Raw genomic sequence first — 288,358 nt, 5'->3', positions numbered from 1 at the left:
TTCCACAGTGAATTTACTAAACGTGTAATAATGCACCACTTTAGATGTATTATTATTAAAAGTCTCTAATCTATAAGAACTTTTACCGTCTAGCTGACTGGAATATTCCAGTTACATTTTATTTTTCATCAACCATTCGGTTTCCATAGTGTGCTTGAAATTATTTGATGACTTCAGAACTTACTTGGGCAGTGATTGTACTCATTAGAATAATCTCTGCAAGAGACCGAAGTTTCTTTATACATAAAATTGACAGTACAAACGCTTTTTTCGAAGCCTCAAAATGTTCCTTAACTTTTGCCACTAATCCTTATAATAGTCTGCGCTAAGAGTAGCATGAGATCTGTTGCTTAATTAGCCATGCTTAACACGAAGTGATTGTTACCTATGAGCAAGAATAGTCGCGCCCTCTGACGGACAAAGAAAGCCCACAACAGTATTCTTTAAAATTATTTTGTAGCTAATGGTCTAAGTATTTTTCGCCTATGTATAGAATTGTATTACTTTTGTCATTCTGAGTTAGCTAAAACGTTCGTGCACGGCCTAACGGTTAAAACAATAAGAATAATAAAAAATTAAATAAGGTTTACAGATATTGCAAACGGCATTTCTGTAAATTCACACTGAAAATATACAGCCAATCATGTTCTCAGAAGGAGAGGGGAAAAAAAAAAGTCCATCCCTGCATTGCGATCAATATCTCTAGTAATCCGAACCCACATCGGGCCTAAATGTCTGTTATCTGTGTCTTTATCGAACCCCAGGTGGAAATGTATCTAGAAAATACCAGGATTACGGACTGTTCGTGGCTGTGTAAATCACCGGATACTGGATTAAAGCACAAGCCTGGCCGATTAAAGTGTCGGAAACTGCAGTGATCGTGCAGAGTGTGGAACTGAAATTAGATGTGAGCCAACAAATCACGATATTCGTTGATTTCATAGCTGTGGGGCAGAACAGGATGGAACATGCTGTCGTACAGAAAGCAAAATGTTATGGGGCCGACGGTCACTCTATTGTAGTGGATGAAATATTTGTTAAGATTATTACGTTTATACAGAAAAAGGCCTAGAGATAAAAAGGAGAAAGAAACCTTGAGGGTGATCACGAGAATAAATCAAAAATACGGTTTTATTGAGCTTTGAAAGGCAATCATGTACAGACTATTAGTATTACTTCTCAACTTAGTTCCCTTGTCTTTACGATCGCATATTAAATTAATTCGTTGGTGCCTTGGATTATTGGATCATACTATGCTGAAAAGTTTAGCATTGTGCAAGTTACGTCATTATGCGATGTTCCCTGAGGGCAATTCCAGAACTAGATGCAACTAGGGAAGGACTAGCATGAAGAATTACAGAAACAGTTATTTTAACTTATATCTATGGTCGTATATTAAAGATCGAAGGGACAATCTGTTTTACTTTACACTCTACATTTAAAGTAAAAACACTGGATATTTTAAAAAAATTGAGTCCCAAATGGAATATGTGAGATCCGAAAACTAATGTTCATAAGGGCAAATGCCAACATCTCCATTTTAAGCCTTAACAGTAATACATTTGCTTATTTCCATTTTGTGTCAATTCAAACTAAGAAGATATTGCACTCAAAGTTTGGTATCTTCTTAAAGTTAGCTTGAAGTTTAAAGCGCTATCTCAACCTTAAATCATATTTTAAAAAACACAGGCTTCTAGTATAACGAAGCAATTAATATATATCAATATATACGCAAAATATTGCTTTGCACATACTGATTTAGTGGATCGGTCTCTCTTTCATATATAAGTAGATGAAATCCTCAATTTCCTGAAATATACCCTTCAAGGGATGTTCAAGCTACATGACAGCACTACATATTAAGTTTATATTATTATTAACCTCGTATCCGCAATTTTCTTCCAAATCAGTCTATTACTTGTCAGCACTTGAATACTGTCATATTTGATATTTCCTCTGATTGAATCCATCCACCTAGACCTTGGTCTTCCTCTGGGTTTGTTTCTTGCCATTTTGGCATCAAACCTGTTTTGCTAACCTTTTCTCACCCATTCTATTTCAGTGGCCATGCCACTTGAGATTAGCTCTGCTTACACATTCTTGAATGCTAACCATGGCAAGATATAATTTCACTTTTCTAACTAGTTATTGAATACTGAGGTGCAGCTAAATTTCGCCCTTAGCAATCAAAGATAGCTGGCCCAATGGCACCAATTATTTTAACAGGTATCCAGGAAGCACAATACGGCAGACAATTCCAAACGAAATAAAAACAAAGTCAAAAGAGTTGTAAACACTAGTTTACACTAAATGAAACGGTTCAGTTTTTTTGTAATGCAAGCGGTTCTTCCATCTTTAGCATACCATAATAAAAGCGAAATGCAGTTCTACCATGCACTATGCAACAACTTATTGTCTGGCTAATTGATGCTATTCATTATACACGCGCCTATACTGGGATAGGCCGAGTTGTCTGGTAGCAAGAAAAAAAATCGAAAAGAAATCGTTTAGTTTATCTAAAGAAAATTATATTAATCAGAATTTCTTCCGACTGTAAGTCATTTTGATTTGAGTATAATGCAACCTGCCTATTTCATTTCCTACTGTGACTAACGGTTGTTATTCCACTAATCGCGTTTCTTGTGTCCACCTTCATCATAAATTGTTAAGATATGCAAATAGAATACTGTTCTTGCAAAATTCAACCTGTCACACACAACGGGGAAAGCGAATAAATTTTATCCTTAGTATACGAGAAATTCAGTTAAGCCTAAAAGTTATTTGGACGAATTTTCCAAGGAAACGCTATAAATAAAATGGTGAGTATTTTATTATTTTTTTTATTTATATCGCATTAACTGCATTAGATATTGTGTACAATTAAAGACGTCGTTTGCCTCGACTAATTAATTTCAAAATTAGGCACTAAATATTTTATTAGACAAACAATCAACGCTGTTGTGATTTCCTGCGTTTGTTGGCATCCACTGATAGACTATTATACAGCATTGGTTCCTGCCCGACATCTTAAGCTATTTGATTTAATTAGCATTGCAGCGACACTAAAACAAGCACACCTCTGGAAACACATCACACAAATCCAATACTGAGCTGCATGCATCAGCGGTCCTATTAAGGAAGAAAATTCATTGGAATGGAGGCGTTGTTTGCTTGGTATCGGATATCTGGGAACGACTTTACTTCTCCGGAACTTTACATGATCCCTAAGATGAATGGTGTCTCGCGAACAAGGATCAGATATCTACTTCTTGAATTACATGGTTTAGTTTGTCGACGTTAATTTGATTTAGAAACTTCTGCGAATGAAACTGAATTGGTTTCTGTCTTTGCACTGAATTTGTGATAAGAAGTCATGGACTGTTTGAGGTTTTATCCGTTAACAGAGATAAGTCGCCTCAGTAAGTCTTTGTCGAGACTAAAAAAAGTCAACTTTTCTCAGATAAGAACGTTTCAGACTTTACTGAATTTACTTCAGAAGAACTAGAAAAGCATCTTTAGAGATTCCCAAACTTTTAGACCTTTCGTACTCTCTTAAAATACACTTCAGCCACCTTTCTAGATCAATTGCAAATAAACAGATTTAACGTGAAAATGAGTTCAGAATTCCTAATTTGGAACATAATTTGCAATAGAAATTTGGATTTTTAATCCCAATTATATGTGGATGCAATATTACGATAAATGTGAACTATTTTTAAATATAAAATATTCCTGCAAAAAACAGGAATTCTTACTAAGTGTTTATAAGAATGAGTATGGTTGTTTAGTTTCTAAAATTGCCTATGATCTATAGATTTGAATTTTTTTTTACAACACTTCCCCATCCCAAAAAACCCTCGTGTCCTCAAGGTCTAGGAGATTCCTACTTGTGGATCTTTCTCCATTAGAGTATTTTACAGCTATAATCGCTACACGTGTTAATATTTCCAGCAATTCTTTACGTTTTTTTGATTGATATTCCTAAGTACTTACAATTTCTTTGGTTGTCTATAATTTTATAAATCATCGGATGCTGTGTGCATTTACTGCTCTCGTGAACTTCTTTGGGGAAACTATCAAATATACAGACCATGCGATTCTCGGTTATTAACTAAATTAGTATAAAGTAATCCGTTACTAACAAAACCGACTATATTAGTTTACTGTTTATATAAGTGATGTTGGATGGTTCTTTCACTCATTGCAACCTAAAACGTTTGCGATATTAATAAAAAAAATTACACACCCAACTTCAAATGAACAAGCCGATATATAGGTTATGATTTTGGATCAGTTCGGTTAAGATTTTATAGGATGTGCATTCGTACCGTAAGTTAGATGTTATTCAATGGTGATATCTGGTCTTAGAACTACCGTGGGAACATGTAAAGACTTCGTTTCTCATGAGAATTCGCCGTAAAGTCTATATTTCTAAGTCGCGCTGTTCATTGTGATTCGAGTGTGTTTTGAGTGTTGATTGCGGTCTCACGATAGTCCTTTAGTGTGATGTATTTTGTGTTTATACGATATACGGAAGTCGTTGAGATCCAGCTCAGGTAAGCATATATTTGAATATTTTAAACATGAACAATTTAAGTCCCTTTATCCAATCGTTGGATAAGAAGCTGGCGCTTGACCTCCTCAAAAAACTGTTTAAGAAATTTGAGGTAGAGTGGCCAGGGTTTCTAAACCTATATTCAGCGACAGACGACTCCACAGAAGGGGACAACTCAACACCATGGGAAGAAGGGAAGACGAACCTGATAATCTCTGCTCCCACTCCAAAACATGATACAGAAACCCATGCTCGGAAAAAACGTAGAACAGCGGAGACCCAGATAAACGAGGGGATGGAAGAAGATAACCCCAACACTGACCTCCCCACACCCAACAACGAAAAAGTTCCTCCAATTGTTCTACGGAAAAAAGAACGTTGGACGGCCCTTAGGCCTATTATGCAAAACCACCAAATTGCCTTTTCATGGGCAAAAAACATAGAACGGCGAAGTTAAAATCCAGCCTGACACAGTAGGCGACTACAGACGCCTCACAAAAACCATGGATGAGTCAAATATTAAATATCATACTTACTCACTGAAGTCGGAGAAAAAACTAAAAGTTGTACTCAGGGGAGTAACAGAAAACATCTGCACAGATGAAATTACTGAAGACATCTGCCTCCACGATCTCCCACCTGTCAAGGTTAGCAGAATGCTACGGGCTGACAAGAGTCCAATTCCCCTAGTACTTGTTGAGATACCCAAAACACACAAGAACATATACAACATAGCAACGATCTGTGGTCTGAAAATCACAACAGAACCACTAAAGAAAAGAGCCTCGTCGGGCCAGTGCTACAGATGTCAGAAGTACGGACACGCACAGAAACTCTGCAGAGCAGACTACAAATGCCTCAAATGTGGGCAAAACCACTCCACAGCAACCTGCTCAAAACCCAGGACCTCACCAGCCAAATGCGCGAACTGCGGGGGCCCCCACCCGGCAAACGACAGAGGCTGCAGTCACTACCCTAAAAATAAAACAGACAGCAAAAGGAAACAGATCTCTCAACCCTGCCCACAGGCACCAGAGTTAACGGCTCCCCAGTTGTCTGACACCCAACAAAAGACAACAAAATACCAGTTCTCACAAATGGAAAATACCAACAGTCTGGAAAGCCACCGTCGAAGCAGGACATACGCCGAAGTAGCCCGCTCATCCAAAGATATCCAGCAGGACCAAATTCTTCCAAACATGACAACAGTCATCACAGCCTCATTGGCAAACATGCTTCAAGACTTCAGTAAGTCAAAGCCTACACCAAACTCCACAAAAAGATTTCTAAAAAAAAACTCAAACCATATTATCAATGCTTGTTAATGAATAAAACTAGATTACTCCCAGACTCACTACAGATCGCCGCTTGGAACACCAATGGCCTAAAAAACAAAACACTGGAGCTTCAAGAATTCTCTCATAGATACAACCCTCACATCATCCTAATTAATGAAACTCATCTAAGATCTGCAGACAATCCAAAACTGAGAAGCTACACACTATATAGAAATGACCGATTGGACTACAGAGGTTGTGGTACAGCCATATTTATCAGGAACTGCATCACGCAGAATGAAATACTCACCCCCCAACCTCCAACTCACCGGTGTCGAAGTTCACACAAACTCAACTGGAAGACTTAAAATCTACCCCGACTACAACTCCCCTGCTAAGACCCTGCTATTTTCTGACTTGGATGCTGTACTAGGCACAAATGAATCCATCATCGTCGCTGGGGACTTAAACTCCAAACATCCCTCCTGGTACAGCAGAACCACAAATAAAAATGGCCGTATCCTCTTCAGCTATACAGGATTAAACAACGCTGTCGTAACAGGACCCGCTGAACCAACCCACCACAGCCGAACTGGCACAGCCGACATCCTACACATCGCCATCCTTCACAACATCAAATACCAGCACAGCATTCAAGCACTGAACGAATTATCATCAGACCACAACCCAATCCTACTTCACTTAGGGAACAAAGATCAGTCACCCCCCCCCCCAAAAAAAACTCCATTGTCTGGGAGAAACTTAGGAAAGTGCTACCAGAACACGTTGGTCGGGTTCCCCATATAAAAGCCAAGGAAGAAATAGACACGTCAATAAAGAACCTCACCAATCAAATCAATAAAGCCATAACAGCAGCCACAGTATCCACGATTACCCACAAACAAAATCGTCTCCCGGAAGAAATCATGGACTTAATAAGGAAAAAAAACAGACAAAGAAAAAGATATCACAACACTCGTGCTCCCCAGGACAAAACAGCCCTCAACAGATTAAACAAATTTGTCCGAGCTCATCTCCACAGCAGATCATTCCATATGGAAATTCCTAAACAACCTCAGGAACAAGGGCAAATCCCTCCCCCTCTGCAAGCAGAACAGCACCTTGCATACACAGATGCTGACAAAGCCGAAGCCATAGCAAGAAACCTAGAGAAACAATGCAGTCCTGCATATGAGAACCTAAACATCAGCATTATATACAAGATCCATCGTAAAGTCAGGTTCACAGTAAATCGTCCCGATGTCAATCCAAGCCCTATAATGCCTACCTCACCTACCGAAATAATCGGCATCATCAGCCATCTCAAGATCAAAAAAAGGCCCAGGTCCTGACGGCATCACTAACCAAGTCATCAAGACACTACCACGCAAAGCCATAGCACATCTGGCAAACATCATAAACTCCATCCTCAAATGGCAGCACTTCCCCTCAGTCATGGAAAATAGCTGACATCATCCCAATTCACAAACCAGGCAAAGACCCACACCTACCTGAAAATTACCGTCCCATCAGCCTGCTATCCAATTTAGGGAAAATAGCTGAGAAAATCATCCTCAGACTCCAAGATCATGTCAACCAACTAAATATCATTCCACGAGAACAATTTGGCTTCCGTCAAAATCACAGCACCACTCAACATATCCATAGACTGGTAGAATACATCACCACAGGATTTAATTGGAATCAACACACTGGAGCTCTTCCTAGACATCTCAAAGGCCTTCGATAAGATCTGGCACCAAGGCCTCCTCTACAAACTTATCATCGCTAACCTTCTACTAAACATGATACACCTGATCAAATCATACCTCTCCAACAGGAGGATGTAAGTCAAAATCAATGAAACAGTCTCAACCCAACGGAAAATCCTCGCTGGAGTTCCTCAAGGATCACTGCTAGCCCCGATCCAGTTTAACATCTATATGGTAGACATCCCTCAAAATCCTCTCACATCCACCATCGCCTTTTATGCAGATGACACGGTTATTCTAGCCAGAGATCTCGCCAACCATATCTCGTTACCAAAAAACTACAAGACATCATCCTGAATCTAGAAAAATGGTTTAAAGACTGGCGACTACAATTAAACCCCCAGAAAAGCAAAACGATACTCTTCACAAGAAGACGAGCATCCCCAAAGGAGACATCACCCTGTTCCAAAATTCCCTGGAAAACTGAAGCAAAATACCTCGGAATAATTCTCGATAAGCGACTATGCTTCAACAGCCACATCAAGAACACATGCACCAAAGCTTCAAAAGTTATCGCCCTTGATCAACAGACACAGCAAACTAAGCTCAAGAAACAAAATTCTACTGTACAAGACAGTGATCCGTCCCACAGTTATATACGCCTCCCCAGCATGGAGCCATACCTCCAAGAAAAAAATCCTCAAGCTACAAAGACTACAGAACAAGTGCCTGCGAATGATATTGGACGCCCCGTGGTTCATCAGGAACGCCCAGATCCACCTGGACATAAATATCCCCTACATCTCTCTCCACTACTACGCTCCCTAGCAGAAAAATTCTTTATGAAGACATCTACGCATCCAAACCAACTAATTCAGCAAGTCGGAAACTATGACGGTAATGGCCACTGGAAACATAAAAGACCGAAAGCCATCCTAACATTCAACGACGAGTAACCACTTCTGCCACTCAGGGCGATCTAAAATAGCTCACAAATCTCTCCCATCACTGCTCCCGAAACAGACAACAGGGAATATGAAAATCGTCAAGCTTCACCCTCTGCGCCATATATGTCCTGCGACCAACTTCAAATGACTAAAAGGTTACACCACATACCGTACTATTTCTGAAGATTTTTCAGAAAAGAGCAATGCTAATAATAAAATATCTCATAGGTATTTCTGCTTATTGACATGGATTAGCCATTACTAATACTGTTTTAACATGAAGAGAGTTAAATTCACATGGAAAAAAACAAAAAATAGGTGATAGGTGTACAGGGGATTTGAAATAGGAAGTGATCGCTAAACAGAAGGACAATCTTCTTGAATGGCAGGCAATATCAAGTAGAGCGATGCGGGCTGATGTCAGAAATTGGGGGTCTTATTTGTACTTACGGTACCACAGAAGGTTCTACCAAGGAAGAAATGGAGGAATTTTTTTGAGGCTCTAAACAACAACACAGTAAGAAATGATTATCAGACATACAGAAAAATGCTCTGGAAAATACAGAAAAAAGAGCAAAGTTAATAATAACACATGCCTGCGATGGAAAAGTTGTCTGAGAAGTAATAATTGATTCTTATAGATTTTTAGGTGCTGAGTTCAGAAGAAATAGTAAAAAAAATTTCATCACCTACCAATTTTACTCAATTTCTAATTTTATCGTTTTTATTAATAATATTTGGATTTAAATTCAGCGTATTGGATTTATTTTCATTCTCCTTTATTTACAGCTAATTAGTTGTATAAATGCTTTATGCTAAATAAAGAAATTTCCACGAAACTTCTCATTCTTAAGATACGAGAGGGAGGGAGGAATACAGATAAAAGTGCAGGTGGCTACTTTGAATCTGATTCGCGAGATAACGGATGACTTTCCTGTTGTCACAGACATTTTCTTGTGTGATTCTTTCGTTGAGTTTAGGCGACTTATCTAAGGTTATCAATATTTCTGAAAGTTGGCATATTTTCTAAGTTAGTGTGAAGATTTAATTTAATGTATTTGCGGGTTTTTTAATGTTTTTAGACTTCATTCTCAGCAAACTTAAGTACAATGATCATGGATAGACAGTTTGCGGTGATCTTAAAGTCATATCTGTGATTTTGGGACAACAAAGAGGTTACATCAAATACCCGCTTTTTGTGCGAGTGGGACAGCCGAGATGGGGAGCAACATTGGATCAAGAAGTAATGGCTAGAAAGAGTGCTGGAAATTAGAACCTGGAAGTAAAAATGTGTTACATGAAACTTTGGTTGCTCGGGAAAAAATCCTTTTACCCCCCCCCCCGCTTCACATAAAGGTGAGATTGATGAAGCAATTTGTCAAGGCTCTGTCGAAAGAAGGAGAGTGTTTTTAATACCTCTGAGCAAAATTTCCGGGATTATCTACAGCAAAATTGAAAGAAGGTATTTTTATCGGTCCGAACATCAGGAAACTTATGAAGGTTAAACTGTTTGAAGAAAAATGGCAACTTGGAAAAGATGCGTGGAAAGCTTTGAAAGAGGTGGTGACCAAATTTTTATACCCCAACTATAAAATGATTGTGGATGACATGCTACAGATATTCAAGGATTTGGGATGCTCCATGAGCTTAAAAGTGCACTTTCTCAACTCTCATTTAGACTACTTTCCTGAGAATCTGGGAACTGTCAATGAAGAGCAAGGAGAGCGATTCCACCAAGACATCAAGGATATGGAAAGAATGTATCAGGGCAGGTGAATGTCAGCATGATGGCGGACTATTGCTGGATTTTGCACAGAGACGACCTGGGAAAAGAATTTCACAGAAAAAGTTCAAAAAGAAGCTTTGAAGGAAAAAGAAAAAGACACCGCAACGAAATATAAAGTATGTACTAAAGATTAATCTTTATTACTTTAATTAAAATTTTTTTCCAATACTTTTATTCCAAAAATGTTTACTTGAAATTTTGAATACTGTTATTTTATTGTAATATTGATATCCATTTTTTGAAAAATCCTTACGTGATAGAGAAAAATTTAAGAGATATTTGAAATCATCGGTCAAAAATAAATCAGAAACAGTTAATAGTTTCCAGACAACTTTTCATGACACAAAATGTGCACAAATTCACATGACTAGAAGAGGCAAGAAATAAGAAAAGTCTCATCAACTACGTTACAGTCGATAGCGACGTTTTCTCACTAGTTCAGGACGCAAGAGTAGGCAGAGGATTGGAATAGGAAGTGATCACCATTTAGTCTTGAGCTGGATAAAATTGAATTTCATATTGAAAAGAAGAACATGCAAGAAAGTTTTAAAGTGAATAAAAGTTGAGCAGCTCTCATTAGATGCGAACTGTAGACTGAAATACACAAACATTATTCAAGAAAAAATGAAAGAGTTTGAGAACAGGAACCAAACCTTGGAGATTCAGTGACAAGCGCTGAAGAAAGCATTGATTGCTTCAGCCAGAGAGGCATATGGTGAGGTTGTATGCAAGGATAGAAAAATCAGAACTCCATGATTGAAACTCAGGAAGTTCAAGAGGAAGTCAAGGAAAAGAAGAAAGCATATCAAAAGTTCCTGGCAAGTAAGTCGGCTTGTGCTCTTAGAGAATACAGAGAAATATATAAAAAAGCGAATCAGCGTGTAAAACTAGCTGATTCGCTTTCAGCAAAAGTCGTGGGAAGGCTTTATTAAGAACGTAGAAAATAAATATAAGGAAAGTGGCAAAATATTCTGAAGATAATTAAAAATCTTAGAAATGGATGAAAAAGCGCTGTAAATGGAATCACTGATGATAAAGCTGACATGAAAACCGAAGATAAATCAAGCATTGTCTGCGCGTAGGTAGAAAACTCCCAACTGAAATGCAGTCAGGAATACATATCCATACCTGAAGTAGAAAAAAGTAATAAAAATCCCGAAATGTGGAAAAGCAGCTGAGGTAACTGAAGTTCGACCAGAAATGCTCAAATATGGTGATATTAAAGGTTTTACAATGGAAATATTGAATAATTCAGAAGGCATGGTGAGAAAGTCAAGTTCCAGATAACTGGAGCTGTCGTAGTACTCATCTATAAAAATGAAAATAAAACTGAATGTGAGAATTACAGAGGAATCTCCCTACTGAGTGTTCCTGGTAAGATTTATGCAAGTATACTTGAGAAACGGCTAATAACTGTGGAAGAGAAGCTTGACAACCTCTGTTTGGCCTTAATCGAGAACAAGCTCGATTAAGACCAAATAGAGGTTGTCAGGATCCCTCAGGTTGTTTGTCAGGTTGTTTTCCTTCTTCAAAACGCTGCAGTTATATGGTGTTAATGGGGCACTATATCAAGCAATACATAGTCTCTACTTACAGCTTAAATAGATTTGAAGAAATGGAATAGTTAGATTTGAAAGAGGTACAGAGAGATGGTCTGATGTTAAATTAGGCGAGTCACAAGTGTGCACATTCACCATCACATTCATTGTTATTCACCATCTATATGAATCACATTATGGGGAAAAAAGGTGATATTAAAAGTGATATCAAAATTCGATGTTAATCTTAGCTCATTACTTTATGCAGATGATGTCATACTTCTGAATAAATCCAGCACAAGTCTGCAAGATTCCCCCGACTAAACTAAATAACTGTTGTAATAAATATGGTATGAAAATCAGCAATAAAGAAACAAAGACAATGAAAATAGGCAGAAACATTGAAAACATCAACTATCCTGAATGGTGAACTTATAGAACAAGTAAAATATTTCAGCTTCAATAGCATTTAAAGGTACAATGTTTAGCGAAGATGGCAAATTAAATTTCGAAATGGACAACAGAATTATCAAAGCTGTAATGGTAAGAAGCCAAATGAATAAATTTGTACGGAATAACAAAGAAATGAAAGAAAGAAATTTCTCATAGTGTCTATTAAAAAAAAGGAAATAAAGTTGAATGCAAGAGAATTAGAGGAGTTTCCCTATTCAACGTTCTAGATAAGATTTATACACGCATGTCTGAGAAACTGAAGAATAAGCTATGTTCACATTAAATATGGGTTGACGAGATCAGATTTTCACTTTAAGAGAAACAGTTGGGATATTATAGCAACAATAATATTAAGCATCTGTGGTTCTGTAGATCTCGAAAATGTGTGAGAAACAATAACAATGCAAAATTCTTATATCATGGTGTAAGCGTGACATCGTACTAAGCGAGATGTAGCTTTGTTGAGTTGTAACTCAGCAAAGGATGTACTGGAAGATTGATGTCAAGTCAATTGTAAAGCTAGAGTACAACACAGGATATCTCCTTATTCATCATTTATGTAGATAACATTATGAAAGTAACAAACAATCTGATATCAAAATCGTAAGTATTTAACTTAGTTCTTTACTTTACGCTGAGGTACTCCTAAAAATCCACACTTATCTGTATGACGGTTCTATAAATTTTAAATAACTGAGACAAATTTGGTAAAAATAAGCAACAGAAAGAAACTATGAAAACAAATAGGAACATGAAAAACAACTGCATACTGAATGGAGAGCCTATAGAACAAGTAAACATTTCAGTTACTTAAGCACAATATTTCTCGAAGATGGTAAATTAAATGTGGAAGAGATAACAAAATAAGTAAAGATGGTATCGTGGGAAACCAGTTGAATATATTTATATGGAATAGGAAAGAAAATAACCAAAACACTACAGTAGTAGTATACAAGACGGATGATGTTCAAATCAATTTTAACCTATGGATATCAGTGTTAGGGTCGTTAGAATCAGCTGATCCAATATTAATGACATTGAATCAGCTCACATTAAAATAGAGATATTAAAAATAGAACTTGACCTCGGCTTTCGAGAATATGTAAGTGGAGCTAATCAGTGATGATGCGGTAATTAAAGTGGAATGACAGAATGAAAGATAAGCAAAAGTAGTGCTTAAAGTTAGGAAAAAGGTTCGCAAGTTGACTAAGATCTAAGCGTACTGATGCAGTTTGTAGCTCCTTAGAATACCGAAATATATAGATGTAGCATACTGGATACCTGACAAATAAGATTAATTTAGAAAACAATTTTTGATAGGAAACGAGTAATAACAAACTCAAGTACGTAGCATATGATGATGCCGAAGATCGCTCAAGTATCGATTGACTAAGTTGGCCATCGCCAAAGGCTGCTTAATGGACCTTGTCCCGCTCTCAATTGCCTAATGATCGGTAAAGCCAGTTAAGATGCCTCTGGTACTGGATAGCTCATAAAATCGACGCGTTTGTGCCATGCACTTGACTCCCACTGATTTAAGTCGATGAATGTCAGCATTCGTTTTACCCTCACCCTCTTATAAAAAAAAAAAAAAAAATAAGTTAAGAGAGGACAGCGTAGCATGAAGTCAACAGAATTGATCTCCATGTAAATAAACCTAGCAGAAGGCAAACTCTATGAAATCGCCTGTTGTCACCAATATTTTGTTTTTTAGTCGTCACTGAGTGATAGCTTTAAAAGATCGGTAAAGATTAGTATATAAAATATCAAATATGTCATTACGGTTACAGTCAGTCACAGCCCTTAAAACAAGAAGGGTTTTGTTCACTAAGATCAATCTCCCTGTCGATTTGTTTACCAGGTAAAAACAAACTTGTTAACAGCAGAGGCATGAAACATCCTACTTACAAAATGCTTGAACAACGTGTTTAACACAGATAAGGCTCATTCGTATTTTGGTAAAAATGTACTTAATAATAGACTACCGGATTACTGAACAATTCTTGTGATGAAAGATTTAAAGTTTAAGCAAAAATTGTTTGAATAAAAATCCCTATTGGTAGATTATAAATCCAGTTCATGTTTATTGTTTGGTTTTCTAATAAATAGTAATATTCGGAAATAACCAGTTGACCCATTCCCAAAATATACTTGGTTACCATGTGCGCCATGTAGTATAAGTTTCCATCAAGCCATATTTCTTTCATTTCATATTAGGACCACACAGTGCCAAATGTTATTCGTTCAGAGGAATTCTCAAAATAGGTATGCGATGTTACCGCGTCCTTTCTTTATCACTAGATTTACTTTTCTATATCCCGAGTTCATGTATGAATAAAAAGATTCGTAGAATTCGAAGCGTCCGTTATCTGTTCCTTTTCGCAGGTGTGATTTTCATAGAAGAGCATTTCGATTATGTAGAATGTAATCGATAACGCAGTCCGTTTTCTACAAAAAAAATGTTCTGTACTGAATTTGTTTTCGGCAAAAAGCAACCATTTCTTTATTGCGTTGCGTGGTAATTACGATCAATACACAAAGTACAATGGCCATATCTAGAGTGGGTGGGTGTATACATGAATAAAAATCTAATGAGTTTTTGCTTTTGACTGAAATTCAATGCAAATTTTTTTTTTCATAATTTCAACATGTATGATTTCTCTTTATACTCTACGCTTCGCGCCATTCCTTATCGACATTATTGGAGGTTCTCTCGACTAGCAACTCATGTGCAAGTATATGTGAATAAAGAAAAAAAAATGCCTGTAATTTTTTGTATAATTGCTAGTTATTTTCTAGTCGATAAAATGGCCTTAGAATGTTTTGTATCAGAGACTGGTGTTGGCTATGAAAGGAGTTATTTCAGTGGTGTTTTTTTTTTTTTTTTTTTTTTTTTTTTCCCTTTAGAAGAACATCATATCGTAAGACTTAGCTCTCCAGGGTTTAACCGATATTAAGATTTAAGGGCTTCGATCGATTATTTGGTCATGGGTATATTGCTCGACTTCCCTATAAAATCTGAAACACTCTCCAACCCCAATCTTCTGGTGAATGACTGACAATCACTTCGTGTGCCTGTGGATTTTATATTGTCTTGATTGTTGAATGATATGAGAATATTAATAATTATTTCCGAAGAAAAAAATTCCGATGATTACCTTTTATATTCGTTACCAACATCTGCGTCATTTTACAAAATCATCTTCTTAAACGTCTTCATCCCTCCCCACCACACCCGTCGTAATAATGATAAGGACAATATACTTTGCTGGTAAAAAATTATATATATGCAATCAAAATTAAAGACTGAATGCTGGTTTGGCGAAATACTGTATTGCAAAGATCTGATTATGAGATTATTATTGTTTCGGACTTGATCGTGCTAAAATACTTAGTAGCGAGATTATGTTTCCTCGTCACTTTTCCCACCACCGCAGAAGGATAACAATGCTATATACATAATGAATTCTTGACCTTCCCTCCTAGTTACAGTACCACAAATATACAGATACGAAGCCCTCTAGACTAACAAAAAATACTGTCTTTTTAATCGCCTAGAAAATGAAAGCAATCTTCAACAAATTAACTTGGTAACAAATAGCACGCTAGACAAAAGTATGTACATTCATGGCGAATACAAAAATTTCTTTCCTAAGTGAATTCAACTTTTCGAATTAAGCAGATTCTGTCTACTCACGATGCCAATCTAGAAGATTGTCTCCAAAGTATTAGAATAAATGTAGTTATTCTTAATCACAAATTTACTGAACAGGTTCAGCATTACTACGCTAATTAAGATTTAAATTATCTTTCTATCCTTATTCAAACTTAAATATGCTAGACGAAAATTCATTTTTGAGAACTTATGATTCATTAATATTATCCTGCATTCTTTATTATGCTGACGTTCAATTATTAATATGTTTAAGTTAATGGCATAGAAGAGTGCTCGGACAAGTTGAATGTAGATCAGGTTATCAACAAGCAAGACCGAGTAGCGAAAGTGAATGCACATCACTATTTCAAAATTAGCAAGCAACAGCTGTGCAGCTTAAATAATTGAACATTGAATCTCAAGCCACTGGTAGCAAGGCAGTAAAATATCCAATTGAATTGTCTTTGCACAGCATTAATTGTATCCTTACGTAAGAGTGGAGTTTCTGAATGTAGTCAAATTGCGATAATTAGCTTAAATTAGTGCAATATGGATTCCAAGTATATTAGAAATGCAATGCATGCAACTACAGACGTTACTAGCCATACTTGTGAAATGTTTCTGCGTTTTATTAAATAAGGAAGTCATCTAAATGTAAATCATGTGATAATTGTTATGAGAAACTCTTTCAAGATGTCGGTTCATTATGCGTATATTTCCTTATTAATGTAAAACTTACCTGTATTGCAATATTAATGAAGGCTTCGAAACGATACGTTGAGTTTCTTTGAATATTCTTCTCAATGGTGGCTGCTGGTTATTGAATTTATTTCTCATCACTAAAAGTGATTCCGGCGCAAATAACGTAAAAAAAAAGTTTAATAATAGAACAGTGCAAGTAAATAAAAATTATTGCACATAATAAAATAAACAATAATATTGCATATAAAGAATAAAATAAAATTGCACATAAAAATAATAATAAATAAATATTCTAAACTGTGAATGCCCTACGCCTGCAGTCTTGTTCATCACAAAAGCAATTACATGACTAAATAGAAAATGTGATAGAATACACAGTCTTACTCCAGTTATTTTTTTGAACCATTCACTGTATGATTTGTCAATTTTAACACAAGCGTCACCATCATCATAACGCTAATAAGTTTGTCAGGCATTCAACAAACTCTTACAAGCTTCCATAAATTCTGCTTATCAGCAAAAACCTTTTTGTCCACAAAACCTGTAATCCTTGATTTCTGAGATTCTGTTTCTCGGGAATCTACCTCATTTAAAAATAATTGATTTATGCAATTTCTTCCCCATGAAAATCCACCTTTCTCATTTCTAAGTCGTTTGTCCACCAGGTCCTTTATCCTGTTGAGTATGACAATGCAGAGGAACTTACCTGGAACAGACAGTAAGCTGATTTCCCTATAATTCCCATACATTGAAATCTCTTTTCTTAAAAATGGGTATTATACTTTGGTAAAGTCTCTGATAACTTTATTGCTTTCTTCTTTCTTTTTTCCCTCTTTTACCTTGCGGTGTCGAGAGTTTTCTATTCATTACGGTTGAGGCTATTCTAACCGCAACAGTACACAAAGATTAGATGGTTAACCCTTCCTCTGGTTAGCCCTATGCATCCTATGTCTGTAGAGGCGTTGAGTTCTCAAGGCCGGTTCGCCTGCTTGCGGGATGAAAAACTGTAGATAAACTGGGGAGAAAAACCCTGCGGTCCACGCCGATCTTCCTCTATGTCTGAGAAAGATCCTAAGCTCCTCACGTCAACGCCGGAAATCGAACCCAGGACACTCTTTTCCCAGGTATATGGTTGCGAAGCGCATAACCACTCGGACAACTTTTTTGCTTTTGAAAGGAAATGTTGAAGATCTGAGTCAGCCAAATGATTGCACTCGTCCTTTTAGAATTTATTAGTAATCTCATCGTATCCTGATTTGTGAACTTATTAACAGCATCTACCCTCAGACGGAGTAATGCGACTGATATCAAATTGGGAAGTGGAATTAGTGTATTTAATAATGATAATTGGATCAAAAGCCTGCATATTCTTTAAAAATTATCAAAACGCTCTGCTTACCTTTCCATGATGGCATCTTATTCTTCAATTGAATTCTTATTTTTTTATCTTTTAATGATTCCATTCTCTTTCTCCGCATCTTACCAGTAACTTTATATATTATATTTCTGATTATTATTCTATCTAGCTGCATTCTCTACTTTCTCTGCCTGTTTAATCAGGATTTATTTTATCTATTTTCTGTTTCAATACGGAACAGAAGGTATTCCGCACAGAACTTATCCATCGGCCATTAATTAGAACATAATCATGTTATTGTGAATATCATTAAATGGGATCCAGGTTTGAAATAGGTCTTTGTTATTCTCAGTTCGTTTAGCCTGCATAGCTACTACAAACAGAAATCCCTCACCATTGACTTTTCAGTTAAGCCTGCCTAGTAAGTGCAATGAGTTACCACCTTTGCATTCATATCTCCTAAAACAACTGCTATATCAGCTTTCTTAAAGCCGACTACTAATATTTTTTCGTGGTTGGTAAAAGAAGCACTCTTTCTGTCTAACTGAATGAAGAGAAAGAGTGCTTCCGTTCTCACCTTTTTCTATCCATCTTACTGTATTTCTTTTTGTTTATGCTCATCTTCCTGAATGCTATCCAACTTATCCTGAAATTTTTCACTAAGAACATCAAGAAAAATGTCTTAGTTCAATGCCTTTATGTTCCACTTCCCTATTGAAAAAAAATTCAATCTGTGGAAGAATAATTTTTTTTTTTTTTTGTTTGTTTCAGGCTTCAGCAAAATCACACCCTACGTCACATAAAGTAACTGTCATTAATATATTACTACTTTTATTATTACTTGACATTATTATTACTATATATTAGTTGAATATCTGAAAATGCTTCCAGAATCAGTATAGTCCAGGTACCCTTGATAGCCTCTGCTCCTATTTAGTCACCACCTGATAATAGGTATCTAGTGTGTCAGTCTAGTTAAGTAGGGTAGGATGATTATTTAAATGCCAATGTTTTTTTTTTCGCCTTTATCACCCCCCTTTTATTCATCTTGATGGTACCGTTCCTTTACAATGTGTACATTCGTAATAGACATCATGAGCTGGCGATTAAGAATAGTTACTGAAGAATTGCAGTTATGGAATGCATTGAGGAAGATGGACAATAAAGCAGATTTATCGAAAACCAAAGTAATTAAGAATTTATTTATTAAGAGTTTATTATAGTGAAAGGTCACTGTATTACTGTGTGTTTACTATCATTCTAGTACAATTGCTTTTCGTTTGCAAGAAGGAATTTTTTTACTTAAAAAAAAACAAACAAATATTCAGTACCATACTACACTCATTTCTTTAGAATTCAGGTAGGTTTAAAGCTATTCTAAGTATCTTCAAATAGTTTATTCAAAGATATTTTAGATGGATGTTAATACTAAGTAATTAGTTTATTATTTAGTTTATTCAAATTAGCTTTTCACAAAAGCTGCTTTGTTTACACTGTTTTCACATTGCATATTCACTGTAAGTTGCTGGATACTGCATATTTTCTATACTCACTTGAATAAACAAATGTACTGAACTAAAAGCTACAGAATTCCCTCTACTTTTTTTCTAATAAAGGTTATTTCCAACGCTATTTGAGAGAGAGGAATATCTGTAGAAGACAACCACCTCCACAGTCACTATGACATAAGGAAAAAAGGGAAGGTAATAAATATTTGAAACTAACTATTAAAGTGAATTACACTAACGAAACCAAACGGATATTCACTATTACTTCAAAAACAATTTTAAAATCAACATTCTATTTTTTAATTGGTACATATACACACACAAGTATCCCCTGCTATATGCGGTTTTGATTAGTGCACAAAAAAATTATTGTGACCATAAACTTGATATATGCGGTATCAAATTTGATTAGTGCGGCCCAAAAAGTTTAAAAATAAGCAAAGCGTTAGACTTAGTCAATGAAACCGATGAGATCACGTGGTACGAGTCGTGCTCCAACGTTAGTAACTCACTCTCGGCCTCAGTGCTTCAATTTATCAGCAGAGCGTGGCGCGTACAGACGTATATGTATTAGTGAACGCTTACGGCCTATCCGCATATCACGTAATTTTCAAATTATGTAAAGTATTACCCTTCGTAACCATGGCCTCGAAAAAGAATAATAAACGAAAACTTATTACTCTGGATACTAAAATTGACTGCATTCAAGGCTTACTCTATTAGAAGAACTTTCGCCCAGGTAATTCAAGCTACAACTGGAGACCATCCAATCACTCTAGAGGAATTTTGGAAAAAAAATGCGATATTAAACAAGCAGTTATAAACATTTAAGAGTCTTGGGAAGAAGTGACAACCAACTGTATGAGAGATGTCTGGAAGAATCTTTTGCCTGAATCTGCAAATAATTTTGGTACTTCTATTAATCCCATCAACGAAGTTATCGATGTTTTGATTGGAAGTACTCTTGGCTTTGAGAATGTCGATTCAGAAAATATTCGGGAATTATTGGAATCACATTCGAAAGACCTAAGTAACGAAGACCTTCTTGGAATCGAACATCAACAGGCATACGAAGAGGAAGAAGAAAAGGAAAGTGAAAAAATGAAAGATGTATCTAAATAAATCACTATCAAAGAACTTGAAGAATTGTTTAGGACAATTGAGAAGGCAAAAGAATTTATACTAGAGATAGATCCAAATGTAGAGAGAAGCATGAACGTTAGTCCCGGTTTTAGATAAACAAATTGATTGTTATCGCAAAATCATGGAGGAGAAAAAAAAAGCTACCACTGTTCAATTTACGTTAGATAAGTTTTTTTATAAAAAATAAATATTTAGATAAGTTCTTATGCAACAAATATGTATAAATAAAATATATAAATACATGTCACCTTAAAAAATAAATGTTTAAATTTTTATATTTTGCAGGATTCATTATAATTATTCCCATTAATTCTTAACATTGAATAATGCGGTTTTGATATATGGGTGTCCATCGAGGATTAATTAACGGCATATATCAAGTGTATGTATATATATATATATATATATATATATATATATATATATATATATCAACGTAACTTATTCATCGAGAATATAATACGCTTTACATCTGCAAAGCACAAATATATACTTGGGAAACTACGGAGCTATAAGATTCTCTATAATAATAAATTATTATTATCATTATAGAGAATCTGGTAGCTCCGAAGTTATTATAAATTATAATAAATTATTATTATTATGCAGGTACGATGGGAATCAACTAAAATCTAATTATACTCATAAATAACCACGGTACAGTGAGATTTGAACATCATGGCTTGCTGGAGAGGGGCTACGCTATTCACTTGACTAAGCCAACATTTAAATCAATTTCTTAGATGGAATCAAAGTCAAAATTACTTATGGTTTTGCATTACTTCTGTTGAGCACAGATATATCTAAAAATATTGCAGTAGATATTAAATATCCATGATTAATTATCAATTTCCTGATATGTACCTTCAAGGAGCGCACAGGCTACTATAATAGTATTACTTAAGTTATACATTATTAATAATGTCTTAGACCAATTTCTAGGAAAATTGTTGATATTAGTTGTCAGCACTCCAATATTGTCTTATCTAACATTTCGGTCTTCTAAAACACTTCTGACTGAATGAATACGAGTACACCTAGATCTTGGTCTTCCTCTGGGTCTCTTTCCTGCCATGTTGACATCAAACACTAGTTTTCTAACCTTTAAGAACTCTTTCATTCTGTTTAATTGACCACACCACGTTAGATTAGCCCTAACTCGCACATTCTTGAATGCGTACAATATCAAGTCCCTTCCTAATGTCTTTAAATTTTTAATGATCCTGCCATTGACACCATCTGTTCACAGTCCCAATTTTTTCAAACTCTCGTATCTATGATCAAGTGCATTATTTCTAACCCAATTCTCGGATCCGTAATTTAAAACCGGTCATTATCTATGACTATTTATACTGAAATTAAATATGCTGCCGATTATATAAGTTACTATAGGAAGGTATCTGTATATTATGCTTGTTAATTGTCAGCGTCTTCGAAGAGCAATCGATAGCAATTTGGTTGAAGATACTAGATTCGATTGTATATAGGTGAGTATATAGGGCTTCGTAAAAAAAAAAAAAAGGTTCGGTTGGTTGATCTCAAAGGTTTTGTCTCGAGAATTTCACAAAATGTACAGAGCAACTGGAGTTTTTTTTTTTATGTTTATAATAATCTTACCCATGAAATGTCTGAGGATCTATAACACAACAGTGCCGTGTATAAGCAATCAATTAGGGAGAAATAATCTACTGGTGTGTTTCTTAAAGAGTTGGAAATTGTTCGGTAGGGTAAACAGTACGGGGATGACTGTTCCAAAGAATTGAGGTCAATGGAATGAATGAGGAAATATGTTCGGGTAAGGTACGTTTGGAGTTGGACAGCGGTTGCTCTAGTTCTTACACGGTTACAAGAATGGTAGCGGCCAATTCAGAGGAGCAATGTCCATTAAAGAACCTATAGAAAAGGCAGAAAGAGAGCACCTATGGTAAAGTGACCGAAGGGATTCTGAGTGATGGATGTCGGATTAAGCGGATAGCCCTCTTATGTATATCATCAAGAATTCTTAATAAAGTTTTGGATGCAACATTCCAAATGTGAGAACAGAACTAGCAGTTAACAGCTTATTTAACTGCTGTTGCGTAACCAACGCAACCAAGAAACTGACATACAAAAACCATAAAAGATATGCAATTAGTATTTTACGAAAGAAAACATGGGAAAGCCACGTCAGTACTAGGTTAACGTTGATTGGTAAAGCAAATCGCGTGCAAAGGCCTCTACTGTTCAAGATGATTAGTGAACTGCACATGCGATCCTAATTATTGGAGATCCAAAAATGGCAGATTTTAGGGAAGTTTGCCTTTAAAAGACAGGACTAGTATATTGTGGGCGTGAAATGTCATAAGGATAGTTGTTCATGCAGCCAATGTGAGTCGAGTAACTATTAAAGTAAATAGCACCGCCTTTATTTAAACTATTTCATTATGTTACTTGGCTTCTTAAAAAAGAAAATCTAAGTAAACTTTCGTATATACGATAAGTTGTAAACAGAATATGCATAACTAATCCAGAGTTTTGCGTAAAAGGAAGTTTATTTGGGTTTTTTTTTTTTTTTTTTTTTTGTAATGGAACATTCATCTTTATTTCGTTGTTGTCTCGCTACATAAGACACGGGTCGTAAATATATTGTGCGACGTTGGTATTTGCACACGTAAACTCTTCTTTGCACGGTTTTCTTGATTCAAAAGCGTGCTTTCTTTCTCGCTATCTTATTAACTCTTGCGATCGAAAGACTACTTAAAATGTTACCAACCGTTTCATTATGTTTGTTTACGTTTGGGTCGTGCAACTTCGCCACCAGGGGATCAATAAAAGTTGCTCTTAGAAACCTTTCAAAAACATAACTCATGAATGAAAAAGTGCAATAATATGCTTTTCCTATGAACTATTAGGGAAGAAGAATTAAAAAGAATTCTCTCGTAGCTAAAAGTTATTATAGAAGGATATACTTGTTAGGATCTCTTAGCTCTTGAAAAATTTTAATTTTGCTTTGCATTTTTTTATATTACGCCATTCGTATTAAATTGAACGGAATTTCCATAAGCATTGACAACTAACATTCGAGGCCGAATAGAATCCCAATATTAATCAAATAGGACGTCACATTTTATCAACTTTATTTGATAAACTGTATTAGATGATTGTAATTCTTCTTTCTTGCCGGGCCAACCAATTTATTACAGCATGAATGAAAAGAATCTTATAACAATAAGAAAACAAACTTCTTTAACTTCGCAGTTTGCCTACCCAACAAAGAAACTGCGAGCTGTTGATTCAAACTCTTTCCGCAGTCGTTAAATTCAAAGTCTGAAAGAAAAATCTGCTGGTTGTCTTACAAAGCACTTTCATTTCTGTAGAGAAATAAAAATTTAGTCGATATTTTCAATGATGATATTCTATGGCTATTGAATGGGAATTTTAAGTAGCTTCCTCTCCTCCCCCCTCAAAAAAAAAAAAAATATTCAACCTGTGTACTAGCAGTTTTAGGTTCACTATACTATTAAGCTCCATCCATTTTGTGGTCGCGTTCCAGCCAGACAAAGCGGCCATCGAGATGTGACGTGTCATCCGATTGGAAAGAAACAGACTTCGAATCCAGGCAAGAACGACACGATGGGTGGAGAAGTCAAATTATGATAGAACAACACACGGCACTCTTGATTTATGGTCTTGGCTGCCTTGCACTAATTCCAGCTACTCCTCTCTAGTTCTTCGAAATAAGACATCACCCATAGAAAAGAGAAAGATTCAAGGCTTCTACTAAATATTTATTTCATAGATCGGTTTACTTATATTCTATAGAAAAGGCCAGAGTATAAATAAACCAATTTTTATATGACTCCGCTCACGAAAGGGTAATACATGTTTCGGTTAAGAGTTAGGCAATCGAAAACAATATTTTTAAGATAATTTTTTTTTTCAGAACTTTGGCAATTAGGGTTATGACTTCACGCCTATGGAAATCATCTACCACCTAAATTTTTTCACAAACATCCAAATCAGTGGAATTCGAAACTACGCTCTGTCAGCTGGAGACGCTATCCAGTTGAACATTGGTCAACAACGCTAGTCCTGGTGGCTTTTATTCACGTGATTAGCTACTTCCTTTTAGCTGACTATTGTGACAGTACAAAGGAAAATGGTGATTTGACAACACAATCAAGGAAGAGCCTTTACTTACGTAAATGGTATATCTCCGTGAACCGAATACCACATCTCAATCTGTACACGACTTCTAACGACTCAGCTTGGAGACAGCGCACAGCTATTTAAACCTAAAATAATGTTTAATTTTCTTATAGAAAGAAATCTAAACAATAAAATACAGATTATAGCAAAAGTGATTCAAAATAACATCTTAGAACTCCATGTGCATTTGAATCATTTGAATATCAAATAAATTCATGCCCCATTTTGCTTACAATATATTTCTTTCCTTCTAACATATACTAGCTTACAAGGTTTGCGAATCCATGAAGATCCTGACAACTTTCGCGATCGTAATATTTAGTTATCTTTCTACTTCCAAAACGGGAACCGTGTTCAGATCTCAAATATATAATTTAGGTTAATCTTCAAGTAACTCGAGACTTAAGTATCCAAAAGATTTTCAGGTGTAGCGGGAAACGATGTATGTGTCCAAATGAAAATTTCTACAATAATCTGGAATCGATTATTTTAAAAGAATCGCTGTTATTTTATAATGAATATTTCCGTTTCAACTAATATATATAATACTTTATTGAAGAATTATATATTTTATTATATTATAAAAAAAGTTTTTCTCTAGTATTTACAAAATCAAATGAATGACCAGTATTGGAAGAATGTGGAAGAACAAAAGAACAGAAATTATATGGGACGTGTCCAGGGTTTATTTTGCAGACTTATGCTGAGGTATCTTGACATTTTTGGAGGGTTGGAATCTCCTTCAATCTGTTTAGAAATATAATTCAATTTTCTTTTGTAAATATATATATATATATATATATATATATTCATTTGAGTTTTAATTAGCTGACAAATTTTGTCACTCGCTATGAGACCACCAGCATATTGAAGACAGTGTCTTGAAAGAACAGTGTTTAGTTCTAGATCGGATTGTCTAGGCCTTAGCCTGTCAACGATGTGAAATACCCTTGTAGTTTAACAATCCGATTTTTCGCCTTAAATCTAATACAGTTAGCGTGGGCTCTGTTACCTGGCCATTCAAGGATTCTGTTGAAAGAAGTCTTAGATTTATGTAGGTCACACTAAGATAATCCCAATACTCAGGAGACTACAATATTTTTCCAACTGGGAAGTTACCATAAACATGAAGTAATCCTGTGTGTCAGATTTAAAAATATCTTAAATCTGACATACATATAGTTAGGTCATGCAAATTAACAGGGGAAAGTATATTTAGGAGGGAGAAAATAAACGTTGGATGGCGAAAAATGTTGGGATTTCACCTCTCCTGTACGTCGGGGTCAAAATAAAACAAACAAAAAATCTTGTGAAAATACGTCAGCGAATGACTCCTCAAACAATACTGAACAAGAAAGCACACAACAGAAACTGATTTCACCGGAAAAATTGTGCTAAAACAACTTCTATAAATGTGTCAAGGTTGTTGAATGTATTCTACTTTGCTCTTAGTTAACTGACTTCTTGTTATGGAGGGGGATATTGCCAGCCTACTGTGGTTTTGTCCGCAAATGTTTATAAAAATTCCAATAAATAATTTTAAATTATAAATAACACAATTTAAGCAAACGAAAGATAAATCATGCGAGTTAATGTTATGGTTTTTTGTTTTTATTCCAATTTAGGTTAAAGACTCAGTTCTCTTAAATCAGTATAACAATTATGCAATACTACATCGATATACCACAATCGATATTATACAATACTACAGTTAACAGATTAAATGATTAAAATAATCAGTATTGAAAGAATGATTCATCTTATAAACGGTGTTTGTTCCATCCGTGGTATTCTGAGACTTTCGTAATCTCTTGTCAAATCCCCCCCCCCCTTTTTTTTCCAGGTTGGCTGCTTACGGTACCAAATACTGCCTTTAAACTTACAGGTCACTAAATAGGGTGGGAAAGGCATGAACTGACTTGCTTAAATAATACGACAGCCTTACATCACGTGCAATACTGTCGTATACTAATCAGATATTTTTATGCTCGCATAGCTCCAAACACGTATTACACATAAATCGAAATACCGAAGAAGTTTAACTGTATCATCTGTATGTAGACTATATATTTCAAATTAAATTTTCCGGAACACTGAACAGAAGTTTGAGTGCCCAATAGAAGTTATCCATTTTGTGACTTCTACCCATTTATGTCTCGCAAGCTTCAGGGCAAACACGTGTTTTGAATATTGTCATCTATGGAAAGACAATAACACGTTTTCCACGTCTTGGTGGATATTAGAAAGCCGTTTTAAAATTGTTGAGTAGGAACAAATTAAAGGCATTTCCTATCCTTATAAGTCAGTATTTTTGCCTACACTTTATTGAGTATGGTGTCGAAACCTAAGCAGATTATTCATTGAATGGTGTTGTGAGGGAGTACAGTACAGTACGCTTTGGCTGCTATCATTGTAGTTAATACGTTTTACGAGAATTTCTCAGCAAACATACAGAAAGAAACAATATAAGAGACATTATGAAACTTCAAGTAGCATGCAAGAAACATTATACATAAAATAAATAAAACAGCAAAACATGAACCAATTGAAAAGTGCCTACAAATTACTGATATGAATTAAACACCAGTATGTGTGCTTCAAAAATGTTCAACAGTGTGCAAAACTGAGTTATAGCACTTCAAAAGTTTTCGAGTACTCTACTAATGCTAAAATTTTATGAAATCAAAATTATGCGAAGTGTTGAAATTTTTCGAAAGTCTTAGTGACGTTTGGTGCTTAAATTCTTATCAGTAATTAAATTTGCCATTATACCTGTTTCGCTGATGAATAATTGCACCAATTTCAACGCGTTTCCCAGAACAACTAACACGGAGTAACCACAAACCACTACTACAGTGACGCCACCTGGGTTAATGGAAGACTAAAAACCTGCAGGTGTGATAATAATAGATGTAGCTGTAGTGTCTTAAGACAAAATGAATTGTAGTAAGAATACATGAATGTAATGTTTGTATTCCTAATCTTTCATACGAATTCAGAAATATTCTACTTACTTATATTTTCGCTGTGATCTTAAATATTAGCGACTTTGCACAGCCAACAGCTAGTGAAAAACTCCACTGGAGTTCTTACAATAATTAAACTGATTTTTTGTTGATTGCAATTCCCGGGATGGCAGGTGGAAATACTTATACAAAACAACCCACTTGGTTGGAGGAAAAAAATCAATACAGTTAGGTGTTTAGTGAATTTACATTTTATTGCACTCCTTATTTTTATCAAAAATATTCTCATCAATTACGAAGTTAAGCATAGCTATATCCTTCAGTCCTAATATCTCAGCGAATCCTTGATGTCACGCGTATTTTAAAAAAGCTGGATGTTTTGCCTCGAATGATCCTCTTTTCCCAGCTCTTCAGGATTCAAGTAAGAGCAAAATTAGCTGTTCACGTTAATTGCCAGGAACGTGACGATTAGTTGAGACCCCACATGCCCCTAGTATTACAGTAATTATTGATAAGAGTATGCTAGCTGTGTGTGTGTATTAAAATAATGAAACTATGTTTTTATTATAGTTACATTTTGTAATTATATCGTTTCCCGTGTTACACAGTATTTAAATTTTCAAGATATAAATTCTATTTCCGTAACTAAGACCTATGGCAAATACCCAACATACCATATTCTGTCAATTTGAGAAAAATCAATAACTAGATACTGTTGATATTCAGCAGTTGTTCAACGAGCATAAAGATACATTTTTTATCTATAAAGATTTGAAAACGATTGAAGTTATAGTTTGTAATCTGAAAAATTCAGAAGTTATCCCAAGATGAGGTTGTGACTTATTTGAACTTCTTGAAATAACATCGTCTCTAGACATACCCACCTCGAGTCCAGTTTTTCCAATTTCTTCACTTCTTCTAATGATGGACATCACTAGGGGGGGGGGGGGGCAACCAGCACAGTTCGAATCTGATAATCATTAGAAGAAATACATATTAGATTAATTACGTTATTATATTACTGTTTGAGAAACACTACTGTTATACAAAGAGGTTATTATGGAATAAAGTAAATACAATTGTAAACCTTTATATTTAAGCAACGCTAATAATGAAACAAAAATGAAATCTGTTTCGTGCTGTTATGCGTCAAAAGCAACTGCCCAATTCGGTTACACTTCGGCGGTCATACAGATTGCAACCTTGTCGAGAAGAGAACTAAACACATCTGTGTGTTATTATAAGAATACTGAGGAAGTTAATCGTATTTTCTTTGCTGACTGCAATAGGAAGCTCTTCAATCGCTTCCACCAAATCAAAATAATTTTCTGTGGAGTGTTTTTCTGCTGAAGGCGAATGCATCAACAGGAGGAATCTGCAGCTCTTCTCTTATAAAAATGTTGACAGAGGAACGTACGAATTGCAAACCAAAGTCTATAGCTGTAAAGAAAAGTAAACATATTCCGTGCAGAGATATGTATCAAGATAATGGGTTTCTTTAACTGTTGAAATGAGTAATAAGACCATAATATTCATATTCTTATGACAAACACCACTTTAACGTCCCCCCCCCCCAACTCTGACAATAAATCGGGTCGTATATTAACAATTCATTAATGGCCTGACAATTCATAAGTGAGATGTCAGATTTTTCACACCCGGAAAAGCTATTGGTTGGAATTAGATTGAAGCAACCAAGATTGTGCATCCAGTTTATTTATTTATGTTAAAACCCATACGAATTGTTCCACTACTCAAATTTAAATATACATGTTACTCTGATATAAGAAGAAATTATTTTGCTTAAAAATTCCTGATGATTTCCATGAAAAGCATTAAAAGAAAAACAGCTCTACAGACGATCTGTCAACGGTGTTTGGAATTAGCGACTTACCTGACAACACCTGCCAAGCGGTGATTTCGTAATTAATTACTCCGACTTTACTTCATTACATTAATTCCCACTGACCAGGGTTGGTTGTCACTTCATACAAGTTCATTTTCTGCTCGCATCACTGTGCACATAAATGCGACAGATTATTTTAAATGATATGTTTATTGCAATGGGTAAACTGCTATTTAATATTCACCGTATGACTTTGTGAATTTTTAAGTGTCCGTTGTTATTTTAACATTTAGTTCTGTTTTCTGGAATGCTCTCCAGATAATAAAAAATAAACTGTCCTCAAAGGACAGCCATTATTATTTTCTTTTTATCTAGAGGTAATTGTAGTAACCCTCCGTTGAGGACAGTTGTTACATAAGTTGCCATGGTTATTACTATGGTAACTTCGTGGGCAACAATACAGAATGGAATTTCCTACTTTGGGCACTATTCTATATCACTACACATAAAGGTTGTCGAAAGTGCTGTTTAACCAAAATGCGATAACAATATAACATAACCTTCGGAATCCATACGGCCTACTGGACGTGGCCGTTAGGACTAATTTACATGGACGAGTAAAGTAGTGCAATTTACTCTTTATGTTCACGTGACAGTCTAGAGCAGTGTTTTTCAACGTGGGCAATTTGAATATTTTGGGAGCAATTAGAAAATGTACATATTTATATTATACTTTTTCAGAATTTGGCTGACTATTATGCTAGGGGGGGGGCATCAAAATCTTTGAGAGGTTGAGGTGGAGCATGATCCAAAAAAAAGGTTGAGAAATACTGGTCTAGAGGCACAGCTCTGACTACGTTTCAATATTGAATTAGCAGAATTTTTATGATTGTCTTTTGTTCATACGCTTTAATTCAAACGACCTACTAAATGGAAAAAATTTAAATATTTTCTTAATAGAAAGAGCTGCTTAGTAGAAGTATTATAAAAGGAGTGTTATAATGAAAAAATAAACTCAAGTAGTCGGAAGGATATTTGAATTTAAAATAAGAAGTAATGAAAGATTTGAAATATATTTTGAACATTTCGCTATTTTGTTAAAGGATAGAACTGCGAACACGTCTTCAAATAATGCAGATTGTCCGCTGGTTTATAGAAAATCGATAACCAAATCGCACGGAGAACAAACAATTTAAAATAAAATTACATTCTTTTCCTTCCTCTAGAAACTCTACGAGGCATACAAATGTCCGCTTCATATGCAAATTCTATGACAATGCATTTTAATTACACAGGAATTACAACACACGCACGCAAATGCTTTCACGCTTAAACAACCCTTTCCGTGGTAACAGAATTGAAAAATCTTTCAATTTTACACGAGTATGAAACGTTCTGTTTTTCACTGGAAGAATTTTCGAGACAATGTGTCACACCCCTTAACTTTCTTCTTGTCCGTTACCGAGTGATAGGATTTTTTTTTTTTTTATTTGCTTCCCATCCATTGTTTCCGCATTGTGGTTTATCAATCCAATGCCATTTCAACCAGCGAAATGATAAAACACATGAGCAGCAGAGGATAAACTGGAAGCACAAAATAAAGAGCGTTTTATCTTTGTTTTCTGTCTCAAATAAAAAAATATTAAATGATTTAATTCTCAATAAGAAGTTTTTCTTTCTTTTTATGGTCTAATCTACCAAACATATGCTATTTCCGTCCCTTTATCTATAATATATTGACATTTTCTACAAAACACTTCAGTTATGCTTAGTAAGAATCTTTTTCCCATATTTAATTTGCAGTTCAATTCTCGATATTAGTTTACTAAAGGCACTGCTCTCTGATAACTGAAATCAATAAATTACGGATATTACGTATGTATCAGTGACGTCACCGGAAATTATATTCTTGGTTCGTTTCTGTTATCTTTACTGAGATGTTTGTGTTTTATGTTCGAAATTGTGCTAATTTGTGTGTGTGTGTGTGTGAGAACGGGATATTTTTTGTTTATTTTATTTTTTTAAATTTGTTGTCTGTAGCAGTGTTTCTGATAATATGCTGCTGTGTGTTTCTCCTGATTGCACTGCTGGTATCTTTGGTTTCTATCAAATTCCCTCGATGGTTTTGTAGTGCTTAGTAAGAATAGTGCTTAGTGTAGGGACATTGTCATATCTTGTTTTAATTGGGTTTATTTTTGGTGTTAATTTTTTCCTCGCATTTTTCTTTAAGCAGTGATTGTGGTTTTAATTTTGTATCCCTTTTTTCTGTCAGTTTTTGCAAGGTTTTGTTTCCATCTCAGCATGTGACTTAGTGATTTTTGTCGTTTTTTATTAGTTTTGGGGGGGGGGGGCAGTGTTTGTGATAATTTTGTGAATATTTTTATTTCTTAAGTGAATGATATCTTTGTTTAACTGTTTTGGATTTCCAGTGCTATAGGTTAGGAGTGCTTCGTATCCGCATTTCTGGAAGCAACTTTATTTATTTATTTATTTTATTTACTTTTTTTGTATTAATATGGCAGTCTCGATAATCGAGTTATTGCAATTATAGCATTTTCTCCTCAGGAAAGATCGATGATTGAAAAAGCACTAACCTAGTAATCCGAAGATCTTTGGATGGATGGAATTTGTTGGTTAGAGGTCCGCAGACATTTTTAATGCAGTCGCTTTGCCATTCTTTAACGACAGATTTGTGTTCACAAGGGAAGTTTCCCTGCTTGTGCGAAGGAAAAAACCGAGTTATCGGGAGAGAGAGAAAAAAAAAATACTACCACCATATGAAGCCGCTAACTTCCAAACTTTAATAAAAGGTTCTTCATGTTCTAGACGGGATTTGAACCCAGGCTTTCCACCTAAATGGAAAGGTGATTTGCATGCACAGTAAGAGGGCATAGCTTGGAAGTCTGTGTCAAACATTCGCTCTCCTTCATCTCTACCTAAAATACTAATTCTCTCTCTCTCTCTCTCTCTCTCTCTGTGTGTGTGTGTGTGTGTCAGAGAGAGAGAGAGAGAGAGATTGAATTCGCATCTTCGGTAAAATGCACACTATCTACATTCTTTCACACCTCTTCTTTCCGCCATATGCATCATCTTACATTTCATGATCTGCCACCCATTATTTCATCCGTGTTATATTTACCAGCTTAATGCTGCTAATTCTCCGACCTACCCACGTCGATTATCATTTCAAGACATGCTTCTAAAGCTAAATAAACAGCTATTTGATAACAGCATCGATTTAGAAAACTGAAAGCATTTTTCTCTGTGTTATCACACTACTTCATATTTAAGAAAATGTTTGTTTACAAGCAAGAATTAAGAAGATTGCTTCGTGTACAGCGCATTTTTAAGTAACGCAAGCATCAGTGTTAATAATAATCTTCGCTATTTTTTTAAACTCCTAATTACCAAGGAAGTCACACGTGTTCTCAACATGGCTTCAGAACAAAAAACTTAATAACTGCAGTACTGCTGTTGGGTTACTCAATCTCTTGGTACCTTCAGCTCTGAGTTTCTTGTTAGTGTTTTTCGTCAGCGATACAGTGCAGAAGACTAATGAGAAATTAATGTCCCACGGCCACTTGTTTCTAGGATATTTTCTCACACATTAAGTGAAGCCTAATCTTTGTTATGAACAAGTTCTCGAACACAAGTTAAGAGGTCAGATGAATAAAGATGAGCCTTTCGCTCAATTATGCAATTCTACATCAGAAGTACATAATTAGAATATAGACGGCGTTCTCTTTTATTCACCGATTCCACCCATCAGGAAGTAATCGTGTTGCACTGAACATTCGGATGTTTCCACTTCGCCACGCATTAATAATGTGGAAAGAACTTTCTTCTGAGTTAGATTTGCAAACACACATTATGTTGATCATTACCAAGAAGGATTAATAATTAGGTGTGAACCAGAATATCAAACTAACAGTTGTAAAATGCAAATCAATAAATGTGCCTTAGGCTTAATTAACTGTGTATTAGAATACCGTGATCTACGCTAATGCATCAGTGACGTTTCTAATGCGTTTCCTGTAGCATGATAATTTACTATTCAGTTGAAACATTTGATAATTTCTAGAAATCAAAATCCCAATAACGATTACTAAGTTATTCTTAGAAATATCACCTTTATTCTATCAAGGGGAATGAAATAGCGACAACGCCCTTTGGCCGAAAATACCCTGGTTCGAAATCCAGTCGCACCATGTCGCGAACGAACCCGCTGTCAAAAGACTCAGTGACTAGAGAATTCATGCAAAGTTACATTTTATTATTAGCTGTTGGTCATAACTAAACGACCAACAGCTAATATTGACGGCAGTATAGGATTTAATCATGAAAATATAAAACTGATTATCAAACAAAAATCAGTTAACTCCTTTTATTCTCTTTATAGGGAGTAGGCGAGGCCGTTTTAGCCCAAACTTTTGGAGACTGAGGAGACAGTTCAATTTTCACCGGTAACCAATCAGAGATAGCTGGCCCAAGACTATTACTAATTATATATGGAATCGGGCAATGAGAGGCGGCTGACAAGTGCCGCCATCTCGTGGTCCTTAATCCTAACACTATGTTTGTTGTCTGAAAATAGTGTGGATTCTAGGATCGATTTTCTTCAGTTTCCTGCTTGTCCGTTCCAGAGATCGACTAACTTCGGAACCGATCGAAAAAAAGGCTTGGTAAAGGTTCCTCTAGTCGGCGAATAGAATTGAACTTACGACGCTCTTTCTTCGGGAGGTCTAGTGTCATGGACAACACATGCCACTTTCAGGCGCTTAGAACTGATTATTCCAACTCAAATTAAGATCTCTGGATTCACTAACGTCACCGAATGATAAGACTAACCCTTTGCTAGCGAAGGTTATGGGTTTGAATCCCTGTGTAATATGGATATTTGCGAATCCGTAGACAATACATATTTTATCATATGAGGCGGCGGTATTGCCACACTGCTTATGAGAAGCCAGACTCACATTGAAACAAACAAACAAAAAAAAACTGTAGTTGCTAGAGGATTTCTGAATTGCTTAATCTGACACCTCCCACAATCAAGAAATTTTTCAGAGCAAATATTAAAATTTGCAATACTAGCGAGAGTTACTTTTGCTAAAGCGAAATATATCTTTAAGGTGCTTAATAATACCTCATAGATCAGTAAAAATTCAGTTGAAGAGGCAACCACGACTGTTCATTGTTTGTCTTTATGGAATGTATAGTGCATAGAAACCAGCCACAAGTTAGTGTTTGTTTTTTTATTCTTCTTTGGCTACGAAGCTAATAACAATGCCTTCCCCCAAATAGTAACGTTATACTAACGTGGCTAAATAAATATTTATACGGTAAAGAAAGAATGTTAACACAGAAAGAATTAATTGCATTTTCAATACATGCGTGGGTTTTAAACCCTCAAAACGCTGCAGTTACATGCAAACACGGTTATATGAAAGTCTGTAAATAATGAATTAACCTAAGGATAATATTATGACTTCATATACTGTTGGGATTTACACGCAAAATATTGAATTATCTCTATGTACGTTGCAAAAACCGAACAAAATAGCGGAAGTACCGTACGGCGAATGCATATAAGTAGAAAACTGGGGATTGTGGTGAATGGTTTTGAAGGGGAAATGAAATACTGTTTTGCGGCAAGTTCAACAATTATAGCTCAGCCACAGTATGCGACAGCACAGCATCGATCGAGTAAACAAAACAAAAATAAATTGTCTAAAACTTGAGACATCAAAGCTTGCAAGGAATCTGGAGATCCTAGAGAAGGAGGGAATGCTATGGCCTCAATTATTGGACCGTGAGAGAAGAATATTCAAGACCATTTCGATTTCTTAGGCTTCGTTTCGTAATACATTCGGCATACGACACTACACTTGGAAGCCTAGCTGTAATCAGTTTGCAAGGTATACGTCCTCTGATGCGTCTCAGTGACTGGGAGAAAAGGAGGGGAGGGGGGCGTTGTGAAGGAGTCCAATTGCCACTAGTCAATATTACGAGAACGAAACTTTAGAGGATTCTGCGGAGCTTTAAAGATAATCTATAAATACACGAGAGACCAGTTTTCATTGAAGAAGGGGAATAAATCTATGGGTTGCTCAAAGCATGAAACGGACGTAGTAAAAGACAAACTATAAGACGCAGGAAAAGAGACGTATTGAGGACACGCAAGTGTGGCTGGATCAAGAACATCGAGAGTCCACACACTTGAAGTTTCTTAAACTAACCTATACTGGATATTGAAAAGTAATCAAATAAATAAAACTCGGATCATGAAAGAAACTTCGTAAATGCTGCAATAAGCAAATTAGTGAGAATGCTCTAAGAAACAGTCTAAACCGTTTTTGTTCTTCTTGAGTGGATACTTAATTAAAAAACATGAGAATTATTATTTTAATTAACATAAGCTATGGCACGTAATGACAGCATTCTCTATGCTTACATTCACTATCAAATCTGCCCCTCAGATGCGCACGATCCTGTATCATCAGCCAATCAATTCATTTTTAAAGCTATGGCATATTACGTAACATGCAACACATATAAGAGGTTAGCTACCATGTAGAAATGCACACTACTTGCATTTATTTCTTATGAATATTTTTAATATTTATTATTATGAATTAACTTATAATTTACGGGGAATAATTTCAAATGTGATAGTTTTATATATCTTTTGCCGTCTCGTAGCTGCTTCTGAACGAATGTTCAAAGCTATGAAGCGAGAAGAAAATAACCATGGCAACAGTAACATTTCTGTAGCAAATCTCGGATCAGAGGCCCACAAAAGAATTACCATGATGCTTCATGAGAAGCCAAGTTCAGCGCTAAATTCCGAAGTCAAACAAGGTTTGTCGTGAATGAGAATAAACGAGACATTGATTTAAGCTTGCAGGTGCCGTAGACAGGCGTTAAGAGAATGATGATGGAAGAGATAATCAAATGGCCTGGTAAGCGTGAAATTATAATTCATGAGGCTTAATGTAGCAAGTGAGTGTGTTAGTAATGCTTGGTAATCAGCGTGGAAGAGCGCTAAAAAATAAATCCAGCTGCAACTTCTGTTTCAGTGATATTTTTGCTCAGCGTAGCACTAATGAGAATTTTAAACCAAAAGGTCTCGGGTTACGAACATTAAGCTAACCGGCCACCGCAGTTGTAGAATCTTCTGTTATACTAGCGGCTTTTGCTTCGTTGGTTTGGAGAACAGCTACTTTTCTTGCAGGTCAGAAGAGGGAGCGAATGACCAAACTTATTGGTAGTTTGCCAGATATCTCTCAGTCCTTTTACCATGAAAATTTATTCAAAGAATTCTAATTAAAATTGGATCCGGTATACCACAACCTGAACTCGTAAACGAAACAAATTCCTTGAATTAATTAAAAAAAAAAACACAATTTAATTGCATTGGAAGACTGGTGAAAGGCAAAATTTATCCAAAAAGAGTTACTACATAGAAGACGAGTTTTGCTCAAAGCTTTGTTCGTAACATTTATATAAGTAAAAGCAAATGAGCTCAATTTTAAATCCGATGATTTTTATTGCTTTAGAAATATGGCTGGGCATTGCATATTATAATAGAGGAAGACAGCAGCGAAACTATTACCTTCCAGAATACTTCTTGGTCTGATTTTTGTCATCAAGGGTCTTTTGCCTTCATCTTAGTAAGATGAGTTAACACTGTCTCCATAATCTGAAAACGCATTTCTTCGGCCTCGGTTAGAATCCTAGGAGTATCTCAGGAAAATCTGTGGAATTATTACGATGAAGATTCATTTAGAAAATTTAGGTTTGGTGTAATTGAGTGATATTCCGAAGCACTCTTCTGCTGTGAAAAAGAATCATTCTGACCGAATACCAAGTTACACCAAAATAAATTCCAACTAAATAAATTCCGACATAAATCCCAACTATTTTTTCCACTAATCTGAATTTATTTTGACAAGCACGATTATTATTTCGGTATTTCAGTTAATTGTTAACAGACCTAATACACTTTATTGACATTCTTTAGCATACAAGCATACGTAGCGGTCTTACACCCGTCGATGATTTATATCCACGGTGGGATTCCAATCTTGCACAGCCTGTTTTGAAGAGTGGATACATTGTTTATTCGTCCAACCAGATATATCTGATATTTAAGAGAATAAATGCATTGTCATTTATTACGTTGCATGTTCTTTGAGGTGAATGATCGTGTGTCTCTCATAAGTGCTCGTATACTCTGATGGATACCATTCCATTCGAATGGCAACAGTTGGAAAACTGGCGCCAACCGAAAGATCGTGTATTATATACACGCAAGCAATATTAGTCTAATATCGTACATGTTTCAACAACAGGACACGACAGATTGGAGTACTGTAATATTCCAAGCCGGTTCTCTATGCATGTTTGTCACTTTGGACAAAATGTCAGACTCCCTTTTCTGAAGCATAAACAAAGCGTACGTCTAAATGTGTGTTTAAGCATATTGTTTCAGATATACTTAAAAAATAATTCCTGCCATGTAGGGTAATATTTAAGAATATTAAGAAACAACCACACCTTAATTGAAACTAACTAGAGACAAAACAAACTGATTGGATCCGCATTCTGAAAAGACTATAATTTTATCACGCTCAAGAAATAAATTAATAAAGAATTCACAGTAAACAATTTTGATCTAAACAAAAAAAACTTAGAAGCAACAAATGATGTTGGTGTCCACACCAGTCACAAGCGTGTTATTTTAACAAGCAGTCTTCGTGCGGCTCAGGTACGAGTGGCTGGAAAAGATTCCGAAACTAAGTAATTAACCACGTGACTGTAGAATAACAATCAGTTTCCACGGTAATTTTTATGTTTTTAATTTCATCCTAGATTCACAGCGTAGTTCGGAATATTGCTCAGTCGGCTCTGTTTGCAACGCAGTACTGATCGATGCATCGCAGACAACCTGATTAGGATACAAAGAATCATAGCGGGAATGAGTTGTTCTCCGTTAAGGGATGAAGAAATTTATTACTGCGGTCAAGGAGCAGTATGCTCTTTCCCAAGTTCAGACACGTGTATAGCAGTTATGAATTACTCTGATTTCCATTGTAATTAAGCTGTTTACAAAATGAAAATTTTATCTATCATCAGGGGATTTCGCAATGAACTTAACTACCAAGATTAATAAAACATGCACTACAGAGCGCAGATATCGAAAAAGTAGGGAATACACAATGTCGTTCAAAAGGTGACTGTGATGAAAATATATTGCGATACATTTCCTGTGTATCATCAGCCTGTTATATTGAGGATATATATATATATATATATTAGTACATATATTTCAATTCGTGCTAGTTTCTTTGATAAGGAGAAGTGCTCTAAATTATGTTTAAAAAACTAAGAAAAAAAGCAAGTGAACCACGATTTAACATATAATGGACAGGCTGCTTAGATGTAACATAAGCCAGAAATCATTCACAATAAAGTGTAATCACCAAGAAAGTATTTCTTTTAAGTTGTATATTATGATTTCATTGAGAGTGAACTTCGAATTTGGCGTGAAATAACATCAATATGAATAATATGAGTTAACATAGTTGATAAAATCGGTTGCAAAATTATCGTAATATGAAAAGTCTTAGAATTATTCTGTATTTAAGCAAAAAGGAAATAAAAATACACCAACTTCTTTTAAATTCCTTGAATTATATCTGAATTCAAAATTATGTTATGAACTCAGTTGTAAGCGAATAACAATCACACAAGAAATATTCGCAAAAGTTAACCACACAATAATTACAAAACCTAGTTGTAAATCTTTGCCGTGAGATGTCTCGATACTTACTGCTTTTCATAAGCTCATAGTTATAGCAGATAATTATTCCTTATATCCTCTAATTTTCCTTCAAATAAAAAATCATCTCTCAACTAAAAGGCATTTACACTGGGATTCGAAGACCAACTTAAAATAGGCTTTGCATTTGCCTAAATTCATTTGCACTCAGTCACTGCATTTCAATCTTCTTCTTCGACAGAGTATCCTCCTTTTAATACTCTCGAGTACTCCATATTCATTCCGTCCAAAACTGGAACTTCCTACAGTGCTTGTATTTCAACCGCATTTTTTAAGATAAAAATTCAAACCTACGGGGATATTTCCAGACGTGACGTCTAGCAAAAGTCCTTCCTGTCATCAAGAAGTAGACGATTAATAATTATTGAACGCTAGAATATTATTAAATTATTGACCACCTGCCTAATGTTGAGTCACCTTTCGCAGTGACAATTATTCTAATAATACTGGTGTTGATTCCGTGAAAACATCCCAATCACGTAATGGTGAGAGTCAAATGTTTCTGCTCCTGAAGAAGGTTTTCGGTTTGTTTCTATATCCGATGAACTATTCAAGACGCGTGATATTCCTCGTGTATTCCTCAAATAAATTCCTTAGATCGGGAACTGTTACATGGCTCATTATCGGAAACCATGACCAATTATCTGCAACGATCATGTTTGTCCCAATTCTAATCAAAAAAGCATACCACGTTATCAACATTCTGCTTGTCTAAATGTCCTTTGACTCGTGAGTGATAAGTGCAGTCATCCATATACATCAAGAACCACGAGTCGTTTGGATTAGCATGTCTGTTCCATTTCTCCATGGTCTAGCTTGTGCGTTTCCGGTCAGATGAGAATGTGTTATGAGCCTTCAACTCTGAAAACTCATGCATGCGAGTGTCTGGCGCATAGTGACATAGGATGCTGTTTCTGTAATACCCGTTGTTGTATTGTAACGTCAGCTATGATTTAGCTCATAGGAAGGAGGATTAGGTGTCCCTTTGCAGTTTCACTAGTTAGATACCTATGGTGGTTAAGGTGTACATAGAAAGGTACACCTTAACCACCATAGGCAATTAGCGTTCAACATGAATGCACTCGACGCGAATCCCGACAGCCATGCCTTTTCGAATTGTACGTGTAATATCAGTACCTTTTCCCATGGTACCAATGTGCTGAATTGACTACATCATCGAAATGACCCAAGGGAATTTCAGGTTAAATGAGGAGACGTAAGCAGATGCACAGACTATGCAGCTACTTAGATAAACCAAATACCAACTAGGGCAATGAACAGCAGAAACCATATTGGTGTAAAGACCAACTACCATTCTGCATGTTGCATGTATACAGTTTCCGAAGTTCACGATACTCCTACTGTCTCATTCAGTGGCGGCTCGTACATAAGCACTGCGACACTGCAGCACCCCCAATGAAAAAATGAAAAAATTAAATTTTGTTTGTGTTTATAAATATAATAACAATGCTTACATTATATAAATGCAATACAGCACGTTAAAGGTTACACCTTATGTTTCGACATTGATTGAATAGTTAATAATTGGAACTGTTCGATTAACGCTTTAGATTACGAAACAAATGCACTGCGATCTAACGCCGATATTCGTTTGCGCCTGTCATTGCACGTTACGTCATTAGATACACTGCCGTCTGGGCAATGTATCTTATTCTTGCGCGCGTTATTTCTGTGAGATATGAAACGTTTATTATTGGTGCGTGTGCGTGGCGAACTATTTTTTGTAAATATTATTTCATTTTGTTAAAATAAGATAACTATTTATTTATTATAGATACAAGGCTGAATTATGACGAGTGTCACTGTCGAAAATATGAAAGGAATTATATTTTTTCAATTATCATTACGCGAAACAAATGCACTGCGATCTGACGCCGATATTCGTTTACGCTTGTCATTGCTATTGACATATACGAAACTTTTATTATTGGTGTTTGTTCGTGATGACGATGAAATATTTTTAATAAAGCAGTTTTTAATATGTAAATTTATTTATTAATAAATTGGTTACTGATTAAGAAAAGAAGGTTTTTTTTGTATATGCAGCCCCCCACTTAAAATTTTCACCGGCTGCCACTGGTCTCATTTTTATGTTGAGGCTATTAAAGGTCAAGTCAGGTATGGTGGTAATGATCATACTTGAATTGAGTGGTAGCACTCGTGGAGTAGCGAACCCGTTCAGTTTTTATTACTATTATTCGGTTTTAATATAACATTTTAATTTAAATAAATAATTTTTTCTTCACATTTAGGCAAATAATTGCACTGTAATATTGTATTTCACTTATAAGGGTATGTTGACAGACCAGTGCTTCTGTACTGCAGGGTTGTGGTGTCCAATCCCTTATATGTTATGAATACATGTATTTGTAAACGCTGCGCTAGACAAGCTTGATTGGAAACTTCGTGACACTTTTACTGCACATCTTCAGGGGAGGGGGATGCAAATACTGTGATGCCAAAAAAAAAGAAAATAGACCAAAGGGATGTATTTGTTATAAAGGCTAAACGCATTATAACTGTTGCATTCCATTGGATTTCCTTGTTTGATAAAGAAAAAAATATAGCACACGATAATAACTATAATCGTTATCATTATTTTGTTTTACACGCTTATGCAAATACATATTCAATTAAATTTCTTATATATATATACTAGGGGGGGGCTCTTCCCCCCTGACGCCTACGGCGCCCTACGCCCCCGAGTTCCGGACTGGTAGGCCGGTTCTCCTTGAATTCTGATGACTCGAATTTTGAAGACTCGAAAGGGGAGTTCCTCCCCAATCGCATACGGCACCCAACTCACTGAGTTCCGGACTGGGGCCTGTTCTCCTTGATTTCTGATGATTCGAATTTTGAAGACTCGACACTCAGGGTAGCCCTGAGTTTCAAATAACTTGACACAAAAACGTCACAAAAAAAGGTTTATCATTTTATATTATATTATATATATATATATATATATATATATATATATATAGAGAGAGAGGGAGAGAGAGAGAGAGAGAGAGAGAGAGTATATATATATATATAAGAATGAATGATAATTTAGACCAATAAGGCTGGCTAAAAGAATAATCAATAGACTTGAAAAAAATCTGGTGTTAGACGCGGCATGTAAATGGAGAATCACTTAGCAAGGAACATTAGTGATTCGTACATAATAGAAATCATTGCAATCTTTAGTTACATGCAATTATTGCACGTAACTCAATAACAGTGTATGGGTATAATAAGTATGCCTTTCACAGGCCATGAAGTATTCCTTAGGATGTTCGGGAGACTCTCTCTCTCTCCCAGTAACTAAATTAGGGCCTTCATTAATTTAAATATCAGATTAGTTCCGTGACTTGAGTTTTTTTCTTTAAATCACTGTAGAGCGCTTTGAAATTTAATTTGCATAATTATTATCTGCGTTGAGTGGAAAATATTTGGCATTTTCCACTGAAAATGTCGTTAGCTCCTAACCCCTTTCTTTACTCGACGCATCACAAAAACAATTGTGTTAGAACTTACCCAAACATTGTGGTTACACCGATTAAGTCTAGTAATGAATCCTAACGAAAAGAATATAAAGCCGACTTTAATATGATGTTTTAATTAGTTCCTTGGTGAAATATGCATTTTAATATACGTCTTGAGTTCATATCGCTTCACTTTAATTAGTGGATGGCAATTGCTTTTTAAGATTGTAAAGCACTGGAGAAAATCTCTCGTGGGCTGGATATGCAAAGATAATTAATAAAATGGCCGATTTTATTAGGAAGAGCTATTCATAAAAGATCATCAGAATTTAGATGAGGCAATGATGAGGGTTTTTGCTTATTATTTCTTGCATGACTTCACATGGAAGTGAGCTTCTTTGCTATTAGACTGGAAAGCTTTGCTTGTAAGAGATTTTTGCTTCTAATCAGAGAATTGGTATAAGGAATGGAATCGAATGAATTAATATCCAGGGATTAAAATATGTCAAGCACTCTTTATGGGTAAATGTAATAAAACCTTCATTGGGGTAATTCAACTTAGACATGTCTTATACGATTTATGTCTTTGGAATAAAATTAAAAATACAGAGATAAAGTGCGGTTTGCCCTCTCTCAGTGATTTTTAATACAAGTTTCATTTTGAGAATTTAAGAAAGAATTGCTGTTATTAATGCAATAGAAACTCTTGGTGGTATGACGAAAACTGCAAACAAACGTCACTCGCATATCTTGCCATGAAATTTCATTATTCTTTCCCGTTGAGGTGTCTGAATAATAGCAGTGAACGTCTCAGCAAGGATGAGCCACAGTGCAGTCTTGCTTGCAGAAATTTTTCACTCATATTCATCGGTCAATATAAAATACTTATGTAGATGAGTCCAGACATTAGGGTGGGTTGTTGGACGAATGGGTTGTATGCGCCTACGGTACAAATTTCGGCAACTCTCTGAAATGTGAATGGTGAAATGGGACATAGCCCAGCTCGGAGTGGGCTATATTCGATTTTCATCTCTTCCGGAAACTGAAGGAACATCGAGATCACAAAGTCGCTTTCTTTCACAAAATACAGTCAAGGCAGCGGCAAATGTGCAGTTCTGTTAACGAGATAATCCGTTTCACGGTGATAGACTCAAGAATCTACTTAGGCATTGGAAGAAGTTGTATAAAATTGGAGAAGTGAGTTCAAGAAGAGCTCACGCTTTGTTTCAACAAAATCTTCGCTTTTGATAAAAACACTAAAAACAGGTTTCATTATTTAGTTCCGACGTCTCTTTCTCATATCGATTCATATGAAAGTTATTAACGTGAAGTTAAACGCAAAGACTAAATGTCAGCCATTGTTACTGGTTTGAACAAAGAGAAACGCTGACTAGAGAATGATGTAGCGTGTCCATAACGCAATCAAGAATCATATTCTTGATTGCGTTACTGTCTTTTAGTCGGGCGAAATTATATTATTTCACGGTCTTGGTAAAAATCATAGAGGTCAGGGGCGAATGCTGGTCTTGAAATTCACGCTTGCTCTTGTTATCATTCAGGGAGTGAGAGGTGTGATTGAAGTCTGATTAGCGGAATAATGAATTACTGACCATTTAAAACTATATATTGAGAAATTTATGCACATTTAATCATACAAATACAACATTTATTTTACAAATGATATTCTATCTTTTTCAATTTATCTACTTGAATACAAATTCTACCCTACGGTTCTTCTTTATGAACTGGTCAATAACATCGTCATAAAAAGTTGGTTGTAACTTAATTTTCCCAAGCAACACGCACACTTGTAAAGGCTGGCTGAAGCTACGTTGACTGCGTATGGCCTGTGTTTAAGACGACGTGAAGGGAGCGGAAATGGCTATACGCTCTCATGAAATCACAATGTTGCGGCGGGGACCTGGAAGCTCCTACAACCGAGCAAGCCAAGGTAGCTTTGACTACACGAGCAAGCATCGGCCTTCGATATACAACGCAAAGCTCAATTATTGCCGCGCAAGTTTAAGACGTCTTCTGTCTACAAAATTAAAAGCCTAAATGGAATGCTTATAAATGCATGCATTTATTAACAAATAAATATTACTTCTTTCTCAATTAATGAGCTTGCGCAGCAAGCATGGAGAATTCGCCACTGATAGGGATCGATCGGATATCACTATTGTACAAGCATTTCGTCACTTCCGTTCACGTGATTTCATTCCCTGTATGAGAGCAGAACATTGGTTTCCATTTGCCTGTCCTATTATGCAGAAAATCTTTTTTTTTTTTTTTAAATGAAATATTAAGACAGGAGAGGGGGGAAAGAGAGACGTTATCACGAAGTTGTGATGATCACTCCTTGTTTTTTCAGAACTTCTTTAAAAATATTTAAAAAAGAAGTTATTTGTTCAGTTTTACTGAACGTAATTTAAATACATGAATATTCTCCAATGTGTGTGTGTGTTGGGGGGGGGGGCACAACAAGATAGCATTCATGTCGTGTTCATTCGCAATAAAAATTACAAACCCATTGACTACGAAAATAAAGTTTGTCGGACTAGTGGTACAATCATTAAATTATATTTATTGGTTTGCTGAGAGCCGAAGCCTTGCGCTTAACCAAAGCTTCAGAAGCTAAGAAACAGTTAGTGTTGTATTTACACAATTTTATTTGAAAGTGAAACCGCATCATTTTATTGTTGCAAAGTATAATATTGTTATCCGGCGTGTTCATATGATTCTTCTCATTCTGCATTTTATCGGTTCAAAATATGAATTATGGATCGGACTTTTAAAAAGAAGATCGGACTTTTAAAAAGAAGAATTGCTGTAAGTTGTATAAGCGATCCTGCTCCCAAATGAAAACTGGATTATCTGCAGAAAAACGGCAGGAACTACGACTGAAACGTATCAATGAATTAAGAAGTAATTGCCAACGCGATTTAGACTCCTTTCATCGGCTTTATAATTCAATTACTGTTTTTTTTTTTTTTTTCCCTTTGTTATTGCAGTAAACACAGAAATGCGCGCATGAACACTCAAGGTGGTGGGGTGCATGAACGTTAAATCCTAATCCATGTGGTTCCTAGATGCAAAGATGATTCCGGTATTGAACTCCATCTAGCGCCGTAGCTAGCAAATACGTTTATTTCCTTCAGAATACCCACAAAGCGTATTAAATGCACTGTTATAGCAAGCAAGTAAACAGAAACCGAAGCAATCCTAACTTTAATTCCTACTGGAATCTATGGCCTTCCTTATACTTGCTCTATACACGTGCATTACGTTTACACACTTCAGTATAATTTTCTCTCCAGGCTCGGAGGTATTCGGAAGTAATTTCAACATTTTTGTAAGGGGAAGTACGTTTTGGTAGTCGCCTTCGTCTGTTACGAGGAGGTCAATAAACTTCCCTCTCTGAATTCTTGTAAAGTGAATACTAGAATACATACAAATAGCATTTCTGCTATCGAATAGTGTAACGGAACTGGGAGTGGAGTGAGTCCCCAATAGTAATCGAATTTTTGGGGAAAGAAAACTCTTGAAAGTTCTTGGGAGTTGGTAAAACTGAATTTTCTTTTACAATTGAAGTAACCCAACCCGAAAGGATCAGAAAAGAAGAAAACGAAGTAGAAAAGTTTTTTATTTTTCTGAAATAATATTGACTCTTAAAATAGAAGTAATATGAGAAGATTTTTCGGTGATATTGTACAACGATCAGCAGATAAAAAACGCATTTTTCGTTATTAAAATTTAAAAGATTATACAACTAAATAACTGTGTTAGTAGCATATTTTCAATAGCAGAGATACGAGTATTAATATATTACACGTTATCATGAAAATGTGATTGATTTATAAAACAGATCGATAGCCAGTTGTAATATTTGTTTAGGAGTGTCTTTTTGTGATTGATTTCAGAATGAATTAATTTTGCTATATACCTTTTTGTTTTCTTTTCTGTGTGATGTTTGAATAGGATTTTTATTATATAAAAATTTAATTATTTTACATTTATTATATAAATGTAAAATAATTAAATTGTAACTCAAATACTGATACCGTTTTCATTGCTTCTGTTTATGGTTTCAGTATTTGAGTTACAATTTAATTATTTGGATTTATATAATTTTTCTTATTTCCAGAAGCTGTGTACTCTTGTTTCTAATGGACACTTCTGTTTAAATAAAAATCGAATGCGTATCTTATGAATTTTTGTTTTTTTTCTTTAGCAGTTTGTTTCCAAGTTTTATTTATATATATATATAGTTTTTGTATGGATTGTTTCATGATGTGGGTTTATCAAATCAAAGTTTCAACACCAATCGACAATTATGTCATGCTCCAAAATGCGCAGCATTTACGCTATGATGTGTTCGGTTTTAGAGGGGAGTTCTCGAACCATGTACTGATTCATGCGATTGTGCAACAGTAGGATATGAATGGAAAAACTAAGGGTGATTTGTATTTACGGCATAAAACATTACTTCTACTTTTAGTAGATGAAATCCCGGACACCATGGAGATGTCAGCAATGAGAACAATAATTATCAGAGAGATAGAGGGAGAATTAGTCGAGCTTAGCACACTCCGACTTTCACAATTAGCGCGTACACTGGTCAGTTAATTATTTGAATAATTAACAATTGCTGGGAAAAAAATATTTCCCTGAACAATGCATATTTGTTATAACCTAAATCAAGTTTCGAATGGGAATATTAAGTAAAATTTTTCTCGGAAAGCACAAATGCAATTGCGAAATCTTGTTCAAAACAAGACCATGTAGAAATTGCCTATCTCGAGAGACATGCTATATTATTCACTCTTTCATTATTATGAACAAATTAAATTATTCAGAAAGTGGAAATTATTCTACGATGTTTGTCTTTCCCTTTAACATTTGAGTTCTTTCCCTTTAATATTTGAGTTCTTGTATTTCCTTTTATTAGAGATTACTCTTTAAACATCAGATTTTTCGAGAATTCATGCGAACAATTATTGATTCATGAAGCCTCTGAGCCTTGCGTCGAAATTGTACAAGATGGATGCTTCTAGATAACACAAACCTCGACTAGAGATGACCCTTGGCAATAGCGGTAGTACATTCGCCATTAGTTCAGGATCAATGAGTCCAAACCGGAAAACATTTGATTGCTACGTATGTTTCTGTGATTCGTCCGTTTCTCTCTGAGGTAATAGATGCCTTGGTGGCACGAGAATAATTAAGGTACTCCTCAATGTTTGAGCAGTAAATGAAGAACCAATTAATGTCTTTCAAGGAATAATATAACTTAAGCTACGAGACGAATTTTCTGCTACTTATTACGTTATTAGCTTTAATTATTAACTTAATAAGTAGTGTTCGTGACATACAGTTGGATAGCGCGTGATCCTTAAAAAGTAACCAATCCATTTCTGCCTATAGCGTCGCTAAAGATATTTACTGGAATAATTATAGTATACCTTGAAAGAGTTTTCTCCATCACAGATAATTTACTTTATCCCCTCCTTCCACTTTATATGTATGATGTGCTGTGAATTTTTCTAATTCTGCCTTCTTTAATCTTGAAGGAAGTCCCAGCCTCCTTGAATGTAAACCACGCACACATGGATTACAGTCAGGAATTCTTAAGAAACAGTCCCTCCCAGCAATGTCTAATTCGTCAGCTCGTGCCGTACCTCCCCGTAAAAGAGGCTCACTGCTGTTGTATCATCATACGAAATAAAAAATAAGAAGTTGTCAACCAAACTTAAAAAAAAAAAAAAAAAAAAAAATAGAAAGGTCACACAAAATACTGTTGTCACTTTAGTTGCACTACGTATATACTAAAAGAAAGGCAAACCACATACAAATTTCTTTTCTTTCGAGTGTACTAGGAGTTGTAATAATTGCATTAAGCAGTTATTTCATTTGTTGTTCTATCTCATCTCCAAGTGCTGTTGTATCGATTTGGTTTCATTTCGGTTTCAAAGTGTCATAGATTACATAGCAGGGTTTTGCATACTAACTCCACTGAATTATTTAAACGTATTCCTGTGAATACGGTGTTCTTTTAAATTTGTATTTTAATAAAGTTGAGGTCAAGTATTGATACTTAACAAATGAAGTAGATCTTAGAGTATTGTTTTTGATATTTGAGGTAAAGTTATTGGTAGAACAAATTCTTTATAAATATGTGTGATCAAAATTTTAAGTTTTTTCCCCCCCAAAAAATAATGGTATTTACCTGTGCGATTCCATGCTGCCCTCTTCGAGTTTGTCACGTAATACGGCGAAAGCACACACGTCAACGACTTTATTTCTTCAGCACTTTCTCCTAGTGTGAAGCAGACACAGCGAAGTACACAACAGTTATTTCTCAATAGCGCGCAAGCTAAAACTTTCAAATGAACGGTAAACAGATGCGACTCTGTCTACACCTAGCAGGGAAAATTTGTACTAAATGCAGTAGCGTAATAGCGAGTATATGAAATTTCACCCCCCCCCTTCCCACGCTTATAGTTGCTAGACGATAACTACAGCACTATATTCTAGTGATAATACGAAGCAGAATAAACTGGGAGTGGGAAGGGACAAGATAATGCTACTAGAAATGTTGTGCTAATTATAACAAAATACTGATTATGAACACGAGTTAATTCAGTGTAAAGTAAGAAGACTAACAGCAGTATTTAATATTAACTCGGCATAGTGGTTTAATTAATATAAAGGATAACGTTATAGTTTTCGGGTAAAGTTTCTTTAAATTTTTAAACAGACTCTAAAAGTGTCAGTCGGACACTTTTAAGTTTAAAAATTTTAAGGAAACATGTTTTAAAGTTCGAGATAACAAACATTACTGTTGTGGTTAAATCGTATTCCCAAGAGAATAAATTTGGCGTATACACGTGGTGCTGCTTAGTTTTAAAAAGAAAGACATCTTGTAAACTGGATTTTAAGATTACAAGAATTTTATCTCAGGAATATGTTCGCTCCCGGCCAATTCTAAGTGGCATTTAGCGTGCGTGTGTGTGTGGGGGGGAGTCAAGTATGTTGTTAACGTGGAGATTGGACAATGCCTTTTAAGTTTTTATTGCAAACCGTCAAACGCACCTTGACATAAACAGTATTCATTATTATAAACAGCTCTTCGGCCAACAGTCCGTGGATTCGAAGATCCTCAATAAGCAGTGCCATCCTGCTTATTGAGGATCTTAGTAGCTTAAAAATTCGCGTTTAGTGCATTTCTGAATTATCAAATACTTAGCCTACCCGTGTACCAATAGGAAATAAGTTTACAACGTTTAGTGGACTGTAATCCAACTTCTGTGAATTTAAATATGATAGGATGCTCTTTTATAAATAATACAAAGAGCTAATGATCATATTTTTCATGTTTTTGTTATTAATAATAAAACGTTTTTGTCAATTAAGATTAAATTCTGACGGCATCCACAGCACACTTGAAACGAACACGCATATGCAGATGATACTGTTCAGAATTTTAAGAAAAATACATTGAAAGAAAAGCCAAGCAAGAAAATTATGGACACATTTCACATGAAAGAGAGTAAATAAAATAAAAATAAAAATACATTTATGGAACTATCAGTATGACAAAGCTTTTTAGACGTTTCTTTTTCTATCAGTTTCGTTTCGGTTGGGAGTTTAGGTTTTAGTAAATCGATTTTTGGACCAGCTCATATCATTTCTGTTTACCTTATAATTGTAGGTTTATAAAGTGTACATAACAGAGATAAACCTTTCCTCTCAAAGAGAACTGAATTCTGTTTTATACAATCAACTATCCCTTCAAATAAAGGAGATTATTTCGAAATGCTTATCTGAAAAGTTTGGGAGATCGTGCAGGGATTTAAGTCCGAAAATGAAGGATCAAATAGATTGTTTCTGTTTCGATTTTTCCTTTAAAATTATATCGTAAATGTAACAAAACATCCTTATAGAAAGATAACATTTGATCTTCGTTGTTACTGTGTGTGCGACGGAACCGCAGATGTTTTTTTTTTTTCACAAGTTTTCTCTCCACACGGTTTGTTATTTGAGAACAGATAACTAGAATAGCTTCTTCAGTGTAATTTAATTTTAGTAAAAAGTAGAGTGGAGTGTTTCACTTTACGAAAAGTCGTATAATCGTCATCAAAATTCGACATATATAGAGTGGATCTCCAATACTTATTTGCTTTAAAAATAATCTCTACTACAAGAAAAGTCACGTGCCCCTCCTAATGTGCCACGTGTTTATAGGCTGCATTTTGTAAAACTTTTGTGCAGATGTCTGTAGATTTCATATTCTCAAATCTCCTGCATTCTCATAAATAATTAAGTAATGTTTGTGCATAAACAAAGCAATGTTCCCTTCATTTCAAAATTTCCTGAACAAAAAAAAAAAAAAAAAAAAAAAAAAAAAAAAAAAAAACACGAGTGAAATACTGAAACTAAGTATCTGCACGACATTTTGCCAGTTACTTAAAAGACAGAACTAAGACATTAATTAAATAACCTTAATACAAAGAAAATTCACTTGCCTGATGGCAAATGAACTCTTTTTACCATCCTTGTGGTGACCTGTAATTAGCCCGTTTAGACTGAGAGGAAGTTGAGACTGAATGCGGTGCACCTAAATTTATTCAAAATGAATCATTAATTCGTTGCAATTAAAAAAGTGCAGCAACTTCAGATGCTTTTTTAAAAACAGTCTTTGAAATCGGAAACTTGATTTATGCAGTAATTCTGTTTTCTTCCGTCTAATGAAGCGATTGTAACCAAGGCGGTCCTGTCCTATTTGCTAAAGTGATCAGACGGACCGCTATAGACACCTTGAAAGAATTAAAGATTCTCTCTTAAGTGTGCAGAACCTTTGTTAGTGGTTTACAGGCTGATCTTAATTGCGGCATTTTAGACCAAGTAAGATTGTTTTATCTTTAATATCAGGTAGTAGGCTGACGCATATATCTGATTAAAGGAGCCGAAGTTTACGTAACTTTTTTTTCTTTTCAAAAACATTGAGAGCACTGTTCCTGACACAATGTTAATCCAGACAAATAAATTTACTCTGTTCTGAAGGCCAAAGTCAAAATAGGGGGGGAAAAAGAACATAATTTAAGAGAAAAAAAATACTAATCTGCTATAAGTTGTCAACATTCCGTATTGGCAGGAATATTATATTATAGAAATAGCAGTGGCGAAATTATTGGCTTTATTGTGTAGAACTGCCTAATCATCCACGCAGTTAGCCTAGTGGCTGTGCGCTTCACAACCATCTGCCTGGGGAAGGAGTGTATCCTAGGTTCGATTCCCGACGTTAGGAGCTTAAGGATCTTTCTCAGACAAAGTCAAGTTAGCCGCTCTTTGGCCTGGACAGCAGGGTTTCTCCCCCAGTTTATGTGGGATTTTTTATCCCTCATTACCTGTCTTAAGGGGCGGCCGAGGAACTTCACACGAATAAATAAACTGCCTAAACCAGCGCTTCCCAAACTGTGGGCCGCGGCCTTCTTGGAGGCAGTAAGTTTTGTTGAAGGGGGGGGGGGCGTGAAATAACGAAAACAAATTTAAAATGTTTTAAGACTAAGTAGATTTTTCTTAATCTTAAAATAAACGTATTTAATTTTTATTACTTATTATATTATTTCCTTTTTTTTTATATATATATTTTAATGGAAAAAATCACTCATGGTGTTGGTTCACAAATTTTGCTTCCTGCTTATTTGGGCGCTTAATGAATATTTGTAAATATATGCTTATTCACATAAGTTTAATTTCAAAAGGTATTGATAAGAATCACAAAAAGCTTACAAACGCAAAATCTTGAATATAAATACAATAAATATAATAATATATGTCTGTATTACGATGTTTTTTTTTTTTTCGATGAGAGCCGTGAAATATTTTAATTTTTCCAAAGGGGGTCTTTACATCCAAAAGTTTGGGAAGCACTGACCTAAACAACGCTAGCAAAATGTTGGCTTGGAACTATTCTCCATCAGTTAAGTACAAGAATCGTTCTAACTTCTTTCTTTCTATAGTTACAGAATCTTCTTTAATGTTGCCATAAAAGCAGTGAGATTCGAAACCACTGAAAAAGTTAAAGAAAAGATGTTGTGAAAACTGTCGATCCAAAGAAGACTTCGCTACTTGCTCTACATTTAAGGTGGCTGTAACCAATGTAATGTATACATATACAAGGAAACTACTTCGAGATTCCCTTCAGTTGCACCTGTTCCGTGTCATCGTCATACTCTGCGATATTAGATCGTCCTTTGTAAGTTAGCACTTTCCTGGGAAGACTATTGGTGAAAGTCAAGAGCCTCACGCTGTTGACGTTGATTGATCTGTGAGGTGTAAATATCACCAGGACGCCAACATTAGAATAATAGATGGCACAAGATTTGCCGTATTAAAATCTAATTCATAATTCAATCTTAAATAACTGCAAGGATAATTAAACCGATACAAAATAAGACCATCCACAGTCTTCTCATTGGTATAAGTTTGTTGATATTACGTGTTTCAGGTTATTAATTCAAGATAAAATCACAAGTATTGTTAAAGTTCTTATAAAGTTTGCGAGGTGCGTCGTTGTATACAGTACATGCATACATATTAAAAATATAGAGAAACTCTGGTTAAGATAAAAATTCATTCTAATATTAATATTACAACGAAAGTATTGTATATATATAACGTCTATGTATTTATTCAATGAATGACTTGTCTTAATAATGCATACAAATATTTAACCGTCTTGTACCAAGAGTTAAAAAGTCTGTTCATTAAGTCTTTTAAAACATCTTTTTTGTAATGGCCCATAGTGCTTATTAATCACCTTGTCGGAGAAGTAAATTCAATTTGCCTCAACAGCATTTAATTTGCAGAGGCATTAATTTTCCCACTACATATATTCTCTCACGATTTCCCTCTGAAAGATTGTTAATTTAAAGTTCAGGTGAAATGGCTCTACTATCAATTCATTTTTTTTTTTTTTTTTGGTGTGTGTTGGATTTTAATTAAAAGTGAAGAAAAAAAACACTTACACAATACGAAGTCACTGATAATCACATAAAAATAATCTTGTCTTTAATTCTTATCAGGAAAGTCTTGATGTGGAAACAATTAAATGAATTTCACATAATCTTGGCCGTTTTAGTTTGTAATTCAATTTGACAAGAAATCGACACTGGGCTTGTTGTTTAAGATTTTTTTTTTTTTTTTCAAAAACACAGATGTTTCTAAAAAAAACAGATTACGTACACAGAGAACTTATTTTACATTTAAATACAAAAAACTTTCCTTATAACTGACTCGTGTCTTTACATACAGAACTAGAACCTTGTTATTCCAGTCACTGATACAATTTATAGTCCGCTAAATTACATTTTTCTGTTAGAGAATAAGAACCATCACCAATCCCATTCTCTTTGACCTCTCTCCCGCCGTTTACCCCGTAAGTATACCCGCAGAATCCTACAGCCAGACCATGGCCTAAATTGCAAAAGGTTAAAGACAGAACGTGAAAAAAGTAGTGAAGATAATCCAACTAAATTGTGAAGGTTTCGGTGTTGACAAATCATTTACGTATAAACAGTCAGGCCTATATGAAATCCTGGTTTGGATGAAGAATATTCTTAAGCTGTTTCCTCTTCTTGGTGATCATCATATATGTTTCTGTTAGGGACTGAAAAAGTACAAATGTTATTAAGGATATTCTCCATTATCGAAAATAGCAAGCTGGCTGACATGTTTTTCTCCTCTATGATGAACTGTGCTTTGTAGAAATTAAATTAGGATAACACAAATAGTAATACAGTTGACTTCAATTGGTATACTGAGTAAACAGAATAATTTATATTTTTTACTTGTTAAAGTTCGTAAACTGGTATTTTTATCTTTAGTCTATCCATAATCATGTAGATGAAAATATACAACTGTCAAATATTTGCCGACTTGTCAACCGATGACCTCACGACATTATTATAAGATTCGAGTACCAAAAGTAGCTGATACACAGTGTTATTAACATGTGACAAAACCCAATAAGTCTACGTTATACATTCTAGGTAAGTGAGAAATGTTATTCTGTTCCATGTGATAATGTACCACAGCGGCATACAAAGTGTTTTTGCTAAAAGGTATTGTTAGTCTTTTTTTTTTTCTTTTTTTTATGATTTACCACTTTGGATCGTCGACAACAACCAGGAAGCCTTCTCTTCGAAATTGGGATCTTCAGAATTATCCAGCTGTGATCACCGAAGTTGCCGAATAAAAAGTTAGATCGTGGTCACGAGATAATAAGAAACACCACAGGAACATATACAGAGGGATGGTTTCAGTAAAAATCCAGCTCTGTTGGGGACCCTTCTTCGGTGGTGTAGGTTTGATTTTTGTTTTTACTTAGAAGTGGCATGTTTTGTTTTTTTCTGGACTCCAAGTGCGTTGAGAAAGAAATTGTTGGCGATCAAAAGTTTAAGAAGCCTAAAATAAATGTCACCAGCAGGAGAAAGCCAAGCCTGGGATGTACGTTTATGGCACTATTTTCTTGAGTAAAAGCAGCTACTTCGTTCTTCGGTGAGTCATTTTTTAGATAGTCATTCTTCAGAGATTCGTGAAATTTGCCTTCTATCGAACCTAGAAATGAGATAGAAATATGGGTAATATAAATACCACTTGTTATGCTTATAATGTCATGATAAACGCACTGCGGTTATTGCAGTCAATAAAAAGATTAAACTACAAAGCGTTTAAATTTATGTTTTAAATAATGAAATATCGGAAGTTCAGGAATAACAGAAAGAAATGGATGATGAAGATGGCTAGTCAATTAAATCAGAGTGGCAGTTTCTTTGATTTCAATTATTGCTACTGCTTGGCGGTCCAAGGTAGCAATAGTTGAAATCATTTGAATCGATTTTTAATTACGATCTCACACGTTCATTTAAAAATAGTCCTGTTCTTCTGATGAATATGTGTAGAGAAGGAGACCCCCATAGCATTTATATGGAGGAATGATAAATGCCCGTTTAGTCAAAGAACTCATACATCTTCAGCACTCGGAGAAGGATGCAAGAAAAAAGGGCGTACTATAAAAGTAGGGAGTTTTTTGGTACATGACAAAATCCCTAAAATTTTGAAGATTATTTGACACATTTCGGATTTGAACAAAGTTGTAGCTGGACATGATTTTCATCGTTGGATATCATCACCTTCGAGTAAATTATTGGAGGCCTGTTGGCTAAAAAATTTTATCTCTATAGGAGGGTTACGAAATTATCTCATTTGTAGTCCTCCGTGATTCTCATGCACCTGTAATCTTTCGTATGATTATCACAAAACATTCTCATTTTAAATGTCTCATTTATAAGTATTGGAAAACACTTTTCGCGTCCTTGACTGAGCAACTCTTCTTTATTTAAACCGAGTGGTATATCTCGCAACTACGATGACATCCTCTAACTCTTAATCAATTATTATTTTTGCGAAATGAGCAAAAAAAAGACACTTCTACTTGATTTTAATATGACAACGTGAAGTCTCTTTGGCTCATGTCTTCATTAATTACTACTTATGCATATTGAAGGCAGCCTCCGTAGCTCAGTCAGTATAGACGAGCCCTTTGGTCAGAAGGACCTGGGTTCGATTCCCGTCCATGACGTGAGGAACCTTTATCTGGTCTCTTTCGATTAAAGGTGAGTTAGCTGATCTCATACTGGGGTGGAGGGTATTTCTCTCCCGGAAACTCGGGTTTTTTAGTACTTCAAAAGAGGCAAACCGGCCAGTAGGACAGAGACAAGAATACTTAGAGGACTCTGTGGGCCAATCACCTGCAAATTCGAATTGAAAATGATTAAAAGACTTCAAACCTCAACAGCGTAAAAGGTAAAGGAGGAGGATTAAGAAAGAGAGAAAAACATAATGAAAGTTTACTTACGAAAGACAACTTTCTGACATGAGCTATAGAATATTTTGCTATTTCTGAATGGTGCCTGATAAGACCCCAATGGTTTGAAACAGCCGACAATCCAGCGAAACCATTAAATTATCAATAACAGATGCATGTATGTATGAATTCTTAGATAATCCTGTATTTATAGTCAACTTATACCAAAGATTGTGTAACTTCGCAAGTTAGTAATCATCTTCAGCACCTTCAACAAAACTTGGGAGAGAAGTAACTGAACTAGTTGATGTTATTTTCGAATGGCTAGTGTGGAACAAACACTCTCTGGAATAGGATAAGTTTCAAAGAATGGGGATAAACAGAATGAAAAGAGGAGTTTATTCACTAGTTGGTAGTTAGAGATTGAACGGTTCCAAATGTTGTCTGTGTAATTTTAGGCTTTGAAAAAAATGGAGAGATGATAAATTCCAGTTTAGTCAAAGAACTCATACACCTTCAGTACTAGGAGAAGGATGCAAGAAAAAGGGACGTACTACAAAAGTAGGGAGTTTTTAGTAAATGACAAAATCCCTAAAATTCTAAAGATTATTCACCACATTTCGGATTTGAACAGAGTTGTAGCTGGACACGTGAAAATAAGTCTAAATGATACCAAGGTTTTTTGGAAAGAGAAAAGGCTGTAACGGTGAGTTTGTTCTAGGCTAGATATAAATTCAAGTCCAAGAAGAGGGAGCTTATCTTGTCAGAAATTAAACTGTAATAGTACTTTATTATGCAAAAACGTTAGTCATCCATACCTTTCTTAGGTTTGAAATAATCCTCCGGGTACTGCACCCTGAGCACTGTTGTCATTTCTACTTCGAACAGTTTATTTGGATCATAAGGAAGCTCGGCAGGAATTTCCCTTTTCTTGCGACCATAACCATATTGCCCGTTACCACATTCAATCTGAAAATTATAAAGGAAATAAACTTCTGAAAATTCTAACAAATCTGAAGAATATAAAAGAAATTATGATTGCTATACGTTTTTTATCTATCGATCGATTAAGCGTGGAAGAGAATTTTCTTTATTCAGAGTACAGTAATTTTTAATTCTTTTTGGGAAGGTTAATTTCTTAGTAAGCATTTTAGTTATTAGAGTTATTATGAAAGTAGTTTGATATAATTTGAGAGTTTAAAATTTGAGATCAGCCGAAATCACGTTGCTTAGAATGAATCAGTGTTTGAAGTCTAATTAAAGCATATACGCAAGTTTTTGGAGAAATAGTCATATCTATGTAACCTCCACACCAGACAGTTTAATCTTCAAATAGTTGAGCATCTATATAAATCATATACTTGTATGCTTAGAAATGCACTGCTTCCTAAGAAGTTTGTAGACGAATAATATTATTCTTTGATTGCAAAACACGGAAGTAAATATTTAATCAAAATCAGTACTCAAACGATGAATACAGTTCAGGAGCCAATATTTCCCACTAGTTAGTGGAAATATTGGCTCAGAGATGACAAACAATTTGGAGCTATTTATATTATTTACTTTTAAGTTCTAAATTGGCATCAACTGTTTCAATAATTAATTATATTTTTGTCCAACGAGCCAATTGCTTTATTGTGCAAGCAATTGTTCACAGAAAATTTTATTAAAAATATATTTTTATTAAATTTTATTAAATTTTATTTAATTTTATTAAAAATATATTTGGCAGACTAATCACATTGTCTTTCTAACCTTTGTATCGCTGGCTACATGCATCACAGAAAAGCAGCAACATCCCATGATTTTATTTTTGTGGGCAAAAGGTGTGTTAGTTCCAGGAATTTATTTAACAGTGCAATACCACAACAAAATGGCCGAATCAATAAATGATTGTGAGCGATCGAAGAACCCATATCAACGGGTGAGGAGAGCACTGAAAAAAAAAAAAAAAAACTCTTCATCATCTCTCATCGATATCAGTACCTCTCCAAAGACGTCATGCCAAACTCTAGACTTCACTGGTTGAAGTTCTGTAATATTCTTCAGGCAGTTCAGCCCTCGCTCAATTGCACTATGACCGGTTTGGACCACTGAAAAATGTTTTCAATGGTCATTGCTTTTTGATTGATCAATAGGCGATGAAGGTATTGCGTACGTGACTTGTCCTTGCAGTATCTCATACGGAGGTGGTTTCATCGGGTGTAACATGCAAATCGGCCAGAACACATGCAATATACAGACGTAATACGTTATAGTCTAAGACGTCATTGTCTTAGCTTTCCAAGCGGAAAGGTAATACGTTAATAGATGCCACTTGTCTCAATAAATAAGTGCCGATACTTTCTGCCTGTACGAGTTAAACGCTTAAGTAATCATTTTACTTACCTATTTATCTGTATACGCAGGCATAGGTATGTAGGGAAGTACCACTGACCACTATGTGTGTGGGGGAAGGCTATCTGGAAATCTTGCTTTAATTTTATGAAGCTTTATTTTATATATGCTGTAAATTAGTTTCTCTTTTATTGAAGTGTTCTTATGTTAACGTATTTCATTTAATATTTGAAATTGTTGACACAGTAAATATTTAAGAATCCCCCCCCCACGTAAGGTCAAATTTATTCTTGCCCATACTTGTCTACCCTTCACTATTCGATAAAATGAATGATTTTTGAATTTGGTCGTGGTTACGACTGGTTAGTCATAATATAAGGTCAGTATGATATGACTGTTAACTGCTCATTTTCTGTGGTTGTCTCCTTGTTCTGTACGATACAAATCGCAGGTTTTTTTCGGACACCTATTATCTTTGTATGACATTGTATAACTCACCCTCAGTTCAAAATCCTCAAAGCGTCCTACTATGGATTCGAATTCAGGAGAAAATGCCGCGACTGCACTAACGAAGTGCTCGAAATAAAAAAATAAAAAAGAAGTATAATAGTTGACTACTCCAGCAACAGATGGCGCTGAAATTCATAATTCAAGAAGTAGACCGTGACATGAAAACACTTAGGCATCTCTCGAGTTCTTCCCTAATAAGCTGCATGGACTCTAATTAATTCACCTTTGGAGGTATGTCTAAATCAGTGTCCGATATCAAACCAATTATGAAAAGCCAACCCTTATTCTACATTACTTGTTAAAATTTTCTTAATATCCAAGGAATTCAGATAATCATAACCGAAGAGAAAGTTATTTAATCTGTTTATGCTTAATTATTATTATACTATTAAGTAAAATGATATGAACTATATCCTACGTAAACAGCCAGATAGCTCAATACTTACTCCTTGACAATGCTGTAAGCAGACATTAACGGTGCCTACGAAGAGCACATAATTTGACTCTGGAAACTTGAAGGCACGGAATTTCGCCGACAGCACTTTTCCTTTATCTGGGGTCTCGAAGTTGCCAAAGATGTAAGGATCTATAGAACAGCTTTGTAAAGAAAACAAAATAAATTACAAAATTCAGTACAGTCATGCAAAACTACCTTTAAACTACAACTATTACATTTTAGTTAAAAACTAATAAAGTTTTAAGTTAAAAATAAAATAATATGGCTTGTTTAACTGTGCAATTCCAGCCTTCCCTCCGGCGCCTAATAGTTTTGTTTGGCGACCTTCCAGGCTGCTTTCGATTTCTTCTACTTATATATTGCTTTTCGATACAGACAGTAGATTGGTGTCTCACTTCTGGACGCAACAGTAAATCGTAATTCTAAGAATGAGGAACGATAAAACAATTAATTGCTCTTGAATCTTTGATGAAAGAATAAAATGCCAGTTTTGTACTTTAATAATAGTGGTTATTGATTTTGAATTTAACTGGCATACGTTCTTATTTATTGCTTTTCAAAACGGATAATTGCATTCATATAATTGCCTACATTCATAGTTCATTCAATTTTGATTTTAAAAAAAATGAAAATTTATAAATTTTTCTTTTGTAAACCTTCAAAAGAATTATCTTTTAAAATAAGAAACTCTAAAGAGCATTGTGTTTCTGAAATCAATTTATATTGTAAAGAATATTATAAACAAATGAAGAAAACATGAAATCAGAAACACGCCATTTCATTGTAAGTATTATTAACACTAATCCAAGTCGTTTAACGATGTGTAATTATCATGATCGGGTTGAGAAGGTATGTGAGTGATGGATGATACCCTGGGAAGGTAATGGATGGCAATGCTGTAGCCAATGAAGTTCTAACTGAGGCTCTGCTATTGCTGTTACCCTCCTGCCATGATCAGAGCTTTAATAGCTCAATAACACCTTATCCCTACACTGTCCTCTACAGATAACGGGGAAGATGAAAAGCATTCTTGCTTCGCCCCTTTAAGCCAGTCCTTATAAGGACTATAATTATCATGAAAATCTAATTTTAAATAATTAGAATTCATGACAGTAGTTGAGAATTACAGAAAATTTTCAATAACTACTGTTGACAATTGGTGAATATTTAATTCTCAGCAGTGTAGTATTGTGAAGTCATTTTAAGGTGATAAACGTTCAGAAGAACTTTCTGAGTACTAACCGGCTCTTTTAAACCGACTCTGCCACAAGAGAAAGGTTTGCAAATTCCTCTAGTTCGAATTTTAGAACTTCCACATCTCAAAAAAACAGAGCACTGTTCAGGTTTCTGCTTTACTATCTCAGCCGGTCACAATAAAATATTGCCTCTGGATTCCACTTAAAGTAAATAACAAGCCTATAGCGTGACGTTATTTGACAGTAATTGGCCTTCGCCATAAGACAATTTTACTGAATAAGGATGACAGATGATGGGATTCTGTGTTATTAACTTTATCTTAAAATCTTCCAATATCTCTGTCAGTCACGTGACATATCTTGGGTCATCTGGTTTCTCTCCAACAGGTTGTCAGCCACACGTATATGTTATCACGACACGCCTCTCCCTGGCATTCTACATACGCTCACCCGATCAGTAATTTCCAGTATCTGGTTTGGAAGAGCCGTTTAACTTTCAAAGACTGTAATTTCGACATCACTGAATGTTTTCGAGTTTCATCAGGTGTTAATAACTAACGTTAAATTAGTTGTTCGGTTAGCGTCTTTTATTTTTCCTTGTTGCAAAGAAATAAAACCCTTAAATTATTTTTACTCCACATTCCTTCCATAATCAAATGTAATTTTGCTATTTTATTTAATCGATAACCTTCCGTTGAAGTAATAGTTTTATTCGTAATGTGTATTTATTTATTTTGAGAAACGTTTATTAACATTGGAGCTATTAATTAATTTATTTATTTAAGAAATCCACGCGGCAGTTAACAGCCCTTGAACAATGTGCTATGAAGCCAGTGTATTAAGTCTGTTGATTACGTGTGTTCCAGCACATCTGCGTATTTGAAGTTAAAAATATAATAATTAAAATAAAAAAAGGAATATATAACATATATAATAAAAGGAATATATAAAAATATAAAAGGAATATAAATATAAAAGGAATATATAATAAAAAAAAATATAACAATAGTTATATTTTAATGTTGTTTATTGAAATTAATACAGAATTTAATTTAATATAATAATATTATTTTTACACTAAAATAATTAAAATATATATGCTATACAAAAAAGACACGTCATGTGTCCATATAAATATAAATAAACAATAGACCAGTAATGATGTTCGCTTCCTTGATTTTTTTTTGCCCGAGGGACAGGAATAACAGAAGTATTTCAGCACGCCATGCGCTCCAAAATATTGAATAGTTTCTAAATAATGTCTGATTATTCAACTGTCGGCCTAGTTGCCGAGTGCTTAGCTATAGCGCTCTTTTACCAACAGGCTGCAGTTTAAAATCCAGTCGTAGGCATGGATGCCTGTAGTTATCTTTAGGTGGTAGATGAATTTCAGGGCCTTATTGGAGGCTTGAAAAAGTTCAATATTTGGTCATAAAGCAGGATTTCCGGACTATATAAAAATATACAAAAATTAATAAAAAAAGGAAAAAATCCTTAGCCTACTCAACGGTATATTAATGCACTATACTAGGCTTACAACCTTTCGTGAGTAGAATCGCATAACTGTTTAAAAAAACGTCATACACATTCCTCATAATATAAAACTTTTGTCTTTCAAGGAATCGTTTGATCACAACCTTTACAATTTCCGCTGCGATGCTGAAAGTCTGAACTATATAAAAATATACAAAAATTAATAAAAAAAAGGAAAAAATCCTTAGCCTACTCAACGGTATATTAATGCACTATACTAGGCTTACAACCTTTCGTGAGTAGAATCACATAACTGTTTACAAAAACGTCATACACACTCCTCATAATATAAAACCTTTGTCTTTCAAAGAATTGTTTGATCAAACAAATGCCTTTACAACCTACTTTCCGCTGCGATGCTGAAAGTTTATATATGAACTCGCAAACATTACATCTTAAAAAATCAGTATATATCCTTCGCGATTAACCATGGTGATTATTTCCTCCTTATTTCTCGGATATCAGCATTAGAAACTCCAAATAATCCATCATTAAGTGATAAAAGCTAGCTCATTGATATGCCAACATGGCATCGCTGGTAATGCTTTCTCACGAGAGAAAGCATTACCAGCGTGTTGGGCCTCTTTGATCAGGATAAGCGCTTGTGCTCTTCTTGGCATTGATTCCACCATGCCACTTAAGGTTCTGAGGTATTTTGGACCATCTATACAGAACACAGTCCTAGAGGTCAGCAAATGAGCGAGGCACTAGCGGCGACTTGCTGCATTTCACACGATACTACAAATGTTCAATGGGATTCAGATCGAAAGAATTAGGCGGCTAGGCAAGCACGCGGAATGCTTGGATATAATCTTTGAACCATGCTTGCATAATGCGAGTTCTGATTTTAAACCAGATGGCATTGGAATATAAGGTTAATTTTCTTTCTATTTAAGTAATTTCATTTATTTATGACTCCCAGGAGGTCTCTGGTGATAATAATTTTTCTTAGTTTTTTTGTACAAATAAAATTGACATATATCCTTTATTAACCCTGCAAGTGACAATTTTTTCCCCTAGATGGGCCTTATTTGTTTCCAATACTTTAATAAAAATTATATCAGAACTGAAAAATTAAACGCATTTGATTTTACTTACCCGTTCATTATAATGATTTCGTCATGGTTTGGAGTATTGTCCGTGACTTTTAGGTAACTCAGCAAAAGGCCATAAACAGCTAAAGGGAGAAAAAAAATTCGGTTTAATGAAAAACATTCATAATTATTGATTTCGTTTTGTATAATACAAAAAATGACTAAAATATGCTAAAACAGAAAAATAGTGGGTTTACGAAAACTGGTATCGTAGCCGGTGGGGAGGGGGGCTCTCTAATCACTGAATCTTGGGAGAGATAGTTCCCTTTTCTGGATATGCCTTGGATTCAAAATCGGATGTTAAACTCGCTAGTTACAGTATCCAGTCAACTTACTGTTTTACCTATTTCCGGAGGGGATCTCTAACGTGTGGTTCTGACAGTGAGAGTATACTGACCTTTATTGATCATCTAAATCTTGGCTGATTTCTATTACTTCAATTGCATATCCCTTTGTGTTTCTATGAAATATTTCTGAATGGATTTTACGGCGCATTCAAACCCAGTCATAGAAATTGACGTTGTCTGATGGGATGTCCAGCAAAAGAAATTTAAGACAAGATTAACGTCACTTGTGATGACCTATTATTTAGATAGCGGATCAGCAGAAACATTTCTAGATCACTAAGACTGTCTAAGCAAGCGTTAAAATACCCTGAGGTAGAAATAAAGACATCCATCAGCTTCAAAGACGTCTGTAGGTTACGATCTCTTCTCTCCTCGAGACCCTCTGGCTCCAGCAGATTCTTGTGTCAAAACGTAATAGTTATTTATGCAATAGTTATTAAAATAGCTATTCTCACATGCACATGCGCACTTAATAACAATCATTTACGTAACAATTAACTGAACCGTTAAATAATCACTTTTTTTTTTAAATGAACAAGTTTGAACACAATAAGTGTTCAAACATAGGGCTGTTCGAATATATTTGCAAAGTTAATTAAATAATATTTGGTTACAGAGATTCCAGTATTTAATAATAAATGTGGTTTATGAATTATTTTGCATATAAATAGATATTCGATGTTTTGTTCACTTTACTTTAATTCTATATAGTTTTTCGTAGTATTTATTATGGATAATTCTCCATGGACAAGTAAGGGTTAATTCCTTTTTTTCCAAAGAAACACGGAATTAAAACTTTACATCGTGAAGATCTTAGCAGTTAAATACATGACCTACAATATAACGACGGTAGGCGCTTTTTTATTTCTCTTTAATAATAGCTTAATGAAATTCGCTTCTCTCTCTCTCTCCAATGTCCAAAGTAATCGCGGATGAATAATTTTAATTTTCTGGGACTAAATTAAGTTCTTGTGCAGCTCGGCCTCTGTTGGTGAACTTATTAAGGAGCGAACATTGCTTCCGCTTTCATCAATTGCTAGCCTTCGGACATGTTAGTTGACTACGAACGAACTAGAGAAACGAAATAAAGAAGACAAAAACTAAAACTAGTTCACAGTAGATAGCCATCAGGGTTATTTCTTTGTTTTCTGTCTTTCACTTTTTACATCCAAAATGACTGCAGTGGTGTATTTGCATTTTGCAGTAAAATTATTAGCAGTTTAACCAGCTTGGGAACATCCTTCGGTAATTTCACTTCAAAAGTTTTGTTTGAATTATCAGTTTCCATTTTTTAGATTGAAAAGCTATGTTTTTCAATCTTTGAATTATCAGTTTCCAAACTCTCTGCAAGGTGAATTCAATTACTTCATTCCGGGCATTTCTGAAGGATTTTTTAATCGTCTTATTTCTATTTTCTTCAAAAATGCAAATAAAAATCCAAGAGTTTTCTCCAAAACTCTTGGATTTTTGTGCTAACTTCGCATTAATGCGTTTATTAGTTGTTTTCCTCAAAATGCTCAGCAAAAATCATATGCCCCTCTGCACCTGTAAAGTGTTCTTGGAACATCTATCCCCCCCCCCCCGCCAAGAAAATATATGTATACAATATTATGATGTAAAACTCAGTTATAGGATAAAAAAAATAATAATAAACCATGAGTCAGTTATTAGAAATCATTCATGTATGTTGTGATCTTTGTTGGCAAACTGCAGTCGAAGAACACGCATCCTCACATCCACATCACCTCGCTACTTTAATCAGACATTTTCATAGTCACAATTAGAAACTAATACCCGACGCATTGTAATTATTCTGAAATGCTGTTAAAGAGGCCATAATCGTCTTTAAAAAATGAAAATGGATAAATGTGAATGATGTAGGTGATATTCTCATACTTGAAATAAAATATTAAAGCAAATTATAAATTAAAAATAATTTATCCAAACTATTTCTATTAAATTACAAATTTATATATAATTTATCAATGATTTTAAATACACTTTTTATTAATTGAACTTTTATAATTGTAATAAGCCACTAGCCTAAATGGTGGCAGAATCTGGATGATTTAAGTCCTTTTTAGGACTTCCAAGGTAACGAATGGCAATGCTGTAGCCAATGAAGTTTTAACTGAGGCTCGGCTATTGCCGTTACCCAGCATGACTAGAGCTTTTAGCTCAATAACACCCCCATCCATACAGATTTTCTTAATTCAGATGACGGGATAAAGAGTCAAGGACTCAGTCCATCTCCCAGTTCTTTTAAGAACTTTAAGAACTAAATGTAGGCAGCTCCTCCCAAATGAACAATTTGGATTCAGTCAACATCACAGCAACGCTCAACAGATCCATAGACTAACTGAATATATTACCACAGGCTATAATTGGTATCAACTTACTGGAGCTGTCTTTCTGAACATGGCCAAGGCCTTCGATAAGATGTGGCACTGTCTGCTCCACAAGGTCATTTCCTTTCACATCCCGCTACAGTTGATCCAATCATACCTCAACAACAGATTATGCAGGTAACTACGAATAAATAAACGGAACTACGAATATCTACCAAGCGCCGCATTCTGGCTGGAGTTCCGCAAGGATCTTTACTGGCCCCAATTCTTTCTAGATATTTAAGCCAGATATTCTACACAACTCAATGTGATCTATCTTGGCCCTCTACGCTGATGACACAACGATACTAACCAAATCTCTTCACCCACACCTAGTCACCAAAAAACTCCAAGAAAATCTACAAATATTAGAAAAATGGCTCTCCAATTGGAGATTACAAGTAAACCCCTTGAGGAACATAGCCGTGCTCTTCTCCAGAAGAACAGTATCTCCTACAGAGGATATCTTCCTGTTTCACACCAAAATTCCTTGGAAAACAGAAGTCAGATACCTTGGCGTACTTCTGGACAAAAGACTAACCTTCAACCACCACATCAAGGACTTGTGTGCAAAGGCATCAAAATCCATCGCCCAGCTCTATCCCCTAATAAACAGAAACAGTAAATTACACACCAGAATCAAACTGCTCCTCTACAAACTGATGATTCGCCTTATAATCACATATGCTTCGCCAGCATGGAGCCATACCGCCGATACTAATATCCCCAAACTGCAGTGAGTGGAAAATAAATGCCTACGTATGATTCTGAACTCTCCATGGTTTGTCAGAGATGTTCAACTTTATCGGGACGCCGACATCCCTTATATCTTCTCTTTCCTTCAGTCTCTTGCAGCAAAGTATTTCCTACAAACGTCTACCCATCCCAATCCACTGGTGCAACAAGCTGCCGACTATGATGAAACGGATCTCTACAAACACAAAAGACCTAAAGCCATCCTAATTTCAAGAAATGATCTATAATCCCCTTGCCCTCTCAGGGCGAGCATATTGCTCATAAACGTTTTCCTTCACTGTATCCATTTCAGACAGCGGGGAAATATGAAAAGCATCTTGCTTCACCCTTGGAGTCAGTAAAGTTGAAGTTGAAATGTTGAGAGCTGTGCACTGTTCGTTGTTTTATTAAACGTTTGTGTGTGATAGTGCTTATTTTTGTGTGTTTGTTTTATATACATACATACATATTTTTTTCGTTTAATTGATTAATTTATTTTACCTGAGCTTCGTTCATCCAAGTAGATTATCATCTCCAATGGCGTTCCAGGTTGTACGTTAAAAGTGCTATCTAAGACTCGTCCATTTTGTCTGACGGCTAGGTTAAGATAAGGTACAGGGGCACGCTCTACAATAAATTCGGTAATGTTGATATACCTAAAAGAAACAAGAAGAAACACATAATCGTCTTACTTCTATTTTCTTCAAAAATGCAAATAAAAATTGGAAAATTTACTTTAAACTTTGAAGAATTTTCATAAAATATCCAAGATGCCATCAGAACTAAATACTGTGTCCTCATTAGTCAATGGAACGTATGTAAAAATCCATCTGCACCATAGCGTGTGTGGAGAAATGTCAAGGCATGTTTATTTTGTTGATATAATTGTTCAACTGAATTTTAAACCAAACTAAATTATTTTACGGATTAAAAAAAAATTACATTAATGTGATTTTTTTTTCTAAAGTGAGCTACAGTTGTCGTGTATCGAATGTCTATTTTAACAATAAAAAAAAAAAAAAATCGCTCTCTGCGGTATTTATTGGAAAGCGGCCTCCATTGGCAAGTTTATTGGAAAACAATACTGTTAGTGTTACCACATCATTTCTTTTTTTGTTCCATGCTATGTCGCGAAGCGCAAACGATAAAAATAACAACACCTTCCTTAATAAGATCCGAGGCTTTAATCCTGACATATTCCACCTGCGTCCAGTGGTATGACCTTCGCCACTCACAGGATAAAAGACCCGTTGACAACGAAAATGAATTCGCTTACAGATGAGACTACGTGTGTGAACTAAAGCGTTTGCGGGGGAGGGGGGGGGGAGCACACGCGCGTTGATTGCTGTCAGTAATTTAATCCCGACAACAGTTTCTTTTCAACTTTGTTCGTAAAGAGAAGACTGATTTCTTTACGTCAAGGTGAATCAGAAGTAATCAATGCGGCTTGCCTTTCTTCGAAAATCCTTCTTCAGTTAAGCTAGTTTAGCGTTTGAAATAACATAACTATTTCCTTGATGATGTGGTGTTGTCTACCAATTCGGTACTTTGCAAAGAATTAAGTTTTTACGGTGCATCAAAGCATACTTCAATTACGCAAGTAAGAAGACACAAACAAGAATAAATCTCCGTCTATATGAAACAATCTGAATAGAAATATATTCTATTATTACCCAGTTGGAAATAATATTCATCATTTATTCAACAGAGTGCGTCGATATTTGTCAGTTGCAAACAATAATAAATCACCAATTTTGGACTTCATACAGTGAATTGGTAAATAATATTTGCTCTAACAAGCAAATCAAACAATTGGAATTTCAACACGCGAAGCTAGCTGCACTCGCGCTGTGTTGTCTATTGTTGACGGTTAGAATGAATTCCGAGTTTGGAAACTTCTAGTTAAAATTAAACAAGACGTGGAACTGAGTTAATACATTTGCTTTGTTTCCTATTAACAAGACTAACGGAGAACATTGTCTCCCAGAAGGCATTTATTTGACATTTAAATAATTAATCACATACAGTAACTCCCATAATATGTTAGAAACTGCTACTTCGGTATTTATAAGGAAGGCAAATTACGAAGAGGATACTACAAAGTCACATTAACATTGTGGGCTAGAAAATAGCTTAAAATTATCATTAAAATAACCTTTGATATAAATAGCAATAGACATTTGATTAATATGATTTTTCTGGGATATAAGAATGGTTTTAAAAGTTAATAAGTGGATGTTTATATATTAACTGACACCAAGACTTTTATCAACATTTGTCTTTGAAAAGATTCATAAATAGCTGTTCAGAGGTTTCATGGCATGATGATGACATAAATGTCCATTATTTTTAAACATTGTTGTTCCCTTAACGTATATGTTTATAGTAATTAGGTAGAAATTAGAAGCAGTATATATAGCAACAACCAATAGGTTTGTATTTAATTATATATATTATATTATCAGAATATATAATTAAATATATGTAATAAGTTTGAATTTTTCTTAAAAAATAAATAAAATAAGATTTATAATAATGCAAATTATAATAGCAGCCCTCCCGTTATATCCTTAAAAGGATAGAAATTATTTTTATTATTTTTTAAGATAGAAATTAATAGAAATTACAAAAATACCATTCTATCGCTATTTGAAAGCATGCTAAAAACAATAATAAATAATTACAGCATTAATAACAATGAGGGATAACTGAGTAGATAACTGCTACTTCGGTATTTATAAGGAAGGCAAATTACGAAGATGATACTACAAAGTCACATTAACATTGTGGGCTAGAAAATAGCTTTAAATTGCTTACTCTGGTTCTCGAAAGTCTATCGGCAGTACGTTCCGTTTCGGCCTTTTTTCTCTAATAATAATTCTGTTTTTATCTCCAGGCAGGACGCATTTGACCAATAGGACTTCTTTACTCTTACTTAGATGTTCTATTATAACACGATGATAGTAAGTTGTTTGACCCTGAAAAGAAAAAGGAAGTTTTTTATTTAATGCTACAAGAAACATTACGTTCCTTATAGTCCTTATAAGGACTGGCTTAAAGGAGCGAAGCAAGAATGCTTTTCATCTTCCCCGTTATCTGTAGAGGACAGTGTAGGGATAAGGTGTTATTGAGCTATTAAAGCTCTGATCATGGCAGGAGGGTAACAGCAATAGCCGAGCCTCAGTTAGAACTTCCTTGGCTACAGCATTGCCATCCATTACCCTCCAAGGGTATTAATCACAGCATTGCCATATTTAAAGGTAAAGCCGTCTCTAAAATTCGGACGATCCCTAGGCCACTCAATCGTGGGCGAAAGACTGTCCATCTCAGCGTTGGCTCCACTCAAATTCCTCAGAAAATCATTCACCGACAAAGCCCCTCAGTGGGCCGTGCCGGAGAACACTTTCTCCGGAGACTCAAATTGCTCCCTTAAGGCAAAAACCTTAAGCGAGCGAACTCGAAACTCTCGAATCTCAACACCCCAGGGGGTAACAGCAACATCCGAACCTCAGTTAGAACTTCCTTGGCTACAGCATTTCCATCCATTACCCTCCAAGGGTATTAATCACAGCATCTCACGGATGCTGAATCATCTTCTTCCCCAAAAATTACGTTGATATTCAAATATTTATATATATATTTAGTTTGTTTAAGTTAAGGGATATTACATCCCATATTGTTCCTTAGCCGAATAAGAAATTCAAAAGAGTTTCATACCGAATATAAAAATTATATAAAGTTCGGCAATTCCAAGCGTAAGCAAATACCTGGATAGCAGCAACTGACCCTTAAGGTAGTGCAAGCTGAGGCAACTCATAGCAAATGTGGAGCAAGATCCGATCACTATTCTTGATATTTACCCATAATGTGAACTTAGCTCCTAGGAGCTGTATTACTGTTCAACATCATGAGAGAAGGTCACTACTCAGACCGGTTTCAACCTTTATTGAGGTCTCATCACTGAGTAGGTAGACCAAATTAATACTAAGAAACAATATAGAATGTAATATCCCTTAACTTAAACAAGTTATATGTCGCCGAATTGAAGCCTTATAGTCCTTATAAGGACTGGCTTAAAGGGGCGAAGCAAGAATGCTTTTCATATTCCCCGTTATCTGTAGCGGACAGTGTAGGGATAAGGTTATTGAGCTATTATTAAAGCTCTGATCATGGCAGGAGGGTAACAGCAATAGCCGAGCCTCAGTTAGAGCTTCATTAGCAACAGCATTGCTATCCATTACCCTCCAAGGGTATTGGATTGAATGAATCAATCACCGTATGTGTAAGTAAAGGTGATATCTCAAAAATATCGGACGATCTCTAGGCCACTCATTCGTGGGCGAAAGACCGTCCAAATCTCAGCGTTGGTTCTACTCAGTGAAACTCGAGTACCGAGCAGAACCGCTCACATTCCGAGGAAAATAATTCACCGGCAAGTACCCCTCAGCGGGCCGTGCTGGAGAACACTTCCCCCGGAGACTCAAAGTGCTCCCTTAGGGCAAAACCTAAGAGAGCGAACTCATTTACCCAGGATAACAGCAACAGCCGAACCTCAGTTAAAACTTCATTGGTTCAGCATTGCCATCCGTTACCCCTATATGGGCATCTCATATAAAATCAATCACCGACTATGTAAGTAAAGGTGAAATCTCAAAAATACGGACGATCTCTAGGGCCACTCCATAGTGGGCGAAAGACCGTCCTAATCTCAGCGTTGGTTCCACTCAGTGACGGGCTCCCCAACCACTGAGCAGAACCGCTCAAATTTCCGAGGAAAATAATTCACCGACAAAGCCCCTCAGCGGGCCGTGCCGGAGAACACCTTCCCCGGAGACTCAAAGTGCTCCCTTAAGGCAAAAACCCTAAGAGAGCGAACTCAAAAACTCATCGCCCAAGTGGGTAAGAGCAACAGCCGAACCTCAGTTAAACTTCATTGGTACAGCTTTGCGTTGCTATCCATCACCCCAAGGGCATTAATGAATCAATCACCGAATGTGTAAGTAAAGGTGATATCTCAAAAATATCGGACGATCTCTAGGCCACTCATTCGTGGGCGAAAGACCGTCCAAATCTCAGCGTTGGTTCTACTCAGTGAAACTCGATTACCGAGCAGAACCGCTCAAATTCCGAGGAAAATAATTCACCGACAAAGCCCCTCAGCGGGCCGTGCCGGAGAACACCATCCCCGGAGACTCAAAGTGCTCCCTTAAGGTAAACACCTTAAGAGAGCGGACTCAAAAACTCCTCGCCCAAAGGGGTAGCAGCAACAGCCGAACCTCAGTTAAACTTCATTGGTACAGCTTTGCGTTGCTATCCATCACCCCCAAGGGCATTAATGAATCAATCACCGACTATGTAAGTAAAGGTGAAATCTCAAAAATACGGACGATCTCTAGGCCACTCCATAGTAGGCGAAAGACCGTCCTAATCTCAGCGTTGGTTCCACTCAGTGACGGGCTCCCCGACCACTGAGCAGAACCGCTCAAATTCCGAGGAAAATAATTCACCGACAAAGCCCCTCAGCGGGCCGTGCCGGAGAACACCTTCCCCGGAGACTCAAAGTGCTCCCTTAAGGCAAAAACCCCAAGAGAGCGAACTCAAAAACTCATCGCCCAAGTGGGTAAGAGCAACAGCCGAACCTCAGTTAAACTTCATTGGTACAGCTTTGCGTTGCTATCCATCACCCCCAAGGGCATTAATGAATCAATCACCGACTATGTAAGTAAAGGTGAAATCTCAAAAATACGGACGATCTCTAGGCCACTCCATAGTGGGCGAAAGACCGTCCTAATCTCAGCGTTGGTTCCACTCAGTGACGGGCTCCCCGACCACTGAGCAGAACCGCTCAAATTCCGAGGAAAATAATTCACCGACAAAGCCCCTCAGCGGGCCGTGCCGGAGAACACCTTCCCCGGAGACTCAAAGTGCTCCCTTAAGGCAAAAAACCCTAAGAGAGCGAACTCAAAAACTCATCGCCCAAGTGGGTAAGAGCAACAGCCGAACCTCAGTTAAACTTCATTGGTACAGCTTTGCGTTGCTATCCATCACCCCCAAGGGCATTAATGAATCAATCACCGACTATGTAAGTAAAGGTGAAATCTCAAAAATACGGACGATCTCTAGGCCACTCCATAGTGGGCGAAAGACCGTCCTAATCTCAGCGTTGGTTCCACTCAGTGACGGGCTCCCCGACCACTGAGCAGAACCGCTCAAATTCCGAGGAAAATAATTTAATTCACCGACACAGCCCCTCAGCGGGCCGTGCCGGAGAACACCCTCCCCGGAGACTCAAAGTGCTCCCTTAGGGTAAAACCTAAGAGAGCGAACTCATTTACCCAGGATAACAGCAACAGCCGAACCTCAGTTAAACTTCATTGGTTCAGCATTGCCATCCGTTACCCTACATGGGCATCTCATATAAAATCAATCACCGAATCTCACGGTCGATTGATTCATCCGAATTGAAGCCTTTGGTTCTTCATATACTTAATATATATTTAGTATATTCAAAATTTTAAGGTATGTAAGAAAAACTAGGAAAAAAAACTTAAGTAATTTTAAAATACTAAATTTTATTCATTATTTAATATATAATATTATTTTCTTAATAATTTTAAAGATTAACTATCTTATACTTGGTGTATCATTCCTACTTTGCGATATAATCTTTTATATTGTAACCCCTTCTTAACTTAGCACTAAATGGCTGCAAATTTCACTTAATCAAAAATATAACAAGGTTTTCGAAACATTAAAGTAAATGTAAACGTGTGTCATAAATTGTGTTTAAATATGTACCGTAGAACACATTACAGCTTAACTGATGACAGCCACAATCTAACCAACAAACCATTTGTTTCTTTAATTCTAATGCACTTAAAATTTCTGAAGTAACTGAGAATATAAATTAATCACTAGACAGTTCATCTTGCGGCTGCTTGCTACGTTTCAATGGAGAAAAGCATTTATTGCTAAATAACTTTCTATCACAAGAGATACATTAATGTGATAACTCTTTATGTGGTAATTAGAGCAAACCGAAAAGCGCACGCATTTATTTCTTGATATCGAGGCAGCTGCAATATGTAACGTAAAATATGAGTAAATTATTGGCAAAGTTTGCTAATGCTGGGGGGTGGGAAGAACTTGGAGAACTTTAAGAGAAACCCTTCGAAGTTAATTAAATCCAGGCAAGGAAAAGTTCTGAAACACTTTGTATGCTTCAGTGAAACGAGAGTAATACTCTGGACAACAGGATGTTAAGGACATGCGTGAGTGAACCTGCACTTGGTGACGGGGAATGCAGCGGACCACATCCGTTATAGAGTTTTGTTTCTTTTTGTTTTTCTTTGGCAACTTCCGAAAGTAAATGGAGGCTTGTACCGTTTAGAAGTACATTTTAATGCTTGGAATTGCCAGGAATGAACAAACAACCGAGCGAAAAGAAAATCCATTGCATTGATGTAACATAACGTAAAATGAGGTTGAGTGGAATTCTTTGTTTAATTTTTTTTTTTTTCGTTTTAATGTGAATGTAATATTTCTTTTTTAATGCAAATTCTATACAAACCTATGGTACGTTTTTATAGTGTCACACGTGGGTTAAAGGTTAAATAATTCGGAAACAGCACTAGAGATTCCTTTTTTTATTATTATTACTATCTTAAATGCCTTTTATATCTAGGAGGGTTTTTTTGGAGGGAGGGATTGTTCCCAAACTTTCCTCTACGAACTATTCCTAATTCTATCACTATTAACATATAACAATGTATTGGGAAGATAATAAAAAGCAAATGATTCTCTTCAAAGTTTAAATTTATATTAAAGAACCCGAAAGGTATGGCCGTAAGGAGATGCGTCTTTCCGGTCGTTCACGCAGAGGAATTCGATATAAATACTTGCGATCTTCCACAAGTAGCACTTTGCATTCGGTGAAATAAGACAGAACTTTACATCTTTGTATTGGCTTCCGTTTTTATTGCTGCTTGTCAAACACACAAAGGACCGCGTGAAATTGAAATTCTCTGTAAATTACGAATTTTTTTGCAATGTTCCGTGTGATATCAAGAAACACGCGTGTCGGTACATCTATTGATATATCAGCGGCATAAGGAAGCCCACACCTTTTCACCTTAGGCGGAAGAATTCTTTGGGTAATCTTGTCCTCCAGTGACCAGTTCGCCAAAGAAAAAAAAAATGTCGCCATTTCTGAATGCGTAATCAATATTTCTGGACATTGACCGAACTGGTTTATAGGGAAAGCGGTCTCATATGAAAGTTATAACTGCACACAACAGCACGTACAATCAGATCGCGACATCACATGCAGTAGATCTATCCCTCTGTCTACCATTTTTAATTTTAAGTATAACGTCATCTCCAATTAATTATATATTTAATGTTAAAAATTAAAATGTAACTTTTCTAAATTATATTTTAAATCACTAGATTTTATTTTATCACTAGCAAAATTATAATAATAATTTAAAAAATAGATCTAAATCACATTGTGACTACTTTACCTTATCGCGATGTACATTAATTAATTGCAAGTCAACCTGATAATTAATTATCCAAATCGCATTAAAAAGTCTGAATGAACTTAACAAATAAATAGAAAAGTATCACGTGCTCCTCATTGTAGTCTAGGCCACAGCTTCTTAAACTATGGGTCGCGTAACCGAATGTGGGGTCGCGAAAAATCTGGCAACAGTAAAAGATTTCTGAACGCGCAATGACCAAAATTAATTCAGATTCGAGGCTATTGTTTGTAATTCTTTATGTAAATGGTAAAATTATATGTATATCAAAGAATTGTTTTAAAATAAATTTCTTTATGATTTATTATCAGTAAATGTTTGATTTGTATACCTATTTTATATACCTATATATCCGTGGTCGCCTAAAAATTTCTCGGGCGAAAAGGGGTCGCGAGTGGAAAAAGTTTAAGAATCGCTAGTCTAGGCAACCAGTAATGCTGGTTGCTTATGATTGGTACATATTCTACATTGTTGTTCAGTGAGCTGACAATCACCTAATTTCAATTGATAAATAATGCAATGGCATTTATGCACAATAATATTATTCCTTATTACATAATTTGAATCCACAGCAGTTTGTCCTTTTATACTTATATTTAATTACGTATAATTTGATATACAGTACTTAAATAGTTCTACTTAATTTTGGAGCTAAAATGGTAAGGAAGAAACCATTATTGAGAAGAGTGGAAATATTTCACTAAAAATCTGAAATAACAAATTTCGCGTAACCAGTGCTAATTTATTATATATAAACGGATAAAAAAAAATACTTATAATGCACTTTGCTTGTGGTGATAAGTACCTAAAAAAAAAATGCAACAGGTTTGCAGAAATGGTCCCAGACTGGGACAGGATATGAATGGAACACTACTTGACGGATATAAACTCCTTAACGAGATTAAGTAACGTAGGAAGCACAAGATAAGATATGAATCACATTCACAAGGAAAGAATAATCGACGAAGCTTTTTCATTCATAAAAATTCTTCAAGAAAATAAATATTTAAATGATAAGAACAGAAATAAAATATAATTATAATTAAGAAAGATAGTATTAAAAAAACTGTAGAAAGAGCATATGATGTATGCCGACTGGGTGTGTTCTCAGGTCGGTTTGTTTATTGAGATCGGCTAGCTAATCTCCAAGGTGACGATATACACCTGAGAATTTAGACATTTCTGCTTCTAGATTGATAATTTGAGAAGCAGAAATGTCTAAATTCTCTCCTAGGAATCTATAATGAATAGTTCAGGAATATTCTGTTTTTTAAAAGAGAAACAGCCGCGTAAAGTTGAAACTGTAAATATTGTTATTGAGACTCGCACGGTTATTTAAAGGCTCTGAATATGTTAATACCATTTCAGAATAAATTTTAAGTGCGGAAATAAATGGGATAAGAAAGAATAAATAATGAGAATACCGTCTTCTTGCTTGAGGGAAATAAGAAGACATAGCGAACTTTAATTTGCCGGCACATATTGCATTCATAGAATTCAAAAGGCATACAATCAGTCGGATAGTCAGATACTTATGTAAATATGAAAAAGAATTAAAATACTGAACGAAGGAATTTAGAAGATGCAGTGAGGATCCTTTCAAGGTAGAATAAAGAATAAACTTACTGAAGAAAAATGCTCATTTGCGTTTACAAATGAAATGAGCCGGTAACTTAGAAACGCTCCCCCCCCCCCCTTCTCTCTCTCTCTCTCTCTAGTGTTTAATATTCATGCACGGAGAATTAGAAGATACAAACTGAACAGATCAAAGAAAGAAGCAATACAATGAAAATAACTCTTACTCATAATAATGTGCATAACCCGATTTTGTAAGTAAAGAATGAACATAAATTGAGAACAAATATTCACATCCATCGTGCTGTATGCAAAATTCATATTTATAGATTTTAGGAAAGAAACTCCATCATGTAATATATTATGAATGTACTCAATCGTATGCACTGCGTTATCGATGTTACATTGCGAAACCGTTGCATACTTAAACACCTGAATCTAACGTACGTCTCCTTCATATTAGAGCACAAGCTCTAGAGAGAATTTTTCTAAAATAGCAATCTAATTTCTAAGTACAATCTAAAATCTAAAATTGTGTTCACTGATACATTGCAGGTTTGCTTTTAATGGTAAGTTTATGGACAGAAAAAGTTTCAAACTCAAAGTATGATTATAAAATTGTAATGAGGATGATGAAGAAAAGATAAATGTAACAGAAATACGAAAATTAGGAAGCTCCTCCGATCAATGATGGTCGTCAATTCCACGTTTCAATCTACCTTTGGTTACGTGTGCTAAAATACTCAGTCCCATCGTACAGAAACCAAGAGAGGGAATTTTTTTTTTTTTTTTTTTTTTTGGTACTTGCAGTCGATGATGAGAAAAAATTGGGCAGATAAGTCTTCATTTTCAATTATATTCAGTCGTCTACACCTGATAATTACTTTACTTCCATTAACATCTATATCTGAACTGGCGTATTGTAACTGCATTACAACACGCAGGTTCAGATATAGCTGTAGTTCAGATATGGTTAAGTTTCTTTCGACCATCAAGACAAGTCCTTTTATCCAAATCTTAAAATTAAATGCAAATTTACGAGAGGATTTACTACTTTCATCTTTGAGAGTTGTAAATCATTATATCTCTGTCGAATGGTGCTTCTAACATTTTGTTCCGTAACCCAATATTATATATTAAAAAGTAATTATTTCGAATACGTTTTCTTTAATGTTCATTCTACAATGAGCATGATTTCTTCCGTTTCTCTGAAAATCAGGACTGGAGTTTTCTATCAAGTATACGATTAACCTCTTTGATAACGAGCAGAGGTGTAGTTTCATGCGAACAAAAGTCTGAACGCTGCCGCACTCTTCGTAAAGCACTTGATAAATGTGTTCAAAACTTGTAAAACAGTTTCGTGATCGAGATCCATTAGTCTATTACTGTCTGTCAGAAAGTAATATAAAGATTCGATACAAATTCCCTGGCAAGAAAAATCCATTTAAATTAATTTATATGCACAAAGTATAATCATTTATCAGTCTCCTGTAGTGTGGGGCACTACTTACTGTAAACGTTTTCTTAGATCACAGAAGAGGGCATTGCACTGTGAGTTCTTTGCCACGTCTGAGAAAATTTCCGAAGACCAGCTGAAGTAAATTATAGCAGTCACGTGATATGGCGCTGTGTTCGTAACTTAATGCAAATTAGTTTAAATTCGCCCAAATTTATAATAGTGTGGGTGGACCAATGATAAGATACGCTTGGAACCATATCTGGAGTCATGGCATGCGTGTCTCATGCCGATTCAGACCTCCAAAAAGACTATATATGAAATATATATACTAACAAATATAATGCCTTATTTGTTAGATACATAATTTCAAACAGAATGGACCTGATACGCCCCGATATTAATAATCCCATAATGCAGTCGCAGGAGAACGCAATGTTTCTCCTTTGGTTGAATCGTTTCAGCCAAAGATGAGTAACTTGGTCACATTTTCAGTGGAAGCTGAATTTAATCGGGGGGTATGACCCCGCTAACTGGAAACCTAAAGTAGCTTAAAAAGTTCCATGTTTGGATTCAAGAACAGGAATGCAGGATTATGTAAAAAAAAAAAAAACTATTTTTTATTTTATGGTTGAAAGTTACATAAATTATATACATCTTCTTCTTCCTTTTACGTCTTAGGCCTAGTGGCCTGTTACGGACCTGTCCTTAGCCCTTCCAAATCCTACCCGTCCCGAGGATAAGGTGGTTAGCCCTATGTCTGTAGATGGGTGTGTTCACGGAGCTGGTTTGCCTGTTCTGGGGGACGAAAAACCTAAGTTTCCGGATAAAAAAAAAAAAAAACTACCTCCATATGAGACTGGCTAACTCACCTTTAGTCGAAAGAGACCAGATAAAGATTCCTCACGTCCGGTTTTTCCGTCCAAAGGGCTTCATCTATAGCGACTGAGCTACGGAGGCTCAAATTATATACATTTGGGTCTCTTTTTATGCGGATTTGAAGTTATGCGGGGCACGCCCACAGATACGAGACCTTTCGACACTTCTGCGCATGTCAACAGAAGGAGAATCCATTTTCCCAAACTTTTCCTACGACGGAAACAGTTCACAAATCCTGAAATTTTCATGGAACACATTGGTTAATAATTCATTAATAATTAATTCTTATTTTGCTGATTTTTTATTAATTAATAATTGATCGTTAATTATTAATTAATTAAATTTGGTCCGATGGAGAGAAAAAAGCACCAAAGAAAAGCAATTTCTTTGGAAATGAAAATTGCAATTTTAGATCGCTTAGCAAAAGGAGAGGGATCTACGGTGATTGGTAAACATTTTAATTTAGGCGAATCTACTATAAGAGCGATTAAAAAGAATGAAGTCTCAATAAGTAAATCTATCATTTCTGGCACAAAACAAAGTGCCAAATTATTCATCGTACTCAAGAGATGCTTTATTAGAAAACAGGGAACGAGCGCTCGTAATTTGGATTGAAGAATTAACTCAAAGAAGAATTCCTATAAGTGGTTATTTAATTAAGAAAAATGCTCTTCGCTTTTTATGAACAGATGAAGCAATTGGGGCCGTCTACTTCCCCTTCCCAGGCTGATAAAGAATTTTCGGCTAGCAAAGGATGGTAAACCGGGTTTTTAAAAAGGAATGCACTTTATAACGTGAAGATTACAGACGAGGTTGCAGCAGCAGATGAAGAAGTAGCCAAAAAAATTTAAGAGAAGTTAGCCAAAATTATTGAAGATGGTGGATAATGTCCCGATGAAATGTTTAACGCTGACGAAACAGTTTTGGAAGAAAATGCCTAGTCGAACTTACATCGCAAAGTCTGAGAAAAAAGCAAGCGGGTTTAAAGCAAGCAAAGATCGAGTAACATTGTTACTTTGTAGCAATGCATCAGGAGATCGTATGTTGGAGGGGTTTCCTCCTAGTAAATCGATTTTTAAGACCACGTGCTCTAAAAGGCAAAGATCCAAAACAGCTGTCTGTACATTGGATGGCTAATACAAGGCTTGGGTAACAACTGCTGTATATACTGAATGGTTCAATAATTGCTTTGTACCAGAAGTGAAAACATACATGAAGCAAAAAGCTCTCGATTTTCAAGTTTTATTAATTGTTGACAATAAGTCCGCGCGGTTATCCTAGTGGCTTTTCAACCATATGCCTGGGAAGGAGTGTCCCAGGTTCGATTCCCGTCGAAGACGTGAGGAACTTGAAGATCTTCCTTAAGCATAGCCAAGTTAGCCGGTCTTGGACGCGGGCAGTAGGGTTTTTTCCGCCAGTTTATCTGGGGTTTTCAATCCCGCAAGCAGGCAAACCGGCCCCGTGAACATACGCTTCTACAGTCAAAAATATATCCCCCCCCCCCAGCGGCAGACTAGGCGACAGGTCGGTTGGGAGTGGTACTAACAAGAAGTCGCATCTAAGTAACACTCGAACCCTGCATAGGAAGCGGGAATAATGCGTAGTGAAAGAAGAATTAATTGTTGACAATGCACCAAGTCATCAGCATTTAGAACATCCAAATGTGCAGGCAGTGTTTTTTCCACCCAATACAACAAGCATAATTCAGCCATTAGATCAAGGCATAATTGCTACTTTTATTACATTAAGCACACTTTTAAATTTATATTGGATAAACTAGAAAATGAATCATTAACAGTAACTGACGTTTGGAAAAAATTTATATTTTGGACTGCTTAAATCATGTTGCATCTGCTATCGCTGAAATAAGACCACAAAATTTAAATGCTTGCTGGAAAGCAGCTTGGCCTGGATGTGTTGCAAACAGTGCAACCATCTTGTGGATAATGCCTTAAGTGACGATGATATTATTGGATATCGATTAACTTTAGGTATCGTCGAAAATCCAGAAAACGATAATGAAGCGGAAGAAAAACTTGTCCCCCTCACTGCAAATATAATTCGAGAAGGTCTTGAGTTGTGCAATAAATTGGAAAATAACTTAAATATAAAGAGCTAATAAGCTTCAATAAGTGGTCGCGGATACTTTATAGTTTACTATATTCGCAAGAAACTCTCTGATTCCAATCTTTGAGTTTCTTATTCGGTTTAAAACAATGTGGGATTTAATATCCCCTTAATTTAAATATTTGAAAATAATTTTCTTGTTAATGACACAAATTCTGAACGAGCCTTTAAATTCCAACGTGAGCTGAAGAACTGTATGTCTGGATATCGCAAGCTGTAAAAAATTAGTGAAATCATCATCGCAAAGTTTAATCACTGATTAGATTGTCAGAAGAAAAAAAATCAGCACAGAACGCGGGTGAAGCTAATTCTGTTTGTGAAGAGCCATTGCCTTTACCATACAGATCTGATGCACTGACTATCTCTTCTGGTGATGAAAGTGATTTCGCACCAGTTCGCAAACGTTGCGGAATATTGTCTAATAGCGATGATAATTCTGATGACAAAATGTTGCAAAAAAAAAAAAATTTTTACTTTTCAATAAAAGTAAATGAATAAAGCTTTAAAACAAACTTAAGCATTCTTATTTTCCTGAATTTTCAGGAACTTTTTTATGCGATTTTAGGTTTATTTTAATTCACTGCTTCGGTTTTATGCTGTTTTAGAAAATTATGGAACGTATCCCTGATTAGGCCTTTTTTTGTGAGATTTTTTATATGCGGTTTTCTATGAACATATATTCCGTATAAAAAGAGACCCGAGTGTATGTATGTATATAATTTTTAATAATATTCTTAAATTGCTAATAATAAACACACTCTAAAACACCGTTTCATAAACTCTAAAGTTTATGAAACAATTCATTTCATAAACTTACCCTTAAAATTAACTAAATGGGAATCCATATAATACGTTTATGGTCTATCTATATAATGAGGCTTGTTTCTACATATAGAAATAAACTCATATAATGAGTTTGTGCTATATGTTTCTACAATCCTTTTGTGAATCTATTTGAAATGATTTATTTTCATATAGTCTAATTTGTACCCATATAATTTGCATTTTCGTGTAGATGTTAGGGTTTTATTGTTACACTATTTGCTAATCCTTATGTCTTACCGGTTATCTGCATCAAGTAGAAATATGGAGGAAAATTATTAACTTCAAACTATGGAGAAATATTGTGGGAAAAAAGTATTTTAAGTTCTGACATCGCTGCTTTTATACATGTTATTAAATCCCGACACTAAAATTTCAATATATTTTAAGTTATGTCGCATACGGTAAATTCAAAACAGTTAGCTCCTAAAAAATGAATATATTTGCTAACAAAACGGCTGTAAAAAGGTTTTCTGCAACGATGCTGTGTGCATTCTAGTAAACGACCGTCTAGTAGACTTATAGCAACATAACACTAAAAACTGTGCCATTTGGGACTTCAACGCAATATAACACTTTGGCAGTATTCAATGCATTCGCTGCAAAAGTTAAGTCAAAGTTATGAAGAAAGAAAAGAAGAAAATCCTTGAGTACCAGCCAACACAGTCTTTCTAAGACCGTTATATGAATCACTTATGTGACCTTAGACACTATAAGAAAGGAGTTGGGAACAGCCATCACGTACGACCAATATACTTTAACATGACGTGCCTAGTTCAGACACTACTGGCAGTGAGGGAATGGCGTTCAAAGGAATGTTTTGAATAATTCAGAAAAGTGTTTCGGAATATTTCGCGATGACACCATAAGCCAGGCTGTAATTCTACATTATACATTTCCCAAACGGTGTACCTATCCCTGGCGATCGCGCATAACGCCGCATCCAGGTAAGATCATAAAGTACGTAGTGAAACCGAGCACTTACCTAGAACGTAAAAACATACGACTTATATAAAATATTGATTTCAAGAGGGGATGATACATACTTTAATATGCGAAGACTCTTCCGTAGTTCGTAATCATCAGGAGCTGTAAAACTCGACGTGTTTTTATTGTCCTGAAAATGGAACTTAAATTAATTTTGGTTGGTTCTTGTCGCCCATATAAAAACAAGTAAGGTTTCATAAGAGCTAATGCACAGTCATGCGTTTTTCGATTTTTCATCAGTGGCGTCAGGGTTTTGATGATAACTTTTGCACATGTTATGTCCAGGTTTGTTGTATTGATTTAACGTCGAAGTGGCTAAGACTATACGGGAGTGCATTATGTTCTCAATTCACATATCTTTTTTTTTTTTTTTTCTCGGAAGAAAAATATATACACTTAATTATGCAACCATATGACTCAAAGCCTACGAAATATTCTTCTTCTTGGCTTTACGTGTTAGGCAACTGTTTGCCAGTAACGTTTTCAAGGGTTTAAAAAGTCTTCTGCCCATCTCCTCCTGGGTCTTCCTCTTGATCGGTGTCCCTTTGGTTTATAGTTCCAGGCAATATTTGGCCATCTGTTTTCATTCATTCTTTCTACGTGTTTTTTTCCACTTCTTTCTATTGTTTGTGATGTCTTCTGTTATGCTAATTATGGATAAGTGCTTTCTTATTTCTTCATTTCTTATCTTGTCTGTTCTTTTATGGCCTGCAAGCGGTCTTAGGAACTTCATTTCTGCAGCTTCCACTTATCTTTTATCTCGCTCTCCCCAAGTCCATGTTTCACTGCCATATTTCAGAATTGCTTTGGCTATTCTTTTATATAGTTTAATTTGGGTTGTTATGGATATCTGTTTACTGAAGTGTCTATTCAAACTTCCAATGACTGCTAGAAATTTTTGCTTATTATGCAATGTCGATTTCTCCATTGGGACTTATGTAATTTCCAAGATATTTAAATGTGTTACCTTGTTCTATTACTTTGTTGTGGATGACTAGTTTGCATTTTTTTTCATTTCTTTACCTTGAAATGCTATTGATTTCGTTTTATTCATTGAGATTTTCATGTCCTATTGTTTTGTTCAATACGTGTAGATGTTTCTGTAATTGGTCTTCAGCATACAAAAGGCTGATTAATTCTTTATTTCCTATGATTTTGTTTTTCCTCCACTTTCTTGAAATTTTTCCATATATTGCAGAGTATTGGTGATAATCCACTCCACTTAATTTTTTCGGTTATTTCATTATTAATTTTAAATTTTAACATACCTCTCTTCCATTATATTTGCTATTGTTTTTGTGGTTTGAGGCGGAGCTTTCAATTCATAAGGTATATTGATTAATTTTGTTCTGATGATTTGATCGTATGCTTTCTCATAATCCAGGAAGGCCATATATGTTGGCAGATTAAATTCTATTCTTTTATCTATGATTTGTTTGAGCATAGATGTGGCATCTGTGCAGGATCTTCCTTTCCTAAAGCCGCACTGTTCTTCTCCAATAATTTCCTCGGCCCATGGTGTTAATTTACTTTTAATTATATCTAGATATATTTTGAAATATTCAAAATACATTTTTTTAATATTTTCTGCTTTATCTTCCATAGTTTTGTTCCTTTTTACATTTTCCCTTTATTCTACAACAACTAAAATTGTAAAATTAAAAAAAAACAAAAAAACTTTGTTCCTATAAAGGAATTCTGCATCCAATGAGATTCATATTGCTTTAAATCCGAAACACGCATGCTCATACTTCTCTCTTTTCGTTTAGTTAACATCGTACCTGTATGTCATCTTTCGAGTATGTACTACATAAAATGCGAAGAATACTCGTGCTCCGGTCATAGCCCAACAATACCTTTCCCTTAATTGTATCGTTGTTAACTAATTTAATTATGAATATCTCATCATGGTTTCCAATCTCACACCATAAAAATATCGTAACATTACAGAAATATAATTAAAACTTCACGTACTGAGAAACGAAAATCGGTTGTGGTATAATCCGTTATCTTACTAGATTCCATACTGCCATATCATGTAGCACCGAGGTTAAGATCGTCTCACAGAGGGTGGTCTGTCTTGTAAACCAAGTTTGAGAACAACGTTCATTACAATTTATCACGAAAAGTTCCCTTCAGCTCTAACATTGATTTTAGTGTTTCACTGAGTATACCTAAATCGGCATGCAATGGCCTGCCAGCTGTTGCTGTCATATAGCTAACTTACAAAACATAGTTTAAACGTTTAAAAGGTATGTTAGAGGGTTGGGCATCCAACCATATAATAATGCCCAAAAATAATAATGTAAAGTTAAAATGCCCATGAATACAATTACATTCGAAGGATCACAGAAATGTGAATTTAAGAGACCTGACTAATTACAAATAAAAGGTGTCTAGAAAAAATTAATAAAAATAGAAATTATATTTTAATAATGCATTAAGAAAAGATATAATTTTTATTGCATTAAAGATGTATAAAAAAATAAGATATTTTATTTAAGATAAGTAAATAAATAAGGAACGCTCTGAGATTTCATTCTTTCACTTCAAGTGAAGCTTAAATTCTCGAAACTGAAAAATGGCGCATGCTCAGATCGCATCTTGCCAATTCAGCAACATTTTTGAAATGAGTTAATCTCTTTTGACAGTAATGCTCTTTTATAATTCATAGTTATGAACGGCGTAAACATGTTTCCTAAATCATTTTTTACTAATGTCTAAATAAATCAGATGGTATTAAAATTATTCTATGCATTAACTAGACTCATTAGTTTCTAGAATTGTTAATATTTAACATACCTTTTCGTTAGATGCTTTCTAGATATAATATTAATGTGTTATTTGATATTCGTATGCTTCATAAAGAGGAAAGTGTTCATTTCAAATGCTAGGTTTATCGAATTAAAGAAGACTATGAGCTTTATTTGTCATATATATTAAAATATTAAATAAAGCGAAGTCAGTCTAATGTGTTTTTGTAGTTTAAGAAATTATTAAGTAAAAATTCTTATAATGCTTTTACAAATGGTACTCTTTTTTTCAAACAGACGCTTTTTTTACTTCGCCAGAATTCACGTGGAATACTTTAAAGTGACTATTTATATTTTTTGCGAAGATTTGGTGCCACTTAAGTAGGTGTACTATTCAAGTGGGGGGGGGGGGTATTTTCCGAATTATATCTTCTACGATATAATGTATCAAGATTTGCTGCTATTTTCTTACTGAATACCTTACAAGATAAATAAATACTGTTTAAACTGCCGTAATAATTCATAATGGGGAATACAATCTGAAAGGAGAAGTAAAAAAAAAAAAAAATCAAGGGCACAAATAGACTGGGAAACAAGTCTTGTTTCACGAACTGCCCGGAAAATCGGGACAATTGGTTCACCTTAAGCTAGTTGCTTTTTAATAACCGTTTGAGGTCGATCATCTTTTTTTTTTTTTTTTTTTTTTTTCAGCCTTTTAGAATAACTACATACTGCAAAATACACAGCGTCTGCTTGAAAATAGGTGGCGTGGAGTAAGAGATGAGTCAATCAATCTGATTGCCCTCTTCTTACTGAGTTAAGTATTTTAACGAGCTCTTAGAGGTGCCACTACAGATATGAGAAGAATGATCAACTGTTTAATTGATTAGCAATTAGTATGGAGTTAAAAGCAATTCGTATTTGTTCGAGAGTATTTGTTTAGGTGAAATTACATTTATACTCTTGGATGTCTTCAGCTAGTCGACGACGTTCATCCCTCTGTTTAGGAGTGGCCAAAAATGACTTGAAAAAGTTCCATATTTGGTCAATACATCACGATTCCCAAATTATGTAATCGGTAGCCTATCCACGATACTAAAAATGTGCTGTAGGTTTCCAATCTCTCGTGGGTTAGATTGACAAACAAAACCTAATACAATGGCAGCAACATATTCAAATACGTCTTTTATTACAAAAGGAAAAAAAAAAACAAAAAAAACGTATTACCGTATATTTGTTGGTCATCCTCGTAGTCCCACAAGCGTGGAAGTTATCTAAAGGCAACTTTATCACTGCTTTACCCTCCGCAACCTTGGGTTGGCAGCCTGAAAGAAAAAAAAGAAAGATTTTCATAATGCCCAGGGGTGAAAATAAATTACTACGTATGACAAAACTTATAGCAACCATCATTATTGTAAATCCAACTGGGAAAACAGGTTTACTTTTTAAAACTTTAAAAGACATTGACTTAATCCATCAACCTGTATATACCATTTAAAAGCATCACTAAACTAACAAGTGGTTCGCAATGTTGGTTCTCATTCAAGACCAGACACACCTTTTAAATATCTTGATAACTCATGTTTAATAAATGTACAATCAAAATTGATTGGGTGACTCCAGAACAAATGCCTAATTATGGCTTTTAATTCCCCTTGGTTCATGAGAAACCTCCAGTTACACCAGGAAGCCAATCTTCCAGATATCAAGACCTATGTGACAGGCATTGCAGAAACATTGCAGAAAAATTCTTCACAGATAATCAGCCAATTCAACAGGCAGCAGACTACAAACCCTCAGATCATTTCAAGCATAAAAAACCAAAATCCTCCATCGCAAGATAAAGCTAATATAGCTTACAATGCTCACAATGAGCGAGTAATTTACCCAAAATAATCTTCTCATACACAAGCTAAAATCAGATGAAGGGATAAAGAGTCAAGGACTCGGTCCATCTCCCAAAGAAGTTCCCGGTGATTGGGTGATTAATATCACCCAATACCCTTGGAGGGTAATGGATGGCAATGCTGTAGCCAAGGAAGTTCTAACTGAGGCTCGGCTATTGCTGTTACCTTCCTGTCATGATCAGAGCTTTAATAGCTCAATAACACCTTATCCCTACACTGTCCTCTACAGATAACGGGGAATATGAAAAGCATTCTTGTTTCCCCCTTTAAGCCAGTCCCTTTTAAGGAAGCGTTTGAATCTTGAGCTGAAAAGTAAATTTTCATTAACAAATTGAAGCGGTCTTCAAAGATTCTGTCCAGTTACAAACTGAACTTAGATTAGAGAAGAACGGGAAAGTGTAACTGTTTTTTTCCATTTTAAAGTTGAAAAATCATATAACATTTTGCTCTTTATTCATCTCATAGAGCAAAAGAATAAAAATGCTCGCACAACTTATAAAAATACGATAATACCCTGATGATCTACATTTCGTTGGATGCATTTTTCAAGTACACCCAGTTATTGTGAGTCTTTAGTAAATCGTTTTTGTGCATTTTACAATTTTCATTTCTTAAATCTATCATGATTTAAAAGAATTTAATTGTTTTTTTCATTTGTTTAAAATATATCTCTGTCGCTTTCTTACACTCATCGTATAGCTCATTATAAGGTGAATACAATCTGGATGTTGTAAGGTTGCTATAATACTAATTCAATCGTAAAAGATTCAACTAAATTACAGCTTAATGCATCAGTAAACCAATCTGTAAATAACACAGTTCAGAAACCAAAGTTCTTGATATAAACGAGGAAACTCGTTGACAAATATTTGATGTGAAATAACAAATAAATGAAACTGTGTGCTCGGTGAATATGCGCGATTTTTGGAAAATTCAGTACAGAAATCATAAGTGATAAATGAAAAGGGAAATGCACCCAATCTGCATGACAATCACATTTAATGTTAATTGAGGCTTTCGACTTCCTGTGGAATTTTATCACAAAAAAAATCAGTAGGACGTGAAGCTTTAGATTACTGATGGAAACAACCCTCTTTTCCGACTAAAAGATAAACTAATAACAGAATTTCAGCTGAGCATTTAAGCAGAACTACAAAACGTGGGATGCATAATAAGCAAGCGTTAAGGAGAACAAAGTATTGAACTCTGGCATTCAAGTCGAACTAGCTTTCATTTGTGCGCATAAATATATGAGCATGTCTAACTTCATAGGTCTCATCGATTAGTGTTGCATTTGTAGCTTTTCAGACAAGTCTACTCTTTTCGACCGGAGTTTTTAGTTGTTAAGAGATTGGAATGAAAAATAAAAAATGGTGTATTTCGGAGTAGAAATTAATAGAAATTTAAATAAAGAAAAAATATTTTAAAACTATTTGCTTCATTTAATTATTAAATATAATTTTATGATATATGTAAACATACAAAACATTGAATTTATTCTGGATACCGACAATACAGTTTCAAGTGACACACAATTTTATTTTGCATATACTTGCATGTTTTTATTATATACCGAATTATGTTTATAGATGCGTCAGTTAAGATTGCTTTTCGGATATTCAAACCTTCATTTTCTACCTCCGCAACTAAGTTCATCGTATTTATATGAATAATTGACCACCTTTTAGGATTAAGTTCAACAGACCTCCGGGTTGTTCTTTCGTGGGGACATAACTGTAAATAAGGATTACAGTTTTACAGTTTTAAATTTCGGCATCAACTAATAAAATAAAAATATTGGACAGCATGAAAACCAGTACACTTTCCTAGTCGCACAAGAACAGCGATTCATGCATCTATATGGTCCACCAACAGAAAATTCGCAGAGGGAAAACAGACAGGAATTATTAACAACGTTAACGTTTAGCCGACTGTTACGACCATTGAATTTTTTCGCCGGACGCTAGCATTTCGAAGAATATACCCGTCATGTGTTGTCGTTCTTTCAGAAGAAAACGAAGGGAAAAGTGTTAGCTGCAGGCGAAAGAGTCAAGCTCACTTCCACCTATATTTCCTGCATTATTGTATTCTATCTACGTCTGCATAAACGATTTTGCTTTTTCTTGTACCACCAAAAGGCTCGAATTCAATAAATGAAAAAAAAAAAAAGGCAGGCAATGAAAGAAGTGTATAGTAAAATCCTTTTGATATTCAATGAAGTGAGGAAGTTATCGTCAACATAACTATAAGGCCTAAGACGTCAAAAATTTATGGCTCAAATTTTAATAGTTTGATCTATTAAAATGTAAAATAAATACGTCACTAAGTTTTTTCCCCTTTATATTACCAGAGGTGAGAAATTTGCTGAAAAACCGAGCACTTGCTTAAAAGTAGCGAGGTGTAGGAATAGTTATTTTAATGCCAAAAAGTTTAGCAAAAAAAAAAAAAAAAACCTCCCTATGTTCTCTCTTACTTATACGTATTAAAAAAAAAATAGAATAAAGCGACATCCATTAAAATGAAAAGATATTTACATAAATTCATGAATTTTAAAAAAAATTACAAAATGGTAATTTTTAACCTAAGGCAGCTAGGGTCTTGTGGCAGTTCGGAGCCAGATAGTTTGACCCGCCGATTTAGTAACTACTTTTCTAAGATTCCTCTCTTACATCCCGTGTACTTTCTCACAGCATTACAAAATATAATATTCAAAAAAAATTTTTTTTTTTTAAATAAAAAATAAAACAAAAAGCATTATCAGTCAAGGGCGGGTTGACATCTCTGGTCTGAACATTTTAGTTTTGCTTAGACTTAATATCCTACAAAACAACTATCAATTTCTCTGATCCTTAAAGATTGATAATTTATAAAATAAACTTCTACACCTTCACTTTTTAAATTAACATTTAATAATTAAACAATGCATTATTTTAATTTCAGTAGAGAATTGCTCAGTTGATATGGTACAGTTTTGTGCTCTCGCTATCCCCCTAAATAATATTCCATTAATATGGAATCCATCAAAATGCACTTAGAATAAGTTTCGAGTTCATTTATAAAAAATTGAATCGTCATCGTGTTTTTTTTTTTTTATTTCATTTAACTGTACAATATTTCAAAAATATTAAAACGGGTAATATAAATGAGTTATTCGATAGAATTTTAAAAGCAACCTAAAAAGCAATTTCACCAAGTGTACTTAGAATCAATTGTACTTTTAGAACCAATCTTCTAATTATCATCTCATTAGAAAATTGCTAATGCAACATGAAAATCGAATGGAAAGAAAATAAGAATTCTCAGAACTGATAATACTTTTATCCATTAAGATAATTACTAATTCTCTATTCAATAACATCTTAAAGATAATGAAAAAAAATGGTGAAAGAGCAGATTACCGGGGAATCCTTTTAGCTTCTCCAAGTACACGACAGAGTCCGTTGTATTTAGAGTTATTGTAACTCTCATAACCTTATCGGTGCACGTGACGTCATAGTCAACTGAAAATAAAAAGAAATCATCATCATTAGGATTCATAATATAACTCGGGAGACATAAAAGAGAAAATACACAAATGCATAGAGAGAGAGAGAAAATCATTAATGGTACGGAATACTCGTTATTTTGAAGAATTTAAATATCCGCAGGGAAGTACTGTGATTTCCCAAGTGTGCTACGAATTGGGAAGTTGTTTTAAAGAGCTTTTGCGAATACAGTTTGTTTATGGGAAACGCTGAATAATGAAATGTGAGGGGGGGGGGGATGATATCCTACATCTAGGTTGAGTTTACGAAAGGTGAATTGTTAGTTTTGGATATCATTGCTTCTTTGATAAACAATTGCATTATTGGAACTGAATTGTATGTTATATTTGTATAGTTGACATCATTTTATATCATTGTTTTCATCCATATTTAAGGAAATAATGAAAAAAATTGGAAAAAGATAACTTTAGTAAATTATAAATAGTTCTTAATTAAATAAAAATAACAAAGAAATATTCTAAATTCTAAAATATAATCAGGATTTGTTCCTACAGCATTTAGTTACTCGAATAGGCTTAAAATAACAATTTCTATCAAGAGAAATCTCCGTTTCAGGCATGAAGAATCAATCGACCGTGAAATGCGGTGATTGATTTTATATGAGATGCCCATACATATAGGGTAACGGATGGCAATGCTGAACCAATGAAGTTTAACTGAGGTTCGGCTGTTGCTGTTATCCTGGGTAAATGAGTTCGCTCTCTTAGGTTTTGCCCTAAGGGAGCACTTTGAGTCTCCGGGGAGGGTGTTCTCCGGCACGGCCCGCTGAGGGGCTTTGTCGGTGAATTATTTTCCTCGGAATTTGAGCGGTTCTGCTCAGTGGTCGGGGAGCCCGTCACTGAGTGGAACCAACGCTGAGATTAGGACGGTCTTTCGCCCACTATGGAGTGGCCTAGAGATCGTCCGTATTTTTGAGATTTCACCTTTACTTACATAGTCGGTGATTGATTTTAGATGAGATGCCCATATAGGGTAACGGATGGCAATGCTGAACCAATGAAGTTTAACTGAGGTTCGGCTGTTGCTGTTATCCTGGGTAAATGAGTTCGCTCTCTTAGGTTTTGCCCTAAGGGAGCACTTTGAGTCTCCGGGGAAAGTGTTCTCCGGCACGGCCCGCTGAGGGGTACTTGCCGGTGAATTATTTTCCTCGGAATATGAGCGGTTCTGCTCGGTAATCGAGTTTCACTGAGTAGAACCAACGCTGAGATTTGGACGGTCTTTCGCCCACGAATGAGTGGCCTAGAGATCGTCCGATATTTTTGAGATATCACCTTTACTTACACATACGGTGATTGATTCATTAATGCCCTTGGGGGTAACGGATGGCAACAATGCAATGCTGTACCAATGAAGTTTAACTGATGTTCGGCTGTTGCTGTTATCCCCTTGGGCGACGAGTTTTTGAGTTCGCTCTCTTAAGGTTTTTGCCTTAAGGGAGCACTTTGAGTCTCCGGGGAAGGTATTCTCCGGCACGGCCCGCTGAGGGGCTTTGTCGGTGAATTATTTTCTTCGGAATATGAGCGGTTCTGCTCAGTGGCCGGGGAGCCCGTCACTGAGTGGAACCAACGCTGAGATTAGGACGGTCTTTCGCCCACTATGGAGTGGCCTAGAGATCGTCCGTATTTTTGAGATTTCACCTTTACTTACATAGTCGGTGATTGATTTTAGATGAGATGCCCATATAGGGTAACGGATGGCAATGCTGAACCAATGAAGTTTAACTGAGGTTCGGCTGTTGCTGTTATCCTGGGTAAATGAGTTCGCTCTCTTAGGTTTTGCCCTAAGGGAGCACTTTGAGTCTCCGGGGAAAGTGTTCTCCGGCACGGCCCGCTGAGGGGTACTTGCCGGTGAATTATTTTCCTCGGAATATGAGCGGTTCTGCTCGGTAATCGAGTTTCACTGAGTAGAACCAACGCTGAGATTTGGACGGTCTTTCGCCCACGAATGAGTGGCCTAGAGATCGTCCGATATTTTTGAGATATCACCTTTACTTACACATACGGTGATTGATTCATTAATGCCCTTGGGGGTAACGGATGGCAACAATGCAATGCTGTACCAATGAAGTTTAACTGATGTTCGGCTGTTGCTGTTATCCCCTTGGGCGACGAGTTTTTGAGTTCGCTCTCTTAAGGTTTTTGCCTTAAGGGAGCACTTTGAGTCTCCGGGGAAGGTATTCTCCGGCACGGCCCGCTGAGGGGCTTTGTCGGTGAATTATTTTCTTCGGAATATGAGCGGTTCTGCTCAGTGGCCGGGGAGCCCGTCACTGAGTGGAACCAACGCTGAGATTAGGACGGTCTTTCGCCCACTATGGAGTGGCCTAGAGATCGTCCGTATTTTTGAGATTTCACCTTTACTTACATAGTCGGTGATTGATTCATTCAATCCAATACCCTTGGAGGGTAATGGATGGCAATGCTGTAGCCAATAAAGTTCTAACTGAGGCTCGGCTATTGCTGTTACCCTCCTGCCATGATCAGAGTTTTAATTTAATTAATCTCCGTTTCAGGAAATTGAATGAAAATTGAGATTAACCTAAAGTCCTTTTTAGGACTTCCAGGGTAAAAAATGGCAGTGCTGTAGCCAATTAAGTTTTAACTGAGGCTCAGCTATTGCCATTACTCAGCCATGACTAGAGCTTTTTAGCTCAATGACACCCCATCCACACAGATTTTCTTCATTCAGATGACGGGATAAAGAGTCAAGGACTCAGTCCATCGCCCAATTCTTTTAAGAACTAATCTCCGTTTCTTGGACGTAATTTCAAAAAAATTTTAGGTTACTTGATTACATGTATAAATACGAAATCAATATTTAATTAAGCTACTCGTTGAGAAGATCTCTAAAGATCCATTATATAAAACTGAGAACTATGGATGTCTAGTATATTTTTATTTGTTAGAGGAACGTAACGCTCTTTATTCGGTTGAATCCCATCTCATTACATATCACCAAACTACTTTGTTTTAATATCTCTGAAATTAAATAATTCTTCTATATTTATGCCTGAAACGGTTTAGACTTAACAATGTAGTTTCATGGGTTAATCGTAAACTGAAATCTATAGAAACTGTTTACTTTACAAAATAAACAAGTAAGTCGCGTATCCTTATCCAATATTTCTAATAGGTTTCGCATTCATCAATTAGAGCGATATTTATTTAGTTGACGCTGCTTAAATGTATCGTCTGTATCCAATGAATGTTAAACTCCAGATCGGAATATTAATAAGAAATTGAAGCGAATAACAACGACACACCTTGACACAGAGCTGTCTGGGGAATACCAAAGGCCATCTAGTAACTTACTACATGAAATCTTTATTGTGAAGAGAAGTATCTAATTTTCATAAACAGACACGTTTAATTTGTTATCAAATAGAAGTTATCAACAAAATGAAAATGAAAATTACTTTGCAGCATTATGACAAGGCTTAATTTCATATAAGGATGCATCTATGCTAAATTTTGAACCAGTTCCTGCGACTTTACAAATTACATCATTGATGCGCTTTAAAAAAATTAAAAAAAAAATTGTTAGTAATATTAATATATGAATTAATATATTTCTCAATATATTAATATAAGAAATATATTTCTCACCAAAAAATTTAGTGAGAAATACCAGCAACCATTTTATTTGTTTATTTAATTCTGATTCCATAAATATTTTTTAATTAATAAAATTGTTTATTTTGTTTAGTAAATCAAACATTCCGCTAAAGAAACATATCTCAGAAATCTCAAAATGATTCCTCGTAACTTATTATCCTTATAAGGACTGGCTTTAAAGGGGCGGAGCAAGAATGCTTTTCATCTTCCCCGTTATCTGTAGAGGACAGTGTAGGGATAAGGTGTTATTGAGCTATTAAAGCTCTGATCATGGCAGGAGGATAACAGCAATAGCCGAACCTCAGTTAGAACTTCATTGGCTACAGCATTGCCATATGTAAAGATATAAAGATAAAGCCGTCTCTAAAAATTCAGACGATCCCTAGGCGACTCAATCGTGGACGAAAGACCGTCCATCTCAGCGTTGGCTCCACTCAGTGATGGCCTTCCATCCACACGCCACCATCGAGCAGAACCGCTCATATTCCGAAGAAAAGCATTCACCGACAAAGCTCCTCAGTGGGCCGTGCCGGAGAACACTTTCCCCGGAGACTCAAATTGCTCCCTTAAGGCAAAAACCTTAAGTACTCATAACATTGGCTACAGCATTGCCATCCATTACCCTCCAAGAGTATGGTGTTTCTTGTAACTCCTCTTAATAGAATTTATTATATTTAGCATATAAAAATAACTAAACGGTGTAAAAGCATATCTTAATTATATTTTAGAATAAAAGAAATTAAATTTATCTAATTCTAAAATTGATTAAAAATATTTGACTAAAATTATTTTTATATTAACGAAAAATACCCAGCAAGCATTTTTATTTAATTCTGATTCCAGAAGTTTTTTTTTTATTTAATAAAATTGTTTCTTTTATTTTAGTTAGTAATTCAGTTCAGAGTAAATCAAACATTCTACAAAAGAGCAAAGATTTTGATTATGCATTTTTTTTTTTCACTATAAGAAGAAAGCATTATTTTTCAGTTGGGATATACACTGTCCTACTAAACATCATGAGATACAGAGATTAGCACATTTTCTCGCACTGGACAATAGTTACTGCTGTACAGAGCCTCCGTAGTTCAGTTTGATGGAGCCCTTTAGCTGGAAACACCTGTTTCGAATCCCGTGTATGTCTCGAGGAACTTATATCAGGGCTTTTCCATCAAAGGTGAGTTAGCCGGTCATACAGGAGTGGTGAGTTTTCGCTTTAAAACTGTTTTTTTTTTTTTGCGTCCTCAAAGCAGGCAAACCGATTCCTTGAACACAATCCACAGTATTAATGGACAAGCAAGGCAACAGAAAATCACCTCTTTCATCACAGATCCTCCCCCCATTCTTCAGGAAAGGAAGGGGGGAGTGTTTCTGATGGCTGCAAGTTTTGAAATGTTTTCAGTCGTTGCTTATAATATGAAGCGTTATAAGTTTGGAAGTGTAAGGGCCGATGACATAAAACTTACATTGCATTAGAACCTAAGTCAGGATACCTTTGGAATGACTAAAGTAAACCTAATTCTTATCAAAAGTCATGAAGAATATAGCGGGCAGATTCAAAGTTCATCATTGGAACAAACACTTAGGTAAAAAGCGTCGTCATCTTCCCTGTCAAACACGTGAGACTGTGAGGGTGCACATACAGGCATGTGCCTTGTTCTATACTTGTCGATAATGCATATCTTTTGTTATTAACAGTCTTGTGGATTGCAGCTCTTGCACGGGCTAGTATGGTGAAATCCGTTAGAGGATTGCTTGTTCACATCTTTCAACACAATTCAGTGGAATCTGAGTGAGATATGCTATAAGCGAACTATTGATCTCCATTATATGCCACGAAATTTAAATGAATCGGAGTTATCTGACGCTTCTTTTGCTGAATTCGCCGTGTGAAGGCAGCTGGTTGCTGAATATACGCAACAAAGTTCTTTCATGAGATTCGAACCCAGGCCTTTCCAACTAAATGCTTCCGCAGAAAACCGACTGAGGCTGCTTTCAAAGAAGAAAGGTAAGTGCGGGTATTTATCGACCATCTTGTAATGGCGGGGAGGGGAGTTCCTTTTAATCAAACGGCTTCTGAAGATTAATAGACATAATACACTGTACAGAGGAATGATTGCCTTGTTAATATTAGCAGAATATAATATTCAATACCATTATCAGAGTTGGTATGAAAAATTATTGGAATTAAAATAAGGAAAAAGCTATTAAAATTTTAATAAAACTGTAAAGAGAAATTGAATCGGATTTAAAATGCATTTATAACTTATTAATGTTGCTTACGCAGTTATTTAATAAGTAAACACCATAAACTGACTGTACTAGATTATTATAATGATTCGATGTAGTTTCACTCAATCTCTCTTTCCGTCCTTAGTGCTACTGAACAATACTGTCTCATGTTTTTGTTTTCCAACAACATTTTGAACAGCTAACATAGTGACCTAAGCAGGAACGATAGCTTCGTTCTGGAAGCACACGCGAACTCTTCAGCTGTGTGCCTTGTAACACTAGGATTAAATTGCTTCACACGCGTGATCACATTCTTGTAGCGTGTCTTAAATTTCGGAGTGGCTGCTGGTGCCACTCTTGTAAACGTACTAGTTTAGTCAGCAATAGTAACACAGTATCAACATAATACGAAAAGTCGACGAATTAACGCTGAACATTTAGATAAACAAATAATGTATTCTTATGAAAAGTGAACTGTGGTTTCGTTCTGATAAAATTGCTTGTATTTACATCTAAGACAGAAATATTAACCCAAAATGCTAATTCATAATTTATAAATATCGATTTTTTTTTCCAGAATTAAATAATCAGACAGATTAAGTTTTATCTCTCTAGTTTAAAACATTAAGGAGTGCAGAAAAGACTTCATAGATTCATTTATAGCATAGATAATATAGATAATATAATTTATTGCATAGATAATATATTTCAGAGATACGTTATTAGCATGCACTCTGTGCATGTTGTTAATTTTCCAGGACTCATTGCACCATCGAGTGCAATGAGTCCTGAAAAAATTAACTTGATCACCGAATTAGTGTTGTTGTTTTTATAAATTAATCCCATTGCCTCTCCCATTCATATTATGAACCTTAGATCTCGGTTGCTTTTGGTTCTATGCGTACAACACTGAATTAATGAGACAGTTGGAAGAGTTACAATACACTTTCGAGATGATACTGCAGTTATATATTGTGGCAGATCTCTCAGCCAACTTTTCAAGAATATTAATAATGAAAGTGGGCCATTTTTAACTATTCTCGTCCACCGATATCAACGAAACTGGGAACATCTTGGTGTACTAGAAGACAGTAATATATAAACAGAATCAAGTTAATCTCGTCAATGAAATATTTATATGCATTATAGCCATAAATATTACTTTTATATTGCCCAGAATAAATTTCAAATTAATAGAATTCGTGTAATATCAATTCAAGATCTGAACGGGAGAAAGAAACTATAACTGGAATGCATACACTTTAATAGCACCATTAGAGTATATGCATTCCAGTTACATTTTAATCGTTTTTTTTTTCTTCCAATATTAAAATATATTTCGGTCATATCAGGTTAATGATAACATCGAGACATAAGCAGCACTGAGATAATCCTAGAATTGAAAAAAAAATTATAAATTGTAAAATAACAAAGCTAACGAAAGGCTTCTGATATTGGGGGTTGCTTAAATAAACTAGAAAGAATTCGTTTTATTTGATCTGCAATATTTAGAAATAAATAAAGTCATTATATAGCACAGTTGAAAACTCTGAAATTATGATTTCGCTACTCATGCCCCATCCCCCGCCAAAAACATTCCATCTCACATGTAGTCGACCTTTCTACTTCGTTTTTGACGTCCTGTAGTGTGCAATTATAATGACCTTAGGTGGGTGGTAGTGAGAATGCGACCTGTAGTACAACCCCTCAAGGCCTTAGAGCTCAGGACCACTTACTCGTGAGGTGCATTACACTTCATTCTAAGACACAAGCACTAAGAACTCCCAAATGAACTTTTAAGAAATAGAATAATCAACCAACTCAATTTGAAACAAAAAAGTAACATTTCGTTTTATATTTTTATGTAATCCCACGATCGAATGGCTGTTAAATCTACCGTACATTTCGTCTAGTTGGCCGCTAATGTTAGATAATCCGAGATCCCTGCTCTGCAGACCAAACGTAGAACTTTACAAGCCACTTCAGGGCTCCAGTAAGCAGAATGGTCTCACACGAACAATAAAAATCATCTACCAACCAAAGACATTCACAAAACACCACTGTTTACCGTGGGATTTGAACCCACAGCCTATTGGCAGGAGAGCTGGTGTATTAACTACTATACCAACCAGGCTGGTACGGTAACAGCCTCTAATCTGACTGCGCTGAAATAATAAACTGCAAATTATAGGTTAACTGGCGAAGAATATGATGGAGATGTTGTTTTAGATTTATAACAGAAATAACTAAGGATATGATAGAAGGAATATATTTTAATAATTGAAAATATATTTGAAAACAAAGATATATTAATAGTTGAAAACATTGTTAAATTGGAGATTTATTAGCAATATAGAGTATGATGTTTGCGACTTATAGACAGTTGTATAAGCTCATGGCACATCTGAACAACGCAGTCCGAGATTTTTCTGATAAAGAGAAAATAAGCAGTTAGGATGTAAACCAAAAGAGAAAACAACAATAAAAGAAGACATGTATAGCAAGCTTTGTGAATGGAAGAACCAGAAAACATTTAGAATAGAAAATCTAGATAGGTATATACTGAATTAATTATGAAAGGCTACATTTGAAATTAAGTTTCGAAACTTATTAACATGTCTTAGAAGAAATGGGAAATATCTGAAGATTGTGAGTATCAAAAGCTCAAATGTTTAAAACAAATGCGCAGAGATATGTTTAGATAATTAAGTTTGAAATTTATATAAAATATTTACAAAAATAATAAGTAAAATAATTTTTTCGTTGTTGAATATTATAATTGAAATGTATAAAAGAAATAGATAGTTAATTTCTTACACTATTCTTAAATTTTAATGAAAAAAATTTTAAATTTTAGAAAGTATTTCTAGGGGTCAATTTAGATTAAAACCCTTGGAGGGTAATGGATGGCAATGCTGTAACCAATGAAGTTCTAACTGAGGCTCGGCTACTGCTGTTACCCTCCTGCCATAATCAGAGCTTTAATAGCTCAATAACACCTTATCCCTACACTGTCCTCTACAGATAACGGGGAAGATGAAAGCATTCTTGCTTCGCCCCTTTAAGCCAGTCCTTATAAGGATAAGGACTATTTTGAATTAAGATAAATCAATTTCTTGGGTATTTCAGTTCTTAACGCTTCAACGGATAAAATAGAAATGCATATTCAAATAGATTTCTATCATGAAAAGATAGAAATCCATTTCCATATGCATTTTTATTTTATCAAATACAACGAATAACAAAATTCATTATAGTGTAATAGATTACTTTAAATTTTAAAGTTTCATATTTTGACTATGTAACCCGAACGTATATTTAATATTCTTTTAACTCATACGTTATAAATGCTTTTTTTTTCTTCTTAAAAATAAAACTGAAAATCTTTCTGATCTCAAGACACCTATAATTCTTTTTTCTAGAGAAACTTAGATAACTGCGATGAAGAAAGTTTAATGAAATTAACAAGCACATAAAGCATATTTGTTTCGGCAAATATGTATGCTTTATGTGTGCTTGTTAATGAAATTATGTGCTTTATGTGTGCTTGTTAATGAAATTATGTGCTTTATGTGCTTGTTAGATGACATTCATCTACCACTTAAAAGATGAATTTCATCTTTTAAGTGGTAGATGAAAAACCAGATGTGAGACAACCACCTGGCTTAGTGGAGTCCAGAAATGATTCTAAGTGGTTCCACGTTTGGTCTCTACAGGAAATTTTAGCATCAGCTAAAATGTAAGAAAGAATACAACGAATACAACGTATTCTTTCTTACAATAAAAGATGTGAAACTATAAATAACCTGTAAGGGACGCCATTATTTCTTTATTTTTTCCCTTTTCTACTGATATTGCTTTTTACATAACTATAAATAGTTTTTTCTTATATCTATATTTATTTAATGCACTTTCTCCCCATTTTTGGATATGTAGGCAATAATCATTCCCCTGTCCAAAGCACTCCCCATGTCAATATCACTCACCCGAATAAAATATCAAAATGAAATATTTTCTTCGTTTTCTTGCATGAGTGCAGCTTATGGAAGTCAGTAAATGCTAACTTCGGCCAACCAATTTAGAAATGGTGTTTCGTACAGCGATGTATCGAAATAAACGGAAGATCTCTTACTACTGACATTACAGAAATGTTTCTAATAACGAGAAAATGGAAACAGATCCATAAAAAAGGATAATTTGAGCTCACTTTAGCTGTACAATCATTACTATCTACTGGGATTCACTTCCAGTAAAATTACATGGCACGTAAAGAAATAAATAGCGCTATTTCGCTAGAGTCCCATTAGAAAGAAGGGGAAGGATCCAAAGGCACTTAACATTGAGAAAATAAAAATAAATACTGCCGTTTTTATGTAGAACACAATATGTAGAATAAACCGTGCAATAAAAAAAAAAAAAACATATTTGGCAACTTCGTATGATTCTGTTTAAAATTTTTCCAAACGGTATTTAGTTCAAACCATATAGAACTAAATTCAGTTACTAATTAAACGAAGCAGGAATTGAAACGCTGATAGCTTGGCCTAAATAGGTATAGTTTGGACCTCCTACAGTCACTCTAATTACAAACTGTTAATTATATTTTTCATCGCTAGAGACACTTTTAAAGCCAACATAAATTGAATACATATCGATTTCCTTTGGCTTCGGCTTGACAGCACAACAAACATAACGTCATACAATGTGTGGAAATTGGCTCGAATATAGTGACCGTTTTAAACTTCTGCTGAATTTTGTGTAAGTGCTGAATAGCACATTTCTTCAAACCCATTTAAACAAAGGCGGCCTTTTATGCCCCAAAATAGACAAACTAATTGAATTGTTATTTATAGCTAGACATTTCGGAGCTCACAGCGCTCTGTAGTTAATGCTCTTTCTGAAAATATTTTGTCATAATAAAACCAGTTGGAAGTGACGTCACATTTCAAAAGATAGTTTTAACTAAAGGTGTTCAAGCTGGTATCAACGATCTGCATTCGGCTTGCGAAAATAATTGTGGCACGCAGATAAATATGAATGTTATTCTTGATTTTAAATAATCAAAGTACATGCTACGATTATATCTCAGAATTTGCATTTCGAAAATATTAAAGCAATCGGCAATTTCTGTATTAATTGTAGATTCACATAACAGTACATTCATGACGTCACTTCTGCCCAAAAAAACATTTTTATAAACAACATGCATCATACGTAAGAAAACACTGTTTATATTTCTAATTGTTACGAGGCTCCGTAGCTCTTAACAGCGTTTTCAACCTTTGGTTGAAAAGGCCTAAGAATGGCCTTTCACGAGTGAAGGCAATTCGGTGTCATAAGGAGGAGGAAAGATCTTTCTCTTTCTCCACAGCACTAACCAGACAGAAAAACAAAAGCAATTAATAGACATACTGGTCTCATAGTATCGTGAATTAAAATTTCATTATTTTTAAATATCGGGTTAAATGTGTGTTTTGCACACATTTTCATGTAATAATGAACTATCGGTACTGATATTGTTATATGGTTACCCGTAGCAGGTTTTGACTAATTTTAAAACCGACAGTGGGCTATTAATAATTAAAAAGGGGTGGGGGGATGAATCATGTCTGGAAAAAAAATTAGTAAAAATCAAACAAATGAAGGCAGCTTTCTGAAATCAACTGCGTTCGACATTAGGGAGTAAACCGCTTGTTACATACAAAAAAATAAGAGTGAAATCTTCCTGTTCCCCAGCGGTGTAGACGAACCCAAAAAAAGTAGTTTATTTAAACGAAAATCACTGAAGCCGCCTACATGCGATGAATTAGTTAAGCTAACATCCAGCAGGAAATTCTACTTGAACGAAATAAGGAAATTAAGGGAAATTTAGCTTAACGAGTGCTGCATGCTGAAGGCAACAAAACTGCAGATACAAAAAAGAAAAAAAAAATCAAAAGTGGCTGAATGTGAAGACTCACGAACATGAAACGCCATCTTATGTCAACGGAAAAAATCCTAGCTGACATCCAAAATAGTAGGATTTCTGTGGTGTCCATTACTGTTTTAAAAACTGCGAAAGAAACAAAAAATCCACTGTTTCGGAAGTATAGGATTAATTTAAAAAACTGACAAGTGAAATTGATGTCTATCTAAATTTCATTACATTGTATACAGCTGATGTGTATTTGGTCGTATGGAGTACTGTGCAGTAATTCAGGGTGAATCGGTTCTACGTTAACGGGTGATTAATAAAAGATTCTCTCTTTTTCATTTTATTATAATTTTTTATTAGAAAATAATTAAAATAATAATCATTGTTTTAATAAAAAAAACTCTTAATTAATAGGAGTTTATATTTATTTTGTTAAAGTACACCTTTCTAATAAATAAATAATTTGCAATAAATAGAAACCACTATCCTTGTAATGGTAACAAAAACAAATTCAATTTTGTAGATGCTTAGTTAACATTGTCGTTGATAAAATTATCAACACCTTTATATTTATATATATGTATATATTCATTTGTATATTAATATTAGTGGTTTATCTCTATTAATGCTGGCAAACGATAATCGTTTTAATGCATTTGTTGATTGCGTTTAGCCAACAATTCCTGATGCATTGTAAAACATTCGCCAAAAGGTGTCACACGCAGATTTTTTTTTTTTTTTCATAGCAAACGGGAAAGCATGCCAAAGATGAATAATTAATGACATTATTACCCTAATTATGTTTTTGGTATAATGCAGTTGCACTTCAACATCAAATGACGAATAGTTTATTTGCAGTTGCACTTCAACACACCAAGAGCATAGTGTCGCACAGTCAGTAATCACGTCGTGTTGTTTGAAACTGGTTTCTAAGAGCACTCTATTAAAAGCTATCACTAAATGCAAGGAAGGAAGAGCGCTTTGTGACTATTCATGTGTCACTGAATACAGATTAATTACATTAACTGCTAACAAGTTACACTGTCGAATTTGATCATTAACATTAGAAGGTGTTGTCCATGAATAATAAAAAGAACAGCACGGACATTACTAATGATTAACCAAATTTAATAAATGACTTCCTACCTCAGAGAAACCTTCATGCAGATAATAAGTAATAACTGAAATTACGTGTTCGAATACAGTTAAGGGTATATTTGAATTTGTAGAGTTGAATTCATCACACACACACACACACACACACACACACATATATATATATATATATATATATATATTAGTGGCTTATCTCTATTAATGCTGGCTATCAATGCTTTTCTTCGGAATATGAGCGGTTCGGCTTGGTTGTGGTGGGTGGAAAGCCATCACTGAGTGGAGCCAACGCTGAGATGGACGGTCTTTCGCCCACAATTGAGTGGCCTAGGGATCGTCCGAATTTTTAGAGACGGGTTTACTTATTCATAAGGTCGAAACCGTTCTGGGTAGTGGCCCCTTGCCTTTAATGCATAGCATCATACATCTTCTCAAGGAGATGGGCTTTGCATTAAGGGTAAATATTAAGAATAGTGATCAGAGCTTATTCCAACTTTACCACGAGTTGCCTAGACTTGCACTACTTGCAAGCGCAAACTTGACTTACTCGTCTGTTTGCTTACTTGGGAAATGGAGTAAAAACCAGGTTTAAAATAGCTTGGTATCTTTAACATATATTATACCCAAGGTAAAAAAAACTTTCTACATATATATATGTGTGTGTGTGTCATGTGCACGGAATGATAAGATGTTTCATTTAGCTTCTAGACATGAGAAAGTATCAAAATATAGCATGAATAAAACATTGATATCTCAAAATCCCCTCTCTTTCTGTGATTCTAAAACAATGCAAATTTAATCTCTATCCATATAGATAAATACGTACCCTGATTGTTAAATATTCCTCGTTCGCAGTTAATTTCATGTTCTAGTATATCTTTAGGTGCCTTAAAGGCATTTTATAACATTCCACATAATTAGCACGAAATGTTACCATTGTTGTCTGTTTAATTAATCGGTCATCATGTTAAACAACGCAATAGCATCTCTATATATTGTAATGCCTCATTCATTACAATATATAGAGATGCTATTGACTTCATTAAATAGAGACGCTTATTTTTATCCAATGTAGCAAAGGCATGTATTTAATTTGTAAATTTCGTATAATTTAGTTCTGCAACTCAAATGGTTCATTTTGAGATTTCATAAATAAAGATACATAGTTTCAGTATATTAAAATTTGAATCGACAAAAGGAGTCGAACATTTTTGCATTATCTCATTAATACTAAATTGCCAAACAATAAAATTGTTTGGGAATTTATTCTTTTGTATTGGTGTCAGTTCGGAATTTTTCATTGTTGACAGATATGACAGATACTTCTTCTTCTTTTCTTCTTCTGCAGCTTCTCCCACTTAAGTGGGGTCACTGTTTGTTATGAGTCTCCTCCACACCTTCCTGTCTTGGGCTGTCACCACATCCAAGTTCTTCATCTTCAAGTCCTCTTCTACCAGCTCCCTCCATCTCTTCTTTGGCCGCCCACGCTTCCGCCTTCCTTGCACATCCATCTGCATGACCCTTCTTCCCACATATTCGTCCTCCCTCCTCATCACATGACCAAACCATCTCAACCTTGCCTCCTGTATTTTCGCTCCTAAGTTCGTAACTTTCACTGTTCCCCTGACATAGTCATTTCTCAGATGATCCTTTCTGGTCACACCGCACATCCACCTAAGCATTCTCATCTCTGCTACTTCCATCCTGCTAATGTTATTTTTCCTCAGGGCCACAGTTTCTATAGCATATGTCATAGCTGGCCTCACTACTGTCCTATAAATTTTGCCTTTCAGATTGATCGGCACCCTCTTATCGCATAACACTCCAGCCATCTCCCTCCAGTTCCTCCAACCTGCTTGTATCCTGCATCCCACTTCCTTCTCACCTCCTCCATCTTCTTCCACTGTCGAACCTAAGTATCTAAAGTCTCTCACCTTCCTGATGACATTTCCTTCCAGCTCCAGGTCTGTCTCCTGGCCACCGCCCACTGCGCAACACATATACTCTGTCTTACTTCTGCTCAGTCTCATACCTCTCTCTTCCAGTACTTTTCTCCATCTTTCCAGTTTAGTTTCCGCTTCTTCTCTTGAATCTACACACAGCAAGATGTCATCTGCATACAACATTGTCCAAGGTGCATCTTCTCTCACCTCCTCTGTTACCACCTCCATCACAATATTAAACAGAAACGGACTTAATGCTGACCCTTGATGCAAGCCAACTGTTACTTAAAAACTTTCTGTCTGTCCCAAACAGGTCCGAACACTTGTCTTCACATTTCTGTACATTTCCTGCACCAACCTGACATATTTCTCCGGTACCTTCTTCTCCCTCAGACACCTCCAGACTTCTTGCCTTGGCACTCTATCGTATGCTTTCTCCAGATCAATAAATACCAGATGCAGCTCCCTTTGTTTCTCTCGATATTTTTCCATCATCTGTCGTAAACCAAAGATAGCATCTGTTGTTGATCTACCAGGCATGAAGCCAAATTGTTCCTTTGCAATCTCCACCTCCTCCCTCAATCTACCATCAAGAACCCTTTCTAGGATCTTCATTGTGTGGGACATCAACTTTATTCCTCTGTAATTTTTACATTCTTGTGCATCCCCTTTACCCTTGTAGATGGGAACAAGAGTACTCTCCCTCCATTCCTCGGGTATATTTTCCTGTTGGCAAACTTTCATGAACAGGTCCCACAGCAGGTCAATTCCCTCATATCATATCAAATCATATCAAATACTAATCATATCAAAGTACTAACAATATGTAGCATTGTTAGAAGAATGACGTTTAACAATATATATAATTCATGCTTAAATGTTCGTTGGCTTTACATTTTAGTGAATAATATAGGGAAAATAAGATATTTTTAATTGTTAAAAGTCGAAGTCCAAAAACTGTGTTGCATACTATTTTAACTGATTTAATTACTGTAGTAGCATTTTAAAGAAAATACCTAAGAGATGAAAATGATTTATGGAGCAATTGAAGCATCTACTTTTTAAGGCAATTTTTTTTATTACTCTTTATTACGAAGAATTTTCAGAAGAAATGTAACGTATTCTACTACTTTCAACCATACTAGTTTAACAAAAGGCGTGATGTTGAAAGATGTGGGTCGAACATAGTATTCAAATATATTTTTGCTCTTTTCCTATTTAAAATGAGACTGAATCTTCCCTATTTCTATTGCTTATATTTTGTTCTAAATAAGATAAAATATCTCTCTTCGTTGTTTATTTTTATCAACGACTTTCCGCAACTAAAGATAGACTCTGTGAATGAATGCGATCTGAACCAAAAAAGAAAAAAAAATTAAATTATAAGCATGTCATAAAAGATGAAAGATTTACGACGAGATTTTGAAATTACTGGCCTCGACTTGCGATGTGCAGTAATACAAACACACACATAGAAATAATTTCTTGCAGACTTGTAGTGGGATCAGATCAATTCTATTTCGCGTGTCTGAAGAAAAACAACTTGCCAAGAGAAGCAGAAACGAATTAAATGGAAAAATGTTATAAGCATCAAGATGTGCCCAGTGAATTTGTTTTTAGTTGTTTAATTTTATGCAGAGATTCTCAACAATTTTCATATCAGCATATGGAAGTGAGCTCTTCTGAAAATAAAGCAAAGATGATCTGTGTTGTTACCAATTTGAATTTTCAGTATTTTGTTTTATATTATATATATTTAAATGAATATTCTTTGTTTTTAGTCTTTACATTATGTTTTTTCAGTTTCTTATTTCTTCTTATTTGCTAGTAATGTGTTTTTTCACTTATCAATAGCAAATAAAAGTAGTGAATTAAAAGCTTCAATTTTGAAAATTTTGAAATTTAATTTTTTAATTTTAAAATTTGAATGATATATATTTTACTTTAAAAAAAAAACTAAAATAATACTTATTTCGAAGCAAATTAATTAAATTAGTGCACAACTTTTGATAAATGAAATTCGAGAATTTTTTTCAGATAATTACATGCACTTTTTACAACCAGTTACATAAATTTGTACGGAAATAATGTCTTGGTGGGCAATAATTTATGTAGCCTATTTAGCCAGTAAAAAAGATGAAGTGCCTGCAACTTAATGTTTAGTAGCAAATGTAGTTCATTAGGGCTTCTTTCGGGTACTTAGTTGCAGCCGGTGATTGAACTAGCGCGAGATGCCATCACACTTCTTGCCAGGAAGACCGTAAACCGCCCTACTACTACTTTAACAGAGTTTACTGTCCACAGAAATGGATTGTGGGATAGCTTTTCTTAATTGAAGAAAAGGTTTCAAATATTTTTTTCTTTTTAAACTCAGCCTTCTTTTGATGATTTTAAAACAGCAAACCGTTCTTAAATCGTCAAAAGTGGTTCTGACAAGTATTGGTTGTTTACACAATTATGTACTAATTGTGCATTTGTCCATTTCATATCCAACAATGTATTTATAACAATGGCTTATTTATTAATGACTCATTTGTCCATTTCATATCCAACAATGTATTTACAACAATGCTTTATTTATTAATGAACTGATTTGTCCATTTCATATCCAACAATGTATTTATCACAATGCTTTATTTATTAATGACTCATTTGTCCGTTTCATTTATAATAATGCTTTATTTGCTAACGACTCACCTGTTCATTTCATCGCCAACAATGATTTATCGTTAATGACTTGACTCACTTGTCCATTTCATCGCCAACAATGATTTATTTGCTAATGACTCATTTGTTCATTTAATTTCCATTCGCTAGAGTTTGGAAAACTCTGTTCGAAATTTTTTGAGAGCTATCATTAAAGATTGGAAAATTAATGCAGATGAGATCTACCAAGTGTGTTAAGAGTCTACAAGGAATCATGATTTTTTTTTTTTTTTTTTTGATTAATTGTAATTCGTTGAGCTAAACTAACAACTAAGGGAAATGAAGCTCACAAGTTAGTACAGGGGATAAACGGAAAAATGGAAATTATTGTCAATTAAGCATTGCACAATCTACTGAAGTAAGAAGAGAGAGAACTTCGTATTGCATGCATGTATGCATGTAATACGTATTGGTTTTGTCAGGCCATGTATGTAGCCTAGTTGATATCCTGGATGAACTTTTGCCGTATATCTCCTAGTAAAAGGCTGAAATTATAGTAGTTAACGAAATTAAATGGAGATTTAAGTGGCTTCAAAAATTACTAGTTTGGTTTGTAGAGTGAACAAATTATGTAACCACACCTACAGTTTAAATATATGAAAGACTTATAGTTTTTCATGAATAGGACCAACATAAAAGCAAATAAAATTCGAATATGGCGGAACCAAACAAGTAATGAAAATCATTTTGTGTATAAAGATAAGACGGTTCCATAAATGTATAAAAAGTTGTACACAAAACTCTTATGCTAATCCACGATTTATTTTGCAATTCTAAATTAACACCCATTGCTCTTATTCATCTTCAGTTCTGTGAACATGGGAGAGGCAAAATGTTCGTTTCTTTTCGACATATGAAGGGCAACATTTTTAGATTAGCTACTACGTTTAAATGCTTGTGAAGTGGGAGTAATTGATTGTTTATGCATTCCACCTACGTCCGAACTTGGTGGATAAAAGCTGTTCGCACTGTTCCAGTTCCGTTATTCGTGACGAAATATCTGAACTAATAAACTTTCTCTCCATAATATGCATCCATCGCTAGAGAGAAAAAAATAAACAGAGCGCGATAAAAGTACACATTAACGAGAAGTGGGGGATGCAGCACATAACTTTCGAAGCTTCTTTTCACAAAGCTTAGAAAATACCCTTGGAAAAGTGCCAAATACTTGAAAGTTTATCGCCAGCCGGGAAGATTCTAATTATCTACAACATAATTTATACTCGCAATCGAAGTCATATATTATCTTGATGCTTCATCATACTCTTACACATAGGGACTTGCTTTTTCCTTTTTTTTTTTTTTTTCCAATGTTGTTACACTCGGTGTCTGACGGACCATCAATTCAAGCTCTAAAGACAAATAGAAAAAAAATTAATAGTTTACAGTTTAAAGACATAGAAAGGGATTCATTCTATATTTCAGCTGCGGTTATGGCAAGCAGTTGAAATTATCGATCTTGAAGGGGTTGGCAAGATCTTGGAAAATTCATTATAGTTCCGTAATTGGCAAGTTGATCCATCAGTGCCGCTATCCGAATGTCTCGGATGTATTTCAAACAAACGTGTCACATCTCACAAAAAAAATGATTCCTTATTATCAAACTTTATATTATAAGTCAAAAATTTAAAAGCTAACCCCCCCCCCTCCACACACACAACAATTAACTGCAGAAACTATACTCAGACTTTATCTAAATACAAAATTCTAATCGTTATTGTTACTCGAGAAAATATTACAGTAAAACTTTTGGTTTGATGTTTACGTAAATATAACAATTGATTGTTACGCTTTGAAAATATACGATAAAAGCAAATGTTTAAAAGCAGTGAAATGTAGAAAGAAAATAACAGACATTTTGAGTTAACTTATTCTTGAAAGACATCAAGATCGCACTGCGGTCTCCGGCCTTTGCATGACGACTTAGATGTGCTATTTGGATATACGTAAACTGCGTGCTTTCTGAATTCTTAAAATAAAATAACCAAAAATAAGAGATATATATACATTTAAAATATGCAAATTGAATTAAATTTAAAAAAATCTTAGCGGAAAACAGGTGGAAAAATCGAAACTATTTAATTTCCAAGTCTTTCAGATTCCTGTATAGAATCTTCAAAAACAACCATTTCGGAATTTTCTCTGCAAAGCTGATTTTAAAAAAAAAAAGAGAGAATTCTTGTTGAAGAGCGATATAGAATCATAATCTTCTCACTGATTACGCATGCAGCCAGAATATACTGAAATCTAAACCTCATTCCACTCTCTCATTGTTCACACTTTTTTTTTTTCGCGAAAATGTCTCTTCTCTGTATGAGTACTGGCTTCTCTCCTTTTTGACTGAGTGCATGACGTAAATCATGGGAGAGAATCTTCAACTCCAAGGAAGAGATTTCGTTGATTTTCTGTAAATAAAATCCGTCTGCTCAACTGAAATAACAGAAATTAATAAAGAAACTAACGTGTTGTAAGCGTAAAATTTTTATCCATGATATGCAAGTTGCTCAACTTGTCAGTGTAAGCACCAATTAAAAAAAGTTTAAAGATAAAAAAAAAAAAAAAAAACAGCGAACGTCTGTTTTAGAACTGATTCCCCCCCCCTTTTTTTTATATTAGCTGAGTCATCACTAACTGTATTATGGAGTTAATGAGGTGCAGATACTTGACGCTATCTTTACATAGAGATAATTCCGGCTTCTGAATTGTATTATTCATTAATCTCAAATGAAAAACTAAGGCGTTTTTATGCAAAAATTATACAAAAATTCGCATTCCCGATCGGATTATGTTTCGAAAATATGCAAATATAAACCGCAGAGCTCATTAGCTTAAAAGTAAAGTTTTAAAGTAGTCCATTAAGGAAATTATCCAGTGGTTATTAAAATGCTGCCCACACCAAAACCAGCTGTAGTTGCCCCTGTGGTTAGACAATCATTATCGTAGCGAAATGTGTACACGTTCCTCCTCAGGGAAGTTGTAAATATACTGCTGCTTAGTGACCGTAGACTAAGATGCAGTTCCTTTTTCGTATCCTGAGTTCATCAGAATACCTTAATAATGGAAGAATTATTAATTGTTTGCTATTACAATCAGATGACGTCAGTTTCCCGAGTGGACACCGGCTGGTTGGTCTTCAGTTGAACATTCTAGAGTAAACTACAATCCAATTTTCTTATTTAAAAAAAAAAAAAAAAAAAAAAAAATTAAATTCTTCCAACTTATGTACAGCATTACGTTAACGAGTAAACTCTCAGTTATTGAGACGTACTATTTGTAACTGACTTAAAACTATAAAACACATTTTAAGCGCTTCTAATAAAGGAACTATGAATGAATGCGCAGAGTATAAACCATAAACCTTGTTATAAAACAAATCACATGAGCTTATGAAAGGGCTGTCAACTATCAGCTGCTAGCGACAGAGCTCTCCAAAAATGGTCTGAGTCGTTAAGGAGAATATATTTCTATAGGTCAAGGTCACACTTGTGCAGATCGAGCCAAAAGAAATGTTCTGTATAAACAGATTTATTTGACATTTCGATATTACATGAAAATAACTTAATTATAAAAAAATAAAATAAAAAGCAGCAACAAAGAAAACTAAAATGCTCTTGCAGGAATTGTCAACAATCGTTTGTTCACCATAGCTAACGCGAATAATAATTATTAGCCATAATAAGCGTTTCATAACAATGCTTACATAACAATCGTTTGTTCACGTAATTAGTAATGACGTAAACCAAGGATGGGCATCCTTTTTAACCGTGCGTGCCAAATCGTCAAATCTTTGATGCAAAATTTTCTCACGTGCCAACCAAAATTTTGGAGAACATATTATTATTTGGTGTGTTTTAAGTATTGGGAGAATCTTTTCAAATAATCAAAAATCACAATAGAGCGGTAAAATCAAAGGATGTTGTAAGAGTGATTATTGTAAGTCATGTAAGTTTGAATACATGCGTGGATATTTTTATTTACCTTTAAGTGTAATTCTAACTGCCACATACAACCACACAATTTGAAGACGCAGTTTTTAACATCAGCGTAAAAGCAAACAATAATTCTTAGGTTTTTTTTCTTTTTTCATATAAAGATCAATCAGACATACGTTTTTTTTTGTTTTTTTTTTAAGTTTTTCAAATTTTCAAGTTATTACAGAGTCGCTTTATTTGATTAAAGCACAATAAAAGAAAATAAAAGTAAATATATTCTTTTATGAATTTTTATAGTCTCAAAAAATCAACATTTTATTATATGCGAAATTAAATTACCTTTATAATTCACACTTACAGCAAAAACAAAACACAGTGCACACGCGCACCAATAATACACTTGCCGCTGCTTTTTTCTACCTACTGGCGGATACGAGGAGCGAATATTATGTTTAGATGGCACGTGTTTTGGCAAAGTTGCAGCTGGTGACTTTTCGTATGCTAAACATATTAAAGGTCATAAACTTGAGATAATTAATAAGCTTTTAAATAATGAAAAGTTTTTATAGCAGTGATGGAAAAGTTTGGCGACTAAACACAGTTGTTTTCCATCAGCCGAGTCATGTCATCATGCCCCTCTGCCATTGGCTAGAGGTTCTTAATATCAGCTGTAGTTTTCAGCTGAGGACCTTTTCCTACAGTGGGCTATGCATTTGTTGGTTAGTTTCTTTCGTGTAAAACAAAACTTAACTGGCACACATTGTAACAATTAAAAAAAAAAGTTTGAATAATTTATGAAATGATATCACCTGTAAATCGTTGGCGTGCCACCTCTGGCACTCGCGCTAGAAGTGGCATAGGTTCGCCATGCCGATGTAAACAAACCATTGTTAATTATAGTTGAGGTTTAGGTATACCTCAAACGTATATTTACAAAGGCATCGTTTGGTATAAAAGTTTCTTAAATGGATACTGCATTATAAAAAGTAGCATTTTATTGTCTTTCTAATAGCAATATTGGTATGAAAATGATCATTAATGCCTTCACAATTTATGGAAATAAATTATCTTATTTAAATATTTGAACTGCGCAAATATTGCCGTTCTGTAATTAGACGTACAATTGAGGAACACAAATACGTAAATTCTTGAACATCAGTCCGGAATTCTTTGAATGTGGGCTAAAACACTTTTCTATAAAGTATATAATAATAAACTAAATAAACCGTATAAAATAAAACAAAAAACACTTGAGTTCAGAGGTGGTTTAGTATCCGATTCACCTTGATTCATTTCCACTTCCTCCGCAAGGCTATTTGAAGTAGAGGCGGAATTTTTTTTTTTTTTTTTTTTTTGACACTCGTTTAATGTTTCCCCGTGGGTTTAGCCGATGTGAAAGTAGCTTGTAAGTACTAAGGATCTACATTCTGCAATCGTTGGCGTACCGAGGTGGGGCTGCTAACGTTAAAAGGGAAAGACTTAGTGACACATTAACTTCCCCCTGACCGCTATTAAAACCGGTCGAACAAGTCTACGGTTGTACTCCGTGAAGGTGCTTTTCGAAATTTAAGACAGATGGCGCCTGTGTGGGCGACCTCCTGCGACTCTCTCTCACCAACTTGGAGAATGCCTACACTTCCAACCTACACTCAACCAGTAGGTAGCAATGACCTAATATATGGAGTCCGATACCAGCTGATTGCATATGGGCGTGACATAGCCTATAGCGGATTTGATTACTGACGTAACATGTTTGAGGTGAACTGGTTGTTAAATGCACCACCGTTGCTTTTCACATTTCATTCGGTAGGTGATAATATTAAAACATGACTCAATTTTAGAAATAGGTCGACATGAGCTACTTGATTTACAATGGGCGACCGAAGACTTGCGCTGGAATAATATACGGAGAGGGCATAATACACGCGCAAATAAAGCAACATATATCTTACAGTCTCAAGGACTTTTGAACATTCCACAGCAGCGAAAAACACAAATCCTGTTTCCCCGGTGGCACAGCTCGTTTTGGATGAGATTAAAAAAAAAAAAAAATAAATAAATAAAAACACTTTGGAAAATAAAGTTGTTTGACATACCATTCCTAACAACAATGGTTGTTCAGCTGTTGATACGAGTTCTGTTTTCAAAAAAAGCACTGGAATTTGTAAGAGAAAATGCGTTTGAAAGAACATACTGAAGCATCACTAAAACTGGAGTGCTGTACTGGTAAAATACTAGTTGTAGCTACGTAGTTTGGAATGTTCGGAAGCACGGTAATAACCAATAATTTCTATAGTATGTTTTTAAATAAAATAAAATTATATACCAGTATGAAGCAAACAATAATATACGTAAATACATTATTGCTGGTGTAACAGATTGAATGGAGAAGAATTTCATTAATCCTAATAATATTAAGAAATGAATATCCGTATCTATAATAAAAGATGTTATCACCAAATGAAAATTATTTAAGATAAAGATGTGACAGTATGACTATAATATAAGTACATATATATTCCTTCTAATATCAATTGGCCAATAATTTCACTTATTATAATAATATTAGCCTTTATCTTTCGCATTTAATTTTCTTAGGACGTATCATATGCAAGGCAAGTCTTATTTTCTTTTCGAACTCTTCGGCGTCGCTGCGTTGGCTTTGTTCACATGAATCAAAACATGTTTCTGTATCGGTGCTTACTTCTGGGCTATGACTATTCACTAAGGAACCAAAAAAAAAAAAAAAAAAAAAATCCAATACATTTTTATAGAGAAACCTTCCAGGTTCTCACAATTTCTTCGCAACGTACAAGCAAGCATTCTTCCGAACAAAATCAGCCAACGTAAAACACGAAGGCAAGAAATCAAATCACTAAGGATACATCGGTATTATTAAAATTTTCTCTAAATAAAATGTAAACTCAAAAGCAGAAAACACACAAGGAGACGCGTCTCGTGAACGTTAACAGAACAGATCGTTTCATATCTTTGTTATTTGTAACCCCTTACAGCAGATGACAAGAAAGATTAAATTAGCCTACTCGGCAACCAAGTAAAGTAAACAATCTTGTAAACGTAGATTCTCTTAGGCTCTTTTATGGCGTCTGGAGAAGCCAAAAGGCCTTTCCAGCTCTCGAGATAGCAACCGTGTATTCTTTACGGAGATTCTTCTGTTTACTAGATGCATAATCTTTCCCACACGAATTACGTAAGGACGCATTTGCTTCTGACAGCGCAGAAAGCTTTTAATTGGAAGCTTATAGAATATTGTAATAATAATAATAAAGAATTCACTCTTTGCTAATGGAACGTGTATCGGTTCTATAATCCATTTCTTATTGTAACGAACTCACTTGAATTATATCGAGACTGTAAAACACAAAATAAACTGCTTAAAAATGAATCCCAGCAAAATTTAAAAACCGAAAGCCTTTAAAAAAATAAAATTTCTTGAAATATCCGTGTATTTATAACCAATAAATTATATCAAGGGATTATGCAATAAGCCGCGTCAAATTAGCCAACAGAGTCATTCAACATTCATGATAGAACGATTATGAATTCTTAAATTACAGGAGGATTCCTTCTTTTTAATTTCTGATGTACCATCCTCGATTTCTTTGATATCCCGCAAGCGAAAGTTTGTGAGCGTGATAGTTCATTAATTTTGATAATGGATTTCAATAGATGCAGACGAGGCAAATCAGAACTAGAGCCGCGAGGGGGTAATATTTTCTGTGTTAAATGTGTGTTCTCCGGATGGTTTGTCTGTTCTGATAGAGGAAACCAGGAGTTACCAAAAACGTTGCTTCCCCTCTGCATGGAAAAGGAAAGCTCATTTACACTTGAGAATCCCTGGAATGTTTCTCCCATCATAAATGAGATTTGAACCCAGGTATTTTAAGCCAAAGGGTTGTCGTATTACCTTATATAGAACCTTCGTATTAAGAAGGTTCCCTATGTTAAAGGAAACGCATATGAGGGAGTTGTGTTCTGAACAATGGAAGGAAAAAGTTAGCTGTAATTTGGGGAGTGTTTGCCTCACTAATGCTAACAGACTAAAACTGGCCTAACTGAGACTGGATTTCTGAAATTAAATTAAATTTACATTCGACCAGTTTGGTTGCGTTCTTCACATAATCTCAAGAACTCTTAAGATTACATGTGAATTTATGTATCTCATCTCAAGAAGCTAAAAGATACATTAATATTTTTAAATTAATTAATTAGTACAGTAATGTGCAATGTGGTCCTAAGCCCAGAAAATAATCTCCACACTAAACCATGTAATTCAAACTGGTTTTGTCTGGTATTCGTCATTTGCAGCTGTAGACTTCTCTATAAACTTCCAATTAAACGCTTTCTGTGCTGTCAGAATCAATGCTGTCAGCTTCTTGTAAACAGAACACACTTGTTATCTGCTGCTCAATAAACAAAGACTGCGTCAACATAAGTATGAGCCAGCTAATGCTGATTATTATAAGAGATAATAATTACTTTACATAACATTGAGGAGCTACAATAACGGGCGGCGTGTTCAGTCTCATTACCAGCTGGATTAGGCAATTAGACAAACGTTGCCATCAAAACGAAATTTCTGTTTATTCCTTACTGCCAAGCAGAACTGTGAGAAAAAAAGACTGAGGATTGCGTATTAGCTCACAATCAGGTGATTGCTTTATAAGACATTTCTGTAATGGAATTATTCCATTGTAATGGAATAATTACAATGGAATTACCATTGTAATTATTAATGACAACAAAATTCCCAAATCCATTTATTGAGCAAGAAGATCGAAACTACAATTAGAAGATTATGAGAAGAAAACGTGATTATAAATTAAAAACAAATTCCGATTTAAGTTTTAGACCGAGAGAAATGCGTAGTATTTCATAACGCAAATACTGCATGAAATATAAATATATATTCCTCGTGCATTTTAATCGCCGTTCTCATGTTGCATTTCTCTACCTGGTATATTGAAAAATAAACAAGTATGGAAATGATCTGGGAAATCATAAAAAAATGTACTTCGCAACATCATTTATGTATAGTGACTTTGTTATTGCGAAATGTGCAATAACAAAAAATCCTTTGAAAATCTAGGATTGGTGATTCTAATTTTCTGGCTAAGTAGTATACGCGTTTCCTTTGTTTAGTATCCTGAAAAGAACACCAAGTTGGACAAGAAGAAACAAATAAATCAAGACCTATTCATTACGACATTAAAGAATAGTTAATCTCATTAGTCTGGTTAGCATGGAAGAGTGCAGATCGGTGATTACCGAGACCATTATATTTAAATTGTTAATACATTACCGTGCAGATAATTTGAAAGTGATTGAACTGGCATTGTTACGGAACCTAATATAATTAGATTGTTTTGTTTCCGTTTTGTTTGGCTTCATAAGAAGTCTATAAGCGCAATTTATCTTTTTTAAGTCGTCTTTCTTTACGAAAAGGTACCAAATTGGCGATATAAAAACACTACAGAAATAATTTGACCTCGAAGAAAGCAGGCTGATGTAATATTCCTTACTTAAGGAGAAGCAGCGGAAACACTTCTACATACAGTCTACATTATTCACAAATGTATGAAGAAACGCCTCTTAAAAGTACTTCCATTTCTTTATGTTCAACTGAACATTGACTTAGTTGAGTTTTATTTTCTCTACTCTCCTTTCTGTTTATATTTCAGAACTTCTAAGACAATAAAAAAAAAACATCTTTTGCATGACCTTTAGCGGTAGTTAAACGCTTTACAAAGTCAATAAGAAGAACAACATTCATTTGACTAGATAATATTTCCCTGCTAGGATATTTTGTTGGAGATATAGATAACCTGTCAAACTGACACTTCACATAAATCTTCCTACATATTTTTCCTTGAAGTCTTCTCTCCTTGCCCCCCCCCTCCCCCCGTTATTACACATTCTATTCAAATACATTCTCTTCTCACATCTTTCATCGATTTTTTGCCGCCGGAACATGCAAGTAACGCCATTGTAGGAAGGCAAAACTGCTAGCCATGTGGACTCCTTGACAGATAAGTAATTCTGCGCTTTTAAGGATTGCGAATTTTTCTAGAACGAAAAAAAAGAAATATAAAAACTTTGTCTATGTTTCCAAGTAGTTATGTTAGATACTTATATTGGAGCATGAGATTTGTTTTCTTAGCTAGAAAATCGCTAGTTTTTTTTTCCATACAATTTTTTCCTCTTTTAGAAACTGAAAGAATGGCGTCATGCAGATGAATAAATTTGTATTTTTTAAATGTAAATCTCATTCAGGAAAGGCTCTGGTCCAATATACATTACTATTAGAACTGCGTATAAGGCAAGAGCTTATATAATTCGTAAACTCGTTTTCTGGAGACCAAATATACATCATTCCAAGACAAACTACATTTAAGAAACTTTAAGAATAACAAACATCATTTACAAATACGCTTCTCTGAATTCAACAATCAAATCACGTCTAATATTAGTGATAAAAAATTATTAAAAATTACAGAGTTATATTTCATTAGGTTTTATCAATGATTTCATATGTAGGTGGAAAGCTCTTACACATGTTTAGTTTGATCTGCTAAATGTCAATTAACGTGGGCCATTCTTGGATCGATACTGGCTAATGAAGCACTAAAGTACTTTAACATAGCCACAAATGGTCAGTGGTAACTCGGTTGGACTGAGTGCTGAATACTAATTGTGCAGTGCGAATTCATCAGTGGAAGAGCAGACCTTGTCTAAATCATTCCTAACTGCACTTGACATTGATTTTCCATTTCCTACTTTTAAACATGTACGGACTTGATGATCCAGTTTCTCTCTCTCTCTCTGGAAGTTGCTGTGTTACGAAGAAAGTATAAAGTAAGTATTAGCTATTAAACAAAGAAGAAGTAGAAAACTCAGTTCCCTCCGGTTTCTATTCCAGGAATTCTTGGATTGCATTTGTCAATGATTATAATAAATGTCATATAATAACAAAACTAAATAAAAAGCGTTCGTGTAAATTCAATAATTCAAGATCTTATTACAAAGGCCGAACATGGATTCGATTCTCAAACGGTTAAGGAGCTCCTCACTAATAAGACTTCATCTAGTAATTGCGTATATATTGTATAATTTTACGTTGTTATATTATTATTGAAAGTAACGAGATGTGTATTTTAGATTTCCTAAAGAAGACCACACGGTTATGCATTTTAAGTGCTAGTTTTGTACTGGAAATACAACTTCTGTTCGATAAGGAAAACCTTGGCAGATGAGATAAGAGAACCATAGCTATGAGGCCAGTGTATTATGCCTGTATGCGTGTGTTCTTCTGTCCGGTTAGCCTGTTTTGCGTAAAACTCGTTTTCAGGAGGAAATCCTTTCCACCTCCGTATGAAACCTGCTAACTCACCTTCAGGTTTTCAACTGAAATCCTGTACGGGATTCGAACCCATCTTTTCAACCAGGAGACATCATTGTTACTGACTCGACTAATACGACATAATGTTAATACAAAAGGGAGATGTTCGAATGACACAGCGATGGCTACGCGTCTGTATAAGAAGGCTTTCCACTTGTTTCCTTCTTATGAGAGTTTGGGAAACGTCATCCGGTGAAGTTTTATCCGTACCACATGTAGCGAATGAAACTAGATTGTGTATCGCGAAACTAGAACCGGTTAGAAGGCTTCTTATGGTTTATGGTTTAATGTACCTCCTTCTGTTCCCAACCAGTAACCCAATGGGGTCTTGGGCTAAATCAATGCAAATATGTTAGAGATATCAAGAACTCACGACTAATTTTTCGCCAAACTTTTCCAAGATATATGTACAAAGGCGAGTAACAAACGAAAATTTTTCATGCTGATCAAACTGATGGAACTCATACTGAAGGTTCTTTTATTAGTCAAAAGGTTGCGCATAAGTTGACTGTTAATGTACTTCTCCAATGCTTAGAACGGATCGAAAGATAGAACAGCAATTTTAAGACAACTGTTGGGGGGGGGGGGGAAGACCGAGAATTACCTCTTAGCTCACAATCAGGTGAATTCTTGTTATAAGGCATTTCTGCAATGGAATTAATGTTGGACTAAATTAATAGTATTCTTTGTTAAGTATGGGTTGAATATGAGCTAATTTCTTAGCTACAAGACAAATGCCAGCGGAAAAGGAGGGAATATAAACAGGATTAACTCTTAATGACAGTTCTTCAGATAAGCCAGAGCAAGAGACTTATCGCTGTGCAGCTTTTCTGTATCATTGTGCCTTTCAATAAATCACATTTTTTAAAGTCAAGCTACGTTTCATATTCCATGCGATCATCATGCATAACATGATGATTACAGCCATTTCAGCGATAGCACGCACAAAATGACATATTTGATCAGTTTAGAGGACAGTCTATTTTAAAAATACACAAATCAGATAATTGTGTGAACAGTACGCGTATTAATCTGACATTACAGGATATGCAGAAAGATTGCAATAACACGGCAGCTCCTTTTGGTAATAATAGATCGCGTCGTAAGTAATGACTTAATATGACGGAAGTAATTATATGTACAAGTTCTACTTGCTGCCATACCCTTGCACAGATGACCTCGTAACATGGAGGCCAAGATAGAGGCCTTTCGTCACAAATACGTGATCCACTTCACCTGACTGACGTCAAACATGACGTTTCTTTTAGGTGGAAGAAATTAAACTGTAACCGAGTTTTTAATGAAATAATATATTACCTAATATTAATCGAAAATACCCTTTGTCCTTTTAATACGAAATAAGAATACAGTTTTCTGTATACTATAATATACTATTCAGCTATATAAATCACCTTTCCATGTGTGATAGGAATCCAGAGGTTTAATCAAAATTCAGTATTGTACCAGTTGTTTTATACAATAAAGTAACAGAATGATTAATTCATAATAAATAATCAACTGATAAATTTGTATAGAAATGAAGGATTTTTTTATGTATCAAGAAAAAATCGAAAATATGAAAATTAATTGCAAAGAATTCCAAAGCATTCTAAACTTTCATAAATACGGCATTTCAAACCACACGAAAAGAAACGTCATGTTTCTTTTAAGAAACATGACGTTTCTTTTCGTGTGATGTTTGTATAAATGTTTCTTTTCGTATGATGTTTCTTTTAAGAACCGTCATGTTTCTTAAAAGAGTCCTATCAGAGGACTCTTTTATCAAAAGTTGAGTTAGCTGGTATCACACGGAAATGGAGTTTTCTCCCGGAAACAAGGGTTTTTCGTCCCTTAAAACAAGCAAACCGGCTCCGTGAACACACACACACACACACACACACACACACACACACACACACGGGCTGTTTCTTTCCTTTCTTTGGATAAATCAGTGAGTTATAATAATTTATTATTATATATAAGTATAAACTATTGTTTTTGCTGACCTTTATTTAACATTATTACGGTTAAAATTCATTGTTGAGAACGTTGTTAAATTCCGTTTCACGAGGGAATACTAGGAACGAATTAATTCTTAAAGAGAACTACCTCTAAAATAATAAATTAATCTAATAAAGCTAATGCACCGAAGTGAATTAGTTGGCCTCACTCACGAGTGGAAGTTTTTGTTTCCCCTACAATACAAAAAACCAGCAGCAGAACACATGCACTTAATTACATCCGCACACCGTGAACTACTACACTAATAACAACAAACTTGATTTAGGAAGTAGTTCATGCACATTATTCTTCACCCCCCCCCCCCCAATCAATAAGTAACTCTTACGTATACTACCATACAATAATGATTTATAATTTTAACAAAAATAATAACGATATGACAATCAGAAGATTCCTGCATATGAACGGTTTTGAAATGTTGAGTTATAGACTTTTTTTAATTGTTGAAATTGATTGTTGCTGTTTAATTGTTAGATTTTAATGGTAGAAAGAGCATTCGCCAATTTATATGTTCATAAATAATCAAAAACTATTTCAGTTCTAGAAATTGAACTGCATCTACAACTTCGGTACCAAATCTTAATATCCAAATATATTCATTTACGACACAGCTCATGTCGTCCGTCAGCATGATTTCCTACGAGATAGTAGCGAAATGTTAAGTAATACCAGCATTGTCAAACTACCTGTTCTCTGCTCCTTATCGACAATGGTGCTGAAATATCGCCGTATTGACCATTTAGCTGTAAACCTAATGCAGGAGAGGAAATCAATAAAGGACGTTCTTTACTGTTAACACAATCTGCATTTCTCAGATAGTTCTGAATTTATTACGGCTCTTTAATATTTCATCAAGCGGCAGATGTCGAGAAGATTATTGACGTGTTTATAGGATAACATCAGTGCACCTGCACAACAGAATGCCGTTCTGTTATAGAAATAAACGAAGAAAAAATCTCGGAAGAAGGGCATGTTTAAAATTTATCTTTGGAAAGGTTGAAAACGGGTGAATTTGAAACGTGCAATCATTTTCATATTTATAAAAATACATTTTAGCATTTGCGTGTTACTACCTTCTATATTTGCTCAACTCTACTTCAGAGTTTTTAGTTTGTTCAAAACTCAGAAAAAAGGTTAACTTTTAAGTTAAGGCCTTTTGTCAGTCCTATAGGACTGACAGAAGGACTAATGGAAGTCGATTTCAACTCTAATCATCCGATCCTCTGGACTGATGAAAACCATAACAAATGCAATATAACGTAAGGAACCAGATGCATCTTCTATTATCTGTGGAAAGGATTTTGCATAGTTACAGTGAGCCTATATTTTGTATACATAACTAAACACATAGACCGCTATATTAGACTTCATCTTAACCACCTGCTCATACACAGAATATAATCGCATCCTATCTAAACACGACTTGGCAGTTTGCCATACAGGGAAAAATGTAATCCCCCGGTCTCCTATCTCATCATGTGTCCTCTTTCTCCTTAGCAGAAAGAGAATGAAGATTCTCAATGCTTTTCAGCTGAGATTTATATAATTTAATTACTGAACTGCATACTCTCAAATGTTGATTGTAAATCACATATGTTTCAGAATATGAGGTATTCAGCTATTTGTAATAGTAGTTTCTTTTTTGTACGTATTTATATTAATGTTAAAAATATGTGAAATATTTTAAATATAAAAGTAAGGGAATTAAAAAACGACTTCTAAATTATATATTTCTTCATTTAATTAGGGTTTTTTCTTAAAATTTTTATGAAAGAAATAAACCAGAAAATTGATTATATATTATTTCTATATAAAAAGATATTTAAATGATTAAATAAATATCTTTTATTTACGAGGCGACTAAAATGGGTATTCAGGGAGGGTAATGAATGGCAATGCTGTAGCTGATGAAGTTCTGAGGCTCGGCTATTGCTGTTACTCTCCTGCCATGATCAAAGCTTTATTTATATTTATATATAGCTCAATAACACCCTATCCTTACACTGTCCTCTACAGAAATATGAACGGGAAATATGAAAAACATTCTTGCTTCGCCCATCTAGCCACTCCTTTTAAGGACTGATCACATGATGTAAAAACATGAGTTCAACCAAAAGCCGCAAAAAAATGTACATACTACAAATTCAATTGAAATGATATACGTTTTGGAAGATTTCAAATAAACATTGTACCATACATCAGACAAAATATTATCCATGATCTTAAAATAGTTTAACAAATCATTTAACACTCTGCTGCTCCACTGTTAAAAAAAAGCACAGATAGTTTTTTTTTCTCACACACACACACACACACACACACACACAAAAATATGGTACTCGTTCTACAAACTATTGGATGGGGAATTAACAAAAAAAAATGCTCATTGATCAATCTGACTCTTTACAATTGAGATTAAAATTTAATTTATCTTCAATTTTCCAACCTCGGCTTTTAGATCCTTAGGTGATTGAGTTTAAATATTAAATATTGATTATCTTTAATATTAGACTTAAGATTCTTAGTCTAAAACAGCAAATCTCAGTCCCTAGTTGGAATATCCGATTGACAAAGTCATACTATATTTAGATATTTACAGTCAATACGAAGAAATAGAAGAAACTAGCATATGCTTAACCCGCTCTGAAATTCAGTTAATGTAAGAAAAAATATAGAAGACTCCACGCAATCTCTTCTGTTCGTTCTACTTCATACAAGTATGATATATGACAAACATATACTTCTAGTTATAATAAATATGTAATGAATGAGTATTTTAATATAGAACGATCTATAAATGTCCAATTCCTTCCCCCCCCTCCCACATACACACACGGCATTTTTACCATTGGTTTTTGCTATTAATATGCGAGATTGATATATAGCATGCAGCTAATTTGGGCGACACTCAATTTTTGTCCCACGGACAGCAAAATCTTTAATCTATCTCTGAGGGTAAGATTAAAGTGATTCAAAATAAGGGTGTATTTTTTAATAAAAAAAAAAGCTTTACCCCTCCCACAGACACACTACTGAAAGAATATCATATATTTATGACTGTAAAGCATATTTATTTTTAAGCTAAAGCTGGAATGATTTTTAAGTAATTGGGATCTCCTGAAAACTGGAGATTTTCATGTTAGCAAGAACACCAAATTAGATTCTGAGTTCGCAAGAACATAAAATCTTAAAAGAGCAAGTAATAGATGAAACGTATTTCCAGTCAGGTTAACTGGAGAACAGAATTATTTTTCGTTGGACTGTTACTCACCGATTTTTTTTCGATGAATTTCCACTCATAGAATTCCTTATACGATAAATTGCTTTTTCGGTGAACTGCCTTTCGATGAATTTATGGTATTTCTGAGTTAAAGTTGTGATTTTCCGTACCAAACAGACTAATAATTATTGTAGTGCTTGCATTTGAAACGTTTCCTTTATATTGTTCTTTTGCATGTTCCTAAGATTCTGAAGAAGCTTCGCTAGGATGTGTATGTATGAAATTCGTCATTCCTCCAGTTAAAAAAAAAAAAAAATCAAATATCACCAGTGAAACAAAATATTTTAAATATTAAAACCGTCCAAAACATGGTTACATAATTGACTGATGGCCTCTCGCTCATTTTTTTTTCTTTGAATATGGTGGTTTGCACTAATTTCTATTTCTGTCGATTGTGCACATTCTGATTTATTTATTTATTTTTAATTCTGCAACCTGAGTGTCGAGATTATGAGTTAGAACGAAATCAAAAGCCATCGCCGGGAACTAAGTTCTTTTCGCCGTGTTCCCAAAGAAATGTTTTGGATATATTTTCTCTAACTCAATAAAACTATCCGGCTTTTTCCTATTACTCAAAGTTAGTTTTAATCACATAAAACACTTCTCTTTATACTTATACAGAGTGAGAGATCTTAATCTTCATGTTTTAAAGCTATGCAAGCCGCCTTATAAGCTGAATCCATCATGAAAACACGTGACAATATTACTGAAATATAACTATGATGAATCTGGGGTGAGGGGGGGGGAAGAAGAATATTTTCTGCAAGAACACAAAAATTAATTCATTCTTTAACTGGTCTTGCTTGAACTTAGAAAATAATCTAAGAGAGGGGGGGGGGGAAGACAAGGAAAAAATTAAATAAGAAAAATGCCTTGAAGCATTTGCTTCGAATTAGTTTATTAAAAATAATTACCATTTAACAAAGAAAGCGCATTCGTTTCAAAGACAGAAAGAAGAAAAAGATGGGTGGAAAAGTCTCAAAAGCACTGAGCAAAGTATCGTGGAGATATTCAGCGAACCTCAATAAAGCACGAGGCCACAATTCTACCCTCGTTTGATTAACGACGGGGTGTGATCATAGCACTGATAGCCCATCCTATTTGGTCAGAAACATTTCCCTTCCTATATAAAAATTCGGAGGATTGCACAGTGTGACATCTCAAGACAATTTCTGTACGGCACACGAGACTTAGCGAAGGAAGGCAAATTCCACAAGACAAACAAATGACAACAATAAATTTTCGCTCCTTGTGTGCACGTGAGCCGCGCGATTTCACCCAACAGTAAATACAGATTGCCTGACGACCAGCCTGGAGAAAACCCCCTGATCGACCCTGTTTATGTTAGCTTTACTGCCGGAACTTACGATCGTGAGAAAATGACGTGTTCGGCATCTTGATGGGGTTTCGTGAACCACAAAGTGGGCAGGTAAGCATCCGGACGACGTCTGTTTTTATTTCTGCTTTTCTTTTAATGGAAATTCCACTTCAACAGTCACAGAAGTGGGTTTTCGGAATCTAAAAATGTTCTCAATCAATAAGCCTCCATTTGGTAGAAAAAACTGAAAGAAAGAAAGAAAATAAGTGTTTCGTCATCATTAATTTATTTTCCTCCTTGGCGCGTTTTTAATGTGTTTTTTTTTCTTTATAGCGGTGTATTTTGATATTTACAAAGTAAGCAATGAACAATTACAGATAAAGCTCTTCCTTCTGAAAAAAAAAAAAAAACAGAAAAAAAAAACAAAGCAGAACGAAGCTGCAGGCAACAATAGAGTGTAAACAAAACGGAGTTCCAATCCTTAATTGTTATCTCTGCCTCTTATTCAATGTCAAACAGTCTTTTAGAAAGAAGCTGGCTAATCCATCTTCTCAACAATTTTTTTTATCATTTTTGTTTTAGAATGACTAGTGATGGCACCTCATTAAAAATTAATAGTGACAGAAACCTCATTAAGAATCTCTAATGAGGGCATTTCATTTTGACACCGGACTTCCCACAAGTTAGCCTACTTATTCATTATCAGTTTTTAAAACATAAAGAAATGACAGGTAATGAAATGTCATGGAAGAGAAACTTGGAAAAAGACATTCGTAATCATGGGTTTGTCTACCGGAGGTCGACTAGCTCAACACCTGTTGAAAAACATCTTAGGAATACTTCTTAAGGTCATCAATGGAACTGGATCGCTAGGCATGTCGTGCATTGCGTCATAACCGACAGAAACTGTCTCGACAAAGGAATCTGAATTTTCTTTTTAACTGCTCATTAGGGTAGAATGAGTTCAGAAAAGCCAAGAAAGCTTGCATAATTCGGAAGTCCATAATTCCCACCTTTTTTTTTTTTTTTTTCATTTTTTCGGGAGTCATCTTAATCGTATAAGACTGCGGCATTTATAAATTGTACAGAATTTCGTGATTCGATAACCGAAAATGAATTCGCTTTTTACAATACATTCCTGTCAAATATATTACAACATTGGATTGTCAGATTTGCTAACACAGTTAACAATGTTGGCAACTCTAACAATGAACACTCTACAACGGTTGTTGGAATATTTGTTGTGTTTTCCTTTTTTTTTTTCTTATTTAAATTTCTTATGTCTTTTCTAATTTGCACCTTTACTTAGCAAATTAATGTTTATAAACGATAAGTCAATGTATTCCTTATTTAATTGGGATAAACTGTTTAATTCTTTCTTTCTCTTCGGCTTTATTATATTATGTTTATGTAAATTAGTGTATGCCTATAAAATGAAGGAAGATTAAGCTTTAAAAATGCCAATGCTAGCTATAATCGGTTCTGATCATTTTGCAAGTTAATAATAGAAAAAGAAACTATTATTATGCCACCCTCTCATTATTATTTTCCAGGTTGTCTTTTTCTTCAGCACAGCTCATTTTATATTTTATTCAATGTCTGAGTTGCTTTCTCATTACTTTTGTAGATCTGCTTTTCCGATGTCTATTTACCTGTTTCTCAACACTGAAAAACATCTTAGGAATACTTCTTAAGGTCATCAACGGAACTGGATCGCTAGGCATGTCGTGCATTTGGGCATAACAGTAAGCAGCAAAATTGATTCAGCTTCCAGATAGCAAATTCATCTACAATTGCTCCTCATTCTCTGCATGCCAGAAATGAGTTCAGTTAAATTACAATACATTAAATTAACTACTCTGATCATGGCAGGAGGACAACAGCAATAGCGGAGTCTCAGTTAAAACTTCATTGGCTACAGCATTGCCACCCATTTTAATCGCCTCGTACGACATGCATGGGCGATTTTTAAGTAAAGCCCTTTCTAAAAATTAAGACGATCCCCTGGACCACTCCCTACGATTGGCCGAAAGATCGTCCACCTCAGCGTTGGTTCCACTCATTGACAGGACCCCCCCCCCCCACACACACACACACACATACTGCGCAGAACCGCTCATATTTCAGGGAAAAGCATCCACCCATAAAGCCCCTCACGGGTCACGACGGAGAACACCCACCCCAGAGACTCAAAATCCTCTCTGAGGGCAAACTACCGAAACCTAAGCCCCCCCCCCCCCCCTCACCGGAAGCAGAGTTCCAGAAGAAACCTAAGAGAGCGAAACTCTTGTACTCTCCTTCCCATTTTAGTCGCCTCTTAGGACGTGCATGGGCGATTTTTAAGTAAAGTCCTTTCTAAAAATTAAGACGATACCCCGGACCACTCCCTACGAGTGACCGAAAGATCGTTCAACTCAGCGTTGGTTCCACTCAGTGACGAACCCCCCCCATCACCACCACCACTTAGTAGACCTGCTCATATTCCAGGGAAAAGCATCCAACGACAAGGCCCCCTCACGGGCCACGCCGGAGAACACCCTCCCCAGAGACTCAAAATGCTCTATCAGGCAACACCCCCCCCCCCCTCACCGGGAGCGAAATTCCGGAAGAAACCTGAGGGAGCAAAGCTCTTGAAACTCTACGTTCATTTAGTCGCCTCTTACGACATGCTTGGATTTGCATTAAGTAAAGCCAACTCAAAAAATTAGTTAGGACGATCCTTAGACCACTCCATAGTGGCCGAAAAATCGTCCAACTCAGCGTTGGCTCCACTCGGTGACGGCCGCCCCCACTACCGAGCAGAAGTTCGCTCATATTCCAGGGAAAGACATCCACCGAGCTTGGATTTGCATTGGGCTATTCTTATCCCGGCAGCCACACGTGGTACAATGCAATCCATTGTCCTTATAAGGACTGGCTTAAAGGGGCGAAGCAAGAATGCTTTTCATCTTCCCCGTTATCTGTAGAGGACAATGTAAGGATAAAGTGTTATTGAGCTATTAAAGCTCTGACCATAGCAGGAGGGTAACAGCAATAGCCGAGCCTCAGTTAGAACTTCATTGGCTACAGCACTGCCATCCATTACCCTCCAAGGGTATCAATCACCGCATCTCACGGTCGATTCCTCACATTCTAATTACTCGTACAATGCAATCTTAAAGTTCTTAAAAGAACTGGGCGATGGACTGAGTCCTTGACTCTTTATCCCGTCATCTGAATGAAGAAAATCTGTGTGGATAGGGAGATATTGAGCTAAAAGCTCATGGCAATAGCGAGCCTTGGTTAAAACTTCATTGGCTACAGCATTGCCATTTGTTACCCTGGAAGTCCTAAAAAGGACTTTAGGTTGTGAAAAGTCTTCAATTGGAAGCCCTTCATTCTCAATTTCTCGTACAATGCAATACCATTAACCATTAACATTTCTGATAGGATGGGTGAAGCACTAGTGCTTTTCATATCCCCCTTTATCTGTAATGAGAATTGTTTGGGAATGGGAGGTTTGTGAGAAGTTAAGCTCGCCCTCTGAGGGCAGTTGTGTTAGCTATGATCGGTTGAGAGAAGAATAGCCTTCGGTCTTTTGTGTTTGTAGTAATCAGTCTCATGGTAATTGACAGCTTGTACGATTAGTGGGTTTGAACTTGAACTTGACTTCACAAAGAATTTTTATGCAAGATCACGAAGAAGATGTATGGAATGCCGGTTTCTCGGTGAATCTGTGAATTTCTGATGAACCATGGTGCATCCAGGATCATCTTAAGGCATTTGTTTTGGATTCTCTGTAATTTCGAAATGTTTGATCTTGAAGTGTGACTCCCTGCTGGTGAGGCGTAGGTAATGACCGGACGTATTACCATCCGGTAAAGAAGCAATTTATTATGTAGGTTCAATTTGCTCTTGCGGTTGATCAATGGGTAGAGCTGTGCTATTACTTTGGAAGATTTGGAGCCAATGAGATTGATGTGCTTGTTAAAATGGGTTTTTTTTATCCATTAATACCCCAAGATATTTGGTCTCTGATTGCCATGGGATCTTATGACCAGAGAGCAGGATGTCTTCTTTGTTGCAGACCTTTCTTCTTGAAAACAACATGGCTGAGCTTTTGAAGGAGTTCACTCGAATCCTCCAGTTTAGTAGCTCATTGATACTTCCTTGGAGTCTAGTGATTGCTAGGCGAGGGCTGAGCGATCTAGCTAGAATAGCTGTGTCGTCGGCATAAGCGGCCGTAGTAGTTGTTCTTGAATTGAGAGGAATATCTGCCATGTAAGTTGTGAAAAGTATTGGCGCCAGAAGAGAACCCTGAGGCACTCCCACCAGGATTTTGCGCCTTGATGACACAATTCCGTTGAGTTTTACTTGCATGTATCTTTCATTAATATATGAATATATGAGTTTCACTAGTTTAATTGGGATATTGTTTTCAATTAGTTTGAAGATAAGGCCTTGATGCCAGACCTTATCAAAAGCCTTGGCAACATCCAAAAATACAGCAGCAGTGTGAAGGTGCCAGTTAAAACCATGACTGATATGTTCTGTTAGTCGGTGAATTTGTTGCACCGTGTTGTGAGCTTTGCGAAATCCAAATTGCTCATTTGGGATTATTTTCTGTTTGTCCACTGCTGATTGTAGTCTTGATAGGATGATCTTTTCTATTACTTTGCCAAGACAGGAAAGACTGATGGGCCTATAGCTTTGGGGAAGTAGTGGGTTATTACCAGGCTTTTTCAGAGGTATAACGTCCGTGATTTTCCAATCTGTGAGGAAGTAGTGGAATCTTAAAATGGAATTGATAATATTAACTAGATGAATTATGGCTTTCCATGGGAGTAGCTTTATTATTGGTAATGCCGTCAGGGCCGGGGCCTTTTTATTCTTCAGATGGGAAATGATATTTATTATTTCTGTTGGTGATGTGGGAGAGATGGTTTCTGAATAATCCTTACGCTGTCTTAGTGCATTTCTAACTTTAGTACAATGCAATAGGACGCAGGACATATAAGGCGCAGAGGGTGAAGCTTGACGATTTTCATATTCCCTGTTGTCTGTTTCGGGAGCAGTGATGGGAGAAATTTGTGAGCTATTTTAGCTCGCCCTGAATGGGCAGAAGTGGTTACTCGTCGTTGAGTGTTAGGATGGCTTTTGGTCTTTTATGTTTCCAGTGTTGATTACCGTCATAGTTTCCGACTTGCTGAATTAGTTGGTTTGGATGCGTAGATGTCTTCATAAAGAATTTTTTCTGCTAGGGAGCGTAGTAGTGGAGAGATGTAGGGGATATTTATGTCCCGGTGGATCTGGGCGTTCCTGATGAACCACGGGGCGTCCAGTATCATTCGCAGGCATTTGTTCTGTAATCTTTGTAGCTTGAGGATTTTTTTCTTGGAGGTATGGCTCCAGGCTGGGGAGGCGTATATAACTGTGGGACGGATCACTGTCTTGTACAGTAGAATTTTGTTTCTTGAGCTTAGTTTGCTGTGTCTGTTGATCAAGGGGTATAGCAGGGCAATAACGTTTGAAGCTTTGGTGCATGTGCTCTTGATGTGGCTGTTGAAGCATAATCGCTTATCGAGAATTATTCCGAGGTATTTTGCTTCAGTTTTCCAGGGAATTTTGGAACATGGTGATGTCTCCTTTGGGGGATGCTCGTCTTCTTGTGAAGAGTATCGTTTTGCTTTTCTGGGGGTTTAATTGTAGTTGCCAGCCTTTAAACCATTTTTCTAAATTCAGGATGGTGTCTTGTGGTTTTTTGGTAACGAGATATGGTTGGCGAAATCTGGCTAGAATAACCGTGTCATCTGCATAAAAGGCGATGGTGGATTTGAGAGGATTTTGAGGGATGTCTGCCATATAGATGTTGAACAGGATCGGGGCTAGCAGTGATCCTTGAGGAACTCCAGCGAGGATTTTCCGTTGGGTTGAGACTGTTTCATTGATTTTGACTTGCATCCACCTGTTGGAGAGGTATGATTTGATCAGGTGTATCATGTTTAGTGGAAGGTTAGCGATGATAAGTTTGTAGAGGAGGCCTTGGTGCCAGATCTTATCGAATGCCTTTGAGATGTCTAGGAAGACGGCCCCAGTGTGTTGATTCCAATTAAATCCTGTGGTGATGTATTCTACGAGTGTATGGATCTGTTGAGTGGTGCTGTGATTTTTACGGAAGCCAAATTGTTCTTGTGGAATGATATTTAGTTGGTTGACATGATTTTCTCAGCTATTTTCCCTAAATTGGATAGCAGGCTGTTGGGACGGTAATTTTCAGGTAGATGTGGGTCTTTGCCTGGTTTGTGAATTGGGATGATGTCAGCTATTTTCCATGACTGGGGGAAGTGCTACCATTTGAGGATGGAGTTTATGGTGTTTGCCAGATGTGCTATGGCTTTGCGTGGTAGTGCCTTGATGACTTGGTTAGTGATGCCGTCAGGACCTGGGGCTTTTTTGATCTTGAGATGGTTGATGATGCCGGTTATTTCGGTAGGCATTATAGGGCTTGGATTGACATCGGGACGATTTACTGTGAACCTGACTTTACGATGGATCTTGTATACATGGCTGATGTTTAGGTTCTCATATGCAGGACTGCATTGTTTCTCGCTATGGCTTCGGCTTTGTCAGCATCCGTGTATGCAAGGTGCTGTTCTGCTTGCAGAGGGGGGGGGGGAGATTTGCGCTTGTTCCTGAGGTTGTTTAGGAATTTCCATATGGAATAATCTGCTGTGGAGATGAGCTTGTTGTCCCATTGTTGGTTCCTGTGGTTCTGAAGAGCTTCTCGGACAGACTTGTTTAATCTGTTGAGGGCTGTTTTGTCCTGGGGAGCACGAGTGTTGTGATATCTTTTTCTTTGTCTGTTTTTTTTCCCTTATTAAGTCCATGATTTCTTCCGAGACGATTTTGTTTGTGGGTAATCGTGGATACTGTGGCTGCTGTTATGGCTTTATTGATTTGATTGGTGAGGTTCTTTATTGACGTGTCTATTTCTTCCTTGGCTTTTATATGGGGAACCGGACCAATGTGTTCTGGTAGCACTTTCCTAAGTTTCTCCCAGATAATGGAGGTTTGGGGGGGGGGGGGGGCAGGTGACTGGTCTTTGTTCCCTAAGTGAAGTAGGATTGGGTTGTGGTCTGACGGTTATTCGTTCAGTGATTGAATGCTGTGCTGGTATTTGAGGTTGTGTAGGATGGCGATGTCTAGGATGTCGGCTGTGCCAGTTGGGCTGTGGTGGGTTGGTTCAGTGGGTCCTGTTACGACAGCGTTGTTTAATCCTGTGTAGCCGAAGAGGATAGGGCCATTTTTATTTGTGGTTCTGCTGTTTCATGAGGGATGTTTTGTTTGGAGTTTAAGCCCCCAGCGACGATCATTTGTGCCTAAGTACAGCATCCAAGTCGGATACAATGCAATATTATTTTTTACATAGCATTTATTTTAGGTGTACTCCATATTTTTCAATTATTGAAAAGTATTTTAAACTATTTAAAATTTTGAAATATTAATTACAAGTATAATATAAGTTACATTATTATTTATAAAAAAAATAACATAAATTATATAGATAAACTGTTTATAGGGTAGTACGTAAGATGTCACTTCCAACTCAATAAAATAGTCAATAACGTATTTCCGTCTGCACATTAACAAGCAATATTTATTCCTTATCTTGCTGTAGTCATACTTCTACGTCTCAATTCTTTCTGCTTTATTTATTCGCCGTGTAAAAACGTCACCATATTCTGTTACTGTTGCTGCTTGTATTGTTGTTGAGACAGGCGCTAATTTCAATCATTTAATGGCAGAGGATTTTCAAATTAAGTTGTCAGATAATTTCTAGTAAAATTGCAGACGTGACTTATTAAACCCTTAACGTGATGTTTTTAAGTCACGAATTACATGCCAAAATAAAGTGTGGACTCAACTAATGCCAGAATCTTCCAGAGAACGTGATCGTATAATTTCGAAAATCATGATCTAAAGAATAACGAGAATCTAAAGAGTATACAAACAATAAATAAAACAGTTAATTTTCCTGGATATTTATAGATCTTATGTAAAGCTACTGTTATGTCCGCAACACCTATGATACCAAAAAAATCTTATAGGTATTCTAAGGATGAAATCATTATTTTAATGCTGTCATCCCATTTTTTTCATTTGCTTCAATTTTTTCTAAGAAATTATAGAAAAGGTCGAGAAATAAACATCTTGATTATTTTATTTCCTCTTAAAATTGCTTAAACACTGCACTAAATTTATAAAGCGAATATAACAATATACAGCTGTCTTACAGTTGCGAATTCTCCATGCTTGCTGCGCAAGCTCATTAATTGAGAAAGAAGTAATATTTATTTGTTAATAAATGCATGCATTTATAAGCATTCCATTTAGGCTTTTATTTTTGTAGACAGAAGACATCTTAAGCCTGCGCGGTAATAATTGAACTTTGCGTTGTGTATCGAAGGCCGATGCTTGCTCGTCTAGTGAAAGCACCTTGGCTTGCTCGGTTATCGGAGCTTCCAAATCCTCGCTGCAGCTGTGATTTCATGCGCTCGCATAGCGATTTCCGCTCCCTTAAACACAGCCGATAAGCAGTCAAAGTAGCTCTAGCCAGTGAGCTTCAATCAGCCTTTACAAGTCTGCATGTTGCTTGGGAAAATTAAGTCACAACCAACTTTTTATGACGATGTTATTGACCAGTTCATAAAGAAGAACCGTAGGGTAGAATTTGTATTCAAGTAGCTAAATTGAAAAAGATAGAATATCATTTGTAAAATAAATGTTGTATTTGTATGATTAAATGGACATAAATTTCTAAATATATTGTTTTAAATGGTCGGTAATTTATTATTTCGCTAATCAAACTTCAATCCCACCTCTCACTCCCTGAATGATAACAAGAGCAAGCGTGAATTTCAAGACCAGCATTCGCACCATGCTGTCTTATTAATATTACTAAATAGCAATTGTTATTATTAACATAATAAGGACAGCACTAATCTCTATCTCTCTCTCTTTCCGATGCACAAGAGCTACTTTTACAATGGTTCAATTATAATAAAACTTAAACGCAAATGCTAATTGTGAAAAACCTAAGAATCATTCAGTCTGCATCACTGATACTACACAATCACACATACTACTGCGTTAAGAACAACAATTGCTATTAAACAGGCCGAAAACAAACCCGTAACAATGAAACCCTTAAATGGCCTAAACATCTAGATTCTAGAACATCGGTTCCAAACCGGTGGTACGCGTACCCCCGAGGGTACGTGCTGGGTCGTTCAAGGGGTACATGAAAAATAATGAGTAATGGCGGAAAAACAAGTAAAGTCAACTATTTTACATTAAGATAGGCACTGAACAAAAGTGTCAGTATTTAAAAACAGCTATTTTAAAAACAAGGGGTACAATTTATAGAAATGTGTTTAAAAGGGGTACACAAGTGGAAAAAGGTTGGGAACCACTGATCTAGAACACCTACATACTAAAGTCAGTATCAGTGCTGATACACAATTCTTACAAACAAAAGACACAATGCCAACTAAGGAAAAGGGAGTGGGGGGGGGGAATCCTGCGCGAATTTGTGCATCAATATTTGATGCACAACAACAATATACTCAAACACTACAAATAGCTATTCAATTTTTTTTTAAAAAATGCAGAAAAAACTCATTGGAGGCCTAAAATACACTATTCGAAAAGCGAACCTCATGACTATACACAAAATTCAGCATAAAAAAATCCCAGAGACTACTCACTAATACTAGAAATTAATATTGATCTTGGCGCTATAACAACTTATATTTGCACTGCCCAACAAGTGCGATACAACGTAATTAGGTGAGTGAAAAATTATACACTATACTTTTTGTAATAAGATTGCGCCGTATTTAAATTTGCATCGAGTTGTAATATTGCTTATATGAAAAAAAAATCATATTTCTTCTCTAAGAAGAAATATGATTTTTTTGAAATGAGTTTTAATGCACGATGTTAGATCTTATTCGAATTCCTTAATAAAATGAGAAGTGTGTTAACTATTGTTAATTAATTGCATTTTTGATTACTTGCTCTATTATTATTTTCTTAAAATTATTATTCGCTATTCCTAATTCGCTATTCCAACATTAAAAGCTCGTTGGATTTGTTCGAATCTACACCATACTCCTAATTGTTTCATTAACTGGTTTACGTAACAATGGGCTCAATTATATAAACATCAATTATATAATGAATGATTTACATACCTGTATTTGTAAACGTAATGATAGCCTTAGGTGTTGTTTAGTCATCTAGGGAATTGGATACAATTCCCTAGATGGCGTCTTGATAGGACACTAGTTCGTTTTGTTTCAATTTGAATCTTTTCTGCAACTATTTCACTGTTTTGTTTAAAACCACAGTTGTAATTTGTTGTCAGAACATACTGGTGTGGAATCTAGCGAAATATTAGGAAGTCAATAAATTATTTATTTATTTTGTTGTTATAGTGGTGTTTATACAATGGATGCATACACAACACATTTTGTATGCTTTAATTCATTTCTCATCCGGGCTTTCTAAAACAATTCGCAAAAGTTTAATTTGTTTAAACGCATCATTTAAGTATGCGAAAAAAAAGGTGTCAATCATTGTTAACATTCATTGTAATTTAATTGAGAACGATTTTTCATTGTTAGCCCGAAACAAATACATTCTTGTATCTGTTCATTAGATTACCACATCCAATAAGCAAAACGATTGGGCTCTGGGCTTCCTCGAGAGATCTTGCCGGTGCTCATTACCCGACGTACATTAATACAAATATTGCACTTGGTGGACGAGCATAAAAGCAATACTAACGATACAAGACCGTCACAGATTATTTCTGTTTTCGCTCAACGCCATCACAACAAAATCATCACACTTCGTAATTAGTGGCATTCACCACTTCGGCTAATCCACGAGTAGGATTCGCGTCACTAATTTGTTCCAATTATATGAAGCATCTTGTTATTTCATTTGCTAATATTGGTTATTAATTAAATTAGGAGAGCACCCATTCCCTCACTTATGAAGTTATGACCGCATAAATTACCGATGTTTACAACATCAATTTTCATTTTAAAATTTATGTTTGTTTACTGAAACAAAGTATTTTACTATACATTGGATTAGATTTATCCAATAACAATGGATAAATGCACTATTGTCTGCCGGATGCAGATTTATTTTGGCATTATACGGAAGTGGGGGGGGGGAAAGAACGGGAGAAAGTTGGAGATGTGTTCTGGTCTTCTAAAATCGTTTAATCATAGTAATACATTTGTGTCGAGCTGGCGGGATCCGTAAGAAATCGAAATGTAGTGTGCTGAAATAACTTATGTTTCAGTAAAATAAAACTATAAGAAGAATTGCTTACTATTCCAGGTGTTCAGAATTATTGCTCAAAAACAATAAAAATTACACAAACAAGGATCTTCCGGTAATAATTAATTACAAACAACTCTTTTTTGTACAGCTAAATAGCTGCCGTTTCATATCCCCCCAAAAAATTAAACTACTTGCAAAAAATGGTTAACAGAGTAAAATGAGAAATTAAATATGATTAAAATTTTCATATAAAATTTAAAGTTTAAGTTATATATTAAATCAAATATTTAAAAGATTAAAATTAAAAGAAAAATTTCAAATGCAAATAATAAGTTATATAAATACACTTTTTTGTTGTTTTTAAAAGTGATAATATGGTTATATCTCCGAGTAGGTATGATTATTGACATCCCCGTGTGGTGGCCGGGATGAGAATAGCTCCACTCTAGCCCATGCATTTCGTAAGAGGCGACTAAAATGGGACGCTGAGTTTCGCTCTCTTAAGTTTCTTCCAAAATTTTGCTCCCGGTGAGAGGGGGGGGGGGGCGATTTCGGGAGTTGCCCTAAGAGAGCATTTTGAGTCTCTGGGAAGGGTGTTCTCCGGAGTGGTCCTTGAGAGGTCTTGTTGGTAGATGCTTTTCCCTGGAATATGAGCGGTTCTGCTCAGTGGTGGGGTGCCTGTCACTGAGTTGGATGGTCTTTCGGCTACTCGTAAGAAGTGGTCTTGGGGATCGTCTTAATTTTTAGAAAGGGTTTTACTTACATACCAGCCTATGCATGTCGTAAGAGGCGACTAAAATGAGACGAGTTTCGAGAGGTTCGCTCTCTCAGGTTTCTTCCGGAATTTTGCTCGTGAGGAGGCTTAGATTTCAGGGGGTTTGCCCTGAGAGAGCATTTTGAGTCTCTGGGGAGAGGGTGTTCTCCAGGTTGGTCCGTGAGGAGCCTTGTCGGTGGATACTTTTCCCTGGAATATGAGCGGTTCTGCTCAGTGGTGGTAGGGGGGAGGGGACATCACTGAGTGGAACCAACGCTGAGTTGGACGATCTTTCGGCCACTCGTAGGGAGTGGTCCGGGGATCGTCTTAATTTTTAGAAAGGGCTTTACTTAAAAATCGCCTCACTGTAACCCATGCATGTCGTACGAGGCGACTAAAATGAGTACCCAGGGAGGGTAATGGATGGCAATACTGTAGCCAATGAAGTTTTAACTGGGCTTGGATATTGCTGTTACTCTCCTGCCATGATCAGAGCTTATAGCACTATATTACCCCATCCATACATTTTCTTCTACAGATAACGGGGAATATGAAACACATTCTTGCTTCACACATCTAGCAAAAAAAAAAAAAAAAGATTGTTGACATTTACAGTGGAATGTTAATTATGTTTTTTGTATATTTGAAATGATTATACGCAAGTTGCGGATATCCAAAGAAACTTATTTTTCATTGATCCCGGATTCATTACTCATCATCAGTTTGTAATCAAGATATGCAACGTTAAGAAGATTACAGAATTCTGTTATCAACGCGTGAAACAGGATATTTATTCGCCTTCCGTCAACAGACTGCGTATTCAAATCCCATCGTGTGCATGGATGTTTTGTGAACGGTTTTAGATATTACAAAATTTCCACGACCAGTCTGAGACTCTCCCACTGTTGTAGTAGGAAAAGCTCCTTGTTTAGTTTGTGGAACAAGATTTTCAAATTGCCTAACCCTTAACCACGCCCAATGGTACTAAAGTGCGCAACGAGGTTTGCAATATTTCTTGAATGGCAATCATATGAATCAACGTAAATCATGATCTTCCTCTGGGCCTTTTTTCTTAACATAAAACAGCTGATTTTTGATCCTTTCCTCTGTCCTTTTTTGTTGAAGTGACTATATCACCTTAGACTAGCTTTCACGCATTCTTAAATATTAATTATATCAAGTCGTTTCCAATATCTTAATTTTTTTACATGATTTTTCCATCGATGTCACCAATTTACTCTGTTAGTTATCTTGAGAATAACCATATTTGGGTTCTCTAGTTTTTGATCACCTGTTTTATTTCTAACCCAATTATCTGATCCATAATTTAAAACTCGTTTCGAGCACTTATTTTTTCCTTCCCCATATCAGCTTTGCTTATTCTATTGTCTGTTTCTTAATTTAATATCCTTTATAAATATAATATAATTTACTCCTTCTATAGGTTTCCTATTGAAAATGCAGTTGCTGCTTTCCATGTTTCTGCTTATTTTCATAGTCCCCCCCCCCCCAAGTATTGACATGTACTTCTGAAAACACTTCTAATCTCCTTATCCCAATTAATGACTTTTCAAAGTAATACTTTAGTATATCAATTTTAAGGATCAAGGAGGTTAGAAGTGCCAAAGGGGTTTCCTCTACTCTCTGCAACTCATAATAGATACCAATGGCTGACTTGTATGAAAACAATTATGCAAATCTAAATTTCTGATTATATTTCTAAAAGGTATTGCTAGTATTTTAGTACTTTTTAATCACAAAATGGAGAAAGCAACATCACGTCACAGGCATGTGTCATTCTGCAGTTCAAACTGGTGAGAGGAAGAGTAAAGGGACCCCCCCCCCTCAGTAGATATTAAAGTTACACTCACACATCCAAATATTCAGAAACATTCATTTGAAAGAAGTGCATTTCTAAGATTGGAAGATGCTGAATGCCTTGATTCCGCCCAACCAGAAGAATCCGTTACGGATCTCCACCATCAATGAATTGAAATGCTATATATGGAAAGTTGGTAAGAAGAAGCGCCTGGACACCCTGTGATGTTAGTGGATGGTTCTCTACTATCATTGAAACAGAGTCTAAGAGACGATCTCTTTGGCCAGAAATGGTGTGGACCTCCTGCACTGTATATTATGGTCACTCATAAACAAAAAATTGTTTGGAGTTTTACCAAACCTTTTCTTTGCCACATTATTCTTAGAGTAAATCGAGAAAGAAAAACAGAGGTGAGTGCACCTTTTAGTAAGCTTGGCATGAAAGGGAAAGTTTATTGCACTTAGTGGCATCGTTGACTAGTCACTATGCACGGAAGAGCAGCTACCGGATCGGGTAAGTGTTAATCAGATATTGCTTACAAATCCCTTTTACGAGGAAAAAGAACTAGCTGTTGTCAGCAAGGCCAGTGGAATTTCCTCCCCGGTTTGAGCGAAGGTGTTTGCAGAACCTTTCATATTAATGAACAAATGTTTTTTACGACTCCATTTATCATCGCTTTATTTTTTTTTTCGGGTTTAAACTTTTTTACTATTATCATTAATTAATTTACTATTATCTAGCTTAACAGATATGTTAAGAGGTTGGAACGAGCCGAATTTTGTCTTTTCGATCTAAATGCAAGTCTTTCTCGTTATATTCACATGCGAATCCTGAACTTTGTTTCATCTGCAAAGCAATTATCGTTACGATACAGTTTATGCACAGAAGAGTCATTAAGAGAAATAAACATTACCTTTTAAATGATAAAATGCCTGCAAAGAAACACACTAACTTTTTTTTTTAAACTAAACAATGCAAGAAGTCCACAAATTTCCCCACATCAAAACTGAGTGATAATTAATATATTTCCAAAAAAGAATTTTTCATTTGTTTGAATTCGTTTTTAACAGTATTTATCTATCTGTAGTCACGTTTTACTCTTCTTAAACTTTCTGTTTCCAAGTTCGTGTCATTTTTATGCCATTAACTCTTCGGGCGCAATCTGTTGATTTTCTCTTTCCGATTTATGTTTGTCTGTTGTCAATTTGAAACTTGTCCATTAGGTTAATGCATCTTCCTCTCACACTTCATTTAAGAGTCTTATGAGGGGGGGGGATAGCTTTCGGTACCGTTTTTATTCCTGAATTATTGATTTCCATAATGGAAAGTTGTTGTCAATCATTTAAAATTCTTCAAGGAGGGAAGAGCAAAATTTGTTGCTCTCAGGAAAAACGAAAGAAAAAAAAATGCCAAAGAAGAAGCTTCAGCGATGCGAATTGAAAGGCGCGCATTGCAAATTCTATTTTATTAGCGACCCTCCTCATTTTTGAAACCTGGATCGCTTCGAAAAATCGATCGATAACGCCACGTTGTCAGCATGCGCGCGTGCATTATAAAAAGCATTCTTAATGCAACGGAATGTTGTTTTTGCGAACTCTTCTCGATATATTTTAGTGATCTTTACTCACGCCCTTTCCCAGTACTATAAATGTGCTCGAAATACTTCAACTCGATAGGGCACACTCCTATTTTTCAATACTTTCTAAAATATTTATATTGAATAATAATCATCAGGACACTTATATCTTTACAAACGTTTCAGTGTTCTTATATATCATTGCTTAATAAAATAAAGTGTCGTGGAGGTCTTACTGCTATTATGAGCATATATTCTAAAGGCCAATCACAGCATTAACAGATGACGATTGGCCATAGAATTATGATCAAGTTAATTGTGCTAATTGCAGACGCTTTAAAACATAGGCTACTTTGGTTGAAAAATATCATTAAAAGTTATATACACCTTAAACAAATGATAAAAATACACTATAGTGGAAAATATTATATAGTGATATGCAGAAAGCAACTTAAAAAACCAAGGCAACCAAGCAAATTAATGCAGCTCTATGCCGAAGGTTAGTTATATTCCATACGCTCTCTAGTAAATTTTCAAAACTAAGATTTTTTTTCTACATTTGGAAAACATTCTACATTAAGGAAAACATATTTACTAGATGAAAATAATGTAGAAATACCACCACAAAACTACAAAATTGTATGAGTCATACTGCTAAACTGTTGATGACGCATGTCCTTATAAGGACTGACTTAAAGGGGTGAAGCAGGAATTCTTTTCATCTTTCCCGTTATCTGTAGAGGACGACAGTGTAGGGATAAGGTGTTATTGAGCAATTAAAGCTCTGATCATGGCAGGAGGGCAACAGAAATAGCCGAGCCTCAGTTAGAACTTCATTGGCTACAGCATTGCCATCCATTACCCTCCAGGGGTATTGGATTGAATGAATCAATCACCGCATTTCAGTCGATTGATTCGGATCTCCCTCGATATGATGCATTGTTTACTAGACACAGCAATGGATAATCGACTTATCCATTTTAGGAATGGGTGTATAAAATAAAACAAATAAATTAAACCTTTTATTTTACAGCTACTCATTGAAATAACTTCATTGAAATAATAATAATAATTAACTAATAATATAAATGAATTTATATTAATGAATATTTTGGTGTTCTTAAGAACACTAGATTAAAAGTATAGACTTCACTATCATAGAATTTCAAAGTAAATTTTATTTGTAAATTACAACGCGCTTTTATACACCTATATAGGACATCGCAGATGTCTCTTACATTAATCATCAGATGCAATAACGGAAGTCCAGTTCCACGCAGATGATCACAATTAATTTTAGCCCAAAGATAAATCGATGTCAAGGGAAAGATTTCCATGAAATTTAAACGTTATTGAACGCAAATGCCGTTCAACGACTGTAAACTGAACCGGTTGTCTGTCTCTTTCGCAGAACAGCGTACACTCGGGTCATCAGGTTAAAGTCAGTCAGGTGAACCTAAGGCGGAATGACGGTTTCTACGTCGGTCTTTAAGTCCAAATATCACCCGTTAAATTTCTGTCCCAATAAACTTTTCCCCGTCACCTACCACCGTTCATGCAGGTGACATCTATTGATGTTTTTGACGATTCTAGCCTTGGGTATGACGTGTCGAAAGTTCTGAATAAGACCTGTCTTAGGTTGTTTATTTATGACCGATGTACTTTTTTTTTTTGCTTGGATTTTACCGACCCGAAAACGCGAGGATTTATTTCATTTTACTTTAAATAAATTATATATATATAGTTTTTCTTAGTTGTTCCACAACCAATGATGGCTGTGAAAAGAACAACTACAGTTTCGCAGGCAACTTAGCTCTCCATGAAGGCCTTTTCAAGCGGGATCAGGTAATTATGGCAGTGTATAATTACTGGTATTTTTAGGCAAGTTTCTCTCTTTTTATCTCCTGCAAAGAGACAAAGCGACTTGAAAATACAAGTAATTGATGAATTGACACAAATACCAAACATTCCGATCCACACCTCAGCACTCTAAAATTTAGTGTCCGTTTTCGTCACACACCTGTGACAATATTGATTAGCCTGCTGTCAAACTATTCGTTAAAACAGCAAATGGTGTGATAATATTAAGAACAGAGTTCAAAAGAGTAAGGCTCGCTAGATGTAGGGACATTTTAATTGGCGCCGTTAAATTTCTTCAATGTGGCATTTCTTTTCCTGGCGCTTGCCTCTGAGAGGACTCTGTGTAGCGAAGAGGGGGGGGGGGGAATGGCTGTTGATCTGTCTGTCACTGATATTACTAAATGAGTTTCTGTTATCTGTCTTCCTTGTCACGTTTCTTAATGCGGTGCATTGGCTGTAGGCACAACTTGTCATCGCACAACCGCACTCTAATTTAATAAGCGACTTCATGTTAATACGGTGCAGAGTCAGGGAAGTATCTAAAGTCTTATACTAGCACAAAAGAAAACTATTCTCGCAGATGTAAGAAAATCCGAAGATTTGATTTGTTACTTTTAAGAAACGTCATTGGAGTTTTCCATTTTGCAGTAAGGAGTTATTCATTCCCCATAGTTACCAATACATGTCGTATTTTAATCTCCGCTTTCTTAGTGGTCATCTCAACTTTCCTCCTCCCCTACCTCCTGTTGCCTACATATCAATAGACAGAATCGAGTGCTGACCTCAAAATTATACATTGTATATATTAATTTAATACTAGGGAATATAATTCTGGAGTGTATTTAGAGAACACGGATTCATACAGTTTATTCTTGTGGGGGAATCAAGTCCTCTGAAAAAGAATAAGTAATGACACAAAACTATTTATGCACATTAAAAGGCAGAATACTAAGGATCCAACCATATATATAGCCAAATATATATATATATATAAAAGTTATTTCAAATATTTTTCCAGCAACTCCGATGCCTAAGGCTATTCTTATAAGCTCTAGTAAATTTTATAACAGAGAAATTTTTATATTTAACTATAAAATATAACTGCATCTATAATATTCTAATTATTTTCTTAGTATATTAAAAATTTTTTTTTTTTCATTCTATATTTTAGTAATTTATTTACACACCCTTTCTTTTGCTAGTTGTATAAGCTCCATATTTTAACATTGCTATCTGCTGATTTCATATCATAATGGTCATTACTTGTTCTAATTTAACTGAGGTTTACAGAAATGAGACCAAATCTGATATGATGCCTCGCTTATGCCACAACAAAGGATATCATTGAGCGTTTACACCAGTAATTCGTCTTTTGTTTCGACAGACAGCGATTATAAGCACACACGTTTGCTGCGTTCACACTATTATTTCGATTTTATCAAATCTCTGGAGGTCGTTGATGGTTTATCTAACGTTAATTCAGTTCTGTGCGTCAGCAGTGTTACTCAACTACACCCTCGACACAGCAGACTGCTGCCATATATTATGTTCTGACATTCAAACACAGTTGGGAGATGTCCAACACCACCAGATTAACCAGCCGGAAGGCAATGTCTGCAGAATAAATAGACGTAGTTTGACCTGGCAGAGTAATTAACGTAGAAAAGAGTTCTCCGAACTATTGTTAGGACATGAAAGATACCGAGTTAGATATCGTTTTGTTTTGACCAGTTAGTTTGTCTTCTACAGGTTCACTGACGTCTGTAACAACACTAATCTGATAAATTTGGTGCATGTAATCAGCAGGAAAGTTGGATAGAATCAATGTTTGTGTCTTTAAAGCTTAAATCAGCACCCACCATTGTTTCTGTATAGGAACATGCATGCTATCTATTGCGCAGGTATAAATAATATATCAAAAACATGAGTTAACTGCTGTTGATATGAAAATAATTACCAGTTTTTGATAAGCACGACCTTAGTATGATGTATGATGAAACGCACAGAGCGGCCTCTTGCGGCAAAAATGTGAGATTTCATCCTTTATTTTATTATCTTTTGTTATATTATCTTATATTTTATTATATTATCTATTATATTTCTTTCTTTATTTATTTTTGTTCAATGAAAGTAAGAAATTGTTTTATTCATTATATTATCAGAGAATGAGTACATACAAGATCAAGGAATTCAATAATACTGCGATTCAAAATTAAAACAGCAGTGAACGTAAAGTAACAAAGCTGTACGTTCTATTCCCATCCATTTAAAAATCATTTTATGCTAATTAGTAGTTTCATAATTTTTTTATAGATTTTTTTAATATTTTTGAAATTTATTTAATTTCTTACTTTTTTGCAAGAGTGTGTGACTCCTCGATTATGTACTGCCTATGACTGTTAAATACCCGAATATACATGACAGGTTTCCGATGCATAAAAATAGCATATATATAAATGGATCAGAACAAAAAAGGTGCTATTCCTTTAAAAGGGAGAGGAGAGCTAGCGAATTAATTTTCCTCTTATCAAAGAATAATTAATTCTTTCTCTCTATTATTGATATCTTTTAACAACACGTAATGCACAAGAATAACGATATGACTGTCATTTATCATAGTCCTATTGGGAAGATACAGATAATTACTGTTCGCTATCTCGACTCAGATATTTCTATCGAAATGATCCATTCTTAATTAAAGCTAATTATCAAGGAACTACTTTAAATAAAGCAGATTAGATGTACGAACGTCATCTATACTTTTACCTTTTCGGTTCTGAATATTTCAATTCAGATAAGCAAATAGCCTGTCATTCCGCTTTTCAAAATTGACAGATAATGAAAGAATCATGAAATATTCAAACACCTAATTTAATGAGGCCTATCTGCTACTATATTGATGTCACTGAGCAAGACACAGGTCCCTATAATTAAACTCTAATCAGAAAAGATCTTTCAGATAATCTCAAGTCCAATTATTATGAAGTAATAGAAGTTTCGATTCATTGCAGTGGGGTTCGGATAATGTGACGATATTGGAAACAAATTATGGAACATATTTATTTCTAGGCACAGATCGATACATGAGAAATGAATGATGATATATTTTGGGTCAAATTTCTTGCTTCTGTTAAGGCTATTTCTGACCGCATAAAATAGTCTTCATTTCTCTAAAATATGCAAATGGTCGTTGAAGCAAATTATTATTTGCAACGCACCATTAAATAAACCACTAAAGCCTGGAGAAAGGAGGAGAGAGGAATGTGAAACGGCTAGTTTCTTAGGTGAGCTTAAAATTTATTTTCTTTGTAGCAATTTGTGTTTTTGTTTAGAAAGGGCCTAAAATTGATGAGCAGCCGATCTCTTTCTCTCACTCAGGATAAGAAAACAAAATTAGGAAAAAGCAAAAAAAAAAAAGTTAGAAATGTTCGAATCAAGTACAAGTTGATGACGTGAAGGTGTAGATTTATGATATGTTAGGTGAGGTTGCTAATAATGGTTCATTTTTTTTATTATAATAACAAAAGTCTACCTATAAAATTAGGAATCAGTGCTCTACAGATCAAAGGTGGAACTTTAAGCCATCGATAATCAGTGTGAGGTGATCTCATCTGCCTCTGACGGAGTTTTGCAAACGTTATGCCACATTACGATTCGAACGAATAGCGTACTGTTCGCAAAGAAAAGACGTTATCCACTCAGGCACTTAGGCCAATAAATTGCTTCGTTGCGACTGTAAGTACCCGAAATAATATTTGTCAAAAACTGGTGACGTTCGCGGTACCATTAAGGGCTAATACTTCAAGTTATATTGCAAATTAGTTACAAGATACTGTAAGCTTTACAAAGAACACAAATGAACTGACTGTCCTGCAGTAGAGATAGTATGAGAGATGGGAATTTCCACCGTCCTAGTCTTTGTTTATAAAATCGAGAGCTTTCAAATAACACTATATTTCCGAAAGTTATCGAAAATTTATATTTGCACATCATACTCATATCAATAATTTTGCATATAAGTACAAGAAACAGTATGGCTTAAGTAATTACTGTGATAATTTAAATTAAATGAAATTTGGATTTACTCTTGCGTGATTTGGACAAGGACAAAATTATGTCCTTGTCTAAATAATTTAGCCACGTGCACACACACACACACACACACACACACACACACACACACACACACACACACACACACACACACACACGCATTAATTTCTAAGAACAGTAATACTTCGTGATATGCTATGACTCATAAGTAATCTTTGTGTGTATTTATATCAGAAATTCGTGATTTTATAATTTTTTTAGTCCCGTGACCTAATTTAGCGAGGCTTATCTGTTAAAGTGCTAATCTTTGCTAGAATAATTTGTTTACTTGATCTTCCGTATCTAATATTTAACTTAGGTTTTTAAGTACAGCGAATGTGCGTTTAAGCTTTTCTCCTATTCTCAAATTAATATTCTCTTTCCTCTATTGAGTTTTTTTTAGCTGAGCCTTGTTTGCCCACTGATCTTATAGGAGAATAAAGTGACCAAGAACATCATTTGTTTTAATTATTTAGATTGAAAATTGATATACTTCTAGTTAAACTATCTGCCAACTGCACACAATAACTTAGTACAATCTAAAATGGCTTTAACACGCAGTACTTTTAACAATGCCATGCATTGTTTTCCGTCCCCCCCCCCTTCACCTTTCTCTTTCTTTCTTTCTTTCTTGAAGCTGATTCTGTAAATGTATAGAGTGATAAGAAACTGGTAATCGGCATTCGACTAAAATGTTTAAAAGCGGTCAATAAAGATAAATGAATAAGTAACATTATTTTCATCACACATAACAAGCGAACGAAAATAATTGTTTTCAAAACGAAAATTTAAAAAAAAATCTAATAAATGATTTTTTAATTTGGACATATACAGTAGTAGAATTGTTATACTTGGGATCAAGTCATCTTTTCAAACCTTAATCAAGAAAAAATTAAATACATATAAGTGATCCAAAACGGTTTACTTCGTTATATTATTTAATTTAATATTAACCTAAATCAATAAAATAAAAATTTAAATAAATTTATAATAGATATTCATTATATAGAAAAATTTTAGTTTATTTTGTTTATGAGTTTTAATGAAACTTTTAAAATGTACTTTAATCAGGGATACCAATCCAAGCTGTCCTTCGGTCCCACATCAAACTAACAATACAGCAATTGCTATTTTTACTTGGAAATTTTCTATACGTTAGAAATTCGCCATACTGTTATATTTCATTTCTCGAGTAAATTGGGATCTGTTCATCATTAGAATTCTCGACGTTCAAGTCTCTCTCTTAAACATAAAATAGGAAAAGGTCGTACAATTCATAGCCTAATGAGATAGTAGCGATATCCTTCATTAAATATAAAATTATTTTATCAAAGATAAATATACTTAACTTATATAAAATTAGTGAATAAATAGAAAACAATAAAGGGTTTAAAATTTCGAATTTTAATTAAAAAAATGTAGTAATAGTATTTATAATAAATACACCTTTCTAATTATTATATGTAGTTTATATAAATTTATTATGATTGCACAACCGAATCGAGGAGACGGATTCATTCAATCCGATACCCTTGGAGGGTAATGGGTAGCAATGCTGTAGCCAATGAAGTTCTAACTGAGGCTCGCCTATTGCTGTTACCCTCCTGCCATGATCAGAGCTTTAATAGCTCAATAACACCTTAACCCTACACTGTCCTCTACAGATAACGGGGAGATAAAGCATTCTTGCTTCGCCCCTTTAAGCCAGTCCTTATAAGGACCGAATCGAGGAATCTGGTGGAGGATGAATCAGTCGACCGTGAAATGCGGTGATTGATTCATTCAATCCAATACCCTTGGAGGGTAATGGATGGCAATGCTGTAGCCAATGAAGTTCTCACTGAGGCTCGGCTATTGCTATTACCATCCTGCCATGATCAGAGCTTTAATTGCTCAAAAACACCTTATTCATACACTGTCCTATACAGATAACGGGGAAGATGAAAAGCATTCTTGCTTCGCCCCTTTAAGCCAGTCCTTATAAGGATAAAGAACCGAATCGAAATTGTACAACCGAATACCCAGTGTGGTATTCTTTATCTTTAAATTGTAAACTTTGTTAAGGAGGATTTTTTAAATTAATCATAATTTTCTTAACATACCCAATCCAATCTTATGAATGGAACAATTACAATTATCTATTGTCCACATAATGAAAATTCATTCAAGAGGGTAATGGATGGCAATGCTGTAGCCAATGAAGTTTTAACTGAGGCTCGGCTATTGCTGTTACCCTCCTGCCATGATCAGAGCTTATAGCTCTATATTACCCCATCCATACATTTTCTTCTACAGATAACGGGGAATGTGAAACGCATTCTTGCTTCACCCATTTAACAAAACACGAATCGAAAGCAAACTCAAGCGTTTCTAATGAAGTGTTATTAACAATAAATTGTCTTGAAGAATTGCCGTTCGTTATTCAACTGAACTAAAGCTGTTTTTGGTTTGTTTCGAATTGTTTTGCAAAGTATTTCCAATAAATATAGAGAGAATATATTAAAAAAAAAAAAACTCTTGTTTAATCGGTTATTTAAGAAAGGCGGTTGCAACATAAACTTGCATGTGTTAAATCATTTTATGTTATTTTCTAATTTTAAAAAATGTAATGACATTCTTTTAATAAGAAAACATCGAATGTTTTTCGATGTTTTCTTATTAAAAGAAGCGTATATCTTCTCTGTGCATAAAAGAGATTAAGTTTTCCAAATAAAGTAAAAAAAAAATACAATGCTGAACTAAATTGCCATTTTCAAAACAAAAAAGTCCAAACAAAGAAGAAAGGGGTGTAAAAACAGTACTTACAATGACAAGTTTTAGTCTGACTCTTGCTTCGTCAAGAAGTTCCTTAAAGTATAGGAAATGCCAAGTAGCCACCAGCTTCTCGTGAAGTAAATCAATAGGCAGTGTCATTTTACGCTTGGATGACATGTAACATATACTGTTAGTTTTTCTTCAGAAACGCAATAAGAAAAAGAGCTAGTGGAAACTTTGCTTAGATTCTGCTTGTTGTGTGTTAGTGCAATGTCAAACGCTGTTAGTCATTCAATAGCCATATAATAGAACAACTTTGCAATGCATTTGCTGAGGCACGCAAACAGCATACTTATCCTTTAAATACTCTTTTGATTGTCTGATAATAATTCGCGTGACGTTAGGCCACTTCATTACAATGTCATCAATACAATAATAGCTTATTTGAACTTGGATTTTTTAATGTCATTAACTTTTTGTTTGTTGATTTTTGCTTAATTAAGTCAAGGAAACTTAAATAGGTAAATACTCGGAACACTGCATTTAAGAAAAGCAGCCGTATAGCCAAATTAAAATAAAAGCGTTGATTTCAAGCCTTTTTTATAATTTTAATTTAGCATTTTTTAATTTAGTAATAAAAAAGTAATAATGAATCTTTGCACAAAACACGAGAACAACCCAAGCCATTTCTAGTTAACTTTGGCATCTAAAACTTGTGTAGTTATTTTGTTATCAAAAATATTTACATAATACGTGTGAAATGAAATTCGGAACAAGGCATTTACACTATACCCCAAGACGAAATATATAATTGACTTAAACTGAGCAGATATAATTCGGTCAAAATGGAGAAAGAGAGGATTTCAGTATTTCGAAACTGTAGAATGCCACCGAAGATTGGTAAGAAGAGATGAATGAGAAAAACGCTTCAGATTGTATTTAAATTATCAATGCTTTCTGCAATAATGTCACCATTGGAATAGGTATTGTGGATCACCCTAGTCAACCATCTCCAGATTCATCAGTAGCCTTCTCAGAGGACAAGTATAGTCCTTCGCGAATGACTTCAATAAATGCGTACCTAAATATTTAATCAGACAAATCACACTAACTAATCAGATCCTCCCCCCCCCCAAAAAATCATTAATGAAATTTGCTTCTCAAATAATATGAAATTTTTGCATGTTGTTTTAATATAAAAAGGAAAATTGAAGTTTTGCTTTTGGTGCTGTTTTGAATAGATCTTTGTTCTCTTGTTTAATTTTATTATGCATAACTACTCATCAAATTTGGATGTTAAGGGTTTTTTAGATTGCAATTTTTTTTCTCAATAATATAAAAAACTGAAATTTATGAATATCCAATGGATTTATTAATGATAAGTAGTAAAATTATACTTCTGTTAATTAAGTTTATTTATTTTTCCTATCAATAGCGCAATTACATTATGTAGCGTTAGCTTAAATATCGATAACAATGTCACTTCCTTAACATTGAACTAAGAATTGACTAAACTTTCTACGAAACGCAGCTTCATGCTTGTCTTGTAATCTGTTTCCATTATCTCCTTCCAGACAATATGGGTCTGCAGATCTCTCAAGAAGAAAACGAAAGGAGAAAAAAAAAAAACTCAATAGAAAGAAAGTGCTTTCTAAAGATAAGAATGAGATACAGTTTACAGACCGGAAAACCATTCTCTTGGTACGGAATCTTCAAATAGCGAAGTCAAAACACGAACGAATTTTTAAGAGAAGTTCAGAAGCTCAGGAAATAGCGTCACTGTGAAAGCTTTTCACATACATTTGAGGGAACAGGAAAGCACTCTCTCACACTCGCCTTTCATTCTATGGTGGCATTATAAATTTCTTCCATTTTCTGGTATCTTTTAGATTTTATATTTCCTTCCAAATTTCTCTCCATCTTTTTTTCGATTTACAAAATCTCTATATGATATCATAAATATGACTCTAATGTAAGTTTAATTTTGGTGTCTGTGATCCTTAAAATGCAAAAGTCAGTTATTTAACATTTAAAAAAAAGTAAACAGAATTTAAGTAAATAGTTAATAGTAATTTATGTTAATTTAATAAAAACTAAAGCAGTGGTAATCTATGGCTTAATTAATAGGAAAATTATTAATGGAAAAAAAATTAACTTACATTCCAAGTTATTTTATTGAAAATATTTCATATTAATTTCAAAACAATTTTTTACACGGGTCGAAACTAACTTTAGTTAAAAACAGGTCATTTTAAAATTGAAATTTTTAATTTTAAGCTTTTTTTTTTCAAAAAGATTAAAAACTTCAAGTCAATATAGTTCTAAACATAATAGCGAAATAAATAATGACACGATGTAGCAAATAAACGGTCAGATATTTGGAGTTTATTTATAACTAAATTGGTAGTGGCAATTTAAAAATTATTTAATATAATTTTATTTTATATAATTATACTTGCTTAAAGAATGATATAAAATTTTGGAGCATTTTGAGAGATTAAATTGGATTTCCTATACTTTATCACTTAAAACTTGTTTACACACTAGCCATCATTTAATTTTTTGAATGATCAAGTTACTTATTTAGCCATTTTGCATCGAGCTATTGGCAAGGTTAGTGGCAAGTCTTCTCCCGTAGTCCTAAATGGATCGTTGGGTCATTCATGGCTGGTAGGTGATACTCTTTGCTAGCCTCCTCAAGTCGTTTCGATCTCTTGTTCTTGATGTCAGTTGAGAAAGGGAGGAATTTGTCCATTTTAATCGAGGTCGGCCCCTAACCCTTGGTCCCGGAACGATTCCTTCTAGTGCTTGCTTTGGAATGCCATTAGTCCTCTCCACATGTCCGAACAATTTCATCTGTCTTCTTCTGATGACTGTCAGAATATTTTCCCTTTTTCTCCCGTCTATTGAATCAATCAGTTTTCTGACATTTTCATTTGTTCCGTGAGCGGTATAGGGATTCTCAAAAGTCTTCTGTAAGTTTTCATTTCAAAAGACAGGAGTCTCCTCTGATCTTCCTTCAATGAAGTCCAGGCCTCACAACCATACAAGAGGACAGAATTCACCAAGGTGTCAATTAGTCTTAGTCTGGTTGTGATTGCTATTCTGTTATCTCCCCACAATGGTTTTAACTTTTGTAAGGCCAGGGTTGCCTTAGCAATTCGGTATTTAATGTCGGTTTTTTAACGACCAACTTGACTCAACGTGCTTCCTAGATAAGTGAACTTGTTTACATTCTCAATTTGTTTATTGCCAATTTGTATATTTAAGAATTTAATGTCTGATTTTGAGGTTATCATTGTCTTTTGTAGGTTTATGTATAATCCATATTTTTTATTGTTCCGAAAATGCGGCTGGTTATCTCTTGTAATTCTTCTTCATTTTCTGCCAGAAGATCGATATCGTCTGCAAAACGTAAGTTATTTATTCTTAGTCCGCCAACTGCTATGTCATATTCATAAAGAGCTTCATCTATGACATATTCCAGAAAACAATTAAAAAGACGAGGGGACAAGATGCATCCCTGTCTTACCCCCCGTTCTGCCCGGAATGATTCACTGCTGTAATTTTTAATTTCAATTCTCATATCAGGTGAAGAATAGAGATTTAATAATCCTGATGATTTTGTTGTCAATACCGTAATGTTCTAGAATCTTCCATAATGCCTCGTGCCATATTGAGTCAAAAGCTTTTTGAAGGTCTAAAAAGTTGTGTCAGATTATTTTGTTATGTTCTATGTATTTTTCGCCTAGTATGTGTATTGTAAAAATATGGTCGATTGTACTTCTGGACTTCCGGAAACTTGCTTGTTCATCTGTCTGCTTTCTATTTTCTTTTCGATTCTTGACAATAGTATTTTTAACAGGATTTTGCTTGGATGACTAATAAGACTTATTGTTCTATAGTTGCTACATTTATTGCTGTTTCCCTTTTAAGGAGTAGGTACAATGACAGAAGTCCGCCAATCAGAAGGCCAAGTCTCTGTGTTCCATACGTCCTAGAATAAATTTAGCAAGGTGTCTGTGATGATGTCACCTCCTTCGCGTATCAGTTCCATTGTGACACCATCAATTCCCGGTGATTTTCCTATTTTTGAGGAGTTAACTGCTGCAATGACTTCTTCTTTTAATATCGGGTAATCTTCTTCCTCCGAACCTCCTGGCAAAATGCCGTCCAAAATATCAGTCAGTTTAGGGTCCTTTTGAAAAAGCTTGGTTGCGTAACATTTTCATCTATCAACTATTTTCCGGAGATAATTATCTGTGATAGGAGTTCCGTCTTCATCTTCTGTGCTCCAATTAATTGTAGTAAAAGGTTTGGTTAACTTACTGATAATTTGAAAAGCCCTTTTAGAATTATTTTTATTTAAGTCCTCTTTTATATTTTTGCACTCATCCAATATCCATAAGTTTCTAGAATGTTCGATTTCTTTTTTAATAATCTTAGTAATATTTTTATACTGTTCTCTATTATCACTGATATTAATATGAGATTTCAAATATCTTCTTTTGTCGCATAGGTCCAAAATATTTTTGGTTATCCCTGGTTTATTTATTTTTCTTTTGTATCCAAAGATTTCTTCAGCTGCCTCAGTTATCTTTTGTGAGAAGTATTTGGTTTTAGATTCGATACCATTACATTTATTGAAGCTTCTGTCAAAAATTTTTGTTTTAATTTGTATTTATATTGTATATTTATTTGGGGATCTTTTAATTTTTCTATATTATATCTTTTACGAGTTGATTTTGTAAGTAATCTTTCCCTCATTTTCATATTCACAGTTGTGATGACCATGTTGTGATCGCTGCCAATGTCGGCTCCAGGAAATGATCTGGTTCTTGTGAGGTTGATGGAGTTTTGAATTCTTGTGCTTATAAGGATAACGTCAATTTGGTTGTGTGTTTTACCATCAGGGGAAGTCCATATCCATCTTCTGGAAGGTTTATGGGGAAATAGAGTGTTAGTAATGGTAAGTTCATTTTGTGAGGCAAAATTGATCAATTCAAAACCTCTTTCGTTTGTTTCCCCATAGCCACACGGTCCGACAAATGGGAGATAATCCTTGCAAGTAGTGTAATATATATATATTTTTTTGTCAGGGTTAGTGGCAAGTAATGGAATATATATTTCCAGGGTAACTGATGGCAATGCTGTAGCCAATGAAGTTTTAACTGAGGCTCGGCTATTGCCGTTACTCAGCCATGACCACAGCTTATATCGCTATTGTAAAATTTAACTAAAGAGAAGCAATAAATAAATAAAATTACTGTAATTAATATTGTCATTTAATTAAATATATATATATCGTTTAGTCAAGAAATTAATACAATTGTAATTACTTTCATTAAGGATATTCTTATCTCTTGACTAAATCGCAATTATAACTTACACTAATGTTATTGATATTTAAATGAACTGTGTTTCTTGCTAGCATTTATGCACTGCATTAGCTTTATTGTAGCAATATTAACTTTATTGTATAAACACTATACAAATCATTTCGAGTTTAGGTGATTAGCCACCTTTAGAAGAACTGTGTTCGGCAATCACATCTATTTTCCGAACTCTTATTTATCGATCATGTGAATCTTCAAGACCACTGCAACTTCCACAATAATGAAAAGCATATCCGAGGGAAAATGTGGATTTTTCCCCTTTAAAGAAAGAATTATAAAATGTTCTCACAAACGACATCGAAGTATAATATAAAGTGTAAAATGGCTGCAAACGTTCTTTCGATACTGTTTTGCAATATGAAATGCATTTTTATTCATATGAAAGAAATAACCAGTTTCACTAAAACTTTTTTTTTTTTAACTATGTCGCTTTCTTGTGTTCTAGCCCATGTGAAAACGAAGGAATAGAAAAGTTGTAAAAATTCTCCTCCCGCCTACATGTGACCCAAATGTCATGCTGCGCTGCTTCCCCTTCGGCAGCGTCTTGTGATTACGGGACGTCATCTGTCCGGATCTTGTCCTGATATGGGTCAGGGCCGTGAGACGGGTCTGACGGGCTGAAATGACCTCTCCAAAGATGCCAGCGAGTTGTAGTTGTCGGTGTTGTGTTCTCATCCAGTTCTACAACACTTTATTTGGTAGACGTCAGTCACGAGTAATGATAAAATTGGTGCGAGCAGACAAGGTGTATGGCGTATTACAAGCGAGACAAATTAGGCACGAAACCTCATTTAATTTCATTCAAAATACACCGACAAATTGCGTGACGAGGACATCGTTCTTCCACTAAATCTTATCCGTAATAGGTTTGTCGCTGAAGTATTTCATTTATTCACAATTCAGGTTTCTCTTATTTATTTAGGGGTTTCTGTGGACACCAATAGAGGTAGGAAGAAGATAATTTGATGCCCTGTAAAACTCGTGGAATTATATTTGCAGTATACGTATAACGTAAATAGATTGTGTCACCTAAAATCATTAAAGAAATCGTTCCGAATATAGCATCTTATATATATTTTCCGTTTTCAAAGATTATTTATCCTAGTCTAAAAGTTTTGGATCCTAATGGAAAATATTCGAATCACTTAGTTCACACTAGTGATAATTTCAGTTTATTATTTTTAAATTATTTGCAATTAACAATCAACTAATTACATTTAATTAAAACCCAAAATACCTTGGAGTTACTCTGGATCCATCACTAAACTTCAATAAACATATCAACACTTTTGCAGTCAAAGCAAAAAGAAGACTAAACATCATGAAAAGTATCTCTGGTAGAGAGTGGGAGCCTATGCTAAAACCTTAAGTCACATACAGCTCTATTATGAAACCCATAATGGAATATGTTTCACCCATCTGGATGCAAACATCACAAACTAGTTTAGACAAGCTTATAGAAATTGAGAAAAATGCAGCTAGAATCATATGTGGACTAAGGAATACAACTCCTGGAAAAATAGCAGAATTCGAATCTTGTTCCTTTAAAAATTAGTTGGCAAGAAAATCTTACTAAATTTGCAGAAAAGAGAGCCAACCTTGCATATCATAGAACAATTAGACTTTTTAAAAAGTGGCAACCAACAAACAGAATAAAGAAAAAATCAACAATGCATGAAATCATGGAAAATAAAATTCCCTTGGATTGTCCAAATAAAATAACCAACTACCCAGCATTTCCTCCAAATCAAGACAAGAAAAATATTAGTTATTAATTTTGCAATAGGGAAACACGAGGAAAAAAATCCTACAAACCCTGAAATTGTGAGATCATTAGCTTTTTTTAAAAAATAGTGAAATATGGACCTGACACAATAAAGATCTACACAGATGGCTCCAAAAATCCAAATGGCAATTCTGGGAGTGGCGTGCTCATCTATGGCTCTCATAATATAGAGTAAAATCCAGTATAGAATGCAACTCATACAATGCAGAATTAACAGCCATTAACACAGCACTGCAACATTTGGATAAACAAAACCCAAAGGAATTTATATTTTTTCACAGATTCCTTAGCAGCCCTTCAAGCTATTAAGAATTGCTACACTAGCCATCAAGAAATACTCAAAGACATAGCAAAAAACGTGAACAAACTACATAAGATTTCCGAAATATTTTTCCAATGGATTCCATCCCATGTGGGATAAAAGGAAATGAAACTGCAGATGAAGTAGCAAAAATGGCTGCAACATCAAGTGATACCACAGATTTTGATCTTTTTAAAACCTCAAAAAGAAAGCGTAAAAATAATGATTCTTCAGGACATGATTCACCACTAGTATTCAGCAGAAAAACCAGGAGCTACCACCAACTCCAAGTTTAATCGCCGTGCCACTACCATGATCTATCGCTTCGACACCGGCCATACAAAACCAATCAAGTTTTATCAATGGCAAAAAAGTCTTCCCCACCTACAAAATCTGTAATATCAAGGAAGCATCACCACTATATTTACTAACTTGCATGAATATTTCTAAATACGAACTTGATAACAACCTAGAAAAAGTGCTGTACAAAATACATGAATGCTTAATTTAAATATATATTTATATTTGCAAACACAAAGCGTGTTTACAAATATTCAACACTTCATTTTTTACGAAATAAACTCATACAACAAATTTCATACATAATAATATAATATATAATAAACATATTCAGTATTTCATTTAAAAAAAATAAACTCAGAAATTAAGTATCTCCGATCATAAAAACATAAAGAGGTGTTGGAACATTTAAAATTATTTTTCCAAATTTTCTTAAAATAATCAAAAATTTAGAAAATTTTCTTGATGCGTTTTACATATTTATGATAATTTTAGACTAAATATTCTATATTAAACTGAGAAGTTGTTTTAATTAAATCACTTCGGCTAATGCGTTTTCAAGGACGATCACTAATTATGATTAATTATATTTGGTGATATATACGTCTGCTGTTCTTAACATGGAAGAATACCGCTAGAAAATGGATTAGGCTCTGAGGATTCAATCACTCATCCTTTTATGTCAGCACAACTTTTTTTTTTCCGCAGTAGTTTGCTAAACCCCGGAGATAAACAGAAGTCAATATTAAACTTATGGACGATTTAAAGTTAGTGTGCGAAATTGTTAAAAGAATTGATAGAAATTAATCCCAATTGCACCCATGACTACTGCAATACAGTGCGAAGAATTCATTTTACAAATTTTGCGTTTGTTTAGAAGCTTCGAGATATTTTGCCTCTTTTCTGCATTCAATTAACTTAACAGATAGTAGCTGTCTTATTCCTTCTCCCCAAAGCCATTTACGTGCTAGCTGTCTTTGCTATAAGAGCGACGGGAAAATCACCTAAAGCTTGTAGGATACTGATGGAACAGCAAGAGACGGTTTTCATCCATTTTAGAAGGATGAAGGCGATAAACAGCACATGCAAACGTTTATTGAATTAATAGTTTATTGCAAAATATTGTTGGCTCGGAAAAGCTCTCTGAGCATAAGAATTTTCATCGATGAAGATTCATAAATTCAAGAATTTATCATGTGACAAATTTAATGAATTTAAAAACTTTGTGATCCAAAACATGAAATCAAGGCAAGGAACATTACACTGAAATAATATTTTTGGTACTGTCACTCCTTATATGAAGCATATCAATTAAGATGTGTTAAGCATTATTCATCTCCGTGTTTCTAACAATGCTGTTTCCTAAAAATTCGTTAAGATAAGGATTATATTAAATATTTAATATGAAAAGTCTCATTCTAAGTACATTATCTAAAATTCTAAAATAAATAAGTACTGTTTTCTTTTGATATCCATTCTTAAAAAAAATAATTAAGTATATAATGAAGAATAGCCCCAATGTAGCTCATGCATGTCATACGAGGCGACTAAAATGGGTTACCTGGGAGGGTAATGGATGGCAATGCTGTAGCCAATGAAGTTCTAACCGAGGCTCGGCTATTGCTGTTACCCTCCTGATAAGAAAAGCATTTTTGCTTCGCCCATCTAACCAGTCCTTTTAAGGATTTTAGGATTCAATCATGTATCGTCTGACGGAGACTCCATGCCTTCGTACACAAGTTAAACATTCTTCCTAAAGAGCAGTTTGGGTTCCGTCAATTCCATAGTGCCACACAACAGATACATAGACTAGTCGAATACACCCCCATGGGATACAATTGGCATCAATGCACTGGGGCTGCTTTCCTTGACATAGCCAGCACTTCTGATTATTGCATAAACTGATCTCAACTAGAATACCATTGGAAATGGTTCACCTAATTAAATCATACCTTTCTGACAGGCGTATGCAAATCAAGATCAACGGTGCGGTATCAGCACAGAAACGTATCTTGGCTGGAGTCCCACAAGAATCTTTACTAGCACCGATTCTATTTTCCATATATATGTGTGATATCCCGCACGATCCATTATCATCTATCGTGGCCCTTTACGCGGATGATACATTAATATTATCCAGATCTCTACAGCCACATCTTGCCGCCATCAAAAATCTGCAAGAAAACCTACTACTGATTGAAAAATGGTACGCCAAATGGAGACTGCGAGTGAATCCCCAGAAAAGCATAGCCATGTTATTCATCAGAAGACCGATGCTTCCTAAAGGGGACATCTTCCTGTTTAAAAATCCCGTGGCAAACAGAAATCAAATACCTTGGTGTACTACTGGACAGAAGGCTAACTTTCAGCTGCCATATCAAGGCTAAAGTGTAAAGACATCAAAAGCCATGGCTCAACTCTATCCTCTAATCAACAGGAACAGTAAGCTAAACACCAGAATCAATTTGCTTATCTACAAACTGATGGTTCGTCCTATACTCACTTACGCTTCTCGGGCTTGGAGCCATTCCGCTGATACTAATATTCTCAAGTTACAGTGTGCAAAATAGAAGTCTACGAATGATCCTAAACACTCCATCGAGACACAGATGTCCCCTATATTTATACTTTCCTGCAAACTATAGCAACAAAGTTCTTTTCAAAAGCATCTGTACACCCCAACAAATTGGTTCAACTAGCTGCAAATTACGAAGCAACAGATTACTTCAAACATAAAAGACCAAAAACCATCTTAAACTCCAATTCTCACGTTTAATCTTCAAGCCCGCTCAGGGCGAGCAATTGGCTGATAAATTTTTCCACTCACTGTTTCCCTATCAGATAACAGGGAGTATGAAAAGCATTTTGCTTCACCCTTTATGTCAAAAAAGTTAATAGTAACGTCTGACGTTTTTCCCCATCAAAATTTCTGAATCGGTGCGGTAAAATGTGTGAATTTCCCTTCAAATATTTGCTTTCACCTTCGATGGTTCATTTAGGCGAAATAACTGATCTCAGGGACCTTGCACCCTCGAAATAAACCGCGAAGTCTTTTGAGATAGTGTTCGGTAGTTGTTACGTCATTTTCCATTTAAATTGAATAGCCGGCTTCAAATATCGTGCAGGGAGCATATCTGTAGAATATGGTTAGCGTAAGCTTGAATACGCTGCTTGACAAAATATGATATACGGAAAAAAAGGCAGAACGAGCCAGTGTGTGTGTGTGTGTGAGAGAGAGAGAGATGCCGATTTCCTGAATCTTGAGACATTTCATAGATGTTTGTCAACTCAGAGCTCCTGATTAACTGTCAGTCCACATCAAAATGCATTTGTGTCATTACAATTCCTTGTTCATCAGGCAAAAAAAAAAAATGCCACCTCGGGAAACCTCTTGATTTCCATTTAAAATATGTTGTTTGGTTTCCTAATTATACTAGGCACAAGTTCTCACAGTGTTCAATTAAGTTCCACAACGAATCAATTCAATCAGTTTCCAAATATTTCTCAATTATAACACTAGTGGAAAACTTTTGCATTATACCATTAACAGTGATAACATGTTCCAACAAATTACTTTTAAATATATAGTAACTCATCGAAATGAATTTAAATGCTCATCACTGACTACAGGAGAGGCAACCAGACGAAAATGCTATTATAGAGGATAATAAACCTTCAAGTGCAATTTGTATCCAGTAGAATTATCGTGATCAAAATCAGTCAATACTTTATAAGTGCCTATTAGAATTTAATAACTGCCATTCGTACTATTTATTTTTTATCTAAACCCATCATTTCTTCTAACCAATCTCCCCGTCCTTCGCAAGCTTTAATCAACTCGAAATTCACTAACTTTAACCGCGAGATCTAATGTTATCGCTTACGCAATTCATCATGCGCCCAATTGTTGGTGCTTCTAACAAAGTCGGCGTGCTCATACTCTTAATACGCAGGCGTGTATGGTCAAGAACCACGATTGTTCACCGCGGAAGCAGTCAGGAGTAGTCCAAAGAGAATGGCCAAACTTTAGGGCTGTGTGACAAACGTCTTGCAGTAGCAAAGCACGTGAAAGGACAATTGCACTAATAGGAAACTTGACATTGTCGAATACATAATGAAACTCCGGACAACGCTTGGGCTCATGGCGCCCTGCGAATAATCAACTGGAGATCAATAACTGAGTCGCAAACTGGTGACCGTTGTGGGCTTTCTGTTCAACGTACTCAGCAAAGGGAGATAGAAATAGCATTATTATCTTCGAACAATCGCTATTTGTGTTGCTTTTTATACTTTGTCATTCTGAAAGGATATAATGACATTATAAACGACTTCCTCCTATTATTAGTATGCTATAAAGGCTAGACATAATTTCTCATGCTGTCTTTTTCCATCACGGAAACTTATTGAACTAATAAATCCTCGTCACATCACGTATTTCCTTTCTTAGGCACAAAATATGACACTAGATTACGAAATAAAAGAGAAATCTTCAGCGGAGTCATCGCTTTCAATCAGTGCACGTACACAGTGACCCAACTGTCTATTTTATCACGTTCCTTAGTTCTTTGTCTTCATGCGATTTTTCCTAATATTGTCTGTTATATGGTAATTCGACAACCAAAGGTTATTAGGCCTTTGACACAAAGTTATGTGAATAAACAGCGAGTAAGGAAAAATAAACGTATTAAGCATTCAGATTGAATAAGTATTTCTTGGAAATTACAGAGAGATGGTTGTCATAAAGAATAGAAAGGACAAAGAAAATTAGTTCATCGTGTATGGGGCTGAATGTGAATTACAGATGTCAGTTCGGATCAACAATGCCATGGTAACATCTGCAGGACAGTATGAATTAGAAACCAATATTTATGTGGCGGGAATGGAGCGAAATGCAAAAGGAGTCGTGACTAGAGTGGAATTTCTGAAACCTAGGTGATACCCATAAACTACATGAACAGTTTTCTGTGGGGAAAATAGATAATTTTGTGCTTTACAGAGTTAATTTTTGGAAGGTAAATACTTGCAATGTTATAACGATAAATAAACATACCTTTTTTTTAGTATAAAAATATTGCTATTTGGATTCATCTCATTAATGCACGAGATGAATTGGCTGCCAATGAGAATAGATAATCTGAAAGTAATGTATTGTCTAGCGCATTCCTCGGTTTGAGGCGAAAGATTTTTCTCGTTTCTTAAATGCATAATATATATTATTTCATTTATATATTTTTATTCACTGGTCAAGCATATCTATATCACTGTTTGTTGCTAAATAATTAAACTCTTAAACATAACAACGTATTTATATGAATAAATTATGTTATTTGCATGTCTAGCAAGAATGTTTTATAAATAGAAGTAAAATATATCTCATCTGATGTCACTTTATGGCTAAGTTAATTAGATTACACACACACATTCCAATCAAAATATGGCAGCAAGAGAACCACCGCCCTCTTTATTCGCGGAATTGCAGCTACACACACGTGCACTCTGCAAGACCTTTGAACGTTGATGGAATTGTGATACCCATCATCATGAGTGCTTGCAGTATAGATTTCCGAATGTTCGGGATGGGGGGGGGTTCAAAAATGTAACTCACAATCCACGTAACACTAGAGATGCTCTACGGAATTCAAATGCAAAGGCCTTAGTAATTGCACGTGGAAGAATTGTAGTTGTGTTCGATGACCTACTCTCAAATGATGCCGGTTAAATGGCATGGTGTATTATTCTGTTGGAAAACTTGGGCCATCCTGGGAAGATTGTCACCATGAAGGGTTGCACTTGATCAGCTATGATAGGTAAGTTAAGAAAATAACGAGAATCCCAGGAAAACAATTTGCCTGTTTCTGCTGGGCAATGTCATCCGAGTAATTCCACTCCCCAAGTTTTCGCCTAACCCTCCACCTACGGTCCAAATGGAATTTCTGGAATAAAGATGTAAATACACCCTTCAACCTGCACTCTACAATATCTTGCCTTTTTCGAAGGCCATCAAGATCACGTTCCTTTCCTATGTCGATCCTTCGGGTGACATGTATCACGCCTTGACACGAGTGTCACCTGGCGGAGTGAAATGGCTGATGATGAAATAACGGAGCAGTCATAATATTTTTAATTGACTGCGTATATAAACATAGGTGGAGCTTCTAATGTATACAAAACAGTACAAATCAGTAAATCCTAAATAGTGGAAATTCTCGCTCTTAAAGTGGGCTCAAATGTAAGATTGATTAATCAGACAGCTTTTCCGCTCTTCAACCAAGAGACTGTGCGTTCGAACTCCCACTATGCCCCGGATGTTTGCGCGTCTTTAAGTAATAATAGATGACTTTCGCTGCTCACTGAAACTACCAGTCTACTTGTTTGAAGGCCTGAAAATGGCTTGGAAAAAAAGTGTCATGTTTGATCTGTAGAGCAGGATTTGGATTATCTAACTCTCAGCTCATCTCCCCAATATGTACTTATTAGCTTGGTTTCTACATCTGTGCATATAACACGTTGCTCTGCTGGTTGCAATTTAAATAGCTCTGCGATTCATAAGCTATAATAATAAATTTCTTCATTACACAAGAATGTCAATTACATAGTTCTGTATATTGCACAGGCAGATGGTCAAATTTCTATTGAATATTAAATATACATGCAACGTTGCACCGGTTTATACAAATAGCTTGCTAATGGTTTTTTTTTTTTTTTTTTTTTGCTAGATGGGTGAAGCAAGAATGCTTTTTATATTCCCCGTTATCTGTAGAAGAAAATGTATGGATGGGGTGTTATTGAGCTATGAGCTCTGGTCATGGCAGGGTAACAGCAACAGCCGAGCCTCAGTTAAAATTTCATTGGCTACAGCTGCCATCTGTTACCCTCTGAAATGAATTTTCATTATGTGGAGGATGACTGTTGGCAAATCACCCAGTTACCAATAGATAATTGTTCTATTCATAAGATTGGATTAGGTAGGTTAAGAAAATTATGATTAATTTAAAAAATCCTCCTTAACAATGCTTACATTATAAAGAATTGATCAACTTAATTATATATTACATATAGTTTACATATAAATATCTGTATTTACATAGAAGTATAATTATAACATATAATTATATATTGCATATCTTATATTTGGTTTTTTTCTTTTATATAATCCTTCCTATTATACAAACTCTTACTAGAAACTTATTCGCAAAACGCTCTTAATACTTCCTAACAGAAAAATGCATCAGTTACTATCAGTGTCTAGTTTTTCATTCGTCTTAAGGGAGGGGTTATTGACGTCTACCCAGCTCGGTCTATTATCTAAAACTTCAAAAAACTGGCAGCTGATTGTAACTATTAGGTAGTCGCTTTTTAAAAATATTTATTAAATTTTCACGTGAGCTTGTATAATGAAAACTATAGAGCATTCTGCTATTTATAAATAAGTTACGATCTGTTACAATGGGAGGTTTTATTGAAAAGATCCTTTAAAATAATTAACTTCTTTGTGTAACTTATATAATCAATACACATATCTAGGCGCAGAATCATGTTCCAGTAATGCAGTAGCTGACTACACTTCTTGACAGATTTCGTACTCGCTAAACAACCATTGGTTGTTAAGCGAGTTTTATTATATACACTTAAATATATACCAGTTTTAACTCTAATTCTTTCTCTCTAAGCGTAACCTCGTTATGTTTGCAATGTAGATAATGTGTCCGATTTTATTTATTATTCTGATTTTTGGTGTTATGTTCTAGTATTTCTTCCGTTTAGTTTCGATTTATTCTTATTGCTTCTTTAACATTGCGTATTTTCTGTATTGGTATTTGCATGTTAAAATTCATATCTGTTATAGTTTATAACTATCTTTGGAGCTCAAGCATTTCCTGCAGTAATATCATTTGCATATCCACTCAAGTGTAAATTCTCTCGATTAAGTGTTTCAAAAATTCAGTTATCAAATTCATAATTATGTTAAAAATAAAGATAAACTTAAGTTAATCTTTGTTTTTAATCGTTCGATTCTCACTATTGTGTATTTGTATTGTAATATATCATAATGCATTCTTTTGTGTTATATATCTTTAATCGTTTTAGTACTCTGAAGTACTCTACTTCTTGATGTTTTCAGTGAAGTATATAAATATTGGTTGATTATACTCTTATTTTTCTATTTGTTTTACAATAACGTGACGTAGTTCCCCTCGCGAGAATCGCATTGTTTGATTATTCTTTGATAACTTCGTGAATATTTTTAAAAGGGATAAATTTATTTCTCGATAATTTTATTCTTTTAAATATTTTTCATTTTAATATTCATATTCATCCTCCGTTCGTTAGGGATTTCTCTTTTTGTAAAGGTTAGTATCAGCGTCTCCTATGTTCACTCATTTCTATCCCTCATATTCCAGCATTTCCTTATAAATTCCACCATTTCAGACTGATTTTCTATTTTTCAAGTTTGAGATTAATGATTAGAATCATTTATTTCAAATTTCTCTGTATTGTCTAAGATTTTTTTTATCTTCTTTTTTACCTTGTTCTTTAGGTAATTTCATTTTTGCATCATCCGAGTGAGTTGCTACCTCTGTATGTTAGTGCCATTTCCATTGGGCGTTAATTTTTTTTTATTTTTAATCTTTATAAAATGATTGTTTTATTTTGACAGGGGGTGACGGGCTTTACCCTCCCAGAACCTCGGGTCTGTCACCTGACATAACATGCCAACCGGTCGCAATTTACAGATATAATAAGAGCCTCATAGACTAAGTTGTTATAACATAATATTAGCCAGCAACCAGTCAGTCTTTTGACATGTTTATTACCTAACACAGGACTCAGAATGGCTGTGTGGGTAATCTTCCATAAATAATGAAACGAACTACATGTTTGTTCATTTTTTATAGTCCATTAATGGCATGAGTTGGATACACAAAAGCAAATCACTGAAATGTATTTAAGACAAATACAGACTGTAGTTGCTGGAAATGAGGAAAATCTGATTAAAGAGAAATCGACGAGAAAATTTTGAATTTTTAGAGAATAACCAGTAGTCCAGGTGAGAAGCAAGTTTGAAAAGGAAGTCTGCATATTTCTTCAATATGCGTGTCCTATATCTTGAAGCACCTAATAGGCCATCAGTATGAAGTGTCTCACACTTCATACTGATGGCCTATTAGGAGCTTAGTCTGAGGTAAACAAAAAGGATTTGTTTACCTCAGACCGATCGGATCTCTCTCTCTCTGAAGTCGAGCATATATGCGTCGTTCAATACGGCAGTTTCCGGAAAATGGAAATTCTTTTTCAAAGCATAATCAAGCTGCTTCCGCATCCTCTTAAGCAGCTTGATTTTTGGGCGTTTCAAATTAAACCATCGCAATTCTGAGCAATCTATAGAGAAAAGCATTAGACAAAATACCATCCAACTTGGTGAATATCCTAACTAGATCATGGGGAAGAGATTTCGAATCCTAACTAGTCTACGAAAACCTTACCTTATACAAGTACTTTCAATTGTGTAAGTTTCATTTCTCTATTTAGATATTTTAAAAATAAATTGTTGAAATAGCTCAGAGTATTTGTTCCATTATAGATTACTTGCAGCCTACCTTCAGAAAGTTTTTTTTTTTTTTCATTATAAAAAACCGAATTTATCTGTACATTTACGTAGACAAATCATTGTGGGATGCCGTATCGACGTTCAATTCTGCACTTCACGAATCCCCGTCAAAAGCAATTTATCTTTAAAAATAATCTTTGATCATTTCGCCAATGCAGACGAAAATCACTTCTTAAGGTCTTCAAATAAATGAATTTATCGAACAGCTTTCAAAATCAAATATCACTCAGTGCATATCAGACGAAGAAAAAGTTTGTTTTTTTAGCGAATGAGAATTACATTCGGTCTAAGTGTTAAAACGCAATGCGTCCGGACACACCTAGCACCACGCCCTATATTCTATTGGAACCACTGATAAGTTCCATCACACGTTTTGCCCATTATAACAAGTCGAAACTGTCCTTTTCGTATTAACACTATCTTAATGACCCATTTTATGGTTCTATTCTAGATAATCGTATTGCTTAATAGGTCGTCAGCGTTGAAGCAAATGAGGTTCATTAAGATCCGTTAAGTTCGTTAGTTGCAAGAATTCATCATGCTGAGGACGGATACTCCCTCCATCCCATCCCCCATCCTCAGACGAATGTATTTAGGACGCTGATTTTCTTTGGAATTTATTGCACTAAAATACATCGGACGAAATAGTTTTGGATAGTTCGAACAAGAAAACCCGGAAAAGAATAAAAATGGTTTAGGAGTGGAGAGAGGGGAGAAACGCTGAGGTGTGTGTGGATATGTGGGAATGTGCATATAAGTACAAAAGTAAGTTGCGATTAGCTATTAAAAAAGACAAAAATTGGAACTCCAAATTGCCAACTAATTAAACACCAACAGATTATAAAATTCCCTTACTTGCTAGGCGAATACCGTCATTTTAATTAGCAATTTATTCACAGTGCAGTTCGCAATAACTTCCGTGCGTCTCAATAGAGAAACATAAAAGCAGTTGTAGATACGACAACATCAAAACGAATGTTATTCCTGAAAGATGTTTTCAACTTCCATTTTCTCAAGTATTTAAACGCGTCTTGAGAATTCATACTCTTTTCCCAATACAGTTACATCGTATCTTTAAGGTACTCATCCACCCAATTTAGTGTGGAGAATAAAGAAAAAGTGCTACGGCAACCCAACATTCTGAAACACACAAAAACTCCCAACTAAAAGCTGCCACCTCGCAAACTAATAACATTACCATGTATTGAAATCAAATTACAAGGGAGCGCGCTTAGGGAGATATTCAGTCGCTTTCTACGAAATGGGTTGTTTCACTTCCTTCGATGCTTGTAGGGCACTCGTGTAATAAGTGAATTCAGCACAGGCGTCGAAACGGCATTCTGTCTTTCTTCTGGAATGCATTCAACTTTCAGATTACTTTCCCCCCCCCCCTCCCCCTCGTCTCGAATGTTTATTATATGATACGGGAAATGAAAGAACTTCCATAATATTAGTACTTTATTTAAGTTGAAGAATATTTGAAGGAAAAATAATTAAAATAGCCTGCCTCGCCGTCCCGGTTGTTAAAAACAGATGTTTGTTTACCACAGGACTGCGGTTCAAATCTTGAGTAAGACGCTGTTGTTTGTAAATGCTGATTATACAGTTATGCAAGATATGTCTTAAAATAAATATACTCTATTAAGAATCAGTTATTCAGTTAGATTCTAAAGCACGAAGTTTATTTTTAACAAAGTAATTATAAATTGAATTTTATCGCCTGGTGTTAGACCACAGTCCTACTTATTGAAGGCCTGAAGCAGCTTGAAAAGTTCCGTGTTTGTCTCAAGTACAGTTTACAGATCTTGAAAATAAATTTATAAAAACAATATATAAAATTAACAAAGGAGCCTGCGTAGCTCAGTCAGTACAGACGAAGCCCTTTGGTCAGGAAGACCCGGGTTCGATTCCCCTCCGTGATGGGAGAAACTTTTATCTGGTCTTTCTCGACCAAAGGTGGGTTAGGCGGTCTCATACGGAGTTATGTTTTTTTTTTTCTTCTTCTCCCAGAAACTTGGGTTTTTCCTCCCCAAAAACAGGCAAACCGGCCCCGTGAACACACACACACACACACACACACACACACCGATTACAGTCAGGAATACTTAAGAAACGGTCCCTCCCAGCCATAGGCTTGATTCGTCAGCTATGGCGATCCCGAGCCCAGATAAAATAGGGGAACTGAATGGTGCCTACCTCCCCGTAAACGGGGCTCACGGCATACGAAATAAATAAAATAACCTTTCATAGCTCCCATTACATTGAAAAAAAAAAAATAAAAAATAACTTTTGTTGATAAGAGGGTATCATGACCTTCACCTATGGAACACATCGTCATCCCAGATATTGCAGAATCATTTGTGGCAGTAACACCTGTCTGATAGCCAATACGAAGTGCTGCATCGTTCGCACATTACAAACATTCACTTCCCGGTGGTCCTTAACAGTTTAGCCACGAGAGATGGTTCAACCGTTCAGCTCCATTTTGTGTACCTTAACCATTGTGGATAAGACATACCATATCGGTGACAGAGGCGTTAAATACTCGAGCGACTACGATCACATCTTTTTCAAACGTTTTTTTAATATCTTGAACTTTTTCCATGATTGAAATTTTAACATTCGGGTTTGCACAGCCATATACCGAATATACTAGCGTATACTATCATCACTTTTGGCACGTTTAGACCACTTTATTTTTCCTTTTTTTCATTAAAAATTATAAAATTACAAAGTGGTCCAATGATAATGAAAAATAAAATTAATTAATTTTTATTATTTCAAGTTGGTTATCTAACTAATTTTTCCTCCTTCTCGTTATTTTTATCTTCTAATGTAATGTTTTAAATATAATTTTTAGATCTGAATATCATTGGAAACATAAAACGCTGCAGAAAAAGATTTCCTAAGGAAGATGATCGATCATGACTGCCCTATTCAAAATTGCTAGTCACTTTCCAGTATTAAGGACGCCATTTATGCTGCTACTTGTAGGCGAGTTCATTTAGAAGTGATACTTTAAGAAGAGCCTGAAGGAAGTTGTAGCCCATTGTGATATTTGTTGAAGAATCCTCTCAAGAAGATGAACTTGAGCTTGCCGAAACACTTTTGAATACGCCCACGTACATCTGTATAAATGGATCAATTGATAATTTTTAATAATAATATATTAGACATATATATTAGTAATTGCGAATTATTTTACCAAAGAAAAATTATCTGAAACTATTTTTACTGGTAGTATTTTAACAATAGCTGATAATAGCTAGTAGATATAGTAGTATCTAGGGTTTTATGGTCATTACCTTCCTCGTAATCATGCTGTTTTATATTTATGAATTTAGAATATATTTAGAATTTTGGCAATTTATTTATTATGCAGTTTAGTCTAGTTTCTCTCTCCCCTCTCACAAATTCGATATATTTTCAATAATATATATATATATATATATAAATCTGCAAGCTAAGAGTTTTCACCACTCGGATAATTAGCATATATTAAGTTGATTATCCTGGCAATCTTTTCAGTATTCAAAAGTGAATGCAGCATTTTTGCTGATTGTTAAAGCTAATTATAGAAGCTTTTAAAACTCATTCATGGTACAGTTTTTTTTTTTTTTTTCAAGTAAAGAAATTGGTGTGTTTTCCTAATGAAAGGAGAATTTTAATTGTCTAATATTTTGCCAGAATCTAGGAAACATAACTGTGTCCTGCTATGAATATACACATATATAAAATGCAACATTTAAGCAGTTAAAAATGCACAACTTTGAAATAAGAGGATTTTAATTATCAATTCGCTATCACGTGAGACATTTCGTTTACTAAATTCGTGTAATCATCTTTTTTTTTTTAATTGAAGGTATTTTTAGATCGTATTATGAGTGCAAAGGTGTGACTGGAATTATATGAAAATTATCTGACGGAATTATTAAAGCCCAGAGCCGAAATGCTTTAATTTGGCATAGATAAGAAACCAAAATGAAAAATATTATGGATTCAGCCTATTTTATAACCAAATGTAGAAAGAAACAAAGCTGAGAAGTTTTACCAGAGATTATGAGAATACAACCTTCAACACCGGAGTTGCTTGTTGCAATACTTGAAACACACAAGTTCTATCTTGGCCCTTGTATATTTATCTATTTTATAATACGATACTATCTATAATATTATTCATTATAATTTGTATATTTTTTCCAAATCAATGTCGACAGCTTTAAAATTTAATAATTTGATTATATACCTATTAGTAGATCAGTTATAATGGATTTAACTTTTTGCGGTGATGTTCAGAGAACTTTCTGAGATGCGGTGATTAATACCTCCTTGGAGGGTAATGGATGGCAATGCTGTAACCAATGAAGTTTAACTGAGGTTCGGCTGTTGCTGTTACCCCCAGGGGCGCTGAGATTCGAGAGTTTTGAGTTCGCTCTCTTGGGGTTTTTGCCTTAAGGGAGCAATTTGAGTCTCCGGGGAAAGTGTTCTCCGGCACGGCCCGCTGAGGGGCTTTGTCGGTGAATTATTTTCCTCGGAATTTGAGCGGTTCGGCTCGGTGGTGGCGTGTGGGTGGAAGGCCATCATTGAGTGGAGCCAACGCTGAGATGGACGGTCTTTCGCCCACGAATGAGTGGCCTAGGGATCGTCCGAATTTTTAGAGACGGCTTTACCTTTAAATATGGTAATGGATGGCAATGTTGTAGCTAATGAAGTTCTAACTGAGGCTCGGCTATTGCTGTTACCCTCCTGCCATGATCAGAGCTTTAATAGCTCAATAACACCTTGTCCCTACATTGTCCTCTACAGATAACGGGGAAGATGAAAAGCATTCTTGCTTCGCCCCTTTAAGAAAGTCTTTATAAGGACTTATAAGAGAGAGCTTTCTGTAGCCCTCTGCAAGAACAAATGTTAAAAAGTGATCTTTTGCAGAGTTAGTGTATTTTAAATCGTGTTAACCGAGGAAAATTTTCTTACTTTAGATTTCTTTGTATATTTGGCTATAAAACGTAGCTGTATCTATAATATTTGAATAAGCGAGGAAAAATTACAAAAAAAAAAAAAAAATCCTTTTGTTATTGGATGCATTCGGTGTAGGTTCATACGAGGATTACTTCTTAGATGCAGCAGCGGTTGCTTAATCATAATAAATTTAAGTACTTTAAAAGATCAAAAGGTAACGAAATTTCAAGGAAATTTCCACTTTACAAAAAAATCCATTAAAACTTTCAACTAATCTATCATTTATCCTTTACGTTTTAGGTTTCTCAAGAAATGTTACCCCTAGAGCAATTGAAACATTTCTTTACCTCAAAACTTGCCGTTCCTCCACGACACAAAATGCGGGTCCATTATCTTAAACTACTTAAGACGCTGATAAATTTCACTTTGACTTTGTTTGCCATTATTCTCCATAGTGTCACTGATAAGACGTTATTTATTACTTCTTCACCGCTACGGATCTTTCTAAAATGAAGTTTCCTTTATAGCAAGAGTACCTAAATTGTCGCACATCAGTTAACTGGAATATATTTAGCACCATCAGCCGTAATCACGAAGATAAAAACCATCATTTAAGGTAACGACCAGGATATAAGAAGGAAGCTATTTTATCCTTCCATTCAACATGTTGATATTAATTTTAAAAAAAGCACATTTTTGTTAAAAAGCTTTCCTGTGTATGCATGGGTATTTAAATGAATATAGTATGCATAACATAATACACTTTATCAATTACCGACTTTTAGTAGCTTTCAACAATGTTATTTTCCTATTGTTGTTTGCATCATCATCAATTCCATTGTTGCTGAGAGCGCCAATTTTGTACTAATAAAAGTCAATTTCACGAGATATAACAGCAAGGTTTTTAGCTGTTTTTGTCAGCTGCAAAACTTCAACAGTTCACACGTGGTTACCCAAGAAGGACATTTTTTTTCTTTTTAAAGGTTTCATCTAACTTACGCGCAACTTCTAAAAGGGAAGACAACTTTCTAATGACATTCCATGAGACAATTACACGCGAATGTGCGTCCGTTGTTCGGCGAGTTGCGCGAAGGGTCACTTCTCGCATAATGATTTTTTTTATTATTTAAAAAAAAATGGGAATAAACATGAACCAAGAAAATGAAGAAAGCTGAAATACGGAAAGAAAGATTGCCTGTAAGAAGGATAGAAGAAGGTTAAAATAAAAAGATTGACAGCCGTGACTGAAACAACGAACAAAGTACGTTTAAAAAAACTTAGCACGTCTTCGTGGAAAATCGGATTGCTAATTTGCATTCCGCTGGGGTTTTAAACAGTGTTCGCTCAGCGACAGACTGACTGCACACAAACATGTTGGTCTCTGCTTCTCTCTTTCTAAATTGCTTTTCACACAATGTTTTCCAGTGAGAACGAATGAAAAGGGGAACTGGAGAAAGAAAAGAAATCTGCTTATTTCGTGTGTGTGTGTGTGTGTGTGTGTGTGCGCGCGCGCGTGCTTGTCATCCCGTGTTAAGGCATCGTAATTAATTTCTTTTATTTCTGTAGAAAGTTCAGGAGCCCCAAAAATTAAACAATTATTATATTTCGATCTGAAAGACAAAGATTAAATTCAACAGCCTTCAAGAAAGTCGCTGGATGTGCAAAGAATCCACGCAAGACTTATATCGTACCATAAAAACTTCTATTGATCCAGAAATGGAGTGGTACAAAACAATGTGATTTTTTTACGGTAGCATTTATTCGTTCCATCATAAACTGAACGTATATAGATAATTTATAAATACATCAGGTTAATGAGATTTTCGTGTTGATTTTAAAAAGCAAATTATATATTGAATAGGAGAGATGATAGAAGTAATTTTCATTCTGAGTTTTAAGTACCGAATATCTTGTAGATTGTTCCAGTTATCAGATGACATGTTATTTATCTGCTTCATACTCCATCTATCATTTTCATCTCAATACAACCTACTTATGCGTTTTTTTTTTTTTTCTGGAATAAAATGCGCCATTTTGCATTCCATTTTTACTTTATCTACTTTTTATACCTCACATAACAAAATGCTTTGATCCACCTTAGGCTCTTTAAGAAAAGTCGACTAAGATTTAATTACTTAGATATCCCCTACAGCTCAACTCAGTCAATATTTATTTTTTTTTTTGTACTTACTGCTATCACCGTTCGATCTTTGTTATTAGTGCGCCTGTTATGAAGAATTTACATATAATGTTAGACGCCGTATGCGAATAATCTTAAGATAAACAAAACTCGACCACCGTGATTCCCCCCCTCATTTATTTCTCCTTCCCCCCTTCCCCTCATTTTTTTTTCCAGCACTTCAAAATTAACATGCAATGTTAATAACCGTGTAAGGCGTCTAATCGTTTTGGTTGTCTTCTCTCACCTGATCATACACTTCATTCACGCAAACAAAATTTCTGCACGCAATTCGGTAAAAGAAATGAACGGGCGGGATGCCGAAACAAGCCTTCTCTGAGATTGATTGGTATTGAACACCTTATCATAGGTGCGAGAGCGAAAAAAAAAAAAAAAAAAAAAAGCAAGAAGCCAAGATGTTATCTTCTTATAATAATCCACTGATCAATAAAAACAAACCAGTTTTCGTGAGGAACTTTCAAACATACCCCCAAGGAATTTTGAAAACAGAACTCCTTAAGAATGGGTGCGCAAGAAGAAGTGCAAGATGTTTGTTGTGTGATTACATGTTCCTTACAGCCTGATGAACGAGTAGGACCACTTTCTCCGTTAGTGCTCTGTTATTCTTTTCGTTGGTAAGGGGTGTCACAAGGCATCGTTAGTTCAACTGTTATTTATACATCTGCGTGGGATAGCAGGGAAGGAGATAAATTAGGCTTAATCGATGGCTCAAATGATAAATTGTTTCCTCCACTTCACACAATAAAAATAATAAACGATGGGATGCTCATGCAGATGGAAGATTAAGTAACGATTAGCACGCAAAGCTGACCACCTTGCCACGTATCATTAATCCAGAAACACCCCACGTCTTTATAATCCTTTGGAGGTGCTCGGTTAGAAAAGTACAGCAGCGGATACAGATAGACCAGGATTTTTATGTAGGACGGACAGCAGTTGAATCTGCTTGCAAATGTGCTCTTATTGAACTAAAAGAATACATACGATGTCCTCCTCCTCCTGTTTGAAAATAAATTTGGTAGAAGAGAAAGAAAAAAAATAAATGGAACCACACGTGAGATATGTTATAGAAGTAATTTAATATAAAAACAACGTAAAACAAAAGCTTTGAGATACAAAAAAATTAATAATAACAATCTTCATATACACTATGTTGAGAAAAGTATTTGAACACCTAGTTGTAGTAAAAAAAAAAAAAAAAAGCGATTTATTTACATTTCTTAGTACCGAATGGGGGGGGTCACCATTGGCCTGAATCACAACTACCCTTCGGGGCATGAGTTCAACCAATTTCTGATAAGTCGCAATTGGAATATTCTTCCATTCCTCGCGCAAAGCTACCTCCATTGCTGATGCTCGTGACGGTAACTGTGGCCTAGAGCAAACTTGTCATTCTAATTCGTCCCAATGATGTTCGATCAGGTTGAGTTCTCTGAGCAGGCCACTCCAACTTTGTTTTGTGGAAACCAGTCTCGAACACGCAGTGTAGTATCACACGAAGCGTGGCAGTGCTGAAACATGCAAGGGCCACAGCCAAGGTACTTCCACAGCATCGGACGCATTAAGACAATGGACAAAGCGCCATCCAACTGAAACGCCCTATACCATTATCGAGCCTCCACCAAACCCGACAGCTGGATGGATGCAGTCCTGCTGGAACCGTTCCCTGGGTAATCTCCGGTCCAAACACGACCATCGGAGTGAAACATTTGGAAGCGTAATTCTTCGCTCCACAGAACCCTTTTCCAATCGTTTACGTTCCAGGAATGGTGTTCCAGGAACACATCCCCCCTCCTCAACTCCAAACGATTAGACACCAGTCTAATCGTTTGGAGTTGAGGAGGGGGATGCGTGGCTTGTTCGCAGCAGCTCTGCCATAGTAACTTAAAGTACGCAGCTCTCTACGGACACCTCTAGTGTGACAGATGTCCCCGCAGCATTTTCCAGGTTGACTGCGTGGTCCACCGCTGATGACGTGTGGGATGGACATTACGAGATAGAGCTCGTTGATCTTGGTCGGTGAGTGTTGTGTCCCCCCCAGGACGTTTTCCTGCTGTGGTAGTACCATCAACTTTCCACCTACAAATGACATAAGCAACGGTGGATTTCGTTATACTGGGACGGGTAACATGTCACGGGCAGAAAGACCAGTATCACACGTTGGAAGTCGGTCAGTTCAGCTGAACGTGAAATCGTGTACAGTGTAAAACATGCAGCACATCCTGCCTTTTATTACCAGACTTACGCAGACATTACGTGCCATGCAAATATTCCATGAATATTTGCATGGCACGTAATTCGTCTAAATACTTTTGTCAACAGCGTATATGAAGTTAGTATTGTTGCTGGTGATACTTGTCTGCCAACAATGCTCTATTGTTGAATTTTGTTGCTTTATTGTTTATCATAGTAAAAGATCGGACAGAGCGTGATTACATATTTAGGCGTGCCCGAGCAGATAATGTGCATAAGTTGTTTTCAAACTTTTATAGAACCGTTATGTAGGTTCTAAGAACCTATATAAATAACTTTTGCATTGTAATTTAAATAAAGTTACTTGGAAATATTGACACCTAACAAAGTAATATTGAATTTTATTTAAACCACAACAAGTACCAACATGATGTGTAAGCACGTTTTCAACCCCACCTCGTCACCTGGATTGATTTTAGGGTGTAGTGACAGGTGAAAATATGAGGCTACCTCTAATAGTAGTCTATTTCTTACTGACTTACGTTGTCCTGTGTGGAATGTTTAATAGCTTAAGTTTCTTTCTCTTTTGTCCTTGAAAGAAACGTGCGGGTGTCAACGCCTCTAGAATGGAACACGTGTAAATTTGTGTGTCTGAGATTGCGACCTTGAAAAGATGTGAAAAGAGTTGCAGAAAAGATTAATACAGCATGCGGAATGCATACTCAGTGATAAGTTCTTTGTGTTCCATTACCTCAAAAAAATTTTCGGTCTAAATATTTACATATTGCGGCAAATCTACAGGAATTGTAATCCCTGGGATTCTAATCAACAAGATCTATATGTTAGTGCTGGGACTTGTTGAGTCAATACCCTCGATCTATTTTTTATTATTATTTTTGGAAACACTAGATGAAAGTTATCGAACTTGCAAATTTTCCCACTTCTCATAAAAAATGGAAATTCTCAGTTATGCTAGTTTTTTTTTTAAGTACACCAAATCAAAGTTATACTACAAACACCTTTCCCGGTGATCTCTAATTTGGTTCTAAGCTCAGCAAGTAATGGCACGCGCCAATAATTTCAACTGGTCATCTTTTCCAGTTGTACTGACTAATGTATGAGAGCTAGTGATATAACTGCTTCCAGCAGCGACTTTTTTTTTTTTTTTTTTTCGAGAATTCCCTATACCGCTCACGAAACCAATGAAAATGTCCGAAAACTGATTGATTCAATAGACGGGAGAAAAAGGGGAAATATTCTGAGAGTCATCAGAAGAAGAAGACAGATGAAATGGTTCGGACATGTGGAGAAGGCTAATGGCATTCCAAAGCAAACTCTAGAAGGAATCCTTCCGGGATCAAGGGTTAGGGGCCGACCTCGATTAAAATGGACAAATTCCTCCCTTTCTCAACTGATATCAAGAACAAGAGACCGAGACGACTGGAGGAGGCTAGCAAAAAGTATCACCTACCAGCCATAAATGACCCAACGGTTCATTTAGGACTACGGGAGAAGAAGAAGAAGAAGAAGAAGCAGCGACTTAACCGAAATGCTTGATTTACCCATCAGAATATCTGACAACTCTCGTCATTCTCCTAACATACTGGCCTTTTCCCCACCTTTCTAAGTGCTCTATAGTAAATGTCAGCTATTTACGAGATAACTAAAACCACTTGAGTATAGGTATCGTCGGTATGTCGTTCTGAAGTTCCTCTTTGTCTGTGTCATTTAACATCAGAACAGTATTAAATGCGAATTCTCGCAATCTCTGTTTATTTATTTTTCATGATTATATTACTCCTTTCATTCTTCATCCAAAGAATTGATTCGATCATTTTATCAATATTTTTTTCTGGTGGGAACGAGGACGTGAAATTTATTCCACTATAACTTCTACTTTTATTCCAACCCTGATTACCCAGTAAGTATGCCACAGTAGTTTCAATAGACAATGGCACTGAATTGGCCCCTATGTGAAAGGCGGTATCCTTAAAAATAACAGAGAGAGAGAGAGAGAGAGAGAGAGAGAGTAACCAGCAGAAAATTGCTACCTCTTGCGATGAATTCCTTAAAAAATATAAAATACAATAAAAAAAATAAACATCTTTAGTGTAGAAATGGAACCTTCGAATTCCATTTTAGTTTAGGCAAACGAGTTTCAAGTTAATTATCTGTTAACTTGTATGAATCGGAGATATTATGTCAGCTGTAACTGGCTACATTGAATATGAGACATCAGCTAAGAATATGAGACATCAGCGCGTATGTTACGTCTGGGAAAGAATACATGCTCAAACCAGCTTGTCTATCCCTTCCTCTGAGATTTGAATATTACCAGGGGAAAGATATTTCTCTCTCTCTCTCTCTAAATATTGTACTCCTACGAAAAACCACGGGAAGCTGTCGGTCAATGAACCACAAACTCAACACGGCAGTATTTTCGCTTAGAAAGAAAATTGTTCAGCAATTTTGTCTGTAAGCAGACATTTGCAAGCTGCAGCCGCTTAGCGGGCGAACTCGTCGTAATTTGGTTCTTTTATACTTCCTCTTATCTGTATGAGTATATCATAATTAGTTTGCGCCATGATTACGAATCTCTGCTTTAGGCCAGACATGATGAGTAATTAACACAGGTTAGTCCTGAAATATACTAATCATATAATACACAACAGTAGTTTAGGATAAGATAACGAAGAACGTTATTAATAAAGCATACCGACAAATCTATCAGAAAACACGTATTTAACAGGGGGGGGGGGATATGTTAGTGGACGCTAAATTATGTAGTACACTAGTGTCAGTAGATAACCTAGTGGAGTGATGGATTGTGTAGTACAGAGCGACCTCTCGCGGTGAGTCCTTGAACTCTGTAGAGTTGTAAATAGTAATACCTGAGTCGGAAGATAAAAATGACACATTAGGACAGTGACTTGGCTACCTTACATGAGGAGAAGTGCCTTACCTCTTACACACGCGTATAAAGTCCCGGAATATTGATTAGTGCAAGGACCAACTCTTCTTTGCCAGTTCTAATCCTTAATGATTCTAAGCCTATTACAGATAACATCGACGATTTTAGCTTTTATGCAAGTTCCTGAAAAATCCTGAATAAATCAATTGCACTATAAATAAAGGAGACGGATGGAGCAAAACAATGAAAGTGAATTAAGGTTTTCTCGCGGTTTTCCTCTGTCGGAGTGCCGTAACTGTATACGACGGCGCAGAGGTTATATTCCACCAGCTGCCTCAAGGCACGACTAGCGGTATTTTACCGACCTTAACTTCTTAAAATCTCAATGAGGAAGCTATGCCTTTGCTTCAATAAAACGGTAGCGGTACGGTAACTAGCCTACTACGTAAAGTTCATCGACCTCGTAACCTTTTCGACAGTTGCAATAGCTCGGAACAAAACAGCAGTCTTTTCGTCGCTGTAAAGCTGTGAAAGCAATCAACAAAGATTCGACTATTTCTAATGAAATTCCAAATGATTTTCTACTTGTCTTCGATTTTTTTCGCCCTTTTGTTTTATGAACTGTTTTCGGCTAGCCAACCCGCTTTGTTGGCGTCCGTATTTGAACCGAAAGTACCGTAAAAGATAGAAAATGTCAAGAGGAAATTAGAGGATAAACTTGAGGGTGGTTAAAAGGGGAAAAAATGAGTAAAAAATGCAGTGTTTATGTTCAAACTATACTCGGTAACTACAGAATTCAAAGCCGTGCATTCTCTTGACTGAGAAGACATTATTTATCAAAGTGTATAAAAACACTTATTACATACGGAATAACGAATGAAAAAATTTTGGGTCTCTTATTATGTCACAAAATTTGAAAGAAACTGACATTTCATAAGTTAACAACAATAAGGAGGGAAAAAGAAGAAAAAATACTGTTCATTAGATCGTGCATTTACTTGTTTTTAAATGTTTAAAAAAAAAAAAATGCAAGCAAACGAAGGTTTGAATAAATTACGACTCATGTACAAGTATTACTTAGTAGCTTTTTTTTTAGGTTGAATTGCGAAGATTTAAACAGAATTCCCAGTAGAAAATTTGCCATTCTTGAAGACGGGCGATGTCTTCATTTGTAAGACATTTTGTCTGCGTGCATGTCAAAACACTAATTACTTTAATAGTGGTTTGTTGTTCTTCTTTAGTTCCTGAAGCTGGATGTTTATCCAATAGAAAACAAACAGTGGAACGAACAGAAGTTCTCAGGTAGAGTTTTCATCACTGACATTAATTACGTTATTCTGAACATGAGAGAGAAAAAGTTTAACACATCCACACCGTTAAAAAAAAAAAAAAAAAAAAAAAAAAATCTATGATGTCACGAGTATATTAAACTGTGTCATGCAGATTTTCCTTTTGCAAATAAAAACGATGGCAAAAATAGTCAACTGTAAAGAATGCTGGTTACGTTTTCTGCTTATATTTCCATGCAAAAAAGAGAGGGATGAGAAGTGCTTACGCATCTATTACAACTGGCGTAACATTCCTGAGGATAGTAATCTAGATTTTTATTTTCTTTTGGATGTCGATGCAATTTGTTTACAAGCCGATAAAAAAAGAATTCAGCTTCATAATTCAAGAGCCAAAGCTCAATCGGGATAAACCGATCTTTTCAAAAAAAAAAAAAAAAACAATTGAAGAAAAAGCAACGCTTTCTGGTTGGTAAGAGTTAATATTGATTTTTCCTTTGGGGTGTTCTGGGTAAGGAAGGGCATCTATTGACGATAAGGCACGGCAATGGCTTCTCCATTACCATTCCTTTTGGCTAATTTGTTTACGGAACATTTTCTGATGATTGTTTACACTTCACACAAACATCCACTATTTAGCTCGTGTCATCTGCCTTGTTGATATTTCTCCTCGGTTTAGTCCCGTGCCAGAGACTTTCTGGAGTCTTTCGTGATGTGTTTGAATAGAATCAATCGCGAGATTCGATTTAGCCCGAAAACAGAGAAATGAGCAACTTCTCTTCTTAAATGTCTAAGTCAGTAAAGAACTTAACACATCAATGCTTGCAACCTTCCCTGAATGTCACCTAACGTTTTTGTATATGTGTGTGTAAATGTAAGCTTTCTTGCAAATATTACTATTGCGAGTTCTCTATATATATTATGAAAATAAATGCATGCTATTAAAATTAAAGATATTATGGATCCCTTCGTATTTTATAGCCTGATATAAAATAGAAGTGAAGTTCCAAAATTTACCAGATTGCTTATCAGAATACAATCTTGGCATCGGATTTGTTATGGTTTGCACTACTTGAAAGACACCAGCTCTGCCTAAGCGTCTTCTCAAAAACTATTGTAAATTTCGAAACTTAAGATTCTTTCTATATCTGGTTATAAAATATGAGGGATCTGTAATATCATGCTTATAGTTTATTAAAATGTTTCAGTTTTCTAATTGAGTATTTAAATATATGAAAAAAAAAATGCGGTGATTAATATTCTTGGAGGGTAATGGATGGCAATGCTGTAGCCAATGAAGTTCTAACTGAGGCTCGGTTATTGCTGTTACCCTCTTGCCATGATCAGAGTTTTAATAGTTCAATAACACCTTATCCGTACACTGTCCTCTACAGATAACGGGGAAGATAAAAAGCATTTTTGCTTCGCCCCTTTAAGCCAGTCCTTATATATGAGGAACATCTCATTGTTAATACTCAAGATTTGAATATTTTTTTTTTGACTACTTGGTTAATATTTACAGTTTATTTACAATAAAACATCTTCATTTGATATGATTATTAACAGTTAATACGTATCTGAATGTGTGTGTTGAAAGGGATGCTACCGTTAAGTTTGTTAACACTGGAAAAATGTAAATTATGACGCAATTCTAAAAGTTTTCATTCCCTCTGTTTTTCATGAAGTTTTTTACTATTAATTTTCCTATGGACATCAAGCTTGCTGAAATTAAATCTGTATCTTTCTCTGCGTGTGTTGATGGAGGAGCCAACCTAGCTAGTTTTGTTTCACCGTCTACCTACGACGCACGCGATGCTCTGTACATCCTCACTATACTGGATGCACTTTCGATCAATCGTCTCTGCAGCGAGAAGAGAAAAAAAAAAAAAGAAAGAAAGAAAGAAGAAAAAACAGCATCTTTCGTTTAATGACTTCAGTGCGACTTCCTTCCGTCTTGTTAAGTTACTGACTCTGCAGGAAATGCAGTTTACAGCAATTCGCGCTTTGACAACTCGATGACGTCACACCTTTAAAAAGAGACCAGCCGAACTCGGGTCAATTTAACGTTCGTGTGACCTACCTAAATGAACCATGCTATTAAACGGTTTAATCGATCCGTTAATTCGTTCTCGATTATATAAATTAAACATCCGTTTGTAATTTCTACAGACAATTAAACCGATTGGGAATGCAAAATATGTAGTTCACTGTGTTACTTTACAAAGGCTGCGATGTCACGTGATTAACTATTACATTATCTGACTCTTCTGGTTGGATGCTGCAGCTGCATTTGACGCAGCCATATCTCATGCTGGCTAACTTCAACTTTCTGGATATATTTTGCTGATTTCACATAAATACAAATAGCATAAGGATGCAGCCGCTACAAAAGTTGATATCTTTAGAGTAGACGGCGAATCGAAAATTCTTTCCCGCTGCTACCTTAATGGATAACATATACGAAAATGAAGCAAACAAACCGGGAGATTCTTTGAGATATACCATGATTCTTAGCTAGAAAAATCTATACTTTCTCTGGTTTATGCTGACATTATATAAAGGAAAAGAATGAACAGCTACTACGCTCACTGAAACCGCAAGAATTCCAGGCCTAAAATTGCAACTTCAGTGATGCTGATAGTTTATTTTCTTTATATAGTTGAATGTATTTTTGAATAATTAAAATCATTAACAGTGATATCCAAAACATTTGGGCATTTGCAAATCATATCTACCTTATCTATCTCACTTAATTTTATTTAAATAGATGTCGCTACTAGTGAATCTACTGTTCACTAATAGCGGATAAACAGCTAATATAAAAGATAATGATCGAGTCTTTTTAAGGAATTTTTTGTTTTATGATGGGAGAAGGAACTCAACAATAACGTGTAAAGCCAAAATCACTTATTCGTGATTTAATAAACGACAATGATACAGAAAAGTGAAAACCGGAAGTGCTTCGTTTGATATAAAAGAAAATCCTCAATAGTTATCATCTTCCTTCCCATCACTTTTTTTTTTCTTTTTTTTTTTAAATTACGAAAAAGTGATTTGGCTTTTGGCTTTAGTTACTCTTTCGGTTTACGGTCGAAGCACCTGAGAGTATGAAGCCAGTGTACTTATCTCTTTTAATTACGTGTGTCCTTGTGAGGAACATAAAACTCTGCCACCTCACTATCTCGGCATGGTTGGCCGAGTGATTAGCGTACCCGCTCTCCAATCAACAGGCTGCGGGTTCGAATCCCGCCGTGGGCATAGGTGTTTGTGGTTCTCTTTAGGTGGGAAATGAATTTCATCACCCAGTGTAAGACCACAACCCTACTTATTAGAGGCATAAAGGGGTTTGAGAAAGTTTCAGGGCAGGGCATCCGAACTATCTAAAAAATATATATAGAAAAAAAAATCCTAACCCCACGTACAAAATGTACTAAAGGTTTTTTAATCAACAAATATTACGATTGAGACGGAGATTCGAGAAGTTTACTAATGATATTGAATTACAGCAAAATATCGGAGGGTTTTTTTTATTATTATTTATAAAAAAAGTGGTCGCAAAATTGGCGTTTGCTACAATTCAGACGTGATTTGATCCCTTGTCTACGATGACAAAAGGAACGGTATAAATGATGCCGGCGACCTGACCACCATTAAAATATAATAACAATGGAGTCATTAAAGTAATAGCTGAAAAGAAAGAAAAGGGAACTTCTAGGATGAAGAATCTCAAGGGAAATCCAATTAAAAAAAAAATACCGGATGGAAAGAAGCTCACTGCGGGAACAGGAATGTAATGAATACGAGAACATGTGGAAGACGTTCGGAGGGAGGGGGGGGGGGGGGAGTAGTATAAAACAAACGCTAAGATTAACAAAATCTTAAGTGATGAGTCTTTTTGTTTCATTCCAGTTGAAATGTACAATTCAAACTACAGCTGCAGTATTTTGCTATACACTGAGCGATATTAAAACATGACAATTGTGTTGCATTTTGATGCAATCCTATAGTTGAATCTAATGCAGAGAGCAATCAGACATACGTACTTTCATAAATACCTCCATGATCTACTTCAGTCAGTATGAAAAAAAAAAAAAAAAGAATCATAAAATTATAAATTTTTCTCCGTGCTGTAAGTTAGGAAAACCGATTGAAATAACATACGCATTCGAATTTAATGGGAATTAAACTTCGTCTATTGTCTACAACTTCGGATAAAATTAGAGCTCTACCAGTTTGTCCTGGAATTTATGATATATTGATTATTACCCTTAGTGGAAGTTGGGAGTGCAAATGTTGATAACTAATCAGCCTGAAGGATGACTAACGTCAGTCTTTCCTTAATTACTCTACACACTCATTTAGAGATGACGGATGGGATGTGTTGCGAGTAGAGATATAGGGGACGCTGCTACTAATAACATCCCACCACTAGTTGGTCCTCTCTACTCCAGACTAACATGCTGTAGGTTCGGTCAGAATACACGCAATTTACAGCCATAACCAACAATACATACAGGATTAGTGCCCTATCATAAGAAGTATTAGATTTCTAAGAAGCCAAATTACTTAGCTGTGACAGGCCATTGAGTCTAACAGCCAGCACATAAAATGTAAAATAACTGGTATTAAAAATACAATGAAAAATAACCAAACTGAATTCCTAGAAAATCTAAAGCATTTTGTTCTCCAAAATTTAAATGCACTTTGAGGTTTGTTCGTCACTGGGCATTCGGCCAACAGATCTCTCAAAAGCATGCGCATAAAAAAAATAAATGAAATATATTGTATTTACTACCAAGCTAAATGTTTAGATTCATAAAATCTACTCGATCCTAACGTAAATTGAACAATACAAATTTTAAAATTAGCCTTCACCGTCCGAAGTCAGTAGGTGTTCAGATCTTGACACACATTGCTCTTTACAAAACAAATTTAAAGAGAGAATGGTCGGTAGTACACAGTTTTCTGTCTGTAACAAAGTACTTTTTGTACGGTTATGCGTTGTCCCATTACCGATTTGTTTTCCTCATGGCTAATGTCTGTCTTCACAGTTATATTTCATTTGCTCCTTTAAATTGTATTCATAAAACTCAGAAACTTATTGGAATCTAGCAGATTTTTTTTTTCTTACAGAAGTAGGCATCTGTTAATAATCTTTATTATGTCCGTGTCTTGCTACAGAGATTCTTTGATGCATGAATTATTTGATTTTTCCCAACCCTTACCTGCACTTCAATGGTGAGGCAATCAAACGAGAAAGAGAAAGCACCAGAGAAGCATAGCTTCCAATTAGCAGAAGAAACACGAGGAGCGCTCAAGATCGATGCGAGTCGGCTAGCACAGCAAAGTACTATTCATGCAGAGAGAGAGAGAGCGCGCGCGCACACACACTCATACATGCTTTCCAACAAGCAAAGTGAAAAATTTTATATATTAAAAAAATAGATGACAGTTATGTAATTAATGTTTATTTTTACATTAGTTAATCGCAATCAATAATTGCTTCTGCAATTATGTCTTTATGAAAGTTTAATTATTAAGGAAATATAAAGTATTAATTTAAATGTAGCATTTCCGGAGGGGATAAAATACCAGTAGTTTAGCAGGAATACATTCCACCCCACCCACTTTTTTTTTTTATTTATTTTTGCAATTTAGACTGTCAGAGAATTTAATCAAATTGTCATCTTGATTTTTTCCCATTTCATTCAATGGTAAAATTGCCAAGTTACTAGGAAATGCTAAACAATCGTCTGCCTTTGCAACAATGAAAAAGAAGAAAAGGAAACGACATCATGCGAATCGAATGCAACAATTGAACAGCACAAATTACACATAATTATATTGTTGAGGACGAAGCGTTCAAGGAGCTGAAAATTACAAGCTTATTATTTAATCCTGCATAAAATATTCAAATTGAAATTGCAATATTGTCGATCTACAATCCAATGTGTGCTGTATGAATATGCTTAAGCATGAAGAAAAAACAAAACCTAGACTTGGCAGATAGGAGCACCATTACTTAGTGTGGAAGCAACTTTTTTTTTTTTTTTTTTCCAGATTTACCTCCGGGCACTGAGACACTTAATATTCATGTAATACAGGAGTCCTTGCCTCTGTATATCGTCACCTAGCAATGTATGCTTTCTCGTATCGCGAAGTATCAATTTGTTGTAAACCAAAGATATTCATCCTCTGGGAGTGATGCATCACAACTTGAACAGACCCGTGGAGTGCGTTTGTGAGAGGATGAGAGTGTAACTTTTATTGACTACGGAATATCGCGTCTTGTTATTGCTTCTTTTGCCAATTTCGAAGTCAAGAGATGTCTGAAATGTGCTGTGGATAAGAAATATTCTTTTCGACTCTTCTCAAAGACGTTTTTGTTGTTGTTATAACTATGCTTTTAAAATTTCTACTTGTACACGGAAAGCGTTTCCAGATATCGCGAAAATCTTAAGTTTTATGAGAAAAAATACAACTGTAGTATTCAGTTTTATCGGAAATATTATTTAATTACTTTAGCCCCTTCCACTTCGAAAACATGTTTATTTTTCTCTTTATGAGGCAAACCCAGTTTAATATGTAATGGTTGCTTTTAACTGTGCTTCTGCAGAATTAGTGATAATACATAATCATCACTAATTCCATGCATTATCTCAGAGCTTGAAGCTCAAGTTTTGTTTTCTTAATTCAAACAGAATATTTTGTTCCCTCACCAATAAAAATTCTCAGGAATGACAACTTCCTATCCAAACCGGAAGCAGAACAGTTAATTTTTCATGTATCGCAATTAACGATTTATGATTATAGTGTGCTGGAAGATCGATGTGATCTTCCAGCACACTATAATCTCAGCACACTAAAGGTTTTTGTACTTTCAGTTTGCGTACAACATCAAAATATTTTTTTTGGATAAAATATGAAACTGCACTATATCAACAGAAGTAACAATCTTGTTATATAATCTTTGGTTCTCTCCAAATTACTGGTATCCTCCAAAAATCATATATTAGCATTTTTCCAAAATTCATAATCTTTTTCTAATGTGTTTTATTTTTGTTAAACTCGGAAATGAAAAAAAGGTATTTAGTCGATCTACCTGACAATTACGGCAACTATTTATATCCTACAACTAAAATATATTATACAATATATATTTTATAACTTGATCAACGTGAAATTACATTAAACGTTGATCAAGTCATAAAATGACTGTCCTCTATAACCACTTTTCTCATAATTGATAACTTGAAAAATATCTGTAACAATAGAAATCCCGACGTCAGAATGAAATGTAATAAATGCAGACGAAAATTCAAATGATTTTTTTAAATGGTTTTCCCTTTGTATTGTTGAAAGTAACAATTATAGACTACCTATATTGTTGACGGTAACAAAATATATAGCATTACATTCCCAAGGAAAGAGCAACTTTTTTTCATCTCTGCAGATGCTCTATGAAATGTACCAACACAACCAGATTTGAACCAAATGGAGTAACCAACCACTTCCTGTTCCCTCTTGCTAAAGCCTGAACTTAATAGCGATAATCGCCTTACCGTTACACGACGCTCTCCGTAGAAAAGTTGCGTAGAAATAGTCACGCACGTAAACGTTCCTTCCCTTGTTTGTATTATTTCAGCGACTTCCTCCAGTTCAGGACTAGCTTAAAAAGGTAACGGAGAAGTGCATTTGAACCGTGAATTCTGAGATTTGTTCGATGGTTCATTCCTCCCCGCTTTTCACAGCCTACTGAATAATTAAAATTATTTCAGAGTAAAAGAGAGTTGTCCAATTATGAAATATTTCTGAAATAATAACCGTTGTTTGTACACGTTTATGGATCATTAAAACAGGGAAGAAAGCAATTGCAATTAATCTGGACTTCTGTGGAGTTTTGAAATTCTTTAAACAGAACACAAAAATTGTCGCATAGTTTGATTAAGTACGCGGTGAATTAAATAAAGCCTTACTTTTGTCTATTTTCCCCAATATACCAAAAAGTATTATCCCAAAGGTATTTTATATTTTATAATATATACTGTGTTCTTACTACTAAACAAGACTGAATTCCTCGGCGCAGTGATTTGATTCTCTCCGTTATTAATTATTTTCTGATGAGGAAAACAAAAAGACGCCAGCAATGTCTTCAATGATTCCATCTCAAGGTCAAATTGGCAATAAAATTGTTTAAATGTCCTCTTTAAAATCAGGATAATATTTTGATTTAAACTATTGTTTTAAATACCATCATAGAATATTAACGCATAATAATGCAGATATTTGTCACTATTTAATCAGAATTATCTTTTACAATGTCCAGCCTAACTAGAAAAAGAAAACCAATTAATTTGTAGTGGGATCGCTGATTAAGTTCAGGAAAATAGATATGCCAATTAAATTAGTAAAATACTGTTATTAGAAAGAAAAAAAATCGAAATATATTTATTTCATTTGGACCAGAAAAAGAGGCAAATTCTTATAATAGTCAGAAAATTCTTATAATATATGTAATAAAATTTATGACACCATAAATTTTATTACATATATGTACCTTGAATACTTCACATTAGCCCTACCACTCCTTTTTCTCATAAACTTCATTTCTGTTGTTGTTAATCTTTTTTGTTTTATTGTCCAGTCTTAATGTATGGAAGCGAAATCTGGACAGTAAGACAAAATAACAAACAAAGATTAGCAACAGCAGAAATGAAGTTTACGAGGAAAAACTGCAAAGTATACCCTATTTGATCACAAAAGAAACGAAGATATTATGAAAGAATTAAACCAAGAACCAGTAATAGAAAAAATTAAAAAATATAAACATAAATGGATGGAACACGTTCAAAGAATGAAAACAGAAAGATTACCAAAACAAGCCTTAAAGTACAAGCCATTAGGGGGGGGAAAAAACCAGGACGTCCTCTTAAACGATTCAACGATGACTTCTAAGGCCGGAACGGGCTATGCTAGGCCTAAATCCTTGATACTCATGATGATGATGAATATTTCACCCGATTTGTTGCAAATGGCAAGGATAGAAGGAGAGAGTCGACCGTGAGATGAGGTGATTAATACCCTTGGAGGGTAATGGATGGCAATGCTATAGCCAATGAAGTTCTAACTGAAGCTCGGCCATTGCTGTTAGCTTCTTGCCATGATCAGAGCTTTAATAGCTCAATAACACCTTATCCCTACACAATCCTCTACAGATAACGGGGAATATGAAAAGCATTCTTGCTTCGCCCCTTTAAGCCAGTCCTTTTAAGGTGCAAATAGCAAATTCTAACATCGTTAATATTGCATTGTTTTTCACAAGATTTTATTGTTATCATTTGTTTTAACTTATTACAAAAATTTCGCCAGTTACCCGACAATGTATTTACTCTAATAAAAACTGATTTCATCTGATGCATTTAGATTCCCAGGTGGTTGCACTCTGTGTTTATATTCGTTTTCTTAGAATTCCTTATACTACTGCTATTGCCTTACTTGAAATGCCCCAAGTAAGCAATTACGACGTATAATGGTAGGGCCTTCATTGGGATTTAATAAATAGACGTTCGTAAATGAACACGCTTAGTTTGCTAATAGCTTTCGCTAAGCTAGATATGGTACGTCCCTTATGACTCATAAAAGACACAAGACATTATGAAAATTGATATAATCCGTTCAAACTAAAGCCAAGTAAATTGGAGCCTTTTATTCATATAACAATAAAAGACAGTCGGATATATTCGAGTGGCGATATGCCAGTATTCGGATTATTCCATTCTGCAATAAAAAAATATAAGTAACAGAAATATTTAAAACAGTCAATCACATAATAGGCTACTTATGTTAACTGAATATTTGATATTTAATGATATCAAATCAGCATTAAAATTTTAGTAAGAACGATAAAATATTTACATTCCACGAACAAGAGATTACGTTGGTGCAGAGCTTATTCGAGTGATAGAATGACTACAGCACACGGAATTCACTTCTTCTTTGCCTCAAGTTAACTTCCCATTATGATTTAAAAAAAATCAATTTAAATAAAGTTAACTTCCTATCATGATTTTTTTAAAATCATAATAGGAAGTTAACTTGAGGCAAAGGAGTGAATTCCGTGTGCTCTAGTAATTATTTTATAGTAGTATCTGTATGCTGTAGTAATATTATTTTATATTATTAATATTAATATATTTACGATGTTTCACTAAACTAGAAAGCACTCTAGTTATCTTTTTCTTAATAAAGATGGCTCATATTGTAGTGCGAGATTTCCAACAGCTGCCAATGATATCCGATCGCCTCTCAAATAACTTTTTCAAGATCGGTGCCTCCATGGTGCAGTTAAAGAAGATCAGTCAGACGTTGGACAGAAAGAGCTGGGTTTGAATCCCACCCGGAATATAAGGAACTACTGAATGAAGGTGAGGTAACCGATAACATGGAGGTGACAGTACCCACAAATCAGCCAGAATGCACGCTGGAGACAAATTAATACGGTCAATTCAAGGCCTCAGCTGTCTAATGTAACCCTAAACATGCTGAATTCTTTTTCTTTTACCTTGTACAGCAGGACTTCGCCACCATTTTTTTTTTTTTCAGAAAAAAAAAAATGTTTTTTTTTTTGTTTTGTTTTAAATATCTAATATCAATAATTGAACAGATAAAAACGACAGAAATAAATGTTTTATGATTAAGCAATTTTGGATGTATCTTAATCTACTGGAAAAGAGACATGCCCCCACTTTATATCATCTCTTTAATCCGCCCTTGATTGATTAAAGAAATATTCAACTCCCCAATATACTTTTTTTGGTGTTTCACAAAATTCTGCTTATCTCGATATTTAAATAATATAATATACATTAGCCTGTATACATGACGGCCCAAGCAGCTATAGCCAGCTCATTTTCAAACAACAGATCTATTTAGTTATTCAAAACCATAGAGATCTTTTTAGTTCCAGCAATCCGTAGGAATTAGGCAGAATATATCGATGTATAAACAAGAAAAACATAACTTCAGGAAGTGCTGAATCCAGTCCTGAATGGATGAGAAAAAACTCGGAGCAGGGGAACTCAAGTCCTTTGGAGGATAAGGAACGCAAACAAGTTTTTCTATGGTGATTACGTGTTAATATGGAAACTACGTGCTAATTACTTCGAGAAAGAAGAAATGGTCCTTGGAGGATAACCGTTCTTAGTTCAACTACATATCCAACATTAATTGAAGGGTATAAAATGAAAAATGTCTTCCGCCGTGAACTCTTATAACGCTAATGTTACAAATCATTCTGCTACACCTTTTTAACTATATATTGTTAAATATTACTTCCCAACAGACCGTTGTGTTTTGCGTTAGAAATCTTATCTTAAGCTATCTCGGGCAGTAATTACATTAGGATTAATTATCGCAATATATTTTTATACATGAAAATTCTTTTTTTGCTTCGACACCAGAATTTGAAAGTGCATCACACAATCGCAAGCACAACAGTAAGAGAAATAAACCAGTCCCCTGAGGCGGGGGGGGGGGTATTATTTTAAAGCAATGGCGTTATCAATCACGCCTCTCAAACAGAAAACAAATGCTACGATTACTTAAACCAAGCCACATTTGGCTGTTTCAAGGCGTCAAAAAAAAAAAAAAAAAAAAAAAAAAAATATATATATATATATATATATATATCAGATACCTGACGTTATTCAAACCACAAACGTATAAACAGTGACTATGAACAGGACATGAATATGTGTTATATTATGCTGATTAAGAATAGTTGGAGATTTTAATGAATGAATATCAAGAGATGATAATTTGATTTAACGTGTAGTTTCTCAAGACTATCACAAGATAATTTTATTTCATGTTATCATTATAAGGAAGACATCCAGTATTTCTTGAGCTTCTATTTATAGTGAATATAAGTCGGTTATTTCGAGATAAAATCATGTCATTTCAACCACTACAGGTACTAATGACTCAAAGTATTATACCAAAGAGGTTAATTTTGATATGATTATAAAAATGCGATAAATATAACTTGAGAATTAGCAAAATTAGATGTTTATATAAAATAAAGTTATATATAATCAAAAAATTTTATTAAAAGTCTTAAATTTACACGAAAGATTATATGATAAAATAAATTTTATTACTAAACCTATTTATGTAACTAATAAGAGATTTTATTGCTCTTAATATCATAATAGCTGCGATGAAAAGTACGATTTATTTTTATTAAAAGGGCTTGTTTCTTGGTTTTGATTAATCTCATTGTTGCTGGCATTGAAAATAAGTAAGCAAATACTGTCGCTAATGAATGCAAATAACATATCAGAATTTATAGTTGTAAACACTGGAAAAGAAACACCTGGGCAATATTAAAAGTCCAAGTTAGTAGTTCGTTATTCACTGCGGTATTTTCAGGTGATGAGGATAAAAAAAAAAAAAAAAAAAAAAAAAAAGATTAAACAAATGCAAAGACTGTTACATATAAAGTATACAGATTCCATTATTAGTGGAATCTGTATACTTTATATACACGTGTAGATATCTGCAGCTAACCCATCTTCTTGTAGCTTAGGCAGGATTCCAACCCAGATTCTAACCTAAGGACAAATTATGAAACATGTCAAATTATGTTTTCAAAGCGCTGAATAAAATTCCAGTTATCTGCTCACAGTGAATTTTAAAGTAACGTGTACCGTTACATTTTTTTTTTAATTAATGAAATCTTTATAGTATCTTTATAGTAACATTATGCGTATTGGTATATGCAGGCGAGTCGCGCAAGATGGGTCACTGTACTTCACAAAGGGATGAAGATCCCAATTCTTGGATCATTTGGGAAACTAACGCTTCTTCGTACAACTGCATAGCAAGTTATTTTCTCCAATGGGAATGGAGGAAAAAAAGAACGGATTATTGTGTAACCAAGCATTATTGCAGTAGGCAAAAAGTCAAATAGTGAATATGCAAAAAGTATTTTATCAACTGTTTCACCCCAGTTATTTTAGTTCAAAAATTATAGAGTTCAGACCGTGGTTCTTAACGGGTCTTAATTTTTCTGGATACTGACGTATGAGACCAGCCTCTTCGTTTTTCTTGGCTGCTATTAGAACCTAATTTCGGGTGTTCCTCCACGCACATCCTGGACCATCTATCAAATTGTACATAATAATAAAGGCTTACGTACACTACATACAAATCCGGTACCCGTTAAATAGCCATCGACTAAAATCAATGAGCATCAAGAATTAAAAAGTGCCTTGTTCGAATGACCTCTATGAAAATTCTATCGGCTGCTGCTTTAATAAAAGCCCTTCGGTAAAGGGATGCAGGAGGTCATTTAAACTACCTCCCTAGTGTTTAAGTCAGTTCAGATGCGAACTGCAAATATTTAAGATGTTAGGCACGAACCTCTGAATGCTGTTAGGTCATTTAATGCTTAGTGGCAAGGAGTGCCCTCTATGAGCAGTTTTACAAAAAATATATTTACCCATACGATATCCAACGCCTGTTTCTATCGGGAGGGGGGGGGGGGAATAATACTAATAATGATAATGACTGTGTTTACGCTAAAGCGAACGTTATGCTGGCGTAATGCCATGAAGATTTTAAATTCGTATGTTATTTTAGGTTTATAATTTGTATGCTATTTTACTTTGTGCATTTCTTTGCTCATTTCTTTGTTGCATCCAAGACTGCAGATGGTGCTAGGATTGCAAACTGTGATGTTACGCTCTGTATTGAGGTGTGCCTTTGTAAGACGTATTTAATATTTCAAAAGATGTCTTGGTAGAGCATGGATTGCAGTAAATTATTTAGAAGCAGGAGAATGAATACGAAAAAACAAAAGTTTTCAAACTGTTTTCCAATTTTCTACGAAGGTTGCTACCCAAGACGAATTTATCTTTCAAGAGAAACCCCACTCTCAGGATGTACTTCGAAATACAGCAAGTAAACTATTTTATTTTTCAACGCTTATTATTCAGATACGTATAGTAGCAGAATTCGCTTTGATTCCCATAGCAAGCTTTCATCTTCCAGTTCATCAGTGCATCTTATTATACGATTTAAAGAAGTGATTTATTTTGCGAATGTTACACATTTGAAATTATCATGGAAATGAGAATGTAAATTTCATACGAGAGGTCTTTTATTCATGAATTTTTAAAACGATGCACTCTTGCATGACAAGTGATTAATCTGGAAAACAAAGAAGAAAACATGGAAAGAGGAGATTATAAGAGCACAAGTAAGTCTAAAACGATTCTGTCTGCAGCTAGTTCTGCATTCTTTAAAACATCGGATGGTTATCTCAATAATGAATTTAGTTGTGGTTAAAGACAATACAGATATTACTAATTTAATAGCAATTTCTTTCAGATAATTATAAGAATAAGTTAGAAAATATATTTTGCGTAGAATATTATAGATCCAGGCATATTTTATAGCCAAATATAAAAAAGAAGCATAAAAAGTTTAGAAATTTACCAGATAGCTTATGGGAATATAAGCTGTTAACAGTGCAATGCAAAACGATGTATTCTCGTACTCTCTCTGGTAAATTTCTAAACTTTTTTTAAAGTTTCTTTCTATATTTGGCTATAAACTATGACTGTATCCATAATATCCTCTATTCTAACGTATTACTTATATCAAATTGAAACCTATTGGCTCTATACTTTAGTATTGTTCAAATGTTTATTAAAAATAGTACAACAATGCTGAGGTACGAATACATCACTTGTTAACGTGAATATTGAACACATAATATTCCGAGATGTATAAGCTTTTGTATGTCTAGATTTTTAATTATTTCTGCTAGACGACAAGCCATGTATAACACTGTCTCTTTGTCCACTGGAGCAGGTTATGAGATGAGCAGTAGGGAGGATGATGCTAATCTAAAACAGTTTGGTCCGCAGTCTAGACATCAGCATTACTATGCAAAAACTCAACTAGGAACAGTAGTCGTTGACATTTCATTTAAATCACGGATTTCAAGTGTTTATCACGAAACACCTCACAGTAGCGCGCTGTTAACAGCCTATCCCTTGAATGTTCAAAGACATACTTCTTAATCCCAGAAGGATATCACTATTCCACGAAAAGGCAGTAGCTCCGCAGTGTAGTTGGTAACAACGACATCCTTGGACTGGATAGACGTGATATTGGTTTTTCGTAATAGTACGATTGGAGCATTTATAATACCTTTTCGACTGAAGATGAGTAAGTTTAAGGACTCGCATTGAGGCGTTTGAATTTTTATTATTACCAGAAACTTCAGTTTGTCATCTCTCGCAACATGCACGCAAAGTTTAAAAAAAAAAAAAAAAAAAAACCTCATGGCTTTGTATACTACGTTACATTTTAAACAACGTAGATTAACTTAGGCTTACTAGATGTTATCTCATTTAAGATGCTAGGATTTGTGCCAACCAGGTTAGTTGATTGGGTGTCATCTTTGGTCTATGGAGGGTTCTAATCCCAATGCCGCATAGATGTTCGTATAAGATTTTAAGTAGTATGAAAATAACTCCAATAATCCGACTTACACGTGCTTTTTTAAACGTATTGCTGAATTTGTTCTGATGATTTTATGGCCCTCAAATCCAACCACAGAAGCAACCTATTCATAGCCTGATCCGACTGTTATAAATTTAATAGTCGGATATTGACGATATGGTCGGTAGTCCTCTGTGAAATCAAAGCAAGAATATCACTGCAAAATGGGCATCCAAAATAATCAGTAACGTCAATAATTCTTAATACAACTGTACTTCAGGGTGTTGCTAATGGTTTCGGAGTATAATGCATACTATCCAAATAAAGGTTTGATAAATTTTAATAGATTCCCAATAATAAATTTCATCAAAATTTGTCTACCCACAACAACTGGATTAAATGCATACAAATAGAAGAACGGACTAAACGAATCAAACAGCTCGCAGCAAATAAGCATTTCCTTTTAAAAGTTTATGCTCATTATTATGGTATTCTTGCTATTCAAAAATCATGCCATTCTTCGTTTTTGTGACTAAAGTTATTCATAACAAAATCTTTCACTTTGAGAAAAAAAAAATTTGCTATATCAGCTGTATTTGCAACATCTCACTTCAGTAGCATTATACCTAAGACTGCACACACACACACACACAGATCACTTGGTTATCAGACAACTCATGAATTTCCTATTACGGCATCTTATGCTGACCTCGTTTACTTAATATGGCGAAACTAGGTAGCTGGTAACAACTCTTACCAGATGCTGTTAGACTAGTTTATCCAGAATATAACAAGGAATGGAAGAAATAGTTATTATACGTCACTTGAAAAAGTTGCTTTGGATGCGAAGTGAAAGAGCTGGATCGATTTTACGCAATCGATTTTTTGTTTACATAAACAATTTTATTTTTCGGGGTAATGTTCTAGTGGTTAGTATATAACAAGAAAGGTAATGTTTATTTTTCTGAAAATATAAACTAGCATTGAAATTGCAGATTTAGAGAGAGCGAGAACTTTTTAAAATGTAATTTTAAAAATTACATTTTAAAAATTTTAAATTTTAAAAAGTCCTCGTCATATGATTGAAGACGGGTACTAACAATAAATTTCAAAGACATGTCGGTAAATAGAAACGTTATGCTATATTGTAATAAATAAATATCATGTGCAGTGTTGAACTATAACATTAAATTTATATTAAACACTATATATCAAGGTTTATTGAAATAGGCATTAAAACAGCATTGCTAAACTCGACATTTAAAAAAACTGCTAAACTCGACATACACCATACTGCATAAATAAATTTCAGTAATGCCAAATATTCCTCAAATGAAGATTTTTTTAACCTTGATTTTTACATTACATATTCAAGGCTATTAGAAAGTTAGCCTCTCGGGTATATTTTAGAGAAAAAACGAATTCATGATTAGTCTTTGTTTGAAATACTTTCTTTGGAATATGTCGTGACTGCATTTTTACTTAAAAGCATACGGATCTCATCGCCAATTGTGGATGTTATTTTACTATCTAACAGACGTTATCAAATTCGCTTTAGTAAAGTACATTCTTGTAAAACAAAATCCAATATCTGTTGGTTTTGTTTTAGTGACGTCAACGCTGTAAATGACAGGCTAACAAAAGATGGCTTGTTATCGGAGATGTTATACAACGCACCTGAGTTGTGTGATCAGTTGCCGAAAGAAAAATAAAAGTGAAAGCTCTAGAATAAAATTTAATTGCAACCGTACAATGACGGTTGAAACACGAAAGAAAAATTTTATTTAAAGAAGAGAAACAAACATTCACAGATAAGTCCATTTAATTTCCTATGGAATGAGAAAAACACTACAATGTTCGCAATCCGATATTAGGTAGAGTGAGGTGCAAGAATCGTTCATAGTTTTTGCACAGAAAATAAAAATTAGAGCCGTGATTTTTTTTTTTTTTAATCTACTCTCAATACATCCCTTTTAAAAATGCGAATATTAGAAGTTATCTTTTACCATTGTTACTCAAATGTAATTTCACAGACAGATTTTTTGCGAATAACATGTCGGTGGCACTAACGAATAAGCGAAAGAAATTATGTACGTGAAAAAAATCTGATTGCGTCGCATTTATTTCGAAATATTACATATTCATACTATCGCACAGACATCAGCGATACATACATCTATGGGTCTGAGTCTCATATATTTCCTGTGAATCTCAACGAAATTTAATAAGGCCATTGTGACCTTTATTCTCCTCTCTGCAGTTATCGCAGTGATAAGAAAGGCCGTTTACCTTCGACTTAACAGCAATGGTGGAGAAGGATTAAGAGGATTACCTCGTGTAATGAATTCTACGATCAATAATGGTTTCAAGAATCCTCTAGAGTGAATCAAAGAAATGTGGGTAAAACCGAACAGCGTTATCGGTTGTTCGAAGGTATACCGAAGTAGTGAGTGTATAAATGAATTGAAAAACGTAACTTTTTTCAGTCTTATAAAAAAAACATTTATACAGATCATAGCCATCACCAAATATATAAACGAGTCCCTTATAGATGAAGTACGCTCCAGTTATTTTTATATGATAGTAGCCCAATAACATGATGGACTACTGTCCTTAAGGATTTCACATGTCTGACCATGTCACATTTAGATTTATTTGCACCCCCCCCCTCCAATCTAGTACTCTCAGATGTTGGGCAAGGGTCACTGAATTTCCCCGTATATATTCAGTTACGTATTGCTTCATATGAAACAGAACTGGGACAGAAATGTATTATTTATACAATTTGTTTTTAATTGACCTATCTTCACTTACCCGAGATGAAGGCATGCTAGTTGAGCAGCTCACAGATGCTGTTCAACTAGCATATATTTTCCAGTTAAGCGAGCTAGCTCACAGATGAATTTTGGTATTGTTGGGATTTTTACAAATAGCTCCAACAATATTAAACATCGCTAATGTTCAGCATACTGCATTTTAATACCTCGCATAGCAGAAGCATTGTAACGGGGTTTTTTATGATATGAAGAGAAAACATTTAGGAAAAAAAAGTATGGTATGTCTTGGAGTCATAGCTCTGTCTGTGGCATAAAAACTGCAGTCCGTAATTGCTTTAATATATAAACCATAAAAACCACTTCTTTTAATACATAAAAACTGACTCGGGGAGTTTAATATTATACAGCTAGGAGATTGCGTGCCCTGACTGTACTGAATGTAGCAGCTATCGATAGATCTTTTTAATCTATCAAGGTTGAAGGCTACAGAAAGAATTCACGATGAGCTGGCTACACAGGGAACCGCAGCCATTTTAATCCGTGCGAGATTATTCTAGCTCTTGATGAATATCAAATCAATAAAGGGTTTAAGCAAGGCAAAATCAATAACACAACTTAAGGAGAGAATGACTTGCTCTTTTTGAAATGGATAAACATGATTCTGTTGCCAAGAAACGCCTTGCATCGTCTGAGAACACAGATGTTTTTGGACGCGAATGTGAATAATCAAATCTGCATTTGGAAGCCAAGATGAAGAAGACAGATGAATGAAAAGAAAAAAAAAATTAATCTTTAGTCATTAATCAATAATTCAGGTCAGTGATGCATATATTGGTTAGCATTGCATATAATCTTAATTATGAATGGCAGTTAACCCAATCAACAATGTATATCATTTAATTTTTTTTATTCTCAGGCTTTCGAGACATCGTGTATACCTCATTCTGAAAAACATTATTACAAAAGTACATGGCTAATTGCTCGTTTTCCGTGGAAATAATCGCACTGAAATCTCCATGTCGGGATATTTCATTGCAGCAACTGCTTATCATAATATCACCGCACAAAAAAAAAAAAAAAAAAAATCGAGAATGGTCTAATCACTTATATTCACTTTTGGTTTTGTTATTGCAGTCATTGATTAGTATGTGACAAACGAATTAATTCTTTCTGAAATAATCTCCCGAGAAGTAATTTTGTACAGATAATACTTACATAATGTAAGCCGTCAAAATAAAAAATAATAAAAAAAAATTCAGAACGCATGTGCGTAGCAATGTTTCTACGAATCACTAGTACTAATTTACGTGAATTCTTGAATTCTTTCTCAAAATAAATATTAATTACTTTTTCCTATTCTATTTTTTTATAAAAATTCCATATAATAACTTTTTATTAAGTTTTTTATAATTTCATAGTAAACAACTTTTTATTTACAATATCAAAACATTTATTGAAATGTTATGTAATATGTAAAATTTCGTATAATATTTTCAATCCTGGTGAAAATCGGAAATGAAAAATAGCTAAATTATTCCATCCCAATTTTTTGTAAAAATTCGATGTAATTTTTATTGTTTTTTTTTTTTTCCTATCATACCAGGCAATGAGTAAAGTATGTTCTGAAAATGTAGATCGTATTACGAGCCATAACTGCTTTACTATTATTACTTTTCTTGTGAATTCTCAATGAATGTAGATACATGGCCCTTCTAATTCGAGCAAAATCGTGCCTTTCTAAGAATATAGGCCAGTCATCCATATTTAAATAAATAAAAAAAAAAAAAAATAGCCACAACAAAAGGACCACAATTGCTTCTATTTGCTATGCTGGATTCGTGTTCTCCCTGCTATCAAATGCAAGTCATTTTGTGCTCCGTTGACACAACTTGCATTGAACATCACGAACGCCTTTAGCCTTCCAAGTGTGACGACTTGGTGTTTCCTACGTGTCTACTTGACGATAGCAACACTATTTGGCGCCCTCTTTACTTTCACAATAGACAAACGACAATTCCATAAAGCCTTTTACACTTCGGCTAAAGAAAATAACGTTTCCAAGCCAGTGGTCATTTTGTTCTTATTGAACTAGTGCTGCCACCTTGCGAATAAATATGTTGACTCGTGTTATATCTCCCCCCTCCCCCACCCAAACTCGGAAGATGCCACTGGCCGTTCTATTTCCGATATTTTCTCTCTTAATCCACAAAGAAAGAAATCATTGGGGCACAGACAAAGCTGGTATTAGCCGTTTACTGGATCGTTCCTTCCTGAATGCTACAGTGTCACAGTTCAGAGTCAACGGCGAAGAAAATGTGTGCAACCTGCCGTAATTCCAACTACGGGAATGCTGCCCAAGAAACAAAACAGGCAATGAAGCGCCTGAGTCGGTTATTCTTCCCTCTCTCTCTCTCTCTCTCTCCTAAAGTGAACACTTCAATTTGGCACACAAATTGTACATTCTCGCAGACAATTCGTCTTTCTACCGAAACAAAAGTACTTAAGGCAGACACAAACTAGCTTCCTATCGGGCTCTCTTTGCTTATAATAAATTCATAGTTTTAATTAGGCAAACTTTCCTACTGAAAGTAGTTTGTATGTCATACACATGAACCGTATTGATCTTTATTAGAAAACCAACGAAGCGGGGTTTTTTTGTCTAGACAAGAGACTGCATCGATGCGAAATTCTTATTAAAACTGTATGATATTCCCTTAGGAAAAGTCTAGACATTTAATAAGTATACACAAATCGATGCCTTTGCGTAAAGTGCCTTCCGAATGTCTTCCCTAATTCCTTTTCTGGGCTCCCAAGTTTTATTTATTTATTATTTTTTTTTTATTTTTTTTTTATCATTAAATTCCACGCGTGTTCAAAGCGCATGACCTTTGCCTTTTTATCTTAGTACAAGGCTAGTATTTTATATGCACGTAGAACCTCAGGTGAAACAGGTATCTTCAGATACAATATGAGGTCAAACAAGTATATAAAATGGCTTCTCTCTCTCAATTCTTTTTTTTTAATCTTTTCTATCAGTTCAAGGTGTTTGTTCACTTCTTCGTTGGCATTCCAAGGCTGCATTAGTCATCAGAAACTTGAAGAGTAGTCTTGCGACCATCAAATGCCTCTTAAGTCAAGAATCAATGACATCAGAAATTAAAGCTAGCCCTTTTCGGTTAGTGAACAGTTCATTTCCCACCAGGAAACTGGTTGCGGAATGCAAAAATATTGAAAAGATTAATACTCACAAGCAATATCTAAGATTGTTCAGGTGATATTTTACTCTTGCGCATGCACAGACACGTAATAGTGGTTAGCAGCTGGTGAGAAAACGTTCAAACAGCTAAGGCCATGCAGAAAATCCATGCGTCTGTTAATCTTTCACATAAGTGTCAAAGTTAGTGTTGCACAAGAAATATGAATTTGTGCGATTTAATCGCGCTATAAACTAACAATTTGCGTTATTCTGGTTAGACTAATCAAATGCAATACCATTTTATAATAAAATTTTGTAATCCGTGTATGATATTAAAAAGGATGAAATATATTTGTAAAATTTAATTAACGACTTTAATGAATTTAAAATAATAAAATGAAAGTTAAATATAATTTACAATTAAATGTTTCATTATTATATACAACGGTTTTAAAAAAAATGAGGTAATACGGACATACATAAATAACAAAAGATAATGATATGAATATAATATGATTTGTCCCATTATTAATAATTTTTGAATATAAGTTAGTTATGCGATTTCATAGTAGGTGTGAAACTTATCTCAATTTACACCCAAAAAATGCCATAATAATTAATACATAAAATTTAATTAAAAGTTAGTTATGAAATTTCATAGTAGTAGGTGTGAAACTTATCTTAATTTACACCAAAAAATGTCATAATAATTAATACATAAAGTTTAATTAAATTTAAACTTTAATATGCAAATTATTGGTTAATTTACTGTTAGATTTAAGAAAAAAGTATACGCATGAAGAAAGCTCAAAATAATTTCAATATAGATTCTTCGCTGGTATTCCAAAAATATTTCCACGAAACCTCATTATTGATTTCAAAATAATTTCAGTATATATTCGCTGATTTTTTGTTTGTAACCTGCATATATTTGAATGCTGTTTTGTCCATTCAATTCCTTGAGAATCTCATTCGTAATTTTTTTTTTAAACTAAAAGCAGTGACATTAAGAAAAAAATATATAGGTGTTACAGTAGAGATATATTCCTGTAAAGTCTACTGTAAGAAAAATTGGAGTGACATTTGAAACTGTATACTTAAAGGCAGGATTTCCTGTTAAAGAAAATCCAGTGGACGGACAAGGGATTGATTGCAGAGATAAATTAATAGTAGATATCTTCTTTGTACTAAAACCTGCTTTCACTAAAGAGGTTAAGTCACAGGGATTGATATCAGGAAAATAGTGCCATTGGTTCAAAATTCGTTTTATGAAATCTGAACTGGATGAATCGTGGGTTGCAACTTAAAACAACGGACCAGCAGATTTTCATTACGAGTGTCATTCGGATCTGAGATGGTGCTAGAGAAATGAGCAATCATTCTGTATTGCCGATGTATCTCGTATAACAGCAAGTCAGATAATAATAATATCATAGTAAAACAATGATCGTGGTTACCTTCATCTGATGGTCACGATAGCCTTTTACCCTTCTTCTCCAGCTGTAAAAATGCGACATTTGCCCAGTTGGAAAGGCGTGAATTTTCCAGTCCCATCTAGGATGAGATAAACCCTGATACTGGCTTGACAACTGAAAGAGTTGTCAAGCTTCGTAACTTTTTCCAGTTTTAAAACAAACTACAATTTAAACACGTAGTTTTGATGACTTTCAGACTTCATAAAAATCAACACGAAACAAAACATATTGAATTTTATTGGTTCTCCGGAATAGTGACTACACACAGTGATCTTACATAGCTTCACCTCATCGAAAAATGCATGCCGGATATTTCTTGAAAAAATCTCGTATAACGTTAAAATGTCAACTCAGAATCAATCACTTGTTTACAACACTGAAAGAAGGTAACTCTTAGGTAACGGGAGATTAACGTTATGTTTTGAATTATGACAACACCAAATCTCATGAAAATTGAACGATGACGTCATAAGTTTTCAAGACTGTTGGTTTTTCAAAATATAAGTACAAATAATTATATGCAACTTATACAGAAATACGGCATTTGCATACTTTTAAGGGATGTTTTAGTATACGTTTGTGATCGTGAATAGGCCAAGAGATTATTTTTTTTTATTTCGTGTATTTTTGCACTTTTTTTTTTTAAACCAGAGTTCTTCAACCATGCGACCAAGAAGTCCACTATTCCTTATGTATATTTCTTTGTATGTGTATAAGGATGTGGCATACTATTTATTCGGGGGATGGGAGTGGGGGGAAATCACTAAATATGATTAACTGCAAAATAAAAAAAAGTTTTATAAAATATAATTCTGATTGTAAGTTGCCCACGTGTTTGAATTAAGAATTCAAATATTAAGATTTTTTATCCAACTTTAATATAGCCTAATGCACGTTAATAATGAGGTTTCCTGGAAATATTTTTAAAATAGCAAAATTCTTAAGCCATAATTTAGAATATCTTCATGCTTGCCAAATTCTCACTCCAATGGCCAAAATTTCTTCTCAACCAGCGGTGCGAGAAAACAAACATTCTCTCTAACAATACCAGGAAGAAAGAGATATCAGCGCAGTCCAGTAGCTATCTCGCTAAACCGGTACACAGTCCCAGCTATTGTGTGCTAGACAGCAGGAGTCATACTTGACCTCATGTCAAGCAGGAAGATTACGTCCAGGATTAAATATCCAATAATAACCTTCACCTCATCCTACGTACGTTATTTCATTATATTTCAAAATACTTGAAATATAATGAAATATATAATGAAGTAGAATTCTTGAAAAAAATCTTTCGATAGGATTTTTTTTTTTTTTTTTCAGATTAAGTAAATGTCATATTACCAGCTCCTTCAGCCATCATTAAAATAATTTAATTAGAAGTGTATTTCCAAAAAAAAAAAAAAAAGAAAGAAAGAAAAAAGTTATTTTTACATCCGGTTCTTTATAACAATTACTAATGAACATGACGTTAAAGAAGACGTTTGAAATGAATTAATAAGCCTTGAACTATATGTGACCGATCACTCATTTGTAACGCTAAGAACAATTCAAGTCCATCCTTAGGGGATCGGAAACGCAGAAAAAAACTTTTTTTCAGAAGCCAAGTTATCGTCAGTAAGCTACGGTTCTCCTAGGAACATCAGCATCACGTCATCTTTTAAGAACAACAAGCATGCTTGCCATTCTCCCGAATGATCCTTGGAGAATCAGTAAGAAGAATGACAAGCATGCTTACTGTTCTTAAAACTATGATGTGAGTGCTGACTGTTTCTCCTAGGAACATCAGCACTCAGGTTCTTAAAAGAATGACACGAATGCTGACTATAACTTGCAGAGGATCATAACTTGGCTTCCTGGAAACCAGTGTGTATTTCAAGCACGCTAAATTCAGTAGCAGTCAAGGGAAATTAACAAAATACTGACTCCAAAGTTGAGAATTCCACCTGATTTTCTCGAAGAATACTATTCGACCAAATGATTTTTCACGAAATACTTGAAACTATACCGAATAGTAGCTTACTATCGTAGGTATAAGAGCAAGGAATCGAAGCTTAAACATACCACACTCTTGGGGAGAAGTGGGGACGGGGTTCGAAAAATAGTTACACTGGATAACAAAAGCAATGCAATTTGGCCTGATTTGAAGAGTACAAAATAATGGGGAGTGCCTACTGAAAGATATCTAAGCCTATTTCAGTCCACTGTCAACCTTAATGAAACAATTTATTTCCTTTGCATGGGTTTCTAATCGACTCGTATTACTGCATGTTAATAATGAAAAGGTGTCTGCTTCCTCGGCATTTTTAGAGACATGTTTGGCTTACGAATACCTGTTTATTTCCATTCCAAATGTTTTCCATGAAAGGGTGCAGTGACAAAGAAGTGATTTGCAAAGGAAGGTGGTAATGACGGAGTTCCTATATAAAACAAAGCAGGCCGATGTTTATCATACAGACACGCCCATAACTCCATTTTTTAACTTCCTTACCTAAGGCAACCTTTGTGTCTGCTAAATGGGTGAAACGTGACCTAAATGACCATTTTTCTACACGCACTCCCTCTTGCGGTAGTAGATGTCACATGCATGCACCATTATTACAGCGCCTACGGTAGACAGGTTCGTAAATAACAACAGGAAAAAAAAAGGGGGGGGGGGATTCCGACGACAAAAATGGGAACAGACCTAAAAAAAAACACCCGGTATAGTGACGTGTGCTTGTAGTTGTGTAGACCACATTTCATGTTGCCCTCTACCTATCATTTTAACACGAAGGTCAACGGTAGCTACAGTCCAGGTGCTGAAAGTTTTAAGGTGCGGTGAAGACTACAAGGAAATAATTGATACCCTGGCTATCCTCGTACACTGCTGCCTAATGAACTGAACCCACCCATCTTGGCACGGATAGTTGCCTCTGATATCAAACTCCGTGATTGTTCTCTCCCCAAAGGACTAATAGTCTTCAAAGAGCTATATAAACAAGAGGAAGGAGATTAATATCTTCCCACTCGCTTCTTTGGCCATCTATGGACTATGGCAATCATTACCAGGTCCCTCCTAATAGGATATGGCAGTCATTACTAGTTCCCTCCTAATATGATTTTGTTATAGCATAACTATACAGTATATATAAAAATAAAAATCTATGTGTATAATAACTACATACAATTCCCATTCCCACCGCCACTGCCATACTGTCCTTATCCTTATAAGGACTGGCTTAAAGGGACAAAGCAAGAATGCGTTTCATCTTCCCCGTTATGTGTAGGGATAAGGTATTATTGAGCTATTAAAGCTCTGATCATGGCAGGAGGGTAACAGCGATTAGCCGAGCCTCAGAACTTCATTGGCTACAGCATTGACATCCATTACTCTCCAAGGGTATTAATCACCGCATCTCACGGTCGATTATAAAATCCCTTTTTATTTTGTCCAGTGTTGTGCTATAAAAATTATAATAGTAATAAAATGGTGTTCTTTTAAATATCATATCAGATTTTTAAAAATTATAATTTTTCTAAAATATGTAAAATTTTTCATTTAAAGTATCACGTGCCTTAATATTTTATGTTATATTTAATTACACGTTGGATTTTTCCTCTCTTTTCTCTTCACTTCAATCTTGATTCTAACAGTTTTGCTAAAGCTCAAGTGCAGTATTTCTACTTAAACATTAACTATTAATGTGTGTACAATTACAATTGATCTACTTATAAAAAATAATTGCATCATTGATATTTTTATATCATCGATGAATGCAATTATTCGTTTGTGTTTGTTACTGATTTGGGACTAGGGATTCGCAAGTAAAAGTCATCAGTACCTCTTTCGTCTCAAATATACGCATTTTACTTAAAAATTTCAATATAAAAATAAGTATTATTTTATTTTATTTATTTATATCAATTTTATTGCCTGTAAGAACACACTGCCAAAGTTAAGCAACTAGATTCACTAAAAGAACTATAATAATAATAAAATGGTGTATTGATGAATATGATATGAAGTTTAAAAAATTTATTTAAAAAAACATAACTTTTCAAAGTATTTTATATACTGCAAGTTTATATATATATATATATATATATATATATATATATATATATATATATATATATATATATAGATAGATACAGATAGATAGATATTTCAATCCTACTGCTAATAGTTTTGCAAAAACTGGAGAGAGTAACTGTTTACAATGAGAACCAATTTCCAAGTGGCTACTATTAAAATGTAGTATCTGTTTTGATATTTTAAACATTAGGGTTTCCTGATGGAATTATTCTTTTGTCTTCCTTACGGATTTGGGGCTAGGGATTGGCAAGGGAAGAAAAATCATCAGTACCTCTACTTCTCAATTTCTTATCCAATTAACATTTTTAAATAAATTTATATTAGAAGAATCGTTTTTATTAACAAAAAAATGTTTCTACGTTACGTTAAAAAAAAATTAGTAATGTAGCCGAGGTATTTTCTTGCGTCTAGGAGGACTATCATAGGAAATTATAAAGAAGAAATCTGGATTAAATGAGATCATGAAGCTAAGCTCTTTTCTTGGAAGCTTGTTTGTGTACGATGGACTGTTAGTTTTCGACAAATAAAGGAGATTATTTTGAAAGACTTAAGGCTTGTTTAACAAGATTGGATTCAAAGTCTCTCCACAAAATAAAATTGTTCAAATAATCCTGTTAAGCAACAGCTCTGGTTGCTTTATAATGAGATCAAGTAAACTTTATTTCGCTTCTAGAATTTCTATGCAAAAATTAGATGATTTTTTTAGTGTTTCGTGGGAAGAGAAGTCAAAATACAAATTAAATCAGACGGATAAAATTACAACCATGCCAATTAGTATGATAATTCTGTGTGATAGATTACAGCTGTCTTATCAGAAAGATTTTTTCCCCTCATTTCCTTCCTTTATATAGTCTTAAATGGTCTTGAGCTGTGTTGATGAGGTTTTGCTTTAGGGACGAACTTTCGCCGAAGTCAAAATAATTTTTCACATACGTAATTTCCAAATATAGGGCACTGATGACCTTCCTTCCTTACTCCCCATCTCACAGGAAAAAGAAAAACTGGGCCTCACTGCCATTGTCAACATAACTCACCTTACAAAAAAAAAAAAAAAAAAAAAAAAAAAAAAGCAGTTTTAGGAAAGATCGTCAGTGAGCTCTGAGGTAAACCACGATGTTCTGGAATCTTAATGATTTTAAGATGCAGCTGCCTTCTAGGCATAGAAAGAATGCATTTCAAGAGGCTTTGTAGTTGGCTGAGTAATAAATATTTATTAGGTATACCGAAAATGTGAATTATTGCTGCCTCAATAAATTTGACGTAGCTTAATTTTGCTTCTTGTATACGTTTTGGAGATGAGGCTGTATTTATGTTTTTCAAGTAACTTTTTTCGTTTGTGAAGGTCAAAACTGGAAAAGGAAAAAAGTAAAGATTCCACCGGACTCACACATGCTAGTCAGCCATGCACATATATAACTTTACAGCCATGACTGTACAGTTATAAGTGCCTCTTTCACGACATGATTAATCAGATTAGCATCCCATCCACTCTCTCAAAATATTTATAGCCTAGAATTTCATGATTAGCTGGTTGGAACTACGACCATGCAACTAAGGCGATGAGTCTAGAATTACACACCGGTTGCTAAATATAAAAAAAGCAATAGAAATGATACTTGAATTAAAGAATTTAATTACATAAATTAAAACGTGATATAAATGATTTCCTTGAACTCGAACTGTTACACATACCTTACCAGAGGCGTAGCTAAACTCCTTTCATTGTGTAACAATTTCGATAATTATCGCAATATTCCGCCACTGGTGCCCTTGGCAGTGCCCCAATGCCAAATCGTTCCTACGACTCTGTTCATTATTATTATTTACGTACGCTAAGTGCAATGAAACTGGATTTTATTTTAAATTCTTTTGTTTTAAAAATTTTGATGATATACAGATAGATGTTATTTTTGCTGGATTTTTTTTTTTTCTCTGTTTTAGAATAGTGATTGTATTGTTTGGATATGTGAAATGCTGGATCTCCGTTTCACATTTTGTTTTTATGAAGACAAATTTATTGTTTTTTTTAAAAGGTGTTTTTAGTATTATTCAGTAGGAAACAGTATTAATCCTACTCCCCCCCCCCCCCCCCCAACACCGTTAACACTTGAACTCGAACTGTTACACATACCTTACCAGAGGCGTAGCTAAACTCCTTTTATTGTGTAACAATTTCGATAATTATCGCGGTATTCCGCCACTGGTTTTAATTGAAATATTCACACATTCAACAACACCACGTTCACTCGTATAACAAATTACGACAACCTCAATCAGGGTGGAACATGTCGAGTTTACTGCATATGAAGCTATTCTGTGTGGTTTATGCTAGTGAGAACCTGGTATATAACACACAGCATCAGAGAGAGAAAAAAGTTACGTTATCAGAGAGTTAGATAAGGAAATGAGTTGCCGCCTTCGGTACGTGCCTGTTGTACGCTTAAACAGCGAACAGTGAGTAAAATGTTCAACTCTTTGCACGATAGGTGACGTTGCCACAGATGACGTCACAGTACAGCATAGGAAATGGAGAACTATTATTCCAGATAACAAAAATTCTCGCACAGGAAGGAAGAGAAAAGTTCCACAGCCGAAGGAACACAAGTCATCTTCCCCTCACCGAATTATATCAAAGGAACTGGTTCATGCTGTACTACACAGCTGATGATTTCCACAATACAGGCCTGTAGAGCGTGGTATCATGATATTGGAAGGCGGGGGGGGGGGTCTGATCAGAATTAGAACCCCTGTTGGGTACTGACTAGCAAGTGATCGGTATGTCTTACTGGTAGCAAAATTCATGCTACAAGCTTGGGTTTCTTTGGGGATGAGGAAGCAGTGGAGAGGATTCAGAGGCAAGTACCGAAGATGGTGAGTGGCCTGTGGAATGTGTCCTATGAGGATAGATTGAAGGTGTGTGGGTTGCAGAAGTTGGTTGATAGAAGAAAAAGAGGGGATATGATAGAAACATTTAAGTTGCTTAAAGAGTTTTATAGAATTGATGCAGGAGAAATGTTTCAGCACTTGGCTGAAGAGTCCAAAACAAGAGGTCATCCATGGAAGTTGAATAAAGGTGTGATTAGTAGAGGTGTGAGGACTTGATTTTTTGCTTGAGAGTTGTGAATGAGTGGAATGGGTTCAAGGAGAGGTATGATAGATTCTGTGGATGAGTCTTTGGATTCAATGGAGGTGCCTGGATAATAATAATAATAATAATAATAATAATAATAATTAATGTTGTTCTTGCAACCAATATCTTTGCTCGATAGCATTTCCATATAAAAGGCTTTAATCAGTCTTGTAATTGGAACAAGGGAGAGGAGAGATCTTTCTCAAAGTGCACTGCAGCAAAAAATATTAAAAACAGATCGCAAAATTTAATTTCATAACGCTTACTCGCATATACCTCTTTTGAGCATACCCAAGCCCAGTCGAATATTTCATTTTATACTTTTTAGCCAAATATCTGTTTTTTTTTTCCTTTACTTTTCACGTTTTTCAGTCGCATACACGAGTTACATCAACCGATTTTTATTTGTCTTGTTCTTGAAGACGTTTTTCCCAGACATAGATATAAATATTGCACATGCATTTTATTAAGTTGAATAAAAAATAAATTTATTAATATATTATTACACAAAGATGTTCATATTACGGACAAGTGCATCTTCGGCGCCATGGCAACTAGACATGTGATCCTGTAAGGTCTCGAGAGTATATTTTCGAGAGCAAGAGCACAGCAGTGAGACAAAATTCTCTTATATTCAACCGCAGTTGGCGTTGGCCAAGTGTCCACAGTGTGATTCCTTCGCTAATGATGTCTATGGCTACGACGGTGATATTGAAACAAGTATTCGATTCTGCAAAATGCGTCTGTTTGTTTGTTTGTCTCTCTCACACACACGCAAGAGAAAATACCTCATTAGCTACACGTTATTGCTGTACCATGAACTTGTGATAGAGTCATTAACCGACTTGCAGTTTACAAATATGTTTATAATAGCCTTTAAAGCCATTATCTGCAGTGCATTAAATAATACGTGTTTATTTTGACATAGGTCCATGAATTCTCATACAAATCAAACTTCCTAGAAATGTATTGCCCCAGGATTTAAAAAAAAAAAAATGTATTTAGGAGCAAGCTATCGTTGCGTTTATATCGAAGTAATATAACGAGTCATTAATCTTGAAGTAAAATTATTATTATTATTTTAATAATGTGTCGAAATGCAAACAATTAAATCAATTTCTAACCATTAAGAATTAGGATTTTCTCATTGTTATATCTAGATAAGTAATAAATCATACACAAAGATTATTTTTTCAGATAATGAGTGAAATTTTATTTGAATTTGCACATTTTTTTAAAATGTATTTATCGTTCTTTTCTGATATATAGAAATCTCTAAAAACAAATAAATAAACAAATTATGTTAAGAATAAATAATTTCACACCAAGTTGAAAAATAAATAAGCTTAATCTAAAGTCACGAATGTACTACTGCATGTTCAACCATGTTTTGCATGGAGAAGCTACTGTGAGATGCGGTGAGTACCCTTGGAGGTAATGAATGGCAATGCTGAACCAATGAAGTTTAACTGAGGTTCGGCTGTTGCTGTTGTCCTGCTGAGTTTCGAGAGTTCGCTCTCTTAGGGTTTTTGCCTTAAGGGAGCAAAATTTGAGTCTCCGGGAAAAGTGTTCTCCGGCACGGCCCGCTGAGGGGTTCTTATCGGTGAATTATTTTCTTCGGAATTTGAGCGATTCTGGTCGGGGAGGCCGTCACTGAGTGGAACCAAGTCTTTCGCCCACTATGGAGTGGCCTAGAGATCGTCCGATTTTTTGAGATATCACCTTTACTTAAACAGTCGGTGAGTATGGATGTATATATATATATATATATATATATATATATATATACCCTTGGAAGGTATGGATGGCAATGCTGTAGCCAATGAAGTTCTATAAATGAGACTCGGCTAATGCTGTTACCCTCCTGCCATGATCAGAGCTTTAATAGCTCAATAACACCGTATCCCTATGTCCTCTACAGATAACGGGGAAAATGAAAAGCATTCTTGCTTCGCCCCTTTAAGCCAGTCCTTGTAAGGACTAAGGCATGTTCAACCAATAGCTTACAGAGAAATAAAATTTTAATCAGCTCCAGTGACCAGCGCACGTCACACCGCGATGAGACAAATGTTTATCGGACCAGTCGTTCTTAATCGCACACTGCTACAGGTCGCTCACGCGTGGTTCCCAGTAAGCTGAATTTGGCCAAACAACCTGTGGGTTTCCGGCCGAAAACAAAGCCCTTCAATTACGGTATTCTGAATTCGAGTGAGTTGTTCTCGCTAAGCGCTAAAGGTGAAGCTCTTCAACTAATTTCAGTTCGTTTACACCAGTTAAGACCAAGTTTTAATCAACATTAATTTTAATTAGCTAAGATTGTTTCTGATTAAAGTAACGGTATGGTCATCCATATAAATATAAGTAGATTCTTTGAGACGGGGTGATTTACGCTACTTAAATTCATCCTCATTCATTATTAGCACGCGCTGTACATGGTTTACTGCTGGTAAATAAACTTAAAAATACTAAAGTAGAGCTCTAAAATTGTGGATTAAAGATTAAATTAGTTGAGATTCTACTCAATAGTCTTATATTTTTTTTTTTATATATATAAAAATGAGATTTAAGAAAGAAAATTTCCGACACCCTTATTTTTCCTAAATAAGCTTTTTAACCATTTGTATCGTAAAAGAGGAAAATGACGTAATAATAACAATATACTGTTTCGTAGTTCGAGTTCTTTTATTTGACTGTGTTTTAATGAAATGTTTTTAGTTTACATTTCTACGGCTTTTTCCATAACAAAAACAATCCATCCTTTAACTGCAGTTCTCCTACATAATGCAATTCAATACATTATTGTTACCTTTTGCTACTTAATTCATTAGGACGATTCTCGTTTCTATCTGCTCGGAAGTTTTTTTTTTTCGTCTTCAAACCCAGTATACGCGCTTACATCTACCAAACAGCAGCAAATAACTGTACATTATTATTAATTCAATAATTGCTCTTTTAGTGAACGAGATTAATCGATTTCTGCCACCGTTCTTCGTTGAGAAAATGCACAAAAGATAAAAGGCACATCAGGGTAAATGGATTGCAATAAGCCGATGCAATTTCTTGTCTGTGTGCTGAAGCTTAGACACAGTATAGGATGTGATTGTCCTGGATTTCGTCCATTGAATACTGCATATAGATTTTAGTACTGCACAACCCAATATTTTATAGTTATTCGAAAAATAATCATTTTACTATAGATTCACATCTATTCGCTATGAATTAGGAGATCCCATGCAATACTATTATATCAGCGTTATAAAATATTGTTTACTTTTACCATTGTTAGAGCCATTCGAAACAAGTGAACGCAAGTGTTGTAAACCTGTAAGTCGCATCTTCCATAACAATGTGTCTTTAATGACAATTATAAACATGGATGTTTGAGGGGAAAGGGTATGTCAAGAACCTAAATATATACGTTTTGTTTGGTAAAAACTTCAACGATGCCCTGTAATATTTTAGTACGCTATTCTGGAGAACGAAGTCAAACATCTGTGAGAAAGTTTTAATATATGTGCAGTTGCTGCCTCAGCATTCTCTTGTGATCCGTTAAAATCGTTTCAGACATCGACCAACCTGTTCCCAAAGGGTGTTTGGGAAGTTTACCCGGAAGAACATATTTTATAGCTGTCACTTGGGAAATTGCCTAGTGTTTCTTTTCACAAAATGGTTCTTGGAAAAAGTAAGGTGCTGTAGTATCCAAGCATTGATAAGAAAACCTGTTATGCCTTTCCAGGTATATATTTCAATACTTTAAGCTAGATAGCAGCTCATTTTATATTACTGTTATAAATTCATCGTTACTGTCGGGGTTTAATCATTAAAGTACAGTAGTTAAGGGTTTAATTGAGAAATACATTAGTTATATATGGTGCTGTTTTTAAGGCATGTGATGTTTTCGAAATAAATATATAATAATACTATAATAATAGTTAATTACGTTCCAGCAAAATTACAGTCCCCCAACGCACACTAAACTTAGTTTTTCTGATTGCTAGTAACCCCTATGGATACAACAAAACTGCCCGAGGAAAAATATATAACCACTGCTCGCATGCAGCTGATCCGAAAATTCTATTCTATTAAAATATTGCTATTGATCGAATGAAAACCATATATGCTTAATCCAATTTAAGACACAGCAATCCCTCGATTAATGCACTTCCAATTAATGCGTCATTTTTTTTCTATACCCAAATTCGATTAGTGTGCTTATATACATCGTAAACATAAATGTTAAAGATTTAAAAAATTTTCTATCTATACATTTTTTATGGGTAACTATTTTTAAAAAATCACTCACCAGAATGAAATAATTTAGTTGCCCATTAAAAACATTTTGCAAAGTTATTTTTAATGCCATACTATACCATTTCCATGTACGCTATGTTCGAAATATCCACCAAAATTTATGTCGTCTGCTAATTACATAGCATCTTGCTGATGGTATCTCGTGCCTCCTTTGCAATTGTTTTCTCACTTTTTTTTTTTTTTTGAAGTATTTTCCCAACCTTTAATCATGAATAAAAGAACTAGTGAGCGAAAAAGTGGAAGTGTGAAAATGATTCGAAAAGTAATCTCATTGGAAGAAAAACTTGAAATAATAAAGAAAAATGAACAAGGCGAGTCCAGAGTAAAGATAGGTTCACCATATCTTTGCTCTGGACTCGCATGGTGAATCGACTTGGGTGAATCAACTATAAGAGCAATTTTAAGGAAAGCTGCTGAATACAAAGAGAAAGGTAAGTTCATCATGCATGCGCTCAAAATCAAAGTATTATAATGATTGAATTAGAGAGACTTCTTTCTACATGGATCGAAGATTATAACCAAAAAAGAATCCCGATAAGCACCGACCTTATTAAATCAAAAGCATTAAGTCTCTTTGCAACCTTGAAAGAAAGGGCTATCAATGAAGGAAATGAAGAATTCCATGTGGGTGGTTTGAACGTTTCAAAAAGAGAAATAGCCTTTATAAATGTTCGAATCACAGGCTAAGTTGCAAGTGCAGATTAGGAGGTGGTAGCAAATTATCCAGAGATTTTGAAGAAAATTTAATGTCGATGAAACCGGCCTTTTTTTGGAAGCGAATACCTTCCAAGACTTTTCTGGCCAAATGGAGCACATTCTTCCACATTGTACACATGATTTTAGAGGCTTTTCAAATGAATCTAAGTTAATTAAATCTCATTCTGAGAAGCTGAGTAATTCCGACCTGCTAAATTTAGATACACATCGGGAAGATCCTGAAAAAAATATAATCACTGACAAGCCCAAAGAGATTTCACAGAAACAATTTGAAAATATGTTTCGTGCAATTGAATTTTTTAAGCAGCAACGCTTAAAGGCTGACCCTGATGAAGAGAGAAGCAGTACAGTTTGCAAAAGGGCCATACCGTCAGTTGTATGAAAAAAAAAAAAAAAAAGAAACAGACTGCCAACCCAATTACGCTAGCTCTCAATTCTTTGTTAAGAAGTAAAATAATAAATTTATATTCTGAATATGTTTCATGGTTTTCCTTTAAGTAGGCCCTGAGATACTCGACTTCTTTTATAAAAAAATAAAATAAAAATAAGAATCAACAAAGAAATTTGAGGAACGAATTGTACTTTTTTTTCCATAAGTTATTATATTCGATTAGTGCGTTTTCGATTAATGCGCCTGTTTTAAAGAACGCATTAATCGAGGAATTGCTGTATATCATAAAATATAATATGCTTAATCCTGTAGTAAATAATACATATTAAATTATTATAGATGTTTATGTATATTAAAATAATTTATATGTGAAATGAATATTAATATATCATTTATATGTGAAATAAATAGCAATAAAACCCATAAATACATACAAATATTATATTATTATGTAAAAACCACGCTTGAAAAGATTTAGCATGAATAATAAATAATACGTACATTAAACCTGCTTAAATTAAAGATTAATTCGTATTAATTTAATCCTTATAACGACTGGCTTAAAGGGGAGAAGCAAGAATGATTTTCATCTTCCCTGTTATCTTTATAGGACAGTGTTGGAATAAGGTGTTATTGAGCTATTAAGGCTCTGATCATGGCAGGAGGGTAACAGTAGCCGAACCTCAGTTAGAACTTCACTGGCTACAGCATTGCCATCCATTACCCTCCAAGGGTATTAATCACCGGATCTCACGGTCGATTCAACCCCGATCCTTAATTAATATTAATTTAATAAAAAAAATTAAATCCTATTTAGGAAGTTTGGCAAATATTCATAAATTAGTGTGGCACTAAACTTTCAAAAATATTTTATAATTTTAGGATTTTTAAATTAATTTCAAGAATATACATTTACTATAAAGCTTTCTTTCTTTTTGTATATTAAATAATTAATTTTCTTGCATTAATTAAAATATAGGTAAAAAAAAAGAAATTTAAAACCTGCCAAATTGATGATAATGTTTTATTTCTTTAAGTAGTCCGTTTCAAAATTATGATCTATATACCAATACCACATAGTTATCACTATTATATGGTAGTGTAAGTAAATAAGGAAAATAAAATAATTACAAATATCACGACAGTAACAGAAGAAAAAAAATTAATCGATCTTTGCCTTCGTCAAAATATTTTCTCTCTTTCTTTTTCTCTCTTTTTTTTTTCTGAAATAATCGCTTGGTAAAAGCGACATCGCCTTAAAGAAATGAGCATCTTGTCACGACAAAGTAAGCATGACAAAAAAATCATAATAAGTGCTGCTTAATTAAGCTTCAATTAATCATGTTTAATTGCAGTAACCTATACGTACAAACCGCACGTCTGTTTTAAGTACTATATATAGTTAAGGCAAACAAGCATGCAGCAAATTATCGTTTAGTTCAGTTTTGGAAGACAGAGAAAGAGAGAGAGGGAAAAAAAGATTGGTAATTAGCGAAAAATTGGGATAATGAGTCGAAGAAAATAACAAAAGTCGAATATAAAAGTGCAGAAGACATTTGAACATTTAGACAGACGTAAATATTACAAAAAATAATGATGATGATAGCCCGGAATTATTTTATCGAAGTGGTTTTTCCTTTTCTATTAGTAATACATTAGGTCCCCTTAATGAATGACACCACAATTGTGCAATAAAAAATTAAGTTTTAATAACCAACACGTTAAATGCCTCCAGTCAAACAAATAGCAATAAGATTAATATTTAAACTAAAGTCAACCTCCTTTCTTTAGAGAGTTTATCTTACGAGGAATAGCATCTTCCTTATTTGTCCAAGTGACAGTTTCTTCCACCAAGTGGTGTCACTTTGTCAGTTAGTTAACATAATCCTTTACGCCCAAGTCGCTGACGCATGCGTGCCATTGTTCGGATTAGGATTTTTTTTTTTTTTTTTTTGTGGTCTAATTGAGATTTTATTAACTCGCCAAACTTTCAAGGTAGATTCGCAGCATTTTTTTCTAAATGCCGGAAGTTATTGTACAACTAAGATTATTGACAGCCGTAGGAAAATAAGCCAACGAAAAACACTTTTCGGTTAGTGACATGTTAATTTATGACTAGAACGGTAACCGACAGACAATTCACCTCTAAGAAGTGGGACGGAAGTTGTTTCTAAGGTCAAGTAAGAAAGCAAGTCGTCTGAGTACAAAAGAGGAAGACACAGGAAGTGTTGAGAACAAAGAAGTAGATGGGAAACGTAGACTCTCCCCCTGTTGTGGAGCTGCGTGGAGTACTGCTCCTACATCAGACGCTGAGGGTAAGCGTATAAACCTGCAGAGCACTGCATGGGAAAATGGTAAGTGATGAAAGAAAAAGGAAGTTGATTTATAATTAAACTTTTTTTTTTTTTTTCATTCAGTACTGGATGGAGATTACAGCGATGCGTATATTCATGAGTTCAGTGGTTGCATGACGTGAAAAAAAAGGAAAAAAAAAACGAAATTTATGGGTACTTCTTTGGAAAAAAATTTTTGAAAAGTACATTTGCAAACTAACAATCTCACTTTTCGCATAAAAAAGGAAACAGCTTTATCAGAACTCGCTGCTAAAATGTTGCCATTTGGGAATGAGGTCTTCTGTTTCAAAAATACACAAAGTGTCGTAAATATGAATGGACATCTCATGTCTGAAATCAGGGAAAGCCCAGACCACTGTCTAGCGAGTGGCGCCAGTTTAATCATCAGTTGTCTTTTCTTTGGTATAATTTTTATTTTTATTTTTTCAATTATACACTAATACAAATCTGACTTAAAAACTTTTTTGTTTTTGCTTTCTACACATTCCAAAGCTCTAAATGATAAAAATATTACTTCTTTTTTCATTGGCCATTGTTGTCTTGATCAAGACAACAATGGGATTATTAACGATACCAATTGTTATACTGTATATACTTACTGTTATATTGATCACACTGTACAGTATAATAATACCAATTCTAATAACGAAAATATTATTCGCTTCTGGAAAATTCCCTTAAATTTAAAAATCCATGACAGTTACAAAATAATTCATGATTAATAGCGTTTCGTAAGATATAACAAAGCTTTTGTCTACGAGAACAGATATCTAGCAATGACTAGTTAATAATATGGACACAAGGCCATATTACGCAATATAAACACAGGGATGTGAGCATAATTACTGCAATCATGTGGGAAGTCAAGATAGTATGAGTGAAGTAATTTTCGTTTAGGGAAAGAAGGTAGTTAAGAGCACGAAAAATTGATTAGGATTATCATATTATACTTTAAGAGCTGCGCTCCGAGTTATTTGAAGAATGAAATAACAATAATTACCTATATACTTGGGAGAAATGGCAATAGTCTTAGTCAGGTCAAGCGATATATTCAAGTACATTTCAAGACCGATATGTTTAATAAATAAACTTAAGGTGAAAAAAAATATTCGTCAGCTACTCGTAACACCTATAATTAACAAACTTAAGTCTTAAGGGATAACAGACATTACAATTACTTTAAATGACACCACAGGCATCTCTAAATATGCCTGAAGTGTCATTTCATTAAGTGACACTGGAGGCTTATTTAAATTAAAGCTGGTGATGCTGATAGTTACTTGATACAGTTCAACTCCTTCGACCGATAGTTCAGAAGTCAATAAACATATGAATGTATTGTTCTTGTCAATATACCTGAGACATAGTACAGTCTACTCTCACTATATCAAACCGGTAGAAACAACAGAAAGTTTGTTATACTCTTGGATAGTTTGATGTAGTGAATTTCTCTGTCCTAATCCCCACAGATACACATTATACCTATAGGGATCAGGACTTTCTTATAGTGAGCAAGTTTGTTATAATGGTATCTGCTACAATGAAGTTCAACTGTATAATAGAGTACTTCAAGATAATTAAAAAAGTATATTAAAATATTTTAAAATAAAATTATATTTAAGTGAAAAACTGAGTCAGTAATTTTTAATACTTCAGAGACTTAATGCTGTGCAATAATGTACAGTGCATTAAACCTGCTCAAGATTTAAAGATTAAATCCCATGCATATGAAAATATTAAATTCGATTTAGGAAGTTTTACAAATATTAATTAAATACTAAATCTTCAAAAGTATTTTAAAACTTTAAGACTTTTTAAATTATTTTAAAAATAAATATTTAATATAAAGTTTTTTTCTTGTTATATATTCATTAATTATTGCTCCAATAAAATAATTGAAAAAAATATTTGACATAATCAGTAAAATAATAAAACCCCTCTATTTTCTTACACAAGTTTATTTAACTTGAAATAAGGCTTCATTTCCATGTATTTGAAATATTTTTCCAAAAATAAACGCCACTTTTGAATTCTTTCATAATAAAAACTGGGAATTCTCTTTCTTAGAATTTTCTTCATAATATATTTTGAAATAAAAAGTTGTATATAATAGTGATATATATAATATCACGTGTTGTATATAATAATTTTATTCCAATAAACGTGTACTTCGAGAGAGGGCGCTACTGGTGTTTTAATACACAAGTCTAGATAAATCTACTCGATTATTCAGGATAGTTGAACAAGACAAGTGTTGGCAAAATGTTAACGACTGACTTATTTAACAGTAATGTTGGAGCGAGTTACTGAAAGATAACACTATGTCCCAGTGAAATTAAAACATTCAGAATAAATTTCATTTTTTATCGACAATTTAATTATTAAAATACGTCAAAAGTTGAAGTGTAGACTTCTACGCAAACCGACCATTCAAATAGGAGATATAACAGATGGTTGGAAATGTGCCAACAGAACGTTAATATTCAAGCAAGAGCTCAAGAACTACGCCGAAAAATTGCGCAACGACTGAACCATCTAAACGACACTCTAACGAGAATATCGAAGACACTATCAAAAGAAAAATCGAAAAATAGAATATCAAACTACCGTAATTAATTATCATTCCAATATGGTTCGATGCAGACGGCTATTATCTACGAATCATCTGAGATAAAATGTTTATTTTTATAATAAATGCGCTAATCATATGCCCAAAGGAACAATTATCGCACAGCTGATTCAACGCGTAGATATAATAATATCCAGGAATGTCACACTAATAAAAGAATTAGATAACAGCTTTTCTGCATAAAAATAATGCATGCTGCAGTTAAAATAAAATTTTAACTGCAGCATTTTAACTAATACATAAATTTTGAGTATTAGTAAATTTATTTGTGTATTAATAAATTTATTTTAACTAGTACCCAAATAAAAAAAAAAAGAGAATTCCAGTGGTATAAATCTTCAACCTTTTGCGGGAAGAATTCGCATAAAATCGATAAATAAAACGATGCGTTATGTCATTGTCAATAAAATTGATTTATTGAATTGTAACCATGATTTCAGAGGATTATTAGACATTGCTTGAAGTAATTTTAAAACTTCACATGAAATTGTGTTTTTAAATTTGCCCACACCACAATAGAGTCCCATCGCTATTACAGAATATTTGCATTAGAACAAGAAAATCAGAATGATTGTTGCAATCAAGAGTTCTCTCAGCAACACTAGAGCACGTTTCCACCATCTCCATAACGACAATTACAGCGTCGATTGTTATTGACAATAAAATTAAATTGCCATTGTTGAAACGCAGAATAACAGCTGTTAATATTAATAATGAAAGGTCTTGTGAAATACTTCGAATGGCGAGAAATGAAAAGTGTACATCTCAGAGCAACTCAAAATATATGCTATATGATAAACTTTTATTCAACAATATCATGTTTAAATAGCTTAAAATGTTCTACTATCGTGCATTTAATCAGAGTATAAGTTTGATTTGGTTTTTGTTAAAATATTTCTTAGAAATCTCCTATAGGACTTCGTGGGGGTGATAGTTTAACAACGCTACTGACTCAGAAGCCTTCAAAAAAAGCTGCTTTTTGTCAAGAGCAACTTTTAAAATAACATCTTTTGTAACAATAAAGAGGAGATTTTTCAGTTATTTTTGTACTGAAAAGGTTATTATAAAGCTTACCTACTGCTGTACGTATGTCAAAACCAACATTGCCTCACAAAGACATGAAATGTTCTCTAAAGAAGAAAAAGCGACTCATAGGGCCAATAGAAGTCATTTAATGCTTCTCGCCATCTATTGTATGTCTATCGATTTTTGTAGGAAAAGTGAAGATCCTGGTCCAGAACAGATTTCACGGTTGAGAAAAGGCTTTAAACTCAATGGCCCATCACAAACGAAAGTGCAATAATGACCGCCAATTCTAAACCTATAACAAGTGACCCATTGTCGCCAGGATAGACGGATTCAAGTAGACTTCGACTCTTCTTTTTATTTTGTTTTTACTTCTAAAGTTGAGCGTAGTTTCCAATCGAGAATTTATCTTTCAAATACTGCTGAATTATATAATTACAGCTTAGACTAGAATCTTTCTTCACTTAATCTGATTATTTTTTGTGATAGCGGAAGACCTGGATGCCCGTACAACTACCATGTCGTTGATAAAATAAAAAAAAATAAAAATAAAAAAAAAAGGACAGAAGAGAATGCAGATCGATTGCTGGCTACGTTCAATGGTCGGAGAGGCTGCTCTCTCTCTCTCTCTCTCTTCTACCTCACACAAAGCAGCAAAATAGACGGACAATTCTTAATGGTCGACACGCATTCACTTATGTATGGATCCACGTAGTCATACTTAAATAGTCGACAGCATGCACTTATTGTACATAAGTGCTAAGTGATGTAATGCAAGAATGGATCTGTGCAGAACGCTTAAATAAAAATAAATAAAATATAAATAAAAAAGTGGCAGCACTTTCATTATCGTTCGTTGCTATGGTAACTTTTTTAATTACTTTACAACAATGCTTAGTAGAAAATGCCGCATTGTTTGATTGCGAATAATAGACTGGGAAAAGATTTACATTTCCATATTTTTAAATCTGAAGCAATTATACAAAACCATTATTGCAATTCACGACCAAAATAAGAAATATTCGAACAGATATTATCCTACTTTTTCTCTCATTGTTTACTAAATTATCATTCATTCATATTGATTTAAATAAATATAGGGTGCTGTTGAATTTAAATTATTTTGGCGATTCAGACACATTACCGAAATGGTAATGGTTTCCTTTAAAAGCTTTCGCATTAAAAAACACATTAACAATTGCAATATTACTGTTCGAATTGAAGAATTGATATGGGAAATTGAAGTATTTCCCATATCTTTTAAGGTGTTAACACTTATAGTGCCTTAATAAGTTTAAGACACGACAATATTCTTCTTAGACCTCTGTTAACAACCTCTTCCATTCCTTCTACAAACAGCGACTAACGGTGGTCAGCGCATTCCTGCACTACTAGTGATTAAGGCTTGCTCCAGTATACGCATGCGCTCTAAGAGAACTGAACGCGAATAAATGTATTATTATTACATCACCAGCGGATCATTCGAAACATTGGATGTCTATATTGCTTTACGTAAAAAATAATATTTTAATTCAATAGTCATTCTAAATGTGGGCATATTTGGAAAATTTAATTTCAAATCATCACAAAAATTAATGTTGATACAATATCATAAGATTTATCTGCATAAAACGTACTACAGTTTATAAATAGCTTTTCACATTATACATGAATTCTGTGCATAATTTAATACAAGTGTCAACAAAGATATTTCTACAAACTGGTATTTGGCAATCATGTTGAGACGAGATTTTAGTGCTCTGGTTAAAGATTAAATAAATTCAATTTTGTCAAATAATCTATATAATTCATGGATTATATTTCATATCTTGCTACAAAGCTGCAATACAACTTAAATATTAAAAACCCAATTTCATAAAGGGAGAGGCCAAATGAGAGCTCGAGCGAGAGAGAGAGAAAAGAAAAGACAATCATCCCGTACATAAGAAATAAATAATGTCATAGTAATCCGACTGTATAGTCTACGAATATCCGGAAATCTAACCGCCTTCATAAAATAGTAAAACCCTCAATTGATCTGGTTCTAGTTCGTCCATGTGCGATCTCTTTGGCCTCGCTATGCCGCAAGACCAATATCGACAAAGTGACTTTTCGACGCGACATGAAGACTGATGTTAAGAGAAAGAAAAATTGAGGGGGGGGGGGGATGATGAGAAGATCTGTCCAGCCATCAAAACGCAGGAGCAGCACTAGCCAATCGGCAACTTTATGCTATCCAGTGTCACCGTAGATCAATCACAAACGGAGCCTCGTAGGAATTTCTTGAAGTGAGCACCCGGCTGGCATAACGGCCGCATGTATGAGCCTTAGGCTAAGGCCAAAACTTTCCTTAAGAAAACTAGGTTAACTTAAACCAGCTGAGGCCCTACAACCACTTTACTCAGAAGAAGAGGAATAGGGGGAATAGAAAAGGGGGGGGTCTTGCTGACGTCGTATGTTTTTCCGGAATAACAAGTCACCATAAGCAACGTAGGGTTAGACAAGTCGGCACTGCTAGAATGTACTTGATATTAGAATTATTCGTCTATTAAAAATGAATTAAAGTTTGAAGATGGTCCCCCACTGTGTATCATATTATCACCCATCATTGAGAGAATCACGAAAAGGATGCACAGAATCAGGCTGGAGTAAAAGAAATCTTACTTCCTCTTCTCACGGGATTACAGTAAATTTCGCGCTGACAGCCAAACACAAAGGAGCAAGAGGGCATCAGAAAACTGGTTACGATTCAGTAATGTACAATGGCTGGATAAGACTTCCCTTACCCTACAGAGAACAGAATTAGTACCGGTTTGCTCAACTGCATGCTTACTTCCCAATGCACTCTTGCATTGTTTACATATGTTACCTACCTTGAGCTGACGAGTCGGCCACCACCACCTGTAGGAGAAAAAGTCCTGTGAGGACCACAGTCAATTTCCATCGTATATCCATCGTCATGTAAAACATCACAAATATAACGAAAAAAAAAAAAAAAAACGAGAACTTATAAAAGTTGACGGGCGAAAAGACTTCACTCCAGCAACATTGCGGAAGGGCCGACACACGACCGCGGCAGAGTCGCAACAGATGTGCACACACACTACGAGCCACGCTCTCTACGCGCACTGACTCTAGTCGACTGTTCAGCCGACCGTTAGGTCAGCCAGTATGTTCCAGCAGCGCCAGTTTCCAGGAGTTGCGAGTGTGTGTGTGTCTCTCCTTCTCCGTCTATTGTGTGCGCATGCGCGGAAACACGGGCTTTCAATAAATGTTGCCGGAGTGTTTGCCCAGGTGAAGCGTCCAGTTCAAGAAGGGAGCGTAAACCGCCCTACTTTTGTTTGTGTGGGTTGGAAACACCCTTTGTGAAGACGAAAATGCCCCGAAAGGAAATAACAGACGCGTAATATTCGAATCTCATAATGCGGTCAACTGTTCATGCGACAGTACGATGCTTTTTGCTTCTTGTTTTAACGTTTCCCGTCTTAGGTGGCGAGTGATATTAACAAACAAGCAAACGCACACAAGGTCAAAAGTGCAGATGTTCGAATGTCACCTCAAGAGGGGGGGGGGGGGGGTGAAGCAAAGAAAAAAAAATGGTGGAGGAAAGGCGTACCAGCTGTTCACCTCCGACTGTCAAATTGCAAATACGGAGCGTTGTCCTTGTACGGTGCCAAAGAGAAGTTAAGGAGGTTAGGGGACTCTTCACGAGGCAATTATGTAGAAAAGGAAGGCGAATAAGGCGGGAAATACAAAGATGCAACAAAGAAATATTTAAGATTTTTCTATATTTCACTTTTCAAGTAATCTTATATTTTATTAATAAAACTGAAGGCGATTTGCAATTATCTAAATGAAACGAGAGGGGGGGGGGGTTAAAATATATGCTGTTTTAAATTTACTGCCAATAAATATGAAAATGGAATAAGTTGACCCGACGGAGGGGTTTTTGTCCGGGAATACTTATTTTTTCGTTAGGAAGATACTAAACAGAGAATTAGGATCAACGGAAACTAGATGGTTGGACTGGATTTGTTCCACTAATATGAACTCGAACTCGTTTCATGAAAACTGAATATTATTCTCGACTTTTTAAATAATAAAACGTTAATAAAAGATTAGAGAATATCATTCTCGAATCTTTTATTAACACCGTCAAAATAACTGTGGTTGAATACAGAAATCGTTGATAGTGGTTGGCTGCGTATTATGTATTATAAATCGGTGACTGGTATCAGTGGAGGTGGGAAGGGAAGCCGGCTAAAGAACTGTATGAAGAAGGGGGCGGGCGGGGGAGCTGCTCCTATCGGACAATTTTTAAAAGGCGAAAAAATCTTCAACGATACAGCAGAAGAAGCAATCGATTATATTTTTATCTCAATGAGCACACAGGGTTGCTGCCATGATATCATATAAACTTATTTATTAATACAAAGTTATTTAGTTTAAATATAATTGTATAAGTTATTGATATTAAAAATAGTTTTACAAATCACATAATTTGAGTCTGTCTGATTTATCTTCACCGATGGTTCATTTTTTAAAATTCATCCGTGCTATCTCAAGTGGTTTTAAACTTCGAGCAAACCGTTTAATAATCATACAATTATTTCTAATTAAATTTGCACACTTTAAAAATTCAACATTTTTAAATATTCGAAAGCCAAAATAATTTAATTCCAAAATTCATATTTATTATTGATTGTAATTTAAATATAAATATTTATAATTAAAATTTAGCGTAAAGATTAATTGTAAAAATGATTGCGATGATTAAATGTTGTAATTAATTACTCCATATTATAATAAACTATAGCAGCTTGGGAAGCAGAGCCGTAGTTTTCAAAGATGAATCCTGCTGAGCAGGGATTTGTTTCAAAGAATCTCTCGTCATTCCCCAAGTAGCTCCTCGTTACCAATTATTCTTGTGAAATCGTGCAATAGATTTGATTAATTTCACTTGCTTGGATTTGGGTTGTTTATTCTCCTACTTAATATCTGCAGGTATTCGGATTTTATTAGCGCTATATTCAAAATGTATTATCCATTGTTGATATTTTTAGTAAAATAAATAAATACATATACTCGTGTATATATATAAAATTAGCATTTTTTTTTATATTCATGAGATTAAGTTTTGAAATGAACTGAAATACATAAATTTAACTGTCCATGTGCATTTAAATTTGTCAATATGAGCAACTACGGAAAAAACAGCAAAATTTTTAGGTGGGAGGTGAATTTTGTCATGAGGTGTGACCCCCCCCCCCTCCCACCGTGCTTATTGGAAACCTGAAGTTCCTTCGTGTCTAGAGCAGGGTTTCCGGATTTCGCAAAACATAAACAAAGTAAAACTTTCTTGGGGAGGGGGGGGATTACATAAAAATACATATAACCAGTGGCGCACTCAGGATTTAATCTAGGAGGGGGACGAGCACTCGAGATTTAATCTTTGGGGGGAGGGGGAAGTTGAGTAGACGATTTGAGAAGACACACTACGCATCGCATACGACCTATGACTGAGCATCTACAATGATCGCTAATTCATAAGTAGTATAGAAATAGAAGACACGACGCAACATAAATAAAAAGAAAATGAATTTTAATTAGGAAAAGATTTTTGGAAAATTTTCTAGTGTTTTTTTCCTTTTTCTTTTGGAGGGGGCCAGGGCCCCTTGGCCCCCTCCCCGGGTGCGCCACTGCATATAACTATCATGTTTTATGTGCGGTATCCTTTGAAATACAAAGAAAAATAAATGCGGATACCGTATGGGAGAAGTGCAGGTATAATCACCTTTTATTATCGTCTTAAATTCGCTCTTCGTAATCGGAAATGAGTTATAATCGATAGCGCAAGATATTGCCTGTAAGCCGAGAGTACGAAAGTGTGTATGGAATGATGCAATATGCATTATAGCAGTTCTGCCTCTCGATTTCATCGAATATAACAATTGTCTCCCCAATTTTAAATAACAATTGTCTCCCCAATTTTAAATAACAATTGTCTCCCCAATTTTAAATTACATACTGTACTGTTCGTTTGTTTGAAACTTCCTCTACTGGTTGGTTGGCTGCTTTGAATTTACAAGCGAAGCAATTTATGCTATGAAGCAAGTGTATTATGCTCGCCAATCGTGTGTGTGTGTGTGTGTTCTCTAGCTGATTAACCCCCCCCCCTCTCACCCCTTCTGAAAACAGCTAACTCACCTTAGTTCAACAGCCATCATAAAAGTTCCTAGCGTCTTAGACTGTATTGGAAACCGCATCTTTCCAGCAGGACGCGAGAGTTTTAAATTCGTTTTCACCCCCTTCCATGCACTTTAAGTGCACGGAAGGGGAGCCAATAATTGTAGCGGCCATGCCATGTTTAATCTCTAGGGCATGGTTTCCGGATTGATCGCCCACGTACTAAATGTCCTAGAGAAAACCTCGAAGTAAACAATACACATAAGGAAACTTAAAAGGGTAACTAAAAAGGGAAAAAAAAAAAAAAACTACATCGTAACTGCGCAAAATCTGGTTTGTATTTTAATATTTGTGGCATCTTCTAGTTATTACGCCCACATGAAACAAAAAAATGGCTGAAAGGATAATTGTTGTTGTTTAGGCAACGTCTTTGCACTACTTACTTTCATCTTACATGCGCGCGCACGCACGCACACACACACGCGCGCGCGCGCGCGCAAGCATTTTCTGTCGTTCTCAGAGCAACAATTTCAGATATTAATTCCCGATCTGTTAATCTTCTTACATAGCAAGCATTTTTAAATGCCATGTAGAAGAGCTTAGCCAAAAGAAAATTTCACGATGCTCTTAGCTTTGTTCCCATTATTTAAAAGAGAGGGAAAAAAGGTGTTTTTAATGTTTGCGAGATTTATTCTTTGTTTTCCCTATACATTTCAAATTTCGAAAGATAAGCTGGCAACAATAACAAAAAAAAAAAAAAAAAAATCTACATTTTCTTTGAAAGTTACTAAACATGACACTAGGTGGTCGGGGCTTTATGCCATGCATCTTTCTTTGCAAATTAAAATATGAATAGGACTAGATTAAAGTTCTGGCTGTTCTGAAACTACAGAATTGTCGTATTATACGAGCAACTTGTCATTTCAATGATAGGTTTCAGGTTTGGGGAGGAGGGGGGGGTTGAGAAACTAACCACCCATACTTTTTTCCATAAGGTCGGATACTTCGTGAAACATGTGGTCTTGCATTACATGCAATATCCGACCTGAGTTAGATTCTTCCTCCATTTTGAAATCTTATTTCGTTGAAGAAAATCACCAAAAACTGAAAACAAGCAGCGACATTTGTTTTTCAGTCTGGCTTACAACTGACGTGAAGATTGAAAGTATTAGGTCACCCGCTGTACCCGCAGAGCGTGAAGTTCATAACTTTCTTATTAAGCTGTAAGATTTGAACAAAACTGTGAAGTCTTAAGACCAGTGGCGGCGGTGAAAATTTTAGGTGGGGGTGCTGCATATACAAAAAAAAAAAAAAAAAAAAAAAACCTTTTTTCCCTAATCAGTAACGAATTTATTAATAAATAAATTTACATATCAAAGACCAATAATAAAAGTTTCGTATCAATAGCAATGACAAGCGCAAACGAATATCGGCGTAAGCTCGCAGTGCATTTGTTTCGTGTAACGATAATTGAAAAAATAATTCTTTTCATATTTTCAACAGTGGTGACAATCGTCATAATTCATCCTTGTATCTATTATAAATAAATAATTATATGTTATGTTAACAAAATAAAATAAGATTTACAAAAAATAGTTCACCAATAATAAACGTTTCAAATCTCACAGAAATAAGGCACGTAAGCTTACTAAAAATACACTTCCGTTTGAGCAGTTACAGTTGGGAATGACGTAACCGTGCAATGACAAGAGCAAACGAATATCGGCGTCAGATCGCAGTGCATTTGTTTCGTAATCTAAAGCGTTAATCGAACAATTCCAATTATTAACTATTCAATCACTGTCGAAACATCAGCTGTAACCTTTAGCATGCAGTATTGTATTTATATAATGTTGTAAGCATTGTTATTATTTATAAACACAAACAAAATTAAATTTTTTCACTTTTTCCTTCGGGGTGCTGCATGTCACAGTGCTTATGTACGGGCCGCCACTGCTTAAGACTGTAACTTCTATGTGAATGACTAATAAATAATACCCACTAACTGTTCTATATAGGACGATTCCTCTACATTTTATTTATTTAATTTATTAGTAATTCCACCGATGATGAGAATAGAAATAGAAAAAGGGATACACTCCAACCAAACAATGACAATCATCCTTCACTAAAATATTTTATTCAAACGTCCCGAGCATTCAAATTCATAACATTCCAATGGCAAAGGGAAGAGATATTTTAAACCCAATATTTATGATGACTCCTAGACTGAACACCTGCTTTAAGCTTGGGATAACTACCTCATTTAAATCTCATTTGTCTTCATACCAAATGGTAAGTATGAGATTAAGAGCCTGTATGCATATGAAGCGCAGCCCTGGTGGCGACATTCCTAACCAACAATGAAAGAGCACAACATGTCATACTGTAGCAATCTATAAACTAAAGGATTTAAGATGGCCAACATATAAGGTTGGGAACTAGTTGAATAAATTGTTAAGCCTTTATGATGGTCATTTTCTCCAAGTAAACAAAAAAAAAAAAAAAAACAGTATGGAAAGCAGAACATCCTTCTTTATGGCGCAACAGAAAATCTAAAATTGTAGCAAACAATCATTTATATGATAGAAAACTATGACTAACACTGCGCCCATTGTAATCCTTTATTTGTCAAACAAATGCACTCGCGCCCTTTTCATTCTGTCTTCCACACATACATTGACCTTTTATTGCATGGATAAGCCCATGTCGATATCCTTTCTAACTAATACTGAAATAAAATATTTATTCGTTCAAAATAATATTACATTAATACAAATATGACAAACAGTGCACAATTTACCTGCATCTTGATTCGATTTGGCACATTAAATTTGTAAAATTGCTTTTAAAAATTCTGCTTAAGTGAGTATACTTAAGAAACAACAGTGCAACGATATATGACATTTGGCTGTCAACTTTATTCCCTGCTGAGCAGCTAAACCTTTGGCAGATAATAATAATTCCATGGGTGATGGGATTATTAAAAATTATGGTGTCTCTACTAATTGAAGAGGAATCTGAAATCAATTTACACATCGTTCTTTAGAGATATTTATGGAACAGTTTATTTATTTCATAAAGGAAATCAAGTGGGCATGAATGCTTTGCTTTGTTGTAGTTGAATTAAAGAAATATGTGGGTAACTAAGGCCATAAGGTGTCTTATCATCACACCATTTAGTTAATCTGTTGTTGTTGTTTTTTATATTTTATAATTTAATTTTTTATAATGAATACTCGCCATTCATTATTAGAGAGAAGAGTCTGAGAACTCTGCCTAGCTAATTCAACCCGGTTAATATATTCAGCACTGATTTCTAAGCAGCGCCACCTGGTGGCAGAAACACATACTAAGACCATTATAAATTTATTACAAAAAATGAGAATATCTTTTTTCAAGCTGGTAACAATCATATTGACACCTTTGTATTTATAATTTCTTGAATAAAATAGAATTTGATATTCTAAATTATGTCGGGGCAACTCACAATCGGCTTTCGATCGATGTATGATTTGAGCCAAGCTGACATGAGGATGACAATTTATCAGTCTTAAGGCTATCTTTAATCCCTTTTATAATTGCTTTTATCCTGGCTAAGTTACTGTAATTAAGAGATGACAGTGCAACAATATATGATATTTGCGGTCAAACCTTATTCTATGTTACGTAGTTAAACCTCTTGTGGATAATCATATCAAATCACGCAGATGTCGGGGAGAATTACACGTTGATGATATACATCTTCAGGTTAAGTAATTTATCTGGGAACAAGTGCGCCACCTATAATTATGTACTTGAACACAAAGTGAAGCCAACTTGTCTACTAATGATGCAACATAAATTAGAGTCACTTTATTGGTCATCCCTCACTAGGTGCTTCTGGATAATTGTCAACGGCACCGACATTCAGGTGTCAAGCACAGACATCTTTAATTGAAAAGTATTTTAATCGGAGATGTTTGAGTAATTCATAAAGTATGGTAGATGAGAAGGAGCGCAGGTTGTTGACATTCATTACTGTATGAAGGGCAGCTATTTTAGGAATAAAGACTGGCAAGTTTACTAAAAAATAAAATAAAATAAAAGACGGTGAGTCCGAAGGAAGAGAATACTTACAGTGCTGCATATGAATAATAACTCTAGATATTGTGTGTGTGTGTGTGTGTGTGTGTGTGTGTGTGTGTGTGTGTGTGTGTGTGTGTGTGTGTGTGTGTGTGTGTGTGTGTGTGTGTGTGTGTGTGTGCGTGCGTGCGTGCGTGCGTGCGTGCGTGTGTGTGTGTTTCCTTCTTCCAGAAAGAATTGAAGCTGAGAATTGAAGATCTCCATCTCGTGCAAAGAATGAATTCGCAAATAAAGAATCTCGAGTCACAAACAATGAAAGATTGGAAACCTATCGCACGTGCACCTCTAGGAAAGAAGTCAATAGACATCATAGTGTGAGAACAAACAGGCATGGCGCGCACCTTCATAATCCGTAGGAGCTTTCGCTGCAGCAATTCTACGGAACATACATTCTACAAGCGTACGAATAGCAATCAATGGGAATTTTGGACCATTCTTCCTGTAGGCAGACCCGTAATGAGGTCCGGGACCATTTTGCGTGGCGGATTTCCCTTGACCTCACCCGACACTTCAGTTCATCCTACAGATGTTCAATAGGGTTGAGATCAGGGCTCTGTGGAGGCCAGTCAAGTGTGGTGGCGTTCGTGTCCACAAACCACGCAGCTGCAGCAGCAGCCTTATGACACGGTGCATTGTCTTGCTGAAGGAGACCATAGCCAGTCCCGTAGAAACGCCACAAAGTAGGAAGCAATTCCATTGTCCAGAATGTTCAGATATCTCGAAGTTCAACGTTCGTGTCACCACAAGCAGAGGTTGGAGGACAAACTAGGAAGAACAGGATCATACCATCACATCGCTATCTTCGAATTTCATAGTTGGGATTAAGCACTCTTGTAGGAAATGTTCAGCGGCATCTGCAACACCCACATCCATCCATCTGCTCGGTAGAGAGTGTATTGTGATTCGTCGCTCCATAATACAGCTTTCCAAACTTCCGCATCCCACACTTTGTAGCACTGAAGACGATTGCATATTAGTTCGGGTAATGTGGCGTTTGCATATTGTGGTCGTACCATGGAAATCAATGTTGTGAGTTCTGAATGCCGATTCGTGTTTCAGTAGATGTCGGAACTCCGCATTCAACATGTCGGCCGACAAATGGCGGCTTTTTGTATTATCCTTCGTAGCACCCAATGGTCACGTTCAATGAGTGTGATGGATCGTCCACTGCGAGTAGCACTTGCAGTTGACTCCCATCTCAGTATGGCATCGCAGATTGTTTCCCTGGGATGGTCCAATCTGTCAACAGTTTTCCAAACAGACAGGCCTGCAACATGGCATCCTATTACAACGCCTCTTTCAAACTCCGTCAGGTCCCTTCTCGCAGCCCTTTCACCCGGACGCAGTTGACTTAAGAGCATCATATTACTCCAATTTATACCAGCTACAAACACGTGACTCGATACATGGCACGATGCACCTTGCCCGTGGGGATTTCTGTTCACTCTTTCAAAGCAGTGTGTTATTAATGTCAAGGAGTCATCTGAGGTCTGGGTGATCGGAGAATTCTAATCTCCTAATCTCGAAACAAAAATTTTCCAAACAAAAAACACGAAATAAGTAATTCGATTTTTCCTGCTAAATAGGTAGTTATAATGATTACAGTCTGACAGTAATTACTTAAGCGAGTGCCTTTACCCACACACAATACGTATTGAAATTATATTAGTAGGATGGATGACAATGGATGCTTGAATAATGTTGAACTTTATGAAAAATGGAATGTGTATTGGCAATTAAAGTGGGGGGGAAAGAAGCAACAAGTTTTTGGGGGTAGGATATATCATCATTACATATGATGCATATTAATAAATCATTTGTTCTAATAAACAAATGGCTAATTAAAGCTGTTAAACTTACCAGTTAGCGCACTGCGTTTTCGCATCAGTTACCATGGAAACATTAAGATGAGTAAATGTGTATAATTCATGAAAAGTGAAAAAAAAAAAGAAAAGAAAGATGGAAAGAGAAGAAAGAAAAAAAGGAGAGAGAGAGAGAGAGAGAGAGAGAGAATGAACGAACTAGGAGAGTCATTTGAACATAATCTTATCGAAAACCAATTGCAGTGGCCTGTCTACATTCTTTCTCCGTTGCTAATTCCACTCTATCAGAGGATGCTATTAGATGTGGCAGAATTACGCCTGCGACGGAACTAAAACTAAAGCGAGGGGTTCATTTTCAGTAATATGGGAGTTCATACAGCACTTCACTTGGTAGTCCTGATCCTTTTCTTGCAGATGGGAACTGGAAGAATTGCGTCTTCTTACTAAGACAACCACTGTATATATCGTATGTGCGTGCGTGCGTACGCACGCACACACATCCGTTTCTTATCCGATCCCATTGATAGTAATCTTTTGTAATTAGATCACGATCCTATGTTTCTTACTTTCTCTTATTTTCTTAATGAAGTTAGACCCAACTTTTCACATTTCTAAGAAATATCACGTAGCGCACAATTTCCTCAGTGCAGTGTATAATTGGGACCGATGCAATTGTAGTAGAACTAACAGACGTGCTGGACTGTTTCTCTGCCAGTTGTATGCAGCCCCATGAAACAAAAATGGAAATTGCATTCGAAGAACAAGCAGTTTGCGTTCTGAGACAATAAGAAAAGATAATCAGAAGTAGATTGGTTGTTTTATCTCAGGTAGGAGAATTACAATAAAAACATTAAGAATTAATCTGAAAATTCTCTTCTCTAAAGAGCTAGATTATCATCTACACGAAGGAACATAAGGTGGAAATTCTCGGGAATTAGAAGGACATTAATGAAGGGTTCTGCAAAAATAAATAAATAAATAATCTATTTATGGATCTGCGCTGCATAAATGACTGTCATGTTCTTTTACTTCTTTTGCAATATGCTGCATCCCCGACATCTGTAGACTGCATCTTCAAAAATGATGCCGAAAAACTGCATCCTCAGAGTTGCAATGTTGCAACTCGGAGGATGCAGTTTTGCAACATAAAGATGAAGATGCAGTAGTTGCAACATAAAGATGCCGAAAATCTGCATCCTCAGAACTGCAATATAAAGATGTGAAAATCTGCATCTGTTGGCGTGTAGATTTTGTATCTTCAGCAAAAACAGATTATCGTCATCTGCTACAAATGCAGAAGTTGATAAATAATGATAAAAAAATAAGGTATGAAAAATACTGATGTTTAATACTGATGAACCTTCAACTTTAACACAATTTTGAAGAAGTAATTTTAATTAGTAGTAAATTTAAACGTATGTAATTTAAAACACTCTTGTAATGAAGTTCTTTTTTGCACATTAACATATAACAATGTGTATGCTAAAATTTGCTTTCTCAAACTATTTTGTTACGTCATAGATGCTATTTAGATAAACAATGGAACAAACTTTCCCCGTTTTATGTAAACAATGAAACACTTTTTTCTTTCAGTTTTTAAACTAAATAATGTAGCACTTTCTGAACAGTTTTAAGCTAAACAAAAGCCAGGTTTGGCACAACACATTTGGGATCTAAGAAATGTTAAATCTGAACAGTATTATTTCTTTACTAGCGAGCCAGAGAAGTGGCATTCGCATTAAATGCAGCTGTTAGTAGTTGTGATTTATCTTGAGGTGCATTCTAAAACTACTGAATTACGATATTAATTTTTTAAGCTACACAATATGCAAGGTAAATTATGGAACTAATTTCTTAGCAAGCATTCTTTATTCGTCATCAAGGTTATATTGTGAACTAAACTTACTTGAATTTATGGTTCGGTGAGCGCATTACTTCCACACACTTCTTCCTTACTGCTGATTAAAACCGTAAGTAATGAAGACGCTTTATTTATTTAACGTACATTTTTCTTCTCGAGTGTATTTCAAAGCCTTCAGTTCTTTCGCTATATACGAAAAAGAATTAAACTTTAATCATTCATGCATTATTTGACTCCATTTTGCACCTCGAAATTGGTGCTGTAATTAATAATTCGGATCTTGTAGTTTTTTTTTTTTAGTTTTTTTTCTCCTTTACTGTTAATGGTAACCGGAATACTGGTGAGAGATATCGAATCACAGCACAGAACGCATTCAATGTACTTATTTGTCATTTTTAAACTCCCGAAATACTTTTATTATAACAAAAAAAATTGCGTTGGGCGTTCTTCAACATCTACACTACTTTGATAAGTTAAAAAAAGTAAGAGGTAGCTAATGAAACATGAAACACTTCCTCAATCAGATATTTATGAAGTAGATAAATCAAGGGGAATTACTTTTGAAATTATGTTGTCACGAGGTAATTTCTTTGTCTTTAGTTGAAAGATTAAGTATGTTAAGTTATTTAAAACTGAAATAAGTTTTATCTCCGCAAAAGGGATGGCATTATTCTAAAGAAATAGTAGGGTGAACTATGAACTCTCCGTAATAACTTTAAATAATTAATTGTGTTTATTTTACCTTTGTAGTGTGCTCTAATCTTAAAAGTAACTACAGGCAAAATAAGAGAGCCGCAGTAGCTCAGTCGGTATAGACTGAGCCCTTTGGTCGGAAAGACCTGGGTTCGATTCCCGTCCAAGACGTGAGGAACCTTTATCTGGTCTCTTTCGACTAAATGTGAGTTAGCGGTCTCATACCGCTAGGGACGCTTTTGAGTGTGTGCAGTTCAGGTTACGCTGAAATACGGTGTTATCCCAATAGTTTCTTCATGGTATACAATCGCAAAGCAATGCATATGTCAAATGTAAGTTATTATCGCGCCTCACCTCAACACTCTGTTTCTTTAATATTAAAGAAACACACTGTTGACAGAAAGATAATTGTTCGTCCATAGACTTAGACAGTGGACGAACCATTATCTTTTCCAGCAAGTCGGGCTTTTCCTTTACTAATACCAATAAATGAAAGAATTGGTATTCAGTATTATCGTAGAAGCAGTTAATGTCATATCATATGAAGGAAAAACCCAACTTGCTGGGAAAGATAATTGTTCGCCCACTCTCTAAGTCTAGTGGCTAGACAGACAGACAGACAGAGAGAAAAAACAACCACGATTGGAAGACATGTGTATAGGCACTAATACCAAGCAGATTAGTAATTTTCATACAAAGCACCACGCGCGTTACGGTATCACAGTAGTAGCCTTCAAATATGTTGTTGTTTTAAAATTAAGCCAAGCTGATTGTCTCAGCATAGACTGATATATTATGTCTGCTAAACCAGTAGTATTTTCCTACTAGTTTGGGTTTGTCTCCTTTCACACGGCTATATATATATGTGTGTGTGTGTGTGTGTGTGTGTGTGTGTGTGTGTGTGTGTGTGTGTGTGTGTGTGTGTGTGTAGAAAGTATTTTACCTTGGGTATAATAAATGCTAAAAATGACAAACTATTTTATATCTGGTTTGAAACCAGGTTTAAAATAGCTTGGCATCTTTAATATATATATATATATATATATATATATAATAAAAGCAAGTAATCTATGAAGCAAGTAGGCGCAATGCTGTTAACTCTGTCCGGCTTGTTTAAGCAGAATGAAAAACACAGAATTCCGGAGGGGAACTCTCCGACCAGAAAATGTCAAGCAGTAGCTTGACATTTTCTGGCAAATTACTTGGCATGACACCCGTTGAGCGTGGAGAGATCGTCTCTAAATATCATGTTTTCTATCCTTCAGTGAGTTTGCTATTATCCCCAGGGGGGGGGGGAATAAGAAACATAATTATATGAAATAACATGTAATATATATTTTATGTTATATAATATATGACAGGTAACGCACTAATACATTAGAATATTAAAATATTTGCATAAAAATATGTTTTTAATAAACGTATTTAAGTAGGCTAACCATGTAGTTTTTTTTTTTGTTTTTTTTTAATCCAATTGAAACCATACTGGCGAGCACATGAGTTACAGTACAGTAATGCTCTGCCTTATGATGTTTCACTTTACGACGACTAGCTTATACGATGCTTTTCAGTTATGACAAATACTCATTTATACGACGGTTTTAGTGACATGACGCTCCCGTGAATCAACCTATGCGCTGTTTTTATGAATTGTTTGTTTACGAAGTTGTTGCTCGCTGCATCTCTATTTTAGTGTTTCGTTGTGAATTATTTATAATTATTATTTTATTTTATTTTTAACTTTTTTTTTTTTTTTTTTTGAAATCGCAGTCAGGATCAAATACAGTATAATACCATGTGTATATAGCTTTTCGTTCAACTTTGTAAACGTACGCTGACTCTGTTCATGTTTATGGCCCCTGCGATGGCGCATAAAATGCAAGGTAAAATGTTGTGGCTTGTCATACAAATCCTTTAGCTGTGGGGTCTTGTAACAACACCATCTTGGAAACTAAAAGTCACTGAAGTGTTTCCATTGACGGTCCTTAAACCAAAAGCTAAGTATTTATTTGAGAGTTTGTCCGCCATTGACCTGTAATCATCGGCTACGTTTTAGTATCCCTTGTTATGTTTTATTAGGCATGTAGGCTTATAAAAGTAGCACTTGCAGACTGTGGATTCTGCCTTAGGGAGTTGTAACATGAGCACAATGTCCGACGGTTTACTTGGAATTTAAAACTAGGAATTCCTCTGACGCTAAAATGGCCGTAATTTCTGTTATTAATTGTTATAAATGCATTCCTTTCTAACTGCTCAACAATTAATAGAAAACGTAATTAACAATTACCAGTTTAACAAACAACTACCATTCGTCTGCTCAACAATTAACAGACAACGTATATTTAAGAATTAACAGTTTAACACAATTAATATTTAATTGTTTGGGCGGATAAAATTGGCAGAAAACATTATGGTAATTTGTACACGTGTTGACTAAAATCCAACCAATTAGTTCTACTATTACCTATCTGAATATGATGTACGCTACGCTTGATAAAGAGTAAGAAATGCAGTATACGCTAGCACTCTTTTCTCCAAAGATTTCGCAACAGTCTTAGTACATTCATTATCAGTAACCTCACTCCTTCAGAAAGAATCTCCCCTGAGGAGTAATCATTTATAGACAAAATAACACTTTGAAAACATGGTCATGATCATAATAAAAAGTACAAACCACGTCCATTGCTATCTTCAATGTGCGTTACATGTCTGCTAACAGAATGGAGATCTCAGATATAAGTCCTTGGGGCATTACCTAACGCAGATTGATTGTTTGGTGGAACTCCTCAGGCTATTTGCTGACAGTCGGCTAAGTTCTTTAAGGCACTGGAACGAGATTTCCCAGAGAGAGCTAAGTAAAGCTCAAAAGGTAAAGCTTCTTTGAGAAAAAACAGAATACACCCACTGAAGGCTGTTTAACCAAAGAACCCTTTTAGAGTAAAACTTCTTCAACTACATAAAATGAATTGGCTTTGCTACCAAAACTTTTTGAGATCATTAGGTGACGACTTAATTGCTTTTTATTTCGAAGCCATTCTTTGAAGGAAAAAATATTTTTTTTTATAATAGAACGAAATGAAGTGTATTTGCAGAGCATTTAAAATTATATCTTATATAATTTTATATTATTATAGATGTTTGAATTTATACAACCCAAAATAAATTATGTCTTTTTTTCTTAAATAAAATAATATCTGTAAATTTGAATGAACTTCTGTTTTATTTTATTTTTAACTTTTTTTTTTGGCAGGGGTAGACGATTCGCTTTTGCTGTGTGTGTGTGTGTGTAATACAAAACATCATACATCCCCTTCTTGGAGATGTGTTTTGGCATTAAGGGTAAATATTAAGATTAGTGATCGGATCTTGTTCCACCTTTGCCACGAGTTGCCCTGGTCCTGCACTACCTGTGGGATCAGTTGACTTGCATCAATTGCAGGCGCAAACTTTTCTTTTAGTCTGTTTGCTTACTTGGGAAATGGAGTAAAACCAGGTTTAAAATTGCTTGGTATTTTTAACACACACACATATATATATATATACTTTCCTTAATAGAAATATATAATGCTAATTAGGATTAGGAACACAAGATGGTGACAATTTGCTCTCGTATTCTTATTGCCTTTAGGACCTCAATGAAAGTGCAGTTGAGCTGCAATGATGATGGAAGATGAAGATTAAATTTTAAGCCAACTAACATTATTAACACTTATTTATTCGATTTTTTTTTAAGATTAAGTAAGTAAAACAATCGTGGAATGATCTGTTGAAACAGGTTGAATGATGCGAGCTGCAGTGGTGTCTTTGGTAGAGTACGATTAAGAGAAGATGAAGAAAAAACGCTTGTGGGGTAGGGGGGGTATTTCAGCTCATTTGAAAGTTGTTGTTTTAATTAGATTTAATGCCAAATTTGTAAGTTTATGTCCTGTTCAATACTTGCTCGAATATCCTTGGAAGCTTCACAGTATCCAACTTACAGTACCTCGAATTTTGGCCCTGATGATCCTCGCAATGAAGGTGAAGGCTTGATTAGTAACAACAAACAACAATACGAAACGTACAGGTACATTGATTCTGAGCTAGTTTTCCCCTAGTTTTGAATGCTAGATGTTAATCAGTGCACAATCTTTCGTGAGCTTACAAAAAAAAAAAAAAAAAAAGCAGAGAGCTTATACGCCCGCCGACATTTACGAGTCGCCCTAGCGCTGACCACTTTAGAAAACATGCACGCTGCCAGGAGTCCATGTATTCGCTTTCAGATTTGGTCCATTTGTTTAAGGTTTCACTGGCCTGTTTCGAACTGGTTTGCTCTCTTCAAGGTGGAATAATGCTGGATCTAATATCCACTTGATTTTTATAATTTTTGCATCGTCGAAATGAAGCCTTTTGGCTCTTATTTTAGTAAATACTTTTATGCACCGACCGAGAGTTCCTTACAAAAAATACACTTCTCAGACGTTTCAAGTTCCTTAATATTAAAAGAGAGTTTTTGCTTCTCTTAAAGTTTCTACCTGGTTTCTGAAGAGAATCAACCAGACCAGTGAAACCTTAAAAAAAGGACCAAATTAGTATTCCCGTAAGCTTTCTGGCCAACTTATTTTTATGAAACTTTCATAGTTTCTACATTCGGCTTTGAAATAATGGATCTAATATCCACTTGATTTTTATAATGAATTTAATATTACCACAGGTTGACCCTTACGAAGCGGACTCCATCATGCAACAACATCTTTATTTTATTTTTTATTATTGTAGCAGCCCATGGCTGCTGCAATAAAAAAAAATTGCTTTTGCTCCGAATAGTTAGCCTTAGTTTATTACACAGCATCTCACTATAACACCACTGTTTAATGTCGGACACCTTTTCGCTGATGACGTTTCAATGATTAGTTGTTTTGAATCCTAGAAGAATATGGGCATCACTTTTACTGCTAAAAGTTTTTTTTTTCCCTCTGGATCATGGTACGGATCCCTTCTTTATCACCTCTAACAACCAGATAAGCTTTATACAACTGAGCAGCTTTATCTTTACACAACTCAGTTTTATCTTAAAGATTTCATTAATTTGGAGCTGATTTTCCATTTCATGGATAATCACCCTCCTCCAGGAGCTTCCATTCGATATCGACGATACCCTTTATTTGGAAAGAATCCTGGGTTCGAATCCTGTCTAGGACGTGAAGAACCTTCATCAGGGCTATTCAGCTGGAGGTAAGTTAGGGAGATTTTCCGGTTTACCCTCGTAATTCTGAGATAGATGCCTTTTTATGACGGGTCCAAATATATAATTATTACTTTCTCAATAACAACAATAATTCCGAGTAAAGGTGCGCATGTCTAAATTTTTTTTAAAAAATGTCTTTTTTGTTTCCCAGTGTTCATTGAAACAAATGGTGAAATATTTTACAAGCTCCGACAGCTTTCGCCATTAACACTAAGCAACCATTAACACATTCTAATCTACAACCATTAATGACAACATGGGAAACAGCAATGTAATGAACACAAATCAACTAACACGAAGACGCTAGCGTTGCTGAAATTCCAATTTTAATCAACCCCACCAGCAAGTAATAGAAGTTCTGCAACTTGATGTATGAGACTGCATCGAGTTATTCTATTCATAAGTGGAATGTACATAAATGCAAATTTAAAACAAAACTGTACATTTATATGCACAATACTACTTCTTGATGTTTTTAAATTATATTTAATAAAACAACTACATTAATTCCAAATTAATAAACTTTACCTGTTGACAAGTTTGTAATTAAAATCTCGAACTCTCACAAATGAGATATATCATTCAATACTATAGATAATTATAAATAATTAGATAAGGATTCTCCATAAAATTTATAATCTTGGTTGTTGTACCTATAATAGAATCAGAAGCGGAATCAGTTATTTTGTTTGATAAAAAATAAGACAAAGGTGTCAATTTTCGTGACATTAACGAAATTTCAGGGCTGTCATTCATAAGACAAAAAAGGTGCCTCAGATGTGAAGTTTCTCATTGATAGGTAAATATAATCTACGCTACTGGAATAATTATTTGTCTTCTCGCCGTCATCCACCTTCTCATGCAGATGTTAATTCCCGTGCCCTTTTTTAGCAGTTAGCGAGAGGTTCTTCTTTAACGAACGGATTACTGTCACTGTTGACATCACACAGGGCATTAAGCATTTTTCATTTTATCGACCAGTAGCGAAACACACATAGTTGCTCTTCAACTGAATTCGTAGGCGTTACAAGAGGCATCGGTAAGTGGTCCTTCCTAAATCGAAAAAAGCTAGCCAGAATTTCCTCTTAGGCATCTAAAAATATTTAAGTCAAACGCGTGTAACTTTGATAATCAATTAAGAGTTCTGTGGCTACATAATATATCACTTAAGCGATCGCAAACTACACATTCTAATTCACTGTTGGATAATCTTTGCAGCCATAGCAGTAATTCATTGTTGAATGAGATTTGCAACATTCATTTTGATACTACAAAAAACAGCCACAGCTATCAGCAATCCATTGTTGATACTATAAAAGCCATTACAGCAATCCATTGTTGATACTATAAAAGCCATTACAGCAATCCATTGTTGGCGCAGTTCATTGTTAGATTAGCAATGGCAGTAAACAGTCGTTTGCTGCCATTTTGATTGTCGTTAACTGTTTTCTAAAGAAATACTAAATACATTTGTAGGATACAATAAATAATTTAAATATTTTAAAGCGAACAAAAATGCTGCTCGTACTATTTTTCTAATTACAACAGCGATTGAAGAGAATATCCCATACTGCTGTATAACCTCTTAAGTCAGTTCCACTCCAGTGGGAGGGTAAACAACCTGCACATGCTATTAGACCTGGAGTGCATCAGATGTACAACAGCAGGAGCAGTTCAAATTTAAGCGAGTGGCCAAAAACACAGCATATATTTTCTAAACTTCGAAATAAAAAAATCAATAACTGTCTCGCGGATGGGGAGTCTGTTCTATGTGGAGAAAAGTGGTGGCTTGTTGTTAGCACAACTTATACTGTCAGATAAGAAAATTCCCGCAAGTTTCACGTTTCCAATCAGACTTTATGGATAATATCCGGCAGGCCGATTCTAAAGCAGCGACAATGAATATTGCGCGAGTTATGAGATTGAGCAGCAGCACGTGGGATTCGCTAACACAAAGTGGGATGATACAATTTCAACGAACGGAGTTATTTCCCGGCGAACAATTTGGCGAACGTGTTTATCATGTTTTCACCCCCTTAAAACAAGAAAATTATTGTGCCGCAAGTGCTTTTGCAATAAGAAGTTGAAAGTAGTGAAGTGCTAGCTCTGTGAAAAAGTTATCTGGTTTCTGAAGAGAGAAGCATCCTTTTCTCTTGTACAGCATTCTAACGTTTCGTTCTTTACTCTCTCTTTCTATCTAATCAAGTTAGGCCTTTCGCATTACCGGAGTCAATCGAAAGAGGACTTTTTTGCGAGAATGATTATTACATTATCCCAGTTTAGTGAATCTTTCTTTCTTTTGTCCTTTCTTTCTTCATTATGATCACTGCCGTACTTCTGCAAAAAAAGGCAAAAAAAAAAAAACGGAGGGGGAGGGGCGGAACTCGCATGCGCACTTTTTTGATTGGAAGTTCTGTTTTATTATTATCGAGAATTGCCATATGCCCCGAAGCCAATTTTACTTAATTTTATAAAATTTTTACGGTTCCTGTATCTATTTGCATTAAACATTTAATCAAATTTAGGTTTAGAAATTGGACAATGCTCTTCTTAAAGTAGGAAACGGAAGTCTGTGTGTGTTGGCGTATCTTTCTTTTAAGGAACGCGAAATTTTAATCAACTTCCTATGAAAACATTATGAAATATCGATTTTTTTTTAAACAAAATGCATGATTTAAAAATGCTTAATACAATAATTTTTAAATCATACATTTTGTAAAAAAAAATATAATAAATCATCTAAATATTTAAGAAGTATGGAAAATTATGGCGGACAGCATTTCACAATCATCTTTTACAGCGACATGAATTCATTATCGCAGCGATTGACCTTTTTTGACACTGTACATAGTTCATTGTTTATTTTAACATATATTATTGTATAATTTTCATTCTAAAAATAGATTTAAACAGTGGCAGCCCGTACATAAGCACTGCGACACTGCAGTACCCCCAAGGGAAAAATGAAAAAATTAAATTTTTTTTGTGTTTATAAATAATAACAATGCTTACAACATTATATAAAAGCAATACAACATGTTAAAGGTTACAGCTCACATTTCGACATTGATTGAATAGCTAATAATTGGAATTGTTCGATTAACGCTTTAGATTACGAAACAAATGCACTGCGATCTAACGCCGATATTCGTTTGCGCTTGTCATTGCACGTTACGTCATTAGATACACTCCTGTCTGGGCAGTGTATCTTATTATTACGCGCGTTATTTCTGTGAGATATGAAACATTTATTATTGGTGCGTGTGCGTGTGCGTGGTGAATTATTTTTTGTAAATCTTATTTATTTTTTTGTGAAAATAATTATTTATTTATTATGGATACAAGGTTGAATTATGACGAGTGTCACTGTTGACGATATGAAAAGAAACAAATTATTGCTATTGATACGAAACTTTTATTATTGGTGTTTGTTCGTGGTGAGGATGAAATATTTTTAATAAAGCAATTTTTAATATGTAAATTTATTTATTAATAAAATTCGTTACTGATTAGGAAAAAAAGTTTTTTTTTATTTATTATTTTTTTAATATATATATATATATGCAGCACCCCCACTTAAAATTTTCACCGCCCGCCACTGGATTTAAAACAATTTAGATAGCCCAACTTCAGATTATCTAAATTTAGATGTTCAACAAACATCTATATTCCAAATTCCAAAATTGTTTTTCCAAAATTCCAATTTTTTTTCTATAAGTTAAATTTTTGTGAGTTCTTATTATAATATATTCAAATACAGAAAAATTAAGAAACCTGCAGATTGTTGATAGTTTCATAATACACTCCCCCACCCCCTCAAAAAAAAAAAACTGTGCAGGTCGGTTAATAGTAACTCGGAATGGTTAGGGGGGGGATATCAAAAATTAGATTACTACAAAAAACCGAAGAAGAATAAAAAAAAAATTTACTGTAATTCAATTTTGTATCCAAATCCACTTATAATTCAAATACAAAATCGCCACGCTTCGAGATCAATAGAGTATTGATCAACGGTTAATGGTGACACTCTGATGTATTAGATGTAAGCTGCATCATTACTTCTAGACAGTTTTTCGAAGTAACCCTACTTGCCTACTGGGACAATGAAATAAATTCTACTGTTTCTTAGGGATACTGCACACAGCTGTCAGCAAAGGGACTCGATCCTCTTTATTATCCCACAATAAAGATTACCGCTAATGGCAATCGGCTAATTGTGCATTTGGCCAAGGTGAGAGAAATTCAGGTGCGCCACTGTATTAAGTCACGAAAGATAAACAACTGCTGAGTATCTTGCTGTGCTCTTTTATCACACAATATATTAAATGATTACTGAAGCTACGCTAGCACAGCTGCCATTTCATTTTGCTTACAGACCATCATTAAGTTATTTCTTTCACATGTTGTGTACTTAGATGTTTCTTTGAACAATCCACTTAATAACAAGACAACTCTCATTGCTGGGGCTTTGTAAATTCCCCTTAAGCTATTTTACATTGGCTTCAACCGGTAAAACTCAGTTGACCAACATACAGCGACCTCTATGACATTTTATACCACTTTTCTTTTTTCGACCCTGCAGTGCATTGTTCATTTAATTACAATCTCTTCTTCACACAGTAGTCATTCTATTACTGTCTCAACAGTGAACTGAGTTCTTAATTCCCGATGGAAACGCAAGTGGTATTTTTCCGCCCTTTAGCGACAGACTGGTTTTGTAGTGTTCCATTCCTCTCTCTCTCTCTCTCTCTTTCCTCCCCAATAAGAAAAAAAAAAAAAAGATAAAAGCTTTTGATCTGTCAACTTGTAATCACTTCACCCATTACCGTAGAAAGCAACACAAAAGCCTCGGAGAGATAAATGAAATATAATGACGTGTTTCCCAGTGTAAAATATATTGCATTTTCTTATAAGTTTGGCTCTTAAAGGAACCACCCAAACCTCGACCCAGAAACACACCATGTCGGAGTTTCTGAAGCGGTCAGTAAAAAATGGAATTATCGCATTCTCTTAAAGAACAAAGTAGAACTACACAAATAATAATATCTCGCTTATATGAAACTCTGCCGGATGCAAGTGTGGAACAATGGCAAATTAGAGCACAGCAAAATAAAACAGAAGGATAATGGACACGGTTTCATTACGATATAATTATTAGTACAGTTGTTTATATTATAACGTAGCGAAACAGAGTACTCAACAGCATAGTTGGAATACCTCATGATTTATCCAACTATTGTAGCATCGAATTCTAAATCATGTTTATATTAAAAAAGTATTTTCTAATATTTAAAATAAATATAAGAGAATTTAAATTAATATTTTTTTCCTTATTAAGTAATTGTGAATTAGAACAAATATCTCACAAAAAATAAAATAAATAAAATAGACACCATTATTATTGTAGCATCATTAATATTTAATTTCTGGTTTTGCATGCAATTCGTAAAAAATTCATACTAGTTATTTCTTCATTATTTTTTTTTATTCATAAGCGTGATGTATATTCACAGTCTGGTTTTGTTTTTATTGTTGTTGTTGAAATAAAATCTCTGGAATTTTTACAAAAACGCATCAAGATGTTTCAATTTTATATAATGACGGATTATTATAAAAGCAAAATTACTCAGATGGTTTCGAACTGATTCAAAATGTTCCCCCAAAAAAACAACTCTAGGTTTATCAGTTATTGCGATATTGAATGGTGTCGCTGTACAAGAATGCTATTAAAGATATTGCGTTGCTTTTGTCGCAGCGCAATATCCTTAATAATTGAAAATTATTTTATCACCTAAACCAGGGGTCGGCAACCTGCGGCTTTTTGAATGAATAATTGCGGCTCTTTTCGTTATTAAACAATCTATTTTTGAATAATGCAAAATTTATTAAATTAGAAACTAAAAACCCTAAATTTAGCAGTTGCAATAAATTAAGGACATTTTACATTTAATCAAGGACATTTTTTACATTAAGTCAAGGATATTTTACAATCGAAAATAGTACATGCGATGCTGAAAAATGTAATACTTTCATGTTTGAACTCTTTGAAATCATACGCGATAATCCTTCTTTACATTCTATTTACATTGAGTCTTTCGTCATGTTTGAAAATGAAAATTACGGCGTATTCGCCGCATATTGAGAAAGTATCACAAGAAGTTCAACAGCAAAAGTCGCACTAAGAAGATATTTTAAATTTAAAAAAAAATTAAAGAAATAGATATGTTATTAGATTTTATACATATGTTTTTGTAAGGAGGAGCAAATCTTTGTTTTATTATTTAATATTTAAAAATATCATATAATTTCGTGTGACATGCCGCCCCTGTGTTTTATAAGTATGATAACGTGTTACTGTAAAAAAAAAACTGAATGAATAATTTAATTATAATATTTTTCAATGTATTTTCTAAATTGAAAGCAGTGATGAGCAATTAAATAGTAAATCAAATACTCGGTTCGATCCGCATAAAGAATATTTTCTTTTTCTTTGATAAGAAAGTATTAATTATATAGCTAAATAATATAGCTAAATAATTTTCCATTATTTAGCTATATTTTAATTTTTTAACCTGCACAAATAAATCCACATGTAAAAATCAACATTCATAAAATAGATTTTTAATTAAAATATACTAATTCTGCCGTACAAAACGAACACCGTGGACCGCACAAAAAACGCAGCTCGCGGATCATTGGTTGCTCATCACTGCGTGCGGCTCCCTAAATTTTTTTTTAACAGATATTATTTTGAAGATGGCTCTTCAATCCAAAAAGGTTGCCGATCCCTGACCTAAACTATTCCTTAATTTAACTGAGAATTTTTAGTTTAAATGCATTCTTTGTATTTATTAAAATAAGGCGTATATTTCTAATTCAAATTAGGTCTGCTTGCATTTTCTTTCTCTCCTGCCATTTCTTTGCTGCATCCACATAAGGGCGGGTGTGTTCAGAAGATGCGTGTTCGCGGACCATACGCAACGGATTTATTTTTAAGGCTGAAAGTCATTATTGTAAAACACTCCCAATTCAGCAATGTTGCCCGATTATAAAGACAGATAAAGGTATCCCTGTTAGGAATTTAAAAAAAGAAAAGTGTCTTCCTATCTCTAATAAGCATACCTGTCTATCATCTTGCACATACATGCATTATCTTTCACCATCGCAAGTCTCTGACAAGATTGAAAATTATTAACTTGTTCTAACATACCAAGAACTATCATGAGATAGCACATGTACCATATGATTATCCCAAAGAGAATACGCAGCCCAAATGCAGTCTGCAAAATTCCATAACGCATGTGAATGGCGTGTAAAAGTTGCTCTGTCCAACACGCAAGCGAGTTGGAAGATATTAAAGCAATGAAAATATTGGTTAAAAAAAACAAAAGATTTAAGTTACTATCCATGAAATTTATGTATACAAAAAATACATTGCTGTTTTCCGATTCACCCCGTCAATATTGCTGCTTGCAAGATCAGAACAGAAAAAAAAAATTAAAATTATTCCATAACAGGCAGATGTTACTGCTCAGCCAGGCTGTCTGCCAATATTTAGCCAACCCCTCATTCATCATTTCTTTGCTAACGCTAGACTACTCATCAAGAAGTGACAAATCCTTTATGGATTCCTATCTGTAGTGAAATCCTTTGGTATTTCTTCTACAGATCAATACCGCACCAGAAGAATTAACTTCTGCCTCAAAGATCACGGTCATTACATTATTTCCTTAATTAAACTATACGAATATATGGCTTAACTTCTGCTTCCTTGTTGTGAAATCACCCGTTTTTTACATGAGCTCATTTGCTATAATTTGCAGAATTAAGATAACAAAATGGAGGATATTATGGATCCATTCATATTTTATAGCCAAATATAGAAAGAAATTTAAAAGTATCGAATTTTGTAGCCCTTTTACACTTTACAATGATTGTAGAACTAATTCTGAGCAACAATTCAAAGTTAACAATATCATTATGAATGAGTTCAACAATATATCTAAACAATATATTTCGATAATATTTCATATAGAACAGAATCAGTTAGAATTGCTTTTCCAAGCAAAGCAAAGCAAAGCATCGTAACAATATCAGTGAAGTCTTTTGCAATATATTTCAATTTATTTTTCAAACTCTGGTTTGATTTCGAAAGTAGTTCAACCAAATTCTAAACCACGCTTATTCGATTACTTCAATTGTAAATTTAACCACAAAAACAAACCAGACCAGGTTTAAAATCTTAAACAAATCTTCGCTACAGACCAGAAAAGCAACAGTCGCGTTTAGAAAGAAAACAGTGGTCATTACTTGTTTCTTTTCCCCAGTACTCTTTAAGTCTAGACTACATTGTGTGTAACGAAGTCTGAAAAAGGCTAAAATATTAACACAAAATGTCACTTCAATTCCGCTTAATGAAGAGGAATAGACACCGTACGAACAAGTGTACTTTAAGTGATTAATGGTACAATCAATGATAAATGAAGTGGAGTTTTAACAAAATTGAAACAAGGCCTTCTTTCTAGTAGAGAAAAACAACAGAAAAAAAAAAAACACAACATGTTCCTCTTTCGTTCATTTCCTAGTGGCTGTTTTCCACAGGAACAACCATTTGGATTACAGTAAACACAATGTAGCTGTTAGCATCCTATTTAAAATAAGTAACGACGCAGCTTGGGGTTTACAGGAATCAACGGTATGTTTACTCTCACTTGGTAACTTTCCATCATCTACAGTGGCACTTTAATTATATGTAAGAAACCTACGTGTGTATCTTTAGTCGTTATGTATTAACATAGTTTAACACGCCACTCGCTACATTAGCCGATGTGAACTCAGCTGTGGAAGAGCGGTTCTAGATAAGGTTATCCCGGTGCTCTTTAATAACAGCTGCATTTATAGATGTTTGTCTCTTTATAAAGAAAAGTAGACACTAGGAGGTTTCTAGATTCATCCAACTTCCTCGTACTGTAATGAGGTACAATTAAAAGGTTTAATTTCTATAATTGCATATCAGATATTTAACCAGACGTGCCCTAAAATTATTGTAAAATTAACAATGTGACGTTGCTAAAAATGCAGAGAGCAAGAGCTAATGCTCGTATAATGTAGAATAATTCTAACGCCCGAAAGAATAAACTAAAGACAATTAACAATTATACATCAAATACGCCAAGGTTGGAATCATTTTCTTTACAACTATAAAATCAGGATGATAATGTAGCGTGAAAATTTGGAATACAGAGATCCCATTGTTGTTAATCGAATATTGTTGCTAATTTGATATTTGGTATTGTTCGTCTTATGGCCAGCAACTGGCTTTTTCCAGTAATACAGTACTATACAGACTTATAAGAATAAATGTCAACAATACCTAAACGCCATCTATGAGTTACTCGTCGAACTATCGAACATTGACCTATTGAGAAAATGAAACTAATTAAATAAATAATGATAATAATAATATTTTCGTGCCAAGATCGTTTACAGTAGTATCTAACAACCCTACATTGGTCATCTGAATAAGGAAAGAAGCGTGTGTATGAAAACAAATAATTTTATTATTATTATTATTATTATTATTAGAATACGGACAAATTAGAATTATTTCAAAGGTATTTCAATTAATTCTTTGGAATAAATTTAACTTGAATAATACGGTCGTCACTTTATTCGATCACAATGCAACAGCACTGCTCAACGGCAAATGCGTGTTGTTGTTCGAGTCTTACTAACAGACGTTAGTCTGGTAGCAGTTCCCTTATTGTAAGAATATAATATAAAATTTCGGTAATTTGTGAGATTATGCAGTTACCACACCAGACAGACTTCGGGTGTCCTGCTGCAAGGCAGAAAATAATAATAATAACATTTGAAATATATTTTTATTAAAATAATTAAAATTTAAAATAATAATAATAATAATAATAATAATAATAATAATAATAATAATAATAATAATAATAATGTAGTGTCATTTCTAATCATTTTACGTAACTTAGATACTAGAAGGCGCATAATTTCTACGTAAATGTAAACTAAAAAGCTAAATTAACAAAGATCATTTATAACATTTTATTTTATTTCCTAATATTAATAAATATTTGATATAATAAATATTCAGAATATTAGATGAGGAACCAGAAAACAAATGCATTTTTTTTTAAAAAGTAAAGAATAAATAATTCTTACACCTATTCCGATATAAAATACTTTGTAATAAATGTCTCATCCTAACTTATTTGTTATTTCTCCCTGTGTGGTTGCCGGGATAAGAATAGCACCAATGTAGCTCATGCATGTCGTACGATGCGACTAAAATGGGTACACAGGGTCGGTAATGGATGCCAATGTTGCAGCCAAAGAAGTTCTAACTGAGGCTCGGCTATTGCTGTTATCCTCTTATCATGATCAGAGCTTTATTTGTTATTGTTATTGGAAGGTTACCCGTGTGGTGGCTGGGATAAGAATAGCACCAATGCAAATCCTTGCATGTCGTAAGAGGCGACTGATTGGACACTGAGTTTCGAGCATTCGCTCTCTCAGGTTTCTTCTGGAATTCTGCTCCCGGTGAGGGGGGGGGGGGCTTCATTTCAGGGGTTTGTCCTGGAAGAGCATTTTGAGTTGTCTCTGGAGAGGCCTTCGGTGGGCGCTTTTCCCTAGAATATGAGCGATTCTACTCGGTGGTGGTTTTGCTCGGTCGTCTCTTACTATATGCAAATCCATGCATGTCATAAGAGACGACTAAAATGGACGCTGAGTTTCGAGAGTTCGCTTTCTCGGGTTTCTTCCGGAATTTTGCTCCTGGCATTTTGAGTCTCTGGGGAGGATGTTCTCTGGCATGGCCCATGAGGGTTTTTGTCGGTGAATGATTCTCCCTGGAATATGAGCAGTTCTGCTCGGTGGTGTGTGTGTGTGGGGGGGGGGGGGGCCTTCACTGAGTGGAACCAACGCTGAGTTGGATGGGTCTTTCGGCCACTATTGAGTGGGCTAGGGATCGTTCTAATTTTTATACAGGGCTTTACTTACGTATCAGCCCCAATGTAGCTCATGCATGTCGTACGAGGCGACTAAAATGGGTAGTACCCTGTGAGGGTAATGGATGGCAATACTGTAGCCAATGAAGTTCTAACTGAGGCTCGACTATTGCTGTTACCCTCCTGCCATGATCAGAGCTTTATATAGCTCAATAACACTTTATCCTTACACTGTCCTCTGCAGATAACGGGAAAGATAAAAAGCATCCTTGCTTCGCCCCTTTAAGCCAGTTCTTATAAGGAATTGTCATTGGAATGGCACAGTTGAAACTTTTTTGAGTTCTGGCTGTTATAGCTGTCATTGGCATTTAATCGTTAATGATTAGCCTAAAATCTAGAAAGTATATTAAAAAAACAGCTTTTGATGTTTTGTTATTTTCAAACCTACTTTTCAGATTAAAGGCTAAAAGTATCCATTTTTTTTCTTTATAGATTTAAACGCTAATAAACTTTAAAAACAGGACAGAAGAATTACGAATATTACTGCGTTTTAATAAACAGTGAAGTGACGATTTCGAAACATCAATTTTGAATTCTCCCCTTAATCATGAGAAATTTTATTCCCGATATTTTCGGGCTACTTCGTTCATTGTGAGGGAAGTCATAGAAAGAATTACTTATTGAGTTTCTGTCAAAATGAGAAATGAAATTAGAAACCAAATTAGTCCAGAGACCGATCCGCCACCGATGGTTTTAGCACACAGCAATTCTGAACTTTTTTTAATTTTTTTTTTATTTTACACTTTCCATTTTACGAGTTAGCAAAAATTAAACCATTTGCAGTAAAAGCATAATCTGTTCTGTCTTTATTATCCCGAAGGCGGTTTGCTCAGATTTAGTTATATGGTAGTTAATTTTGGCTTCTAAATTAAAAGAACTGTGTTGAAACATTAATAGTTGCGGATAATGTTTCGGTTTGTGACCACAGATAACACCGGCAAACATTAAGCGGGTAATAAAAATTAAGTGCTACAAAAGACCGCCCATTTATAGTGCATTATTACACCGCAGAGAGATTGTATTAATTATTGTTCAGTTGTTTTCTGAGATGAGGTTGGAAAATGTAACAGCTTAAAAGTTTGTGTTCGTGTAATAACGTTTCATTTAAATATTTTCCTGTGCCCATTTGAGTTTTTTTTTCTTTCTTTCTTTCTCTTGTCACTTTTAGTGATTTATTGCTTCCCATTCTACCACGCTCTGCAACTATTACAACGCAACTTTTAGCGTGGCATTAAGCGAACAAGCAAAAAACAACAATGGACAAAAATGCCACGCGTGTATGACAGAGCGCTATGCAACCACGAGACAATTAATGTGGTAATGATGACAGAAAGAACTAAATCTACGCATAGGAGCAGAGTACTACTAATGATAAATACTTATAATGTGCTATTTGTTCGAGCCTTTTCATGTCACCTGGTGAAAGATGATTGCTAATGGAATGGATTTGACGTAAGTTTTTGTATAATCTCCAAACGATTTTGATTGCAGTGGAGGACTGGTTTGATTTATTTTCATTGAAAAAGACTAAATTAGTGAAATATCACAAGTGACAAATGAAATATTTGCCATCGATATTTCAAATTAAATTATGGTTATGCTCTAAATAATTATATATATATATATATATATATATATATTAGATTCTAATGAGTGATAAAAACTCTTCTAGTGACGTAGATGATTTTCTGATTCTCTAAAATCGGAGATTTTAGAAGTTCAGAGAATCTCTAAAATTCTCTAAAAAAGTGATGGCAGGAGCACACCATGTACTCCTGCCATCGTTATCAAAAACAAATACAGAAATAATAAAAAAGTATTGTATCGTTACATATGCAATAATGAATCAAATGAAGCCGTATGGCTTTTTCTTTAGTAATTATTGCGTTGTATTTCTCATCTGCATTCATCTTTACAGCTTCCGAACCTAAATCCAAATACGACTTAAGTGCTCTAGTTTAGTTGATTTATTGTCACCTGTAATATTTAGAGCACATTAATTTAAACCAAAAGTCATATTTACCACAAACTGTCCTTTTATTCGCAGTTTGAGTGGTGCAGAGACGGACAGTGATTTAAATGGGACCAACGAAGCATTTTATGCAGGTGGCGCTGATTTACATACATTTCATTAACCTTGAACTGGAGAGGTTGTGCCTCATCACCATAACAACAAAGCCATACATTGCATAATACAGTGGTTTCCAACGTAAGTTCATACACCGGCAGGTAAAGTCATATAGTTCCACTTTTTTTTTCTTTTTTGCTGTTACCTTCAATGACTACGAAGTATTTGCTTAGAGTAAAATATTAAGTCAAGCAGTAGGAAAATAAACAGACCCCTTGCTAAGAAAACACAGATCTCAGTAATACGATCTTGCATGATGAAGCTACCGGCTGACTAACGAAATGCACGTGTGAGTGTGAAAGAACAGATTTGCAAGCGGGAACTTCACTGTCTTGTGTTTCATTTTAATGATTGCCAAAAAGAGAAGTTAATTTGTAGTAGCCATCTTCTAAGTTTTCCACGGCGTATAACTTTGCATGTAGCATTTCTTCCTTTTTTTCTTCTTTCGCGTAACATTATTAAAGCCATGGACAAGGAACTAGTCTGACACGAAAGGGTTTCATCCATCACGTTCATAATGGAATCCTTTTTAATGACTTCCGAGGGAGATTCACCTTTTCGAACGTCATTACTCCACTTGCAGCACGTAACAAAATTTAAAGAACATTAAACGTATTTCGTAACTGTTTCGATCGTCTGTCATCGCCGCTAAAAACAGTTAAATAAAAGTATAAAATTCTATGATATTTGTGGAAACCAACACAGTTCAACCTGAAAGACCCATATTCATGACTCATATTGACTGTAGCATTGAATATTACCGCATATAAGATGAAATTATTTCATAATTATTAAAATTATGAAATTAATTTTATTAAAATTATTAAATCTCCGTGTACAAATGCAAACAAGTGATGGTGCAGTGCTTAAGGATTCCGGCTAACTAGCGATAGCAATTCATCGATGTATGAATTGCTATCGCATAAAAAGTTTATAATTATCTTCTCTGTAATAAATATTTCGATGTGGAAGTATTATTGGTAATAATGTTGAATTATTACAATTTTATTAAAGCCTTCGTTGTTAGAATTACAACATATTGTATAACTATTACGTAACAATGAAGGCTTTCATAGAATTGTATGACAACAAATGAAGTATTATGCACTGAAGTATTGTACAAATTCCATTGTTAAATAAAATATTTTCAACAAATCAAAACCTATTTAAATCAATACGGTTTTCAATTGTAAACAATAATATTTTTTGACAAAGACATCCATAATCATGGCGAGATTAGATTCCGAGGCCTGATGATTAGAGAACGGATTACCACTCGGTATAACCAGCCGCAAGTTGTTTCAATATTGTAATACTACATTAGCTAATGAAAAATACTGGAAAACAGAACTTTTCTGAAATAAGTATTACAGAAGTAATAAACTGATTTTTATTTGCGTAATGGAGACCAAAATAGCTAATGGAGCATAAAAATGCATATCCAAGATATCCTTAACTGCTTCGAAACTAAGAGATGATTTATGAAACCATAACGTCTGCCCACCAGATTTTCTGTTGTTTTACTTAAACACATATACCTTCTGCAAGCATCGTTCCTCTACGAAACATATTAAAAGATTTCCATATCTTCGGAAATTACATTTCTGTAGAGTAATATTAAGGCTAATGACGACTATTTAGGCTTTTACTAAACCTAATAGTCTAGTAATTTTAAAGTTCGGCCGATGTTTATGGTTCACTATAAGCATCCCCTTATGGCGATAGAAACTACTGCAAGTCGCAGCACTAATGCAGATCTCTGCTCTCGATCTGAAAGGTGTTCTGTTTCCAAGGCTGGCCAAAGGAAATGGAATTACTTGAGTAGACTCGGGTGGTCTCTTGATCGATCAGTTTTTCGCTAATGCAGCAGATGCGATTTTGCCATATCAGGAAGATGGGTGTTGTATAAGCACACCCCATTTTTGCTTTTGCTTGCTATGTAAACGAAAGGTTAAAGGTCACTTGTATAGGACTTACACTTGTTTCAGGTCATTACGATGGTATGTTAGTGACTAATGCACGTATCGTACAGAATGTTGTAGTATGTAAACGTGTGCAGTAGCGCACCCAGGGAGGGGGTCAAGGGGCCCTGTCCCCCCCCCCCAAAAAAAAGAAAAAGTTAAAATACACAGAAAATTTTCCAAAATACTTTTCCTAATTAAAATTCATTTTTTATTTATGTTGTGTCATGTCTTCTATTTCTATGCTACTTATAAATTAGGGGTCACATAAGGTGAGAGAATCCTATAGCAGTGTTTCTCAACCTGTGGTCCGCGACGATGGGACAGGTGGTCCACAGGCTTAAATTAACCAAATAAATCTATATATTTTAATTATTCAAACAAAACAAAACAAATTAAAATTGAATAAGTAAAAATTATTAAAATAAAATGAATACTGAAAAAAAAATAGCGGTAGAATGACGAGTAATAAAATAGGGGTGAAGTGAAAAACAATATGGTTTTATTGCTTCCACCTTCCCTTGCTGTTTTGTCAGATTTGAAGTGAACATGTGTTGTCCACATGACCACATTTCAACCAATTGCTTGTTGTTTATTGAATTTTATTGTTGAAGGTTTTTCTCCTTCAACCAAGCTCAATATATCTTCAGAAGTGCTAAGTAATACTTAGACAAAATGTGTTGTGAGTTAACTCCAGTATTTATATATTTTTCAGAAATCGCGCGAAGGAAAGATAAAATCAAGCTGACAATTGAGTTGAAATGCTAACTCTCTTATATCCAATAATATATATAATATTCATCAAAGCTTGATTTGCTTTCTCAATCTTAAGAAAAGGCTGGTTATATTCCACTAATTCGGGCCCTACCCAAGGGCCTATGAGTTGTGGAAATACTTTCTGAAAATGAAAGCTGTGCAGAACAAAGTGGTCTTTTGCAGCTGCCTAATTTTTACTCCATCTAACTCGAGTGCTTCTAGATGTTTTTTCAATGTTTTAGGGATGACGCCTAAAGCACCTATTATTATGGGAACAACTTTCGTTTTCTTTTGCCAGATTCGTTCAACTTCGATTTGCAAATCGCGATATTTTGTAATTTTTTCATTTTCTTTGTCTAAGATAAATATATATAAACTAATATATATTATATATATATATATATATATATAAATATATATATAAACTAAGATAGATAGATAGATATCTTAGTTTTAATGCGTTTACGAATTTTAACACTTTTGGTTGAATTTTATTGCTGCGAGCGAACTCGCATTATTTTTTAATTAATTACTTTATTTTAAATTAATTAATGAATTTATTTTTAATTAATTAGGGGGTACTTGGTAATAATGAAAATTTAAGAAGGGGTACGCGGATATCTGAAGTTTGAGAAACACTGGTGTAGATGATGATGATGATTGTAGTTGTGGTTGGTGAAGACGGAGAGTTGTAGAGTAGATGCCCTTCCTCGATATGTCTTTGGACTATCTGGAGGTGTTATGTAATAATAATATCCACAAGCTTTATATGTTCATTGTGCATAACATAGCTTGAATTGGAAATTTAAGAAATTCACTTGGAAATGCTATATCTATCTGTGACAAATAAGAAATTACATTGGCATAATTGAAAAGGTACACAATTTCTTCAATACCCCTAAAAGACAGGACGTCCTTGTTTATAATATTATAATATTAATATCTTTTAAGATTTATAATATCTTTATTTAGCTTGCAAAAAATATTTGCGTGCACCTTACCATTGTCCAAAATAATGCAAAAATCTGAGAGTGACCTCTTAATTGCCCTAAATTTTGTTGACGATGTTGTGGCTCAATTAAATACCGTTCGTGAAACACCAGAGTCTTCATTTAAAGATATTTACGATGAAGCATCTATAAAAGCCAATAATTTTAATATTGACATTAAAAAGCCAAGGACAAAAAGGCGTTAGCTGATTTTTTTTTTAGCTGAAAAGCCAAGGACTTCAGTCACTTCATCAAAACAAACATTAAGGTCCAATGTTCCAGCCGATTCTGTAGAAGAGTATTTCAGGAGAACCATTTCATTCCATTTATTGACCAAATATTGACTCAACTTCATGAACGTTTCACTCGGCACCGCAACATTTTGAAATATATTTTTTTCTCTTCTACCAAATGGAAAAGATGCTCCAACAGCAAGTGCAATGGAAGATTTTCGTCAGTTGTATGCCGGTGATTTGCCTTATACAAATCCAGCAATTCTGAACGCCGAATTCAAGTTGTGGTATAAGAAATTTGAAAAACCGTTTGTAATAATAGCTCCATGCAAAAATGCCGTTGATGCAGTTTCAAAGTGTGACAAAATGATATATCCTAACATCTATAACTTATTAAAATATTTGCAACGCTTCCGGTAACAACATGCGTCAGTGAAAGGTCATTTTCTAACTTATGCCTTTTAAAAACCTCTTTAAGATCTACCATGACACAATCACGATTGAACGGACTGGCTTTACTATATATATACACACAGAGAGAGATTAATGTAACCACGACTGAAATAATTCAAGAGCTTTGTATAAAGAAAAGAAAACTGGATTTTATTCTTTAAATAAATTTTTATAATCACCTAATGAATTTTATTTAATGAATTTTATTGAATGAATGAAATTTAACGAATGTTAGTTGAAAGGATAAAAATATTTTTAATACAAATTCATTGTATTAAAAATATTTTTATACGTTTAAATCCCCTCCTCCCCCCCCACCCACCCAAGATTAAATCCCTGGGTGCGCCACTGAACGTGTGTATATATTAGGATAATTTTCGATTAATTTTTTTTATGATCATTCCAAATTAACTCCATGAAGACTTGCGCAAACGTTTATGCCGGTGAGATTCTGACTTAGAGCCCGCTGTGTGATAAGCGGAGACACTATCCATTCGACCAACCAGTGTGGCATTTACATGTAATTTTTAATGACAGGGAAAAGCAAGTGTGGTCATCGGATATGCCATAAAAAGGGCTGAAATAGCAAAGACATTGTTTTGTATTTTTCATAATGTTTATAATTTTCACTTGATTATATAATCAGATGCGATCTGTAGTACCCAGATTCTGTTAGAATCTTGAAATGAATTAAGAATAAAATTGTATCTAAGTCTTATCCTTCCATCCGTTCCTTAGGACGGGCTTACGACGAATTAATGCGGCCGGTTCGTCGCTTCTCTGATGCATCCCCTAAGGGTGATATTTCTGACTGCGATCCGTGTGTGTTCACGGAGCCGGTTTGCCTGTTCTGGGGGATGAAAAAACCCGAGTGAAAAAAAATCCTACGTCTGTATGAGCCCGACTAACTCACCTTTAGTCGAAAGAGACCAGATAAAGGTTCCTCACGTCACTGACAGGAATCGAACCCAGATCTTTTCGACCAAAGGGCTTCTTCTATATCCACTGAGCTACGCAGGTTCTGTATTTGGATGCTTTTTTTAATTTTTGTAATATTATAAAAAAAATGACGTGTAGTCCTTTCTTTTGATGCGATATCTTCTCTTTTTTTTTATTATTTTAAATCTTGTCTTGTACATTTATAGCTGCCGGACATCGTAATGGAACTGCAATGTTCAAAATTAAAAAAAAAAAAAAAAAAATCACAGAAACTCTTAGAATGAAGTCTCGCACACGAACTTTATTAGAAAGTTACTTAACAGAGAATCAAAGTTTGTTTTTTATGATCTTTCTGTGACTCAATCAAAGCACGGGATGGTTTCACGTTATCAAGAAAAGTAATAGAAAGAAAAACGAAAATTTCGTTACAAATTGCCAGCAGACCTTGTCACCCACGGTGGTGCGTTCCATTGGGGGTATATAGATAAGCCACTTGACGCTGCGGCACTCACTCTGATCTAGAAACATCAGTTCAAAATAAGAATTTATCTGGCCGGACCTCAATCGATGTCTTATCTCAGAAATGTCGATAACAGCAGTAAGTCGATATTTTAAGTTAAGCGTTTAACGTCTTGTAGGAAGCAATGTCACTATAATAAGAGGCAGCTGGCAATAGGGTAGAGGAAGTGTGGGAGATGACCACCTTTTTATTTTCCGGAAATAACCACCCATAGATCACGATGGTTTCGGCGAATGTGTCACCGAGTTGCCGTTAAAATAGCTTCGATGGAAATGCGAGAAAAATATTTCTGCTGTTGAGTTGATCTACAACCACGAAACTCCCATGATATCTTGGATGGCCGTATAGAGAAATATTAGCGGGTAAAATATGGCGTCTTCGTACCGGTACACAGAGGTGAGATCCATCTCCGTAGAAACAAAATTGCCAGTATGGAAGAGTATTAACAGGATAAGAAATAAGTGGGGATGGTTCGTATTTGGTGCGCTAGTAAATGAATTTATGACTCAGATAAAATGTGTCACCAGAGATGCCCCCAGGGTAGCGATATACGGCCAGGTTTTCTGTTTTTGTGTCTTACTGAGGCATAATTCATTCGCTTTATCCCCAGAGGTAAGCAGACAACTTTCACTATAAATTCATTTGATGTCCTCGCCAGTCTCGTGCCTAGATTGCATATTACACACACACAAAATTGTGTATAAATTATTAGACAACCTATATGTGCATTCAATCCTGTTAAGAAAGGGGGGGGGGGAGAGGCAAAGTAGAACCCAGGATAATTTTCTAATATGATTTACAGTATTAGATTTTAGTCGCCTTTCGTGTCGATGCTTACTAAAATATACGAATTTTGAGAAATCAAAGATTTTCGGATGGAACAACAAACTTTGGGTACATGAATATTAGATGGAGGTGTCAGCTGGTTGGAAGAAAAAGCAATTTAAAAGGTAGTTGTCAAAATCTAAGAAATTGAACGCTTTGCTATAAGCCCCCCCTCCCCTCATAATAAACTACTACTTTGACTTAACGTCTCTATTGCTCTGTTGATAAATTGCATCGTGTTTATGAATATCCAACAATGCAAGTGTTGAAAAATGTCAAGCTTACAATTCTGCTTGAATATCAAAATATGTTTGCATGAAAGTAGTAAATTTAGACTGCATTTATGTAAAACAGTTTACTAGGTAAACATTGACTTATACACTGAGAATAGTCTTTGGTTTCAGAGAAACGTAATACTGTGATATGGTGATTTGTCAATTATGTGTATCCCAGGCTGGTTTGTCTGTTTTGGGACATTAACTCTCTGCCACTTCCGTATGACAATACCGGCTAACTCACCGAATTGAGAGGTTCATTAAAAAGGTTCTACGCCTCCAGGATGGGATGATTCCGACCAGGTCTTTTCGACCAAGGTCATCGTGGATACGAACAGCTATGGAAGCTTTGTAATGAAAGTCATGTTTAAATATATATATATATATATATATATATATATATATATATATTTGTAGACATACAATGTGTCTGTGACTAACCTTATTTCCCATGGCCAATCAGATTTAGGTATTAGGAAGATTTAGTTCTTTGAGAGTTCCACCTGCACCGTATATCAGTACTGTGATTAAGTCCAAAGTCATCCGAATAAGCTGAAACCATTCTCTAGAGACCAAAATCGTTTATTTTCTTCACACATCAGGTCTCCATGTAGCAGTAACACCAGAAGGTAAAAATCATCTATACCTAAATTTGACTCACTAAAATAAAAATTTTATTTCTAATGGACTCTCAATACGTCGCGAATTGACTTAAGTTCATTTATTTTAAACCATCTCTCCAGAATTAAAGCAAAATGAAATACTCACAATTTTTAAATTTTGAGCATTTCAAAATTTAAAAATAAAATCGGCTGGATACTTTTATAAATTATGTGTAATAACTGTTGCTAATTTTGTGTTAGAACAACTGCCATAATTCTTTAAGCTTGGCATGAAAAGGAAATAGTTTGAATCCTTCATTAAATCCAATATTCTAAGTTTTGGTGATAGTAAAACAAATTCAATTTCGGTCATCATCATTCAACAGAGTGAGATATTGCATTCACTTCTGACGCATGGATTGCTCTTGAAGGACCGTGATTCATGAGGAGAAACGTGATTTATAGAGCTCCAAATTACTGTCGTTATTACCACTGTTGACTGGAATATTGACGTCTTTATTTATGAAACAGTTTCGGGTTTCTCGTAAGATGGTTAGGTGGTACGTCAATTTATACACAGCAAAACAAGGCCAGTATTGTTTTTCTAGGTTGTTTTAACGGTGACATTAAGAAAACTTCGCCATGATGTGTCACATTATATGCGTCTGAAACTGATTCACTTTATACACAGTCTAAATATCTATTGTGTGCGTGTGTAGCTGTAAACCTATAGTGTGGTGGGGGGGGGGGGTCTGGAAAGTTCTGATAAACCTAGAGCAAAAATGATATTAAAGCAACTGATGTAACCACAAGAAAGAACATACGAGAATATAAGAACGTAAGTTACCTTCATAACTCTGCTCCTAGTCAGAGGCGTAGCTAGGAGGGGGGAGGGGCAGTCCTCCCCGGGCGGCACTTTGAACTTTTTTGAATTTTTGCAGTTAATTCTAAAATACAGTCTCGAGAACTCATTTCCAAATATGGTAATACTACTGCGAGTTTTCCTCACAATTGCTGTAAGTGTTGCTATTTGTGAGAGGAGTTTTTCTAAATAAAATTAAGAATTGCCTATATTACTATGAAATCGACTTCGCCAATGTCATCGACGGTTTTGCTAACAGAAAAGCGAGAAAAATAACATTTTAGAATGTTGAAATTAAAGTTTTACTTCAAAAATAAACATAGTGTTTTAATTTATTTCCCTATACGTCGTTTTGACTTTTTGTAGTATTTTTGGTGTATATTAAGAGGGGCGGCAAACTCAGGGACCGCCCACGGCGGCAAAAGCTCTAGCTACACCACTGCTCCTAGTATGTTATTTCTTGTGGTTATTATCAGTTATTTAATATCATTTTTGCTCTTGGTGTTTATCAGAACTTTCCAGACCCCCCCCCCCCCTCCCTTGTGTATTCATGTTTCATTATATTATAATCAAACTGAGGGCAAAAAACTACAATATCAATTCCATGTTTGAAGTGTGAACTAGAAATGAGGTTCCAATTTAGATTTATCGTGCCTCAAATTACATGATTTCGGGCCTAAACAAACAAGGTTTAATTAACAGTTCCATAAACTGTAGCGTAAGTAAATACGATGGTAAAATACATTGTAATTAGCGGCTAATTCTCTAATCGCTAAAGGTTCTTCTTTAGTTTTATATCATTTCGTATTTTTTAATGTTTCATCTGTTTAACAATGAAAATATCGTAACAAGCAAACAATTAGTGTCTAGTTTTTTTCATTATTGGGTTCACCTTATGCGTCAACAATTGTACATAACTCATTACTTTCTAGTGAAGAGAAAAACCAACAATAGGAGATTAAACTCTTTAATAATGAGTACTCATTTATTTTTTGAAAGGTTTCCTAACTGGTGAATATTAAATGCAAGCTTTGCTTTCTCCAAGACAAGACAAGAAAGAAAAGGCTTTTCAATTTTTATAGTAAGTAATGATTATTTGGCTTTTAATTATGAAAATTTGTGACTTTTATTCGCATCCAACCTTTATTAGAGCATCGAAGTAGATTCATTGGAAGTAGAAACCAAAAGTATTCGAAGCATTCGACACTTTGAAGTATGTACGGTATTAGAGAGAGAGTCCTCGGGCTTCGGTGTATAATCTCCGAATAAGGCTCTAATGAGCTTACTAATTGAACTTTGCTTTGCTCAAGAAACGAATCTTTTCATGCGAAAAATTTAATGAATTCAGAATCAGTTGCTCGTCAGCCAACACCAATAATGTAAATATTAATTATATATAGCAGTTATTAGCGTAACCAAAGGACTGGAAATATATTTTACTAAAGCTGTAGATTTACCTTGGAGTTATTTTTTTAATTGAGAGAATTAGTGTTTTCGACAAGAGTTAAAGAATTTCAGTCGAAATATTCCTCATTTAATATTTAACAGAAAACTTTATCGTAACAAAATGATCAGATTCTTTAAACCGTGAAGTTAGAAATCTTCACGGTTTAAAGAATGTAATTTTCGATTTTTTTAAAATTTACTTTCCGTAAATGCATTCATTCGCCATACCAAAAGTTTGACCTCGACAAGAAGTTTAATTTCATCTTATACTTCGCCACCGACTTGCACTTTTGTAGAAGATAAATGGTGCGTTGTCTAGAAATGGTTGATCTATTCTCGTTATTTTAATTAAATTTTTTGTTCCATTTCTTGAGTACAGAAGAATAAAAAAAAAATGCATTTTAGTTCTAGCTGCCTAGTAATTAGTGCGTGCCTGTAATGTTCAAGCGTCGTTGTTTACAGTGGAGAAGGGATTATGCGAAATTTAGATGACTACTTTTCTCTCTAAGTAACCTTTGCAATCATAAAAAGAAGTTTTTTTTTTTCTTTTTTAAAAATGCAGCGCTCTTTATTAGACACATAATTTTTACTTGCCATTAAGAAAACACACAATTACTGAGATTTAAGTGAGTAATCATGACAATTATTTCTCGTGCCCACATTGTGTTGGTGATTAGCACTGCGGAATCCATCGGCAAAATGTCGAAAGCTAATCTTAGTTCTTACGGAGAACACTGAAAACGCATTTTCCCAACTCGTTTAGATATAATAACCCTTGGAAGCAATTCTTATCTTAAACAGCTTCTTAATCTTTTCAGATATCGTCTTGGATTACTGGTCAAGAAAAATGAATATTTTATAGATCATATTTCTCCATTCTTGAGTTAACGAGTTAATATTCTCAAATAGTTTCACAGCTGTTTCACTATATGTTTGTATTGCTTATATACAAATATCCAGTAAACAGAGTGGGCTGGCCATTAGTGCAGAAAAACTACATAAAAACAAAAAGTAAACTAAACAACAACAAAAAAACTAAATAAATTACTTTATAAAGTAATTTATTTAGTTAACTTGACAACATTCACTAAAACTACAAAAAATCGACAGTTTGCTAATAATTTATTTATAGAATTTTTAACAGAATATGTTCTCGAACCATCCAGTTCGAGAACATATTCTATTTCATAATAATACACTTGATAATAATAATAATAATAATAATAATAATAATAATAATAATAATAATAATAATAATAATAATAATGCACTTGTTAGGGTTTAGGATCACGAGATGGCTGCAGTGGCGTGCCATTTTCTCTCTCCAGTGCGTTCAGAATCATCAACAGCCACAGGCACAGCTATCGCTGACGGGTAAGGATAGAGATCGACTGCCCATTGATTTTCAAACCTTGGTTTGACAATTGGTGAGCAGCCAAATTTCAACTAACTGTTCCTACTTCCTTTAGGAATGAATTAATCAGTCTTTTTCTCCAAGAAAGTCGGGTTTTTTCATCGAGCAAAAAAAGGCAAACCAGTCAGAAGTTCAAATTCAAATAATTGTTAATCATAAAGTCAGAACTATAAGAACGACTTTGATTATATTTTCGGAGTTCCATTTAACTGCATTCATAACATATCAGTAAATCTTTTGGCACAATACAATACTTAACACCGTGGCGCATTTATAGCTGCAACAATGGAGAAACCATCGCCTGCTTTTTTGAATCGTTATTTTTGTATTGAAATAGGCGTTTGATTGTTTAAAAAAAAAAAAAAAAAAAACCGTTTTTCAGATGGTGGTAGAGGAGGTTGTTAAATAAATAAGACAGAAAGAGATTCAAATCTTTAGTTTTGAATAAAATAAACGCAGCATTTTGGTCCTCATCCAATCGCTAATACAGCTATAAACCATTCTTCATGCAGTCATTTATTTTGAAAAGTATTTCTTTCTCCGAATTTTTATTATTTTTTTTTTACGAAGCGAAAGTAGAATATTATTTATGGGTTTCAAAATACCGTATCGTGTATTAGCTGAATTGTTTCATCTATTATGTACTATTAGGAATGTCGAGTAAACACTCCGCCAAACGAACATCATATATCCTTATCCCTTCCGGTCTCTCAAATATATTACTCTTCAATACAGCAGACGTTTGAATTTCAGAAAGCTATCGAGTGATTGAATGTTACAAAATACCCGCACAGTTCACCTCTACTTCTAAACAATGCATATTTTAAAGCAGTTGTCTTAAGGGAACAGACGTACGGTTTTATTCGCGTATGGATATTTTTTTTCCCGTATCAAGGTAACCTTATCCTTTCGAAACCCAGCCATGCATCTCACTGCAGTTTTATTTACCGTATACTAATGTAGTAGAAAGGCAATTTTAGGGATGCACTTATGGGTTGGTTTTTTATTTTTTTAGGCGAAGTTCCTGTAAGTCTTTGAATCGACGGGAGAATATTCAAAAGTGAAATTTGCTAAATGGAAGAATCAAATCTAGATACAGACGTTTTATTTTTATTTATTTTATTTTTTTATATAAATCTACTCAGGTTCCATCTAAGATTTTTCCTTTGGTTTCTCTTTCATTTCACCTGGAAGGCCGAATAGGACGAACCAGCTTTAGAACGTATACAACTCCGAGAACAAATGATTCCAGTATTATTCTAGAAAGAAGTGGGGTGGGGAAAGAAGACTATGTGCGCAAAAAAAGAAAAAAGATAGAGAGAGCAAGAAAGAAATTGTAGGAAATATTGCTATCAATATTAAATGGTAGGACTATATAGCAAACTTTAAAATAAATCATCTAAGAAATTTAAAATTTAAAAAAAATCATCAATTTTTGATAATAAAGCTGTTGTCATGTTAGCTACCTTACATAATACGCTATATTTTTTTGCTGAATTTGTGATTATTCTCAACAGATTAATCTAGGTAAGTAGTGTGGATGCAAATGTTATAAGACCGTCAACAAAAAAAAAAAAGGAACATCGCTTTTGAGACTGATATCCTCCCTGAGCGCACAGGAGTTGAAAGTAGAATAACATATTAGCTGTTTACTTGTTAATTTATTATCTATATCAAATGGTTTTGCAAAATCAGAATCATATTTATTTACCATGCATACATTCTCAGTCTAATCGTTCTATTTTGGAAGGTTTCGACGTTTTTTCTGCTTTTGATATTACAAAGAACACAAAAGCAATTTTAGGACTGTTTAGAATTTAATTCTGAACATTTAAGGATATTTTGGGAATCAATTGTAAAAAGAGTAACTATTTCACAGCTATGAAGTCAAACCAAGACACCCGTGTTTTTTTTTTTTTTTTCTCCTGTTAATCGTTGCGTCCTTTTGCTGATTTACATGGCAGTGAAACAAATTGCATTGACCCGTATAATAACCTTGCTTATTTGAGGCCTGAGTTACTTGAAAAGGTCCCATATTTGTAGCATCACATGCCATAAATGAAGTATTTCAAATAGATTCGCGTTGAGCATCAGAATTCAACATTAAACACAAATATATGTAAATTTCGAGAAAAGAGTGCATAAAACCTCAAACAAAGAGAACGCCGAAGAAATAAGAAAAGTCTTATTCACTGTGTTGTGTCCGCGCGGTTAGTCTAGCGGCTTTGCGCTTCTCAACCATATGCCTGGGGAAGGAGTGTCCTGGGTTCGATTCCCGTCGCCGACGTGGGGAGCTGAAGGATCTTCCTCAACCATAGCCAAGTTAGCCGGTCTTGGGTGTGGACAGGAGGGTTTTTTCCCCCAGTTTATCCTGGGGTTTTTCATCCAGCAAGCAGGCAAACCGGCCCCGTGAACACACGGATCTACAGCCATAAATACTCAACCCCCCATGAAGGGCGCCCCAATAGAGACAGGGGAGAAAAGGGAGGAAACTCCATATGAATAAATAAATTCACTGTGATATATTTGATATCTTCATACATCTTCAGAACACTCTTGTCTTTGAAATAGGATTGAATCAAAGGATAACGTTGAAGGAATAGATAGGATTCGAGCCCATTACTTTGAAAAATTATTAAATGAAATGACAAATGAAAGAAGCATGAAATAAACCCGTAGGAAATTTCGACTCTTGATGTAGGAAAGCCATTAGAAACTTGAAACGTGGAAATGCAGCTCGAATAAATGATATTCGATCTCAAATTCTAGACCTGTTTGACTCAGTGAGAATGTTTGACTGAGAGGAAAAAGACTTATTGGAATCCCGCTTTGGACACGGATATTTATGAAATTTATTGTCCTGCATTAGACCACCATCCTACTTATCTCTCTTAGATCAATAATCAGGAAATCCCACTCTAGAGACCATTCATGGTATTTGTTAAACCCACATCAAGTCTGCAATAAGTAGGATGAAGTCTCACACAAAACAATGAAAGTGGCGAATGTCCATCCCCCAAACAGGATTCTAGTATAGTTATTGACTATTGGTTAGAGATTTTCACCTTTCACATTAAAAAAAATAAAAATGATAAGGTAATGGTAGTAAAAAAAAAAAAAAACTGTCTAGTACCGCATAGTTACTGTAAGAAGGATTGCGCAGAAAGTAAAAATTTCAATAAAAATGATAAAATGGAGTAGAGCTCTCATTCTACCAGTTTATTAGATGTTTACAAACATACTTATTAAAAATAAAGATTAATGTAAATTTAGGAATGGGAAATGGAACATTAAGCTGCATTTAGGCAACTAGGACTTGCCTAGATCAGCTTTAAGACATGTAAGAAACCAAAAAATATAAAAAGATCTATATTTAAATATTTATAGATACGGAAAAGATATACAATAAGGTATCAAGAGAGATATTTGCTAAAACACTACAATCACGTGGTACTTACTGTATAAATAGGATATTATTCAAAGCAGTACATATTATATATACATACTTAGGCGTAAGTCAACTGCTAGAAATGACGAACGTATAGGAAGATGAATTCATATCCGATAAGATAACCAAGGTTGCTCGCTAACTACACTGTTATTCATAATCTACACCAGCCACATTTAAAGAGAATGATGCTAAATGCGATATTCAGATAGATGTTTACTTCCTTATTCTATGCACATTATATTATCCTCTTAATATAATACGAGTATTTATCGGAAATTAGCCAATATTTAAGTAATTGCCATAAAATTTGGTATGAAAATACGCAATAAACATAATGATATTGAGAAGGTGAAGGAATGTTGTTCTGGCACCTCCTTATGACACCAGGTTACTTGCCTTTAGTTAAAAAGCCCTTATTTTTTCCTTGCGTCTTCGATGCGATTCGGACCTAAGTCATCCAATCGAACTGAATTCGGTAAGGAGAAAGATTTAATGCTATCTTAAGAACGCGAATAACAAATTATATAGCAACCCAATGATTTATTTTGCTACATTTATTTTTAATCTACCAGTAATCTATCGATTATTGGGACACCATCGAGAATTCGATTAAACAACTGATTGGATTATCCGGTCTGGTTTGGGAGTAAAATGCTAAAGAAAATTGGCATTTTATCTTCGTGCCATTCCAAGCTCGCCTATCTAATTTCTACACAACTAAGTTAATGGTAAATTGATTTACCAGATGGCGGTCTACAGTTTACCAGAAGTAGAATTGTAATTTTATTATTTAAACATTTGATCTGTTCTGTGAAAATATCGGCCGGAGAAAGATCGCCTCGTCTCCGACCAGTCTTCACTAAAACAAAAGAACAAACCATTGTTAAGATAAAAAAAATAATGCTGGGTTTCTTCATCATATTTCAATTGCTGGCTTTTGTAAAATCCTCGCGAATTACTTTGAATCCATCACTGAAAACAGAAGCTCCGATTTCAGTTTGAATAGCTTGTGTTTTTAGTTTCTCTATTCGTATCCGTTGTTATGGTAACAGACTCGAATGATACAAACGAACTTTTCTGCAGTCCCTTAAAGTCTGTTTTCCTCGCGCGCACCAGTGTTCCCGTTGTTTGCTCTTCTGTGCAGAGATCAGGAGGTCCATTTTGCTAAAAATTAATCTTCGGTACATTATAAGCGTCTCCCGAGTTCCAATCCATCATGATTAGAGTTGCCATGCAGTGTTATAAATATTACTAGCAACGGAATATTTCAGTTATTTGACGTCACCCTGCTGGGGATTCTTTCCATCTCTCTTATTTATGAAGTGATATAAGAAACACATGACTATACACTGGCTCCGTTGCTAGTCTTCTTGGTATATTGCGAAACCGTGCGCGTTTGTTTCGTATTTCCTTAAAGAAAGTCAAATAACAAGCTGAAAACTACGACGAAATTAAATCTGCTGATCTCAGCACGAGACGTCACATTGGAATTTCATAATGCTGATGCACAACTGCTGACAACAAAAATTTTCATTTTTGTTAAATAAAGCAATGGAATTAAGTCTCAGAGAAATTTCTTGTTTTAATTTCATTTTCATTGCGAACACAACTCAGTTTGACGTAGATATAAGTGAAAATTATATTAAAAATTCAAATTGCATTTTCCAATCAGTTCTAAAAACAAATATGCGCAAAATAGAAAAGAAATAAATAATAGAAATTAATCACGCATTGAAGTACTGGAAATAAATTATCGAATTTTATTATCGTAAGCACTGTTTAAGCGTTAGGATAAGAATATTTAATGGACGATTCTGCTGCCTATCACGTGCCAACCCATTGTTAGACAAAAATCGATGTCATTGGCTAGAATTATTCAATTTTTCCCCCAACAATATTCAAATTGCTGAGCATACAATGAATGATATATGACAAACACGCGCTCTTTTTTAACAAATAAATAAAAATCTCTTTCGGATTCTGTTGAGGCTTTTTGTTGTAATATTTTTCTTTCCCGTCATATTATTTATGTTTCTTAAAAAAGAGCATGAAAGCATTTGTGGTTACAACTAATTATAAATTATGACGCAACATGATCAAGTAGCCATTACAATAATGTGGCCTTAGTGTTCCAATCAACTGCCTATCCCATATAAGGTTTTCTATGAATAGTCCACTTTTTTTCTGCAGAGCCAAGTGACCTACTTGTTAAACAAGTTAAACTGCCGGAGTTCTAGGGATCACAGTGGGTGGTTGATATCTGAAAGATAACCTTCGACTATCAGGAATGATGAAAAAAAATGTATCTTTATAAAGTAATAAAATTATTTTCTCCTAAGTAATAAGCTTGGCTTAGTATTGTTACTTTTGATGGTATTTATTGTTTAAGGGAAGAAAAAATTGAAAAATTCCTATATTTTGGCATTTAGCATCTGCTATACAAAACATTGTTGCATTTACAGTTGTCATTATATTGACTGATGTTTTAAAAGGGACTTGAGTCAAAATCATTATAAGAACTGTTTTCGATATTCACGGAATAAAAACGTATAAATAAAAACAACGGCATTATCAAAAAAAATTAATAATAAAATTCTACGTTAAACGTAGAATCTAGATAACACTCACAGATTATATGCAATATTATTAATCTATTTTAAAGATCTGCTCGTTATTTTTAAGTCTATGAAGGTCAAAATTAATGGCCCAAAGACTTTTTAAAGAAGTGTACCAAACAGAGGAAAGCAAATTGAATGGCCTATTAAAGGAAAATCTTGAAAGAGTATTGGGAAGTGCTTTTTCTTGACGCAATTTGTTTTCAATAAATTTGAAATACTTTATGCGAGGTCTGAAAAAGGCTGAACGCAAAGAGTATGGGAAAAAAAAGTTGGGATGTGCTTCGAATTTTCTGCATTCGATTGATATTGCTAATAGCTTTATGCAAATACATACCAAAATAACACATGACTTGTTATTCTGATATTTTAATCAGAATAAATTAAAGAATAATATTTCGGAATGTGTTTTAGGGAATTAATATTCATTGATTTTGTTGACTTTTTACATTTTTTTTATACTCAAATAGAGTTTTAACTTATAAGTAAATGTTTATTATTAAATAGCAGTATATCTACTAAATAAAATTCAAGGCCTTTGAATGTCTTAATTTTAGGCTTCTAAATTATAGCGTTATTAATGATGTAAGTAATCTTGGAGGGGGGCATAAAACTTCTGGGTGAACTTCTCTGAATTATCCCAAACACTTTCTGAATAATTAAAAATATTAAGTAATTTGGATTGGAGCCTGTAGTTCAGTCGGTTTTCACGATCTCCACCTTTCGATGAAAAAACTTGGGTTAGAGTCCCGTCTAGAAATGAAGAACCATCATCACAGGTTTTCAACTAAAGGTAAGTTAGCCGGATATGGAGATGGGAGGATTTCCTCCTGGAAACTCGGGTTTTTCATCCCGCTAAAAAGGCAAACCGGCCAAAAGAACCCAATTCACACTCATAATACACTATGCACATAGGATTAACAGCTCTTTGGCCTTGACAGGCCATTGAGCATAACACGCAACAGGAAAGGAAATAGGAATAATTTGTATCGCATGGCTGTTCCCACTGTTCAACCAACAGTCTCAGGATTTGAATTCCACATTAGAAATGGAGGTTTGTGTTTAAGTAATCGATGAATTTCAGTCAGAAATCGAAAGATAATTCACCTAAAAATGAACCATTTTTTCGATGGACTGTTATTAGCGATATCTACTCTATAAATATAAAAAGATAAGCGGAAATCTGAAACGTTTTTTGTCTTACCAGCCTGGAACTCGGGGTTGGGCGTCGTAGGCGCCAGGGGAAGGGGGGGGGGAAGACCCCCTACTATATATATATATATATTATATGCAGATTAATCTTTTAACTTGATGTCGTTAATCAAACGATTTATTATTCCATGATTTTCAAACTTTCACACCATCTAACAAGTTGGATGTTTAGGTGAAAATTTTCATTTAAAAGTAATTAACTATTATTAGCCATGTAATGGTAATTATTTTAAAATTTTTAAAAATAATTATTTTTTAAAAAAATAATTATTTTTAAATGTAATATATGTAAAAATGTAAATGTAATAAATGTAAAAATATATACGACAATAAAGAATAAAAGACGATGCAAGTACTGCATGTGCATAGTGAATACTGTATGATAGCACATAATAACTTGCAAATGGATTCATAGACCATTGCGTTTTATATTTTCCTTACATTCGTGTATAAATTCAGTTACTTATTCTGTTTGTTCCAGTTATAACCCAAGTTTCGAGAACGAACATTAAATTTTTGTATTGTAGCAAAACATTCCATGTTTCTGTGTCTACTTTTCTATTCCGTTCTCATACAACCAAAACTGCACATAAATCGCATATATAAATTCTCGGTAGCTTTTTTTGACTACCTTGTATTATAAACCTAGAAAATAATGTGGGCTGTAAGGAGATACTTTTTCTGTAACAAGAAATATATAAACCCCAATATAGAAGTATGTACGCTACGATTGCAGTGAGACCGCACAAATAGCAGTACAATACGAACACACCAAACTATAAAAAATCCAAGACATTGAAGTAATATTGTTGAATTCTGTAAGATAACGAAAAAAATGCTGCGCATATTTTTTACAAATTCATCCGACCAAAAAATTATTTATTCTCAGCATGTTTTACATGCTGGTGAGTAGCACACCGGAAGTAGCCGAGCAAATTCATTCTGCTTAAATGTTGTATATGACCTTCCATCGTATGCCCCGCTATGACAAGTCAGTCGTTTATTCCTTACCGAGGGTACATTTTTGTAGAATGAGATGCAGTTTGAAATGTCTGCGCTCCAGATAACAACTTTCTATGAATAATTTCTCTCTCATGGAATGCAGAGGGTTCGTTCGCAGCCCCAAATAGCGAGACCACAACAATAAGCATAAATCATTTGTAGGAAAGTCCCGCTAGCTTCGAGAGTCATCAGCCATCACAAATGGTTCGTATCAGTTCAATGCGGTTTTTCGAACAACCACATTTTCCTCAATGCTGCTTATAAACTAAAGCATACACAGAATAATCACTCGTTTGTTGGATGGGGAAGAAAAAGAATCTTAAATGGAAGTAATTCTATTTCTAAATATATCCACCTACTCATTTCTACAAGATTTGTAAAAAAAAAAAAGAAAAAAAAAGCATTTATTGACAGTTGACGAAACTAAAATTAAATCCAGAAATATTAAACATGGAAGTAAGCGTGGTTTGTGAACTTTATTAATAGTGATTACGATTGCTAATTGGGGGGGGGGGGGTGAATTGCTTACAGTAAAGTAAGGTGTGTTCGGGTTTGTCTTTTGTAAAAGTATAGGAAGAAAAATTGCTTTATGTGTAATTAACTGAGTTCCTTCACGAAGACATTCGTGAAGGAACTTCAGATTTATCTAATAAGCATAAGAATGGCAATTTAATCGAATGAAATTTTATATAAAAAAATCGGAATTTTTTTATGTGAATTTCAGAAAGGGTTCGTAACTTAATTAGCACCGTGGACATACGAAAATTTTTCAAACCACTCAGGCCTCCAATAAACCGTGTGATGATTTCGGACGGAACCTGGCTCCCGCCTAATGACGTACAGAGATCCGTATCACAGTGAGGTTTGAACAACCTCCAGCATGCTAGATGGAGAGAAAGCATACGCTATTCGCTCGAAAGAGTAGATTAGTGTTTGGTTTCTGAGGAATTAATTTGCAAACCTTCACACAAGTCATAAATTTCAGAGAAATTTCTGCTGCAGTTAAAAATCAATCAAGTGAACGCTTCTAAGGTGCTGCAACTTTTATTAATCTTAATATTTCAAATTAATTACAGACGCTTAAAAACAGAAATTTTAAGCTTGAAATTAGAAATAATAATTAGAACAGAATTAACCTTTCTGACTGAAATGAGATTAACTCACAGTTAACCAAATTTAATAGAGACATTTATACCCTGATATCTGAAACCTTTCTTGAGTCGGCTAAGGAGAATCTAAATCAACTTCAACATAATCGAAATGAAATTATTTTTGATTCCGTGGAAAGTAATGTACACTGCTTGAAAAGAAGTCAACGGATACCTCCCGCCCCCATGGGCAAGGTGCATCCTGCCACGTGTTTATAGTCGGTATAAATTAGAGGTATATGGTGCTCCCAAATCAGTGCAACTGTGTCCTGGTGAAATGGATGCAGGAAGGGAACAAATGGCGTTTCAAAGAAGCGTTGGGATAGGATGCTATGTTGCATGCCCATCTATTCGCCGTTGTTCACCTGGACTATCCCAGGTCAACAATCAGTGATATCACACTGAAAGGGAAGAGCAGGGAGTCAACTGCAAGTGTCACCCGCAGTGGACGACCCACCGCACTCAACCGTAGGTTGCTACGAAGGATAATATGTAAAAACCGCCATTCGTTGGCTGAATGCGGAGTTCCGGGCATCGACTGAAAACGCGAATCTGCACAAAACCACTCAGAACAGAGGCACACAACATGAGTTTTCATGGAAGGATCGCAATACGCAATCTCCTCATTACCCGAGCCAACAAGCAACGTTGTCATTAATAGTGCAAACAGCGTGTACAGTGAGAGGTGAAAGCTTGGAAAACTCTGGTATGGAGCGACGAATCTGCCACACCGACACCCGTCGGGACGGGTGTGACTCTCACCAGAGTGCGTAACCCCAAGTATGAAAGTCGGAGGTGGCGATGTGATGGTATGGTCCTGTTTTTTCCTGGTTTTGCCTCGGACCTCTGTTTGTGGTGTCAAATTGAATTCCGGGAGGTATTTGAATATTCTATACAATGCAATGCTTCTTACGTTGTGGTGTTTCTACGGAACTGACGATGCATTGTCTTGCTGAAGGAGACAATGGTAATTTCCATAGAAACGCCACAAAGTAAGAAGCATTGCATTGTCTAGAATGTTCAAATACCTCTCGGAGTTCAATGTTCATAGCACCACTGCTGAAAATTGTGGTTTGTGGAATTGAAATCTCACTTGACTGGCTTACACAGATTCCTGAATGTTGAACATCTGTGAGATGAAGTGGAGCGTCGGGTGAGATCAAGGGACGTTCGCCCAACAGTGCAGAACTTCATTATATGCCTTCATGTTCAAGAATGGCCCAAAATTCCCATTGATCGTTGTCATTCGCTTGTGGAAAGTACGCCCCGTAGGATTGCTGCAGTCATAGCAGCGAAAGAAGGTCCCACATCTTATTAAAGCGGTCGCCATGGCTGTTTGTTCCTCACTTTCTTCCTATTTTTCATGGCCTGTTCTCTGAAACTGCGGTTGTTCCTAATGGATTATTACCCACCCACCCACACACACACACACACACACACACACACACACACACACACACACACACATACACACACACAGCAATGATGTACTATAGGTTCTGCAACTTTCCTTGTGAGGAAATCATATAAAAAAGATAAAAGAAACTGATTTATATTTATTTACTGACTGCAATCTCAGTGGAAAGACTATGCTCCAGGTAAATATTTTCCTTCCTTTTAATTTTTATGTTTTAATTATATATAATCATTGTGTGAGCATTTCAAAGAAATATACGGCGCAAAGAAATATTTAAGCAAATTAACAAATTTCTGCTTAGAATTGTTATTTCTTCTGAGATACAAATTAATATTTAATTTTTAGAAATAATAATCTATATTTGGAAAGATGGATATATTATTTATATGTAAAAGTTTGAATTAAGTTTTCTTATATATAAATTATGTATATAATATTCAAATAAAACTGCAGTTTTTATATATTTCCACCTGGAATCAATTGTGACGTAACCTTCATTTCTCGTGAACACAAGGTAATACCATCAGAAGACTGTTAGTAATTGTTGTAAATGACAGCTCTGATCTATGCCTAGGATTATGTTTATAATGTGGCTGTTTTTGCACTTGATTATTGACGAATACTTTAGTAAATAGGTATTACCGTTAACTACACGACTTCGTCGGAGAGTATATGATTCGAGAATGTTGGCAAAAATACAAACAAAGGTGCAGCTCTCTGCTATAATACCGAGAAAATCTTGCTAAAGCCAAAACCGTCAAACGCATTCAGCAAACGAGACCATCACTAGTAATCCTCATATAATTATTTAATTACAAGAGTACGGTGACTGTAAAATGCAGTGAGATTTAGTTTTCTTTCATGAATACTTTATGCTTAAGGAATAATTTGATATTCCTGGCTAAGCGGTATCGTTCCCCTTGTTTATTTACACTTATCTCAGTCAGATAAATGTTTGATGGGAAATCGTAGATGCCTGAACGATGGACCGATTAAAAGCTCAAGTAAAAGTCATCCATAAGTTAGTTCTAGTGAAACGTAAATCAAATATTTAATGACGTTTAAGAAAAATTTCTGGAGAGCTTTTTTCGGACACACGGAATGTATTCGAAAGACTTGCTTCCGTATAAACGGCTTTCGTTTTCAAAACAAAAAAAAAAAAATCATACTTACTGATTGTTTTTTTTTTAATAATTAACAGCGAGATTTTATTAATTTAACATGCTTCCCCTCATTTCTTTCCACTAGCTGGGATAAAAAAAAGAAGATTTTTCCTTAGGCATAGATATAATAACCTCAAATCCATATATTTACCTTAATCAAACTAAATATAATAATCTCAATATCAGCGCACCATATGACACAGTGAAAACCACAACCTAAACTGTAGTGTTATTTAAATACCTTTTAAAATAATTTTAAAAAGATATTCTATAAATACGTGATTACCTTTAATCTCCAAACCTGGTCCTCTTCTTGGCTATAATCCTTGTCAGCCCTTGCTAAAATCTTCCACATCCCATCTTCCGTTTCCTTCTAGAAATATGAAGGTAAACGACAGTATAGAATGTACGTAGGATTTTCTTTGCTTATTTTATCAAAAATTTCGCACGTATTTTATCAAGAATATAAAAATAAAAACTTTTTACTAAAATAAAGAGCCAAAAAGCTTCAGTTCGGCGATGCAAAATTATAAAAATCAAGTTGATATTAAATCCAGCATTATTATAACTCGCCAGCCGTTTGGCTCTTTATTTTAGTAAAAACTTTGCGCACCGACCGAGAGTTCGCTTACGGAAAATACACCTCTCCGACGCTTCGAGTTCGTTAGTACTGAATGAGAGTTTTTGCTCTCTTAAGGTTTCTGCCTGGTCTCTGAGGAGAACCAACCAGTTCGAAACAGCTGCAGGCCAGTGAAACCTTATCAAAATGGACCAATAGAAGGCGAATAGATGGACGCTTGGGCAGCGTTCATGTCTCCTATAAGGTCCGAGCTAGGGCAACTCGTAAGTTCTCTGGTCAAATTTCGTACGAAACTTTTATAGTTTCTATATTCGGCTTTGAAATAATGCTGGATTTAATATGCACTTGAATTATAAAACTAAAAACGATTATTTTAGAAGGAATCTTAGCATATCTGAATATGATTTCTACATAATTATCAGAAAAAAATTCTATAAAAACAATAGCAAATTTTGGATGAATATCGTTACTCTGAATAGAGTAATAGATTAGTTGTCTCTCTTTATATCATTCAATTTTCTTGATATTCTGTCTTTAAAATACAAAACTGATTTTAAAAAAATAATAAGAAACCAGCGGAACAAACATTAATTTAGCCTTAAATGTTTTATAAAAGGATGATTTGCTTAGTCTTAGCATTTTTTAATATAAATGAAATATCGTTTTTTAGCAGTATTAGAATTCCGCTTTGTGAAGGGTGAGTAATTAGCGCGTTTCTTTCTTCGACTACGATAAGAACAATTTTAATTTCAGTAACATGCACTCCACCTTAAACAAAGTAAAACATTTTTGCTCTCCATTGTTATTTAAGATAACACACGAGATAAAACATAATTAAATTTTAATTAATCCTGACAATCAAGAAAATTTTAATTGCGGATACTTACATTTAAAATGAAAACGAGTAGCACCTTGTCACCTTAATAACCCAGACAGTAGCTAATTATTCGAAAGTTTTTTTTTATCTGGTTTAATTATAATCGTCTTTAATTCTGTCCTTTCCTAATGCGAGAAGATGATTAAATCTGAATACATGCAAGTCTGTAGATAGATTTTTCATCTTTCTTCTCAATAGGTAAGGAAATTACAGAATTTAACATAAATTTCCTTTTGCTGCAGATGAAGAATTAAATTTAATGCAGAATGACTAAAAAAGTTATGTCATGAAAGCTTTTTCCAGATGGCAAACTTAATCGCAAGGAACATTTAAAACAATAAGTCAAATCTAACAATCCAAAAATTAACAGAGAATGCATTGGTACATTACCACAAATCATTAATGTTTAGTGTACTACAAAGAATGATAATGATTAAAAGTTTCATTGTTGTAAAGGTTTCATTTCATTGTTATAAATGGTTTGAATCAATCATTAAATAAATAAATTTCGTGTGATGATACAGCGTTCCCCCTTTATACGGGAGTTCACGGTACCATCTAATCCCCCCCCCCCAATTTTATCCCGGCTCCGGAGCTGGCATAGGCTGACGAATCAGACCTATGGCTGGGTCAGTAGTCCTGACTGTAATCCATGTGTTTGTGTGTGTGTCCTCGAACCGGTTTGCCTGCTTGCGGGATGAAAAACACCAGATAAACTGGCGGAAAAAACCTTACTGTCCACGCTTAAGACCGGCTATGGCTGAGGAAGATCCTTGAGCTCCTCACGTCGTTGACGGGAATCGAGCCTAGGATGCTCCTTCCCCGGACATATGGTTGCGAAGCGCAAAGTCACTAGGTTAACCTCGCGGACATCATTCATTGATATGTGCGTTGAATAACCAGGTCGGTCTCATATAGAAATATAAATTTTTTTTTGGCTCTCTGAGAACATGTTACAGACATAATAAAGGTACCCTTTAGACTCAGTTGTTTAAGCAGTAAAGAAAATGATCAGAAAATTGTCTATAAAACTATCAAAGAACATAATTGTTAAAAGTGAAATAAGTTATTCCTGCCAGCATACCCTGAGAATGCCAAATACATAAAGACGATCACTTACCAAGTAAAATGGCAGCTTAAAGTATTTTCCTATTAGCCAGGGATAATGTAAACTGATAAATTACACTATATGGTTTATTAAAAAAAAATCTAAATTACTTAAAATTATTTATTATTAAGGCCTTTTTCTAAAATATTTCTTAATTTTATATAAAATCTAATAATGTTTTATAGTTAATTATATTTTTTCGGTTTCTTCTAATGTCAATGGCAAGAATGTTTGAATTCGATTTAACATTAATGGTTTTGCACAGGTGTTCCCATCATGAGGTTTTAATATATTTTTAAAATAACTAGAATTAGATAGTTTAATGTCTAGAATTAGATGGTTTAAACAGCCAGTTAGGATAATTATGGGCACCTCGTAATAAAATTCACTGCTTGAAGTATTAAAATATGATCATATCATCATGAGTGTCAACTCATCTACATACAGCTTCATGTTCAGTCTTCTGTTTTATTGTAAAATGCGTATAATATGTGCCTAATAATACATCTTTGACAACGATGCACATTTATTCAGTTTGGGTTCTGGCTACCTAATCTATGTGGCGAACTGATCCACTTACATGTCCTTTTCCATGTAGCAACTTCTGACATCTATTACGTACTTCTACGGAACTTACCAGAATGCCTTTCAAAGACTCTATTAATATGCCGTGTCCTCTTTCAGGACACAAAATTGCAGTCATTAGCGTTTCGTTAAGGGCATCTACAATATTTTTGCGACAGCTAAGCTTTAATAGAAAAACAAACATGCCTTGAAAAATTACAAAAGAGCTGGCTTTGCTCATGACGATATCTCTGAGTCAGCAACAGCATGCTTGTCTATTATAAAAATAACAAAGAGGTTTTTTTAGAAAAACATATCGGATTTCGAGCGAAAATTAAACTTTGTGAGATAACAGTCGTATTGAATATTAATAAAGCACAAAGAAGAGAAAATAATTAACCTTTCATGTAAAAACTACGAATAAAGTTAAGAATAGTCGCACTTTTAGTTGTGCAAGAAAGGGGAAATTATTAAATATCGGAAGCAAGTAATTATGAACGCTTAGAAAGTAATAAGTACTTCAACATTCGAAGAGCTTTTATCTTGAGCTCTTGTTCGACAAGGCTGTTAACAAAACATTAACCATCTTAACATGGCCTGCACTCCGACAATTGTTGTTCAAATATTGGCCGAGAACTTGAATGACGAAAATAAACAAAAGATTGTCTACCGTGGTAATGGATTAACTACTTTCTTCTTCTACTGGACAAACTTTCTTTCTTCGAATACTTGATGAACCGGGGGAACTTAATTAATCTCTGATTATCGGGATTCTGCAATCTCCAGTTTGTGATTGAATTACAGATTAGATTCTTTTTTCCCTTTCCTAAGTGACGTTAGAATAAAAGTATTGTGCCCATAATTCTCTCCAATATTACATTTTCGCTCATTCTCGAACATTATTATTATTGATAATCTCGTTAATATCATTAATTCCATACCTGCGAATAATTAAGAACCGCCATGGTATAAAATAAAAAGTTCAAATGGAACATTGACAAAAATAATTTTTCTTAATTATAATTTTGCTAAGACAAAATTATTAATGGGTGCCTTTTATTTTATTCGATTTTAATGATTTATTTAAATTATCATGGTTACTTTACTTACAATCATTTTAAAAATTATTTATTTTATCTTATTATAGCAATTTTATAATGTTATTTACAGAAATCAATTTAAAAAAAACTAAAATTTATAGTTTCTCAGAGTATGAAAATAATAATAACAGAATTTATAGGTTTTTTTATTTTTTCATTTTAACTCAGTTTATTATCATACGAATCTGCACGGATAGCAAGTCCAAACTAAGAATCGATCTTAGGGTTTTTTTTTTTTTTACAAGTGTGCATTATTTTATTAACGTTGCTTTATTGTATCATTGATCGGTTTAGTTTCAATTTAATTTGTCAATAATTAAATTGACTTTTTTAATTAAATTAAATTAAATCTATAACATTGGATAATCCATCGTTGAAAAGACACGATAAAGGCTCCTCGCGTCATAGACAGGATTCGAATCCTGGTCTTTCCAATCAAAAGGACTCGTCTATACCGACTGAGCTGCGAATGCTCTCTCTCTCTCTCTCTCTCTCTCTCTCTCTCTCTCTCTACTCAACACACACGATATTATTATTATTATTATTATTATTATTATTATTATTATTATTATTATTATATAAAACATTTACGCTCCACATCCTTAAGAACAAGATTTAAAATCACCTTAAAAACTATATAATGGAGATCTCAAATCTAGGCGAACATATCCAGTCAGACAATATAAACTTCAAGGTCTTTGACTCTGAAGAAATGGTCAGACAACATTTCCACCAATACCGACTTCACTATCGTACACACAAACATAAGAAGTATAAAGAAACACTGGCTTATATTGATAACACTGCTCAACTACACCTTGACAAACATAGATGCGCTAATACTGACAGAAGTTGCAATAAACGACACAGATATTTACGCATACAACATTAATAATTACCAAACCTACAACATATGTAGACCAAACAAAAGAGGATGTGGCATCGTGGCATTTATCAAAGAAAACTACAATGCTACTGAAATACAAACTCAATTCGAACATGCGGAAACACTAATTTTGGAAATCACAAATAGTGACAAACATAGCATCAAATACACAATAAACACATCCCCAGATAATCCGCTCAGCTTTCTGCACGAATTAGAATCATGGCTAAGCAGTATTGAACTTCGTACAGCACATAGGCTCACCCTAATAGGAGGCATTAACATAAATACTCTTGACCACGCTTCTTCAACCACTAACACATATCTTGATATACTAAGTCAGTACAACATAAACTCTACCATTAACTCCCCAACAAGAGAAGAAATATTCAATAACTCACTAACACAATCATGCATTGACCATATCAACATACGGGCTCCCATCCATACATATACATCATCAGTAATTAACGTCAAAATTGCCGATCACTACTTTGTCTCAACTTCGTTTCATTACGTTACCTCCCCCCTCCCACAACCACCATAAAAGTCGACAAAACTTGATCATATTAAAGAACATTGTCGACAGTCTTGTAAAAAATGCAGACTGGAATTGCTTACTTAAAATAAATGATCCTGTAACTTTATAAGAACTTCCAACTGATGTTCACAGAAATATACAAAAAAAAAAAAAAGCAACAAAGCCTACACAAGCGAGGCGACAAACAGACAAGAATTCATGGATAAATGGTGACATTCTAAGTAGTATTACTGTAAAGGAAAATCTATGGAAAAAAACTAAAAAAAAATCACCCAGTAACACTCAACTACAAAGATTATATAAAACACAAGAAATCAACTAACAAAAAAAATTCGTAGGGCAAAAAGACACTACTACTTCCCAAAATTTACAGAATATAATCACAATATGAAGCAATCATGGCTAATTAAGGAATTTCTTACTCGAAAAAAGAAAACTTCAGCACAAGATTTTATTGGAAAAAGCCTCGGTCAGGATATAAACCAAGAGGAACTAGAAGACTCCTCCTTCAACCCGCTTTCACGAACAATATCACACAACTCAAAAAAAGATAATCTACCAACGATAAACAAAAAATTACTAACACAAAGTGAACATCAAACTATGTTTTCCACCTGTAACAAAACAGGAACTGAAGGAAGCACTCTTACTGCTAAAACCAAAGACTACTCCAGGAATAGACAAAACTCACAGACCTTTTAACACACTTTGAACAAATAAATCCAATACGTTTGAACTCGTTAACATAATATTCGACACTGGCATTATTCCATAACAATTAAAAACTGCGATAATTACTCCAATTTACAGACATGGTAAAGAAATGTTACACAGAACCACAGACCAATAGCCACCCTACCTGTCATTTCAAAAATTCTAGAAAAAATAACACACACCAGATTACGTAACTATTTACAGAAGTACAACATCATCTCACAAAACCAATACGGTTTTCAGAAAACAAAAAGCACCATCACTTTATTAGAAGACATCGCCGACGCCATAAACAAAGCCCTCGACAAAAACAAGCACGCTGTCCTTATACTGCTCGACTTAACCAAAGCTTTTGATACACTTGAACATGACATACTACTGACTAAACTACACTCAATAGGGATAGGAGGAACACTGCATACCTGGTTCAGGAACTATCCCTCAAACAGAACACAAGTAACAAAAATAGGCTCATGTTGCAGCCGGGATATACAATTAAAACACGGTGTCCCACAAGGGGCCATATTATCACCTACTCTATTCAACATCTACATTAATGATGTCCATAACTTGGCCACACGAAGTCAAATATTTCAGTACGCAGATGACATCGCACTACTAACAGTTCACACAGACATCAACACGGCTCTCGCCAAAGCACAACAAGACCTAAATGAAATCACAACATACTTCTACCAAAACTCAATTGCAATCAACGTCGCCAAGACACAGATGCTAATAATGCATAATCCGAGAATTACGCCCAGCACCACTATCGCTACACTGTCACACATACCACTGCATTAACAAAAAAAAATAGCTGACAATATCCCGAAATCAAACCCGTAACACATGCAAAATACCTTGACCTTTACATAGATTGCCACCTTAAATGAACAAAACATATAGATTACCTACATACTACACTCCGCATCATCGCAGCAAAACTCTTCTAGGTAAAAGACATGATTCCATCTAACAAAAAAAAAAAAAAAAAAAAACCCTATATCACGGCATCGGGGAATCTTTACTCAGGTACGGGTATAACAGTCTACGCAAACACATCAAACAGCACCTTACAAATTAGAAAAATTACATAGGAAAATCATGTCAACAGTGATTTCGAGACCTTATGCACAACAGCCGATATCCGAACTGCTTATGGCGATACACAGAATTCTGAGCATTAAAAATCTGAAACACTACATAATGTTACTAAGCAATTACTTCAACATCACCTATCGTAACGACAGAGACACATATGGCATAACACGACCCACAACAACTCTTTACATCCCTAGACCCATCAACAACTCATACGGTTCTTCTGTGAGATCGCATCTGATACCCACGCTACTCAACAACGTACCAAGAAATTTAAAACACATAAT

At 34.9% G+C, this 288,358-nt stretch overlaps 1 protein-coding gene across 1 annotated transcript; it reads right to left on the bottom strand.

The window, feature by feature from the left end:
- Window positions 1–54,055: 54,055 nt before the first annotated feature.
- LOC150099027 (uncharacterized) lies at window positions 54,056–227,381 on the bottom strand. The gene is made up of 9 exons (XM_090405110.1): window positions 227,112–227,381; window positions 91,873–91,974; window positions 87,795–87,892; window positions 70,246–70,406; window positions 67,930–68,084; window positions 63,964–64,042; window positions 60,126–60,276; window positions 57,651–57,801; window positions 54,056–55,583 (listed from the first exon to the last, which is right to left on the bottom strand). The coding sequence occupies exons 1-9, from the start codon at window positions 227,206–227,208 to the stop codon at window positions 55,414–55,416; spliced, it is 1,164 nt and encodes a 387-aa protein (XP_090261236.1). The 5' UTR covers window positions 227,209–227,381; the 3' UTR covers window positions 54,056–55,413.
- Between the last annotated feature and the right edge of the window lie 60,977 nt (window positions 227,382–288,358).

This window comes from Typopeltis vanoorti, chromosome 15 (genome assembly GCF_054136105.1).
Source record: "Typopeltis vanoorti isolate ZY-2024b chromosome 15, IOZ_Tvanoo_1.0, whole genome shotgun sequence".
Taxonomy (NCBI): Eukaryota; Metazoa; Arthropoda; class Arachnida; order Uropygi; family Thelyphonidae; genus Typopeltis; species Typopeltis vanoorti.
Note: the sequence above shows the minus strand (reverse complement) of the source record. Positions and strands in the feature narration are given on the sequence as shown.

Coding starts and splice junctions, on each gene's coding strand:
- LOC150099027 (XM_090405110.1), bottom strand. CDS start 227,208: ATGTTTTACATGACGATGGATATACGATGGAAATTGACTGTGGTCCTC. Junction 91,975..227,111: donor GGCCGACTCGTCAGCTCAAG/GTAGGTAACATA, acceptor TTTTATTTTCAG/TTGACTATGACGTCACGTGC. Junction 55,584..57,650: donor TTATTTCAAACCTAAGAAAG/GTATGGATGACT, acceptor TCTCATTTCTAG/GTTCGATAGAAGGCAAATTT.